The sequence below is a fragment of the Epinephelus lanceolatus genome, chromosome 14, assembly GCF_041903045.1.
Source record: "Epinephelus lanceolatus isolate andai-2023 chromosome 14, ASM4190304v1, whole genome shotgun sequence".
In the NCBI taxonomy this organism is placed as follows: Eukaryota; Metazoa; Chordata; class Actinopteri; order Perciformes; family Serranidae; genus Epinephelus; species Epinephelus lanceolatus.
This window is the reverse complement of record NC_135747.1, coordinates 28,419,054-28,707,411: the sequence shown is the minus strand read 5'-3', so window position 1 is coordinate 28,707,411 and position 288,358 is coordinate 28,419,054. Positions and strand designations below refer to the sequence as shown.

Genomic DNA, 288,358 nt, shown 5'->3' with positions numbered 1-288,358 from the left:
ATAAAGGATGAGTTTGGGGCTAAGTGCACGGACACAGCAGGGATTCGGTCACAACCTCTCCTCTCTCTGCCAATGTCCTCAGAGAGACACAAACATCCACATAACAGTGAAATGGATGGACAAAAAAAAAAAAAAAAAAATTTCACACATCTAACTTTACGCCCTGTGGCTGAATGTCGGTACAGTCTGTCTGGATAGCAGGTGTGAAAACTGTCTGGTACACACTTCTTTCCATCTGCCTTCATCCACTCCTCCCTCTGATTTCTCTCCTCTTTCACCTTGAAAAAAGAAATCCATATCATTCCACGCAGCTCCGGGCTGAAAATCTCACACTGAGCTCCTGACGGATGTGACAACACGGTTAAATATATATTGTAGTAGAAGTAATTAGGAAGCTTAAGGGCCAGCGGCTGGATCCTCATGTGTCCTCTAATTTTAAACTCCCTAACCTTGCCTTAAAACATCTTAACCACACATTGGGACACTGGCTAGAGAACATGACGTCATACTCCTCTAAACAAAACACACAGACGTGAGAGGTGTGGAAGAGGCTCTCTGACGTGTTTCAGACAGTCAGGTGTAAAGAGGCAATATGCGAAAAACAAACATGTACGCCTTTTCTGCTTCCCTCTAATCCAGATGCAGTTATCATCCTGAGATTAGTCTGAGACAGAAGGACAAGGGACAGGACCACGCGCGTAATCTCCCACTGATCCGGTAAGACAAGACAGAAGATGATATTTGTTGGAGCAAATATATTCTTTACAAATGGATTTGCTTCTTCATAGATACATGCAGTTATGTTGTAGCCTGTATGGTTTCAAAGAACATTCTGTTCTCATGGAAATACTCATTCTGGTGACCCAAATGTGATCTACATGCATCTGAATTCACACACACATATATTTCTCATGCAGTCTACAGGACATAAATACTTTTGTCTTTCAGCTCCTGAAAGCATGAATCCTCTGTACGTGTCTGCGCTGCTCTATTTTCTTCTCCTCGGCTTCCTGCCTCCTACAGGTAGGCCTGCATCAGCAGCTCATACACGCCATTACACACGAACGGACCTGACAATATAATAAACACTCATTCTGACATGACAGACAAGTTGTGAAATCGTGTTCACACCTCTTTCTGTCACTGTCTCCTCTGACAGGAGCAGAGGAGAGTGATGGAGGAGAGGAGGTGAGGGAGAAACGGAGCCTACCCTACTGGGGCCTGTGGTCGTCAGACTTTTTCGGGTGGCTGGAGGAGCTCCGAGCCCGGGCGGCTCACGACGGGATGCAGGACCTGGCTCGCACCTTCTGGGCGCACTTCCCCATCGGCAGTGAGCTGGGCTACGACAGTCCGGAGTCTGACCCTAAACCTGAGAGATGAGGCAGAGACGGGGTAGAGACAAGAGATTTAAAAGTCTATATGGTGATGGTTTAATAATGTTTACAGTTTAGACCATCAGTATCAGTCTGGAGACTTATATATGTATAAAATAACATTTCAAATTCATCACTTTTTTTCTGTAACATTTTTTTCTTGTCTTCTAACCTTATCAAAACATCCATTTGCCACAGACTGAGCTCAAACATTCAAATGGAAATATGGGTTATACATAAACAATAATTATTTGCTTGCCAAAAATTCAAATACAAAGAAATGTACAGTATATTATTCAGTGATGACATCATGTTTGACATCTATTGCACCTCTGTGTTTTTGTTTTTCCTTATCTGCTGTGAGGGTCAAAGGACAAAGTGGTGTCGCATGCTGTAAAGCCCTCTGAGGCAAACTGTGATTTGTGATATTAGGCTTTATAAATAAAATTGAACTGAATAGAACTGAATGTGTGGTGTCATTGAGCCCTGTGGTTCCCGACCTTTTTCCATAATGGACCTCATCCTTGGGTAAACTAATGACCTCTGATGAAGTGACATATTTTATGGATATTTCATAATGTATTGCATTAACAGAATAATGTGAACTGCATAAATAACCCAAATGGTGAACACATTTAATGCAGGAAGTTTGTGTTGAACAAGCAACTTGGATGAATTTTAAGCAGATTATTTCCTGAATGTTGCATCAGAGATGAGTTTCCCTGATATTTTAGTAACTTTTTATATATTTTTCTGCCTGTGTTATGTATCTAATACATTTTTAACAAGCATACATTCTTAAAAGGCTTCTTTTTTTGACAAATTCTGTGTTTTCCTCTCCCTGACCCTTGGGCATTGGTCTGTTAGCTCTTTGGTTGTTTTATCTGCCTGCTTATCTAATGCAGGACGCAGCTGTTTAGCGTCGAGTGAAGACTGTGTGAACAGAGTTTGTGTTGTGGTCTTCACTGTGCCCTTATCCTGTGAGATTTATTTGAGTTTCTACATTGAAAATTATTTTGAACTAGACTACAAAGAAATAAATTGAATGCTGAGGTATAGGGCTTCTGTATTTAAAAAAAAGTTTTTTACACCCCTCTAAATCAAGAAGGCCTTGCGACCCCTCGTGAATCTTTGGCGACCCCCAGGTTGGGAACCTTTGAGAGGTCTAATGTCTGATGACAGATATCCAGATACATTTAGTTAAGATTTGGGAGGTGTGGTGCTGTGTCGATTTCTTTGGTCATTCTATTTAAATCAATGGAGGCGATGGAGTAAATGACAGAAACACGTCTCTGTATAATGGAATACAATATAACAGCAATATTGTTTTAGACTGCATCATATTTAGCAAAGTGTGCTGAGCAAACTGGCAATTGACTTTACTTTGCTGATCATCCTGTGTGTCTTTATTTGCGAAGGATTTTGAATGCAGGCCCCTTTCTCCTAATGGAGTCATCTTACATTTGTAAATGTCTTGTATTGGCACTTTTACATGAGTAAACATTCTGAATATTTATTTCCCCCCTCAAGGACTCAGACATTCCAAACCAAAGTAATCTATATTTTTTCCTGCAGCAGACTTTTAAAGCATGCTATCAGTTAAAGATCCTATTCGTAAGAAATTCTTGTAAACTCAAGAAAAGTGAAATGTCAAGGATGTGAAACAGTGGTTTCATTCAGCTGGACTTGAACAGAACATCTAACTCTAAAGCAAGTTACCTCTGTATGTGTGTGTGATTTGACTCATTTGATCTACTTCACACTCGGCAGGTGTATTGCTGGGGACCCTGGACTTACAATGTTGAATCTGCTGCTATGTGAACAGGCAACATGTTCAATATTAATAAATTTTGCATGAACAAGTGAACTGAGCTCTGTGCAGCAGCGGGGGCAGGGCTGCAGGGGGTTTGTAGATGCTGGGTACAGATCGTTCTCCATCGCTCTTTAAGCATCTGTGATGTAACTTTTAAAATAAATACTTTTGTTCCCGAGGAACATAGCATCAAGTGTGGAGTTGTTTTGATGAGCGGTTCTAAAGAAAGCTGCAGGTTAACTACAGTAACTCACCCCTGCCTGTGCGCACACAAGAGAGAAGAGGGAGGGAGAAACACTGTGTTGCTGCCAGAGGAGCTGCTGCCTGAATTTACCAAGCATGGAGCCCAAACTGTAACTAACTGCACTCCCTGAAGAAATATTATCATATTTTTGGAAAAATGAAACAGTGATTCCAGAGAGAAGCAGACAGAGGGCTCTACAGTCTGTGTTTGAAGGATATATCCAAGATGTCAAACTGACTCAGCAGCAACAACAGGTTAAAAAGACAAAGATAGTTAGAAGCTAAAGCCGAACTATAGGCTACAGATCACAGTGTAAAAGTGAACCACCACATCACTGCTGATCGCCACACAAGACAATGAATATAAAGGGAAACTTTGTTGATATTGAACCAGCTGTGTGGCATCGCAGTGTGTGCAGATGAACAGTGTGTGGCTTCCCCCATGTGGCACTGGACGGGCAGAAATCAAATAACGTTCATCTGCACACAATACAATGACACACAGCTGGTTCAATATCAACAAAGTTTCCCTGCTTCCCTTCACTGGTTCCTGTACAGCAGGGTCGCTCTTTGTTTCACTGTTATAATCATTACAAAGCAAAAGCAGCATGTGTATACATTCAGTAGGCTATATCTTCAGTAGCTAGCTAGCTAACCCTACACTTTTCAGGGTTTGATTTTGGAACAGGGAAGAAACATATCTTTTTCCAACTTCTCCAGGTAACGAGTATCATTAATACACGACGTGCCCCAGGCACAACATTTAGCTCCAAATCCACTAAACCAGCCTGTAAATGAAGGAAATCTGAAACGACTGCATTAGAGTCAACGGAGCACAACTGTGTTGTTGTCAGACCCTGGTCTGAGCTGGCCTGATGCTACGTTATGATTGGCCAGTCTGTGTCCAGGGTGAGACTTAGCAAGGGGTCAATTCTGGCTCCAAAACTCCAAGATGGCAACGGCCAAAATTCCAAACTTGACAGTTCAAAATGGGAGTTCGCAAAACAATGATGTCATGGATGCTACATACATTTTACTGTCTACCGTTTACTCTGAGCAGCAGGTAACAAAATGGGTCTGGAATGTCTCAAAGTCTGGCAAGAAAGCATATGTCATATAAAAACTAAAGTAATGGTCAAAATTGTCACCGTGAAATTTAAGGTGTGCTGATGGATTCACGTCGTCAACTCATGCATTGAGTAACATTATAAGTAAACGTTCCACCTTAAAAGTCACGGGCAGTCGGCCCAGTGAATTAAGTTATTCTTTCTCCGACTCCAGCTGCTGTGAGAGGCAGCAAAACATCCTTTCATTTTATAGTTACAGTCTACTATAAAACTCTCCACAGTATGAACAGTGGTTACATGAACCTCAAAACCAGCCACAACTCAGCCCTGAGCAGAGTGACTGTCCTCTACTGACCAATCAACAGACTGCAGTGTTCACAGCTCCACCTTTTAGTACCAGATCTGTGTGCTAGGTACCCCAACAGAGGGGGGACCAAAAATGGGGACGGTACAGAATGGTTCCATTGGTACCATCCACAACTTGCGTGTTGAAATGAACTATACTGTAGTGCTTGGTAGAAACAGGGCTTATGTCTAGCGAGAAAGTCACTGAGTTGACAGAACTGTGTGTGTGTGTGTGTCTGGTGTTCGCATGTGAGTGAGGGGACGGGGATAGCTAAATTTCCCACACAAGATTCAGTAACTGTATGAGCTCATAATTCATATTCATAGTAAATATTTTTGCAGTAGGGCACCCATCCTGAAGCTCGGGTTAGACAAAGATTTAGAAAGTTATGGAATGAAAGGAGGAAAATGTGTTTTGGACTAAAGCTCAATGTACATTTCTGATCTCAGGGTGTTTCAGTTCCTGCAACAAACACACAAACACGCTGACATATTTGAGAGGATTACCTTATTCTGCTTTATCTTAGTCCCAGAATGCTCTGACGCAGACATGTTCATTTCACGGTTTAGTGGACAAACAAAAAGAAGCTTTGCACCCGATCTGAGTCATCGTATATAGTGAGGTTTTGCTCTTCTTCTCAGCTCAGTGTGGGGTACTGTACATTTGGATGGAAGAGATCGAACAGGAAGTCAGATGACTCATGATGTTTTTAGGCTTTCAAGCAAAGATTTCTGAATCTCAAATTTTGCTCATAAATCCACAGGCATCTGTTTTCCCTTTCTGCTCCTCATCTGCAAGGAAAATATGCACCTGAGGGCAGCGAGCCTTCGATAAGACTCGCTAAGTAGGAGTCAAGATCTCAGCCTGCTCCCTTTCAATGAATAAAAACACAAGGGAAATCATATCTATAGGCATGTCTGTGCTTAGCGCTGAGGCTCGTGCCTTTCACGGAGCTTCACAGCACACCAGCCATGACTCAAGATTTCTCAGGTTCAATCCACTTCAGAATGAGCTGACCTTTTCTCTTTAATGCCCAGTGAGAGCGTGCAGCTGAATCCTGCTCCTGTGTGAAAGCTGGAGGAATGCAGAGTTCATAAAGAGGACACAGCCACTGTTGTCAGAGCCTGCTCAATAAAATAAAGAAAAGAAAAAGTACACAAGCTTATTCATCTGTATTCTTTTGCCTTTCACCTCAACCCTCTTTCTGTCTTTTGTTTCGCTGCTCACTTCACCTTCTCTCCAAACCCATCATGAAAGCAGTGCGATCGTCTGCCAGCTTCTGGGTTTCCTGCATTCCAGCTCAGAGACTGTTTGTAGCTCACAGCCAAATGCTTTCCCTCTCTCACACACACATTGATCGTATTACAAGTTCAAGTCCAGTCGAGGGAGGATTTCTGAATGAAACCTCTATAAAGTGAGTTTATCATTCAATCTAGCATCAGAAAGGCTGCGATTACTGTATGTACAGCTGCTCTGTACTGATGAACAGTGACTCCAGTCAGCAGTCGTTAAAGTGAGATTAAGTAACTTTTCATGAACAATTTAACAAACTTCTCAAATGTGAATTCATAAGTGGTTCTGCAGCTACAGCCTTGGTGTGGTACAACCAGCAGCTTATGTTAGCTATCGTGTGGTGGAAATTTTATTGGCAAAGCACTCAACTAAATGTGCAGTAAACACTAAAGAGTTAAAGGAACAGTGTGTTAGATTTAAAAGTTTCTGGCGTTGAGGATTGCAGATTGCAACCTGATGAAACTTCTCCCACATGGCAAGTGTGAACTCCTGCTTAGATTTCCTTCAGTGTTCATTGTTCAGGAGGTTTTTCCAGGAGTTAAACTATCCACAGAGGTCTCTACCTCTCTACAACAAACAGACAAGCTGATTTTAAAAAACACAATTAAGCAGTTTCATGATACAAATCAGTGTTTCTCCAACACTGTTGAGCTCGTCGCAGACTGACCACTCACCCAGCACCTGCTTCAGTACTCAGCTTTTTTCTCTGATAACTTTAGATCCAGATGTTCAGGAGGTTTTACCGTGTGCTGGAGTACACACAGAGGTCTCTTCCTGTCCAAAACAAATGGACCTGGAAATTTAAACAGGTAAAAACTGAATAAATGCTGCTTGTGTCAAAACTTACTATGGCAGCCGACGTGAAACTGTGAATGGCCCTGTCTAGAGCCAGTGTTTGGTTTGTCCATTCTAGGCTAGAAACATGGCAGTGAACACGTCAGACTCTGTGGAAGAGGATCCACTCAGTACGCAGATATAAACGGCTCATTCTAAGGAAACAACAATTCTTATTTTCAGGCAGTGAGGTGGCCAGTTGAGGTGGTTCAAGCATCTGATTAGGATGCCTCCCGCACATCTCCTACTAGAGGTGTTCCAGGCACGTCCCACTGGTAGGAGGCCCGGGGTCAGACCCAGAACATGCTGGAGGGATTACATATTTTATCTGGCCTGGGAATGCCTCGAGATCCCCCAGGGGGAGCTGGACAGTGTTGCTGGGGAGAGGGACATATGGAGAACTTTGCTCAGCCTGCTGCCCTCATGACCCAGCCCCGGATGAGCAGATGAAAATGGATGGATGGATGGATGGATATACACTAGGGATGCACCGAAATGAAAATTTGTGGCCGAAGCCTAAGCCGAATAATATTAAACGCTTGGCCGAATACCAAGTACCGAATAGGGGCGGGAATCTTTGGGCACCTCACGATTCGATTACGATTACGATTCAGGGGCTACGATTCGATTATAAAACGATTATTGATGCATCTTTAATTTATGTATATTGATGCACTTTTTCACAACACACATTTCTTTTTGTCTCACTGAATAAGCATTCAACACTTGCAATTTTTAAAAACAGTGCATTTGTAATAAGAAAGAGTTGAATTCATTTCCATTATATTTTATTAAACATATAAATGGAAATGCTTGCAAACTGGAAAGTTACAACTTCGTTGTACGGAAACCAAAGGTAACAACAGGTATCTTAAATCACAAGATAAAATGTGCAGTTAGAGTAACAAATGATTCGGTGGCGACAGACGTCCACGCATCACATGTAACTGCGTTCCTACCTGCCTTCAACAGCGAGGCCATGACTTCTGTTTTGGTTTGATGGTAGAGTGTCGGTGAAATAGCGTCGGGATGGGATGGTGTATCTGGGCTCCAGTGTATGCAGCAGTGCTCGAAATCCCTGATTTTCCACGACAGAATAAGGACGCAAATCCTTGGCAATAAATGCCGCGATGGCCTTCGTAATTCGCTTCACCTTTTCCGATGAGGGTGGCAGCTTTAGAATTGCTTCCTCGATTGTTCTCTGGTCGGTAGCGCTACTAGTTGTCGCGGCAACAACAGCCTGCCGTGTCCCTGACTCCTCCGTCAGGTGGAATCGAGTTACATGGCTTCTCATGTTTGTTGTGTTGCCAAAGTATTTTATTTTAGCACGACACAGCTTACATATAACGTGGCTCTTGTCCAGTTCGCTTCCGCCGTCAGCGTTGTAGAAGCCGAGGTATTTCCACACATCTGCTTTTAAATTAGAAGAAGCTGTTCAGCTCTCACGGCGAGGTGGGTGGCGGTCAGCTATGTTTGTTTTCCTCTGTGCGCGTGTCAGCGTGTCTGCTCCAGGTGCGCATCCCAAAGTGTCCCAGAGATGACACGTACCGCGCTTCTTAGTTCCGCATTATTTAGAACCTTCTGTATTACTCTAATTAACAGATTTAAATAATCGAAATTTGGACGTTTGTGAATCGATTCAGATTCGTCCACGTCCGAATCGCGATGCATCTAAGAATCGGAAATTTCTCCCACCCCTAGTATCGAATATCAAATATCGTTGTTTAGTTTTTCATTAATTTTTGCAGATGAACCCCCTCCAGATTAGATGTGGTCATGGTACCAAAATTGGATCCCACTGTACGATACCAGTGAAAATATCATGGTTCTGAGTAGTATCATGATACCACGGCAAAAATGAGGCAGATGTGCCTTTTGTCATTTATAAAAAGATAAATCACTTTTCTATAATATATCAATGACATTTCAATGGAATAAATTACTTATTGACTTATTCATACTTCAAAAACAGCATCAATCAGTGATGAACATAGGGGGGATCAAAATAAAATAAATAAATAAAATAAAAATCAACCAGCCACCCTCCTCCCCTGACAAGTAAAGAACAGTCCCTAAAGTGTGGTGAGGTTTGTGGGCCGTTACTGCCACAAAGAGTAATGTGATCGGCCCGTTTCTCCTCTGACATGTCACATACCTGTGTGCTGTCACGGCTCAGCTGTTCAGGTACTTCTGGGCAGTCACGACGCCAAGAAGAGGAAATTATTGGAGCCGACTCCTCCGTCGCCGGTAAGCCACCGGCCGCCGTATTTGACAGGAATACATTATTGTCTGTGTCTGTGACCCCCGTTCAACCCACAACCAGTTGGATTCGCCTTTCGTTTCTGCTGCTGGTTGAAATCTGTAGGCTGCTTGCACAGAGTGCTGAATGATTTAAGCCTATTTTGCTCGCTCAAAACTATTTTTAGTCGCAAATGCGAGTGCGGTGATGGACGGATCGCCACGCTGCCGACATTCTACTCCGCCCGTCACGGCATGTTGTTTGATTGCATTATCAAAACACACCGCTATTATTCAGCCTTGCTTTTCCACCGAATACCGAATGTGTGTTTTTTTGCAATATTCGGCCGAATATATTCGGTTACCGAATATTCGGTGCATCCCTAATATACACTAAAGAAAGGATACGTATTATATTATATTCCACTTCTGCCAATAACTCCCCCTAAATCCTACACACTGAACCTTTAAGTTATAACAATTTGTCATTACAAAGGAGACACACAGACCTTAAAACAGAAATGATAAAAGATGTCTCCCACAATATTTTGCAGAGTACATTTTCATCATGTTTTTCATACTCTATCCAGTTCATTATATGTCTAATGCCCGAAGAGCAATTTTCATTCAAGTGAAAGGGCGCCATCTTTGTAGCAAACACACAACTATCTGAGAAGAGCTGTAAAGATGAACAAAAAATCGAGGGAGGATAAACTGCACAGTACCTAAGTTGAACTAAGGCAGTGGGGGAGGTGGATAACAGTTTTATCTCCCTGGGCTAAAGGCATAGACTATAAAAAAATGGATGTAGCCACTGTGACATCATCCATTGGTTTGTGGACTCCCTTTTAGAGTCTCGAGTTTGGCATGTTGGCCGTCACCATCTTGGATTTTTGGAGCAAAAAGTGACCATATTTGGACAAGACGGTGGAGATAACCTTAGAGGCCCAGACATACCAAACCAACCTCAAAGAACTAGTAATGACGAAAGCCAACTGTGTCGCCTCATGTTGCCTGTGTCTCAGCCATAAAGTTGCACATGAACACACCACAAAGACTGCAGCCAACGGCCAACCAGCATGTATGTTCTGCACCTGCGTGAGAGGCATTAACTCGCCACACCAGGTGGTGCTAGTCTGTATTCGTCATTCAAAAAAGGAAACTGGAAGACCGTCTTGACACCAGTTAGTTAGCATATTAGCACACCAAAGACACAAACCAGTATTGAAAGAACAAAGCTATTTGCTGTGCACCAGTTAACAGCCACGCAATCTTGAAAAATTTCCGCAAAAGAGCTCAGTGGCTAAAGTGAAATAATCTTATCTTCTTTAACAAGTTTATCTTAATCTCCTTCCCTCTTGACTCTAGCCAGTTGTTTACTTGCCTCACTTCTGTATCTCTTCTTGTGCACTGAACTGAATGGCCAATCAGAGTGATTTAATTCACCATCAGGCTCTGTTGTCTCAACATGCTGAATTGGCTGAAAAAAAAAAAAAAAAAAATTGACAGGAGCCGATGAGGTCCAGTGATGCAGGACAAACTGCAAAGACTAGAAATGGACTGATGGCCGACGGTCGGCTTGGTGTGTCAGGGACTTTAAGCTACCTGCTAGCTTGGTTAGCACAGTGCATTTACAGCTATGGTAAACTGATAATGCTAATGATAATTATCACCAGCAATTAACGGACCTAAAACTATTGAAACAATACATACTTACCAGGAAAACTGAGCATCCAACTCCTGAGTGGGCCTTTCAGTACAACCAAATTCTGAACAAGACTTAAGACGAACAAAGTGTTTCAATTTACTTACACTTTACTTCGGCTACGCCTATACTGTGTAAATCTGGGGTTACACAATGCATGCTATCTAATAACAATAACCCAACATTGTCCCTGTGGTAATGACTTGTCAGCGGACTGCACCCACCTGTCACTCAAAGCAGCCACACCCTAATTATGCATACATTTAGGCCTTAATAAAATGTAAACAAGTGAGCTGTATACAAATTCATCCCCCACACTGTTGTCCTGAAGCGGAAAATTAGCTATAGAGACCAAATCTGTTTTTTGTACCAGGCTGTAAACATGTTTATTTCTGCTTTAAAGTTAGGCATTTTACCATGGGGGTCTGTGGGGATTGACTCACTGCTGGACACAGCCTCAAGTGGACATGTAGAGGAATTGCAGTTTCTGGCACTCCTGCTTTGGCTTCATTTTCCAGCCCCTGAGGTTGCTGCTTGGCTCAGGCTTTACATTTGCTCCCCAGAAATTCCCCTCTGAAAACAATACAGTATTTTTTGTAGCACTGCAGCTCCTTGCTTCAGAAATTACAAATTGTAATCCCTCCAAATCCTGAATATCTTTTCACAGATCATACCTGCACAACAAACCACATCCAGGTACACTGGAACTTAGCTTTTTCCTCCCTCTCACTGCTCCATATGCACTGTATACACGGGAGATGGAAAAGTACCTGGGACACACATGAAAATTCACTTAAGAGCGGAAAATCTCCCAGTTGCAGGCTTGTTTCTGTAGGCAAGGAGGTAAATGACATTCCACCCCCATAGGCCAGTTTCCACTTGGAAAGTCTGGGTTGCCGCCCACTCTTCCCTCTGGTCGTGCAGCAGTTTTATGCACAGTTGTTGCTTTAAAGCAGCTCTGTAAAGACTAAAAGGCTTCAAGATGGCATCCCAGCAGCTCTACTTGAGGATAATGGGGCTGGCTGTGTTGTTGACACTCTTTGCACTGAGAGGTGAGCTCAATCTTGTTCTTTTCTTCTGCTTTGCATTTAAAGGTTTTTCATCTACACAAACACAACAGCACAGAGACAGATGATGAAGGACAGACTACCTTCACCATCCGGTCTTGTACTGTTGTGGTAGCTCTTTAAACACTAGCAGTTAAAAAGAACAGCAGCTGCATGTCGGAGTGTGAGAGGTATCATTTAAGGGAACGTTTGCTCTTAGAAAACATGAAAAGGAAAAAGCAGCCACACTTACTACAGTAACTTTGATAAGGAAACTGAAAACACAGTAAACTATGGACTCGCTAATAAAGAGCAGGCTCTAAAGGCCACAGCAATAGTTTTATGTTTCAGTTTCAGTCAGTGAAATCTACATTTCCGCTGCCCATCATGTAGATATTCCATTTTTATTAATGGTATTAATTTAAATTTGTTGGGAAACTCCACCTATAGAGACTTGAAACTTAGTTGAGATGGAAAATCCATCACAGTGAACACTGCATCTGCTTCTAATATTGCCTGAATCACTCTGTTGCTATGTGATAATGCAGCTAAAGTGTAGATTTAATCACAACACATGCCCTGTCATGTTGTAACCTCATACTTATAGGAAAAATAAATACAGCCAGACAGTATGATATTAAAAAATGATTGCAGGATTACGTTATCAGAGTGATTCCAGGTGCATTTCAAGTCTCTGCTTGCTTGGAATTTAAAAGTTAGAGCACAATTCTGTGAGACAAACTCATCAAAAAAATCTACAAAAGACAAATATGCCATGCTTTGGAAAGTGGCTGTCACGGAAAGTACATCAGGTAGAAACGGGATAAGACATGCAAAACATCAGAATGGAACACTCATGCTTCTTTCTCTCCAGTCACTCTTTAGACAGCCGAGGTTACACTCTGACGGAAAATAGCTTGAACCATTTTGTTCTCAACAACATTAACTTAATTTAACATTAACTTCTGTAGTAAACCCAAAGTCTATCCCTTTAGCTGCAGAGTTGCACTGCACTCAGTTATTTCAGGAATTTTTTCTTATCTAGTCCTGATAATCAATCCCTTGTGGTGTGCCTCAGGGCTCTACTTTAGGACCACTGCTTATATAACATAGCAGTGTCAATACAGTGACACAGTGGGGCAGGAGATATTCTACTTTACATCTTTATGTCCTCCGGTGACAATGAATAACAAAATGTTACTGCAACCAGAAAGAGGCCTTAAAATCAAAATGCATCAAGTCCCCTTCCTTTTTTAATTTTTGAACAGATGTTTTCAGAAGACGACATTACTACTTACGGAAATATTTTAACAAGACTAAGGCCCTGTTTCCACCAAACGCTTTCGGTATGGTACCTTTGGAACTAAAAGTAACCCTTCAGACATGGTACCTAGACCCTAGCGTTAACACCGCAAACAGTACTCTTAAATGGGGGCAGGCTTGTGGTCACTCACTGCTCCATCCAGCACTCACTGTATTTCCTCCTTTATCAGTCTGCACCTTGTTAACTGTCCACAGAATGGGGTTGCATGCCGAACAAAATAAAACAGGCTGCAGTGAGAGTCTCTCTCACTGGGATATTTAAAAATAGCAGGTATGTGCATTTAGTCCTTTTCAGACAAGCTCAGGGGCTTCATGTTGCTGGAGCCCAAAGGAACAACGCGTCCTTTGGGGGGCATGAATGTCTGCACAAAATTTCACAGTAATTTATCTAATACTTGTTGAAACATTCCACGCAAAGCCAAAAATGTCAACCTCATCACGACACTGTAGATGAAAAGTCGGGGGATCAGTTGTCAGTAGGAAAGATCATCTGGGGGCCATGAACATCTGTACAAAATTACATGGTAATCCAACCAACATATGTTGAGATATTTTTATCTCAAATGACTAACCCTCTAACACCGTCAACATATATTAAAATGCATGCAACACACATGAGGAGCTGATAAATGCAGTGTTACAGATGGAGTCAAGGAGTTCACTGCTTTCTAATGATGAGTGTCAGAGAAAAGCTCTCGGAGGAATGATTCGTACTGTACATGTCTTGGACAGACTGAAAAATGGCAAGAATTTTGCAGGGATATTGTTGTTCATAGCTCAGTTGAAACACATACTGGAGAAAAACCAGATGGAAGCCATTTTTTCCAGCTGTATCCTACAGTGCAAAAGTTCAGTGCATAAGCCAAGACAAAGCCCACTTGAAAAATGGATTGCTTTCTGTGCATATTCTTAGAGTGTAAGGTAAGGTAAGCTTAGAAAAACCTCAGATCCAAGTTTTAGTTTTTCAGAAAAAGAGAATTAAACCGTCTAAGACTAAAGGTAATGTGGTCCAGATGTAGTGAGGCATTTGTGCTCTGGGAGAACAGTAAATTGCCACTACAAGTATTGTGAAGGTTATTTGACTGACCCGGCTGTGTGCAAAGATGCACAACTCATTAGTGCTCTTTGTCTACATCAACATTCACTGCACACGGTGTAGCTCCAGTGTTCCGGTGGGAGAGCAGGGCAGCATGAGGGAAGTGGCTGTAATTATATTTACATGCAAATTGGCCAATAGCTAGTGTTACTGGATGTTTGTTGGCAACTTCTGCTTTAACCACACTGAATGCCAAAGATGTTTGCAGCTTTAATGAAAACTGAAAGTTTAAAACTCCTGAGGCTAATTAGAAAATTAGCAGCAGTACAAGCAGAATAATCAGAACCTGTAATGCAGTTTTTTTAAAGAATGAAGCTCAAGGTTTGACAAACTATCTATATATGAGAGGACTTAAAGGAACAGTGTGGCAGATTTAGTGGCATCTAGTGGTAAGAATTGCAAATTGCAGCTAGTCTAAACTTCTCCTGGTTAGGATTCCTTTAGGAGGTTTTTACCAGAAGCCAAATTATCCGCAGAGGTCTGTTCTTCTCCAAAACAAATGGACCAGGTGATCAAAACCGGTAAAAACTCTGAATAAAGCAGTTTCACATTACAAATCAGTATTCCTCCAACGCTGTGTGACATGTCAGAGACGGGCTGCTAGCCCAGCACCTGCTAATGCGTGCCCACCTTTTGTCTCTGATAGTTAAAATCCAAACGTTTAGGAGGTTTTTACTACAGAGGTCTTTTCCTCTCCAAAACAAATGGACCCAGTAATTTAAACCGATAGAAACAATGAATAGTTTCACATTAAAAAAAACTGTGCTTTTCCCAAGCAGTAACTTCCAAGGCTAAAAAAAGACGGACACTAGAAAGTGCCAAAAACTGCAGTTCTTTCAACGGCCAATTGAGGCCGGCTCCAGAAGCCAGTGAATCCCCACAGACATGATAATATGCCCAACTTTACAGCAGAAATAAACAGCCTCTCGTCCAAACATGGTCAATCCTGGCTTCACAAAAACAAGACGGTGATGGCTGAAATGCCAAACTCGAGACTTCAAAACAGGAGTCCCAAACCAATGGGTGCCTTCACAGTATGATAAGATATGATAAGATAATCCTTTATTCGTCCCACAGCGGGGAAATCTACAACATTACAGCAGCAGAGGGAGAGTACAAACAGGAAGCATCAGTAGGCAATATTTAAGTATGTAAAATAAGTAAAGGGTACAAAAACAAAGAGCAATATAATGAGCAAATTGTATAAAAACACAAGGGGACATATAAGGAAGCATCAAAAAGAAGCAGAATATAATAAAGAGACAGACTGGCTGATTTTACTGTACATTATTGATGGAGGGAGTATAGATATTGCACAGTTTAACAGTACTCATTGCACCCCTGTGATTGGCTGTAAGCAGTAAAAAATAAAAGCAAGATATAATTATAAATAGGTTGAGTGGCAGAATTTACAGTAGCTACAATAGCTACATACATTATTTTTAGTCCACAGTTTTTCCAATGCTTTTGTAGTGAAGGGGCTTTGAACTACGGTGGCCGATGCCAAAAAGTGAATGGCCCTATCTAGAGCCAGTGTTTGGTTTGTCCATTTTGGGCTACTGTAGAAACATGGTGGTGCAACATGGTATCTCCATAGAGGAGGACCTGCTTCCTATGTAGATATAAACAGCTCATTCTAAGGTAACGAAAACAAAACGGTTCTTCTTTTCAGGTGATTATACACTAAAGAAAACATACTTATTATATTATATTCCATTTCTGCCAATACATCCCCCTAAATCCTACACACTGGACCTCTAAACACCTTACACAAGTACAGAGTTGGGCTTAAAGATTGTCCATTAAACATAAACACAGTGGCTGTTTAGAAATGAATGACATTTAATTCAGTTGTATTGGTCTAACTTACCTGACACTCACACTGCAGCTCTCTGTCCACTCTCCTTAACAGATGCATCCAGTGAAAGCAGCTTGCACAAGATCTTGAGGAAAAGAGATGGTAACACTTCACTTAAACAGTGTGATTATACCTGAGAGCAGCTTTGGTAAATGCCTTCTCATCCTTTTGCCCGATTGTGCTCCCATCCAGTGGCAGGAGCTGGTACTGCCCCCTCAAAGTCCTCTGTTGCCATCCCGTCTTCCAAGGCTCAAGAGTTCCTGGCAAAACTGAGCAGAACCAAGAGGAACCTCTGGGATCGCAGCAGACCGGACGTGCAGCAGTGGATCATGCAGTTTATGTACATGGGATTCGATGAGCAGGTGGGTTTGTGTTTGTTCAAGGAGCGCTCAGGTTTTCTATGCACTCCTAAAGTCTTACACACACACGTATGCACACACACACACACACACACACACACACACACACACCATAAAAACAGAAATCAATCTCCAGTGGAGCTGTCAACATCTTAGGGATTCTGCAAAGCAAACGTGGCACAAATGTGACACAGATTTATCACGTTGTGAGAAATTACTCTTTACATTGGGTTTTGAGGAACAAAAGAACACACAGAGCAGAAACACAAAATGTCTTTCGCCTGTTTCCATATCATGAACCAAGAATACGTGCTACCAATATGTTTGTAACAGTCAGCTGTTTTCTGACACAAGACAGATATAAAAACTAAGAAATCTAAATGGAAGCAGCAGAGGCCAAGTTTCAGACTTGTTGCCAAGCTCTAAATACCCTGGATCCTACACTTCCCATAATGCACCTTGTTTCTTTTGTTGGACCATATATCCAGTTTATAATATTTTTGTCTCTGGAGTTATTTGGTGATAAAAGTGCAACATTGCATGACAGTTTAAAAATTAATAAGGGCCAAAGCAACAATAATTTATTGCTGATCATATCTTCCATCACTTTATATAACTTTCACAGGAATCTATGTTCAGTTTTATCTGATTAATTTGCTTATTATTGTGACGAAATTTGATAATCACGAATCTAATTCTTAAGCAAAAAGCTAAATTTTTCAGAACTATCTGTATCTATCAAGCAATACATGTCCTATTAATGAACGTACAGACAAAATATTTCACTTTCTATTTCTTTTAATCTTCTTTCAGTATAAACTATAGTCCCTCTGGTGTGTTATATTTGTAGACTCATGCTGTGTTCACACTATGAGCGACACAGCAACAGGCTACAAGAAGCTGGTGACATGAAGTTAGAGTGATGTCTGACACTTGTCACTGGGGACAGGCGTAACGTGCTACAAATCAAAACTGAGATGGCCCCAGCTTTTTTCAAACAATCTTTTTTTTTTTTTTTTTTTAAAAATCTGCGATAGTGTTATTTAGCATAGTTAACTGACGCTATGCAAGCTTTATGTCCATTGCGTTGCACACAGGGTTGCAATGGGGCAATGAAGTGTCTCCTTATATGTGGAATCTTCTGCAGAAGGACTTGAAGTTGCACTTTTGGTTTGGCTCTCGGCTGTTTTGAAGCACTGTTGCAGGATTTTTGTACACAATCTTCTATATGCCAATGTCAGGGTGTGTCTCAGCTGGTCTTTGTAATCATGTGTAGTTGCCGTTTTTGTGTTTTTATGGTGCATTTCTGGTATACATTAACATACTTTTTGGCTTTTCTTTGTAGTAATTTTATTTTGTGTTTTATATTGCTTGTTTTAGAGCTGTATATTTTTATTCTGTATTTTTGTTCTGTTGTCTGTCTGTAACTTACGTTGCTGCCTGTTTTTAATCTCAAGAGGTTTTTCTGGTTAAATAAACAAATAAATAAATAAAATGGGGCTCAGACAATGTGCTCCTCTCACTTGTTCAGAGCGAGGCTCAGTTGGAAAAATCTTCTGTCACATTTTTAAGTGCACCAGCTGGGATTTAGCCATATTTGAATCTAGATTTGTTGACACTAGTGGGGCTGTCTGTGTTGTTGTCAATCAAATATGATCAAACCCCACCAACGCAAACAAAGAGGCACATTTGTTTTCTAGAGTTTAAGTTTTGGGTGGGGTGTAAACAGGGCTAAAAGAATAAACCATGCAAAAGAAATGAAATTAAAACCCAAAAACAGACAAGCGGACATTAAAAATGTGTGTAATCTGGACCTTTATATATGTCAGATCTGTGGAGTGACAAAGCTGGTGTAAACTGTAGTCTGATGTCTGAAAGATAATCTTTACATAAGGCACAGTTATCCTCACAATGCTGCTGTCTGACTGAGTGAATAAATACAAACGTGAAACTAAATACATTGCATACATGAATTCACTCTCTCCCACACAAGTATAATCCCATTTGCAGAGCCAGTTTCAGTCTTAATTCACCAGGGACAGCGAGGACTGGAGGGAGCAGAGTGCACAGAATTACCCCTCACTGCCAGCGTCTCTGGCAGCTGACAGCATTTTCGTTTCAGCGAGTATAGCAGTGACTCTCACGCAGCTCCAGTCACGACACCTCGTATGTGTGTGTGTGTGCCATTTGCTGTTGCTTTCTTAAAAGGCCAAAGCTGTGAAAGCATTGGCCTTTTCAATGTTTACCTTTCATGCATGTCTATTTGCCGCAGCTGTGCCGGCTGACAGACTCAGCGGACGTCTTATCAGCTGCCTCTGTGTCTATTAGCTTGAGATTTGTTGAGTTTCCAAGCGAGTCATGTCTGCGCCGTGTGTTTTCCTCACCAGAGGCTGGAGACTGACCTGTCATACTGGATGGACCAGGCTCGCGCCAGTGACCAAGGGCGTCAACACCACTATGATGAGAATGCCCCCATCGGCCCACGTGACCCCAGTGCTTACAGACACGGAGCTAATGTCAACTATGATTACTATTAACTGTGACAGTCTGTTGGTTTTACACCTGACGTGCAGTTGCCAGTATCCAAGTACTCCTCAGTCAGGGTTCCCACATATTGTTACCAATTAATTTTAATAACTTATCCATAATATTTTTCCCAATATCCATGACTTTATGTAAGTAGTTAGAGATACAGCCACAAGTTATTAAATACGCTTTTCCCAGGCATTTGCAAACTGCTAGCTATCTTTACATGCTCATTAGACATTCCAGCCACCAACTACCAACATATGCCCAAAATAGGTAATTCGCAAAAAACATCAAGGCCACGCCCCTTTTTTGGAGGAGAGAAACTAAAAATCCCAGATGTCAGTGCAATTTGACATGTGACAGTTTGTAAGCATTTATTTCTTGTTAAATGAATATTTTACGGACGAGTCTAAGTGTTTCGCGACTGTTTGAAAAAAAAAAGGAGGCAGCACTTCAACAGTGGCGCTCTCAGTAAGCGGAGGTAATACATCCCAAATTCCCATGTGAAGGAGGACAAAATAGTCACATTTCATTTGTTTAACCCTTTGAAACCTGAGAGAGCTGGCTTGATTTCTTTTGAATACACGGGAAGCAGGGCGTCAGTAGCGTAGTGGATAGTGCCGGCGCCCCATGTACAGAGGCATTGCCTCACTGCAGCGGCCGCGGGTTCGAATCTGGCTCACGGCCCTTTGCTGCATGTCAGTCCCCACACTCTCTCTCTGTCTCCCCATTTCACCTTCTGTCCTGTCATTAAAGGCAAAAAAGCCAACAAAAATAATTGAAAAAAATAAAAATAAAATAAAATAAAAAATACACAGGAAGAAATGACCCAAAAAATTAGCATGAAAATTAGTGAAAAGACAAAATTAAAAACAAGAAAAAAGTTGTAAAAATAAATAAAGTTAGAAAGAAACGAACAAGGAGATGACCTGGAAAGAGAAGTTACATAATTTTTAAATATAGAAATAAATATAAATATAGTTTTCCCTTGATTTTTTTCTTTTTTTCTCTATTAATATCTCTACTTTCTAAATCTTTTTTTTTTTTTTTTGGAAAGAAATTGCACCACTTAGCTCAGGGTTCAAAGGTTTAAATACTTGTGAAAGTAGTCTGAAAGCAGCACAAGAAACGTGATGTCGCTCCAGGTTTCAAAGGATTAATTGGCTCACATCGCAATTAAACTACGCTGACATGTTTCTGCATATCATGAGCCTTCATCAGAGCTTTTCTGCATTTTCCTCTTTCTCTCCTCATGTGACAATGTGCTTCTTTACCCCTGAAAAGACGGGGCTTGGCAATGACACGATGTATCATGTGATACTGGTGGTGTTTCAACTGTGACACAGCCCAGCACTAGGTTTTAAATTAGTAATAGAAGGAATGTTTTTTGCATTTTGGGATTATTATGAACATTTTTAAGCAATTGCCAAAACAATATATGTTCAAAACTTTTCCAAAACCTTCTGTTAGCTCCTCAGGTCTGGAAATCAGTTTTTCTAATTTCATAACTTGTCCAGGAATGACATGAGCGTGGGAACCCTGCACAGCTGCTCTGGCTTCTTTGTTTTAATTGGTTAGACCAACTAGTATAACCCAATCTTTGTCACCGTCCTCACGTATTAGTTACAGAGCAGAGGTGATTTTCAGTGACAGCACAAACACAATTATGCGTGCTATTTACAAATTTTGTAAGCAACGTTTTGAGGCAGCTGATTTGTATGAAATACTGTTAAAATCTGATGTCTGGCTCTTTTCTCATCACAAGATCATTGTAAATAAAGATGTGGCTCTTACTGCCTGAGTCCCCTGCTTTTTTACTTTCACTAAACAACACACACACGCATCACATGCACACACACAAATATCACCTTCCCTAATTATGTCATACGCAACATACTGGACAAATTTTATTAAAATAGCATCTTCATCTGAAATTGATAACGCACATCCGGACATGAGATTTCACAAAGCAGAACACATGATGATGCTGTAACAGTCTCTCTAGAAGATTCGCCCAGTCCTGCGGCGTGCTGCATCAACAGCCAATAGGGTGCTGACTGACACGCCGCTGATAAGAGGACAAAACATCCAGTGGAAAAAACATTATCAGGCCGCTCATCTCTGGAAACAAAACACCATGAAACTGATAAAATAAACACGAAGCACTGATGCATGGTACGAGCCGTTTGCAAGATTCTCATGTCTGCGATTTAAATAGCAAAAGCATAAATTCACCAAAAAAAACAAAAACAAAAACAAAAAGGTAGGCTGGGTTTTAGATTTCTCGCCTCAAATTTCTGTTGTTGATTCAAGTTTGTCCATCCAACACGTATGCTCTGGTGTGGAAAGCCCTTACCCCACAGTGCAGCTGCAGCTCCAACGCAAGGCAACACAACACTCTTAAAAGTCGTCTCTGCTTCTCCAAAAAAATAAAAATAAAAATTAAAAAAAGACGCCATATCCCAGAGCGCTCTACTTGACAGTGTATTTCAGAGAGTTGCTCTTCAAGGGTCCTCTGAGGAGTCTTAATATCCTGTGTGTGTGGTGGGAAACCTCAGTTGTGTCTGGGTCTTCCTTTCTTCATGCGGGCGGCTTTAGGTTTGGGGATGTACTGGTTGTTGGCCTGGTGCTCCAGCTCCCTGCTGAAGTACTGGATGGTTTTGTTCAAGCCTTCCTCCAGAGGCACCTGTCCACACGAGACACAACACATACAACATAAAAATACAACCACTGTCAGATACTGGCTGTACATATATAAGGCAGTCATGTAGCCTTAATGATTGATGGAGGCTGCTCTCCAAACACAGCTGAACAACTCATTTACTCAGCTAATAACATGCTTATTAACTTGTGAACTTGCTGTCTTAAGACTTCCTGTATGTCAGAGTTTCCCCTGCAATATAACTAATGCACTAAGTCTGTTCTAACGCGCCTGACCGCATCTTAAAATAAATAAATGAAATAATCAATACACATGTCAGTGTAGAATTTTATTGACAGCTGGTGGACTTAAAAATAAAAATAGTGATTACGTATCGTCTTCTGCATAAAAATTAAATTTCAAAACATTAAATATGTACAAAAAATGATTTTAGCATTAATTCAATGTTATTTATGTCTCTCCATGTGATCATACTGTAAAATTCTCATATTGAGAGACCTACAGTTGGTTAATAATTCTTGTGTCTAAGTAAATAGCTGGAGTCACGAAGGCAATATTTCCTTGAGTGAATTGATGCTGAACAGCTTCTTGTTTTTCTTTCTCAGCTTTGATGATTTCTGATCCATTTGTGAGTTTGTTAACACGTTTGTACGTCCAAATGTCCCTCTATCTTACTATATAATGACAATGACAATGGGATTGCCAATATTACATCAATTGGCCAAAGGGGGGCGCTATGCAAACTTTGAATGGGCATATCTCATGCCCCGTATGTCGTAGAGACATGAAACTTTGCACAGAGATGCCTCTCCCCATGAGGAACACATTTGCATCAAGAACCCATCACTTCCAGTTATACAGATTTTCTGCCACTTTGAATTTTTTGAAAAACACTTCAAATCGATCTCTTCCTAGGAAGTTTGACCGATCTGCATGAAACTCAGTGAACATAATCTAGGGACCAATATCTAAAGTTCCCTCTTGGCAAAAGTTGGAAAACTTACTAAAACTGAGCTTCTATAAGGCAATGAATATTGCGGAGGGCGTGGCTCATCACATAAAGGTGTATAACATCTCAAGGGTTTCACCCATCACCACACAACTTTGTAGGCATATGACCACACATAATCTGAGGGGACCCCTCCATTATTGACCCGATCAAACAAAATGGGGGCGCTAGAGAACTAATTTCTTATCTAGGCCTAACCGCCATATCGATTTTTACTAAACTTGGTAGATATGTAGAACAGGACACCTCAAGGTGACTGGAGAAATTTAACTCTAATTGGCAACTGGGTGGCGCTATAACAACAGAAAAATGCTTAAAAATGGCTAAAATCAATCGGCTAACCGATCGCTGTGGCTCCCCCTGTGGCCCAATGTTGTTTTTTTTCTAGTTTTTGGTATGACTAAGTCATGGTATGGTATGCTGTACATAATCACGGAAACTCATTTGTCAGTCATTCATTCTACCAGTGCGCCCCACTTTTAAGTCAGTACAACATATAAACACTTTAACTATCTGCCTGTCAACGTGCTACCTCAACTACTAATGTACAGTTTTAGCCCACTAACTATCCCACTATTGGCAATGGTACTACTGTACTTTCAATAAAGCAATCGTACTATCAAATTCACAAAAACCCTGTCTGAATACACTGCTCTTCTTAATGGGTTCAGTTGACTATTTAATCTGCAATTTCCTATGACCTGTATCCCAAACACACACCATGTGAAACTGTACGTGGGCAACTGTGCACTCAGTGGGTATGGACTAGTGTATATATATTAAAGGAAAAGTATCTGTTAATAAAAAACAAACAAATCTTTGTGAAAACGAAACAAAACAAAACAAATGGATCTTTATCAAAAACACTGCCATAATTTTTGGATATAGAGTCAAAAAATCATCTGATAGAGTAATTCCACTGAGTTGAATGTTTTACAGTGTGACTTTGAGCACCTAAGGGGGATTTACAGTCACACACTGATATGGTCTCCCTTATAAAAGAGATCATTGACCTCGATGGGACTTACCTGGTTAAATATGAGTTAGATAAAAAAAATATGGATAGAATGTTGTAATAACTGTGTATTTACACTCTGCTACAAGTAGCAGCAGTGTGAGGTGCTAATTCTAACCCTATTTAAAAAAATATTCACGTTTAGGTAAAACACTGCAGCCACTTGACGCTGTCACTTTCTACCCAGCTGTCCAATCACAGGGGAGGAAGGGCAGGACAAAGAGTCTACCACAAAGACCAACTGTCACATCGCAACAACAATAATGGAGGAGAAATCAATACTAAATCCACATAGACTGGTGGGCCCATCCTGTCTCTCCCTGCGTTCCTGAAGTGGATTTTTCTTCCTGTGTGCTGACCCTTCTCTTCAAGAGCACTCAAGTGTTTTCTGGAGTCTCATATGACAAAGACAGTCCTCGAGCACACTACTACCTCGCTCTTTAAAGTGTGCGTGTGTCATGTGTCACACATACCACCGGCTCCCAGCCGAGCATCATCTTTGCTTTCCGGATGTCAGGTCTTCTCCTCTGTGGGTCGTCCTGGGCCTCTGGAAGGAACTGGATCTGACTTCGGCTCACTGTGTGTGTGTTAGAGTGAGAGTTAAAGTGTGTGCGTGGGCACGAGAGTGTGTTCATGACCAGGTACAAGTGTACAGAGAGAAGGACATGTTATTATTCCTCTGACTCCTGCTGTCATTACTGCTGGTGAACATGTCACATAAACAGTTTTGAAGGTGAGAGATGAGACACGGCAGATCAGTGACTCTGTGTGTTGTGTGTTGCGGTGGCTTCATGTGTGGGTGCAGTAACTCTGCCAGAGGTGGCTGCACCTCCCAAAAAAATTTAATTACACCCCCTGGCTCCAGGAATGGCTCATTAGATCACCACAGCTGTGTTTGGGCTGCTTGCTTTTTCCCCTTCATGTAGAAATTATTCATAGTTTAAAAAAACAACATAATGCAAAAAGGAAAAAATGTGTTTTATTGTTCTCATTTTTAAGTGCTGTAAGACAAGTTTATATTTAGTCAGTGGTGCCCAACTGGTCCAGCCACGGGTTCCAGATTTTTACTTAGTCATTAGCTCAAGGTCCACACAGTTAAATAAATTCAACGTCATACTTCCGTTCAGCCATGTTGTTGAGCTAGTTTGCTGTCTCTGTCAAGTAGCTGTCTGTTAGACACTTGCCCCTTTTACACTGCCAGATTTTCCGCGAATGTTGGGCCGTTTTGCCAGCAAGCTGCGAGCGTTTAGACACACAGAGCCAGCTTGGCGAGTTGATCAGAGGTGCCCAATTTTCCACCTTGTAGGGTAGACATATTGGCGGAACCCTTTTAGTTTAAACAGACCAAGGCGGCCTTCCGTTGATGATGCCACACGTGCGAGCCACTGGTGGTGGATAAACAGGAAACAGCTGATAGCAGGAATTAGCGAGCAGCTAGTAGCAAGAGGGAAACGCAAACCTGACAGACACTGTAACGATGAGCAACTGGGGACACAAGGAATTGCGCGCCCTCCTTGTACTCGCAAACAAAGAGGCCATTAACCGTCAGATGACAGGGACGGTGAAGAACAGGCCGACTTAAGAGAGAAAGCACAGAGCTCCCGAAGGACTTACTAGCTGTGGCTTCCCTCCCACGTCACTGTTTACGTCATGCTGAGCTACACGTTTTGTTACTTGCTCACGTCCCCCATTGCCCTGAAAAAGGCTCATTCTGTATAAACAAAAGTAGGCAGGCGGCATTTTGCTGCACTCCCCAATTTTGTTTTTATACTGCCAATGCTGAAAAAAGACTGATTGGGCTTTCCTGCAAATTTGCACAACTCCTATCTAAAAAGGGCTACTCACTCCACAGCAGGAAACAGCACTTTAAAATAAAAGCTCAGCACCAGAAATTCACCGTACTTAAAATCAGGGCTGTGCCATATCATCTTGTTCACGATAATACCAGTATATATTTTTTTAATATCATATGAAAAATTCATCTTGATTTTCGCGATAATTTGACATGTGTCACGTGGCGTCATACTGTTACCCACGGCAACAACAAGCAAGAACTGCAGTGGTTCCAAAAAGAGGAGCAGCTTCAGTAGTGTGGAATAAATTGTGGCGTCCTGAATGTTTTATGAACGGCCCTGCACTTCTCAGACTCTTTTAGTAACTTACCGCTCAGAGGGAACTCATTCAGCGGCTCCTCTGGCAGCAGCACAGCGTCTCTCCCTCTCCTCTCTTGCTGTTTGCACACGGGAGTCTGTGTGATCACGGCTCGACAAAAAACTACATATATGTGAATGTGCGATAGTTGTGGTATCATAACAGCCTGTCACAGGTTACAGCGTGATGATTAGAGGAGAAATGGAAGAGCATAAAGGTCCAGGTGGAAAAAAAACAACTCAATCATTTAAGATTTTGCTAAAAGAAGTAAATCACCTGTTGATATTTATAGATCCCAGGGGACATTTTTTTTGGGGAGCTGTTTAAATGTGTCATTTGTGGTAGATTTTATTTTGTTGAACTATTAATATTGTAAACAGAATCTGAATCTCACTCTGAGTTACTGTTGTTGTTCACAAACTAAAGAAATGAGAGATAATTTTTGTTTAGTTTTACTGAATATTTGAAGGCAAGCTGTGAAACTGTATCACTTATTTTGTACTGTGGACCCATGACCCACTATTGGACTGCGACCCACCAGTTGGGAACCACTGTATTAAGTCATCTAGCAAAGTCAGACCTGTGCAAACTCCTCTCATTCATTGTCTCTCTTTATCACGGTGAATGGGATAATGTAAATATAATTACATTGTGTATACAGTATAATGACTGCAAGATACGGCTTGATAGCATGAAACACATCCATTGCTACAATAATATCATAGAAACAGATCCACTTCTGGACCCTGTTTTACCATGTTTTTGTGACTAATGGCAACAACAACCGAGAAGAACAACGATTGCTGAAATTGGTCCAGTATTGAACGAGATGAAACAGGCTGCATTGTGCTCCCTACAGGGAACTGAGCACGGTCAGCACACATTCACTAAAAGTGGTTGTTTCAGCCACTGACAGGTTCAGATTATTTTAAGTGTCTGACAACATTATGGAAACAATCCCCATAGAGGGTGACCTTTTTGTTGTAGAGTTAGATCCTTTTTGTTTAACCAGGAGCAGCTCCACAATCACAATCATTAAACCCACCAGCCTCCATTTGAATAAACAGCACACTGGTTAAATTGCAGCCTATTTGGACGTTGCCAGCTGCCGCGCTCTCGTGCAATACTGCACCAATTTCAGAAACTGTTGTTCCCATTAGCCACTTACACACAGAAACACAGGAAAATAGGGTCCAGGTTGGAAAATATCTTTGCTGCCACTGAAAACAGAATGCATAAGACAGAACAGACAAAAGGACAAGTAAAGCTGGAGAAGGACAATAAGAGATGTGCAGGCAAGTAAGCAATGTTTGACTGTGCAGGGACAAGAGATGGCACGAGTCAAGAGTTTTTAGAGACACACACGAAGACAACTTTCTCGATCGATCAGACGCCTTACCGACAAGACTTTTGATGAGACGAGCAAACTCCAATATGGTGTGTTCCTCCGGGTTCCCCTGCAGGCAGATTTCATAAACTTCCATCACATCAGTGTAAACATGAGGCCGACACATACGCCAACTCAACTAGTAAATTATTTGCCTACGCTGAATTCGATTTCAATCTATGAAACACAGCAGGGCGTGATGAACTCACCAGATTGACTGGACTGCTGATGTTGCTGTTCATCAACAGCACAAGGCCATTCACCAGATCGCTGGAGGACAAATCAGACACAGAAGCAAGGACATTAAAATGGAGTCCGTCTTTTTAAATTCTACTCTGTAGCTTTGCTTTGTGTGAGGGACGATGCTTCAGCATGAGGTCTACATGCAGAGATTTGATAATGAGAACATGATGTATATTGGACATGTGACAGGGGTGCGTGATATGACCGAAAATTAATATTAGGGTATTTTTCACTATTTGGAAAGTGACGTTATCTCTCAATATTACTTTGACGTTTTAGGGAGGAGTAGCCTGTCCTGTGCCTTTATGAAACTGATAGGGCTGCCCCCCCAGTAGTCCACCAAACTTTAGTCGACCAGAGATGTCATTAGTTGGCAAGACTATATTGGACGCTTAGTCCAAATGAAAAAATGTGAGGCTCTATCAGAAGCTGCGCCTTGTCAGAAAAAATCAATACCTTTATGACTGGACCATGTGTGAATTTAATTTGAAAGGACAGACACAGGAAGAGGCCACGCTCAGCAGTCAGTCAGGAGTCAGGTTAATTTCCAGGGCTGGTACCTGAGGTTATCACACAGGCTAGTTACTAACATGTCGGGCAGGAAATCCAAAGTGTGGGATCATTTTGAGAAGATGAAGGACGAACCCAAGGTGATATGTAAACTCATCTTCATTGGTCGACTACAAACATGACGTATCATCTGAAACATGGAAGTAGCTACATGCCCATTAGCCCACAGCGTCATTAACAGGCGGCTCGCTCAGTGTGTGACGTGCACTTGTAGATAAAATATAGGCCTATATTAATGAAGGTTCATTAGTACGATTTTGTATTTCTCTGTAATGTAGCACAGTGTTAACAATGTTACTGATACTATTCTTTCTCACACCTTCAACTCAAACCATTGTGTTGCCCCGCCCAAAATAAATAATTCAATAATTAAATCAATGTCGTAAACATTCTGGCGACTAGTCGACTTATGGCCCTAAATGACAACTATTGGTCGACTAGGAAAATTCTTGGTTGGGGGCATCCCAAGAAAATAAAGTTAATATTTTGATGATAGGGCCCCATGTACAAAGGCTATGTCCTTGTTGCAGCAAAGGGCCACAGGTTTGATGCCAACCTGCAGCCCTTTGCTGGATGTCATCCCCTCTTTTTCTCCCTCTTCCACTCTGGACCCATCCTGTCCAATAAAGGAAAAATGAAAAAAAAAAAAATATATCTTCAAAAAAAATATCCTTATCAAGCAGACCCGAGATTTGCAAAACCCTCCAATTTTCTATAGAGGTACAGTAGTAAAAGGTTAGAGGTAATTTTTCTCTCCACACTGGGAGTCTCTTTGCAGCTGAAGCCCTCGGCTTGGTTGACTGTTGCCTTTTGTGAAGTGTCATTGTGAGAAAACCCTTTGTGTAAAATATAATTGAACTGAGAACACCAAAGCACCAAGCACATTTTTTTAAATAAAAACATGCTCATATTCATTTAGATCTTGAAATTACCAGTATACAACAAAAATGGTAAATGGACTTGCACTTGTAAAGACGCTTTTGAGTTTTCCAATCACGCAAAATGGTTTGACATTACCATTAACACATACATGCATACACTGCTGAGCGAGGCTCCCATACAAGGTGCAACCTGCTATTCAGTCACATTCACACACAATCACAGGGAGCGAATTGAGGGTCAGTATTTTGCTCAAGGACACGTCAGTATGTGTCTGAAGGAACTGGGGATTGAATTCTAAATGGTAGACAACCTACTCGTTCTCCTGAGACACAGCCACCCACCCAAAACTAAAGCTGGAATCTAACAATTCAAGAAAAGTGCAATAATGGATCTAGTATTTTTACAAACACAAACTAGAACTCAGACGAAACCAGCCATTCATGTTCTTTGCCAGAAACACAGTCTGTCAGCAAGGAACCGGTGCCATGTATGCATCAGATGTTGCTAGCCACCTGGGATGACTATGATGCTGGTCTAACGCCAACCCCTAGAGTGTAACATAATAAAATTCACATAATTTCTAAGATGACCTAGACCCTCTACTGCAGGATACTCAACTTGCTTTGCCCGAGGGCCACTTTTGCAAAACAACAGGAGGCCAGGGCTCATTAATTAACAAACATTAATAATATTTATCAGTACATATGATGAATGAATCGCCTGGTTTAACCTTTTGATGTTGGCTGTCCTTACTCATCTTTGCCAAGAGGCAAATCCAGTCAGTTTAGGTGTACGAAAGGGAATTTCCAGGACATGAGGACATTTGGGACATAGGCGGGATATCTGTCTGGAGGTCCGTTGTAACCCTCCCCTGGTTGTATGCTCAGTGCTTCCCAAACACAAGCATTTTCTCTGGCTTTGAGAAGAGCATAGATAAGTTTGACTTTCTGTTGATTTTTAAGGTTGTAGTGAAAATGCATGTGAACGCTTGTCCCAAATCTGTCTTGTCAGAGTCTGTTTTGGGTGGAGGCATATGAGAAAAACTTCAAAAACTTCTTCATAAATTCAAGGTGATATGGCATGACTAAATGATTTAGCAGATGGTCATTTTGTGTGTGAAATATTCCTTTAATGCCTTTTTTATCCATTTTTACCCTTCAAGTACAAAAAAATATGCTGTGTGAATCAGTTTATTTTCATCGTGAATTACAAACCGGTTGGCAGACCACCTGGCACCACGCTGGGGCACCTATGGCTCAGGAGGAAGAGCAAGCTGTCCTTAAATCACAAGGTTGGCGGTTCCCTAGCTCCCCCATACCTGCATGTCAAAATGTCCTTGAGCAAGGAACTGATAGGCAGGCCACTGGTGTATGAATCTGTGTGAATGGGTGAATGAGCGGAAATTGTAAAGCGTTTGGCCAGAGAGGTAGAGAGGCCACATAACTGTAGTCCATTCATAGTTTACATCATCATAGTGGAACACATCATTCCAAGGCCAGGTGGGACATGGCAGCTGCAGTATGTACTCTCTCTTCATGTCTCATTTCCTGCAGCAACTCATGCGCAACAAAAGTTTTCTTTCAATGTTGCCAATTAGTAGAATGTGGAGGCTCATGCACAACTTCAATAACCTGTGGACAGGTGTGTGAGAGGAAAAATGTCCCTAGGTAAGAGATGAAAATTCCTGCACACTGTCATTTACTCGCAATAAAATGTATTCAAGAGAGAATTAAATGGTTTTTTTGTTGTTTGTTTTTTTGTCATGCATACCATTATACCCATTTAGCCTGGGTTTTACACGACACCATAAATTAATATCAGATCATTTTAAACAAACTACAACAAAATTCATGAATTACTTACGATACATATAATGTGTAATTTTAACCTTGGGGCGAAATTAAAATAAAGCCTTATTCAACTCCCCTTCTATACATGTTCTATACAGTTTCATTTAACATTGGTTTCGCACATAATAGGTGAGAAAAAAAATGAAAAAGGGTCTGCACGCTCTACACTGAAGCCTGTTCCCCTGTCTATTTGTGTTTCCCATATTAGACAGCGATTGGCTCTTATATTAATGACATACCTAATCAAGCTTGCCCAGCAAGTTTTAATCTCAGATTTTAGCAAAATGCACAGACATCACCCCCCAGTAGTCAGTATAGTAGTCAGTATAGTCGAGGTCAGACATTTCAGTGGACATAAAAAGAAGATAAGACACTTTTGCGTGGAAGGGGACTTTAAATATTCCATCTCGCCTTTTCCCAGCGTGACCACATGATGTCTGCACACACTATTCATTAGTGCAATTCTGTCAGCGTGCATTAGACTTTAACATTAGAAGGTGCCCGCGAACAGAAATAATGATACAACATGCTACCTAACCTACCACAGGTCGGGGAATAAGGGATGCTGGTCTGCTATTAAAGTTTAATCCTAACACTGCTACATATACAAATCACTGAGCTATACTTTCTCCCAAATGTCACATTTGCATTCACGAACATGTTTGTTACATACTAAAGGAGATGGTTTTTTTTTAACATCCCATATACACCAATGAGGTGTTGACTTAATATTCAAAACACCTCTCAGTATAATGCCATACACGTCAACAAACTAAAGCCTTTAAAATGGCTATCAAGTTAAACCAACACTTTCCTACAAAACATTTTAATATAAACTACCAGGATTTATTGCAAGGCTGTAACATATGGCTACGTATGCAAATGAAGAAATACTTTAACCATCATAACCCCATAACACAAAAAGGGAATAGCTACAAATGATGGATTTATTTTCATAAATATTTTTCTGATTGTTGCACATGATCAGGAGCCTCATTTATAAAACTGTGCGCAGGAAAGTGACTAAAGGTAACATACGAACAAAGTAAAGAAAGGGCTTACATACACAAATATCCTGATTTATAACAGTGTGCACGCATGTCCCATGCCAGTTTCCCTTTATAAATCTCAATCAACTTGACATGTGTGTAGATAAATATCTTAAGCCCCGTTTCCACCAAACACTTTCAGTACGGTACCTTTGGAACCAACAGTAACCCTTCAGACATGGTACCTAGACCCTAGTGTTTCCACCATAAACAGTACTCCTAAATATGGGCGGGGTTGTTGTCACTCACTGCTCCGTCCAGCACTCACTGTATTTCCTCATTACTGGTAACACGGATGGCTGCATGTTTATCATCCACAGAACGAGGCTGCACGCTGACATTTTCTGAGCAAGATAAAACAGGCTGCAGTGAGAGTCTCTCTCCATGGGATATTTAAAAATAGCGGGTTTGTGCATTTAGCCCTTCTCAGGCAAGCTCAGGGGTTTAGTGTTACCGGAGCCCACAGGAACGACGCTCCACAACGATTTCTTTTTCTCTGAGTGAGGACTGGGATAAATGCTTTCCTGGTCAAAATGAATGTGTATAAACGTTTAAAGATCTGCCCATTAATAAAAGTATATGTCATATAAAAACTTAAGTAATGGTCAAAGTTGTCACAGTGAAATTTAAGGTGTGTTGATGGATTCACATCGTCAACTCATGCATTGAGTAACATTACAAATTAACGTTCCACCTTAAAAGTTGCTGGCAGTCTGCCCAGTGAATTAAGTTATTTTTTTCTCCAGCTGCTGTGAGAGGCAGCAAAACATCCTTGCATAGTATAGTTACAGTTACTAATAAAACTCTCCACAGTATCAACAGTGGTTACGTGAGCCTCAAAACCAGCCACAACTCAGCCCTGAGCAGAGTGACCGTCCTCTATTGACCAATCAACAGACTGCAGTGTTCACAGCTCCACCTTTTAGTACCAGAACAACAGAGGGGGGACCAAAATTGGTACTGTACCCAACAATTCCATTGGTACCATCCACAACTTTTCACAATGGAAACGGGAAAAAAGCACAGTGTACCACTTGGTGGAAACTGAGCTTTTGTTTTAGGTGCCTTTGCCAAAAAAGAGACTTGAAGCGTAAATCAAATTTTCAGGTCTCGTGCGGGTGAAAAACTTGTCTGATTGGCTTGCAGTATAGACAAGGTGAAGGTTTCCACCTGGCTCTATTGCACTGCGTTAAGGCTGCAACCGGTTTTGTTCAATCCTCCGTTGTCAAGAGGGGCTCTCTCAGCTCCTGTGGCCTCGCTGCTGCTGAAACGAGATGCACTTTATCACCCAGATGCGCTCTCAGGTACATATATTTGGCACCAACTCATTTAAGGTGCACTCAGTAGTACCGATGTAATTCAGTCTGTACCCTTACAAGTAAAGAGTTCTGTACCCAACCCTGTACTCAAGAGGTGAATAGCTTTAAAGAAGGAGCTGTTGTAGCAGCATAAGGAGGTGAAAGCAATGCATTTCCCCAGCTACTGGCAGTGTTAGTGGGGGACCTCTGACAATCTTTCTGCTCAGATTTTTTGCTTTGATGGAGGAAACGTGAAAGCTAAGAGCACATGCTGCAGACTGCAGCAGTATGTGCAATACTGGGTCAGGACAAGAGGTGTAATGCTGAATTTCTAAGGCAGAAATGATGACCCCTGTCTTCTGAGAATAATCTCATCCCATTTTAGGGCACTGAGGATTGTAGAATGTGGTCGGAAAAAGCGGGCACTCCTTTTCAATTCCCACAACCACTTTTTGAAAGCAATCCTAGAGGAGCAACAGAAAGCATCCCTGGCCTTCGTACACATATAATACAAGATTTTCATGTCGTTTGTTTCAGGTGTAGAACATCTCACCTCAGAACATATCGTGGGGCCAGTCAATACTTTACTACAGTCTGAAACACAGGCACCTGTAGTACCTGTAGCAAGCATTAGCCAGCAAGAACTTTAAAAGTAAGTAGGTTGCAGCACAGAGCAATGTGCACTTTAAAACAAATGTAGCAGCACAAAGAACTTTAGGAATTTATCTTACTATGTATGATCATTCATTCATTCATTTTCCGTAACTGCTTATCCTGCTGGGGGTCACGGGGGGCTGGAGCCTATCCCAGCTGACACTGGGTGAGACTCAGGGTACACCCTGGACAGGTCAGCAGACTATCACAGGGCTGACACATAGAGACAGACAACCATTCACACTCACATTCACACCTACGGACAATTTAGAGTCACCAATTAACCTGCATGTCTTTGGACTGTGGGAGGAAGCCGGAGTACCCGGAGAAAACCCACGCTGACATGGGGACACCATGCAAACTCCCCACAGAGGGCTCCCCCACCCCAGGGTTCAAACCAGCATCCTGGGTTGCTGGTTTTTAAAGCTGACAAACAAACCACAGAATCTCCATTTAATTTACAGACTCACATGAATTTAAAGAAAAGGAGCTTTTCTGTTCTCTTTTCTTGTCACACCTGGACTGTGACGCTGTCTTCAAAATTATACCAATGTGATATTTACTGTCCTAGACGGCACTTGGACCAATCCACCATAAATGGACATGGTTATCAGCAGTACCAGATGTCCAAGTTTTAACAGAAATTACCAGGAAGCACACCTCAATTAACTGAAATTAGTTTTAATGTTTGCTATTTGACAGACGGTGATTACTATAATTCAATTTGCTGTCTGAGATAAAACTGAACATTTGATTATAAGTGTTTTTAATTAGCAGCTACCAACAAGGAAGAGTGAGAATGTTATTTCCTCTGTTTTACTTCTCTTCTCGTGATTTCTTTCAGCTCTGCACTTCTTTCCCTTGTCTCCTCGGCTTTATTTGTGACACACAGATTAATTAAGTAATTAAGTATTAAGTATTACTCGATCTGGACTCATAATGAAGGTTTCATATCGCCCATAGCATAATTTCAATACACCTGCATTCTCAAGGCTAGTGGTGTCAAGATCTTGCTCCATTTAATTTTAATGTTGCCCAAGTCCACTTAATTCATTATGCATTTTCCTGATGTCAAGAGCAGTGTAATCACATCCTCATGGAACTTAATGACAACTTTCATTTATTATTCTGAATATATTTTAATGTTTGATTAGCTTTACAGTGTTTATTGGTTAGCTCTGATGAAATACACTTGACAACAGCAGCTAGCCACTGACTTAAAAGACAACACAACTAATTGGCTTTGTCTCAATATTTGCCACTTTTAAGACTTGTCTTCTAGTTTATTCTCTTTATGTAATGGCACCCGATGCCTTTGTGTGAGCGGAGCACAGTTTCCTGCAAAGACATGGCTCCTGTAATTTTCTAGATATGAGATGAACTAAGTAACAACCTGCACAATATTAAAATTCAGCTAAAGATTATGTGAAACAAACACCCAAATCAACATCCACCTAGGAAATAAAATCCCAATATCATCAAAAAAGCGTTCATGTGTGAGTAAACACTGTTTATGTGCTCTGTCTGTGGTCAAATTACATTCAAGTCATAAACACTGTTTACCAGCAAATTTTAACAGAATGCTTCTAAATTTTATCATTAAAATTTGATAGAGGAGGAGCAGATATGATTGTGGGTCGGGGAGGCTTTTCCACATAAATTGTTTAACCAAATCATTTCAGGCAGGGGTGTACAAACTAGTTCATGAGCAACACACAGCCCAATTGGATCTCAAGTGAGTCGGACCAGTGAGATTGGACCCTTTGGTGGGCTGGTTCTGGCCCCGAGGCCGTATGTTCGATACCCCTGATTTAAGGTTTTCCCAGACTTTCACTTAAAAGGACAGCTCACCCCAAAATCAAAAAGGCATATTTTTCCTCTTACCTGTAGTGCTGTTTTGGGAGTGAGTCGCCAAGTGTTGGAGATATCGGCCGTAGAGATGTCTGCCTTCTCTCCAGTATAATGGAACTAGATGGCATTCGGCTTGTGGTGCTCAAAGTGCCAAAAAATACATATGAAAAACTCAACAGCAATGTCTCTTTCCAGAAATCATGACTCAGTTACTCAAGATAATCCACAGACCTTGTTGTGAGCAGTTTCATGTAAGAACTACTTTCTTTTACAACCACCAACCGTATAACTACACAGAAGGAAGTGTGCATCTACTACTAGGTCACCTAGCAACACTGAGCTAGCTAACGTTGCAGCTCAGGATAATCTACAGACCTCGTTGTGTGCAGTTCTCACATTACCTTTTCCAATTGTAATGAAAAGACCCAGAGCTGCTGCTTGTCTCCTGAAGGGGTGGGGCACTGGCGAAACCCACATGACACAGATACAGAAAATGAATCTAAAATAAGCCCTCTTGGTTTATCAGCAGTCCCTGGCGTACATCTACACACGGACGAAAGGCTTGTGCTTGTGACAGCACGAGATGTAAACATTAATAGCATCCTCCTTGGCTGAGCTGTAACGTTAGCTAGCTCAGTGTTGCTAGATGAGCTAGCAGTAGATGCACACTTCCTTCTGCGTAGTTGTAAAAGAAAACAGATCCTACGTAAACTCCTCATAACAAGGTCTGTGGATTATCTTGAGTAACCTGGTCATGATTTCTGGAAAGAGACATTGCTGTTGAATTTTTTTAAATGTTTTTTTTGGTGCTTTAACCACCTCAAACCGAGTACCATCTAGTTCCATTATATTTAAGAGAAGGCAGATATCTCTACAGCCGTTATCTCCAACACTCTGCAACTCACACCAAAACAATCTAGACTAATAAAGAAGCACTGCAGGTAAGACAAAAATATGTATTTTGGGGTGCTGTCCCTTTAAAAGAGAAGACCTTGACTTTTCACTGTTTACACAGCACGAGTGTCATACAGTATGGCGGCTGAATGCTTCGAAGAGATAGCGGAGCTTCAAATGCTCCGTGTCTCTGATGTCTCTTCTTCGAACTTATCAAATTAATCTCATTATCGCCTGCGCACAAACCCAGAATAATCTTTAACCTGCCACATACATGTTACTTCCAGGCAGAGACACATGCACACATTGGTATTTAATAATAAACTTCAAAGTCCAATTCAATTTACTCTACCGCCTCATTAAAAATTCACTAGGCCATGTAAGCATCAGCATCCACGCATACCTTTGATATAGTACTTTAAATACCAGGGGAATAATTCACTCTGTTTACTGTGTGGTTGGTCTCAGTGGAGAAAAGACGTTAATTTGATTATTAATAGAGAAGTAACAACTAACACTAAATATACTGTGATATGATATTGCAATTTTAATTGCTGTAATTAATCGAATGTAATTAACATGATTTATTGTTAATTACATCGTGTTTTGTTGTGTTGTTTCATAATTAGGGCGTTGACAACAAAATTAAACATTCTCTATGACAAATACTTCAGCCATCTTACCTTACATACTGAAAGGCTCTTGTTTGGGAACCAGTACCGTACACCTGGAACAACAGAAAACTGATTATCATCTCTGCATGATACACATATGAAGCAAATTAATGTGTTACCATGCATAAAAAAACACTTCTACTCAGGAGACTAGAAAAGTTTTTTTTGTGTGTTTTATCATGAGCAAGTCTACTTGATTATGTTGTGCACGATCATGTTCAGATCATTATAACTCAACAGGTCAGTGCAGTGTGGGGTTTTTACCCAAATCTTAATAAAACTTGGAAAGATGTCTTTTTTTTCTTTTTCTTGAAATCTTATTCTCAGTATTGAGCATCAATCAAACTTGCACTGCGCATTTATTTCACGCATTTGGTCAAAATATAACTTTAAGTCCAGTTGCCATTCTGCCTGTAAGCTTAGATTGAGTGGTTTAGAGGTAGAGTGGATTATCCACCAATAGGAAGATCTGCGGTTCAATCCCTGGCACCTCCAGTCCGCACACAATACATACACAATACACAAGTATTCTTGGGCAAGATACGAAACCCAAATTTCCCCCCGGTGGCTGTTCCATTGCTGTGTGAGAGCGTGTGAATGGTTACTGAGTAGCAGGTGGCACCTTGTACAGTAGCCTTGGCCACCAGTGGGTAAACGTGTGTGTGAATGGGTGAATATGACTCAGTGGTGCGTAGGCACTTTGAGCGGTCGTAAGACTAGACAAGTGCTATACAAGTGCAGTCATTTACCATCTATATGGATCTGTGCAGATATTCATAAATACCAGTTAGTGAGTCGTGTTTTGGGTGGAAAAAAAGAACATGCTGGTTGGATCACAGGTGCTAGATGATAAATGTATTAAAATAAAATGAAAATAATATTTATTTGATTTAAGGTTTTAATCCTTTGACTTCTGACTTTGTGTGCTGGCTCTGTCTTTTGCCATTTCAGTCAGGTGCATTACTAACAGGCATGTTAACTGTGGAGATGTGCTGCTCAATATTAAAAAATAAGCACAAAATATTTATTTGAATTGCACTGCCTGAATAAACTTTGCTTTAAAATACATTATCTCAGTTTCATAAGTTTGAAATGTCCCAAAATGATCAGTTTAAATGTGCGACCTAACTTAAATATTTTAACGGGGCATAGTTATTATAGGATTTGCGGTGTAAGGCTGGGTTGTAAATCTAATTAGTCATATTTGCTGCTGGTGGGGTGGGTGAGATTTTGCACGCTGCAGTTCGGGGGGGCTTCTTTAAAATCAGATGTGTGCAGGATTCTGATTCATATAGGATTACTTTATATGTTGAACAAATACTGTTGTCCATATCAAGAACTCAAGTACTCATGCCCAGCACTATATTAAACCCTATTTAAAATATTCCACATATCTCATTATGCTCAACAGACCAACATCCAGATAAGGTACACTCAAGAGTCTGACTTTTCAGTTTGTTTTTTTCTTTTTCATATCATTAAGATGCAACGACAGTAATCAATCATCATCACACTGAGGCTGATTATGTGCACATTGCCTAATAAATAAGCAGAAATCTTAAAGTGCGTACAGTGAGAGGTTCTCCCTGTAGAGCCTGCAGGATGAAATTGCTGACGACTCGTCCATCGTTCATGTGCATTCTGGAGCCAAACGTGTTGAAGATTCTCGCCACCCGCACCTCTACTCCTTCCTGTGAGCAAAGAAACAACAATTTGGACGACTCATTAGCCATTTATGAACATTGTTTTTCCTTGGTTTTAATGGTTTTTATTCATTATGACTACTTGTTTTATTATTCTGCATCTTTGTAGTTTATTTACAGCATTGTATTTTTAAGGGAACATGAACATAAACCTCATATCAATAAAAAAAAGTGTAGTTTATGCCCTTGAAATAATATGTATGCACGCGTTAATAACTCATGTGCACAGAAATAGCAGCCAGTAGCGGTGTAATGCTAATCTGGATGACACCAATAAATTAGCCTGAAAGTCAAGATAAATGAGCTGGTTTTACAGTGTCCCACACAGCAACACTGTGCACAGCAGCAGAGCCCCTGATGATTAAGATATTAGTAGCATGTATGAATAGCCTGCTGCGCGCCATGAAAAATATAACTCAACTACAAACGAATCATTTGTTGAGTGTCATACGCAATTTATAATATTAGATGCTTACAACGCCAAAGGTGTACACAAGGTATCCAATACAAAAATGTATTGTCATATAATTTTTTATAGAAAAACAGAGAATTTTTTTGAAGTATGGTATGGTCTATGAGTCAGCCAAAATCTGAATCAAGTAGTGGCTGTCACCAAGTCACCCTGTCTGACAAAACATATCTTGAACAGCAAATCCTTAATCATTAAGTTTGTGGTGTGCCCTTTTCCCTTAAAACCATCCATCACTTTATTAAAATCTGTTCTCTGAACCTATCACTAGATTCATAAAGCTAATTACGTCCTCAGAGCTGGAAGGTTGTCTCGCTCCCTCTTGGGATATTGTACGTTCTCCACCTGTAATCTTTGTGATTCATGCCCAATAACTCCTCTTAATTTTGAGCTTCCTGCAAGTCATCTTGGTTTAACATTGATGCATGTCTGTGTGCATGTGTGTTAAGATTTATCACTTGGAAATTTGCCAATGCATGTTAACTCTTAGCAGCAAAATAGATTTAATTTGATCTTAGCATCTGGCCTGGGACAGCACGTGAACATTAGCACCTCTGGTTCACGTGTTCACTCCCCTTGATCAATAGGAGTTGTCCCTCTGAATACAGCACTTGTTTAAATTGTGTCATTTTAAAAGGGTACAATTACAATTTGCATCAAACGCTCCCTTCTCCCTTGAGCCATTTCCTACATCGACCATTATGTGTTGGAAGCAGAGTGTAAGCACCAGGAAAGTGTGACACGTGGCTCTCCTTGCACACTCTCCAACAAAGAATAAATAAATGAGGCCAACTACATCATACATACTCACACAGATCGTACACATGCAGAAACGTACCTTTTTAAAAATATCTGTGGCCTTCATAAGTCAGCCTCATGCATCAATACATGCAACTTCAGTTGGGATGTGAATCCGTTTTAGGTCACATAACATGAATAAAAACATAAAATTTATGTAGATTGCACTCTTGAACATGTGGAACATGAAATTCCACGGCCACACAACCTGCAAATATATTCAGTAAGGTGAGGAACAAGGACACAATGAGGACAACATGATGAAGAGGTCTTGGAAGGTGTGTAAATGTAAAAGATGGTGCGTGCACAGGCACACATGTACCCGGAGGGCTTGTTTCAGTCTTACAACACATCGCAGGTTAACACCAATACTGATTATAATCATAATTACCAAAAGGAATCAGCTTAAAGAAACGATCACAACAGTTTAAATTAACTGAAACAAAGCTATTGCTTGTCACTACACAGGAATGTGTCACGTTGCTTGTCCTTTAAATGCTGTGCATCTGTGTTACTGCATCTACTGATAAGTGCTAAGCATGTTCTCCTAATTGCCTGAGCATAATTAAAACTACACATACATTGCTGTCCATGGGTCACATCTTAAAAGACAGACATCCCAACAAGTATGAATAAAAGGAAAGAGACAAAAATAAATACATAAACAAATAGGAGGTGTAAAAGGTAAATGTAATTGCTGCACGAGATGTCGATGTAATGACCAGGAGATGGGGATTTTAAACAGTTACAGGAACTAATTTAAATACTCACTCAGGGTCTTTTCTTTAGTGCATGTATGTGTCAATGTGACATGACAATTGTTGTTTGCAGCTTACTGTTGTGTCTGTGATGTTTGAATAGAAATGTGCCGAGGTGAAAATGGAGATTCAATTCACAAAGGTGTGGGTGTTCTGTGTGTCAGTACACAATGAATGAATGAATAAACCACACTTCCAGTTTGTTGGGCTCCCTTCCTGACTCACACTGACTGTGAAACCACAATGTCCTTGGTTTGAATTTGAAAAGGGACCTATCTTGTATCTCTCTTCCTCATTTCCCATCTTTTCTCTGCTTTCGCTATCTAATAAAAGCTACAGAAAGAGCTTGCTTGCAGTACTCGCAGTGGCCCCAGCTGTGAGGCCGAAGGTGCAGATTAAGTGGGCAATACTAAATGAGCCTGTAGGAAAGGCCATTAGTGCAAGACTGAGGAGGTGTCAGCATACAAGGCCATGCAGAGTCAGGGCTCTCCAATGTGAGAGAAATGAGTGAAAGAATGTGATAATTTATTAAGAGATACCGGACAGAAAACTGTTGGGAGAAGTTTGCCTTTCTTGGTTAGGTTTGGGTTGAAATGAATCGATTTCTGCCGGAAGACAATCTCCTCACATGTGCTGCCAGAAACTGAGTTCTGATAGAATACCTGGGGCCAGATGTGTAAACAATGTGTACGCACAAAAACCATGCCTACACCTTTTCCCATCATAATCTGGTATTTATAAAGGAAGAATGAGCAGTGAGAATGTGTGCACCTCACGCATTCTTCAAACCGGGGACTGGATTCACAAACATTCTGAGAACACTCTCGGAGAGCTCCTAACTTAGGAGTGTTTTAGGAAAGTTCTCAGAGCAACTCTGAGCAAGGGAGGGACAGAAACTTTCATCTTAGTGAGGAGGTGTGGTTGACCCTGTCGCTAGGTATGATGCAGTCTTTTAACAGATATGATTGGTTGTCACAGACACACGCTTTTGTGATCCTAAAAGGTGTGGACACCCAGTGGAAATGAAATGAACTGCTGACTGTCAAAAAGTTGTCGATGTGTGATCACTCTGCTGATGGAAGGTTGAGACAGACTCAAGTCATCACTGCTGATCGTTGCATTTTTCCAGTTTTCCAAATATCTTTGTGTTGTGATCATATTATTTCAGGCGTTATAACATTGTTGGGTTAGGTGGGAAATGCGTGCGTACCACTGATGACTTCAACCACACATATTCTCCCTGCACAATCTAATCTGTAGCATTTCATTAACTCACTGTCATCCAGTGTTTGTGTTTCCACCATTTTCTCCTCTTCACAAGAAACCCTTAAGCCTCCTCCAAACTGTCAAAACAGTTTTTGACCTTAGGAGCCCTTTTAAGGTCTAAGATGCTCTGTGAATAACTTTTATTTTTACAAGGACCTAGTCTTAACTTTAAGGGGAATTCTAAAAGATATGGCCCCAGGTGTGCACACAGTTTAAGCTGAGATAGCTAAGAGATGATATGAAGGATACTGAATGTAAGCTGGGAGAGGGATAACACTGTTTTTTTGCCAGTTTCGCTGACTGTAATTGTTTCTGTAGGCTGCACAGTGTTCTGTAAAATGACAAATGTATCATTCATCATCCACTTGACATTTGGTAATAACCATAATTGAGATGTTACCACAATTATGGTTTGCAGAAATGTGATGAATTAGTGGCACAGATGCTACAAATATCTACAGCCATGCATAATGACAGCTGCACTGGCACAGTTTGAGTTGGTGAAATTGCTTCTTCTTTACTGTATCTCTCACTGATAGGTCTAACAAGTGGTGGAGGGGCACAAGTATTGATGTGCAATCATTTTTTAAGGGCACTTCTACATCCATTTATGGCAAACTGTGGGTGTAGATATGAGGCTTGTGCATGTGCGCCCAGCTCCACAATAATCAAGATTTATGATAGAGAATTAGGTGTACGCACTGCTTTATAAATCTGACAAAAAAGAATGTACGTGCACACTTCTGCCTTTGTGCATGCACACAGTTTAAGTCGTGAATCTACAGAGTTTTACGTATCTGACCCCTGGGCTCTCTAAAGCTCGGATCATCAACTTGATTTGTATAAAGGCCAGAATTTTTTCAAGTAGACACTGCGGGGGCTGGACTTTCAAATCATGTATTTACATGGTCGCCTGATTATGATTTAAAATGGGGGAGAAAACCTGGAAAGATACAGAATCTGCAGAGGATCTGGGGGCACTCCCTTTTTGTTTTTTTCCCTGCCTTTACATTTAAGCTCATATCACAGTCATTATAAAGGCTACATACACATGTGGGGGGTCAAGACAATCTGGGCTAACCAGATTTGCCAGCATTACATTTTTACATGTATCTCCCCATAGCAAGTTGGAAGTTGACATATTCTACCATATATGAAGAGGGGAGACTCTCTGGAATCTGGCAATATAAGAACCATGATGCTGGGACATTCTGTCACTTCACAGTTGTCCAAAACATGTGGTTTGTGTCACGCGGACATGATTGCCAGTGTTTTTTCATTATTGCAAGAAATTCCATTGACTCATTCAGAAGTCAAAAATGTGTTTTATCTGAAAGAAACATGCAATATTTACATCTAAGATAATAGAAAAATAGTAATAATATTATTCCTCACTATATGAGTTGACTGATGGATTGTAAAGAAATTTGTCAGGTTTTATTTTGTAGACAATTGGTCTGGATTTATAGCGTGATGGGATGACAGCACAATGATGTGTATGGTATCATCGGCTCCGGTCCTGCTCTTTCATGTGATATGCGTGGCAATTCTGTGCGAGCCTGCATTCTCCAGTAATCCATCCAAGAGTAACGTGTGTGCAAAGCTGTATGAAAGCTCTATTATACATAATTTTAGTGTAACTTTATAATTTTTTTTCGCTGTGAAAACATTGGACTACCGATAAGTGCTTGGTCTTGTCATAAAGTTATGTTTCCGCTGTTTCCGTGGCTTCTCGCTATGACAAACGCACTATTGGTCGTTTGGGCCCATAGGGTTAAATACATTGTGCTAATAATTCCTCTGCAGACTGCAGGACTTCGACTTTAACTTTTGCTGTGTGCTATTAATAGTTTTAATCAAGGAAAAAGTTTTTAAGTCCTTCCTCTACATTCTCAGTTAGAGAAAGGGGAAAAATAGAACAAGGCAGTTTGCCTGGGGCTCCAGGCCACCAAAACACTAAATCCGCCCCTGGTGATAATAATGAAAACACAGCGCAGAGCATTTGAATGAGAGGAGAGACGCAAAGTGATGCCTCTTCCCATTTATAAATAATTCCATCTATAGTCTGACTACAACTGAAACTTAACCAAAGCAAAATAATAAAATCATTGTCGATATGGGATGCTTCAATGTATCACCTGACCAATCACCTGATTGCGAGGTATGGGCCATGAGTTTGTCCCAATTCTTGCATAAAGTTATGGCCCAAGCAGCATCTATAAATTTATAAAAAAATAGGAATCTGTTTCAGCGTCACACTGCCCAACCAGCACAATATGGGTTAATCAACCACCTAAACGTTATGCACTGTAGTGGCACTATTGTCAAGACCCAAGACAGAGACACAGAGTAAGCTCTGCAGTGTGTGTGTCTACGCACACAGTGTTTCTGTACTCAGGATGTTGCTTTGTCATTTTTTGGCCAGTTGATATTTTTCTAGTGAACTTCGAACCTGGCACAACATTACCACTACAAATAAGCTGCTGGATGGATTTATAACGTCTTTAGTACCCGTGGGTCAAATTCACATATTCGGGGTTGGTAAATAATTCCTAATAACATTATTTCCTTCTCACTTTTTTGAGGGTTGCTTTAATATAGAAAGAAAGAAATACTAGATATCCTAAATATTGTGACATATTTTTCTCCCTCACATTTCCTCACATTTCCTTAACTGATTGATATTCTCTGGGCTAGATGGGAATCTTTGCCGGGCCGGATGTGGCCTGTGGGCCGCCAGTTGACCATCCCTGGTCTAAATCTTCATGGCGGGCTATAAATCAACATCAATTATGTAAGTAACTGACAAAAGGCCAATATTGCACTTTATGTGCTCTCTGCAGGTCAGTTTGAGACCATAGATGGTTGTTATAGAAACAACACTTGAACGAGCAGACTTTCCTCTACTCATATGAAACCAGGAACAACAGCAACATTTAACAAAGGTAATGTTACAAAATTCAGCTCTATTACAACTCACAAGGTTCACCAACAAAACACCTGTCTTATACTAAACATATTTTCAAAATAAATACAACATGCTAACGTTATTAGCACAAGCCTATGGCATTTGACATTGTATAAATGAGCCTAGCAAATAGCAGATATTTCCTCTGCTCACATGAAGCCAGGATAAATCACACAAGACTTAAAATGCTATTTTTGTGGAGGCTTTATTGTAACTTATGAGTAAATGAGTGGGGCGGAGAGTGTGAGAGAGTTGACATGCGCAGTGGTATGCGTCAAGTAACGCAACTTGACCCTATCGATATTAACGGTGTTGTCTAAATTTAAATCTTGCTTGAAAATATATCGATAAATCACACAGTCATTACATCGGCCATCGGATTGCGCTGCTGTCCGTAGTAGGCGAGGAAGAGGGGGAAGGGAAAGAGAGACCTGCTGTTTCTACTATGCCCCGAGTTGTTTCATCTGACAGCACCATCAGACCATCAGACCAACCCAGTAAGCCAACATTTGTATCTGTGTTTTAACTGATGCTGTAATTAGTAACTATGGAGTTTTTTTATTTAATGATGAGTGTTACTTTGACTTTAGGTCGTGCCATTATGTTGTTTTGTGCATCAGAGCTGCCTCCCATCATTCAAAATCAAATTAGGGGACGTGAAGAGGTTGCATATATTCTCTCATTAGTTTGCCAGTGTTACTCCTGTTAAATGCAACAACTGTTATGCTCATACATTTTAATTCGCTGTGTCATAGAAGTCAGGCTGCTATTCCAAGCATTTCAACCTGTCCCTCATGACTACAGCAGGCGAACAGATCCTGTGCAATCTGCTCTGCAGAGGTGGTTAATGATGACACATAATCACACCTGCATGCTTTTTAAAAGGGCCCTACAGAGGCACTGACAGGTAAGGTGAGAAAATGTATAAGCACAGGAACCACCTTCCTACAACGTGTAGGTTACAGTGTTCCCGTTTCTCATTTTTCCCCAATGAATTTTAAAAACATTTCCATAATATTTTACTTAATTTCCATGACTTTGAGTACGCCTTTAGAGCAATACAGCCACATATTGTTGAACACACACTTCACAGGCGCTTGCTAACTTTACTCTCTTGTTAGACATTCCAGCCACCACTGAGCTGCATATGCCAATAGACCAGACTATCAAATACAGGTACTCTGTAAAACATCAAGGCCACGCCCTTTTTCATGGATAGAAAACTGAAGATCCTACAGATAGATGTCAATGCAATGTCATCTGTCTTGGGATTATAATTTTGACAAGTTTGTCGGCATTTATTTCCTGTTAAACAAATGTTTGTTTTATGGCCATGTCTAATGGGGTGGGTGGTTGCGCTGGACGATGGGATTCACAGTGAGTGGAGTGCTGGACCCCAAATCAACTGAGAATATAGGCCTAGTCAATCAGCGGCCTGCGGACCACATGCGGCCCAGATGCAACCTCTGAGTGGCCCGGGCAGGGATTGGTGCCGAGACCTGGTATTAAACGGCCCGGGGCAAATTTAATCAAGACCGTAATAACAGTAAGCTCCGACATTATCGGCTCTGATCGTTTCTTCTTAAAGTTTTGGTGTCATGTATGATCACGCTGCAGCCTCTCTCCTGCTCTCTGCATGTCAGAACTGACCTCCTCCTTTACAGGACATATACAGTACAGGCCAAAAGTTTGGACACACCTTCTCATTCAATGCGTTTTCTTTATTTTCATGACTATTTACATTGTAGATTCTCACTGAAGGCATCAAAACTATGAATGAACACATGTGGAGTTATGTACTTAACAAAAAAAGGTGAAATAACTGAAAACATGTTTTATATTCTAGTTTCTTCAAAATAGCCACCCTTTGCTCTGATTACTGCTTTGCACACTCTTGACATTCTCTCCATGAGCTTCAAGAGGTAGTCACCTGAAATGGTTTCCACTTCACAGGTGTGCCTTATCAGGGTTAATTAGTGGAATTTCTTGCTTTATCAATGGGGTTGGGACCATCAGTTGTGTTGTGCACAAGTCAGGTTAATACACAGCCGACAGCCCTATTGGACAACTGTTAAAATTCATATTATGGCAAGAACCAATCAGCTAACTAAAGAAAAACGAGTGGCCATCATTACTTTAAGAAATGAAGGTCAGTCAGTCCGGAAAATTGCAAAAACTTTAAATGTGTCCCCAAGTGGAGTCGCAAAAACCATCAAGCGCTACAACGAAACTGGCACACATGAGGACCGACCCAGGAAAGGAAGACCAAGAGTCACATCTGCTTCTGAGGATAAGTTCATCCGAGTCACCAGCCTCAGAAATCGCAAGTTAACAGCAGCTCAGATCAGAGACCAGATGAATGCCACACAGAGTTCTAGCAGCAGACCCATCTCTAGAACAACTGTTAAGAGGAGACTGCGCCAATCAGGCCTTCATGGTCAAATAGCTGCTAGGAAACCACTGCTAAGGAGAGGCAACAAGCAGAAGGGATTTGTTTGGGCCAAGAAACACAAGGAATGGACATTAGACCAGTGGAAATCTGTGCTTTGGTCTGATGAGTCCAAATTTGAGATCTTTGGTTCCAACCGCCGTGTCTTTGTGAGACGCAGAAAAGGTGAACGGATGGATTCCACATGCCTGGTTCCCACTGTGAAGCATGGAGGAGGAGGTGTGATGGTGTGGGGGTGTTTTGCTGGTGACACTGTTGGGGATTTATTCAAAATTGAAGGCACACTGAACCAGCATGGCTACCACAGCATCCTGCAGCGACATGCCATCCCATCCGGTTTGCGTTTAGTTGGACGATCATTTATTTTTCAACAGGACAATGACCCCAAACACACCTCCAAGCTGTGTAAGGGCTATTTGACCAAGAAGGAGAGTGATGGAGTGCTGCGGCAGATGACCTGGCCTCCACAGTCACCGGACCTGAACCCAATCGAGATGGTTTGGGGTGAGCTGGACCGCAGAGTGAAGGCAAAGGGGCCAACAAGTGCTAAACACCACTGGGAACTCCTTCAAGACTGTTGGAAAACCATTTCAGGTGACTACCTCTTGAAGCTCATCGAGAGAATGCCAAGAGTGTGCAAAGCAGTAATCAGAGCAAAGGGTGGCTATTTTGAAGAAACTAGAATATAAAATATGTTTTCAGTTATTTCACCTTTTTTTGTTAAGTACATAACTCCACATGTGTTCATTCATAGTTTTGATGCCTTCAGTGAGAATCTACAATGTAAATAGTCATGAAAATAAAGAAAACGCATTGAATGAGAAGGTGTGTCCAAACTTTTGGCCTGTACTGTACACACACTCAGCCACACACACACACACACAACAGAGTGAAGTCAGACAACAGCAGAGAGGCCGTGGTGCAGATGAACGGAATATAACTTCAAGATTACTCCAGTTAATGACAACTAAGCTTGTTACTGTGAGTAAGTGCAATAAAACCTCTGCCAGTAAAAAGTCAATACTTTATCAATACACGTGTTCAGCATGCAGAGAGCGATATTTCAATCTGCTCTGTCCACAGTCTCTCATTCAACGCTGTTGTTATGATTTATGATCGCAGTTTACAAAAGCACATCGCGCTCGTGGGGCTAACAGCAAAGTGTTAAACACAAACTAAAATGAAAGCTGTCTGTATGTAGGCTAATGGCCAGGCTCCACCACGCACGTCAGCGGAGCAACACGTCTGCAGCGTGAGTCCCGTAGCAGCTCATCCCCCTTTTAATCAATTACAGCGGCTCCACCGGCAACGGGAGCAGCGCGACAACCCCCGTCTGTTGCGCGACAACTTTCCATTTTACACGGTTCTTCTATTTTTGTCGCACTACGCTCCCCTACGCGACCCTCCAGCAGATAAAAACTACATGAAATAGTGTGCTAAACGAGCACAATGCGTTTTTAAATGAATAAACCATTATCAGAGGTGATACGTGATGATTTTTTTTCATCATTTACCCATGTTTATCCATGACATGTATGTATAAATGTCCGTGGCGGACATTTGAAAGCGAGTAGATGACAAACAGTACAGTAAACTTGTAGATAACTCAAATATATGTAATAACTTAACATATAATGCTTGAAAATGCTTTAACATTTCATGCAGCCTACATGCAGCCTCTCGGCTCGGCAAACGGTAACAACCCCACTGGCTTCTCTACGTGTCGCTTCCGTATGCCCTCAGTGGAGCCCAAATGAATACGCCGCAACGCTACGCTGACGTGACGCTTAGGTTTGCAGCCGGTGGAGCCCGGCCGTAACACTCAGCAGAGGGGGGACAGAGAGCAGGATGAATGACTGATACTGTCTGTGTTCTTTATGCTGAGATAACGTTACTTTTTTTACTCAGTATTGTGACGTCAGGAGGACTATTTCTTTTACTGACATGCTAGATTTGTTTCCAGTCAGATATTATTGCGTTTCTATGGTGGCTTGTTGTTGTAAACATGACTTTAGCTAACATGGACTGTATAAAACTATGTCCTGTGTGTTTGATGTGTGTGTGTGGAGGAGAGGGGGGAGAGGGAGACGCAGGTACAGAGACAGAGTGTGTTATTAGATACTGTTAATGTCACTTATTACGCTTCTGTGCATTGATAGCTCTTTTTTATTCTGTTTCTGCATCATGTTGAGGAGGGCCATGTGTATACATACATACATAATGGCGGTAGATGAGAGATTGCGGACCGAGCAGATTGAAATATCTCTTTCTACATCTTTAAGCTTGCTGAACAATAGTATTACTGTAATATAGTACTGGCTTTTTACTTGCACATATTTTATTGCACTTACAGTAACGAGAGCAGCTGTCAACAACTTGAGTAATTTTGGAGTTATCTCCACTTCGTCTCCACCGCGGCCTTCACATCGTGTTGTGTTTGTGTGTTTGATTTAGTGTGTATGAAAAGGAGCTCAGCTACGACACAGAGAGCAGGTGAGAGGCTGCAGCATAATAAATTACACCAAAATGTTAAAAGGTACTGATAAAAGCACCAATAATGTCGGAGCTTATCAATTAGCCCAGGGGCCTGTTTAATACCTGGTTCCGTACACTGGTCGGCTGCTATCAGGGCTCATCAGAGGCTCTTTTCCAACTTTCTTTTCAGCAAAAGTAGCCTCTCATGTTTTATCCTTGAAATAAACTGCGGTGGAAACACTGTTGTCTTAAACACATTAGAATTATAGCTCTGGCGCACCGCTCTGCTAAGAGACGGCAGATTTATCAACATATCAGTTCTGCTGCCTTCAGATGCTGCAGGGATTTCATGAACTGCAGGAGAAGCTTTTCATCGAGTATAAACCAGCTGTGGACGGCACCTACTGTAAGAATCACCCACATTCATTCATAGATCAATGCAGTAAATCAGTCTGCATTGTCTGTCTGAAGGCTGCCTAAGAGGCTCTGATGTGACGTGGTAACTGGACGTCTCCTTCATAAAAGAGCAGAACATCGAGTTATAACAAAGCAGTCTGACGTGTGTAGAGGTCTGTACGGTTACACTGAAGCAGTCTGGTGTCGTTTTTAGGTGATTTAATGGCGAATGGTCATGCTTAACAGCACCGTGCTCTGACGCAGCCTAAATCTGAACACAGTTTACCTATCGCTGTGCATACTTGCCTTGTACGTGATACATTTTGTTTAAATGCATCATACTGACTGGCAACAGTAAGTCAACCACTTTCCCATCTATATAATGTTTGCTAAATGTCTTAGGAGCATGTAAGACGTGCTTTTTCGGCTGCATAACATGCACTCATCAGTTTTTAAATGTTAACGAATTGCGATTACATGACTGGGCAGCAGATGTAATGAGTGATATTCTTGTCCCTGTGCACAAACGACTGACATTTGGGTACTGAAAGCTGGCATTTTCTAAGAATTCTCCCTGTAAGTGTGAAAAAAATAATGAGCAGTTGAGGAGGAGCAGGAGACGAGGCAGATTAATAAATATCACCTGCCTGGAGGGAAAGCAAGGCAAGTCAATCATATCTGATCATCAAAGGCTGGCATCAATCAAGTCACAACAGAGGGAAGATGATAAAAAAAAATCTCTGCCTCATCTGGATGTTTAAGGAAACATGCAGAGAAACACAGATCTGTATAATTAACATAAGTTTCACTGATATATCTTCCAAAAACAGTCTATTCACACGATAAGCTTCATGGTTACACAATTTATTTTGTTAAACCTGATTAAATAAACATATTTATGCTCATAGATCGTGCGAATTCAAGCCCATTATTTTTGTGCATGTAGAACAAAAAGTCAGGAGCGCACTTTACACTTTAGAGACGGGTGACGATTTCCAGTCTGAACATGATGAAATACTGCTTTTCAACATTAGAGATCCTTGGATTTTGTCGATCAAGCAAGCAGTTACATTCAAGAAATCAACTCGAGTGGAATTTTGCTCTTATTTCAGTGCTTAGTGTAATGACTACACATGCAGAGTTGTATTGTTCCTCCAAAGCCTTTTACTGATGAAAATCACACTGTGACTAGTGTGACCGTTAATCAAAAAGAAAAAAAAAAAAACACCTCTCTCAAGCCTGTTATTTTTAAAATTGCGTACTGTAGAGTTCCAGTAATGGTACCTGTTTCATGTAGGCATAACACATGGTCTCTGCTACACGCTTCCCCTCGTCGTAGCACGCTCGAGGACCGATCGGATTCACATGCCCCCAGTACTCCTCATTTTGTGGGTGCACCTCTGGATCTGGAACAGAAACATTTAAGACACATTTTAAAAGCTAAGCGATTTGTAAACGTTTTCCATCACACAGATTGACACACGTATGAACATATTAACTGCATTTAAGCGCTCAGCAGATTAGAGAATGAACGACTCCCTGCTAAACTGTGATTGATTTTCAGGATGAAGATAATGACTTTCTCTGTGACTGCTTGTACAAATTTTTCTGCTTGTGTTGTGAGGATAGACAGTAATTTATAGTCCTGAACGCAACCTCTTAAACAAGGTTCACCATAATTGCTGTGCTGCTGAATTTAGACGCATCATTACTTTACATTTGAGCAGCTGTCTGTTTATGAATGATGATGATAAAATACATACAGCGATCACAAAGAGAGCCAGATTCAGCAGACAGTTAGCTTCTTAAAATTATTTGCGCTGGCCGTGCTTGTGAGAGTCTTAGCCAGTGGTGCCAGCAGCCGTTATCCTGTGCGCCCTACTGAATACAAAACTCCAGTAGCATGTATCAAGCAAAGGTAAAAACTGGTCAAGTCTGAGTTCCCAAACAACCCTGCAAACCACTTTGCCTCTCCTCCAGGATGTCACAATCCAGGGTAAATATAAAGCAAGTGTAATTTTCAATAATTAAGACAAATAAATTGTCCTGGGTGTGATTTACCTTATCCTATGGTTTCTATTTTCTTTCCTCCCTTTACTTCATTGCTTCTTAAGAGTTGTTTCTGGAGAATGTCTCACAAAAGGTCGGAAATCTTTTTTTTTTTTGTAAAGATATGTTTTTGGGCGTTTTTGCCTTTAACTGATAGGACAGCTAAGTGTGAAGGGGGGAGAGAGAGAGAGAGAGAGAGAGAGAGAGAGAAAGAGAGGGAATGACATGCAGCAAAGGGCCACAGGCTGGAGTCGAACCCAGGCTGCTGCAGCAACAGCCTTGTACATGGGGCGCCTGCTCTATCCACTAAGCCACCAGCGCCCAACAAAGGTGGGAAATCTTAAGATTAAGATTTCCGGCAGAAAATGCTTGACTTTATACTTTACTATTTACTTTAGACTTTATACTATAGACTTTATAAGACTTTATATTAAACTTAAATAACATAAAAAAAATGAATAAATAACCTGCAGGAGTAAACTAGTCCAAAATATACAGAGACAGCATTATTGTCTATATCCCTGTCTTTTTGTTTTGGAAATTAACCATTTTTCCCAGTCTTTCCCAAATTGTCCTTCATTCATCCGTATCCTGTATGTAAGATTCTCCATCTCCTGAATATCTTCTATGATAGTCAACCATTGTTTGTGATGTGGAGCGTCTGTCTTCAGCCAGCTCTTTGTAATTGCTTTCTTTCCAGCGGCAAGGAGGATCTTGACCAAATATTGACCTGTCTTGTGCACCGTTCCAATATATCCCAGGTACAGTACAAGACATGTTCGTGGGATTCTAGATTTTAGAATGTATACCATCCCAGGAAGATTGTATTTTCATACAACCCCAGAAAATGTGTGTGGTTTGGTTCCATGTGGCTACATAATCTCCGGCATGGTTGTTGAATCATCATGATATTGAAATTGATGCAGAGGCCATTCTGCAGGAGTTTGATGCAACAGGGAGATGCAAATGAACTTCAAACAGGTAGGAATACTACTTAATTTTCTCATCTGGCCTTTTTATTGTTTATTGTAGCAGCTTGGTTTGGGCTTTGTGTTACATATTGTTGCTGTATATTTTTTGTACATAACTGTTGATGTTGTTGCTGCTGCAAAATGAGGGAATCTGTTGTCTGCTAAATGCCTCTGGGCTACATTCAGTTTATTATATTGTATTCTATTATTTTGCTGGCTGTTGTCAGGTCTATTTGCTTGTCTTTGAAATGCACGTGGCTAATCAGAGTTTTATAGTGTTGTGTCTGTAATGTTAATGTTAATCTCTTGCTCACTCACCGAGTAGATCGCTTACGTCCATGCGTGGGAACCTATGTGTTAACGGTGCCCTACAAGTGGGCGGGCGGTTCCTGTGCGTACAATGAAATATAATCCTGCCGGCACCACTGGGCTTAGCGCATGATAAATTAATAGCGTTTTTGAAACCTAAAGTGAATAAATCCATTAAGTGTTAATAATTTCAAAAATGTGTCTTGGAATGTATTCGTTGCAGCAACCACATATCCATCGCGTAGCTTGCCTTAAGACATCCATTAATTCAATAGAGAGCATAACCAGCACCAGAATATTTAAAAATGAGCGGGAGTCATGTTCCTTACCTCCATAAACCTCTGAAGTAGAAGCCAGGAGAAGTCTGGCGCCCACACGTTTGGCCAAACCTTGGAGACAAACAACACAGTGAGAACAGCTGAAACGGGATTTTCCGTGCGTCCTTCAGCAACGAGCAGCTGAACCAGGTGCCTCTCAGCTCAGGAATAGCAAAATGTCAAGGGAAATAAGGGGGCTTGAGCACATTGATTGATTTGCAGTTTCTATAGCTGAAGGCAATTTAGGTTCAAGACCTTTTTAATGGCACTCAAAATTTAATTCAAGACTAATTTTAAAATAACCAAAAATAGAGGGGAAAAAAACATGAACCGACAACCATTACTTTAGGCTAGGGACAATTTGCCAAGTGTTAAATATAACATAAACCATGCAATGCTGGAGGAGCTAGAGTTTTCTTGGCAATTTTGCATTACTCACTCTGCATGTGGGATACCACTGGTTAAATTCCCCTCGTGCCGAGACTGACAAACTCAATGCATAAAGAACACCAAGCCTCATATAAATTGCCTTGTATTGGTTTCAGCCATGCAACAAAATCTTGGTTAAATGGCCAATTTTCATTGAATTTGCACTTCTCCGTGTTGTCATGGACACAGGGACAGTTAGCTAGCAGATAGTCTGAGTGGGCAGAAGTTTGCTGCATAGATCAGCCTCTCATTGGGCGGAACGAGCCACCCGCTGAAGTCCCGCCCTACCACCTCCGGTTGCAGTTTTCAACATGTCCTTTACTAATTTTTGCGGTGTTTGATCTTGCAGGGATGTAGCCATTTTTCTGCCATGGTTCGCGTCCTGTAGGCGATATTTTTGTGGGCGTGTTAGACCAAAACCTGTTTCCCCCTGGCAATATTTTTGCAAACGCACCGTTGCTGTGGCACCGCCCAGAACGACTGTGATTGGTTGAAAGAAATACATGCAGCCGGGGCGTTTTTTTCTCCAATCTTAAAGTGAGAGTCGGCCCAGCCAGACCTTTCTTTTCTTGAGAAAGGTCTGGTGAGCGAGACTAGCTAGCAGACAGTAGATCCTCTGCTCTGAGCATCTAGGCCGAAAAACAAAATATGAATGTTGCTAGTTCCGCTATCCTGATCTGTGTGACATGACTGTGACAGGCATTTGGTAAGTATTATCTTGAGATTTTACACTGCAACATCAGAAAAAAATCAAAAAAATCAATTCCTAAATCACTTCATCTCATGTCTTAGCATTTTTTAAGAATTTTAAAAGACTGATTTAAGACATTTAATATTACATAAGGTCTTACTTGCAGATGAATCAGTTCAATTTTAACACTTGAAAAGATCTGCAGAATCCCTGCTTGAAGTGTTCAAACAACTGTGTGTTTGTGCAATTAAAGGAGCACTTCACCAATTCATCAAGAATTCTCTCTGTTTTTGGATTCCTCACTCCCTCTGGAGGCATGCAAGAAAAACAAAGTCTTCTTCACAAATTCAACATCACAGCGTGAGAATGATTGATATACAAATGTTAATGGTCATTTGGGAGGTGAAGTATTCCTTTAAAGTCAGAAAATCAATACAAGTGCTCCAGTTTGTTTTCTTTCTCTTGAACAAAGTGAGAACGGTCTTCTAAGCTTAAAAAGTTCAAGTTGATATTTATACAGTGCTTTGAACATACTCAATCTGAAGTGGTCATTCACATAAGACGTTCCACTTTGCCTTTAGAAAATACATGATTGTTTGTGAGAGAGAAGCTTGTCTGTGCTTCTTATGATAAATCTTCTCAATATCATTATTCATTAAATACAGAATTCTGTTGAGCAGCCCCCAAACAAAACAACAAGACACAAGGTTCTGACTCTCATTCAAACCGTGAAGTGTTTTCATTGACATACTATAAGAGAAATGATTTTCTGAGTTTTGTTTTCCTCTTTTGCTCCACACTGTGCAGGCTGTGGGGCAGCCGTGGCTCAGGATGTAGAGCAGTCATCCAATCAAAAGGTCACTAGTTCCATCCCTGGCACCTGCAGTCTATAGCCTCGTATCCACCAAACACTTTCTGAGGTATCTGGTACATGGTCTACAGGTACCTAGACCCTAGGTGCACTTAGCGTTTCTACCGCAAACAGTACTCCTAAATGTGGGCGGAGTTGATGTCACTCACCGCTCCGTCCAGCATACACTGTATTTCCTCATCACTGGTGACACAGATGGAAGTTTGCACCTCGTTTATTGTCCACAGAACGAGGCTGCACGCCGACATTTTCAGAACAAAATAAAACAGGCTGCAGTGAGAGTCTTTCTCCATGGGATATTTAAAATTAGCAGGTTTGTGCATTTAGTCCTCCTCAGGCAAGCGCGGGGGTTTAGTGTTGCTGAAGCCCACAGGAACGATGCTCTGCGACACTTTTTTTTATTCTTGAAGTGAGGATGGGGATAAATGCAGTTCACATAACCCAGTCCAAATTAATATATATATGAACACTTGATGACCCACTCATTACTAAAAGTGTCTGTCATATAAAAACTAAAGTGATGGTCAAAGCCACCTTAAAAGTTGCTGGCAGTAGTCCCAGTGAATTAAGTTATTTTTTTCTCAGACTCCAGCTGCTGCAAGAGGCAGCAAAACATCCTTTCATTTTATAGTCAAAGTAATAAAACTCTCCACAGTATGAACAGTGGTTACATGAGCTTCAAAACCAGCCACAACTCAGCCCTGAGCAGAGTGACCGTCCTCTATTGACCAATCAACAGACTGCAGTGTTCACTGCTCCACCTTTTAGTACCAGATCTGTGTGCTAGGTACCCCAACAGAGGGGGGAACAAAAATGGGGACGGTACATAACGGTTCCATTGGTGCCATCCACAACTTTTCATCATGCTTTAGCTTTAGCCTTGTTTTTGAGACCCTTAGATTAAGTCATATGAGGGTGAGTGCATTAAATGTGTAGTGAAAAATAGCCCACACAGCTCCAAATCTTGAACACTGTATTGGGTGCACGTAATGTACCTTACTCACCGAGCATGTTAAGAGTGCCAATGGTGTTGGTCTTGAGTGTTTTGATGGGATTGTACATGTAGTTGGGAGGAGAGGCTGGAGACGCCAGGTGATAAATCTGGTCCACTGTAAAAAGTAAAAGCAAAATCTGTTTCAGCAAATGACAGAAAACAAAACAGGAAATGATTCGCTTGCACTAAGTACTACAGCTGTTTTAGAGCATTTGAACTCAATGCTTTTACTGACAGTCAGCCATACTTAGAGCAGGAAAAAAACTACTATAATAGATTAATGCTGAAGAGAGGATGAGTCACTCAAAAAAGTGTCTGGTGAGTGTAAAGTCAACAACTGAGGGAAGCATATTATACCTGCTTTGATGTAGCTCAGAGTACAGAAATGTCAACCTTTTTTTCTGGTAGTCATGACTAACAAAGAAAACATGCTTAAGGTGACACACACACACTTTGATACTTCACAGCTGCCTTCACCCAGGAGGTCATGTTTTTGGTGGCATTTGTGCGTCTGTCTGTCAACAGAATTGACAATTCGCTAACCCCCAGCCCTTTGTGATGGTCCGTCAAGCTGTCAGAGTAAGCACGGAGCCCACACTGTAAGTAACTGCACTCCCTGAAGAAATATGATCATATTTTTTGGAAAATGAAACAGTGATTGCAGAGAGAAGCAGACAGAGGGCTCTACAGTCTGTGTTTGAAGGATATTTCCAGGATGTCAAACTGACTCAGCAGCAACAACAGGTTAAAAAGACAAAGATAGTTAGAAGCTAAAGCCGAACTATAGGCTACAGATCACAGTGTAAAAGTGAACCACCACATCACTGCTGATCGCCACACAAGACAATGAATATAAAGGGAAACTTTGCCGATATTGAACCAGCTGTGTGGCATCGCAGTGTGTGCAGATGAGCGGCGCTTGGCTTCGCCCCCATGCTGCTGCCAGCACCTGGACCTCCGCCTGGATTTTGAAACCACTATTTTAGTTAGTGAAAGACTACACTGAAAATTAGTCACTCAGCTGGGGGAACTCTCTGGTGCACCTGCTCTATGGGCCCAATGATGCAGAAGCAGAGCAGAAGATCAGGGTAATTTCACAAACGCAAGTTGAACTTCTTTGGCTTCACGCACCACTGAGCAACTCTCAAAGGAATGAACAGGGCCCTGCCTCCGTTGCTGTGTCCAGTTCTCTTTATACATCCATGTGATAAACAAAGGAGGTGCTGCGGTTCAGCACCTCGCTGCTTAGTCTCCACTGCAACAAACAATCTCCACAAATCCATTCAACAGCTAAACTATCCAGTCACACACTCACACTCACACACACACAGCTGCTTATTTACTGCTGAATTACAGCTCAAAACACCTGGCGATAAAGTGTAATGACCTTGTATGTATTCAACAGGTTTTCATTCATCTTTGGCCCATTCTCTGCCACTCGCTATCATCTTCCCAATTCCTACACCAATTCATTCCTGTCTTCTCTTTTCAAGGTGAATGCAATCACCTGTTGAAGGCTTGACTTCTTGATCCGTGACTCAAAACATTTCCATTTTCACAGCTTGTTACACTCGCTCTCTGAACGTTCCTCTGTTCAGGTTAATCAGTGTAGGGTACACTTCTTGAAATGACTTCCGTTTTCAGCTTTTTATTTTAATTTTCTTTTATCTACCAAATTCAAGGCTAGAACTCTGACGACAGACAGGGAGCTGTCTAATGAAAACCCAACAAAAATGTAATCTTCCTGTTTTAACTATCACAGATTGCTGTATGGCATTCGAAGCTGTGAGAATTTACAATATTACAGAGAGGAACATTATCATACTACAACAAACACAGGGATGAGAGTTATATTATGCTGCTGTGTTGAATAGTCACCAGAATTGAGCTATGAAAATCAGCTTATCTGTAACCCTATAAATAATTATGATTAAACGCCACTGCTGCTGCTGTTGTTGTTTCTGCGTCATTAGCTAGTCTGTGTGAGACTTGACACAGCTGCATGCCAGAGTATGTTAAAGACAGTATTTCATAACAGTGACTATATTTACTGCAAATCAGATGCCTCTGGGTGATAATAATCTATTGTATTGAATCAGTGCACCACTTGTACTGTCCGTGTATTACATTATTCTAATGACGCAACCCAAAGTCTTCTAACCATAAACCTGTGTGAAGCCTGCAAGCAGGTTCAAGGCAGACAACTCAAGTGCACTGCTACATACAAAGACATAATATTTTTACTGCAGCAGATATTCAACGCAGCTGCTTTGTGTTATCTGAGCATCATCGATCCTCAGCTTTCTTTTTCTCTTCCGTGCCTGATATTCCACCTCTGATGTGAAAAAATGCTGCCATCACTGTTGTTTCAGCATTTCAAAAGCCTCAACTCCAAACCCTTTCCAACTTCCACCTGTAGTCTCTGAGCCTAACAGAGCTCAGCAGGGTGCTTCTGACAGCTGGTCAAAAGCAAACAAACAGAAGATCAGGAACAGATCAGGCTTTATATACCCAATACACAGCCTCCAGAAAACGCTCGGCTCTGCCCAGGATATTCCCGGCATCACAGGCCCAGATTCTGTTGGAAGCTCAGGTGCTGCATGATCTAAATGGCTCTAACAAGCTGTAGCAGCTTTCAACAACAGACACAAGGTACAGAGTTCGCCTAGAGCACCAAAATATCCTAAACCACTAATGAGCGCCCCACCTCTGCAGGGGGCTGAGCTAAGCTATATTTGTGTGGTTGCAAGATATTTTTTTGTCTGTCACACCCCATTTGTAGCCCTTGTCCCCTGTGGTACTGACATTTTTTTTTAAATTATCACCAGTAGCATGACCTTTCTGGGCCAATGTAATTAAAAAAACAATAATAATAAATAGAATAAAATAAATAAAAATAAAGATAATAATAATAATAATACATATTGTTTATAGGCAACTTTCACGACAGTCAAGGTCACCTTACAGGCAAAGATTGAAAAAATATCAGCAGATTAAAAAAGTAAAACAAGATAAGGTATCAAGTATCATAAAATAGATAACTAAATAACATAACAACCACTAAACAGTATATCACCGTATCAATATCACTGTTTTGTTTGTTTATTTTGTTTTGGTTGCTATTCATTAGCTTTTTTGTGAGGGGAAAAAATAAATCTTTATTATAAAAGACTGTCTTTGAATGAACTAAAATTCAATCATACATATTTATGAAACAACCTTTAAAAGATTAGAAGATTAAAATTAGAGAAATGAATCCAATGTAGACCTTCATGCTTAACAACTGAATAGCTCTACAATGCATGAAAAAAAAACTGCATCTAAGCTGTTCTTTAATGTGTTTCTTGTTTATTTTTTTTTAAATATAAAATAAAGGATAAAAAAACAAATCCTCCCTTTATTCATTGTGGCCTTGTCGCTGTCTCAAGGGAACTTCTCTGTCCATTTAACAGAGTATTTTCCAGTGTTTGTTGCTTTGGTGCAGCCTGTGTCTGAACCATCTAAATCAGCTGTGTTCCAATGAGTGTTTACTTTCATCATCTGGACTTCTTTTGCACAGATCTATTAAGAGATAACTCTTACTACTGTTATTGTAGTTCCGCTTGAGGAGCTTTTCCATCTCTCCCTTGAGCAGGGCGATCAAACACCATGCACCGTAGATGACAAACAAGCAGTTTCTCACACTGAGCAGAAATGAAACACATGCTTACAACTCTGGTCAATAACATGAATAAAAGGTCTCATTCAGAATTTTGCTCAGATGTTTGAAACCATCTGCACAGAGTTTGACATGTTGCTGAGCAGAACTAAAGTTTCTTTTTCTATTTAACTTTGACATCAGGTGCAAAAATCAGCCTTTTAAATAATGATTTGACGTTTACTGAATAATAATCAACTAGTCCATACCCATTGGTAGCTTTGTCACCTTCTACCTATGCCAATCCTCAATGCCTATGTGCAGTTTCACATAGATTTACCACATCAGTGAGCAGAAAAATGTGGGACAGACAGAATGACTGACTGACAGAATGACACACTGACGGGGCGCTGGTGGCTTAGTGGTAGAGCAGGAGCCCCATGTACAAGGCTGTTGCCGCAGCGGCCCGGGTTCGACTCCAGCCTGTGGCCCTTTGCTCCCTCACTCCCTCTCTCTCTCCCCCCTTCATGCTTGTCTGTCCTATACATTAAAGGCTAAAAAGGCCCAAAAAATATCTTTAAAAAAGAAAAGAAAAAAGAATGACACACTGACAGTTTACGTGATTATGTACAGCATACCATACCATAGCCATTTTTAAGCATTTTTCTGTTGTTATAGCGCCACCCAGTTGCCAATTAGAGTTAAATTTCTCCAGTCACCTTGAGGCGTCCTGTTCTACATATCTACCAAGTTCAGTAAAAATCGATATGGCGGTCGATGAGCCACGCCCTCCACAATATTCATTGCCTTATAGAAGCTCAGTTTTAGTAAGTTTTCCAACTTTTGCCAAGAGGGAACTTTAGATATTGGTCCCTAGATTATGTTCACTGAGTTTCATGCAGATTGGTCAAACTTCCTACAAAGAGATCGATTTTAAGTGTTTTTTTTTTTTTTTTTTTAAATTCAAAATGGTGGAAAATCTATGTAACCGGTTATGGGTTCTTGAGGCAAATTTGTTCCTCACGAGGAGAGGTGTCTCTGTGCAAAGTTTCATGTCTCTATGACATACAGGGAATTATATACGCCCATTCAAAGTTTGCAATTTCAATCGGTTGCTATAGCGCCCCCCTTTGGCCAATTGATGTAATATTGCTTCATTCGCATCCTCCCATGACCCTCTACCACTGTGACAAATTTCACATGGATTGACCAAGTCAGTGAGGAGAAAAACATGGAACAGACACACAGACAGACCCACACACAGTTTTCATCATTATATAGTAAGATATTGATTGATATAACATTTCTTTTATCAAAATAACATTTTTAGCCATATCACTCAACCTAGTGCAATTAATGAGATCCAAGGTGTGCCTGTTGCTGTGTCTACCCTTGGAGATGTGTACACACTGAGAAACCAGAGTGAAGTGGAAGGCACACTAGAACAAACTGTGTTTATTTGATCCATATCATTATGAATCCAAACAGTGATATCAATTACACTAATTGATATTACATTTAATTATTAATTACAATGTTATTTCTAAAGGAAAGCTAAAGTCCCACAGCACTGCTGTGTTTGCTTATATAATTGTGAAATGTAATTTCTGAGCTTTTTTATTGCTGTGTATTAGGTGTGAGAGGCTGAAACATAATACGCTTTTCAGTCCGTATTATGAGATATCTACTGGAGTGGATAATAAAAGTTGAACACCTAATCATATTACACTGACTTGAAGTTGGTATCAGTTGGAGGCTCTGTTGTGAGTAGCATCCACTACTGGCATCGTTCTAAAGCAGCTGCTGCTTAAACTGAGCGCACACCAGAGGCAAAGCACCGCAGCTCGTCGACCACACAAAGTTATTACTACTTCTACTAAAAGATCTCTACCTCTTCTACCCATGCAATAGCTTAAAATCACGTGTGGACAGCCCCTTATTAAAGTCGATTTCTCAACTGAAGAGCCAATCTCCAGAGCTATGACTCACCAGGGAATCTCTTCTTAGTTATTGTCTTGTTGTTTCGGGACTGTGGGTCTTTTAGCTGGAGATATTTCTCAACCTTAAGTCTCTCCTCATCCATTCTTCATCACACACAAGACAAAGCAACAACAACTGAGTTCTCTTTATGCATCAATGATGAAAAGAGGTGACGAGCTGCCATAGGAGCAGAGAGAAAGAGCTGCTAGGGGAGCTGGTTTGTACAAGCAGAGAGCAAGTAGGGGGAAAATGCATTTACTTCTGGTGGCGACGAGGCTGGAAATAGGAGGGTATTGAGTGCCGTGGGGTGGGATGTTCAGGAGCACCTACACACCCTTAGCCGCAACCAGGGTGGGGCTGTACATTGAAAATAATGGGGACGCACAATGTTCGCCACAGGTGTTTTTTGGCCTCATCTGTCATTGTGTCACTCAGCCTTTTGTCTTCATCATTTGTGTCCAAGCGAATACTCACAGGCAACATTCATCTTTAATGTAGCATTATCTGTTGGTACTCTGATGTTTAATTTGCGACTTAGGATATTTATTTTTTTTTTTTTTTTTTATTTAGTTTGTAATGATCAACTTACTGCTACCCTAGCTAGCCACTATACTAGCTGTCCAAGTCCAATGTTGAATTATTTCACTCTTTTTTTTTTTTTTTTTCTCAAAAGATATTTTTAGGGCATTTTGCCTTTAATGGACAGGACAGGTAAGCGTGAAGGGGGAGAGAGAGAGAGGGGGATGACATGCAGCGAAGGGCCACCGGCTGGATTCAAACCCGGGCCGCTGCGGCAACAGCCTTGTACATGGGGCGCCTGCTCAACCCACTAAGCCACCGACGCCCCAAATTATTTCACTCTTTTTACCCTTCCTCTCATTGCCTTAATGTAAACGTTTGCTAGATTAGTTATTGTGCTATATTTCCTTACTGCTGAATAATTCACTGGTGATATATTGTTTCTTCCTTGTATGAAGCACATACTGTCTGTGCTGTATTTACCCTTTGTTTGAGGTCCCGTTTATACGACAACGATTTCAACTGCAAATGGTAAACTTTAGCTGTGTTTTGGCTGATCGTTGACATGACAGCGGCGTTTTGGGTGCCTGAAAACGCAACATTTTGAAAATGGGTTCCAGAGTGCAATTTTTTGGAAACAGCACCGTCTCCATTGTCATGTAAACTTGCAATATGCAGTTCCTCTGAAACGGAGACTTTTTGCACATGGGCATTACGGTTCCAGTCACTAGGCATGCGCAAGAAAGTTGACTATCACAACAACAATGGTGGACTCCCGAGCTCTGTTTGTGCTGCTCGCCCTACTGAATTTATCAACGCATCTCCAGCAAAGTATAGATTTACTGTAGCAACTCCACCTCGTCGTCCGTCCAGACAAATGTTTGTGCAGTTGCCATTTTGTTTGTTTATACATCACCACTCTGTAGAAGGAAGCGCATGTGCGCAGGCGCGTGTTGTTTCATTGCGAAGTCACACCGCCAACTACTGGCCTGGCATATATACTGCAGTGTTGTTTTTTTTTTTTGTGGATCCGTGTGCACAGCAATTGTCATCAAAACGTTGTCTGAACGCGGAACTTTTTTCAAAACAAAAATGAGAAACAATTACGTTTTCAGCAGATCATTTTCATGCAAACTTGGCCTGAGACCCTACATTGAAGGGCCTATCTCTTTAAGCCCCCCTCCCAAAAAAGCCCAGTCTGCTCTGATTGGTCAGTATTTCCAGGTCTTTCGCATCTCACTGCAGCCTGGAAATGATTACAAAAGCTTCTCAACACAACTGGATATTTTCCAGCAGCAATATGGTCTGAAATCAGTAAGAAATGAACAATATTGGCAACTACATGTTTCCCTGAAATTAGGACGTAGCAGTGTAGGCTATGTAATATAAAGTACTGCAGTAGCATGCCTGGAGCAGACAACCATATAAAGAAATCTGTCACGATTTGATGTCATCTTGTCTTGAAGGTGGGAAAAAACAATTGGAAAAAGAGTTGCCTCCAGCTAAAACTTCAAAGGCCAACTGTCTTTTCTTCTACTTGCACTAGCAGTGTGTTTAGCTTGCTGTATAGCTGTGCACCTACGTGCATAGCATAACAAGGGCAGATAATATTTTTGATTATAGCACAAATTTTGTTAATAAAATGATGTCTGAACCCTCCTCGACTCCCACATAATCTGAGCATTTTCAGTTAGTTCTGGACAAGCTGGTCCCGATGTTACTCAGATCCCCAACAGTAAATGAAACCTAATTCATCACTTCCCACATTTACTCTCGCACTCACCCTCGATATAGAGAGGCTCCACCACGTCGTGATTGATGAGCTCGAAGTTTTCGTGGCCGATCCAGTGCTCCACATTTCTTTTCCTTCCTGTGAAGAAGTTATCCACCACAGTCACCTCATGGCCATCCATCATCAGCTTGTCAGTCAGATGGGAACCCACAAAACCAGCCCCACCGGTGATCTAGCAGAAGAATACACATGTATGATAACATCAGTGAAGGATGTTTAGTCCTTTTGAGGGTTAAATTCATAGAAGAGCAATAAAACACTTACGGTAAGATATGGTAAGTAGGGTGGGGGTGTGTTAACAATTGTCTGTGGACTAACGAAACAGTGACATCTAAATCAGTCTGCCTTTTTCACAGCAGATATTTTGACTTGTCACAGCAACAAAAGCTCAGGTTTTACTAGCAACAATTACGTTGACTGTCCTATTCAAGTGTGCCATTAAGCCATGACAGTGTGACAGCTAAGTGTAATTCAGCCATCATTCATTTATAATTACACCTGCGATTTTCCTACTGTGACATGTCACAATGTAATTGCTGTAGTTACAGTTAAACATTAGTTTTCAAAAATCAGAATTCTTAGTTGTTGACTGACTGCAAGTGAAGCCTATAACAAGACTACAGAAATATAAGTAACACAAAGTAAATAAATAAAATGTACACATTTAAATCGTTTGGAAACACACTGCTTCTATTTCAGCACCGACACCTAAACACCTCAATACCTTACTTTACATTGAAGTAAAGATTTTTCCATTTAAGGCTGCCAATCTTCTTAAATTTCAACTGTTGGCAAACCCCAAGTATCCATCAAATTCAAAAGGTGTTAAAGCTGAAAAATGTTTATTTAATGAGGGAATATGTGATCAAAGAATCAGTAAACAAGAGTGAATGTGTGACCGGTCAGTCTGGGTTATAACTTTACCATTTGCCTTGTTTTCTATTCCATACAGGTTTGGCTAACCTGGTGTCTCATCACCTGACAGCTTGAGCTTCTTGGCTCATTTGAACTCTTTTTAGAAATGCTACCGTGTTCTCACCAATCTCACCAATCAACCTTTTGAACCCATTATTCATATTTCTGATAGGACTGATGGCCAAAACTACAACAAGACTAACAAGTCTTGAAAGTTCAAGAAGAGCTAAAAGTTCTGTGAGATTGTGTTTAAGCACAGTCATGCTTTGAATTAAGTGGTAAAGTCAGGATGCAAATATCTGCCAATTATCACTAATCACAAAGTGCAGCTGAGGCTGATGGGCTTGTCACAGTTTTGCAGGTGTTTGGCCATATTAAGTTTCAGAAATTTTTTAATGTGGACCTGTTCTTTGTGCTAGAGGGAAAGTCAGGTGGTAACCCTAGCAATTAAAAATCATCCAATTGGGGATCAGATCCATGCCAAATTTCATGGCAATCTATCTAATAGCTGTTGAGACATTTCACTTAAACCCAACAATCTCAACTTCATGGTAGCGCTGATGAAAAGTCACCAAAGTCAGTAAGATTCATCCTGCTGGAATGATGAGTGTCTGTGGAAACATTTGTTCCAGTTAGGGCTACACAATTGGTTGGTTTTTTTGTTGTCATCGTGATGTTAACTTGCGCAACCTATCACAAAAGGTGATACTGCACTTAACATTTTGGGTTTATATTTGAATAGTGCCTTTCTAGTACTTTTATTTATTTATTTTAGTCATCTGACAGTAATCAGTATCTAGCTCCTAAAATGTTGAGGCAGAGGGTACTTGCTGTAGCTCTGGTTGAGAGTGAGAGGCTGTCAGTAAATAGTTTTTTGGGCACAGGGAAACAGAGATCTAGGTGGGTACATGAGACCCTAATAAAAAGGGTGGTTCACGGGGAGTACCACCAGTTGGTCCAGGGGCTTCTCCTCAATGACGGCCGTTTCCAGGTATATTTTAGGATGACTCAGGGGCAGTTTGACAACCTGCTGTCTATCGTTGGCCTGTAAAGCTCTGGGTATCCAGCAACTGCTACCACCATTTTCTCCAAACTGTAAACTTGTTGTCATGACCACCACAGACGGCCCGCCGCCTCTTAAATCATCCGATTGGACGATGAGGAAAAAAAGTTGATGAGAGATGATTTTCAGAGCGCTCCAGCAAAAACAACAGGCGCCTCGAGCGCAGAAAAGTGAGGCATGTCACAACGCAAAAACAGCGAGCAAGAAGCTTCATTCCCAATAAAAACAATTACAGAAAGGTGCCTCCAGTTGCGAAAAGGCTTTCTGTGTGATCAGGGCCTTAACCATTCACACGCACTCACACAAAAATAGTAAAACCACCAGGAGATATGTGGGGTGCAGTATCTAGCCCAAAGATAGTTCAACATGCAGACTGGAGGAGCCGGGATCTAACTACTGATCTTCTGGTTAGTGGACGACCTGTTCCACCTCCTGAGCCACAGCTCAAGAGGTCGTTCTTTGTTTAATTTGTTGAATAAAAGAATATTACACGTAACTTACTTTCATTTTTTTGATCCAACAACCAATTTGTTGTATTTAAGCAGTATACTGAGAGCAGCAGAAAAGCAGAACTGAGTACATTTTGATATCTGTTTATTCATTTCAAGTAATATTGTTATTGCGATATTCAGTGTTATCACATATTGCATAGTTTCCTAAAATCATGCAGCCCTAGTACCAATCCATAAATTACTTGTTGAGATATTACATTCTCAAGCTGAGCTATGGACAGACATTGCTGTCCATAATACCACATTGCTAGCGTAAAACCGGATTTCCTTTCGAACTATGAGATAGAGCTGAGGTTAGAGATTTAATCTGCATATAGTGTGCAACAAAGTGCTGTTGGAGTGGCTCAGGGTTAGGTTCTCAGTATAATTATGAATGTGAAATTGTGTGTTTGTCGCATACCAAAATCCTCTTCCGATCTTTTTCCGACAGGAATTTCACAGGTGGGTATTTCTGAGAAAAACTAGAGTGAAGACAAAGACAAAAAAAAAACATTAGAAAGGAAGCAGAACAATATCTAGAAGCTGAATGTAAATCCCATTTGTAAAAGCAGCAGACAATGAGGACAAGGGGTAATGGACGCAATAATTTAAACAAGTGGCTTTGTATTTGTCTCATTAGCATTTGAGGCATAAGAGGTGACAAATAATTAACCTCTAAATGCAGACTTTATGTGTCATCAGCAGCTGCAGAGGAACAGTCAGTATTGAATACATGTATGGGTAGCCGGCTATGCGGAAGTCACATGACTTCTAATATCACAGTAACAAATATCTGGTAACTATGGAGGAAAGCTATGCAAATCAGCACAGCTTGCTGCTCCGCCGTGGACTTCAAACTGGTCTAACATAGCACTGTTGCACGTTTAAAGGCTCATTTCATGTTATCTGAAACACTGGCTGTTCTAGTTAAGCTTTAAGTGAAAATTAGATTGTTTTGGGGATAACAATTATAAGACATAATTAAAACATGCATGTAATATCAGGTCTTAATTATAATAAATAACTCATTAACCTTTTCACTTGGTGCTGAGTTGCTATAGCAATAATGAATATTTGCTTATACTGTCAGTGAAAAGAAATGCTAATCCACAAGTCTGCAGACAAGTTTCTCAACACTGTCTTCTTACTAATTCTGAGCGTGTGTATGTGTGTACACATCTGTGCATAAAAAGGGATACACACCTTTGTTCCAGGTCACGAATCTTCTCTCTGAGAGGAGCCACAGCCTAGAGTGAGTTGAGAAGTGAGAGATGCGTGAGGTGAGGGCATAAGTCAATAATTAGTTAAGACTGAATTGATCCTACAGTGTGTCTGACAATAAACACATTTGTCGACACAATCAAACAAAATAATAAGAACCTTTATGCATGTAGCTGCAACAGAGAGAGTGATTTGTCTTATTATAGCCATGACATTACTGTTGCCTGTGGTTTTAAGCAGCCACTCAAAGTGCTTGATGCAAAGTGCTGCACAAAGACAAAGACCTGATTATTTTTATAGCAACGATGTTAAAAAGAGCAGACAAACAAAACAAAAGCCTATTGTTGCCTATAAATGGCATATTTTACAACATGTACGGCAGGTGTTCCAGGATGTGTGACGAGGTAGAGCAAATTCACGTAAATAAAGACTTCAGTTCTTTTACAAGCGGAAGAGCACTGAAAAGGTTTTTTTCAACCCCAGTGTAAAGACCATTAATCCTACAATATAAATTATGTGTGTTACATGCTGGGCTGCTCCACATTTTTTTGCACCCAATCAAAAATCTAACTTAGGCAAAGGCGTGCGGAGTAAGTACGTGAATGTAAATGTAGAATCAATCAATGCAAATCAATAGAATGTCCTCATGCGTGTCTTTACAAGGCTGTATTCCAGTAAATGTGTGATAATATGTGCATGAGGAAGAGAAATACTAGCTGATAACATACAGCAGAGCTCATTGGGCCTATTAAAGACATGTTGCACTCACTTCGTCAATTCTCTGATCAATCTTCATTTCTCCGTGTTCTTGTATTGATCTATGATGACACAAAGACAAAGGGGGGATGAGATGATGGCAGCAGTCACCACAGAGCCAGAGAAAATTCATCTGTTAAGAGTAAAGATCCTCTATCACAGTATATACAACCTTATACAACAGTTAGTTCCAGCCCTGCAATCTGATTGGTCGAGAGACAGTAAAACCGTGATGATATTGGAGTACAACATCACGGTTATTTCACTGTGTATGTATCACTCCACCTCACAGCTGATTGCAATCAACAATCAAATCAAAACTGAAGGTTAGTGTCAGTTAGGTCAGCAGTTGCGTTGTAGGCTAATTAATTCATCCACTGTCAAACAGCCAAAAATATGGATTTATTTCCTAAAATAAGTTTTGAATTGAACTATGAATGGTCATCAGAGGAAGATGAGGGAGAGGAGAAGCTGAATCCATCTGAGCACACATCCAGGTTTGTCAGTGTTTCATCAGCGGAGCTCAATGACTTGGAAAAAAGCAACATACTGTCAGATCAGAAGGCAGAGTCGGCTGTGCCTGTGAAGTGACAGTCCACCATGCAGTCACCAGAGACTTTTTCACCAACTGCACAATTAATGGAAACGTGCAGATAAATGTGTATAAAGAGTAAGTGCCTGGCGCACCATGTCTGCGTTACATAGCAACGGTGACAGTGGAGTCCTGAGGGAACTATTTTTGTTGGCCGAAGACAAATAAAATGCTTAAATTATCTATTTTGTCCTCATTTTTCAACATTTCTTAATCAGCCTTGCTTATTTAACTGTTGAACTGTTGTATAAAAGCAATATCAATATTGCTTAATTATATCACAATATCTTTGTCCTGATACCGTCAATTTTCTGTTCATTGAGTGAATAAAACACACCATGAATGTTTGTCAAATCAAGATAATTAATCACAATAATGCTGAACACACATAAAAACCTCATACTGCCATAAAGCAGTTCTGCTCATTATTCTGCAACACTGCCAATAATGGCCCAATTCAACCAAAGATTGCAAACAGCTGAAAAAAATTGTATAGCCTCGCGTCATTACCATAAATCTAATCAGCACAATCACCGCATGAATTCTCACAGCATTCAAAGGCAGAGAGAAAGATGGAGCTGTGATCTTTAGATGACACTTATTAGTTTAAAGGGGACCTATAATGCTCATTTTTTAGGTTCATAATTGTATTTTGGGTTTCTAGACGAACATGTTTACATGCTTTGGTGTTGGAAAAACACTTAATTGTCCTCAAACTGTCAGTACTGGAACATCTGTATTCACCCTTGGTCTGAAATGCTCTGTTTTAGCACCTGTCTCTTTCAGCCCCCTGCCTGAAAATACCCAGTCTGCACTGGTTAGTCAGTGTCTCCAGGTTTTTCGTCTCTGGATTATGTACTGTATGTATATATGTGACGAAGCACAGCAGCACTTTCTGTCAGGAAAAATAACCTATAAAGCTTCAAAGCCAACATTTTCACAACTGAAAATGTTCCAGCTGGAATATCACGGTTTTCCCACACATTCATGTATTTGTGGCGATCTGCCACATATTGATGTTTCATTTTTGGAGCTGGAACCTTCATTAAGAACGCAACTGGAATATACCATTCAATTTTTAACAGCACCACACAGTGGAGACCATAGTCTGGGCACAGGTAGAGCAGCAGAACGCCACGCACAGTCAAAAGGAAAGTTAACTTTTCATTAACTCTAATTCTAGGTCTACTTCTTAGAGCAATTGTTTCCAACTTGTGTGCCCCATTTTTTTAATTTTCTTACTTTATATCTGTCTCCATTATGAAGAAGTAACATTGTTTGCTAGCTTGATGCTAATGGCAGTACTCACTAGGTTGCCAAAGTGCTTTTGCTGTTTCACACCATCATTTTTCCCTTTTTACTCTGTGTGGTAAGATCTCTACAGTAAATATCTAAAACCCAGGGGTGTTGTTGTTATATAGTTTCCACGGCAGCAGATCGTTTTGTGTTCCTATTGGTCAAAGTGACAGCTGTGACGGGAGGAGTCGTGAATGACAAAAAGAAAATCAAACATGCTAGACTTTCTGTTGGAACGTCGTGAGGCGTCCCAGACATGGTGTCTGCTGTCGTTAACTATGACACACTACACAAGATGAAACGATGGATTATCGTGTACGACACACAAGTGTCATAGTAAATGACAGCAGATGTGTCATGTTTAGTTTTCTTTTTGTCGTTCATGACTTCTCCCGACACTCTTTGTCGTTCACGATCCATGCCGACACCGTATGTCGCTGCGTCGGGCTAGAATCGGGCTGATATCGTGTAGTGTGAACCCGGCACAACAGGGACAGCAAACTAGCTCCAAGACATGGCCAAACACAAGTATGACACTGAATGTAATTAACTGTGTGGACCTCAACCTAATGACTAAGGAGAAATTTGGACCCTGTGGCTGGACCACTTGGGAACCACTGTCTTAGAACAACAGCACTCTCATTTTAATGTTGCCCATCTCTTTTCCAACCTACTTTATATTAAACAGGCTACATTCCCATAGAAACTGCACACCTGCAGTGCAGCACTGGGTCTAAAAGTTTGCTTTCCCTCAGTGGCTCCTCCTCTAATCCATGATCTGATCAGCTCTAATCAATCCACCAACAGACTGATCATTTCTCCATCCTTGCACTCAAACTCAAGAAACTGCTGCTGAGAAAAAAATAAATAAACTCAACGCCTACGTTCACAGACACTGAATATAATTCAAAATCGAGGAGAAATTAACAACATCGTCAACCAAGCAAAGGTTATTATGACATGATTTTTTACACAATATTCTGGTATCAAAGAGACGCTGGGGAAAATGTTGTCAAGAACCATGAGTTCAGTTACAATGCAGTATGGCAAATGTATAATTTAAAAGCAGTTAGGTGATAGAGAAATTATTTACTGTACCTCATGTTCGTATATGTTCCCCAGACAGCTGCAAGAGAGACAGAGAAAACATTATTAACTGTGATGCACCGATCTGAGCGCAATATCACGCCGATATGGACTGAAATAGCTGGATCAGGTATGACTATTTCAATTTAATTCTACTTTTATAACGGATTACATGTCTTAGTACTATGTCATGCATCAGCAGCAAACCAGCAGACCACATTTTGTTCTAATTTTATGCAGTTATATTGTTTTATTTGGAATGTTAATGTCAGGTTTACACTTAAATTGATGCTCCTGTTCATTTTGATGTATTTTTACCATGTCGCTGGTGCACAATTTATTACTTTAATACAAAATAACAACTCAAAAGCAATGTTTAAGTCAAGCCTGATGTTGCCTTACACATTCAAGAATGATCCAGTCACTGTCACACAGTAAGGCATACAGCATATTCATTTCACACTGGTATCAGATTGGTGCTCTGTATCGGGACTAACAAACAAGTCAAATTGGTGCATCTCACATCATCTCGCATGTATAGTGCAGTGTCACAGTTTGTCTAACAAAGCATGTAAGTGTCCGCCAGTGGCTCACTGGTTAGAGCAGACGTCCCCTGTACAAAGGCAATGTCCTTGGCGCAGCGGCTGCAAGTTTATTTCAACATTGTGGACCTTTTCTCTCCCCCTTTGTGCTCAAGTCTGTCCTATCAGCTAAAAGGCAAAAAGCCCAAAAGTAATCTTTAAAATAAAAAAAGTGCAAAAAAACTTTCAAATGAAAACAATTAAGGAAAAGAAGCTCCAGCATTCATCTTCTTTTCTCTCAGCTGCTACAGCTGTACTGTCTGAAAGGTGGACTGTAAATCATTGCGATGTGAATAATTCAAAGTTTCATACTGATCCATAAAAATTGATTAGTACAAAAATCCCACCAGGTAACATCATATCTCTTAAATCTGGATATTGTCCTATTGATTTATTCTATCCTTATTTAATTTAATCCTCACACTGACCATCAGATTAATATAGACGTTTTAAAATCACTGGAGCATCAGTCTCATCCTTGGCACTAGCCCATTTTGTCTCACATGTTACAGGACTTGGAAAAAAGATTAATACACACTGACCAAAGCCACCCTGACGTGATTTTCTCAAGGATCCTCAGGCAATAAATAGGGATGCACCGAAATGAAAATTTGTGGCAGAATACCGAGTACCGAATATCGTTGTTTAGTTTTTCATTAGTTTTGCAAGCGAACCCCCTCCAGATTAGTGTTGTCACGGTACCAAAATTGGGAACCACGGCACGATACCAGTGAAAATATCATGGTTCTGAGTAGTATCACGATACCACAGCAAAAATTAGGCAGATGTGCCTTTTGTCATTTATAAAAAAATAAATCACTTTTCTATAATACATCACTGATATTTCAATGGAATAAATTACTTATTGACTTATTCATACTTCAAAAACAGCATCTAGAAGTGATTAATATAGGGGGAATCAAAATAAAATAAATAAATAAAAATAAAAATCAACCAGCCACCCTCCTCCCCTGACAAGTAAAGAACAGTCCCTAAAGTGTGGTGAGGTTTGTGGACCGTTACTGCCACAAAGAGAGAAATGTGAACGGCTCGTTTCTCCTCTGACACGTCACATAACTGTTTGCTGCCACAGCTCAGCTGTCCAGGTACTTTTGGGCAGTCATGACGCCAAGAAGAGGACATTATTGGAGCTAGGCTTCTCCGTCGCCGGTAAGCCATTATCTTGCGCCGCAGAGCACTATGGCCGCCGTATTTGAAAGGAATACGTATAACTGTCTGTGTCTGTGACCCCCGTTCAACCCACAACCGGTGGGGTTTCTGCTGCTGGTTGAAGTATGTACTCGCACAGCATGCTGAATGATTTATTTTGCTGGCACAGAACTATTTTTAGTCGCAAATGCGAGTGCGGTGACGGACGGAGTAAAATATCGCCACACTGCCGACATTTTACTCCGTCCCGTCACCGCAAGCTGTTTGATTGCGCTATCAAAACACGCCGCTCTTATTCAGCCTTGCTTTTCACTTATTCCACGGAATACAGAATGTGTGTTTTTTTGCAATATTAGGCCGAATATATTCGGTTACCGAATATTCGGTGCAGTTTGTTTGCAAGCCTAACTACATTACCAACTTTATAATCTGCCCAAATTGGAGAACACTGCTGGTGATTTTCTGATAATACATGTTTAAAGAAAGTAAACTGTTATGAATGATTCTAGATGTTATAGCAAATGACTGTGAGGACTGCTGGTGAAATCTTTGGTCAAACTCAGTCTTAGTAGAGGATTCTGGTCTGTTTGTGTTTGGTTGTAACTCAGACTTGACTTTGCATGATCCTGTTTTTGTTCTGGACATAGCGTGGGCACTGTTGACTCCAACCCTGCTGAAACCACTTATCATTCTTACTTGTCAGCCACACTGCCACAGTTAAAATGTCAGTTCAACCTTACAGAGCATTACTAGATTAAATTATCACCCATGATGAGACTCGCAATAAAACCTGTTTAATAAATATACTCAAGGTTGTAATCGTAAAACTTTGTTGACGCATCACCTGACTGGCACAAAGGATGACTTCATTGGTTTTACAGACACCATGTTCATTGTGCAAAACAATCAACAAAACAACAACTCTGTTCACCACAGCAGACAAAAATAACATTCTATCAATACCAGCCAATCACAGAAGTAAAAAAGGTCATTGTTTGACAGTTTGCACCCATAATTGGCACTTGACAAAATGCATGTTCTTGCAGCAGCAGCCGCAAGTTTGTTTCAAGCTCGCAGCCCTTCTCTCTCCCGCTTCATGCTCAAGTCTGTCCTATCAGCTTAAGGCAAAAAAGCCCCAAAGGTAATCTTAGAAAAATAAATTTCAAAACTTCCAAAGAGAGACTATTGAGGAATTATCTGCTTTTCTCTTGCCTGCTACAACTGTACTGTCTGACAGGTGGATTTTAAATCATTAGGCCATGAATAATTCAAATTTTCATACTGATCACATATCAATTGATTTTTATGGATCAGTATTAATAACTAAAGGACCGTAGTCAGGATGACTAAAGGACCTTTTTTTCTAAATAATTTACTCTTACAAACAACAAGTTTGTGCCTGGGGCGTTAATATTTATTTTATTTTTATTTTGTTTATAATTTTTATTCCTGTCATTATTTCACTTAATTATTTACTTTTTTCCCTTTAATTGTGTTAATAGTTATTAGATTTTATTTGTATTTTATTTTATTATTAATATTTATTTTTTGTATGTATTATTCGCACCTCTACTCACACTGTGTCAATAAACAAAAATTTGATCACAAAAAAATAAAATTAGATGGTACATTATCCTGAAATGCAACTGGTTTCAACAGTATGCTGACCCTCACTGCTTTAACACTTGTCCAGTTGGATGACTTGGATGTTTTAAATTATGTCCTCTCAGTCCTTAAAGTCCTGTACTGCACATTGTGGGGGCTTGGCCACCAAACAGTGTGTTGTGTAAGTTTTAACTACTCACTCAAGTTTACCACTAGGTTGTCAAAGATGAAAATGAAGTCACAGGAATGAAACAGTTTAACGGGTAAGACACACAAATGAATGCACTTACAGGCAATGTAGGCGATCAAAGCGAGGGCAAAAAGCAGCTTCATCATTCTTCTGTTTAATCCTGATATCAGCCAGATGACCCGCTTCATCATCCGCACAATGCAACAGGACCAGGAACTCAACGAGCCACGTTCAGGTCCAGCTATAGCATTTTGAGTCACAATAGTTCATGTCCTCTGTGGGGCTCGGTCTTCAGGATGTCTTGGGTTATCAGACAGACTGTCAGTGATTTACTGCTCCTAAATCACATTAAACTGAGCTAGCTTGACAGTTGAGACAAGCTAGCTGCTCCTGCTACGTCAACACCAAGCAGGAGCAGTTTACGTGGCTAGCTGTTACACACAGGTACCAGGTGGCAGGCTACACTGTGTACTGTCAACACTCACAACTACATATAAACTTATTTATCAGCGGCATTTGTCCCCTCACTAAGCAAACAGTTATGTTAGCTGCAACACCTCATTTCTCACGTACACAGATATCTTAAAGATACATTTACAAGCTTCGGAACCAACAAATAACACTGTGAACCCAGTATGGTTAGCCGTTAGCACCACATTAGCAGTTAGCCGCGGCTAGCTAGCTAGCTACTAAACTGACAGCGCATTCTTCTTCTGCTCATAGCTGCCGCTGAGAAGCAACAGACGCGATTCCGTCCTCACATTTACTTTCAAGTAGGCACCGGGAAAATAAAACAGCTGTTCATTTCAGCGGCTCACAAACGGATACATGTCGGAGTTTGCTGCTCTCAGTTGGGCCGAGGAGTAGATGATGAGCGATAAGTCATGGCTCGATTTAGCAGCCTGACTTTCCCCGCAGACTGCGTGACGCTCATTTGACTCCTGCCTCGAACAATAACACGTTTTGTTTTATGTGTATGAATTTAAGAAGACCGTTGGTATTTGTAGACTGCTAGAACAGCGTGATAGCTTTCCAAATATTCATCATTTTGCATGGGGAAGCTTTTAAGTTTAATTTCTGTCATTTATTTCCATCACTGACACAATGGCTCATTCATTCATCACAGGAAACTTTCCACAGCGCAGTGAAGTGTTCATACCTGGTTGATTTTCCCAGTTCAATCACCTTAACCTGTTTGGCGCTGTGAGCTTTTTGTATGGTGAGATGTATTTGCATTTGTTAAATGTATGCTGTATGTCACTATAGTGCAGGTGTTATTTAGATCCAGACAGCCAGAGAGACTGCAAAATAAATATGACTGTCACTGTGTTTGGTTAAAATATGCGATCCTCTCAGTGATAATATTCATTAATTATTAGGCTACACAATTGTGTTGCAGGTATCTTGTACTGCAATGGAATCTCCTCCCCTTAATTAAAGTTATTCCTGAAACAGGGGCGTAGCACCAATTCTGTGGGTCCCATTGTCCTTCCTTTCTTGAGCCATGTCTCTCTCACGCACCTTCAGTTTGCTTCTTTTCTGTTCATTTCTTTCAATTCAATTAAATTAAATTCTGTAACTCTATACTGAATAAATAAATAAAATTATTTTTTGGAACCCCAATTTCCCTTCTTTGGGGAAAGACATGACAGTATGTGATGGTGTTACAGCAACATAGGCAAAGACAAGACAAGACAGCTTTATTTGTTTATTTGTTTATTTTAGCACAATTCATACATGTGGGCAATTAAGAGTACTTTACAGAGCAATAAAATATAAAATATAATAAAGGATACAGAAAAGAGCAAAGAGAAAGAAGATATAAAGGGTAAAATTAAAAACCAAATGATTTACAATTTAAAAAATAGCCATTAGAATAGCAAAAGTGCAGACAAGAGGTGCAAAAAATTATTTAGAATGATTTAAAATTGAGTTTTAAAATAAAAAAGGAACGTTTTTAACTTCGACTTAAAAGTAGTGGCAGCTGCTGGTCTTTCAAACAGGGGAAGTTCACATTAAGTTCACATCATAAAATTTGTCATATTGTAGCGAGGCAGTAACGTATAAAAGGAACATTTAATTGAAGCCATTTTTCAACCACACTCAAGCCATAGAACCACAGCAGGAACTCCAGATGGCACTCTGTCAGAAGACTCCACTCGCAAATATCGGCATGGGACTGAGCTTGAAATGCAACAATGCCAGTGTGTATTTCAAAAGCGCTGTCAGTCACAAAGGGGTTCAGCCTTTTAGGCATTTCCTCCAATCATCATGCAGACACCGAGCGTCCTCTCCTGCCTACTGCTCCATTAGGTCCCAGGGAAGCTGAGCCTCACAAGAAGTGACGATTTTGTCACATTTATCCAATGACTGTCTCGCTTTGCTGCATGAAAAAAACCTGCTCAGCGCTGTCTCATAGGAATGCTTGAAGGCTCTGCGTCCACCGTGCTGACACGAGAATGTATGACAAGGAGGTCACGTTTGAAAACTGGTGATAAACAGCTGACGTTTGGACATTATAGTCATGATGTTAAACGCATCCTAGCGCATGTTTAATGCAATGTAAATTCTTATTTTAATGTAAATTCAATAGTGCATATTTGGCCATTTCTTAAATGAAATTTTAGGGGAAGTTCAGCCCCCCTTGTTGTCTCAGAGCAATCGCCCCTGCTTAAAAGTGTTGAGAGTCTGGCTTGTCTAACATTATCTGGGAGGTTATTCCAGGTTTGTGCAGCATGAAAACAAAATGCTGCTTCACCATGTTTTGTTCTGACTCTTGGGATGGTCAGTAGGCCGGCACCAGATGTCCTCAGGGTCCTAAAAGGTTCAGACTAAACCATTTTGCACCTTTAAGGAGTGACAGCGGTCCAAAGGAGCTTCCACTATTTTTTTCTTCTTTTTTAAAAGGTCAGTCTTTCAATTGTAATTTACTCATGACACTAATTACTTAGAAATGAAAAAGAAATTGTAAATAAAATCAAACTTTTTATTCCAGGATTTTCAAGGGGCCCTCTCTTGCTGGGGCCCTGGGTAATAAGTCCCGTTTCCCCCCCCACTATGATGCCCCTGTTCCCAACCCTGAAGCAGGTTAACGTATTCTCACAGAACGGTTCATAGGTATCCTATCCCATATTTATGAGTCAATATGTTGATGAATTTAATCACTTTTTGCTGTATTTTTTTCTATGAAATATCTTCGTAACTATAGCCCACCCCCCAACACACACAAGCGACATACAATCTGAGAACCCAGCAGTCATCATATATCTGACGACGATTTATTTGCAGGTATCTGTTCAGAGATTAGACAACATACTGTGTAAACATTCTGCCAGTTTCACTCCTACTTGACTACAGATACATCAGATGGCGACTTGACCAACACAAACAAATGTATACCCCAAGGATTTACTGTGAAATTAATATGATGTTTATACTTTGCTATAATATACAAAGCACACCCGGTGTAAACAACCAAGTAAATAACAGACAATTTCACAACATACCTCTCTCCAGTATATTTAAAGACTCCAGAGTAGTTGAGAATAGTTTCTTAAACATAGTCAAAGCTCTATTTAAGCACTCTATTTAAGCTGTCAAAACTGCAGGTCACATGACATGCATGTACCAGAGAAACTTCTTTCCATACACAACCATTACAAAAAAGAAACAGTTGTAAAATAATGAAGATTTAATGGTAGCAGTTTCATTTTAGTCATAATGGATGGCAGTAGAGCTGCAGGGATGACATGTTTTTATAGGTTGGGTACCCCCAAGTAAGCATCGCCCTGGTTCTCTCGTCAAAAAAACAGGATTTTTCCCTTGAATTTTAGATTATTGCAGAAAATAAACTAGGACTAATCCCTGGAGCACTCTATGTTGGTCTGTCAGTCGGCCCACCCAAGCTCCAGGAACAGCACCGAAATTGAATAGAAATCTGCTTTTAAGCCAATTTGACATAGTGACCAAACCTTGTAACTACAGCACATAATGCCATTAGGCCCAAGAGGACTTTTTTCCCATAGACTTTTACTGTGAAAGAGACATGTGTAACTTTTTTTTTTGAGCATCACAACCATGGTTAAGTGATTCATTTTACTATCATAATTTGATTTACTGGGTCCAATAACATTTCAAAAGCCTGGAAGAGGCGCATGATTAGAATATTTTATCTGCATTCAAGTTAGCAAAGGGCTAAACAGGACTTGCAGTGGCCCATGGATGCAAAAGATCCAGGTAAATTTATACCAAAAATCAAACTTTTTTGGCATCATGCACCATTTATTAACTTCAATAGGAATGAACAGGGGACCCCACCTCTAACACTGTATCCAGTTCTCTTTATACATCCAAGGGTCCACCACTACAGCATGGATTGCCATGAATGTTAGGACAGACATGCATGGTGCCCAGAAGATGAATCCTATGACAATGTCCCAGCAACTAGCATTGGATGCATTGCCATGAAACTTGGTATACACATTCAAGTCCTCTCAAAGACATTTTGTAGTTAACTTCGGTGATCCAATGACTTCTCATCTAGCGCCATCATGAGATATACATATATATACAGTTTATTAATAATGTGCAGGCAGTTATAGATCCATACATAAGGCTAATTTATGGACAACACTAGGTAGCCTGCATATACGGACACGGATGGAGCCTTCTGTTTCTACTCTGAGTTCATTTTCTGAAAGCTTATGGACATGGATGAAACGGAGCAGCACCACTGGAAATCATGGGGGCAGTGTAGCGTATGTCAGGCGAGACGTGACCCTAGGACACAACAAAGACATTTTACATCAACTGGGGACTCTGGTGCGAATGTGAGCGTGAATGGTTGTCTGTCTCTATGTGTCAGCCCTGTGATAGTCTGGCGAACTGTCCAGGGTGTACCCTGCCTCTCGCCCAATGTCAGCTGGGATAGGCTCCAGCACACCCATAATCCCCAACAGGATAAACAGGAATGAAATGAAGGCAGTTGTAAATGCACACATAAAGCTCATTTATGCTCAGTGCTAGACAGCCTACATTTAAGGAAATAGATGGAGCCTTCTTTCTGTATTGTGCGTTCATTTTGTTCATATTTGGGCACATTTTGTAGGAGTGTATGGACACAGACGAAATGGAGCAGCACCACTTGAAATCATGGGGGTAGCGTAACATATTTCAAGCGAGACACAGCCGTAGCACACAACAAAGACATTTTACATCACTTCCTTTTTAAAAAGGCACACTGCATTTCAATACCCATACTATCATACTATTTAGTACGCCAGAAAAGATTTACGATGTCCCAATACATAGTAAATGAAATGCAGTGTGCCAAAAATACCAGGATGTTCTACTACATCCGGTCCAGTTTTGCAATATGTAAACCAGCATGCTTTTCTGGCTATTCTGACCCACAATCCTCTGCACAGTGGACGATACCTCACGTCGACTGAGCCGCAAACAGATGACGGCTTGACAGCTGACAGGAGTCGTAATGACGGATGACAGCGCATTCAAGGAACTGATGACCAGTTGAACAGTAATGATAGCAATACTGATTGTTTCAGTGAACAAGATGGTCATAAATATTACAAACAACAACAGGACATAGCTATAAAAATACAAATGATAGAGGACTCTCTGTGGAGAACTCGGTGAGTGGCGTTTGTTTATCTCCAAGGTAACAGATCTAACTGCAAGAGGTTCAAAGTTCAGAGCGTAATGTTATGAGGAAGTACTATGTCCTGTGTGCATACTGCATCCAACAGTACCTACTTTTTAGGGGCAGCAGCAGTGCCTACTAAAAGTAAAAAGACAAAGTATGCAATTCAGAACACGCCCCCATTATCACGGCCTTCTTCACCATGGCCATATTTGTTGTTGTCAGAGACTTTTAAGTCTGCCCTCTAGTGTCATCAAGTGGATGTATCTATGCCAACAGAAAGCATGAAGCAAATGCATCAAAATAAGAGGACATTGATGCTTACAATGTTTGAAATAAACAGATCTATTTTTGTACATAAAGGGAGTATAAATGAGCCTTTAAGGCCCTGACACACCAAGCCGACAGTCGGCCGTTGACCAAAGTTGGGCCGTCGGTGAGCGTCTCTCGCCCTAGTTTTTGCAGTGTGTCCTGCACCGTCGGCACTTCGGCGTCGGCGGCTTTTCAGCCGATTGAGCATGTTGAGTCGGCGGCGGAGCTTGTCGGTGAGAGAGATCACTCTGATTGGCTGTTCAGGTTTTATTTTCTCGCCCCTGTAGCGAGTGAATCTGCCTGTAGTGAAACTGGGGCTAACCGGTGCTTCCTCCTCAGGCTCCACTTCACTCAGCTGCCCGACAGATCCGCTGTTTTTTCCCACTTTAACCTGAATAACAAAACGGGGCTAGCTGTGAGGCTAGCGGAGCATTCGCCGCAGCATGACCAGAGGGAATCAGAATCAGAATCAGAATCAGAAATACTTTATTGATCCCCGAGGGGAAATTATTTATGTTACAGGTGCTGCTTGCAAGACAGGAAAGATACATGAAAATATAAGAAATTTAAACAATAGTATTAACAAATATATAGTTAAATAAACAGGAATTATTAACAAACATAAACATAAATTATATATGTATATATGTATATATATATATATATATATATATATATATATATATATACATACATATATATATATATATATATTGTAAACAAAATTTACACAAACAGAATATATACAGTCAGGGTGAACGGGGTTACTGCACAAGTTAAATTAAGTTATTGCAGTGTGTGAAAGTCTCAGGGCCACTCAGAGGGAGGAGTTGTACAGTTTGATGGCCACAGGCAGGAATGATTTCCTGTGGCGCTCAGTGGTACATCTTGGTGGTATGAGTCTCCCACTGAAAGTACTCTTGTGCCTGACCAGCACATGGTGGAGTGGGTGTGAGACATTGTCCAAGACAGTTCGTAGCTTAGACAGCATCCTCCTCTTTGACACCACCATCAGAGAGTCACACTCCGTTCCCACAACGTCACTGGCCTTGCGGATCAGTTTGTTAAGTCTGTTGGCGTCCGCCACCCTCAGCCTGCTGCCCCAGCACACAACAGCATAGAGGATAGCACTGGCCACCACAGACTCATAGAAAATCCTCAGCATAGTCCGGCAGATGTTGAAGGACCTCAGTCGCCTCAGAAAATAGAGACGGCTCTGGCCCTTCCTGTAGAGAGCGTTAGTGTTCTTAGCCCAGTCCAGTTTACTGTCAATGTGTACCCCCAGGTACTTATAGTCCTCTACAATGTCCACACTGACCCCTTGGATGGAAACAGGGGTCACCGATGTCTTGGTCCTCCTCAGATCCACAGCCAGTTCCTTTGTCTTTGCCACGTTGAGCTGCAGATGGTTCTGCTCACACCATGTGACAAAGTTATCCACAACAGCCCTGTACTCATCCTCATCACCCTTGGTGATACATCCAACTATAGCAGAGTCATCAGAAAACTTCTGAAGATGGCAGGTCTCAGTGCAATAGCTGAAGTCCGTGGTGTAGAGGGTGAAGAGGAAGGGAGAGAGGACAGTCCCCTGCGGGGCCCCGGTATTGCTGACCACTCTGTCTGACACACAGCGTTGCAAGCGCACATACTGTGGTCTGCCAGTCAAGTAGTCTACAATCCAGGACACCAGGGGGGCATCCACCTGCATTGCTGTCAGCTTGTCACCCAGTAGAGCTGGACGGATGGTGTTGAATGCACTAGAGAAGTCAAAAAACATGACCCTCACAGTGCTCGCCGGCTTATCCAAATGGGCGTAGACGCGGTTAGCAGGTAGATGATGGCGTCCTCAACTCCAAGTCGGGGCTGATAGGCGAACTGGAGGGGGTCCAAAAGTGGCTTGACCATGGGCCGGAGCTGCTCCAAGACGAGTCCCTCCAGGGTCTTCATGATGTGGGAGATCAATGCCACGGGTCTGTAGTCCTTGGAGCCACTGGGACGTGACGTCTTTGGCACAGGAACAAGGCAGGATGTCTTCCACAGCAAGGGGACCCTCTGGAGACTCAGGCTCATGTTGAAGACATGCTGAAGTACTCCACATAGCTGGGGGGCACAGGCTTTGAGCACCCTGGGGCTGACACCATCAGGGCCTGCAGCCTTATTTGAGTGGAGTCTCATCAGCTGTCTTCTCACATGGTCAGCGGTGAAGCACATTGTGGAGGTGACGACACGTGGGGGAGGGGTGTAGTCCTCATGATGGAGAGAGCAGTCAGTCTGACCACGGGGGGATGAGGTGTGAGGAGGAGGAGGAGGAGGGGGGGTCAAGCAGGAGGGTGTTGAGGTGTGAGAGGGAGGAGTGGGGGAGGAGGGCAGAGTGGGAGATGGTTGACCATGACAGACAGCAGAAGAGTCAAGGGGGGGATGGGCAGGGCCAGCAGTGTCAAATCTGTTAAAAAACAGATTCAGTTCATTGGCCCTGTCCATGCTGCCTTCAACTCCTCTGTGGTTGTTGGTCCTGAAGCCAGTGATGGTCCTCATTCCACTCCAGACCTCTCTCACGTTGTTCTGCTGGAGTTTCCTCTCCAGCTTCCTCCTGTACCTCTCCTTAGCCTCCCTGATCTTCATCTTCAGCTCCCCCTATATTGTTCTCACCTCCTCCCTGTTACCAGCTCTGAAGGCCCTCTTCTTTGCATTGAGGATGGCTTTGATGTCCTTTGTTACCCACGGTTTGTTATTTGGATAACAATGGACAGTCCTGGCTGGGACAGTGGAGTCCACACAGAAACTGATGTAGTCTGTGATGCATTCTGTGAGCCCGTCGATGTCCTCCCCATGTGGCTCACAGAGTGCTTGCCAGTCTGTCACCCCAAAACAGCCCTGCAGTGTCTCATAAGTCTCCTCCGACCATCTCCTCACTGTCCTCATGGTCGCAGGCTGGCTCTTGACTAGTGGTACATAGCAGGGGTTGAGGTGCACCAGGCTGTGGTCTGACCTACCCAGAGGGGGGAGGGGGGAGCAGCTGTATGCATCTTTGGCGTTTGCATACAGCAAGTCCAGTGTCCTCTCCTCTCTGGTAGGACAGCTCACATACTGTGTGAATGTGGGCAATGTTGTTGCCATGGTGACATGGTTGAAGTCATCCGAGATAGCTATGAAGGCACTCGGGTGTTTAGTCTGCAGGCGGGCTATGGCGGAGTGAATGACATCACATGCCGACGTCGGGTTGGCAGAGGGGGGGATGTAAACAGTTACAATAATGGCATGTGAAAACTCCCTGGGCAAATAATACGGCCTGAGTCCAACAGCGAATAGTTCAATGTCCGGGCAACAGATACGTTCCTTAATGGAAATATGGTCAGGACTGCACCAGACTAGAACAGCAAGCCCCCCTCCTTTGCGCTTACCGCTCTCGGTGCAGTCCCAGTCGGCCCGAACAGTCTGAAAGCCGCTGATGGAGACGTTGGTGTCGGGAATCACAGCCAGTTAGCCTCCGCTAGCCTCCCAGCTAGCCCCGGCTCTCCGTTTGGATCCAACCAGAGCACCGAGCCCTGGTTTGTTATTCAGGTTCAAGTGGGAAGAAGCAGCGGGTTTATCGGACAGCTGAGTGAAGCGGAGCCTGCGGAGGAAACACCGGGACCGTCTGGATGTAATAGTCCGTGGAGGTGCTGCGGTGCTCGGCTCCACAGATAGGAAACCCCTCGGCTGTCAGGATATACCACTCTGTCACTCCGCTCTCTCTCACACAGGCGCAGAATGTATGTGTCACTTGGCCATCGGATGTAGTCCATGTAGTGTGTTCAAATGCAACTGACACAGGGCGACGTGAGGCAACGCAACAGTTGGCTTTCGTCGCCACTAGTTCTTTGATGTCAGTTTGGTGTGTCCGCACCGTTAGAGGCCAAATGGAGGGAGATTCTGATAAATATGAGCTGAAGACAGTCACAGTTCAACAATTCATTTCCTGTCTGTCTTTGTACTCAGAGACCTGGCAGAAGGTACTGATATGAGCACTCAGCAGGGGATAATTCAGTTGTTCACGTCCTGAATGGTGCAGCTCATCTTTTTCTCCTGGCATGCAGCTCTCCATTGTGATTCATTTAGACTTTCTAGTTGACTATCTTATTTCAAAACCATGAAAGATGCTCACAAATTGCCATCCACTGTTAGACAAACACAAATTAGCAACAGAGGTTCAAAGATCACGCCGTGATTAATTGAATTGATTTTTTAATAGAACTTTTACAGCATGTCTAGAATGACTATTTATTTCACATCAGGAGGTTTCGTTCGTTCACTGGAGCACACCGGAACAAACGGAAGCAGTTTTGTGTCACATTGTGTAATTGCAAGTTACTTTCAAATTGCTCATATCAAAAAGCATTTGGCTAAATGCAAATTAAATGTCAGAGGAAGAGGGACACATTTATGATTTATTATCAAAGACAATCATGAGGAAGCATTATCCAGTCTGCCTTCTGTCCGTTTTTTTGTTTTGTTTTGTTTTTTGTCATTTTTGATATGGTCGTATCTGATAAAATCCCTCAGAGATGATTTCCTGAACAACCCATCTGTCATGAGGGATGTTTGTTAATGGGCCATCTGACAGCTGTTCGTAGTGGGGATTGGCATGAAAACAGTCGACACAGAGCTTCTGTTTTGTAATTTGTGACCATGCTGTATCATCAAAACTAAATACTTGGGGGACCTGACACTGGCAACCAAATACCAGAGCTGCAGGGGACAATACAGTTACAATCAAATGAAATGGAAATCACCCACTTTATTTTACTTGACACTTATCCTACTCCTTAAACCCACAGTTTTCAGATCTCAGAGATTTAAGGGGATTCTTTAAGTCAGTGTCAGTCTGTCAGTCAACCACTTTAATGTGGACTGAAATATCTCAGAGTCTACTGATTGAATTGCCATGAAATTTTGTGAGACATTCATGGTCCCCAGAAGATGAACCCTAGCTTTGGTGATTCTCTGACTTTTCCTCTAGCACCACTGTTAGAGCTATGTCTAGCAAGTCCTAGTTTTCTATTATTTTTTGAGTCACTTTAAAGCACCTCCTGACCTGGCATTTCAGCAACCTTTAATGAAAGACAGGTGTGCTGAAGTGAGTGTGGAGCGTGAAAGACACCACGGGGTTACAGGTTACAAATAAGTTCAAAAGTAGCCACCCACAGACGCCATAACGGGAGACATGAAAACTCGCTGTGTACTTGGTTAATCTCAGATTTATTGTTTGAAGAAATGGTTTAATACCCCATTGATTTTAACTTTGTTTTTGTAAAGACCTGTTTATTTGGGGCATTTTTGTTTTCGTTTCCAACACTGTAGTCAAGACAATCAGTTCACAGCCTCATCCTGTGACTCTCCGTACATCCTGCAAATCAGTCAACTCTTAAACCAACCGCAGCACCTGGATCATCAAACAGTGAGTACAATTAAACTAAAGACAGTGAGTTCATCATATCTCCTGTTATGGTGTCTGTGGGTGGCTATTTATGAACTTATTTGGAAGCTGCAATAACCACCATGAGGTTGACATTTGTGGTTTTAAGTGAAATGCCTCAACAACTAACTAACTAACTAACTGAACCCTGAGTCTATATCTAACACCATCATCAGGTAAATATCACCAAATATCTGCCACAGTATTTGTACTTTGTGCTTAGTGCTAATTCGTAAATGATTGCATGCTAAGAAGGTGAACAGGTTGAATTTGATGTAACCAGTGGAGTCTAGTGTTGTCTGCATTGTGTTGATATGAAGAGGTCCAGAGCGTGGATATCTTTGGAGGCGATCTCTGTTTATTCCTGACAGCAAGAGGTAAAAACAAAATCCTTCGTCACTGACAACCATATGAACTCAAGCTCCTACTCAAATTAAGTGACACAGGAATATCCATCCATCCATCCATCCATCCATTTTCATAACCGTTTATCCTGTTGGGGGAAGCAGCGGTGCTGGAGCCTATCCCAGCTGGCATTGGGCAAGAGGCAGGGTACACCCTGGACAGGTCGCCAGACTATCACAGGGCTGACACATAGAGACAGACAACCATTCACACTCACATTCACACCTACGGAAAATTTAGAGTCACTAATTAACCTGCATGTCTTTGGACTGTGGGAGGAAGCTGGAGTACCCTGAGAAAACCCACACTGACACGGGGGGAATATGCATAACATAGCTTAACAGTGCGAGAACACGGAAATTGCGACTGAACAGGTTGAATCCTTTGCAACTGCATGAGCCAACCTGAGCCAATATGCAACTGAGTCATTCAGACCACTGCAGCTTTTCCTTGCAATGTCCTGAAACCTTTTGTTGCATCTGGAATCTTTGGTCTGAACTGGCCTTAAATTTTAAACGTTCCATATATTGACTATAGCAGCCTAAATGTCAGGTAATAACAGCTGGAGCAAATATTGTGTAATTACTTAATATTACAAATGTACATTTGACTCTGTTACACATATTACTGCTGCATAATTGACCCTGTTACATTTATACCTGTTAAACATCAACATGTTTGCATTGTGTGATGCCCCTCATATGGACCTTTGTTCCCTGGAACCTTATATGAAATCTACTGCTTAAAATCTGAGTGTGATAATGGACAGTGATCTGAAATAAGACAAGCAGATTAACTCTGTGATAAAATCTAGCATTTTCTAACTGAGGCTGTTATCTAACGTTGCTTCCTTTTTATCTTTTAGTGGTTTTAAAGGGTTATGCATGTTTTTATCTTGACCCGAGTCTTTTCGTTCAGAGGCAGTATTTTACATGAAGTATCTACTCACTGTTTCAATTGCTCTCTCAGCCTTTACAAGTGCATCAACACTAGCTGTGCAAAGCCATCAAGTGGGCCGGGTTGACCCTTTGGCAGGCCGGTTCTGGCCCCTGGGCCGTATGTTCGACTCTCCTGATCTAGAATGCAGCAGGTCATCTTCTTACTGGCAGACTCAGGCGAGAGCACATTTCCTCCATACTGACCTCCCTTCACTGGCTCCGTATGTTTTTGGTAGATTTTAAGACTTTATTGTTTAATGACAAATCATTAAATGGGCTAGCCAGTTGCTCCTTGCTGTCCCAAGATCAAGTTTGAAGCACAGGGGAGATTGTGCCTTTTCAGTTGTATCCCTGAAACTCTAACCTCTGGAAGGAGTTGCCAGAATGGGTGAAGTACCCTGAGTTTAGAGGTTATAGGCAGTTTTGAAAAGGTGTGTTTTTCAGGGTTTTCTTGAAGGTTGAGAGTGAGGGGGAGTCTCTGAGATTGGCATCAGTAGACCTAAGAGTGCGGGAGGGAGTGTGCTAGTGGAGGAGCTCAAACAGTTAGGGGGGAGCCAGGTCGTTCAGAGCTTTGTAAGTGATGATGAGGGGTTTGAAGTGAATACGCTGGGGGATGGGGAGCCAGTGGAGGTTATGAAGGATGGGGGTGATGTGGTCATGGGGTGGGAGTGTGCGAGAAGACGAGCAGCTGAGTTCTGGATATACTGAAGCTTCTTGAGAGGCTTAAAATGCTTTTTTTTTGTGGAGGCTTTATCGTCTTCACAATTTATTCTATTTTATCTGTGTAATTAAAGTAAATAAAAGCCTCGTTTCCACTGAGGGAAATGGCTTCAGCTTACAGAAATAGACATGAGGTCTGTGTCACTGCAACATGTAATTACATATCTGGGGAGGTGCATGTCAGCCCATAGGCTCTACGTTGACACAGAGCCTACACCACAGGTACGGTGTCGATTAGGTGCAGAAGTACAAAGCCACAAAGCCTGCTCTTGCTTTTACCTCCCTGTGAGTGTTGCCTTTCTATATTTATGTCCTTTTGTCTTTTAAACTGGTCTTTGTATTTCTGTGGTGTTGTTTATATGGTATCTCTCTCTTGTTTTCTTTTTTTAGTGTCTTTGTATTTTCCTGTGTTCTTTGGTCAACTGTTGTTTGTAAATGTGCTTTATAAATGAATTTGGATCTGATTGGATCGTCATTGTAAACATGTTAGCATGCTGATGTTAGCATTTAGCTTAAACCACTGCTGTGTCTCACAGAGCAGCTACTGTTGTTTCAGACTCCAGTGTTTGAGTCAAAAACATGTATGCATAAATAAATATATTTCACAAGAAAAGAAAATGCACCCAGTGTACGGAGCATGTAGCAGTACACATAACCTTAATGTTATAAGTCTACTTATGGTAATGGATCACGTGCATTTCTATATAATGTGTTTTATTATGTACCAAGACTGAGAACGCATTTTTTATAACCACAGGCGTAAGAAAACTACTCTGACTAGATGAAAGCTGGTGTTTTCTTTCTTTTGATCTCTTAGGCTATATGGCTACTGAAATAGAAATATAATGGAATTTATCAGCCTGTGCTGAGGCAGCTACCTTTTTACTTCATATGTTGACATTTACCAAGCACATTTTATTCATCAAAGAAAAAGAATTTCTCCCAAAATTATACCTTTCATGTGTCTAAATTACATAACACAAGATCTGTATCTTGTGATTGAAAATTAGGGAAAACATGTGAAGGTCAAAATAACAACACTATCATTCGTCCAACCAAAACAGAAAAGCATCAGGATAAAATGAATGTTACATTATGGATAATAAATATTTCGATGTTTCTGAACACAGACAGCTTTGTGCCGAGATTTTTTAAATAATTTTGCCATAACACCAGAGTGAGCTGAATGCATCTGAGTTTGACATTTGCTATCTGTCTTTGTGGTTCAAGATGACATAGTTCATGGAGCACTGTAAAGGTTCACTAATGAATCTCATCTCATATTAACTGTACTGTGGACCTCAAACTGAGAGAGTTAAGGATCTGATTAATGTTAATCTCAAGTGGACAACATCAGCAACTCTCATGCTTGGACTTTGCCTTCAGGACAGTCATGGTATAGAAACTACTGAGCAGCATGCAATGGGGTTAAAGCTCAACGATTGCCTTGACTTAACTTGTGTACAGGGGGTGGCTGGGCAACACATTCTCACTCCAACCTCGTCACATATCAGCATTTGGTCATAGACTGTTCACTTCCAGATATGACACGCAAGGTACCCTGGGTGCGTTGGTTTTTGACGTTCGGGGACAACGTGTCAAGTTCTGCCTGTTACATGCATTGTCTTCTTTCAAAACACACTTACGTTTTTTACAGGAAATTATACAACAGTTAGTTCCGACCAAGTAATTTGATTAGACGAGAGGCATTCCGTGAGTGTTGATATAGAGTATAACGCAAACTGACACTATAGCGCTACACCAAGAAGATGGATATTTTCCCCAAAATTACATTTGAATTAAATTATGAGTGGTCGTCAGGAAAGGACGAGGAAAAGGCCTTGCCTACGACCGAATCACAGCCATGACGATATACAGTACAACATCACTCCCTCTCATGTGATATTGCTTAATTATACAACAGTTAGTTCCGGCCCTGCAATCTGATTGGTCGAGAGACAGTAAAACCGTGACGATATTGGAGTACAACATCACGGTTATTTCACTGTGTATGTATCACTCCGCCTCACAGCTGATTGCAATCAACAATCAAATCAAAACTGACGGTTAGTGTCAGTTAGGTCAGCAGTTGCATTGCATCCCTGGAAAAGTATTTAAACAAACTTCCACCAGATGCAAATGCCCTTTATCTGAAGCCCAGGATGACAGCAGCTCACACAGACAGTATCTGGTACACTAAAGCTCCGCTGGGGATAAACTCATTTGCACAGATGCTGTTGAAGATGTGTAAAGAGGCGGGGACAATAGCTATCTACACCAATCACAGCCTCAGGGCGACTGCCATACAGAAGCTGTCAGATGCAGGTCTTGAAGCGAGGGAGATCATGACAGTGAGTGGGCACAGGTATGATGTTGTTTTAACGTAGCTTATGTGTAAAGTTAGTCTTCTAATTAGGAGTCGGGCCCTAAAATAGACCTGCAAGACAAAAGGAAACGATGGAGCAACATACTGTCAGATCAGAAGGCAGAGTCGGCTGTGCCTGTGAAGCGACAGTCCACCATGCAGTCACCAGAGACTTATTTCACCGGCTGCACAATTAATGGAAATGTGCAGATAAATGTGTATAAAGAGTAAGTGCCTGGCGCACCATGTCTGCGTTACATAGCAACAGTGACAGCGGAGTCCTGAGGGAACTATTTTTGTTGGCCGAAGACAAATAAAATGCTTAAATTATCTATTTTGTCCTCATTTTTCAACATTTCTTAATCAGCCTTGCTTATTTAACTGTTGAACTGTTGTATAAAAGCAATATCACACTCGAGCTCGTGATGTTATACTCGTATATCGTCACAGCTGTGATTGTCTTTTGACCAAATCACAGCCGTGACGATATACAAGTATAACATCACGAGCTCGAGTGTGATATTGCTTAATTATCCATTTTCATACAGTCTCTTTCAAAATAAATCCACCAGGTTAGGACAACATTGCAAATTGATGTTTTTTCTTTCAGCAACAAACGGACCCGGTTAGGTTTAGGCAACAAAAACACGTGGTTAGGTTTAGGAAAAAAGAACAGGGTTTGGCTTTATAATCTCACCGGACTTGAACACTGCTCTCCCGGGTGAAGGTCGGTGTTAGTTGGACCCATTCACCACACCAACCATCCACCCACCCTACTCAGACTTTCGCTGCTTATATTTTTGTTCTTGTCCCTCCGCATTTCCCCCAGATGCCTCCGGTCACCATTAAACTATAACAGCAACCACCTGTGTGTCATGCCGACATTAAGGATGTTTTTTTGGTCGGTGTCTGACGCCACAAGTCACTGCCCAAGCGCCAGATTTTGACGACTTTGTAGTGAGACCGGGTGGGGCTAGGGGTTACTACTTCCACAGGACTCCATGCAAAAGGGATAAAACGTACTATTTTTTATTCCACAGTTTTGCAGTATCAAGTATCGAAGGTAAGTTCTTTTTTATCAGCAAATCATTCATTCATTCTTTTTTGCATAACCGCTTATCCTGTTAGGGGATGCAGGGGGGCTGGAGTCTATCCCAGATGACACTGGGCGAGAGGCAGGGTACACCCTGGACAGGTCACCAGACGATCGCAGGGCTGACACATAGAGACAGACAACCATTCACACCTTCAGACAATTTAGAGTCACCAGTTAAGCTAACTTGCATGTCTTTGGATTTTGAGAGGAAGCCGGAGTACCCCCCACTCTGGGTTCGAACTGGGAACCCTCTTGCTGTGAGGCTTGTGCCACGTTTTGACAAATTCACCTCAATGAGCACGGGACCTGTTTCTCTTAAAGAAAGGTGACCCATCACCTTTCAAACAGAGATCTTATATAGTGTTGCCTTTTTCAGAATAACATACTTCCATCAAAATTAATTCAATCAAGTGATTGTCAAAGAAATCACTATTATTTACCTTCAGTGAGTGATCAATGAATCACCTGGGGATTGAATGAAAACACTGAAAGAGGTTAGGCGATTTGGGACACTTTTTGATAGATTATCAAGACAACTGCCTAAACTTCTTAAGACTACCTTAAGTGTTAGTTGTAGAGCTTGCTGTGGATCTATGCTATATTTCTTTTATGAAAACATGTTGTCAAGTAAGACACTTTGGAAACATGGAAACACATCAAGAACCCCTAACTCACTCTGATGGCATGTTCTAGTAAAATGGGACAGCTTGTAAAAACATTCATCTTAATTGAAGAACAATTACATTTCATGTTTGTTTGTGGGTTTTTTTATCATCTTTATTATGAACATATAAAATAGCACAAAAAGTAGGTGATCAATAAGGTAATCAGTCATACAAGAAAAACAATAAACAAACAAAAAAACAATCATAGTAACAGAGGTAAACATTTAGCGTTCAAAAGGAGTAGGTAGAAGTGATGCACTTATCTTGACCTACCCCTTATTTCAAGTCATGTTGCTACAAATAAATATAGATTCAGAGATGCATACATACATAATCAAAGAAGTACAATCACAAATGCGAGTTGGGACACTTCTGGTTCTAACTATATGTAAGTGACATGAGAAAACCCAGCTGTAATGTGGATTGGATACCCATGGAAGGAAGGTACTTACTATGCCCACTGTGCTTCATATTCATGCAATCTACTGTTTTTGAACAATCTTTTAAATTTGTTTAAAGTGCGACTGTTTTTCATTCATTTTTCATTTCGTCTGTACATTCATTCCATGTTTTGACTCCTTTGACTGTGATGCTGTGATATTTGGAATTAGTTCTTACCAGGGGTTTATTGAACATGTCAGATCCTCTCAAGTTATGGTGCTTGTCTCTTGCTTGTAACAGATTCTGAATATTTTGTGGCAACGACTGATTTTTAGCTTTATACATAATCTGTGCAGTTTTGAGGTGGACTAAATCCTTAAATTTGAGTGTTTTTAGTTTGATAAAGAGTGGGTTTGACGGTTCACTGTAGGTAGTTTTGTTTACTATTCTTATAGCTTTTTTTTGTAGTGTAAATATTGATTTGGTGTTGGTACTGTACGTATTCCCCCACACCTCCACACAGTAAGTTATGTATGGAAGTATAAATGAGCAGTACAGAAGGTATAATGACTTTTGACACATTGCGACTGATTTTGATATTTTATCTTTAATATGATTAATGTGTGGTTTCCAACATAGTTTATTATCAATTATTACTCCAAGAAATTTTATTTCAGATACTCTTTCTATTTCTATATCGTTTATTGTGAGTTTTTTTCAAATGCTTAAATCCATTTTTAAGTTTAGTCATTGATTCATTAAATTGTTAATGTACACGTATTATTAATTAAAAAAGATGGAGAGATGGATATTGTATAATTAGCCCACAATTTTCATGTTGCTAATTGTCACATCACCCTCTTTGAAAAGAACCAATGAATTAACTTTACAAATTAGACAAGAGCATGAACAAAGCTGAACAATATTAGTCTAAATCTATACCCACCTGAACACACACACTGCAAATGTAGCCTGCATCAGCCAGGATCCCCTTATCTTCACCACAGCTCTCGTGCAGCCCCACATTATGCACTAGACATTCAGTCCTCTGTGGCCTCGAGGTCACTTCTGCAGGATTTGCAATGATAAGAACAAACAAAGGGGACATTTGGAAAAGACGATTGAAAGACAAGACTGATTAGGCTGACAGTTCGCATAAAATTAAAATCAATTCATATTCTCAACAAAAGGACATGACATTACTATCCACATGATCTCTAACATTACCATGATGGCCTATATGATGAAATGTCTACATACCTCAGAGTTTGATTGCTGCTCAGCATCCTCAGAGGTTAATGGCTGCTCAACACTCTCAAGATTGCAGATCTCTTCACCATCCAGGGTGATGCACTGGGAGTTGGTCACTTCCCTTTGTGCAGAATGCTGGGCCTCCCTCAGGTTGTTGACCAGGACCACTAGCTGGAAACAGTTCAGGTGTCAGATCTCTCTCTGTTGTGTGCAAACCCCTCATCAGGGATTAGATGGTCATTCAAGGGGAACATCTCTGTTTCCCTGAATGCAGCCTGATCATTTTCTGTGGTTGCCCTCTTGCTCAATGCCTCGCTGAGGAACTTGAAAGATTCAGATCTCAGCAGCTTCAGTCTTGTTATCCCCTGGTCCACTTGTTTGCTTCTTCATACTAGTAATGCTTGAGGCTGTTAAAGAGTGCTCTGTCAGCTGGTTGTGTTGTGTGCAGCAGAGAGCATATTATATGTATGTTGTGCCTTTTCATCATTTGGAGAAATTCCATGTTGTAAACATTAATGCTATGGCCTTTAAGAAGGAGAATGCCAGGCCTGGGGTCATCCAGAGCTCAACGAACAGATCTGCGTTAATCCAGCCATTATCTGAAACCTTGGCAACAACATTGAGTGAGCAGCAATATAGCCACTCAGTTCTCAGATGTTTGCCCTTAGGGATTACCATTGTCAGGCTATATACTCTCACAGCATTCAAAGCAGCAGCGATTGTTGCTGTCTCTCCCTTGCAGCTCAGATTTATCGCAGTTCCAGAGGCGTGTAGACTCATCTGTGATTTGCAGGTCATACAGGAGAGCCTTGTGCTGCCTAAATCACTTGTCGACGACATCATGGTCTCGCTTTTTTGGGTTGCTTTGCAGGGTAGGCAGTTGTTGCCAGTGCTGGAATAGCACCTTTCTCTGCAGGATTCTATGCCATTGAATCAGGCTTTCACAGAAGGGACATGCATATACATCTGCATTTGTAGAACAGCCAACAGGAACGCCATCTCTCCGATAGACAAGTAAGGTATCAAGCTGTTTCATTTTGCCCAAAAAGTCACAGATACCATATTTATTGATTGCTACAGGGATGGAAAAGGCTTCTAAAATAAGTTGCTTACTCTAGCTTTAATGCGTTCAGGTAACATAGGACATCCATCCATCCATTTTTGTAATGGCTTAACCTCTGAGGGTCGCGGGGAGGCTGGAGTCTATCCCAGCTGACATTGGGCGAGAAGCAGAGTACACCCTGGACAGGTCACCAGACTATCACAGGGCTGACACATAGAGACAGACAACCATTCACACTCACATTCACACTTATGGACAATTTAGAGTCACCAGATAACCTGCATGTCTTTGGACTGTGGGAGGAAGCTGGAGTACCCAGAGAAAACCAGGAATCCTCTTGCTGTGAGGCAACAGTGCTAACAACTACACCACCGTCCGTGCGGCACTAAAATAGGACACTTACTCAAAATTGTTTTGCATAAAAAGTAAAGTGTATTGTTCAAATATTTTGATTATAAGTCAAACAATTAATAAAATCTAACATCCGACAACCATTTTTGGTGTTATACCCTTACTGTTTTAACTGCAGCACTCTTGTTACCAAAAAGAGAAAAGCAACATACCACATACTTCAGTTATAGGACCGACTGTTTTAAAAAAAAATCTTTGCTCTGCCCACCCTAGTCATCTCACACCAATCAAAAATGATGGTTTCATGTAACGGACAACAATGCAGTAACATCTTTGGTGACTGGCTGATAATATTCAAAGAGCCCAAGATGTAAAACCTTATTTTACTTGATATCCCAAATTACTTGACTTCATCTATCTATTTCATCTCATCTATTTATCTAAACAAAACAAACTAAAACACATCTAAACGTAATTTGGCTCTCACCCAGTGATAATAATAAAGAAGAACAACAGACATACAGGCAGCCTCATTAAAAGCATCATGTTATACCAGAGGTGTGAAGTGAGAACATGCACACATGGCCTGCAGGACAACAGATATTACCAGCTTGAGGAGACTAACAGAAGTGCTTGCCAAATCTAATTTTGATCAGTTTTACAAATAACCATTACATGCCAAATACATGTCATAAAAAACATGACATTCCCCCAGGGTGCAAAGTACATAGACTCAGCACAGCCATCGATCTACTGCTCATTTGATGCGTTATGAAATGAACGAAAAACTTCACATCATCAAAATGTGCCAGTTTATATATTTTCACGTGTAATACAGTAGAGTTAATGCGTAAAAACATTATCTAGGCTACAAATTTGAGCTCTGACAACACAAAGGTGCTAAGCATCGAAGTGTGCCTTTAGCTACTATTAGATGATACAAGAAAAGCTCATCATCATGTAAATGGATCCAAATGCCTCAGGTTCACTGATTGCAGCAGGCTACTGTATGTTTCGCTGCAGCACTAATAGGTTGTGCTTAGCTTGCAAGTCTGAATGCACCATATTTAATTGTGTATTTGACGCCCTTTAAAATGCAATCAAACAGTGGAGGCTGTTAAGGAAACTGACACTCAAAATTAAAGCATCTGTCGAACAGGCTCCTGCTTGAAATTACCTTACACTGTTGCTCTGTGTTGCTTCCTTCAAAGAGGAAATTGTGAATAAACGTATTTCACTCCTACTTTAAGATATCAGGAAGCTTGACTTATCAGCAGCCGGCACATTTCAGCATTATCTTTAAATAAACTTCAGGTTACGATGGCAGTCAATGCACAGAGCTTTACTTATTTAACATAGGGGTGTAAAAGCTTTCGCTGATCCTCCAAACCACTGAGAAGAGAGAATGTATGGAAGACTGAACAAAAGTCATGTCAGTCACCTATTGCTTCAAACTATGGCACTCTAGAGAGCAGTGGTGCCACCAGAAATTTTTCATAGCAGTGGTCACAAGGGGGCCACTGAAAATCTTGGGATGGCACACCAAAACCAAAAAACATTACTGTATTTCAGGTATTTGATTTTGCTGTTGTGGTACATAGGCTCATTGAAAACTGTCAGTTTGGAGAGTTATGGAATCACATACTGATATACACTATTTTGGTTTCGTATTTTCTAGCTAACATTACCAATAATCTGATGTGTGTAGATTAATACTAGTACTGTAAACATTTTGGGTTCCACAATCCTGTTTTAATGCGTATGTACCTTTACATGTTAGGCGATTCATAGTCTCGCCACCAGACAATCAGAGATCTCCGCCTTCTGATAGAATTTTTTTAGTTAAGCAAAGCGTCTAAAGACTGACTTGTGAGTCTAGGCGATCCATTGTCCCTCAGATAGGATGGTTGTCCTTTTCTTTCTTTTTCACCCTCAGAAAAAAAGCAATGGAAAATATATATATATATACAGTACAGGCCAAAAGTTTGGACACACCTTCTCATTCAATGCATTTTCTTTATTTTCATGACTATTTACATTGTAGATTCTCACTGAAGGCATCAAAACTATGAATGAACACATGTGGAGTTATGTACTTAACAAAAAAAGGTGAAATAACTGAAAACATGTTTTATATTCTAGTTTCTTCAAAATAGCCACCCTTTGCTCTGATTACTGCTTTGCACACTCTTGGAATTCTCTCGATGAGCTTCAAGAGGTAGTCTCCTGAAATGGTTTTCCAACAGTCTTGAAGGAGTTCCCAGAGGTGTTTAGCACTTGTTGGCCCCTTTGCCTTCACTTTGCGGTCCAGCTCACCCCAAACCATCTCGATTGGGTTCAGGTCCGGTGACTGTGGAGGCCAGGTCATCTGCCGCAGCACTCCATCACTCTCCTTCTTGCTCAAATAGCCCTTACACAGCCTGGAGGTGTGTTTGGGGTCATTGTCCTGTTGAAAAATAAATGATCGTCCAACTAAACGCAAACCGGATGGGATGGCATGTCGCTGCAGGATGCTGTGGTAGCCATGCTGGTTCAGTGTGCCTTCAATTTTGAATAAATCCCCAACAGTGTCACCAGCAAAACACCCCCACACCATCACACCTCCTCCTCCATGCTTCACAGTGGGAACCAGGCATGTGGAATCCATCCGTTCACCTTTTCTGCGTCTCACAAAGACACGGCGGTTGGAACCAAAGATCTCAAATTTGGACTCATCAGACCAAAGCACAGATTTCCACTGGTCTAATGTCCATTCCTTGTGTTTCTTGGCCCAAACAAATCTCTTCTGCTTGTTGCCTCTCCTTAGCAGTGGTTTCCTAGCAGCTATTTGACCATGAAGGCCTGATTGGCGCAGTCTCCTCTTAACAGTTGTTCTAGAGATGGGTCTGCTGCTAGAACTCTGTGTGGCATTCATCTGGTCTCTGATCTGAGCTGCTGTTAACTTGCCATTTCTGAGGCTGGTGACTCGGATGAACTTATCCTCAGAAGCAGAGGTGACTCTTGGTCTTCCTTTCCTGGGTCGGTCCTCATGTGTGCCAGTTTCGTTGTAGCGCTTGATGGTTTTTGCGACTCCACTTGGGGACACATTTAAAGTTTTTGCAATTTTCCGGACTGACTGACCTTCATTTCTTAAAGTAATGATGGCCACTCGTTTTTCTTTAGTTAGCTGATTGGTTCTTGCCATAATATGAATTTTAACAGTTGTCCAATAGGGCTGTTGGCTGTGTATTAACCTGACTTGTGCACAACACAACTGATGGTCCCAACCCCATTGATAAAGCAAGAAATTCCACTAATTAACCCTGATAAGGCACACCTGTGAAGTGGAAACCATTTCAGGTGACTACCTCTTGAAGCTCATGGAGAGAATGCCAAGAGTGTGCAAAGCAGTAATCAGAGCAAAGGGTGGCTATTTTGAAGAAACTAGAATATAAAACATGTTTTCAGTTATTTCACCTTTTTTTGTTAAGTACATAACTCCACATGTGTTCATTCATAGTTTTGATGCCTTCAGTGAGAATCTACAATGTAAATAGTCATGAAAATAAAGAAAACGCATTGAATGAGAAGGTGTGTCCAAACTTTTGGCCTGTACTGTATATATATATATATATATATTTAGTTTGGTACACCATGTTTTTAAAAAAATATTTGACCCTGATTAGCCTTATTTATTATATAAAGTTACATCAGTCTGTTCAGTAAGGTCACTGAAACTGTAACATGTTGATTCAACATGCCTACCTTTGAAACTCCCACCACACAGAGCCCTCATGTCTGGAAAGACTTTTCCTAGGGACGTTGCTAACTTCCTGTAGGAGGTGAACTGAAAAGACATTCTAATTAAAGACACAGTGACAGCTAGTGGATTTTTTTGGCATAACGAACCCAAACCAAATGGCAGAGATAGCTTCATCAGGTTGAGTTATGACATAGTGACTCAAAATGTGCTCTACCAAACAACTGAGCAGGACATTAAAGGGTTAAAAAGACAAATATACACCTTTATTTCGAAGGAGTACTATGACTGTAAGGAGGCAAACATTTACTGGGAACAAGCCTCCTTAAGTTTAGGGGGTAATCGTGGGTACCCATAGAACCTATCATCACCTGAGAGAGTGGTGTTCACATCCCATAAGATTCTAAAGCCAAACCCTGTTCTTTTTTCCTAAACCTAACCATGTGCGTTAGTTGTTGAAGGAAAATAAACGTCAATTTGCAGTGTTGTACTGACGTAGTGCTTTTATTTCCTCTACAAACAGAAGTGTATTTTGAAAGAAGACAATGCATGTAACAGGCAGGACTTGACACGGTGTCCCAGAACATCAACAACCAACGTAACCAGGGTACCTTGGGCGTTGCATATGGACGTGGAAAGTCCATTACCAAAACATCAATATGTGACGAGGTCGGAGTGAGAACGTGTTGAAGGGGCCCCTTTGAAAATGGCCATACCAGCCCTCGCTAAAATTTAGCTTAGGAGCCTTACATAGCCCCCTTCTCGGGAAGCTACGCTAATAAGTATGCAGCCTCTTAGAGACAGTAATATCATCCTCTAATTATTTTTTCCCCAGAGGGAGCCAGTGGAGGGGGGCTAGGGATTATATCAGAGGGGCCATGGCACCCCCTTCCCCCCCTTTTGGGCGCCAGTGTTAAGACCAACAAACATTATACAGCAAATAAAGACAAACAAAGAGTAATTATAGCTGCTGCGCAGCAATGGGTCGGGTCCGGGCATTTTTAGGCAATTCTGAGCAACAAGCAGAAGAATTGGAAGACATTTAGGAATTTAGCAACACAGCCTGCCTTTTGCATCAGCTGAGGCTTGAACTCACAACCTCTGAGACTAAGAATCAATTTCTATCTCACTGAGCTAATTAGTCAGTGACAATTCATGAGTAGCTTCACAAACTGACTATGCCAGACATGCAGGTTTAGCAGCCATCCATGCATGGAAAAGCAGATTTCAAACCACTGTAAAAAATTTAGTTATCGAAACAAAAATCTGAAAATACACATATTGCATCTAGACAGCATGGAGATGTTGGTAATTTATTTGAACAATGATTGATTTGCTTCATAAGTGAAAAACTGATGTTTAACTAGTTGAGCTATGTGCAAAGTGAGAAGCCTCAGATGGTTTCACACTGAAGTATTGACGCTGGATCTTTGTGCAAAGTTTGGTTTATTTTCAAGCATGAGAAGGCAGATTTTCTAGCAGGAAGAAGACTTGAAGATGCTGAACATCGATGAGTCAGGCTCAGGCAATTCAAAGCAATAAACTGGAGCACAGGAAGATGATTAAGATGTTTACATTACAATGTGGATTCTGCACCAGTTGAGGCTTGAACCTGCAACCTTTGGAACCTAAGACTGTTATTTACCGCTCTGAGCTAATTGGCAAGTAGCAACTCAACAGTGGCTTCACAAATTGAGTAAGCCATTCACTGTTGTGTAGGAAAGCTGCCATCTGTGCATGGAAAGGTAGATTTGAAACCACTGTAAAAAAAATAAGTTATTAAGACAAAAATCTGAAAATACACAAATTGCATCTAGACAGCATGGAGATGTTGGTAATGTGTTTGTAACAATGATTGATTTGCTCCATAAGTGAAAAACTGATGTTTAAAATTGCCATTTTTATATTGACTCCAATTGTTCACATTAGAGCAAAATTCAAAATGCTGTCAAAAATTCAGTTTTTTGAGATAAAATTCTGAAATTTGCCACACATCATCTAACATGACTCTAGAATTGTGTCATTTTTTTCATGAACATTGAAGACTTATTTAGCAAGAATTTGCATGTATATGTTTACAGTACCGTTTACAGTCAAACATTTTGATGCACTGTAGGCTCAATTTTTGATAAATCAAAAATCTGAGAAACGTAGTTTTTGTAGGACAGTCTGAAGATGCTCTGTAGCAAGTTTGGTGTCAATTGAGCAAAACTGCGGGGCATCTTGGACAATGCCAGCCATCCTCTGCACACTGTCATCAGCAGCTGGAGGAGCCGGTTCAGCGACAGGCTGCTCCTTCCAAAGAGCCGGACAAATAGACTGAAAAACTCCTTTGTCCCCCGCGCCATCAAACTGTTCAACTCCTCACTGGGGAGCAGGAGGGCGAACAGATGAACAGATGTACAATAACCATGTACAATACAATACATGTGCAATAATAACACAACTATACAAATACTGTGTTCTGTTTATACTGTGAATACTGAATACTATGTACAGTTTATATATATTATATAGACACACGTGTATATATATATATATATATATATATATATATATATATATATATATATATATATATATATATATATATATGTTTCTCTCTATTCTTCCAGTGTTATTTTATTTTATATTATTTATGTGTATGTATATTTAACAGTGCTGTGTGTGATATGGAACTTCAATTTCCCTGAGGGAACCTCCCAAAGGGATTAACAAAGTCATGTCTAAGTCTAAGTCTAAGTCTAAAATTGTGGGTGGAGATAGGTTTTACAGTTTTTGAAAAAAACAGAGTGATTAACTTAATAATTTTTAATAGGTTTAAATGTACAAAAGTTTCTTCAGTATTGGGGCTACAGTTTGATGAAAGGTGTGAAGTTGTAGCACGTATGGTTGATTTGTTATGAATTTTCAAAGTTTTGAACTTTAGACACTTGCTGTAGCACCACCATCAGGACTATTGGCTTGAGTTTACAGCTGAGGATATTTGGCATGAGACTGGACCTTTGTGCAAAGTTTGGTGAGTTTTCACCCATGGGAAGTATGATTTCCTCGGAAGAAAAAAGAAGAAAGAAGAAAGAAGAAGAATACCTCGGATTACAATAGCGTCCGGGCAACCCTAATTAACAAATACTTTCAAAATGCTAAAAAGAAGCTACAAGTGTGTTTTTTTTTCTTCTTTTTATTACATCATACCATCCTTAAAGCTTTGCATAACATGTTCAGCTTCATGTCCACTGTACTGATGCAGAATAAGTGCCAACACAGACGCCTCTGTCAAAATAAGTAAATGAAAAAATAAAAATGCAGTATAATGTTGAACCTGGTTTACGTTTTGCCGGAACACAATGTGTCATCTGGCAAGAGCACAGTCCTGGTAGGTTATGTTGTGATTCGAAAGCTGTAATTCCACCATATATCACCATCATCACGACAGCGGATTAAACGATTTTCAGCGCAATAACCTCCAAGAGTTGTGGGATCCACCCACACAGAATCATAAACTGATTGTACAATGTTTTGGACGAGCCTTAAAACTCATAAATGTATGACTCAACCTGGGCTTTGTTTTTCATCTTCTCACCACTACCTGTAGCAATAAACCCACACCAGCACAGGCTTGTGTTGTTGTTTTTTTTAACACAGGGCTATTTTCAGTCTGTTCTCCCACCTATCCATCAGAGACACTGTACCTAACACAAATACAGTGTACTATATTTCAAGATTCGATGCCAAAACAAATGAAGACAGAGACAGATGTGCCTTTTACATCAACAGGTATAAAAAGCAGAAACAATTGTAAATACAGTTGGTATTAAAAACAGCTAGAGATTGAGTGAGAAATGCAAACAATAACAGCTGGACAAACAAACACACAGTGGATGTACATATATATATAAATACATATTTTAGTGAGCATTTGCACCTTTGCCGAGATAATCCACCCACCACCCAGGTGTAGCATATCAATCTGCTGATTAAACTGAATGTACAGGTGTGACCTGTGGTGATTACAATAAAAGGCCACTCTAAAATGTGCGGTTTAATCACACAACACAATGACACACGTCTCAGGTTTTGAGGGAGCTTGTCATTGGCATGCTGACTGCAGGAATCTCCACCAGAGCTGCTGCCCGTGAACAGAATGTTCATATCACTACCACATCCTGTCTCCAATGTCAATCCCATGACTTTGGCAGCACATTCACGGGGACCCAGCTCAGGTGTAACCACACCAGCTCAGGACCTCCACATCCTGCATCTTCATCTGCGTGATCATGTGAGACAAGCCACACGCACAGCTGGTGCAAAAATTTGTTTGCATGAGAATTTCTGCACGGACTGTCAGCAACCGCCTCAGGGAAGTTCATGTGCGTGCTCATCTTCTTCACCAGATTGTGACCTGACAGCAGTTTGTCACCGTAACAGACTTGAGTGGGCAACTGCTCACCTTAGATGGCGTCTGGCAAGTGCTCTCTTCACAGATGAATCCCAGTCTACACTGTAACGGGCAGATGGCAGCACGTATAGTGTCATGAGCGTGAGCAGGTCTTTTCTGCCAGCGTTGTGAACACAGTGCCCCATGGTGGCGGTGGGGTTATGGAATGGGCTGGTGTGGACAGTGAACACAGGTGCATTTTACTGATGGCAGGTTGAACGCACAGTGATACTGTGATGAGATCCTGAGACCCACTGTTATGCCATTCATCTGCCTCCATGACCTAATGTTGCAGCATGATAATGCTCAGCCCCATGCTGCAAAGACCTGTACACACACACATCCGGGAGGCTGAAAACAGCCCAGTTCTTGCATTGTCTGCACACTCACCAGACATGTCACCCACTGATGTGATGCTCTGGATGGGTGTGTATGACAGCATGTTCCACTCCCTGCTAATATACAGTAATTTCACACAGCCATTAAAGAGGAGTTCTACATCCCACAGGCCAAAATCAACTACCTGATGCAAAGAAGATATGTTGCACTGCATGAAGCAAATGATGACACCTTGCTTGTACCAGGTTGGACCCCTTTTGCCTTCAGAACTGCCTTAATTCTTGGTGTCATAGATTCAACAAGGTGCTGGAAATTTTCCTCAGAGATGTTGGTCCATATTGACATGATGACATCACACAGTTGCTGCAGATTTGTTGGCTGCACATCCATGTCCATGAATCTCCCGTTCCACCACATCCCAAAGGTGCTCTATTGGATTGAGATCTGGTGACTGTGGAGGCCATTGGAGTACAGTGAACTCATTGTCATGTTCAAGAAACCAGTTTGAGATGATTTGAGCTTTGTGACATGGTGCGTTATCCTGCTGGAAGTAGCCATCAGAAGATGGGTACACTGTGGTCATAAAGGGATGGACACGGTCAGCAACAATACTCAGGTAGGCTGTGGTGTTTAAACCATGCTCAGTTGGTACTAAGGGGCCCAAAGTGTGCCAAGAAAATATCCCCCACACCATTACACCACCACCAGCAGCCTGAACCGTTGATACAAGGCAGGATGGATCCATGCCTTCATGTTGTTTACACCAAATTCTGACCCTACCATCTGAATGTGGCAGCAGAAATCCAGACTCATCAGACCAGGCAAAGTTTTTCCAGTCTTCTATTGTCCAGTTTTGGTGAGCCTGTGTGAACTGTAGCCTCAGTTTCCTGTTGTTAGCTGACAGGAGTGGCACCTGGTGTGGTCTTCTGCTGCTGTAGCTCATCTGCTTCAAGGTTGGACGTGTTGTTGGTTCAGAGATGGTCTTCTGCAGACCTTGGTTGTAACCAGTGGTTATTTGAGTTACTGTTGCCTTTCTATCATCTTGAACCAGTCTGGCCATTCTCCTCTGACCTCTGGCATCAACAAGGCATTTTGGCTCACTGGATATTTCCTCTTTTTGGGACCATCCTCTGTAAACCCTAGAGATGGTTGTGTGTGAAAATCCCAGTAGATCAGCAGTTTCTGACAGACCAGCCCGTCTGGCACCAACAACCATGCCACGTTCAAAGTCACTTAAATCACCTTTCTTCCTCATTCTGATGCTCAGTTTGAACTTCAGCAGGTCGTCTTCACCATGTCTACATGTCTAAATGCATTGAGTTGCTGCCACACGATTGGCTGATTAGATATTTGCTTTAATGAGCAGTTGAAAAGGTGCACCTAGTAAAGTGGCTGGTGAGCGTAAAGCAATAACTGACTAGTGCAAATTGAGGAGATGACACTCCGTTTTACATGTCTCCACAGATACACAGTCACAGTTTTGAAAAATCTCCATCTTAGAAGGCATTCTTAAAAAATCTGCATTTTAATGGCTTAAAACTCTGCATGTAGACGAGAGGCCAAAACTTACACATTTTCAAAAATATCTGTAGACAGGGCCTTACGGCTTTTATTTTGAGTCCACTGTTGACACTGTTTAACCATCATTGAGATGTCACATCTGTCAGGTGGATGGATTTTGGAAAAGGAGAAGTGCTCACTGAAACCGATTTTAACAAATTTGTGGAAACTGTAGAAGCTGGTGCTTGTCAAGCAAACATATCAGTCAAATCCAAAATATAAAGAAGTCTGTTTTGCTTCACTGTCAGCGTGAAGTGGGAGCCTTGTGTCTTTTGTGTGTAAAAACCCTGACAGTTTGGGAGGATACAAATTGAACTGTCAGAGCAGAGAATAAGAACCATTTGTGAAAAGAAACATGCAGTTCATGTCCTTATCGGGTATTTTAATAGAGTTAGCGTGGCTCTTTTAGTTATTATTTCAAATAATGTTCCTCTTCATTATCCAGGGCAGGCCAACATGGTTATGGGTAGTCCGGTAAATTAAACACAATAAGGTGACTGAACCTATTCAGAAATTAGACACAAGTGACAGATATTACATTTAACTATGAATGGATTTTAATTGGCAGGTGACTAAATGTGCAGTTAATGTAAACACAACCGTGTGATAATTGAACAGTAATTGCAGGGTTGTTGGAGATGTCTCCTCACAGAGGACATCAGTAATGTGGGCTGAAAGCAGCGTTTGTGTCCGTTAAATAATTACCCTGCTGTAATTAAAGATACAGTTAAGGCAGCCTCTCTTTATCTCTCTCCCTCTCTGTCTCACACACACAAGCACATATCCCCCGTGGCCCCTGTCATAACGATGTCATGTCTCGTGACGTAAGAGTCGCCTTTATAAGATGCTGGATATCGGAGCAGAGCGCACTTTACGCTCCACTCTTCATCTTGCGGGAGTCTCCACTGTGCGCGCGGATTACAACTCATCTAAAAAGTGGTGACTTGGACATGACAGACTCCCACAAATATAAAACAACAGTTAGGAAAGGGTGGTCTCGTGATGAAGTGTGATGAATAATGACAGCTTTGCCAAAACTACTCATGCGTCCAAAGAAACTGGTGCGCGCAATGACATGCTGATTATGGAGAGAAGACGTGCGGTGGTAACAGGTGGCACTTTGTGATTGCAGGGTGTTTTTCAGCCTTTGTGTCAGCTCCAGTTTTAGAGGGAGAGACTTGGCAGCTGTATGCTCTCAACAGCAGTGGAGGAATGTGCGAAGTGTTCATGTCCCAAAGGAAAAACATCATGGAGACAGACTTGAGAAGGAAACCGCTGTTCATAAACTTTCCACGTGAGCAATGTGACCAACCATAACCAACCAAAAAATAGGCTACAAAGTGAAGACAAGCTCCGATGAATGGACGGCAGGATGTTTTCCGGTCAGGCTGGTCTGAATTACAGCTTCAACCTGAGCGATGACCGGGAGCTGGTGGACGCGCCGGCGGGCAGAGGGAAGCTCTCCCCGACGGGTTTCGTAGTGCTGTCCGTGGTGCTGGGCTTCATCATGACCTTTGGCTTCCTCAACAACTTCATTGTGCTGCTTCTGTTTTGCAAATTCAAGAAGCTGCGGACGCCGGTGAACATGCTGCTGCTCAACATCAGTGTGAGTGACATGCTGGTGTGTATGTTCGGCACCACGCTCAGTTTCGCCTCCAGTATCCGGGGGAGGTGGCTGCTGGGGCGCAGCGGCTGCAGCTGGTACGGCTTCATCAACTCCTGCTTCGGTAAGTCAGTCCTATTCCCTGATACTTCAAGGATGCCTGAGCAGAAACTGTTTAGGCTGGTATGTTTGAGAAACTCCTCACAAACACATTTTCCTTTCTTCCTGGTGTGTGATTGCATGCCTAATTTTTTTTCCAGTTTAGTGGTTATTAATATAACCATAGCTCTATCAGTGATGGGGAGGTTACTTCTGGAATTCAGGAAGGTCACAGGTCAGTAGTTACCCTCTAAAAAATTTAATAAGTTGATTACTCCACCAATGTAATAAAGCCTAACTTATTATATTTAATTACTCTTTGATTATTTTTCTGACAAATGTTTTAATCTGGGCACTAAAGCTGGAAAACTGGGCGAAGTTGGGCGAATGAGGCAAAGCAATAGAGTGTATGTTTTATTGTTACTTACTTTCGTTTACCGAAAAGAATATTTTTTGATTTTTCATTACATTTTTTTCCCAAATAATTGTAAGTGATTACAGTTACATTTATTACATCACTCCACAATGCTGATAACTATATATATCGTGCTATAATACATAATTTGGAAACTCACTTAAGAAAAGCGGAAGTGAAAATGACTTTTTTTCCCCACAATGGATACAACCTGAGAAATTAAAGGGATAGCTACTTTAGTATACACAGCATAGCAAATCTCCATCTTCCTAATATCATCATATCACCAGCCTCAGTTATTTGCTTTTCATTGCTTTTGCAGTACATCAGTGACTATGAGGACTGGTGGGGATTGGATGCATTAATGTTTTCAGTAGAGCGTTGCAGTTCATCTCCACACTATCTGTTCAGTGAGGAGAGTCACACAAATTAAAGTTGTAGATGCTTGTTTGCTAAAATAATGTGATCTCTGATAGCTGCTTTTTATTTTCGCTGGAAGGGTGCAAAAGGTAGAAAGGACATTTGGGATGTCAGAGCAGCATAAAATTAGAGCTCATCTTGCGATGGGATCACTCCAGCCATGATACAGTGGTTTGAATGGAATTTAAAGGGAATGTTGGCCAGAGGTATAAAGTGAGGTGGCCAGTGGCTCCTTCCCTACTTCTGGTGTCTTTGTTCAGACCACGCCCATCTTCAACCTTGGTCTTCATCTTGGTCTTCAACTACACATCTGTAAAGTTTTGTGACTCTAACTTGCACGGTTACGACGTTATCGCGTTGCAACACATTCTCACTCCGACCATGTCACATTCCGATATTTGGTCATGAACCTTCCATGTCCAGATACGACGTGCAAGGTACCCTGGGTGCATTGGTTGTTGACGTTCTGGGATGCTGTGTCAAATTCTGCCTGTTACATGTGTTGTCTTCTTTCAAAATACACTTCAGTTTTCACAGGAAATTTACAGTCTACTTACAGTCTCTAGGCAACGAAAGCACGTGGTTGGGTTTAGGAAAGGAACAGGGTTGGCTTTATAATCTTACGAGACGCAAACACCGCCCTCCCGGACGAAAGTCAGTGTTCATTGGACCCACCCACCACCCTGCTCGGACTTTTACTGCCTTAACTTTAATTTTTGACCTGCTGTGTTTCCCCCTGACGCCACCGAGCGCTGTTAAGTATAGCAGCAAATGGCCACGTTTCATGCTGACTTCAAAGGACGCCTTTTATCGTCAGTGTCTGATGCCGCAAGTAACTGCCCAAACACCGGATTTCGACGAGTTTGGAGTAAGACCGGGTTGCGTGTTGACAAAATCTGTGCACAGACAGACATATAAAAACCCGACAAAATACTCAAAATGGCTTCAGTGGTAGTTCTACTACAATAGATTTTGTCTGGACTACATTTTGCCTTGATGACGCACTTATACAGACACACAAGCTGAAAATAGTATCAGCCAACTATACATCACTTTACTTTTAGAACACACAACATAAAGACAGACTCGTGCTCTGGACCCCTGACATATACAGCCTATTTTTAAAACTATAACCAAGATTCTTACTGAGTGGGACATTATACAGTTGGAAAATCAAGCTCTCCAGTGGATTAACTATGTAATGGTGACACTGTGTCTAGTTTGCCATGACGGTACTATCACTTCTTGTTACTTAACAGCCAACAACATGCTGATACATCTGTAATAATATGGGCCCAGCAGATTGATCAGTCTAGCTCTGCTTTGCATTCTTTTCTTTTTTTAAAAGATATTTTTTGGGCCATTTTGCCTTTAATGGACAGGACAGGTAAGCATGGGGGGGGGGGGGGGGATGACATGCAGCAAAGGGCCACAGGCTGGATTCGAACCCGGGCCGCTGCGGCAACAGCCTTGTACATGGGGCGCCTGCTCTACCACTAAGCCACCGACACCCCCTCTGCTTTGCATTCTGACCTTTACCAACCAAATGCAAAAGGGATTGCAGTCAGATAATTATATTCATGCACCACACTGTTTATGACAACTCACAGCAAGGCAGTAATCATAATATATAATTGGAGGGGCACATCCCTGCCTAATATGCTCAGAATGCCCACCCCAATTTATTTGCTATGCTTCAACATGAAATCACGCACAAAGTAGCCGTCCAAAGTAATCATGAGCAAATGTAATCATAATCATAAATAAACTTAACAAACTGCCATTAGGGTCTAGTGTTGCACTCTGCTGCAGCTCTGTGTGTGGTTTGTACAAGTGGTGTTGCTCTACCCCAGCAGAAGCCGTTGATCAACTGCTGTGAGTAAATAGGCCCATAATGAATGTCAAACACTGCACTGTCTCTCTATTTCATAACTTTCAAGTGCATTTTAAAATAGTGGTTCCCAACTGGTCCAGCCACAGGGTCCAGATTTCTCCTTAAGGCCCATTTATGCTCCCTTTACGTACAAAAATGTATACGTCCGTTTCAAACGATGTTACCGTCACTGCCCACATACTTCCATGCGTCCTTTACGTTGGCATGGATGTTAACCAATATATCCACCAGGGGGCAGACCAGAGTCAAAAGTTTATGACAACAACAAACTCAAAAACAAACATGGCGACTGTGGAGGAGATATTGATAATGTACCTCTTGCATTAAAGACAAAGTCTCTAGTACTGCCGATGAGAGAAATTGATGACGAGCGTCATTTCCAGTACTTTAGGATGTCCGCCGGGGCATTTGATGACCGCCATTGTTATTTCTTCTTCGTGTCTCACTAGAGCTACGTATCGGGTAGTGACAGCAACACTTCCCCCACGGTTTCCGGTGGTACTGCTCCGTTTGGCCCGTATCCGTAAGCTTTATGGAAATGTGCAGAAATACGGACGAAATGAAGGCGGAGCACGGACAGAAGGCTCCGTCTGTATTTTCAGCTCCATACTTGCACTTGGCCATGTCATTGAGCTAGTTTTCAGTCTCTGTGAAATAGCTGTCTGTTAGTCACTCACTCTACGGCAGGAAACAGCACTTCAAAACAAAAGCTCTGTGCTGGAATTTTACTGTACTTAAAAATTAGGTATGATTTTTACAGACTAGACACATTTTCAAGTCACTTGTGATCCATTCAGAATGGACCTGCAACCCACCATTTAGGAACCACCATTTTAAAAAGTGGTAAACTAGAATCTAACATGAGTGTTGCTGAGGCTGTATCACTGTTGACTTTGATCGTTTGTCTAATCTGTAATTATGAAAATAATATTTTGCCAAGAGTGTCAAAAAGCGTGCAGATTTGGTCCACCCTAGTGTTGACTCATGACTGCCCTGTCTTGCAGGCTTCTTATCAAAATAAACCATGTGAGATTTTTTCTTAACATCCTGGACAAAAGCCCTCGACCTTGTGTGAGTTACCTTCTTTGTGCATCAAGATAAAAACGTACATGATTTCATATTTTATATAAACACCTGAATGACGTTTTTCTAATGTAAGACAATCGATGCACTGACATTCATGCCTACATCTCCTAACCTTTGAAGTATCAGATTAGAAGAAATGACTCTCTGATTCTTGTGGATGTGTTTCTGTGCTCTCTGTAGATATTAATCTCGTCTACGATCCACTGAGTTTTTAAAATGAGATACAGACTCCCAAGAATTTTGTAGCTGTTAGCTTTGATACTGTACAGAGGATTCACGTCTTTGTATTTAAGGTGAAAAGGCTGTTTTACAGATCTTCAGGATGTTCAGTTTTGGGTTAAACTTTTGATAAAAAAAAACATTTTGATGCTTTTCTGGGTTTGGCAGTGACCACTCTTCTTGTGTTGTAAGAACATGGGAGTTGCTGGTCTGCTGCTGATTCGATTGCTAGATTGTGTTATTGTGTGACTTTGCTAAATCTGAACTAACCCTTTCAAAAACCAAAGTCACACAATAACACAAACTACCTACAAATTAAGGCAGTGGTTCATCAGCCGCTCCCGTGTTCTCTGATGTAAAATTACTGCTTTTGTCAATGAAGTCGGACTTTGACGAAAGTATAGATAAGTTGCGTCCACATACTCGGCGTAAAGTCAAACACGTTCTCGGTGGATGTTGGCCTCAGCCAGGGTTGTCCCTTGTCTATGATCCTGTTTGTGATATTCATGTACAGGATTGGGAGGCGCAGCTGGTGGGAGGAAGGGGTCCGGTTTGGGGACCACAGAATTGTATCTCCCCTTTTTGCAGATGATGTGGTTCTGTTGGCTTCATCACACCGTGACCTCCAGCATGCACTGGGGCGATTTGCAGCCGAGTGTGAAGCAGTAGGGATGAGAGTCAGCACCTCCAAGTCTGAGGCCATGGTTCTCTGCCGGAAACTGGTGGACTACCCCCTCCAAGTGGGGAGAGAGGTATTGCCTCAAGCTGAGGGAGTTCAAGTATCTCAGGGTCTTGTTCATGAGTGAGGGTAGAATGGAGCGTGAGATGGATCTGCGGTTTGGCACAGCATCCGCAGTGAAGTGGGCTCTGTGCTGGAATGCCAAGCTTTCGATTTACTGGTCCATCGATGTCCCAACCCTCACCTGTGATCATGAGCTCTGGGTAGTGACCAAAAGAATGACGTCACTGATACAAACGGCTGAAATGAGTTTCCTCCGTGGGATGGCTGGGCTCAGCCTTAGAGATAGGGTAAGGAGCTCGGACATCCGGAGGGAGCTCGCAGTAGAGCCGCTGCTCCTTCGCCTTCGAAAGGGGTCAGTTGAGGTAGTTCTGATCAGGATGCCTCTCTGGCGCCTCCTGTTGGAGGTGTTCCGGGCACGTCCCACTGGTAGGAGGCCCCGGGGCAGACCCAGAACACGCTGGAGGGATTACATATCTCATCTGGCCTGGGAATTCCTTGGGGTCCCCCAGGAGGAGCTGGAAAATGTTGCTGGGGGGAGGGATGTTTGGGGTCCTTTGCTTAGCCTGCTGCCCCTGCGACCCAACTTTGGATAGACTTTTATAGGTAGCTAAAATAATTAAATAACTGTTGCCCCTGTCCACAGCAGGACATTGCTTATAGCTTCTCATGGAGGTAAACCTGCCTACTTCTATAAACTGGGCGCATACCAACCAACTTCTACTTTATGTAATACACTAACTATGAATAAGTACCCCATAAAACCCCACTTCAAAAAATCCAACCTATCCTTGAAAAACTGAAAAAACTGCATGTGTCTCTCTTGACAGCCAGTCTTCAGTCATTCATTTTCAATAGTGGTTAGAGGGATGCTAATCTACAGCATTCTTATGATTGTTGATTTATTTTTCCTTTCATTCCCTTTTTAATATAATTTTCTCAGTTTTCTTTCCTTACCCTCTGACAATAATATCCTTTGTCTAAATGTATGCTTTGTGAAATTTGTGTCTGTGTATTCACCTGCTGTGCTTTGTTATGCCTCGCTGATACAAAAAAAGGGGGGGCAGATTTTGTTGAGACACATTTACATTTTATTACAATCAGCAGGTGATTATTTTGACTTTGTCACCCTCTGGGCTCCTCTAGGCTCTGTTTTCCTGAACACAGGACATGACTCAACATGGCTCTGAATGCTGCAGATAGCACTGAAAGCAATTTTTATTTTTCATTTTGACACTGACATTTATCTCTTTATTTCTTCTCTTGCTTCATATCTGTGTCACTGTGAACAAAATACATAAAAATAATATCACTATGACATTCTAACAAATACTTTATTGTGTGCGTCTGCATGTAAATAACTGTGTGTACCTAGTTGTGCATATTTGTGTACCATGTAAAGACTCATGCAGAAATGATGTCCTCTGCTTTTGATTTGCATCCTTCGAATAGAAATAAATTATATAACTAGATGATTTTCATTTTTTTTTATCAAGTTTTATCAATAAAAGTAACACTACACAAATGATGCTTCTGTATGTGTGTCTGTGGGTGTATTATTTGTTTCCTTGTCCACGTGTTCTTTTATTTTTTCTGACACGTGATGTCTCAGTTTCAAACTGCTTCACACGGTTTAATGCCCAAAAGTAAACACACAAACAAATTAATTCACAAGCAATCTCACATCGTCCCTCACAATAAGTGCTCCCGTACTTGAATGGAGCATATACAATATGTTAATGTGGTTACATGTTCACCAACATCCAGCACGCTCACATGGTTCAGGACATGTTGTTCTCCCCAGCCATAGCATTGTTAAAAGAACATTACACCATCTGTTTCACATGCCCATTGATGCATGGCTGTGCTTTAACACATGTGAATATGGCAGAGTGCTTTGCTTAAACTGCAAACACCCATATTAATGCCTGACTTGAATTATTCATCTATACATCTCCCCGCCAACATATCCGCCCCTGTTGTCTTTTCTTCAGAGGAGATAGCTGAGGTGCTGCTTCTAAACGTCACCGCAGGAGCACGAACTCACAATTCATGTTACATCATGATTGATCACCATTTGTTCTTGGCCTGCCCAAGGCTAGACTTCAGCAAGGTTCAAACAAAAAAATAAAGGCTTGTAAAGGATGACATTGTATTGCTAAGAGCAGACAAAACGAAGAAAGCCCCCTGGGTCTTTTAAAGGTCTGCTTACCTCTGATTTTCTGAGGGAAACCAGAGCACCGGAAACCAGAGCACCAGAAACCTGAGGGATGCAGGATGACTCACCCGCGTTCATTCAGTCTACTTGTTACAGTCCTTTACTGCAGCTTTACAGATGTTTTAAGTATGTTACTTTTGACACAACTAAGAGACAAAATGCATTAGCCATCAGAAAACCAGCCTCTATTGAAACAAGATGAGACACTGTTTACAGGCATATGTGCTGTCTTTTTATATCATCCATGGCACAAAACAAGAACAGTTCTCTTAGGTTGCTTTCACACCTGCCCTGTTTGGTGCGGTTCAGCTGAATTCAAATTCCTCTGCCCCTTTAGTGCAGTTCATTTGGGCAGGTGTGAACACAGCAATTGCACGCGCGTGCGTACCAAAACAATCAGACCAAGACAGCTTGGATACAAACAAACTCTGATGCAGTTTGTTTGTGGTTAGACCTGGGTCTGAACCAACTGCAGTCACATGACACATTGTTTGGGTTAAACATGAGCATGTTACAGTCCTGGAGGATTATTAATGTGCACCTCCTCCTGTACTGCCTTAATATGCACATTCAGCACATCCAATCCATCAAAACATTGTTTTCTAGTTGGAGCCACGCCTCATTTTCAAACTGTATGGTTTGACTAAAATGAACAATGACAGCAATATAGTCCACGATGACCAGCAGCATGGCTACTTGGTCCACACTGAAATATCTCAACAGCTACTGGATGGATTTCCATGAAACTTTGTATATACATTAATGGTCCCCAGAGGATGAATCTTACTGACTGGTGATCCCCTGTCTAGTCCCTCTAAAGGCCCAGACACACCAAACCGACATCAAAGAACTAGTAGTGATAAAGGCAGACTGTTGTGGCGCCTCACATCCCCTGTGTCTTTGCAAAAAAGTTGCACTTGTAGACACTGCATAGGCTACAGCCAAGTGCCAGCCAGCACATATGTTCTGCATCTGCGTGAGAGGTAATAACTCTCCATACCAGCAGGCGGCGGTAGTCTGTACTGTCATTCAAAGAGGGAAACCAAAGAACAACAGGATGCTTTCAGTTCACACTGATGAGTAGCCATCATGACCCTAGAAGCAGCACCAAGCTTTGAAGCTAGTTTTACACAATAGCCAAACTGGAAATTCCAACTTTCGGGTCCATCACATGATGCCACTGGGCCTCAAAAAAACATTTTCCTCTAGATTGACTTTGGAAAAGATATGTCTGCAAATCAATGGATAAATCTGACTAATTTCACTCGCAGGATTTGATCCACTGGTCAGATGACATCTCAAAAGTCTAGAGGAGCTGCATGATTAAATAATTTTATCCCTGGACCCCATTCAAATTAGCATAGGTTAGCTGTTCAGCTGCTGAAACTCTCTAGTACGCTTGCTCTGTTGGCCCAGGGATCCAAGAGATCTGAGTAATTTTATACCTGGCTAGTTGAACTTTTTTGGCTTCCTGTGTCACTGAGCAACTTTCATAGGCACGTCCATGGTAGCCATGCCAACATACTGGTTTTGATGGGGTTTCAAGAGCAAAGCGGAGCAAAGTTAAAAACAAACTATGATGTCAGGCAATGTTGAGAAGACATCCGTTTACAGCTTTGAAAGCAACGTTTATCTTGTCTATAGCGGTTGCCAACCTGAGCTGGCAAGATGGCGGCACACCTAGTTGCAGCAGCCTCTCCTGAGTTGGTATTTTATATTAATCTCTACGTCTGCGTCTGTGACTTGTTGTCATGGAGACAGCTCTGGTAAATATGTACAGTCGACAGTTTCTGTTACATATCAGAAGATTGCCTTTCCATGCCTATACGAGCGTCCCTGTGGGAGAGTTACAGCTGCTCGGACTGCAGTACCAACCAGCAGAGACCATGGCCTCACCCCTGGCCACAGCCGGTGTGAGGAAGTGCTGAGAGCAGTGTGAAAGAGCCCGGAAGTGTGTTAAGCACAGGAGTATCCAGGCTAGGCTAAAAGCTAGCCCCCACCAACCGGCTGTACTGTTCATCCTGCTGGCAAAAATACACTCCCTGGACAATAAACTGGATCACCTGAGAAAGCAGAGGACAACTCAGCATGAGATCATGAGATGAGAGACTGCTGTGTTTTTGTTTGGCTGCGAAGCCAGCCTCTGTGTCTATATCACCAAAGCATGGTGTTGGGATGCTGTTGTCGTCTTCAAGCACTGCTCACCACCGAGTTTTTATTCTTGAACTGCAGCCATACAGCCTGCCGAGAGAAGTCCCGAGCATTACTATGGTGACTGTGTATGTCCCTCCCAGAGCTAATGCTAAGGAGGCCCTGAATGAACTACATGACAGCATCAGTGAGCAGCAGACTGCACATAATGATGCATTTTTCATTGTATTGGGAGATTTTAACCATGCAAACCTAAAAACAGATGCTGTACCAGGCTCTGCATTGACATAGAGTTTAAGCTGTACCCTACACCGTGCCCTACGCTGTAGCCTGACATGCACCTCCCCAGAAATGTAACAACATGCCATGGCGACCCAGACCCCCTCTCTATTTTTGTAAGCTCAAACCATTTCCCTCAGTGGAAACAAAGCTTTTATTTACTTAAGATAAGAGACTATAAATTGTGAAGACAATAAAGCCTCTACAACCATTTTAAGTCTTGTGTGTGATTTATCCTGGCTTCATATGAGCAGAGGAAATCTCTCGCTAGGCTAATTTATGTAAAATGCCATAGGCGAGTTATAGTTATCAAGCTATGTTTAATGTGTGTTTTGGGTGTGTTTTGAATCAACTAAACTTTACAGCACTTCACAGAATCGTCCGCCACCTACTAGTGTTTTGGAGGTGTAACTGCAGGATAACACAGACATACCACTGCACAAGTATAAATGCTCACAACGGCGTAGGCCATGTGTGCAGGCTAGAGCTGACACACATATATAAATGCCGCTGCAGACCACATCTCCATTGTGCTAACACCTGCATACAGACCTCAAGCGAAACTGGTTAAACCTGTATAGAAATAAATTAGAGTGTAGCCAGAAGGGAGCACCCCAGCTTTACAGGACTGCCAGAGAGGAATATCTCCAGAGACGCAGCCACCCACAACCACCACACTGACTAGAGGAGTACACAGAGACTATGATGGATTACATCAACAACTGCACGTATGATGAAACAGAAACCAGGACAATCACTGTGCACTTCAATCAGAAACCATGGATTACTGGGGAGGTTCATTCTCCATTAAAGCCCTGAGTTGTAGCATCAGAGCAGGTGATAAGGCAGCTCTGAGAACTGCAAGGAACAATCTGTCTCGGGAAATCATGAGTGCAAAATGACAGTGCACCTGGTGGAATAACAACAACTTCACTAATGACAGACACACAAGGAGTCTGTGGCAGAGAATCCACGTCATCACAGATTACAAAGCCCCCCCATGGGTCTGTGACAGCGACCCATCCCTCCCTACCCAGCTGGATGACTTCTATGCATGGTTTGGTTTGTATGGTTTTAGGCTACAAACAACATACCTGCTCTGAAAGCCTTGCCACAGCCTGGTGAACAAGCTCTGTGTCTCGGCCCAACCAGTGTGACGAGAGTCCTGTCTCAGATCAGCCCCAAGGCTGCAGGACAGAACAACAAACCTGGACAGGCACTTGGGGACCGGCTGCGCAGCTGAAAGATGTTTTTACAGACATCTTTAACACTTGAGGCTGTTGTTCCAAAGTGCCTTATGTCTAGCACCATCATAAATGTGCCAAAGAATTCCCCAGTATCATACCTTACAGACTATTTGTTGCACTGACACTCCCAATCATGAAGTGTTTTGAGAGGCTGCTAAGCCAGAACATCAGAACAATACTGCACCCAACTATGGACCCCCACAGGTCAACTCCACAGGTAATGCTGTATCCACCGCCATGCACCTGGCACTAACAGCTGGAAAAAAGGGCTCACACATCAGAATGTTGTTGATTTCAGCTCTACATTCAACACATCACTCCTCAACAGCTGATTGGGAATATGAGCACACTGGACTTTAATGCACCTCTTTGCAAAACCTCGAGCACCATCACACTGAGCACCGGCTGCCCTCAGGGCTATTTGCTCAGCCCACTCCTGTTCATCAAAAACTGTTCTGCCAGGTCCAGCTCCAACCACATCGTCAGATTTGCTGATGATATGACAGTACCATAGAGAGCGGAGGCGAAGCAACTGGCCACAACCTCACTTCAAACGTGAGAAGACTAAGGAGTTGGTTGCCCTATAAGAGCTCTCTGTAACAGGGTCAATTGTGCAGTAGTAATATGTGACAAGTCAAATGTACATTTGTAATGTTGAGTGTTATAAATTCACAAAATTTGGTTCAGTTGTTATTACTTGACATGCTTACAGTAGGCCTCCATATCAATATGTGGAATGTTTGATATCCAGTTTCTGTGCTAGTGTTGTGTCGTTCGCAAACGAATCGTTCAAAAGAACAAATCTGTTGAGTGAACGTACTGAACTGAATCACTTCCAGAACTGATTTGTTAATTTCTCAGTTCAGTTGAGCTCAGCAGCGAGTGTGCAGGCCGGGAGTGGGACTGCCGATTCGGTCCGTGTGAACGATAAATCACTATAAAGTCGCGAGGCAGCCAGGGTGCAGGGAGGGACTGCCGCGTGACGAATCACTCGGTGAACGAATCACTTGGTGAACGAATCACTTGGTGAACGATGTAACCCTGATACCTGAGTGATTCAAATCATTTCCTCTCAGCGATACACTTTGCCCATCACTATTCTGTACCCCTACGTTCACCTTTGGGGATATCCCACCTATAAAGGGGTGTCTACCACCTTACCTCTCCCTGTTTGCTGTTGCTGTGGGAGAGGGGCTGGAGTTTGTATGGTTATGTTCAACGGAAGATTTTGTTTTTGCCACTTGCTGTCAGGAGAGGAATAAACAGAGACCACCTATGAAGATAATCAAGGTCTGGGCCTCTTTATATTTACACAAGGCAGACATCATGAGAGTCCACCAGTTACATTTCCATCTGCTAATGTTACATCATTACCGGCAGCGTTTCAAACTGATGCCGTCCAGTGGTGTATCATTACGCCGCTTCCCAAGACAGCCCAGTAATGCCTCCGCTTTCCGTGGAGACTGAAAAAAGCAAACTCCTCACTCTTCATCATGACAGCATTCTACAGAGGAACCGTCAAGAGCATCCTAACGTATTGCATCATTGTCTGGTACGAGAACTGTACAGCGGCCACCCATAAATCCCTGCAGAGAATAAAGACAGCTGCTGAAAAGATCATAGGTGTGTCTCTTCTTTCTGTCACCAACATCTACATGCACCTGTGTCAGGAAGGCAACCAAAATAATGACTGACCCCTTCTATTCCCCCATAGGGCTCCTGCCATCTGGAAGGAGGTTCCAGAGCATCCGTGCAACATCTGCAATCGTTTTCCCCCGAAGCTATCAGAACTCTGAACACTCTCCAAATGCTGCCACCCATCCTTCCCTCCAACAGCATGGGATGATATATGCAAACAAATGCACCAACATTTTTCTACTCTACATTGCACATATGCTGCATTAGCACTTTGTTACATGGTTTATGTGTTTGAAATGTGTGTTAAATGTATCTATTGAATTTTTAAATGACAGCCTGATCAGTGGAGAACAGTATTTGATCCCATATAATTAGGCTGAGTGATTGGGATTCTGAGTCTGATGTGACTCCCCACTGGTTCCACTGCACTGGTTGACAGTGTTTAAGAACGCTTGAGAACGGTGTTAGTTCTGCCTGTGCTGCTGATTGGCTAATCATTAGTCTCCCTACACACTTACCGGATCGATTATTTTTCAATTGAGAAACGGCCATTTCATGTCAGGATGCTAGACGAAAGAGTCAGCTTGTGGAGTGGGCAGATTCAAAGTTAACCAAGATCTAAGTTACTAAAGTGCCACGTTGACCTTGATGGAAGTGCCATGAGATCCTTTGAAAATATTCTGCAAACATTCTGTCGCACGTCTGTCCGTCCTGGAAGAGGGATCCCTCCTCAGTTGCTCTTCCCCCATTAAAGGGTTTTTGTGGGGAGTTTTTCCTTATCCGCTGTAAGGGATGTCGTATGATGTAAAGCCTTCTGAGGCAAACTGTGATTTGTGATATTGGGCTTTATAAATGAAAGTAAATTGAATTGAATTCACTGGTCTGAAAGGGACTATTTAACACCATAGTTTTAAAAAGCTGTGGTTGGCTGATAACGAAAGTCCACTGCAAGGTGTCCAGAACCAACAAACCAAATGTCCCTTTCTTTCCCAGTTATCCTTTATTTATTGCCACATGATCAACACGCGCTCATTTTCCAGACGGTGTGTGTGTGTATAGTTGGATGTGTTTTTTCATAGCTCCTACATTTGGTCTTTACATTCTCACTAGAGTTCAGACTTGATGTACAGAAACAATCAGGTCCACACACTTGATGCAAGAAGGGGAAAATGCTGTTAGGAGTGCCACCATTTTGGGCTAGCAATTTTCACAATAATGCTTTCATGGTTTGACGGGGATTGTTGACAACACATATTCCAAGTGTTGGTCCAGACATGCTTCATGGTGCCATGTTAAGCATATACTGTTAGGGAAGGCAGTGGGACTGTCATGCACTTTTAATCAGCTCAAACAGACAAACATTACAGATGGTGCCATGAAAAATGATATCAGACAGGTTGAGGTCAGAACAACAAACAGATTCGTTGGTTGACTGACTGTTTGGTTCACTTGGCCACAGTGAGAGTGACAGAACATCCATCATGTTTGGGTTTTTCATTAGAAGGGGATTTGACGAGACCACAAAATACAATCATGTTGCTGTTCTATTTTTTCCAGCCATTCATGGAGAGTTAATTATGATACATGAGAGAGGAATCGGGAGTTGATCAGTGGAAGTATCCTCATTGTTTGTCTGTTTAGCGTATCACAGAGACAGATGGTTTCACAATGAACACACTGACTGCAGCGACATGTTTAGAATACTAATGAAGAGATGAACCCCTGATGAAACAGCACAAGTCAGTGTAATAGTGTAATAAAATATTACTTTGCCATTTTCAGTTAGGGGGTTCAAGTGCTACAATGCTTAATTTTTTAAGTCATGAGGTGTGCTTTAATCTGTGCCATGTGTCAAAAGATTTTCTTTCTAATTATAAGGTTATAGGACTGGATAAAACCTTTCAATGTTTATATTCTTCAGAGGTTAATACATGTATAACCCCAGTTTCTTGTTCGGTGGCACTCTCCAGTCCTTCTGGGTAATAAGAAGGGTAACATTTCTCTTGTTGTAGTTTCTTTAATCCTCACCAAACTATAGCGAACAGCTCGCTTTAACTCAATTGCAGCATGTGTTAAAGGGTAACTTTGGTATTTTTCAATTTAGATCCTATTTTACCACAAGTTTATGTCTAAGTGACTAATAGGAACAATAATTTTTGCAACCAGTCCAGTATTTACTGAGACTGCTGCAGCCGTCAGATGCAAAACAGGCAAGAGTGTAACCAATTGGGGCAACTGAGCACCATCAATTTACATCCACTAAAAGTGCTTGTTTTTGCCACTGACAGGCTCAGACTGTTATTATAACTGTCTGACAATATTATGGAAAGGATCCTCACAGAGGTAGACCTCTTTGTTTAAAAAGAAACAGCCCCAAAATCGTTCTCGCCAAAACCCACCAGACTCCATTTAAATAAACAGTAATTTTAGCTTGTATAGAGCCAGCATATTTTCACATCTAACTGGGTGAATTATGGGTTTATTTCAACCAAATCAGAGCTGGTGATTGTTGGAGCAGTGAAAAAGACGACCCAAGATGGCTTTTGTGAGTTTTATTTTGCCTCTGTTGATTTTGAATTACAGTTTTTTTAATGGAGTCTGGTTGGTTTGATGAGAGCAAGTGTGGTGCTGCTTCTGGTTAAATAAAAAGGATATTACTCTAAAACAAAAAGGTCTGTCTCTGTAGTGATCCTTTCTGACGCAGTCTTGCTCAGTAATTGACCAGTTTAAGAAATTGTTGTTCCCATTTGTCACTCAGACACAGAACCATGAGGAAAAAGAGTCCAGGTTGCCTAGGTCGCCCACATGAAATTCAAATTAAGACAAACTAATTGCATGAGTAATTCTGCCTGTTTATGGTGATGATTATCATCATTGTGCAACATTATTGGCACACCAGCTCATTTCCAACTTGTGAATGATGCAAGGCATGTTTGAAACACACCAAGATAATAAGACTGTTGTCATGGTGCTATGGATGTATTTTAATGAGACAACAGTTGTTTATTCAGTTTAGCACTATTTTTTTCCACAATGGTTTCTGTTTCCTCCAAATAACTTCAAACATTGCCCTTTCCATTGTGGTGTGTTTTCTATGTCGTAAGCCGGGAGAAGCCAGAACAATACACTACATGTGAAGAGTTCAAGCTAACAAGGACAGTCAGGATGCTTTCTTTACTAATCAGGCAGAAAGAGTCCACGGTTCTCTTCCAGCATGCAAATAAAATGTTATGTAACCTTGTCTTACGTGAAACATTATCTGATCCGTTGCTCCCACACTTAAAGGATAAGTTTGGCTTTATTTTCTACTTTTTTATATTGCCAACAAATCCCATGACAAGACCAAAAGCAACAATACATTAGTCTTTCTCCTAATACTTTGCCCCCACCCTGTTTATAGCACTTAGCCTCAAGCCCCTTCGTGCCCGCTGTAGACACACATCATTAAAAACAGATCACAAATACATAGTTTCCATTTTATGAGAAGATTAAGTAATTTCCTGGAACAGCTGGTTGGTTTAGTTCAGGTTACGAGAAAAGAAAAAGACTTAATCTGAGCAATAAAGTAGGATTGACCACCTCAGACAAGCAATAAATAGTAGGTTCAAATGTCAGTTTTGCACACCTGCATGCCATCCCATATCACGACACAAACACTGTGTGTTGTTTTGCTTATAAGCCTGAACAGATACTTAAATTAATATTACTATATATTATTACTATAGAAAACACATTATCACTTCTAACTCATCAAATATGGTAGCTTGGTCCTGTGCTTCGGACTGTGATGCTCAAGGTTCCCCTCAGTGACGCCCCAAGGGGGGCACAATTCCTGCCTACTAGTCTATGAATAACATATAATTAGTAACATTAAGTGTAAAACAAGAAACCAAAATGAATGCTTAAATTAGCTTTCACCTAACCTGTGTACTACAATGGGCAGCACTGTGGTGCAGTGGTTGGCATCGTTGCCTCACAATAAGAGGGTTCTTGAGGTGGGGGAGCCCTTCTGTGTCCTCCCCGTGTCAGCGTGGGTTTTCTCCAGATACTCCAGCTTCCTCCCACAGTCCAAAGATATGCAGGTTAATTGGTGACTCTAAATTGCCCGTAGGTGTGAATGTGAGTGTGAATGATTGTCTGTCTCTATGTGTCACCCCTGCGATAGTCTGGTGACCTGTCCAGGGTGTACCCTGCCTCTCGCCCGATGTCAGCTGGATTAGGCTCCAGCCCTTTGGGACCCCCAATAAAATAACTAGTTACGGAAAATGAATGATTGAGGAACTGAATGTATACTATGATAGCATAAGCAACTTCCTGAAATTCAGTGATGGCTTTTGGTTTGGTGTGGTCCCATCCAGCCACCACTATAAGACATGTCCATGTGATTTTCTGCTCTTTAAATGCTCCTGTGTCTTTCAAAATGAACCTCCAAAACTACTTAAGGTTTAGGCAACACAACTATTTGGTTAGGTTTAGAAGAATGATCATGGTTGGGTTCAAATAACCTTTGTTACAGTGACTGAACGAGTGTGTGACTTGACAACTATGTGATGACTGTTACATGACATACGCAAGTAACTATATTAAAAAATCAAGTGGACTTTTGGTTTCACACAAGACACAAACACCAGTCTCCTGGGTCAGACTGTTCTCATGCACTGTTTCCGGCAACTAAAATTATTCCAGGAATGTGTGTATAACCCATATATTTTGGAAGGCTGTGATCACATTTCCACTGCCCAGAAAATAAAGACGAAAGTGGACCCATCAGGTTGAAGGTGGGGGTGTTAAATGGGACACAAAATACAGGACCTTCCTGCAGGACTTTCCCCAGGAGACCGACGTTCAGAACCGTGTGAATTTGGTGCGAATTTCAACATTGGTTGTCATCGTGTTTCTTTTCCTAAACGTAACCAGAGTAACCTTACTTGCCTAAACCTAATCTCCATAACTTCATGTTGAGTTTGTAATGTCATTCATGGGGCACTAATTTGTAGGATATCACATGAGCTGTTGTACGAGGAGATACTGCCTGGGTGTGTGTTTGACCCGTCCACCATCCAATCCTTCACTCTTTACTGTGCTATTGCTGCGGACAGGATTACACTGAAGTTAGCTGAAAAACCAGAGTGTCTCATACAGATGCCGTAAGGTGTAAGGTGTGCGTCAGTATAGACAACCTGGCTTCACTCCAAAGTCGTTGAAATCTAGTGCTTGGGCAGTGACTTACGGCGTCAGACACTGATAAAAAAAGCCATCCTTTAATGTTGACATGATACGCGGGCGGTTGCTGTTATAGTTTAACGGAGCTCTGCGGCATCAGGGGGGAAATGCAGCAGGGTAAGAAAGACAGGTGAAAGTCCAAGGGAGAGGTGGATGGGTCCAACACGAACAATCAAGTTTCACCCGGGAGAGCGGTGTTCGCATCCCGTAAGATTCTAAAGCCAAACCCTGTTCTTTTTTCCTAAACCTAGCCATGTGCGTTAGTTGTTGGAGGAAAATAAACATCAATTTGCATTGTTGTACAGACATAGTGCATTTATTTTGAAAGAGACCGTATGTAAACTTCTAATTTCCTGTGAAAACGGTAGTGTATTTTGAAAGAAGACAATGCATGTCACGGGCAGAACTTGACACAGCGACCCAGAACATCAGCAACTGACGCACCCAGGGTACCTTTCATGTCATATCTGGACGTGGAAGGTCCATGACCGTCATCTATATATGACGAGTTCAGAGTGAGAATGCGCTGTAACAGAAGATAAAGGCCACTGACAAGCATGCCTTATTTGATGCACGTGATTTCACAGAGTTGTCACGACCTGGCTCAAAGGTCAGACAAAATATGGAGACCACACATGACTTTAAAGTAGAAAAAACAAATTTATTTAAATAAACTAAACTTAAATGTGTATGTGAGTTATCAGTAATGTCTGAAGTGTGTGAGTGTGTGAATGTGTTTAGATGTAAGATAAAAAACTAAATAACCCAAGATCAAACCAACCCAGCAACTCAAAGAGGAGAGAGAGACTGAATGCTCAGGCCCCAGTACAAACAAAGTAGCTCAGAGGCCAAGGAGCCGTCACAGAGTGCTGCCCTGCTCCTCATTCAGTGCTCACACACAGGTGACGTCATTTAAAGTCTGTGGCGGTTCAGTGACAGCAGAGATGGTAAAGATACTCACGTCAACGACTTGCGAGTGTCATCCAGGTGGTAATGGGGGTTGTATTGCTTTGACACTATAACACCAAATCCTTTATATTTAGGTTTAATTACATTGAATAATGGTCTCTGGTTAATGTGAGGTGGTGCAGGTAATTATGATGTGGAAGTGGACCTGAACTCTATTTACAAGCCGGAAACTAATATTTATGATAACTCTGTTATGACATGAACTTTGCATTAGGATGGATGACACCTGTTATCTCTACTCTGTGCGTCATTAGCATTCAGAACCTCACCCTCTGCACACACACACACACACACACACACACACACACACACACACACAGACAAACACTGGGAAACAGGAGCTGGAGATGGGGATAGATGATGATCTTTAGGATAGCACTCCAGAGAGCAAAATGCTCTGCCAACTCTAGGCAACTGTCGTACTCAATTTAGGGTTATCCACAGACTTCATTACGCCAAAACAAAGTTACACAAAATCTCTCCAGATGTGTCTCCACTGTGTGACAAACCCATCCTGTTCCCTGTCCTAAGACAACTTCATTTCCTATTAATGTATTCTTAATTTGATCAGATTCGTGACATAATGGAACCTAACCCACTTCTGGTGGTGCTTGAAGGCTCTGATCAGTTTTCCCTGCTTAATAAATGTCAGCAACTGCTATCTTATGCACTTAGCGTAGCAAGGAAGCTTACTGTAATGTTTTAAGTCAATTCAATAGAACTTTAGTTATCCTGAAGGAAATTCTTGTGTCAGAGAGCGCTCCAATAACAGTAACACAAAATACAGTTACAACAGCCCCGTCTCCACTGTGAAAAGTTGTGGATGGTACCAAAGAAATCGTTCCACACTGTCCCCATTTTTGGTCCCCTCTCTGTTGGGGTACCTAGCACACAGATCTGGTACTAAAAGACAGAGCTGTGAACAATGCAGTCTTCTGAGTTGTGGCTGGTTTTGAGGTTCATGTACGCACTGTTCATACTGTGGAGAGTTTTATTAGTAAACTGTAACTATAAAATGAAAGGATGTTTTGCTGCCTCTCACAGCAGCTGGAGTCAGAGAAAAAATAATTAAATTCACTGGGCCGACTGCCGGCAACTTTTAAGGTGGCACGTTTACCTGTAATGTTACTCAGTGCATGAGTTGACGACGTGAATCCATCAGCACACCTTAAATTTCATGTGACAACTTTGACCATTACTTTAGTTTCTATATGACACACACCTTTAGTAATGAGTGGATCTTCAAGCGTTTATGTATATTGATTTCGAACTGCAAATATTTTAATTCTCACTCGGGGACTCACTGTGGGCTATGGCAACACTAAACCCCTGAGCTTGCCTGAGAAGGACTAAATGCACAAACCTGCTATTTTTAAATATCTCATGGAGAGAGACTCTCACTGCAGCCTGTTTTATTTTGTCCTGAAAATGTCAGCGTGCAGCCTCGTTCTGTGGACGATAAATGAGGTGCAGACTTCCATCTGTGTCACCAGTAATGAGGAAATACAGTGAGTGCTGGACGGAGCAGTGAGTGCTGGATGGAGCAGTGAGTGACAACAACCCCGCCCACATTTAACAGTACTGTTTGCGGTGGAAACGCTAGGGTCTAGGTACCATGTCTGAAGGGTTACTTTTGGTTCCAAACGAACCATACTGAAAGTGTTTGGTGGAAACAGGGCTAACAATCAATGATCACAAACCAGTAACAACCAGAACAACCACAGGGTTCCCCAGGTCAGGGTCACACACTGGGCCTAGTTTTTAAAACAATAGTGTATTCAATATCAGGCAAAATATTCAAAATATGGATGATATAACGTGTTTAAGGAGCAAAAACATAATCCAGTGCCTAATAAAGTAACATAGAAGTAAGATACACACGACAGTTACTAAAAATGAACTAAAATGGTGGAAAAAAGCAGACTGCACCTGATAATCAACGTTATATTGTTTATGATATGACAATTAGGAGAAGTATTGCACATGAGTTTGAGAAAATTGTATTGCACAACACTGACGAGTGATCATGACATTGAAAAGTAATGTTTCTTCTCTCAGTTACAGCCTACCGGCTCCGGACTGTAGTTAGGAACACGCTGGCTTATTAACATTAATTTTAGCTTCGAAGGATGGATAGCGAGAAGTTCGGGTGCCATTCACCAACAATGACTGTATTGCAGTCTTCACCATAAACCCTGAGTTTATCTAGACACTTAATCCTGCTGACTATCATCACTCTTTGCCGTCTGCCGTCTTCACCATGACACCCCGAGAGCTGCTTCCCTCCACATACACACTGAAGCACGTGTCACACCCACACAGGTTACCCACAAGGCCACTGCCTTTAAGGGGGAAAAGGGTGAGATGGTAACAGTAATATTGCACATGATGTTGAGAAAATATTGCACAAGATATCCAAAGTAGTATTGTACATCATGTAAAGGTAATAGTGCGTCTAACGTCGGTGAATATTGTTCTAAGTGTCCTTCGTTTCAGCTCTAGTAGTACAGCAATAGTTGTATAACAACCTTGGAGTGACATGATGTCCTTGAAGTCGCTGAGAAGGGGGCGGGATGAGGGGATATTTGTGTACCTGTCTTATTTGTTTGTTTGCTTGTTGTTTCTTTAACTCTAAAGCGAGGACAAATTTGTAATAATGAATGACCACAAAAAAGATATCACTTATAAGGCTCTCAAAATGTAACCGAATGACGTATCAATGCATTTCCAGCAAATATTGAAATAACAAACGGGCTCAATGAAATCCGTGCAGTTTCACATGTTTAGTGTAAATTGTCACATGACCAGAGCTGTTTACTTCCTGGTTGCACCATGAGATGAGGATGGCTGCATCAAAGCTACCAAACAAAAGGTTAGTAATGTGTGTTAAGATAAAGATAAGACATACATTTTTGGTACGCATTATCTTTAAGGTGCCTAGTATTGTTATGTGCATTTGCAATTAGTCACGTTTGTCAAAGAATTTGTGAACATGTTGACGACAACAATAGTGACCAGTGGGATAACACAGTGCATCTAATACCCCGTTTACACGTAGGAAAAATGCACACATTTTCATGTGGTTTGGCCTCTTGTTTACATGCAAATGGAGTTTTTTTCACGGAAAACGATCATTTGTAAAAACTCCGGCCAAAGTGGAGATTTCTGAAAACGCTGTTTATGTGTTGCCGTCTAAACTGGGTGAAACGGGGTTTTAGGTTCTGAAACGTCACAGCATGCTCCAGCAAATGCTTGATGTCATGTGAGCGACCTATGTTTACACTTTGTTTGGCTACTGATCATGGATGCTGTTAAGGTGGTACTCATTTTTACGTTTGTACAAACGCTTTGTTATGGCCTTTTTCCACCAGATGCGTGTTGGTTGCGTCTCCGCTCCGGAACGGCAGCGGAGCCGATAGGATTCAATTCTAGTCAATGTGTGTGTTTCCGCCGGCTGCGGCGGTGCTGCGTTCCGGCTCCGTCTCAGCTCCAGCACTCCAGAGCAACAGACACGCAGGACTTCAATTTTTGCTGGACGCCGGAGCACAACGCAGCAATTCAGCACAGAGCAGATCGTGCAGGGCAGGAAGTCGTGCACACAAACAAAATAAAACATCTGGTTAATTTTCAAAATAAAATACACAGTGTTCACGGCGGATCATATTTCCCTGCACTACACCTTGAAAACTACATAATGGGCAGAGGCAGGCCTGAAGTCAACAGGTCAGAGGTTTTCAGACGTCATTTCACCTCGTTGACACCATGGACGAGTAGATATTAATCATGGCAGTGCACCGAGATGTCTTCCGGCGGAGCTGCACCGCCCCGCACAGCAAACGCAGCCGGTGGGTATTGACTGACGGCGGAGCACGCAGCGGATAACCAGCGCTGCCGTTCCACAACGGACACGCATCCAGTGGAAATCCGGCGTTTAAAGCGACATTTAGGAGTAGCTCCACTTCACTGTCAGTCCACACAAACGAATCTCTCGCCATGTTTAATGTTTTGAAAGGAACAGGAAGTTGCGCGTCTTATTCGTTGTTGTTGTTGTTGTTGTTGTTGTCGATTCTGAGGATTCTGATTGGCTTGCATGGCTTCGTCCTTCTCCCTACACTGCCGCCCATAGGTTTGGCATAGTTATGACGGCGCTCGACGGCGTATTTATCCGGGTTCATGTAAATGACAACATTTTTGAAAACGATGTTGTGTGCACGATGTTATTATTGAAAACGGAGGGGGGGAAATATTCGTTTCTCTAAATACCCGGCTATGTGTAAACGTGGTGTAAATGTACATGTACTTCTACACATTCATAGTTCTTGTTCTATCTGACCTTCTACTCTTCTTTTTTAGAGAGTTTGTTGAAGGTGGCAGTGCTGTTTGGGCTGAGAAAGCCTGAGAGTTTATCTTCTCTATCTCCTTTAACTTTAGCTTATATTGGAGTTATGATACGTAGCATGTGAAATATGGTATGGTGAATGTGCTCAGAAAGGTAGTATCGGCACAGTCACCACCTGGAGCTCGCATAAACGGAGCCTGGATTTGTTGAAGGTGGCTCCCATGAGGGAGTGCTGGTGCCAGTAGGGGGGTGCACTTGGTCTGTAATGTCAGTTGGGTGGGTGTGGCATGTCAACATAACAACACAACATAACATAACAAAATGATCAATGTTGTTCACTTCACCAGCCAGTGGTTTTAATGTTTCCTCACCCAAAAAGATTTAATATAAAATGTCATACACATCCTGCTTGATACACAGCGGCAGATCTTCCCTCAGGCAACAATGACAGCAGCCTGGGGCACCACTCAGACACAACTGAAAAAAATTCTGTTTATACAGAATGTAAACATAATGTTGTTGAGCTGTTTGAGCAAATAACAGTTGATTTTCTGGAGGAGGTCGTCTTTGCAGAAGGGCAGGGGCAAGGAAGGCTGTCAGATATTATCTGTCAAGTAAAAGTTCAACACAGTGGGTTTCTCTCACTCCTTGTCTGATTATCTGCACGTGCACACCCTTTGTTAGCTCACTCTTGTCAAGTAAAGAAAATAATCCACCACAGATACACAGCCTGTCTTGTTAGCGAGCTGCACTTACAGTACGAACCAACAGCAAAAAGAGATGTTTCTGTCTCTGAACTGATCTCATTACACCTTGTATGGATTTCATATTCTGTATGGTGAAGTTCACACTGTATGCTGAAGCCTCTTCAAGCGGAGAATGAGTCAGCTGACACGCCGCCTCTACAACACCCTTTGATCTCATGTAATTAATTCTGGAACATTTCATTTTAAAATGTGAGTGTGACTTATGGTGGCTCACATCAACGAGGTTTGAACGGGAGGTGGGGATTTAATGTGTGGAGTTTTGAGTGTTCTCTGCGTGAGCTTCCCCACAGGCAGGATCGTTGAACTGGAAACTCTAATGCACATGTAGGTGTGAATGTATTTTATCTGTCTATGCCATGTTGGCCCCATGATAGTCTGGTGACTCGCCCTGCTATAAGCTGTCTGTTTATCCATTAGACATGGTATGCTGTCCGTCACATGTACGACAACTCATTTCAAGCAGCACAAGATATTTCAAATTCTTGGTAACAGTGAAAGATGTTTTCAAATCTTTGTTTTTCATGCTTCAACTGGTTTGTTTGCCTGGTGTCTTGCCTGGACACACAGGAATGTATGCCCTCTAACTCCCCATTCCTTAAATGCCAGATGGTATTATGGTGTATTTGGAGCCATGGGGTATTACAATAACACTGCCTTCTATGTCCAATAGAAAGGTGGTGCCTTCACTAGTCCTTCCTTGTTGCACTGAGCTATAATGTCAATTATTGGTAACATCATGATGCCATGAAATGGGATGAAATGAAATAGGTCAAGAGCTTCAGAGAGCCAGATACAACAGCAGATGGGTCACAGGGTTGGATTTGAAAAGATCAGGCAGTGAAATAGCCATTTCAGGAAGCATTAATCCTCTATGAAATTGAATTTAGCTCCCCTAAATAATCAATTCTATCTGTTCTGACTGATTTATAATGCACAACAAATCCCACAGAAACATGAGACACATGCTGGTGCTACCCTGCGGTGACAGCCGCTCCATCACAGTGTGTGTATTGTGTGGAAACCAGCGACATATAGCTACAATCAGCTGCAGATAATAAAGCAGAGAAACTATGGGACAGCAACGGAGAAACAAAATATATTTCAAACAAATCACCTTCACAATCGGTCCCAATTGTAAATTGGGTTGCACAATTCAAAATCTATTATCATCTGACAGTGTGATGCCACACTGAAGGAAAACAGACTACAACAACATAATGAAAAAAAAAAAAATACAGACGTGACACTAATGGTAAATTGGATTGAAATGGATGGAACAAAAACCATTACACACTGTTTCTGGGATACATCAAATACTGGAAAATTAAAAACCGTTTTGGATTTTGAGGATAAACAGGCTTAAGTCAGTTCCGCAGATTTTCAGTGTTGTGTCTCCTGCCAGGAGGTTTGACTACTTCACAGCAACAAAAGAAAAGTGTTTAAAAATCAGATTTAAATTCATTCAGGCTTATGACCACATCCCCAAGGGGAGTCTTGTGAGGGGTACTACAGGAATACAGGGTTGCTGCTACAAGCCATCTGGTCCCTGTATAACCAAAGTCAGAGCTGTGTCTACATACTTGGCACAAATCAAACACGTTCTTGGTGGGTGTTGGCCTCCGCCAGGGTTGCCCATTGTCTCCAATTATATTTGTGATATTCATGGACAGGTTCTCAAGATGCAGCCTGGGGGAGGAAGGGGTCCAGTTTGGGGATCTCAGAATTGCATCTCTGCTCTATCACACCATGACCTCCAGCATGCACTGGGGCAGTTTGCAGCCGAGTGTGAAGAGGTCCAGGTGAAGAGGGGTGAAAGAAGGGCTAAGATAAAGAAACACCATCTGTGTTGGAAGAATGATGTTATGATAACTATTATTGGAGTAGGAGTAAGAAAAAGCAAGATGAATCCTCTTAAAAATACACATCAAGAGACAAGTAGTGAAAGTAAATTTGTTGAATTTGTTCACTGATAGCTCATGACCACGTCCCTTGGAGAGTCTTGTGGGGGAACTGCGTGATGACGGGGTACCAGGGTCGCTGCTATGAGCCATCTGGTCCTTTTACGACCAAAGTGAGAGCTGCGTCCACACACTTGGTGTAAATTCAAACATGTTCTTGGTGGGTGTTGGCCTCCTCCAGGGTTGTCCCTTATCACTGATCCTGTTTGTGATATTCACGGACAGGATCTCAAAGTGCATCCAGGGGGAGGAAGGGCTTCAGTTTGGTGGCCTAAGAATTGCATCTCTGCTTTTTGGAGAAGATGTGGTTCTGTTAGCTTCATCATACCGTGACCTCCAGCAGGGACTGGGGCAGTTTGCAGCCAAGTGTGAAGCAGTCGGGATGAGAGTCAGCACCTCCAAGTCTGAGGCCATGGTTCTCTAACGTAAAATGGTGGACTGCCCCCCCCCGGGTTGAGAGTAAGTTACTGCCCCAAGGGAGTTCAAGTATCTGGATGGATTAGCGGTTTGGCGCAGCATCTGCAGTGATGCGGGTGCATGCGGGGTGGTGATGAAGAGAGAGCCGAGCCAGAAGGCAAAGCTCTTGATTTACTGGTCCATCTACGTCCCAACCCTCACCTATGGTCATGAGCTATGGGTACTGACGTAGTGTGTTTATTTTGAAAGAGACTGTGCATGTAACAGGCAGACATCAATGTCAACAACCAATGCACCCTGGGTACCTTGCAGGTCGTATCTGGACGTGGAAAGTCCATGACCAAACCTCAATATGTGACGAGGTCGGAGTGAGAATGTATTGTTAAGACAGAGGGAAAAGCGAGATTCAACTTTTCTTTGTTAGGGAGAGAAGATGGAGGTAGGGGAGGGGTCTTACTGGACATTTTGTCCAAAATTTGTCTCCATATAGTGTGTGCATTCTGACTACTCCTTGATAACATACACATTGTCTCCCCTTCATTCACCACTGTCATGCATACTGGACACACAGCCTGCCCTGCACTCCCTGTTCCCCAACCACACAGCTCCAGACACACCTGGCAGAGATCTGCACTCTACTGACTGCACTTTTCTACTTTGAGTTTGCAGCTAAGCACATCACACCATGACAACCTCGTCTTGCTGTTTTATGGGCTCAGCTTGTGCTACAAACATTGACATACATGTCAGATGATGCAACATTCTGAGACATGGTCAGCATGTGTTACACTTAGGATTGGTAATCAGCTTGTAAATGGTTGTATGCACTGTTTTTTCTCGAGTATAAAGACTAAATGAAGTGCTGATATAAAGTGACTTTGACTTCCCGGTGGAGTTTTGCCCTCAGACCAGCAGAGCTGTGAAAGTACTCAATATGACTGCAGGGCAGAGACAGGACTTGCATGCAGTATCAATATTTAGCCTCCCCCCTCCCAGGGTTACTTTCTGTATTCTGTCTCTATGGAGACTCTTGAGAATGAGAACTAATGCTGCAAGTCAGAAAGAGTTGCACAGAATCAGAGATGTTAGAAAGGAGGCATTTCCTCATTGGTAGTCAGAATCATACTCCATGGATCTGGTACATGCTTACATGCAGGCACACAGTCATGACTGCACTGCGATTATTATTGTCACTGCATTAAAGGACATTTTGTGGTTGTCTTCTTCTGATGTCATCATGTTATTGTCCTTGATTTACATCACTAAATAAGACCGACAAATGTTTTTTGTTTGCTTGTCTTATCGCACTGCCTTCAGGGTTCAAAGTGAGTTCAGATGTACTGTAAGAACAAGATGACAAGTGATGTTTCCCAGAATACATGGCATGTGAATGTGTATAAAAATGAAACAAAGGAAGCAGAAACAAAAGACGCCCTCCATATTTTTATCTAAAACAAAACAAGCCCAACTACCACAGAACAGCCAATAAGTGCATGTGTTTCGCAGTGATGAGCCATATCTGATTAATTACTCAATGGTCAGGTATTACGTGGAGTGGCAGTAAAGGCCTCAAATGAAGTGTTTCAAACAAAGGCATTGGTGTGAGGGGAGTGGAGTAGTTGTTTGTTTAGTCACCCGGTGATAATCCCATCATCTGAATCATGACTGACTGCAGGTTTTACTTAAGGTCAGGTACACCAAAACACTTCGAATAAAATTCACTGTCACAGATCTCCAACTGTCGATTTCACTGAGTTATGGGCAGCAACAATGACAGCAATATAGTACATGCATCCATTGTGACATTAGAAAGTGTCACATTTATCTTGCAAGTTTACTCTTCTTCAACGTTTTGTTTATTTCCTGGATTTTTCCCACATGGAAATTCTGACCAATCAAGAGCAGCTTTCTCACACAAGGCATTTTATCTGGTCCACTTGTAAATGCTGCCGTGAGAACATGAACCAACTATAGGCAAGTATGCAACTTTGTAACAAAATTAGTCCCTGATTCAGACCAAAGCAAGACAACTCTAGGTCTGAAAGCACTCTAAATATGGTCACTTCTGGCTCCAAAAAACCAAGTTGGTCATGGTCGAAATGCTGAACTCAAGGCTTCAAACAGCAGTCCACAAACTAATGGGTGATGTCACGATAGCTACATCCATGATTTTATACAGTCTCTGGTCTGGCAGTTTGGCTCCAGGGATGATGGTTGATCTACTTCTTTGGTCCAGACTTTCCCTCTCCACTGTTATTTTGTGGATTGCTGTGACATGTTGTGTGGACGTTGATGGTCCCGAGAGGATGAGCCCTAATGACTTTGGAGTCCGGATTTCTCTTTAGTCATTAGTTCAAGGTCCATTCAGCGTCATACTTGCATTTGATCATATCGTTGAGCTAATTTGCTTTCTGTCAAGTAGCTGTCCAAGTCACACACTCTACAGCAGGAAACGGCACTTCAAAATAACAAATGTGATTTTTACAAACTTGACATGTTTGCAGGTCACTTGCAGTTCTTTCAGAAAAGACCTGTGACCGACTTTTGGACCACAACCCACCAGTTGGGAACCACTGATCTAAAGTATTGTCCGTAAGATTTACAGCTGCCCACTCTCACTCCTCCACCTCTCTGTCTTTCAGGTATTGTGTCACTGATCTCTCTGGTGATCCTCTCCTACGACCGCTACAGCACTCTGACTGTATACAACAAGCGTGGACCAGACTATCGCAAGCCCCTGCTGGCTGTCGGGGGCTCTTGGCTATACTCCTTGTTCTGGACAGTGCCCCCTCTGCTGGGCTGGAGCAGCTACGGCATAGAGGGGGCAGGAACCAGCTGCTCTGTGTCCTGGACAGTTCAGACAGCCCAGTCGCATGCTTACATCATCTGCCTCTTCATTTTCTGCCTGGGTCTACCCATCATAGTGATGATCTACTGCTACTCCAGGCTGTTATGGGCAGTCAAACAGGTAGAGAGACATCAAAGTGTGTGTGTTGTGTTTATGCTATTTTGTCTGTCTGATGTTGAAAGTAAAACCACAGATTGCTTGAATGGATCCTCCGTCAAAATTTACCCTTTGAGTTGCAAACACTGTTGGCTTCAAAGGAGGTTAAAAATAGTTTGTGGTTTGCTAATTCACAAAGAACAGCAGGTGGTTACCTTGAACTTATGTAATGTAAAACCGACTCCAACAGCGTGTAATTATTAAGGTGGAAAAAGTTTCAATGCATCCATGGAAGTCAAAGACATGCACAAAATGCATGTTCAATCAACACATCCACAAAAAAGAGGGTACATTTCAGTGCCTAGTGGAGTGTGCTGGAGGTAGAAGACCTCACTTCTGTTCAAAGAGACTAATAATAAACTTAATCTTCAATAATACAGGCAGGCATTTGAGAATTGTTTATGGTCTTCTTAGGGTCCAGGAATATTTACCTCCCTGTCCTCTGCCAGGACCTTAGAAACAGCTCCTTTCTGGACAAGCCCATGTAATTTTCCAGAGGGCGTGTCCACTCCCTCCTGGGATGACGTGTCTTTCGCACCACAGTGAACGAAGGTGATATATCCCAAAATAGAAGCAAATGCCCTGGGCATACAGAAGGGTTTGTTCCATCTTTTCAGACTGCATAGCTGACTGCTCTTCACACCTGATGAAATCATGCCATAGCCTCTAAGAAGGCCACAAGCCAAAACATGTCAGTCTGACAATTAAGTTGTTCTTCATACAGTGGAAACTGCTCATAGTGATCAGTTACTGTGATTAACTGCTTATATGGATCAAAAAGCTTGGGACAGGCTCATTCCTAAGCAAAGTCTGTTAAATAATTTGCTTATCAAATTGTCTTCCCACAGTGTTCATACATGACAACATACAAACCTGGTAATACTGTTTTTCTTTCCTTTTACTCCCGTAATACTTCGAGGTTACCCGTCTGCATCCAGCTGGCTATCTGAGGCTGGTGCTGCGTGCACAGTGAAATCATCATGGTAAAGTCATTTTCACTCAGTAAAACACAAAGTGTCCTCAAAGGCAGACTGCCAAAAACAAGCCAATGAGAGCAGCAGCAAAACTTGGCGTTCCTCAGGCTACCTTGTTAAGTCTACGCAGACAATGAGAAACAGTCGTGGCTGCTAGTGATTGAGACAGAAAACGAATGTGCACTGTGAAAGTACCTGTGGTCAAAGCTGTCGTTGTGAAGTAGACTGATTGCGTAGTGTCCACCTAAGCGGGCCTTACAGCTGGACTGTATTTGAAATAGTCAAAATTCAGTACATAGCATTTCATTTCTTTGTATTCATTCATTCATTTTCCGTAACCGCTCATCCTGTTAGGGGTCGCAGAGGGGCCGGAACCTAACCCAGCTGACACTGGGTGAGAGGCAGCGTTCATGATTTTATTAATTGAGATCACATGATTCCTTTCTATGCAACCAACTGGCAAATCTCATTCAGGACGCCCTGTTTAAACTGCTCTGGCCTGCCTACTGTTGCTGCTTCCTCTGCAACCCGCCTCCACCCCAGCTCCTCCTTTTCATGCTGTGTCTGATTTATCAATGTCATTTCTGTTTGTCATTGTTTCTGATCTGTTCTCTTCCCGGGGGGTCTTTGCTGCTGCTCTCCCTGCCTTAGGCTTTCCATGTAGGCGCATGGAAGGGCAGGGAGGTTTGCTCTCTCTGCCTTAGGCTTTCTTCGTTTCTATGCAGGCGTGTGGAAGAGGCTATCTGTGTAGGCCAGAGGAAAGGCAGAGAAGCCCCAGAACAGAGCCATACCGCCAGATATAATACTGTAAATGGATATAGAGTTTTCCTGACTGAATTAAGTTGGTGTGCAATGAAAACAAGCATTTTTGTGAGCGTGTGGTAATGAGGAAAAGGATGGGGAGAGAGAAAGACAAATTTTAATGTTTAATTATTTTTGCTTCTCCTGTGCGGAGGTGTCTGTGGATGCGGAGTCAAGAGTGGTGGGATCATGATGTGGACGGCTTCATTAAAACAGATTTCATCCAAAAGTCAGGATGTCAAAGCAAGGGCTACTTCTAACTACATATGTTAACGCTTCACCACAAGACTCTCCTGGCAGTCTCCTGGAGTGACATTAAAGTCACATGAATTTCAAAGTGACTGTTGAAACTAAGGTCACATTGCAAAAAAAATCAGACCTAGGACAAGTGCCAGAATTGAAAAGATCAGATTGTGTGTGATTTATGCTGTTCACACTGTTATGAAAAAGCAAATCTGAGTCACATACAAGTCAAAATATTAGAAGTACTAAAGTTAATTGAGTTCTGAGCTCTTCACACATTTCTCTTCTTCTTGCATCTTGGAAGTTGAGCCAGAAATCCACACTCTGCTTTACCAAATATCATGCACATTTTCAGTATCTGTAACAGTGATGTACTGAGTTTTGGGGAGAGACTTTACTTGGTTTAAGTAAGTTAAATCCTTCGCACTCCCAGGGATTTGGACTGTTTATCCAGAGAGCAGAGGGGGTCAGCAGGACAGGGGGATTATCACAGCATTACGCCTCAGAAAGATCAGCTGCTGTGACAAAGCCTAAAGCCACTCACATCTTGCTTCTTCAGTCACTTTAATCCGATATTTTTGTAAAGCACTTTGGACATCAGTTTTTCAAGCCCTATCCAAATAAAGATTATTAGAAGACAATTGTTCAGTACAAGAGCACAGACGGACAGTAAACAACCTCTGACTCTGAGGACTCTGAGAACTGTTGGCACTGCTGTAAAGCTCCACAGGAGCATGTCTCATGTCTCAGGGATGTTCCTCCTGCCTCCAGTGGTCCGTGTTATCCTCTGATTATTGGGTGGCTCCTCGCCAAACAAATCATGGTCTGTTTGAAACAACCCTCTGATATCAGTAAGCAGCTTTCACAAAGTGCCCTTCACCTGTAATTACCTCAGAGCGTCACATTAGTAAATTGGCTTTCGTTCACTTTCACTACCTCATTACTTTTTGAACAACCTGCGCAGCCCTAAAAAATGTTCACCCCTTTCATTTAGCACATTGACCCCTCCTTCATCGGCTGTATCTTCAGACATAATAACACTTCACATACAGTAAGTAATTTCACAGTCACATTGGCTCACAGGGTGTATATTCGGTTTTGCACAATTAGCACCGCAGTTTAAAACCTCCAGCAGCCTATTTGAGGTTTAATGATACAAATTATTAATCTTAAATTGCATAATTATTCTCAGTAGGCAAAAGGATCAGCGAAAGGAAATTGGATACGCGCCTTTGGTCATACACGCTCGCTGTTTTCACCCAGCAATCTCACGCTGAGTGTTATGGTGCAACCTGTTGACTTAACAAATGGTTTTCATTTTCGGATGACGTCAAGAAGCAGCCCTATCTGAGCAGCTGTCAGTTCAAACTAAACAGACCTGATCACAAAACAAACAAGACTGAAAGCAGTTTCTTTATACAAGATAGAAAATATCACACACATGATGGCATAGCAAGAAAATGATGGTATTTGTTCATGTTGCAGGGGAGAATGATGAAATGATGTGTTAATTTCCATCTTTAAATAGGAATGAATTGGACGTCTCCTGCATGAGTAAGTATTGCGCTCTATTGAAGTAATCACATCTATGAGCAGAGCTGAGCTCCAGCTGGCACGAGCCCAGTAAAATCCCTGGTGATCGTTAAAACTAGAGGATCATTTGCATTTAGTGTGCGGGGGTCTCTTAAAGTTGTGGGAAAGAACTGGGCTCAGTGGGCTGTGTGAAGTATTGAAGTGTGTAATGTAGTGAGGTGGAAAAAACCTCCCCCACTACGTTCCAACTTGTTTTAACTTCTCCACGTAACAGAGGGGTGAAAGAAGGGCTAAGATAAAGAAACACCATCTGTGTTGGAAGAATGATGTTAGGATAACTTTTATTAGAGTAGGAGTAAGACAGAGCAAGATGAAAACTCCTAAAAATACACATCAAGAGACAAGTAGTGAAAGTAAATTTGTTGAATTTATTCATTGATAGCTTATGACCACATCCCTCAGGGAGTTTTGTGGGGGGCACTGCAGGATTACGGGGTACCGAGGTTGCTGCTATGAGCCATCTGGTCCCTGTATGACCAAAGTGAAAGCTGCGTCTGCACACTCGGCATACAGTCAAACAAATTCTCTATGGGTGTTGTCCTCCACCAGGGTTGTCCCTTGTCACCAGTCCTGTTTGTGATATTCACGGACAGGATCGTGAGGCACAGGTGGGGGGAGGAAGGGGTCTGGTTTGGGGACCTCAGAATCGCATCTCTGCTTTTTGCAGATGATGTGGTACTGTTGGCTTCATCACACCGTGACCTCCAGCAAGCACTGGGGCAGTTTGCAGTCGAGTGTGAAGCAGTCGGGATGAAAGACAGCACCTCCAAGTCTGAGGCCATGGTTCTCTGCTGGAAACCGGATTGCCTCCTCTAGGTTGGGAGAGAGTTACAGCCTCAAGCAACGAAATTCAAGTATCTCAGGGTCTTGTTCGCGAGAGAGGGTAGAAAGGACGAGATGGATTAGCAGTTTGGTGCGTCGTCTGCAGTGATGCAGGCACTGCGCCGGACCGGTGGTGAAGAGGGAGCTGAGCTGAAAGGTGAAGCTTTTGATTTACTGGTCCATCTACGTCCCAACCCTCACCTATGGTCATGAGCTCTGGGTAGTGACCTAAAGAATGATATTGTGGATACAAGCGGCTGAAATGACTTTCCTCAGAAGGGTGGCTGGGCTCAGCCTTAGAGATAGGATGAGGGGCTGGGAGTAGAGCTACTGCTTGTTCGTGTCTAAAGGGGTCAGTCGTGGTGGTTCGGACATTTGATCAGGATGCCTCCCGGCCACCTCCTGTTAGAGGTGTTCTGGGTACATTCTGCTTGTAGGAGGCCCCGGGGCAGACCCAGAACTCAGTGGAGCTACTACATATCTCCTCTTGCCTGGAAACTCCTTGGGGTCCCCCAGGAGGAGCTGGAAAGTGTTGCTGGGGAGAGGGACATCTGGGGTGCTTTGCTTGGCCTGCTGCCCCTGTGACCCAACCCTGGATAAGTGGAGGAAAATTGATGGATGGAAAGATGTTCACTGAAGAAAGTATTTTTGTGAACTGTGATCTCTGCCTTTTATTGCACATCCAGGGGGGCTCAAAAGCTCCAGGTTCACTGTATGAAAATTAGTTTAGGTAATGTGAGTAAATATGAATTTGTTGTGAAATTTGTACCACTAAAGCAGTGACAGGTCTTCCTGTAGGAGACATAGGTGCCTGCCTAAGGCACCACTGCGAACACAAAGGAAAGAATGATACAAATATCTGATGCTATGTATACCTGATGTTGCGTTCCTCAGGGAAATGCCCCTTCTCCTTTAGATGTAAATGGACAGCCAAGTCTTGAGCTTAGGAGCCGGCTCTCCTGTGCTATGCCATGCGCACCACTTATCATGCACCTACAATGCAGTCTTGGGATCCCTCTCCAGATGACTTAACACACACCCACACCTGGACCCATCTAACCTTAACGACACACATGATGGCCTGGTGAGTCACCGACTCACATGTGACCTTTACGATTCTGAAACTCAGAGCTCACGTGTGACCTCAGTGACTCTGTAAGGGTTCACACCCACACAGAGTTTAAAGCCTGCGACTCCACACCGGTCAGTTAGAACTGAAGAAGAACTTCTTGGATGAGGGGTGAAACGTCTTTAAGAAACTCTAGCAAGTCCAGTTGCCTACAATATAGCACTTAAGATTACCATGACCTGAATGACTGAGAATCTTCACCAACATTTTTTTTGCTATTAATGAATTGCACCACAGTCACATGACTTAACGTCACCACCCCAACAAGGCTGTGAAGCCATGGTTGGTTTGATGACGTCCTGTAGTCTGATTTAGCCACTTGTTGGCAACATCGTTAGACACATAAAAGCTTCAAAGTTCACAAGTGGGGTATTTACTGATGTATTTTATGTCATAGGACAAAACATAAAAGTCTCTTAAGCACGTGTTAACCTTATTTCAGGCATCTAACCAAAAACCCCATGAAAGTACCCACTGACTTCGTGATGAGGGAGCTGGGAATGGTAAAATGCTAACTCTTTTCAGGGTTTTGGGACTCATTCCTGGAGCACTTAATTGTGATACCTTTATCGCTGTTGTACTCAAATGAATAATGCTCTCACATTAAGTTGTGTTCAATTAAATCTGACACACGGGAAACCTGGGGCCAAGAAAAATTCACTCCAGCACACTGTACTTAATTGGAACTTAGACATGACATTTGCATGTAATAAAAATAACACTGGTTTTTAAATTGATTTTCCACCATCTGTGCAGCCATTGCTTCCCAATTTCACTATGCAGTTTCTCTCAACACAGATATTATTATTAGTATTAATATTTGTTTTTAAAAGAAAGTTAGTTAGTTTGAGATAAGTACATCCCAATAAACAGGTCAGTGCCTTTATTTTTTTTTATTACTTTTCTTTTATTTGCATGTCAGAGCTATAAAAAGCAGGGACTAATTAAAATTCTTGATAATTAATGCCTTTCCAGAAACACAGATGACAAAATTAATTACAACTTTTTCAAATTTCTGTGTATTTTGTCTTTGGAATTAGCAACACAAGCTTGTGCAGTCATTTAGTCTTGAATGTCAGAACATCCTTGAATGCACAAACGAGGAGAGTTTACAACGAAGTCAAGTGACATGAGAAGAAAACACCAGCTGCCATGAAAGCTGTAAATAAATTCAAGCTGTCACACTTTGACAAATAGTCTTTTAAGTGTGCACAGGACCTAAAATATGAAAAGATCTACAGGTTGAATATTTTGTTCTCGCTTCATGAAGCCTCTCTGACTCATCCACAGGTGGGTAAGATCCGAAAGACTGCAGCGAGGAGGAGAGAGTTCCACATACTGTTCATGGTTCTGACCACAGCGGCCTGCTACATGCTGTGCTGGATGCCTTACGGTATCGTGGCCATGATGGCGACGTTCGGCCCGCCCAACATCATTAGCCCAGTGGCCAGCGTGGTGCCATCACTACTGGCCAAGAGCAGCACTGTCATCAACCCGCTCATCTATATACTCATGAACAAACAGGTGAGTCAACGACAGGACAGTCTGACATGTACAACAGCTTTATTTACACAGTAAAAAAAGACAATTTACAACAGCTGAAATCATACAAATGGTCTATTTAAATATCAGTTCAAGTGTAAGAAGAGAATTCACTGACAAATCAAAGTTAAAGAGAACACCCTAAGGCTGTTGGGAGTGAAACGAGACCTTCACTCTTTATGTTCAATCATGGATACTTCTTTTTCTCTTCCTCTTTTCAGAAAGCTGCAGGAGGGACATGTACAAAAAGAAAATGTTGAACAATCTTTTAGAGGCAATGTGGTGCAGAAATTCCCACGATACTGAGTAAAAACAAGACATGAAAAATAGGCCTCCAGAGTAAAGAGTGGCGAGAAAGAGGCTGAGGGGGCAAAACCTAATGAGCAGTATCTGCGAATGTGTTTTCACATCTCACCACTCGCATGTTTCAGCATAACGTCCTGTATCTAACCCTGTCAATATAACTGTTGTCTCAAAGAATAAAAATTAAATTAAATTCCACCTTCCCAGAGAGAAGCAATAGCACCTCAGAAGTCCTGCTATTACTCTGAATCTTCAACCCACCCTGCTAAGACATAATTAAAAATGAATTTGGCACAATATTAAGATGCAAAGATGAAGGTGCCAGAATACATTGCACTGACACAAGTGCTCCCAGGGAACCATTATTAGCTGCACCGCAGCTGGATGTGATTTCCCCTTCAACAAGCATGCACTAAAATCTGCAAAACACCACTTAAGAAATAATAAAAAAAAAATCTTATAACACAATCGCCTCTCACGACATTAATGACAATGGTGTCTACTTGCAGCACGGTACAGCACAGACAGTTTAAGACTCTTAGCCCTGATCCTGATTTGCATGCTCTGTGCATTTCGAAAGTAATTCAGAGTTATTAGAAATATACATGTACAATATGTCCAGGGTTTTTGCACCTTCAGTGTGTTTACAATCACAAGCAATAAAACATCTTATCATTTACCTCAACTGAGAAACATAAAACCTATAGCAGGGCTGAAAACCTGCATGATTCAAAATGAATGAGAAATCTCCATAAGCTTCAAAAACTGGTTTGTTCAGGCTGTTTTTTAAACCTCTGTTACAGCTGCTGACTTTATTGGGTTCCTTGTTCCAAGAATCTTTTAACATGACATGCCAAACAGTCCATCTGAAACTGGGGCTGGTTATCAAACCTAACTACTGTGCACATTCAAAATGCGTCCATAGCGTAGAGTATTAAAACTGTAGAGTAGGGCTGGGCGACATGACCACAGATTTACCTAGAAACCATTTACTGTCAAGATACTTCTATACAGTTTCTACCAAGATAGCTGCAAATCAATGAGGAGAACTGCTTTGTGGCAATATTAGATTTACAGAATTTTGCATCAATGTGATGAAATACCTGTAATTCACTGAATTAGTCACTCCCATCTGGTTATTTTAACTTCACATACACTCAGGTTCCAGTTTAGGGCCACCTAGCTAAAAGTTACATTTTTTAATGCGACAGCTCTGCAATAAATCCTGTATTCATGAACGGTATCATCTATTCTGAGAAGTATTTCTAATATTTTGTCCACTCCCATTTAATTTAAAGAGGACCTATTATGCTCTTTGTTATATTCTGTCATATTCAATAATGTTACAATGTCGGATGTTCATATTAAACGCCACCAAAATTTCAAATAACAAGGTAAACATGGAAAACGAATCCCTTTGTTCTGAATACTGTTTGTTTATTTCTACTTTGGCTACAAGATGACGGCAGATTGTGTCAGATTTCTTTATATGGTCATCTGCTCCAGGCATGCTTTTGCAGGTGTTTAGATTACATATTCTACAATGCTACATGTAGCTACATGCTAATATCAAGGATCATGTCAACGTGATTGCATTTGTTTTAAATTTCTCCCCAATTTCTGATCATATTCCGGCTGGAACATGTCCAGTTGTGTTTACAAGTTTTTACTGGTGACTTGTAACTGAAGAAAGTGCCAGTATACAGTCATTCCCCAGCTGCAGGTAGACTGCTAGATGTAGCTACATGCTAATATTAGGAAAACATGTAAACTCTGTTGCTGGTGTTGTTAAATTCTCCCCAGTGTTATATCACATTGCTGCTGAAGCATGTCAAGTTGTGTTTAGAAGCTTTTACTGGTGATTTTTAATAGGTGAAAGTGCTGTAGACTGCTACATGTAGCCACATGCCAATGTCAGGGAAACATGTAAGCTTGGCAACCAATGTTGTAAATTTCGCATCATGTTCCTGCTGGAACATGTCCAGTTGTGTTTAGAAGCTTTTTATTGGCGATTTGTTACTGGAGAAAGTGCCCATATACACATTCACTCCCCAGCTGCAAGTGGACTACATGTAGCTACATGCTAACATCAGGGAAAATGTAAACTCGATTGCAGAAGTTGTAAATGTCTCCCTAATTTCAGATCATATTCCTTCTGGAACATGTCCAGTTATGTTTAGAAGCTTTCATTGGTGATGGGAGACAGTGCTGCTATACACAGTCATTCCCCGGCTGTAGGTAGATGGCTACATGTAGCTACATAGTAATGTCAGGAAAACATGTAAACTTGGTTATCGATGTTGTAAATTACTCCCCAGTGTTGCATCATATTCCTGCTGTTGTGTTTTTGTAGCTTTTATTTGGGGGTTTTTAACTAAAGAAAGTGCTGGTAAACACAGACATTGCCAGTCATTCACTGGCTGCAAGTAGACTGCTACATGTAGCTACATGCTAATGTCAGGAAAACATGTAAACTTTGTTGCAGATTTTGTTGAATTCTCCCCAGTTTAGAATCATATTCCTGCTGAAACATGTTGAAACAGTTGTGTTTAGTAGTTTTTATTGGGGATCTTTACAATAGAAAGTGGCGCTATTCTCCGTTATGGTCATTGCCTGGTTGCAATGACGATAGAGAGACGCCGAGATATGAAAGACCCAGAAACGCTGACCAATCAGAGCAGACAGGGCCTTGTCTGAAGGGGGACTAAAAAGGTCAGATCCTAAAACAGAGCGTTTCAGACAGAGGGTGAATACAGGTGTTCAGCACAGACAGTTTGAGGATGACAGTGTTTCTTGAACATTAGAGCATGTAAACATGTTCGTGTACAAACCAAGTATGAACCTGAAAATGAGCACAATAGGTCCTCTTTGATGGATTAATTTTTGTCTACTGGACTTAGTTTGAGCAAAGTGTACCTAATAAACTGGCATGTAGTTTCCCAAAAGAACTTACAGAATTTACTATATCAGGATACACCATGTATCAATGTTGTAATATAAAATACCATAGCAGACGTTTTTATCTTTATTGCCCACCCTGACTGTCAAGTATCAAAAATTGGCGCAAAATACTTGGGCAGGTGTTTGTTTCCTTTAATCAGGTATTGCCTGAGTTATAAAAAGATCTTGTAAAAAAAAAAAATTAAATAAATTTAAAAAAAAAAAAAATGCATTATTATTTGGTATCAGCACAGTACTAGTTTGTAGAAGTACTGACACATTTTGGGTGATACCCAGCCCTACTCAACAACAAGTAATGTTAAGCCCCATAATCATCTACTACATACAACTACTACAGAACCATCTAATTCAATATACATCAGACACGTTTTCACATCTTATATAGAACCACAACCAATGGCACAGGAACATTTTGTAGATTAGCACACTTAGCTATAAAAATCTCTGTTATAGGCAAGATTTTTGTGACTGTCTGTAGCAAAAACCAACCTTCCTCTCAACACTGAACCAATAACCACAGATGTGGCACTGACTGACTGTATAAAAATCATCCTAGCTGGAGACAAAGCAAATCTGCTGATATTACCAGTTCAAATTCCATCTCCACTCTGAGCTGCGGACGAGTACAGGCCAATATTAGAGGATTCAGGAAGTATGAAACATTAATAGTTGTAGGAAATGAGCTTCGTGCTGTTACATGACAGAGAAATAACCCTGCACATACGCAACCCATACTGCAGTGGTGAGCTCGGGGAAGGGTTTGGCCGTTACACGCAGTGGTAAAATTACATTCAATAAAGAGTGAACTGACCGTCAAAAACAGGGGCTGGTGATTGCTGAGGCAGAGCTAAGAATCCCCTGATACAGCTCACTTCAGCAATATCAACTGCTCCACACCTCTCGCGGCAATTAAACTCCATGTTACTGCAGTCCTGCCACAGTATGTACTGCATGTACCTGAACAGTCACAAGGCAACCCGAGGAAAGTGTTCAGTCGACCACTAGGCACAGGGTTACAGCTGTTCTGAGCACCGGTTTGTTCTAAAGATCCATTTTGGCCCCGTTTGCTTTGATTTAATTGCGTTGTCAGTAAAAAATGTTACTACAGGTAGGGTGAATCCAAAAAAAAGGACAACCAGTGCCCTTACTTCCTGTGGGCTATTAACTGAGACAGGCTTCTTGACACTGAATGAGGAGTCATCCTAAACGTGTGGACAAGGAGCAACAGACTGGTGGGAGTGAGCCGGCAAAATGGCATGCGCAGGAGAGTAATTTTGTACTAAGCTCAACAACATCAGTAGTTTGAAATAAACCCCTCGTGACAAACACTAAACGACTTCTGATTGCACATGAAGATATCAGAGGAATGTCAAACAGGAACACCTGCTGCTGAGCGATGAAACGTACAGTAATATGACTGCTGTGACAGCCTGACTCCATCTCTGTGGAGACGCCTAAGCTGTCTTTCACACTGTGCGTTCTTCTGCAAGAGTTGCTGCTCTATGTATATGTGTGAATGTGTGTATATTTGTGTGTGTGTGTGTGTGTGTGTGTGTGTTGCATTTATGACATTCAGCATGGATGACGTCTTTGCTTAATCACAACCCTTGGGACCAGTAAAAAAGGAGAAAAACAAATCACAAATATCCCCCGTTATAAACAGTGGCATTTCCTTTAAGTGGATGACCACCTGTACTTTTAAAAAACACAGTTTACACCAATGAAACACACCCAGTTATTGAAAATGTACTCGTCTATCTAAAAACAGATCTGTTGCTACCCTAGTCAGCTCCACAGCTAACGTGGCTCAGCTAAAGCAGAGAGAAACGTCTTTTTCCAGCTCCACCTCGGAGACTCTTCCTGCCAGTCTCTGGTCTAGTAAACCATCTCAGTGGAGACAAGTTCTTTCAGAAGCCTCCACGTTGATCCCTCCCTGGAGGGCTATGGCTTATGTTCTTCATGCGTCTAATTTAAAACCTATATGCTCCAGCGTCCTTGTCTCCAGTGGCTTTATTGCACCTCTCCCTTACTCAGCCAGAAAAGGCCAGAGTGTGTGTGTATGTTCAGGCTCAGAGACTCAGGTTTCATATCTCAGATGTCACAGTCGACGGTGCTGAAGCCCGGAAGAGTGACCCGTCCCTTCCTCCTGAGGTCACTCTCGGTGCCCGTGTTGATCCGCTGGATCAGGCTCTTCTCAAACAGGAGGGGATGGTAGGCACCCAGTGTACAGGCAACATCATAATAACGCTCGTGGTAGTGGCACAGGTCTGTCTGCCTCATGGAGGGAATGAACTCGTACACGTGCACCTGCTCACACAGCGCCATCATCAGGAGGATGCCTGCAATGGCAACAGAGAGAAAGACAGAGAAAGTTCAGGCATCCATATTCAAAAGTATTTCCTGACTTTAAACCTGTTGATGCTCACACTGCAAACCAGTTTAGGGCAATAAAGATACAACGGTCTCAAGAGTCCGTCCGTCCATCCCCTCAGGTTAAGAGTCTAGGTGTTATCCTGGACAGTACACTGTCCTTTGAGGCCCACATCAATAATGTTATTCGGTCTGCATACTTTCATCTATGCAATACTGATCGTCTTCGCCCGTCTAAGTGCTGGGCCCTGCTATCCTCGCTCATTCTTTGGTTACATCTCATATTGATTATTACAACTCTGTCCTCTTTGGTCTTCCTCCCAAGTGTCTTCATAAACTCCAGTTGGTCCAGAATTCAGCTGCCTGTATCACAACCAGACCCCCTCCATCTTGACTACCATGAGACCCTTCAACCGTTCTGCCTCCACCCCTGGAGCTTGTTCCCCCACAACATTTGCAGTATTGACTCCCTCTCCACTTTCAAATCCTGTCTGAAAACACACTTTTTCAAGCTGGCATATTCGGTGACATGCATATTGGGACTTGCACTGAATTTATACCTCATATTTATGACTACAATTTTTGTCTGGTCATTTTATTAACTTTGATTGTATATTGCAGAATTGTTTGATTTTATGATCTATGGACACATTACTGCTTGTGTCTTTTTTCCACTGTGTCTTTTAAAGTGTCCTTGAGTGCTTTGAAAGGCGCCTATAAATAAAATGCAGTATCATTATTGTTCAATCAATACCACATTTTACTTTCAAGTGTCAATTTATGAGCTGCCATTTTTTGTCAACCTCTAAATTGCATCTTTTTCCCCTCATTTCAGCTAGAAGTTCAGCAGTGCTCTCTTTTCACATTCACACAGTCATACACATTCACACCTTAAAGCTGGACCATAAAGAAAACACATCTGCTGGTCAGTGGGCAGCTCGACCAGAGCGATTGGGGATTAACGGAAAAGACTGACATTTTGGAAAATGGCCAATTTTGCTTTCTTGCCTAGAGTTCGAATGACAAGATCGATGCCATGCTTATGCAGAATCGCTCGTGAGTTGATATTGACCTGGTGTTTTTCTCCTCAGTTCTGGCTGTTGACCAAAACATCCTGCCTGAGTCACCACAGGACACACACACGTGCAATAATCCTACAGCCTGTACAGGAATCTGTAGCCTGCTTCCAGATTTCTGAATCTTTGCTCACATCTCAGACCTATTATAGCTTGACAGACAGGATAAACAATCTTTCTGCTTAATGTAGCTAGCTAGCCACCTAGATGCATCCATAAAAATAGCAACGGAATTATGACAACAAATGTGGATGAAATTATAATAATAAAACAGATTTACAAAGTGCTTTACATGTCAATAATTACAACAGACAAGACTCAAGTAAAATCAGGAATGGCTCTCCGATAAAAGTGTGTTTTAAGAAGGGACTTTAAAGACATCACTGACTCGGCCGACCTGATTTCCTCGGGCAGACTGTTCCAGAGCCTTGGGGCCCTAAAAGCAAATGCTCTGTCCCCCTTAGTTATCAACTGGAACAGACAAAAGACCTCTGCTGCCCGAAGAGGTCAGAGATGAAGAGCCTTAAAAGTAATCAGTAAAATCTTAAAATCTGTACTAAAACATACTGGGAGCCGGTGTGAAGAGGCTGAAACTGGAGTCATGTGATCATGTCTCGTTTGTTGGTAATTCAGTCAGATTATCAGATGCTGGAACCAGCGATACTTCAGACAGATTTTAAGGCCCTGCACTGACTACACACTGATGTATTTTTTACGGTCTTGCAAAAATAAAAAGGTGTTTTCAGCTTACTGTACATGTACATACCTCACCAGTCCTCATATAGGTTAGTATTAACATGCAGCGATACTAAAATGCACATCTGATTAGGGAAAGTCTTCCTCAGCATCTGCTACACGCGCTCCTTTGGGAAAAGCGTTGGTCGTAAAATATCCACTGCAGCTGCACAGCTTCAGAAGCTGAGGAATGCAATTACAGTACACTGGGCAGTTCAAATGTTCATATGTCATGATAAGTGTAAATGTAAAGTTCGGTTGTGCTGAAAAGGAGCACGCTCAGCAAAAACCCAACTTTAGATAAAGATAAAAATAGAGCTGAATACATAAAATATGGAGACGGTGCCTGCCTCAGCGTGTTCTGCATGGTATCTTTCATACGCTGACATGCTGCCTGTGCCAACACGGAGAGCAGTCAGCGCCCACATATGCGGTTAGCCTTTGTTGTTTTTCATTCCACTTCCCTTTGAACAATGTTGCTGATTTCAGTTTATCATTTTCTCTCTGGTGATTGTTATTCTGCTTGCAACTCTCCTTCTCCGTTGTTGCTCTCCAGCAGGATCACAATCACAAAAAATAACAAAGCAAAATCCTTCCTACAGAATATATAGGCATGTTGTGTTCTTTGCTACAGCATTTTCTCTGTAGTGTGTTTGCAACCCAGTTGGCCTCGTATTGCTTTCTTCAGAAGATCCAGAAGTTTGATCTAATTCAGCCCCAGTTTCACTGTGCATTAGTTAACCTTTGGTGATATGATTTATTGGAACAACAGCAAATCTTTGCCCCGAGGCCTCAAAGAAGGTCATAACTAACTGCCAGATTACTGTTGCACAGCTAATATTATCAAGCTAGTTTTAACAGCTCCATATATTTTTAATTAAATCAAAGTAAATTAAGAAAAACCTGTGGCGCCCCCTGAAACTGCTATAACATTTTTTTCAGTCATTTTATAGTATTTTTCAGACATGTAATCAACAGCTCTTTGGATCATTTTATTAATACTGTTTGGAATTTTCAAAAACATTTTATTAATATCTTTTAGACATTTCGTCAACATTTTTTGGACATTTTATTTTTTTCTGAAATTGTATTAATATTGTTTGGACATTTTAAATAATATGTTTTAGTCATTTTAATAGTATTTTGGGGACATTTCATCAACATTTTTTGGACATTTTATTACCATTTTTTCGGACATTGTATTAATATTTTTTGGACATTTTTAATATTTTTTTTTTAGTCATTTTATATCTTTCGGACATTTAATCAACTTGTTTTTGGACAATTTCTTGAAGATGCAACATTTTTTGGACATTTCATTACCATTTTTTCAGACATTGTATTAATATTGTTTGGACATTTTTAATAACATTTTTCGGAAATTTGAATAATATTTTTCGGACATTTAATCAACATTCTTTTGGACTTTTTATTCACATGTTTTGTGAATAATATTTTTCAGACATTTAGTCAACATTTTTTTCTGACATTTAATTTTGGACATTTTTATTACATTTTTGACATTTTCTCACCTGATTTTCTAAGTTGTCCAATCTTGACCTAATTTTCTCATAATTATCAACATACTGATCAAATTGAAAGAAAATCTCATCAGGTGCAATATGCATTTGTAAATTCTGATTAGCCCTTACAACACAGTCCAAAAACCAATGAAAACACATTTTTCCAGTGAAATGACACTGTAATTAGCTATGTTTGTAGGGGTGTTGAAAAAAACATTAGATTCTTAGATGGATAATGATTTTCTCTTGAAAGATTATGTCTTGACACAGAAAAGTAAATGATCAGGGGCCATATTCACAAAGGTAGTGACGAAAATCTAAAAACATTCAGATGCTTTCTTAGAATTTCCCCTTAAATTTAAGACTAGGTCCTTAGCCCTTAAAAGAGCTCCTAAGGCGAGTGACTAAGAGAGAAAGTAGGACTTTTGAGAGGCTTAAGAGTTTCTTAAGCAGAGGGGAAAATGGTGGAAACACACTGAGGTCAGAAAAGTATTCTCCAAACACTGGATGACAGTGAGTAAATTAAATGCTCTGAGAACTTTCCTAAATCACTTCTAAACTAGGACTCCTTACTAAAAGTTTTTAGACTAGATTGGGAGCTCTCTGAATGTTTGAGAATATGCCCCCAGAAATTTAAAACCCCATGTGTTCACACTTTAAGCTACAGTACTTCTAGGTTTTGGTGAGGATGGCTCAGTGTAAGCAACCGCAGATGGATTCAATGCCACTGACATCCCCTGGCTTAAAAGCTAGCACATTAATAATGGAAATAAATTCATCCGTTTATTTTAATTATGTATTATTACAAATACACCGTGCTTTAAGAGTAGCAAGTAGTCACACTGAGAGAAGTAAATCATATATAGAAATTAAAAATTCTGATGCATCAAGATGCACAAATAATTGTCTGATAATGGCATCATAGCCATTTGAATTGCAATTAAATCCTGAGGTGCATAGAAATTTGTAGCCCGATGTGTTTGTTCTTCTAGGTTTATCACTCAAGCCATTACAATCAGTAAAAAAGTGATGGAGTACTGGCTATTGCATGACAAAGATAACGTTTCAGAATTCGTATCTCCATGTCATATTTGTCTGTAGTAATGTCTCCCATTAATGTGCAGGCAATAAGTGCTGACAATCCAATTACTCGAGTTGTTTTAACTGATTTATGCTGAAGCAAAAGAATGATGACCAAAGGGAAAGGAAAAAAAGATATGACATGAGCCATTACCTCGCAGCATTCAGAAGGCACAGAGCAAACACTTCTATTTCAGACAGCAGCTCTCAGACTGTTCAAACTACTGAAGGTCAAACTAACCACTAAGTGTTATGAGACCACCTACTCCGCAAGTACAACAAGACATTAGGGGACCATTTTATCCTCTCAAGCAGCACTTCCTGTGGACTGTGAGGACATGAAAGTGCACTAAGGCATGATTTCTGCCCAATCAAACTCAGCAGACCTTGAATCTCTCTGAGAGCATGAAACCGAGGTCAACCTGTTACTGTTGAGTACAAGAACTCTCCGTTTGGGCTGGTACTGTATGTTGTGCTGACATTATCTGTCTTTCCATATCCTTCGCAGTTCTACAGGTGTTTCCTGATTCTGTTTCACTGCGATCACTGGTCAGCGGAGAACGGCAACACCTCCATGCCCTCCAAGACCACCGTAATCCAGCTGAACCGCAGAGTCTACAGCAACACGGTAGCCTGCACCGCCCAGATCTCCCCCGCCAACCAGTGTTGCAGCACCTCAGCCACCAAGCACACAACCCCCCCAAAGTCACTACCTGAGGCTGAATTAACAACGTGACCAGACAGGAAACTCAAGTCGTGATGAAGCAGTGATTGCTCAGCTTCACAGCTACACTTACAATGTGAACTGCCATTGAATGTGAACTAAAGCATGATGCATTTAGAAAGTAAATGTACATTATATGTGAGTTTGTGTTTGTCCTTGAGCTTTTGAAATGTACAAGACACAACAGAACTAAATGTCTGGTGGCACAGATATTTTATATGGCCAAATGTATGTGGACACTTGAACCTTTATGCCATTGTGGAACATCTCATTCCTAAACCATGAACAGCAGTTCAGCAGCAGCTACTATAACAGTGTCCACGTATCTGGGAAGATTCTACAAGATTTTGCTCCTATTTGGCTGCAAAGCAAGTTCCAGTACTGAAGGTGGGTGATAATACCTTGCTCAGATTCGGCTCCCAATTCATCCCAAAGGATGTTTCAAGGGTTTAGGTCAGAGCTCTCTGCACCGAGTCCCGAAAACCATTTCTCTAAGATTCTTGCCTTGTGAACAAGGAATATGTAATGTAAAGGATGCTCTCGGAAAAATGCAAAATAACGTCTAAAATATTGTTGTGTGTACAAAGGAAAGACTGCAAACAAGACGAAAAGTACACAACAATATTCAGACATCTACTTTTGGCCATATAGAGTGCTTAACCCTTGTTTATAGGTCTATCCATCCAGGAAATACTATTGTTTAAATAGTCATTGTTTGATCAATTCCAAATTGTAATAATTGATATTAAAAGGTTTAATCAATGTTGTTCAAAGCACATTTTCTCTTATTTACAATGGAACCAAGGTGGAAATGTTTTGGGAAATATCTTCAAATCTGTAAGGGTGCTTTCACACCTGTCTTGTTTGGTTCGGTTCAATCGGACACAAGTTCGTTTGCTGCCTAGGTGCGGTTCGTTTCGACAGGTGTGAACACAGCAATTGCACTTGGGTGCACACCAAAACAACGGGATGGAAATCTTCTTGATGAGGTGGTCTCGGTCCGGTTACAAAAGAATTATTTCGGAATATTAATGTGCACCTCCTCCTGTGCTGCCTTAATATGCGCATTCAGCACATCCAATGCATCAAAACATTGTTTTCTAGTTGGAGCCGCGCCTCGTTTTCAAACTGTATGGTTTGACTAAAGTGAACAATGACAGCAATATAGTCCACGATGACCAGCGCTAAAATCAACCTGCGTAGTTGTCCCTCCATTGTGACATTAGAAAGTGTCGCATTTATCTTGCAAGTGTACTCTTCTTCAATGTTCCTGGATTTTTCCCACATGGAAATTCTGACCAATCAAGAGCAGCTTTCTTAAGCAAGGAATTTATCTGGTCCGCTTGTAAATGCTGCCGTGAGAACACGAACCAACTCTAGGTAACTACTTTTGCTACAACTTTGTAACAAAATTAGTCCCTGATTCAGACCAAAGCAAGACAACTCTAGGTCTGAAAGCACCCTAAGTTTTAAGCATTTTGTGGTTCATCCCAACTCTTGTTTCTTGAGGATTTCCAAACCAAGGTGCACACCAACTTCAGTGGGGTTAATTTTAGAATGACAACACCTTTCTTTACCATTAAAATGTAATCACTACAAAATCCAAGTAACTTACAAATTATAATATATAATAATATTTTTTATGTGAAATATGAAATACAGTTGTTTTTTTTCCAACCATTTTTTCTACAAAGCAAAAACCCGGTGCCTATTCTCTGTTGCTCTCCAGTCAGTTTGTCATTGTGCTGCTGTAAATGCCGAGGCTAGTCAGTCATAGAGTCGTGCTTCTTCAGTGTTTCTTAAATGGATTGATGTATTCATCAGTTAACTGCCGTCCTTTCCTTCTTCTTTACTTCAAGCCTCTGTGATGCTCTGACTGTAAAAAATTCTCACACTGAATTCATCTTTTAACTTGTATGGGACTTTGCTCGGTTATTTTATTTATTTTTACTTTTGTGATAGTGTTTTCTCTTTAATGTGGTTACTTTGTGTTATTGCATGATTTTGTGGACTGTGTCCTTGTACATTAAATTCAAAATTGATCAGAAGTCATGGAGAGACTGCTACTTATATTTGTAAGTAAAAGAACTTCACCCTCTCTGGGAGTGACTGATCACACCCGTAGTCTCACTAGGGAGAGAGTGGAGGCTATGGGAGGTTTCCATCAAGTTAAAGGAAGAGGAGCACAAGGAAGGGGCTATGGGACAACTACAGGCTCATACTTCAGAAGAGGCCACTTTGAGATTGGAGAAAAGCAGCAATGTTTGACTTTGACATCTCAAGTCCGACCAGCCAACGAATAATGGTGTGCACAGAGGACACTGTGCAGGCTGTGATGCAACACATGCAGAGCTAACCTAAAGAATAAAAGCTTCTTGAATGTGTGTTGATACGAGGTTGAGAGGGTCTCTCTTTATATTGTCCACTGTGTTCTAGACCATAAAAAACAGAATGCAGTACAGGGAAGTGGAACACACAGGCTGCTGAAATTAAATGTCCCTGAGAGAAATAAGAAACAGGTAACGCATGTTTGATACAAACTCGAAATGCTTTTGCTTTGCTCTGAAACAGTGGCGGCTGAACTCACTGCAGGGTGGTCATTTTATTGTATTTTATTGTTGGTTTTAGTTATTTTAATAAATGTCATTGCTCTGGAAGAGGATTACTGTGTTGCTGTATTTCAAAAGAGGCTGGCAGTCCTTGTGAAAATGGTATGAGAAAAAAAACAAACTATGAGTCTGAGGAAAATGCAATTTTCTAAAAGTGATGTGAAGCTCTGAGAGAACATTAAGTTTTAAACTTTGACAGCAATTAATTAACAATTAATTAAACTGCTCTGGCCTGCCTACTGTTGCTGATTCCTTTGCAAGCCGCGTTGCAACCCACCTCCACCCCAGCTCCTCCTTTTCATGCTGTGTCTGACTCATCAATGTCATTTCTGTTTGTCATTGATACTGCTCTGTTCTGTTCCTGGGGGTCTTTGCTGCTGCTCTCCCTGCCTTAGGCTTTCTGTTTAGGCACATGGAAGGGCAGGGAGGTTTGCTCTCTCTGCCTCAGGCGTTCCTCGTTTGCACATGGAAGGGCAGAGAGCTGTGCTCTCTCTGCCTTAAGGCTTTCCATGCAGCCTTAAGGCTCAGATAGATGCAATCCATGGATGCTTCACAAACATCTTCCCCCGACAGCACAGAAGATCCATACAATCAGCACAGTTTCAAGGTGGAAACCCAAGATTAGTGTCACCAACTCAGTACTTGATCAAATGTCTCACCTTCTGTTCCTGAGATATGACATTGAGTAATGGCCAGAGAAATGTCTTTGCACAACATGATGATGTCACAGTAAAGTTGACCCATGACTTTTGGATATAAAATGGCATCAGGTCCTCATTTATCTTCTCAGAAATAGCCTATGAATTCCTGAATTATTGCCAAAAACATGTTTTGTGAGGTCACAGCAACCTTGACCTTTGACCACCACTTCTAATTAGTTCACGTGAAGATATGTGCAAAATTTGAAAAAAAAAGGCCCTCGAGGTGTTCTTGAGATATCACGTAAATAACAGAGACAGATGGAGCCATAGTGACCATGACCTTTGACCACCAAATATAATCAGTTCACTGATTTAGCGGACGTTTGTGCCAAACTTTAAGAAATTCCCTCAAAGTGTTCTTGAGATATTTTGGTTACGAGAATGGGACAGACAGACAACCTGAAAACATTCACATTCATTTGCTCGAGAGGTAGAAAACATACAATTACCAGAATGCATTCCACCACATCTGATTTTATCAGCACTGCTTAGTTTTACCGTTTGATCTCGTTTTTTTCCAGCCTCCGTTTTGGTAACACAGGAAAAAAAGTATGGCATTCACTTCATGTTCACAAATTCTCATTTTACAGCCAAACTAAACTAAAGTCTGTTACTAAAGACATTTAAGGTGAGAAATGGGCAAAGCTCTCTCTTGATCCGCTTCTGTACTCTTTGTGCCTTTAGTGGTGGGCATAGCAGAAGAGCAAGGAGATCTGGGCACTGTTAAGATGGAAGGGAGTTTACCACAGTTCATTTACACATACTACCCACATTGCTATGATAGGTTGTTGAAAATCAGCAAAGTGTCCCTTTAACTGCACATCTACATAAATTAAACATTAAAATGCAACACTAATCTTTGCAACACTAATCTTTAAGTCAAATGATTGTGTTTTGGTAGACAAAGCTTGTTCTGTGATGAGTCCTTCTGCGGAAAGAAGGCAGATCCTCCCCCATGGCATCTCTGCTAACAGATGGCAGTGTGTCTCTTCCCTCTTTAGCCATAATGACTGTATTTCTCCAAAAGGACAAAAAAAAGACCACAACGCCCTCCATTTAAAACACAGCCATGGCACCCGAGCGGAAAGAGTAATTGACGCCCCACATACTAATTTCCTGTAAAAAAAAAACTAAATAAATAAAAATCTGGCTCCTGTTCCTGTTGAGAGTTGCATGTACTTAATTTAACTTACCATGTACAAAAGTGTCTGCCAAATGAATGTAGTGTGAAGTAATGAATGTTTGGAGGAAAACACCGGCCAATTTGCACGCTTTAGTAACGCAGCAATAGGTGACAAGTGATGTCAGTTTCTATTCATAGATGGTCCCAAATAATGGACAAGTCTCTAATGGCGAGGGGGGTTGTTTGTCCTCTACTAAAGGCTAACAGCTGGGTAAAAAAAATTATTTATACATACAGCTTATAACAGAATTAATCAGTAAGCAGTCTAATTTGCAGTATGTGCAGCCTACACTCAAAGTAACACAACAAGAATAGAAACAAAAGATTCATGCGAGGAACATGGTGACATTTCAATTTGATTAATAACGACACAAGCAGTGAGGCCGTACAATTCATTAGGGTTTGTGATTAAGTTTAAAGCCCTGCTGCCTTTCACTCAAGCTATCTAATCAGCGACTACATAAAGTTATCTGCAATCAGTTACTGCAATCAGGACAGAAAACAAGGTTTGATTCAGTTCCAACAGATCGAAGTATGACCTGTGTCTCCTCTGTGGTTAAATTGAGCTTGTGTGGACTCAGGTGGTGTCGTCTATCAGTGTTAGAGATAGATTCTGATAACCTACCGGTATCTTGTCAATAATAAATCTTTTTTGTGTGTGTGACAGGGTCAATAATCTGTGTTTTTCCTGTCATATATTTGCCTTTAGCCTTGTCTAATCAATGTTGGTCAGTCAGTCTGTGTGCTACTTTGGTTCAGACTGAAATATCTGCTGGATGGATTCCCATGAAATGTACAGACATTCAGGATCCCCAGAGTGTTTAAACTAATGGCTCTGGCAATCACCTGACTTTTCCACTAGTGCCACCATGAGATTTAATTTTGTGGAAAATTAATGGCACTCCTATCAGCCTTTTCTTTAAAGCAGCTATAACTGGGCCTCATTCACAACAATGGGCCTCATTCACAACTATCTCCCTACGTTTCTTCTTAAATTTGCTCTTAACAAAGGTCCTAAGAAAAGTCAGATTCAAGATGTGTTTGTAAATGGCAGAATTTTTTGCAATGATAATCCCACTGTCTTCGTAACTTGAAAGCGTGTGCCAGTTGATCCTATTTAGTATTAGTAAATACCCTGATAATCCCCCAAAAAAGGCATGAGACTGCAGGGCTGTGTGCGTATACGGAAACCGAAGAAGTTAATTAAGTCAAGACAGCCTTAAGTTTGAAGAGGGTGAAGCACCAGACTCCAACCATTAAAAAAAACCCCCCTCTGTTATGAAGTGGAGGTACTTCTGCAGAAAGTGAACACCAAACACGCTTTCATATTAAGAAGTGTCAGAAGTGGATGTAAAAATCACACAAAAAGATGCACGGAATGCTAAAAATACGCATTAATCAACCATTCGTCCAGAAAACCACAAACTGTGCCCATTATAGTCACACAACTGTCAGGAGAGAGACAAGTGCGTGTGTGTTCAGACAGAGGGGGAGGCGTGTTTCTGTAAGTTATTAATAACTTTGAATGCTGCTTTGTCATTTTTTTTGCCTGCCCACCCAAACTACCCGTGATATTTTAGAGCGTAATCAGTGACTAATCATTAGATGGCATGGTCCCCTTTAACGTAACTGATGTGAATTGAAGAGTTAGTGTTGTGCTTACTTTAAAAGACCATAATCCTTTTTTAAATAATGAAAATAATTCTTAAAGATATTATTAATTATTTTTATTTATTTATTTATTTTATTTTTACCGAAGAAGAAATCCCAAATAAGAAAACATTGGTGAATGTAGGAATCTTCGTAAACACTGCCAAAGTGGGTTTTATGGATAATTTTCTCCTTAATAACAGTTGGTGAATGAGGCCCGTTCTATCAAATGACAATGTCAAAACAATGCAACAAGACAATACAGAGAATTATCATCTTAATCTGCAGCTCCCCTCAGCCTCCCACTGGGCATACACTATGATTTGAGCCCGTTTGAACCGATTTTTGAGCCACACGACTAATCTTAAAGTCCGACTAAATTTCAGTCTCATTAGGAGTTTTTTGCCGTGCAGTGTACAGCGAGGAACAACTGTGGCCCAATCAACTACTCCCAAATGGATGTCGGACACGTGGATGAATTTCTGACATGTCAAAAACTCTGGTCGGCCATCGCCAGGCTCTTGCACAGCTGAAGCAGAGTTAGGAGTCGATTACCGAAGGTCGGTGCTTTTTTTTTCCCCCTCACACGATCAGTTACACAGTGTAGCTGATATCCAGCTAGTTCACTGCCGCTGCTAACTTGCTCCTTTGTGTGGTTGTGTATGGTTGTGTATGTGTGTGTGTTGGTGAGAGACCGAGACAGAGGGAGACTAGAGAAGACAGGCTGTGTCAGCTCTGTCCTCAGAGACAGGTCGAGACAAAGCAACAGTTCCTGCTATAATGTAGCACATATGAAGACATCAAAGCAAAATGAAATGTAAACTCCAAGATTTTGATTCACTCTCTGACCAGACTAAAATGCTTGGAGAGAATAATGTTAGCGTGTATGTCACAGCCTGAGAGACAACCAACACGACAACAAATCGTTCACCTCCTCACAGATCACACTCTGCCTTTTTATTTACTCATTCACGTAATACTTTTTTTTCCTTTAAAATGTTTGTCTACACATTTGCAATAAGACATTGTTGTTAATTGTTTCTGAATTTTCACTGTGTTAAATTATAATAAAGCTTATTGAATTGAATTGAATTGAACTGAATTGAATTGAACTGATAGAGGAGCGGGGGAATAAAGACTTGGACTAACCCGTTTCTGCAGAAATGGACTTATAAGCTTTTTTTGAGATCTGTCGCTATTGTCATTGTGAACCCTACCTCCACTAGCAATCACACTTCACCATGCCTGCAGCCTTGAAGCATTACAACAATTCTTTATTGACAATTGTCAGTGGCCAGATCAGTGTGCACGGCCCAATGGACTGTTAAGCTGTCCATTTTACATGTATAGTGTGAGCACTAAGGTCAGGGCTTGAGTACACAGTGTTCTCTTCCTACTAAAGCAACTGAATGACAGATAATAATGACTCATAATAATGACTCAATTGATGTAATACAAAAAGAGAAGTCCAATGAGTCTAGCTACTGTGTAGAGAATGTGAAGGTACATCACGCTGTGGAACAAGGACACCATCTCTGAGGTAAGCGTGTTGTTATCTCTATAGTTAAGACATATTTCACAATGTCCAGGTTTGTGAGTGGAGGTAGTGCATCAGAGTCTGTATTCCACCCTTGGCTGCCAAGTCATAAGACTCTATATTGTTTATTGTGATTACTTTGTCCGAATAAAATTGCTTGACCACCACAGTTGGCACAATAACACAGCGCATCCTTTTCAGACAAGACATGATGTCATATTCACATTCCCTACACTGTTATGTTTCTACAGAACATCATTTTAAATCACAGATCTAAAATTCCTTTAAAAATAATTCTCTACATTGAGGTTTTAATTCAAGAGCAAGTGAAGGGAGGCATGCAGAATCTAAAAACACCAAGGTTTACGTCACTCTATTGTTACATTTTACAATACAGAATCTGTATTACCAAACATCATAGTGACAACCTAACACTGCTCCGAGGCAATAAGAAATCATTCTCGACAAGTACATACAATATCAGGAGTAAAAATGTCACTCAGTACTGAGAGTCAAGCGTAAGAATGATGGTCTGTCTTGCACCTGGTGTGATTGGATATATTACGTTATATAACTGCGTAAGCATATTGAAATGTCTGAAAATTATAGTGGTAGCATCTGACATGAGAGGATATTGACATGCTGGAGCATTCCTAAGATGAGCTGACAGTGGTCACATTCCCGCTAACCCCTGCGTGGATGTGTTGCTTTGGAGTGCATTGCATCGCCATGCTGCATGCTGATAATGTTGCTGTGCATACAGAAGATAAATATTTCATCATGACTTAGCGTGTGTGTTTGTGTTTGCATCTTTATCTGCTCCAGGTGCAGGCAAGGAAATGGCAAGGTAAGAGTACAGAGGAAACTACAGGAGAATCGACGTGCACTGCATGCATAGCAGCTGTATGTATGCTTGTGCGTGTGTACTCACCTGTGAAGCCAGACGAGGGAGGATTGGGCTGGATATTCTCCTGAGTGTTGCCCTGAATCACATCCCAGAGTGCCCACACGTAGCTGGGGTGAAGAATGTAAAAGGGCTGGTCTGGATGGAGCTTGCGGTGCTCCTTGTATGGACCAAAAAGGTTGAAGTCTGGACTGGCATACCACTGATGAAGAAAGAGAGACAAACAACTAAGTCCAATCCTTTGATGAAAACGCTGTCTGGACTTTTACTGACTCTTATTCCTCTGGGTTTTTAGTTTACTCTTCTCCACTCTGATCAATAAACATTTTTTATATTTTTTCACATAGCCCAATGAAATCAATATGGTAGTCATGAAGCAACATATATACGTAGACGGTGTATTAACTGTGTCAGCCCGTTAAAGCTATACATCAGCATCGCCGCTATGTTAGAGAGAGAAAGACTTGTCTGTAAACAAATACAAGTAATAGAGGGAGCAGCGTTTTTTCTAGATATAGAAATAGAAATAGAAAGCCTTTATTGTCATTGCACAGGAACAAAAGGATGCTACATATACAACAAAATTGCAGGGGCTACTTCTAAGGCGCAGATGAAAAATACAGATAAAAGCACCCTTATGTTTATACATGTTGTTTTTTTGGATTTTCAAACAAAGTGGATCATTTCTGTTTGTTTCTGGCTGCCAGCAGGTGGCGATAGCTAACATAGCTAGCGGTGTTGTATGCCTCCGAGCACCAGTCAATCTACACAATCTATACAATCAGCACAGTGGACACCAAAGATTAGTGTCACCAATTCAGTATCTGACCAAATGTTTACACTTATGTTCCTGGGATATGACCTTGAACTGACAGTTGACCTTTTGGATACAGAAAGTCATCACTCAATTATTTCATCCTATCAGACATTTGAATTCTTGAGTTAGGGTCACACTGACCATGACCTTTGGCCTTTTGAACAACAAAATCTAATTCTTCTTCTCATCCTTCATTCTTCTTCTCATCCTTCAGTGAAAGCCTGATTCAATGACGGAGGATCCTGCAGAGAAAGATACCACTCAAGCATTGGCAACAACTGCCTACACTGCAAAGCAACCCAAAAAAAGGAACACCAATTGATCAAAAGAGAGTCTAAAGGCCTTGACGCACCAAGCTGACAACTGGCCATTGGTCAATCAATAAAGAATCATCGCTCTTTGTGTCTTTTGGCCACAAAACACAAACAAACGTGATGGTGAAGATCTGAAAACCCGTAGTAGAGCATTTTAAATGGGATTTCCTGGAGAGACGAGGCCACGGGACTGATCATGAGGCACCACAGACACTCAAATCCGTACTTCCATTTTTTTATGGGTAAAATGAGTGGCGCAGCTGTATAGGAAGAAGGTCAGGTCAATCTCATTACTCTTGTCACTAAAGTACCCTTTCCTTTACCTTTTTGTGTCACTGTTGGCTTTGTTCAGTCATCCTTTGTCTGTTGTTAAAGCGGAGCATGCTACAGCACCATAACAATGTGCCTAACACATGTTAGGACTCTGGCTTTTTTTTTTATTATTATTATTTACAAGAGCAGTACCACACTAACTGATCAGCCTTTTCCAGTAGTCTTTTCTCAAATGAGCTGTTTCAATTATGGGATTAAAAAAAAGGGCTTCACCTCCATCTAACAGCGTTGTATTGTGTGATATGGCTGTAACATATTAGATGAATTGAAAGGCTGCACACAACAACCCCTGCTCCTGCAGAGAACTAAAGGTTAAAGCCTGAAAACTCGTCAGTGTTCATTTAGTGTGTAGTGTTCAGTGTCAGTGTTCATTTAGAAATACAAGTGGTTCTATTATTAGCTTGTGAAAAAAAAAAATGAATAAGAGCACTCAAGGAAGTTTTTTAATATTCCAAGATAATAGAAAGTGTCTGAATAATGGAAATCATTCAGAAAGACGGCTGCACATGCAGCATGCAAATCAATTTTAAGGAGGTTGTATAGTTTGTGTGATACAAAGAAAACCTACCTTGTGTAAGTCGAGGGTGTAAGGTGCAGGATCCCAGGCCACCAGAGTCACATTCTCGTAGATTGAGGTTGTTTTGAATCGATGCTTAGGATGGGCCACAATCTGCCAAGGGAAACAAACATTGCTGTAAATATTAAAGCCAATATACATAATAGCAAATATTTTACACAACTTATATCAGCATTAATGCCAATATCTCCTTAAAGGTCTCGTGTGTTGGATTTACTGGGATATATTTTCAGAAATGGAATATAATATAATAAGTTGGGCTGCCCCCTAATAATCAACTTAATGCTAGTCAACCAGAAAGGTCATTAGTTGGCAAGATTTTATAGGTTGCTTTGTCACAGAAAAACAAAAACAAGCTAAAAACAATCAAAAAAAACAAATGTGAAACTCTATCAGGAGTTGTGCCTTGTCAAAATAAATCAAAACCTATCTGACTGGACCATGTGGGAATTTAATTTGAAAGGACAGACACAGGAAGAGGCCATGCTCAGCAGTCAGACAGGAGTCAAGTTACAAACCAATCACAGCCGACAGATATCTTTCCCTTCTTCTGTAAATATTCAGTCTGATAAATGCGGAAAAGTTGATCAATTTAGTGCAGGGCTACCCAGAGCTTTACATCTGTCCCAAGGATGATAGGCCTCCACACTTATAAACAGCTCCTGGAAGAAGATAAGCTCTGCTCTCAGGATTTCAGATAAATAGGCTATATGGTGCTTGTTCAGGTTGCTTAGCAACCTGCAGCTGCACTCTTGATAGCTGGAACAAAAAAGGCACAAGAGTAGTGCCCAGCACCTGACCTCACATTTTCCAAAGGGTTAAAGATGCAGCATGTGTACAGTAACTGTAACTGTAATCTCCAGGGCTGGTACCTGCGATTATTACACAGGCTAGTTAATAACATGTCGGGGAGGAAATCCAAAGTGTGGGATCATTTTGAGAAGGTAGTTAGCTTGATAGGCTGGTTACAGACAGATACACACACTCAATACAAATGTGCACACACGACCAAAGGCATGATCCCCTCGAGTGTTAAGCCTGGTGGAGATAAGGCACTGGTTTGTTTACTTCCTGAAACTGAGTTACTTCTTTTTAAAACATAATGTTAAGGCAGAGCATCCCTCACTGAGGGTTTATTTCCAACCCAGGGGGCTTCTGTTCTGAGAATAACAGCACGACCTGTGATGACTTTTGGGCAGAAAGGCAAGTTGTGATGACATAATTGGGTTGGACATTTTATTCACACCCAATAGAGCATTAAGAGGTCATCGCTGATGGATGCACTGTTGCCCAGAGTGGTCAAGTGCCAATTTAACGCTAAATCAACACCATGAGAGACGCCCCTGAGTGCCGGATGAGTCATCATCAGGACAAATGACTGTATTTGACAGAGGAGAAAGCCAGACTGTGTGATACGGTAAGGTTATTTATTTATTGTTCTCAAGATGCTTACAGTCAGATTTTGAATATTGTTTGCTGGACTTATTTGTAAAAAGGTTGAGATATTGATATCCTGTTTTGCAGGCCACACTAACTGACTTCCATGTTACAATTTTCACTTGTAGATCTTCCAGCAAATATATGGAAGGTAAATGAAAATTAATAATGTTTGAGCTGACCTGAGGCTCCTCCAAAATAAGACATGTGGAGCAAATCTAGTATTTCAAGAGTACTGGAAATAAAATTTTTGATTCAGACAGGAGATGCCTAATCATTATTAATCATTAAAAAAGAACCATACACAAGAACATTAACCTCAAAACGAGAAGAGATTGTTTATGCTACATTTAGCTGTAAGATAATTCCCAGGGTGCATCCCACCTCTTACCTAATGTCAGCTGGGATAGGCTCCAGCCCCCCTGTGACCCCTAACAGGATAAGCGGTTATGGAAAATGAATGAATGAATGACCAGAGGAAACAGAGAAAAGGAGCTCTGAAGTTCACTTTTGCTCAAGAGGTAGAAAACCTACAACTATCAGAATGCACTGCGCTGCACCGGGCCAATAAACACTCCTGCTTGTAGGTCATGTATCACAGCTGGTTCTTTTCACACAATAGCGGCGAGCCAGCAACAACAATTTTAACTGTAAGCTAAAATATGTTTCTAAATACATCTGAGGTGAGAAACAGGCAGTGCAGTCACTTATTCTTGGTTTATATTCCATCAGCACTGCCAAGTTTTACCGTTTGATCGGCTTTCAGTCTGAGTTTGAGAGAGGAGCAGCTCTGCCTCTTGACCCGTGTCTATAGTCTTTGCGTCTGCAGTGGTGGCATGAGTGGCGAGCAAAACGAAAATGCCTAAGTACAGCCTGTAGTTCAAAGCTGGTTGTAAATCTGCAAAGTATCCATCAATGTTACACTGGCACCTTGTTAAAGACACATTAAGAAAATTCCTCCCTAACTGCAGGTAATCTGTAGAGCCATTCATAACACACAATCAGGACAAATTGCTCTCTACAGTAAAGGCTGGCATGGATGGGAGGTGCTGATTACAGAAACGTTTGTCATCAGTTAGTTTGCAGAAAAAAAACTTGCATCTAATTAGCTTAGCTTCACATAAGCACTGGGAACAGGGAGAAAACAACTAGCCTGGCTCTGTACAAAGGTAAAAGAAAAGCTGCCTCTCGGCTATTTTCAGAGGTGAGGGAAAACTGATGATTATTTCTGGTTTTGTCACTACAACCTACACCTCTCTCAGGACATATAATCCTTACAAGTACTGTAAATACCAAAATACTGACTTGTGCAGATTTAACAGAATAAATTTAACACCACAGGGACAGTTCAGCTCTGGGCTGATAAATAAAAGCATGTTGTGTGTTGTTAAAAGAGGGTAACATTTACTTTGGAGAAGAGAGTCTTGACCATAAGTGCTACCAACACAATTTTAAGTTAAGTTGGTACTTTTCATTTTAAAGGAGCAGTGTGTGGGATTTAGTGCCATCTAGTTTTGAGGACTGCAGATTGCAATGTGCAATCCTTACCGCTCCCAAGTGCCAAGCGTGAACTCCTGGTAAGGATTCCTTCAGTGTTTATTGTTAAAGAGGTTGGTGCTAGGGCCGCCCCCTAATATTTGACAAAACATTAGTCAACTAGAAAGGTCATTGGTTGGCAAGATTTCATTGGTCGCTTAGTAAAAAAACAAAAAACAAAAGTGAAACTCGATAAGAAGCTGCGCCTTGTCAAAATACATCAAAACCTATACGACTGGACCATGTGGGAATTTAATTTGAAAGGACAGACACAGCAGTCAGACAGGAGTCACGTTACAAACCAATCACAGCCGACAGATATCTTTCCCTTCTTCTGTAAATATTCAGTCTGATAAATACGGAAAAGTTGATCATGTTAGTGCAGGGCTACCCAGAGCTTTACATCTGTCACACAGACGATAAGCCTACACACTTAAAAACAGCACCTGGAAGAATATAAGCTCTGCTCTCAGGATTTCAGGTAAATAGGCTATATGATGCTTGTTCAGGTTGCTTAGCAACCTCAGATGCAACCTGCTGCAGGGCTCTTGAAAGCTGGCACAAAAGCTGGTGGTTAAAGACGTGGCATGTGTACAGCCCCTAATTTCCAGGGCTGGTACCTGCGATTATTCCACAGGCTAGTTAATAACATGTCGGGCAGGAAATCCAAAGTGTGGGATCATTTTGAGAAGGTGATGGACGAACCCAAGGTGATATGTAAACTCATCTTCATTGGTTGACTACAAACATGACGTATCATCTGAAACATGGAAGTAGCTACATGCCCATTAGCCCACAGCGTCATTAACAGGCGGCTCGCTCAGTGTGTGACGTGCACTTGTAGATAAAATACAGGCCTATATTAATGAAGGTTCATTAGTACGGTTTGTATTTCTCTGTAATGTAGCACAGTGTTAACAATGTTACTGATACTATTCTTTCTCACACCTTCAACTCAAACCATTGTGTTGCCCCACCCAAAATATATCATTTGATAATTAAATTAATATCGTAAACATGCGGGTGACTAGTCGACTAATGGCCCTAAATGACAACTATTGGTTGACTAGGAAAATTCTTTGTTGGGGGCAGCACTAGTTTTTACTGGGGCACAAATTATCTGCAGAGGTTTCTCCTCTCCTAAACAAATAGACAAATAGAATAGATGGTTCAGTCTGAGGCTGTTTGGCTTGTTGCAGAGGGGGCTACCTAAGGTGGCCAGTGCAAAAATGCAAATGGCCCTACGTAGAAACAGTGTCTGGTTTGAGTGTTCTGGGCCACTGCAGAAACATGGTAGTGCAACATGGCTGATTCTGTGTACAAGGACCTGCTCTATGTTGATATAAATGGCTTATTCTAAGGTAATAAATAAATGAGGAAGCTTATTTCCAAGTGATTATACCCTACAGAAGACATATTTATTATATTATATTTCATTGCTGCCAATATAGACCCCTATATTTTACACACTGGAACTTTAAGTAATGTAATCTTTAAGCTCCAATTCGTGTTCTTGTATAGATTGTATTTCAAGAATCATGTAGGCTAGGACATGCATCATAACAAACATGAACTATCCTCAAATAAAAATGTCTATTTTCTAAAATTATTACATAAAAAGAATGTGCAAATAAGATTACACATGTATTATTAATAGGTAATCATTCCTATTCATAACTGGTGGTTGAGCCATAGAATCACAGAATGTAAACCAGTGATCAATAAAACAACATTCACTCAATGTCAAAAAAATAAGTGGACCACAGTCGTAATCAATCATTTATATTTTCAACATTTGCCATTCCGCATGTTTTACATGCGTTTCAGAGAGTGACACGAGCCTCTGAGTTCTATGTCTATCAATAATTCATCATCGTGCAACATGCAAGGTCAGACTCTCACTCACCTGAGAGTTGATGATGCGGATGGTGGTTTTGCTCCCCACGTCTCTCTCGTATCCCTCTGTAGGTGCAGCATTGAACCGTAGAACTGCCTCATGAGTGTCTGAAATAAAATACACAAACCGTCATTTGAAGCAGGTAATGAACTGACCTTGAGGTATACACATTGTTGTGACAAAAATAAAGAAAATGTACGAGACACCTGAGCATCAAAATGATAACAAAATTACTTTTTTTTTGTTTTCCCATGAAAACCGACACAACAGTGAAATGAAAAATACATTTTCTCAGTTTGAATCCTGTGCGTTTAATAACTGTTGATTTATTTCTTGTTATATGCCAATTATATGTAAAAAAACAACAACAAAAAAACATCATCCATCCATTTTTATCCACTTATCCAGGGACGGGTCGCGGGGGCAGCAGACCAAGCAAAGCACCCCAGACGTCCCTCTCCCCAGCAACACTTTCCAGCTCCTCCTTGACCCCAAGGCGTTCCCAGGCCAGATGAGATATGTAATCCTTCCAGCGTGTTCTGGGTCTGCCCCGGGACCTCCTACCAGTGGGACGTGCCTGGAACACCTCTAACAGGAGCCGCCCAGGAGGCATCCTGAACAGACGCCCAAACCACCTCTAGCGACTCTTTCTGACTCGAAGGAGCTCTATTCCGAGTTCCCCCCTGGATGTCCATGATCTCATTCTTTCGGTCACTACCCAGAGCTCATGACCATAGGTGAGGGTTGGGACGTAGATGGACCAGTAAGTCGAAAGCTTTGCCTTCTGGTTCAGCTCCCTCTTCACCACGACGGTTCGTCGCCGATCCATCTCACGCTCCATTCTACCCTCACTCGTGAACAAGACCCAGAGATACCTGAACTCTCTCGCTTGAGGTAATAACTCTCTCCCAACCCGGAGGGGGCAATCCACCAGTTTCTGGCTGAGAACCATGGCCTCAGAAAAAAACAGTGCCAAAGATTTTACATCAACACCAGTCTATTCTCTTTCCATAAAACCAGGTAAAATAGTTTCAAGTTTTCAATGACTCTCCCTGCACTCAGAGACATTTACCAAAGTTCATCCAATCAAATGAGACTTTGGGTGATTAGCTAGCCACGCTGGTCATATTACACCGCACTTCTCGGTTTGTTGCTTGTATTAGCTAACAGAGCAGTATGGTGAGAGACAGGAAGAGAAGTGAGTTTGGATATCAGAGGGTGAAACCTTTGTTTTCATTCCCAAAAACTTGTGTTGGAGGTCTAATTCAGTCATCTCTCCCTTGTCCTCCTCATCTGATCTTATGGCGAGGGAGATGTGCCATCAGAGAGCCATCAGTCCACTGTAGCACCGTATCATGTTAGACTCCAAACCCGCCACCTTTTAAGCAGTCCAATCGAATGCGAAGGATTTGGTTAAAACCCTTCTTGTAACTGTACAGCACTCACATATCAGGCTATCTACACATTTACCATTTCCATACTTTTCTACATTCAAATTTCCAGACTTCCTAGTACCTTTATTAGGTCATATTGACATCTGAGTACAGATAGCCAGCTGCTCAGTCCACACACACACACACACACACACACACACACACACACAGTACTTATGTTTACTCTTATTCTACTGATGTATATCGTGGTTTTTCACAGTGACGATATATATCTTATTTTCAATATGTTAATTTTATATCTTAAGTACTCATGTTAAACACTGAAGCATAATGTACCTTTTATTGTTATTTCATTTTAATGCACATTTCATTTCTACTTTATTGCTTTATATTTACACACTTTTGTTTCATACTCTTATTCTTACTTCTTATAATTCTCTATTCTTTACATCAGAGCAGCTGTAACAAATCATAATGTCCCCTCAGGGATCAATAAAGTATTTCTGATTCTGAGCCTCGAAATATACTCTGGGAAATATGTCACAGTACAGAAGCTAAAGACGCTGTAACTTCCACTTCACTGGGACTTTAAAATCAGATGATACATTAATAGTATTTAAAAAGTCATGAGGTTTGACACCCAGCTCTTGAGATGTTCAGATAAATGTAAAGTAGGACAAATCGATGAAGTGTTTCACATCAGCCTGAGCTTGTCAAGGTCTTGATGTGTTCACCGTTGTCTTTCAGAATTGCTTCTTAGTCTTACATTTTAGAGGCAACTTCAAAAACAAGAAAAAAAAACTACACAAAATACATAAGAAGGCAGACTGTGGCTCACTGAAACAAGAACACAGTTGTTTGCATATGAATGACTTCCAGCTCACACGGCACACACACACAAACACACATCTTTCTGTAGTTAGATCAATGCTTTCTGGAGTTCGACACATCATCAAAGCGCTCGTGGCAGTAGTCACTGTAACAACACGCTGTCTGCAGTGATGTAAATTACTGTATGATCACACAGTGGTAACGTGTGTCAGGCTCACAAAACCAAAAGTAAACCAAAGTGCTCTCTAGTGGTTAGTTCCTGTAACTGATGAGCTACCACACAACAGCCTCAACCTTCATTCTGACCACATTCTGTTTTGTTTGTGTACGTCAGGGTTCCCACGCAAACATGAAATCCTCAGCGTGATGGATGTTTGTAGTAATAATTAGAATCTCTTAACGTCTGATGATCGATCCGTCAGTCCCAGGGATCCTCCACATGCGTTGATCTGACACCAGAATGGATGATCCTCCAGCCTTTGATCTAATACTCCTTCAGCTAGTCGACCGTTACAAGACCAGCCTGACATTGAGTTTGCCCAGCTGCTCCAATATAACACTGTAAACATGTCAGTTCCCTGCGGGGCTGCGCCAGACTGATTGATTTTCAGGATGGTTTTCTTAAAGCAGAGATCGTTCTTTGTCATTGGAGGTTTGTTTCACTGAGGAGGAGGCTGACATTAATGTTTCACACATGCACCTTCAGACTAAAAATATTTAATGAAAAAGAAAACATACTTTTACAACACTTCTCTTTTCTACGTGGGAAGCATTTTCTCAGTAGCCATGAAGCATGTGACGCCGTATCACAACACCGTTATTCACACTCCGTCAGAGAGTTTGATTCATCTAAAAGGTAAAGAAAGCATCGATCAGTGTCTCAGTGAGATTAAACTTGAGCTCACTGCTCCTCCGTTGATGCAGTTTGGCCATGTTTGACATGTTGTTCTCCTCCTCGTGTCACATGATGGATGAATTAGTGAGACTGACTGTGCCGGAGTCTGTTCTTATTTGTCATGTCACTTTGTAAACTCAAATATAGATATGTTGATTTTCAGACCCCCTGTGGAGCCGACACTGTTGGCTTTCAGCTGAATATAACCGACCCGGTGTCGCTGATTGTACAGTCATGATTTCATTACTTCAGGTGTCTTTTATGTCTAGAGATGTTTCTGCCAGACAAATAAAACCTGGGAAAGGCAGATGAGGTTATAAGCAGCCTGTTAAATGTTCTGCCATTACTTTAACTATCACAATGCAATATTCTGACATCAATCACGGCTCCAGTTATTACTGTAACATGTTGCCACCTTGCACTGGCGCCTTGTTCTAAACTGGCGTGACAGCTGAATTTTAAAAACGTATTAAAAAAGCCTTGTTCCAATTACAACCAGTTAACCCATTATGAGCCTGAGAGCCGTCCAACAGCAGCAGATGAGGCTCTATCCCAGCTGACATTAATCGAGAGGCAGGGTACACCCTGGACAGGTCACCAGACTATCACAGGACTGACACATAGAGACAGACAACCATTCACACTCACATTCACACCTATGGACAATTTAGAGAATTAACCTGCATGTCTTTGGACTGTGGGAGGAAGCTGGAGCACCTGGAGAAAACCCACACTAAGGGCTCCCCCACCCTGCTAGTGAGGCCACAATGCCTCGCCAGTTCAAATCCCTGTCCGGACCAAATATGGAGTATGGACTGCTAGCTGGAGAGGTGCCAGTTCGCCTCCTGGGCACTACGGAGGTGCCTTTGAGCAAGGCACCAAGCCCCTACCTGCTCGGGCCCCTGTCCAAGGTTCAAAATCCTCTGGGGATTCATGAAGTATATATTCTTCTTCTTCTTCAGATAAGACTCTGTTTGATTTAGAAATGTGGCTGCTTATTTTTCACAGTTCTAATAATAATCATTTCCTGATATAACATTACAGTTTCTGTCTCCATGCACACAGAATGTGACGTCTAAAGGCAGAGCAGCAGCATGACAACAATGTAGGTGGATGAAATAACAAATAAACAACATTAAAATAGAACAAATTTGGTTAATGGTTTGGTTTAATGCTACTTGAAGATGTATGCCTTTATGAATTAAATTACTCTAATGGTGTATTTTTTTGTTTGTAGAAAGAGGACACAACCCCAGTGAAAATCAGTGCAGTGTGTGTTGCTTTTAACCTTTTATATCTCTGTCCTCAGGTCAGACCTGCTGGCAGCTCTGCAAGTGTCTTTTTTAATATGACCGCAGGGGGCACCATGTTAGGAATCTTGCACAACTACAGTGAAATCAACAACACAAATTACTCAAATTTACTACACAAAAATATCTAAAATCATGAGCCCAAATATGCAGAAAAAACATCAACAAAGAGGGACAGCAGGCCGAAGCTTCACCAGCAGACTGAAATTTACTCAAAAGTACCAAAAACTATGATCATAAAAATGACATGTGAGTTGAGTCAAAAACTTCCAAGTATCAAAAACCAATAAACTCTATAACACTGCCAGAAATGGCTACTCAAAACGAAGATAAATATTAAATTTTACATGGTAGAGGTCTTACCACTTTCCCTCATACAGTCTGTCCTTTTTGGGAATATGAATTTAACACTTGGAAACAATTTTTCAGAACAGTTTCCAAAACAACTGGTTCCTACCACAGAATCTTTCAGCTGAAGATTTTCTACAAAATTACAGCCACTAAAAAACAACTTAATACGTTACACACTGAATAATCATCATTATAACATTGTGTAATTATGGAGAGAAAGACCAGCTGCATTTGCTAACATTCATGTCCTGTTACTGCATGTCACTAACTCGGCTTCTTCTCTGGAGCCTTTGTGCTTCACTGTCTCACAGGTTCCCTCAAACTGCGGTGACGTGGTTATGCTGCTGCCGTGGTCCTGCCTGATGCCGACCAGTACTGCTATTATTAGTCACACTTCTACTTTTATAATATTCACATGATTATTATTGTCACATACACATACTATCATATATTAATATATATACTTATAACATATACCCTATGCTACCAAAATGCTATTGTTATTATATTATTATTACTACAATTAATGTTATTGTAGCTATTGTCAAATACTTTTTGTCTCTGTCTCTCTTTCTGTCTCATTGTGTCATATGGATTACTGTTCATTTATTATGTTGCTCTGTTCTGTACGACATCTATCGCATGTCTGTCCGTCCTGGAAGAGGGATCCCTCCTCAGTTGTTTTTCCCCCGTTAAAGGGTTTTTTGGGGGAGTTCTTCCTCACCTGCTGTGAGCCTCCAAAGGACAGAGGGATATTGTAAAGCTTGGTGTGTTTACATGCTGCTCAAGATTTGTTTATTACATCACTGTGGTATTTCTCATTGAGTGTCACTACTTTCTGTAGTATTAGTGGCGCCTCTATTTTTTAAAAAATACATGAATTACAAAAACATCATCTACTAATTCACCCTGTATATGCATGTCATTATGATGCTTTTTTTTTACTCATGTTTCAGCTATGTGATATTCGAGGTGATACTCTAGGCACTGCTGACCTTTTAGAAATATACATTTTTTGTAAATGTATTCCTGTGGTGTAATTTGATACTGGTTTTGCAGCGTGTTTCTGTATAGCTACATGTGTTATCACATGATCTGTTGGGCAACCACATATAGAGGTGTGTCTCCTTATCTTGTTCATGTCTGACGAAGGGCTGGTGATACTATTAAATTTCCAGAAGGAGCAGTTTCTGGTGTGCAAACCTGTTTTTGTATTTTTGGATGCTGTAAAGCCCACTGAGACAAATTGTGATTCGTGACAATGGGCTGTATAAATAAAACTGTATTGATTTGAGTTGACTTTTATATTGCCCAGTTGTTGCAGGTTCATGGACTAATATCCAAGGTTGGCTGGGGCCAGAAAAATGTATTTTGAATTTACACCTTTAAGCATTACGTTGGGCAGTCTGGATGAAAACAGTCCGCACATAATAAATACAATTACTTTATTAGGTAAAATATTTATATTTAAAGCTCGATAAAGAAAAAATCTGAATCTAAAGATCCTACAAAATACAGTGCAAAGTCACTTTCTTATGGAAATAATTATTGCTAAGTACAAACCATAGCAGCACAACACAACATGAAATGGGAGAGACTTTCCTTTAGAGAAGAGCAGGACTATATAGAAATCTAGCTATGATCTTTTTGTTATATGTATATTTCAGTTTCTAAATGTACCAGTACTATCAACCTAATTGTTTTAATTACTTTGCTGTTCTTTATTCCTCCAATTGCCCCCCCCTCCCATTTTTTGAGTTTATTATGTCATAATATCATGTTGTCCTGTATGCTATTTGTTTCATTTGCCTGTACTAAAAATAAATAAACAAATAAATACATTCAAAAATTAAATTATGTTAAATTAAGTTCAACAAAATAAAATGAAATTAAAAAAATCTTATTATGTTTAATTAAGTTCAACAAAATAAAATCAAATAAATTTAAAAAAGAAATTAAGTATAACAAAATAAAATGAAATAAATTTTAAAAAATAAATTATGTTAAATTAGGTTCAACAAAATAAAATGAAATTAAAAAAATCTTATTATGTTTAATTAAGTTCAACAAAATAAAATCAAATAAATTTAAAAAAGAAATTAAGTATAACAAAATAAAATGAAATAAATTTTAAAAAATAAATTATGTTAAATTAGGTTCAACAAAATAAAATGAAATTAAAAAAATCTTATTATGTTTAATTAAGTTCAACAAAATAAAATCAAATAAATTTAAAAAAGAAATTAAGTATAACAAAATAAAATGAAATAAATTTTAAAAAATAAATTATGTTAAATTAGGTTCAACAAAAAAAATGAAATAAATTTTAAAAATCTAATTATGTTAAATTAAGTTCAATAAAATGAAATAAATTAAAAAAAATCTAATTATGTTAAATTAAGTTCAACAAAATAAAATGAAATAAATTTTAAAAAATAAATTATGTTAAATTAAGTTCAACAAAATAAAATTAAATAAATTTTAAAAATCTAATTATGTTAAATTAAGTTCAATAAAATGAAATAAATTAAAAAAAAATCTAATTATGTTAAATTAAGTTCAACAAAATAAAATGAAATAAATTAAAAAAAAATCAAATTATGTTAAATGAAATAAAAAATATAATAAAATAAAATAAACACTATGAACTTCACAAAAGAATATTTGTTGAAGGGCATTTCATTGAATATTTTTGCAGCATGTTCCTGTTATTTCTCCCATCCCATGTTGTACTGACGATGTAGTTTATCCTGTTCACCACATGATGGCAGCCTCACATCACAAACACCAAACCAACCTAACCCAAAACCACAGCTCCAAAGCAGGAGGAACTCTGTGCTGCAGCCACTGAGAGAAACCCGATAATCTAAATGTCAGCCAACCTGTGAGTGGCACGGTGAAAGTGCCCGATGGTCACATTCATCTTCCAGAGATTTGTCACAATTCACAGCTGCATAGGTTTTGATGCAGTGCAGCCTTTTGGGAGGACAGCAGGGTGAGAAGAAGTAGACGGAGTGGGATCGATGCCCTTTGATTTCCTGTTGAAGCTGAGCCTGAGAATTAATGTAACAAAGTCGAGCTTTTCCAGCGCTGTTCAATAATTAATCAGCTCTATAACATTCATCTCATTCGTCAAGTCATTAAATCCCGCTGTCAAGCCAAATCTCTTTTCTTAAGAACTGAACGCCATGATGATGATGACACACTGAACCAATACCCTGACATAAGGATGTGTTTGTCCTCAGAGAAGATGCGCTCATGAATTACAATTCTTCATTTGACGACTTTCCTATATTCTCATCATAATAGTCAATGTTATGGAGTTAGTTTTCTTTCTTTATCATACAGTCAAACAGAAACGGGTTGAAAACACAACTTTCCACACTGCAATCAAAAATATAGATCTGAGAACAAAACAATCGACACTTGAAATGTTTTACTGCAAGAAAATTAAGTTGTAATTCAAAATTTATTAATGTCAATTAAATAACTTTTGTTTGCAATTCAATACGTTATGTTTGCAAATCCAAAAGACTTAAACAACAGCAACTCGTGACTTGACTGGGGCCTTCCCGTGAGCCAAATTAGAAACAGAAAGTTACAGACGTTTTCAATATGAGATGAGTTAAACACAAGAAGATGGGACACAAACAAACAAAGTTCATTTGTTGGTTAATAGTGCTACATGCTATCAAAGTACAATGCCAGCGTTACTTTGTTTTGTGGTTCAAGTCAGTTGCACTTGTTTTAACAAATAAAAACAAAATTTTAAGTTTCATATATCATTACTCATCATTACTATTTTTAAAATGGTATTTCATTTGGAGAGGAGCCCATTATGACTTGTTAAGTACTTAAAACTTATAGTTTAGGACTTGGAACTTGACTTTGGACTTGAGTGTAAAGACTTGAGACCTACTTGTGACTTCCAAAACAATGACTTGGTCCAACCTCTGCTCAACATCCAACTTGCCAATGAACAATGAGCGACTAGCTAACTGGGATTCGCTAAGGCCCGCCCCTTTATGATGGTCCATCAAGCTGTCGATTAAGCATGGAGCCCACACTGTCACTAACTGCACTCCCTGAAGAAATATTATCATATTTTTGGAGAAATGAAACAGTGATTCAAGAGAGAAGCAGACAGAGGGGTCTACAGTCTGTGTTTGAAGGATATATCCAGGATGTCAAACTGACTCAGCAGCAACAACAGGTTAAAAAGACAAAGACAGTTAGAAGCTAAAGCCGAACTATAGGCTACAGATCACAGTGTAAAAGTGAACCACCACATCACTGCTGATCACCACACAAGACAATGAATATAAAGGGAAACTTTGCTGATATTGAACCAGCTGTGTGGCATCGCAGTGTGTGCAGATGAACGGCGTTTGGCATCGCCCCCGTGCTGCTGCCAACACCTGGATCTCCGCCACTGGACGGGCGGAAGTCAAACACCGTTCATCTGCACACAATACAATGACACACAGCTGGTTCAATATCAGCAAAGTTTCCCTGCTTCCCTTCACTGGTTCCAGTACAGCAGGGTCGGTCTTTGTTTCACTGTTATAGTCATTACAAAGCAAAAGCAGCATGTGTATACATTCAGTAGGCTATATCATAAGTAGCTAGCTAGCTAACCCTACACTTTTCAGGGTTTGATTTTGGAACAGGGAAGAAACATATCTTTTTCCAACTTCTCCAGGTAACGAGTATCATTAATACACCCAGGCACAACATTTAGCTCCAAATTCACTAAACCAGCCTGAAAATGAAGGAAATCTGAAACGACTGCATTAGAGTCAACGGAGCCCAGCTGGGTTGTTGTTGGACCCTGGTCTGAGCCGGCCTGATGCTATGCTATGATTGGCCAGTCTGCGTCTGCGGGCAACTACTGGCTAACAAAATAATATGTATTTTTAACCCATTATCACAGATCATTAAACAAAAGCAGTTTAGACACTCCAGTTCAAACATATTATTCACATTTTCTGCCATCTCTACTCTTCCTCTATCCATCGACTTTGAAACTCATCTGTCATTTACTACAGTTGATTTTGCCAAGCTGCCACTCCAGTCGAGGCCGACTGATATAGAGATACCTTTGTCAGTGTAGGTCCCACCCACAAGATCCAGCTTAACACCAAGCAAAACCTTTGGATTTGTGTAACATACCTTTCTATTTTTTGACTGTAGTTTGGAAGGTTGTGCTCTCTACCCTTTTCTGTTTGATTGCATAATAAAGAAATGAGGTATGCATGATTAAAAACAGACAAAACAGTGATGCTAGTGTGGTGCTGAAGAGTCACATTCACTTCCTTTAGTTATGAGCATGTGCATGTGCATGTGCATATGGGTCACATTACTGGACCGAAACCAAAAACAAACACGGGGGGATGATGATACATCAGCAGAGATTTAGAAGCACCTGCCGAGTTTAAGACCAAGGTCTGGTGCCCAAAACTGAAGACTGCCTCTCTTTTCTTTGCTTCTTAAAATAAGAAATACCCCTCAGTCGAATGTTCTTCATCCTGCAGCACTAACATCGTAACCAGAAATAGCCCAAACACTTTAATATCCATCAGTAAGGCAAACAACATTCACTGGGAGGTGAACCTGAATGCATCTTTACTCTGTATTTCCGTGACTTTGCAGCAAACCTGTTTGCACCTACGCTACATAAATAAAGCTGACATCACAATGCTCAGATTTCCTTTGCAACAGAGGAACTTGCAGTGAGTGGAGGCGCCCGTGTTGAAAGACTGCAGCGTTGATGTTTTCACTGACACAGCACCACAAGTTAATCCCACTGTGACCACAGGGTCAAGTGCAGATGTAGATTTGCATCACTTGGCCGCATCTGATTTTCAGTAATAGTTGTTTGGTGTGCCTCTCTTTCTGGGACACCTTTATCTGGGCCAGCCAGTGTCTATAGAGCCATCAGTATAGAGACATATTATGCAAATATAGAGATATAATGCTCAAAGCCAAAGCACTTAATATTAAATCTTTTGTTTTCTTTAAGCAGCTGAAATCACAAGGAAATGCAAGGAAGCTATACGTGATGAGAAGGAGCCTGATTGGTTACCAGAGGGGGTTCTGCTTTTTTTTCAAGCGAGCCATCTGTCACTGAGTTCACACTCTCTCCACTTACCAAATAGCTGCCAAAGTCTCTAAACCAAGAGCACACACACATTCAAACGCAAAGACATATACCCTACTAGGCACACGCTCAAGCCTGATCACAATCAGCTTGACAAGTTAATCAGTAAATGTCATGAGAAAAAAACTGAGCAAGTGCAAATCATTGCAGGTGTAGGTGGATATCCATTGACCTTTAAAATGTAACTGGGCTCAAAGCTTTGTAGATCAAGCTAAATTAGTCTCAATGCATGATGTAGTTTCAGCACTAGTGTGGTAACCTGCTACCTGGGTCACTTGTGTTTATGCTGGAGTCGTTGGTGAGCTGCAGTAAACATCTTAACATGGATCTAAGTAATCTTGTTACACCTGTACTATTCCGGTAGAGCTACTCTATTTGCACTGTGGCTCTGCTCTGTAGTGCTTTTAAGCTGCTCCTGATGAAACTCTACGCATGCTGCATCACCTTCATAGTAAAAGACTTCATGGTAGACTTCACAGGATGACCTCTGACCTGAGGAGAGTGTGTGGAGTTTAACACTAGAGCAGCCAGTGTGTAGGACATAAGGGGATTTAGTGGAATCTATCAGTGTTCATTGTTCAGGGGGTTTTCACCAGGAGCTGAATATCCAGAAATCTATTTCTGAGGCGGCGATTTAAACCAGTGAAAACACTTTCATGTTCATGTTTCATGTTACAAATGAGTGTTTTTCCCACACTGCTCGTCTCAAATAGGCTTCTATCTAGTGGCCGACACAGAAACATGAATGGTCGCATCTGGAGCTAGGGCTGGGCGATATAACAACGGCAAGCAAGACATAAATTTAGACACCAACGTTTATATCAATAAAGGGTCAAGTTGTGTTACATAACACACACCAGTGTAAATCTCTTCTCTCTCACACTCTCTGCACAGCTCCGCCCCACTTACTCAGAAGTTCTCCATCAACACCGATATAGACACATCAGTCTATAGTTGCATGTGCTACGCTAAATCAGTCTGTGTGATTAATGAATTGACCACAGTAGCACACGCGCAGTACAGCACTGTGCTGCTAGTGTTGGATTACAGCACATCGCCGTTCTTCTCAGACAGATCTCTTCAAAAAATGCAGCGACGACACAGACGTTGTATATACAAGACAGATATAGCAGTCACAGACTGTTTTCATAAAAGTGTTTGTGACATCTTAAATGTGGCTTTGACTTGGAACTGAAAACATGTCGCCCATATCATAGAAAATACCAAGATATATATCATGTATCGCCAATAAGCCAGTAAATACAGAGACATGGATTTTTGTCCATATCGCCTTGCCCTATCTGGAGCCAGTGTTTGGTTTGGTCCTTCTGGGCTACAGTAGAATCATGGCGATGCAACATGGTGATCTCTGTAGCAGAGGTTTCGCTCCCTATGAAAATATAAATGTCAAGTTTTTAAAAAACACACTTTATTTTGAAGTACAGTAAATTTCCTGCACAGAGCTTTTATTTTGAAGTTTTGTTCTCTGCTGTAGATTGAGTGAATAACGGACAGCTACTTAACAGAGACAGCAAATGACTAAGGACTAAGGAGAAATCTGCACCCTGTGGCTGCAGCAGTTGGGAGCCACTGTTCGAAGGTAACAAGAACACAATGATTCTTATTTTCAGGCAATTATACACACCATTTCTGCTAATATATCTCCCTAAATACTACACACTGGACCTTTAATCTTGTTTGATTTTGTCTCCAGTTAAAATTAACAGCAAATTAAAGCGACAGTTCACCCCAAATCAACTCAAACTGTGTATATCTCACCTCTCTAGGCCCTTTATGGCTACAGAAAAGTTTTCTACTGGATGAAAAGTGGATCAGTGCAAACAGACTTTGATGGAGTCCGAAAGGTTTAAAACGTCTGAAAAAAACTGTCTGAAAATCCCTTCGCAGCATTAACCAAGTATCCTGTTTCTAGCAAAGCATTTCCCCTGAAGGGAATAGTTGTGTGCATGCTTGCACAACTAATTCACTGGAGGATAACATGCAAATGCTTCATCATTCAGCAATAGCAAAAATAGTTTTATTAGGATGAAGATACTAAGGCCTGACTGATTTATCGGCCGGCCGATTTAATCGGCCAATTATAGCCATTAGAGAATAAGGCAAAAGTTGGCTGATTGACGCAGATGTTAACACTTATATTTTCATCACTAATAAAATGCAGGGAATATGGTGTTTTACTTAGAAATGATGTCCTTGTGTTACTTTTTGCACTATAACCTACCTCTGTTAAATTGGCAATAATAAGAGGAACTCTGGTACTGTGAACATACAGTACAGGCCAAAAGTTTGGACACACCTTCTCATTCAATGCGTTTTCTTTATTTTCATGACTATTTACATTGTAGATTCTCACTGAAGGCATCAAAACTATGAATGAACACATGTGGAGTTATGTACTTAACAAAAAAAGGTGAAATAACTGAAAACATGTTTTATATTCTAGTTTCTTCAAAATAGCCACCCTTTGCTCTGATTACTGCTTTGCACACTCTTGGCATTCTCTCCATGAGCTTCAAGAGGTAGTCACCTGAAATGGTTTCCACTTCACAGGTGTGCCTTATCAGGGTTAATTAGTGGAATTTCTTGCTTTATCAATGGGGTTGGGACCATCAGTTGTGTTGTGCACAAGTCAGGTTAATACACAGCCGACAGCCCTATTGGACAACTGTTAAAATTCATATTATGGCAAGAACCAATCAGCTAACTAAAGAAAAACGAGTGGCCATCATTACTTTAAGAAATGAAGGTCAGTCAGTCCGGAAAATTGCAAAAACTTTAAATGTGTCCCCAAGTGGAGTCGCAAAAACCATCAAGCGCTACAACGAAACTGGCACACATGAGGACCGACCCAGGAAAGGAAGACCAAGAGTCACCTCTGCTTCTGAGGATAAGTTCATCCGAGTCACCAGCCTCAGAAATCGCAAGTTAACAGCAGCTCAGATCAGAGACCAGATGAATGCCACACAGAGTTCTAGCAGCAGACCCATCTCTAGAACAACTGTTAAGAGGAGACTGCGCCAATCAGGCCTTCATGGTCAAATAGCTGCTAGGAAACCACTGCTAAGGAGAGGCAACAAGCAGAAGAGATTTGTTTGGGCCAAGAAACACAAGGAATGGACATTAGACCAGTGGAAATCTGTGCTTTGGTCTGATGAGTCCAAATTTGAGATCTTTGGTTCCAACCGCCGTGTCTTTGTGAGACGCAGAAAAGGTGAACGGATGGATTCCACATGCCTGGTTCCCACTGTGAAGCATGGAGGAGGAGGTGTGATGGTGTGGGGGTGTTTTGCTGGTGACACTGTTGGGGATTTATTCAAAATTGAAGGCACACTGAACCAGCATGGCTACCACAGCATCCTGCAGCGACATGCCATCCCATCCGGTTTGCGTTTAGTTGGACGATCATTTATTTTTCAACAGGACAATGACCCCAAACACACCTCCAGGCTGTGTAAGGGCTATTTGACCAAGAAGGAGAGTGATGGAGTGCTGCGGCAGATGACCTGGCCTCCACAGTCACCGGACCTGAACCCAATCCAGATGGTTTGGGGTGAGCTGGACCGCAGAGTGAAGGCAAAGGGGCCAACAAGTGCTAAACACCACTGGGAACTCCTTCAAGACTGTTGGAAAACCATTTCAGGTGACTACCTCTTGAAGCTCATGGAGAGAATGCCAAGAGTGTGCAAAGCAGTAATCAGAGCAAAGGGTGGCTATTTTGAAGAAACTAGAATATAAAACATGTTTTCAGTTATTTCACCTTTTTTTGTTAAGTACATAACTCCACATGTGTTCATTCATAGTTTTGATGCCTTCAGTGAGAATCTACAATGTAAATAGTCATGAAAATAAAGAAAACGCATTGAATGAGAAGGTGTGTCCAAACTTTTGGCCTGTACTGTATGTCATGAATGATTCGCTGGGACTTTTTCCATTAGACTTCATGCCTTTATCTGTACTCCGACTTTTCCACCTCACCAAGCATAAAAGCTGCAATATTACAACTTTTTAAACGTATTTAAAGCATTTCCACTCTTTCCACTTTTTTTTATGTGCAAATTCAGTATGGACATAAAACAGGATGAACACATTCATGACAGGAGGACTTATATTTTAAATAAGGCTCAACAGATGTTTGTTTGTTCTGTCCAACACTTTGAGACCGCAGGGTGTTATGAACATTGCAGGCTCTTGGTAAACAGCATATTTAAAAATCCTGGTCTTTGAGCGTGTCGTCTCTTATCTTCCCTGCTCTGGATTATTACATTTTTGTTTTTTTAATACGAATGCATCTATAAAATGTTTTGGCACTGATACAAAAACAATATTTTTCATAGCTTTGCTTTGAGGAATATTTAACATGCCTTTTCTACAAAGCCCCTTTTTTTTTAAATTAACACCAGAAGCCAGAAATGTAAAATTAAAATGTTGTCATAACACAATTAGGACTTTAGCCTACACATATTGGGAAAATCATGATTTTAATAATATGTTCTGATCAAAGGACAAGGGAAGAAGAGTACAAAGTGGAGCAAGCATCAGATGTCAGATACTTTAAGTTGGTACCAAAAAGGTGTACAGGTTTGGTAGCAGCCCTGCAGCCTCTTGTTACCCTTAATCAAATAATTTTTTCTTTCTACTCACCGATCTCTTTGCCCAGTCCTGAGCGCAGGATAGATCCAGCCGAGGCGACCACCGCACAGGTCTTGTAGCTGCTCTGGTCCTGCCGCCTTGGCAGTTGCTCCAGGGGAGTAGAAGGCACAAAACTAGTCCACCCAAGTGAGGAGAAGGGCTCCTCCGACCCGTCCACTGTCCTGGGCCGGGCCAGGGCTTTCATATGACACAGCACGTCTTTAGCACTCTGGTTGGTCCTACGCTGCCCGTTGTAGGAGACACGGAATTTGTTGGAATTAATGTAGTCTTTCGCGGCGCGCTGCAAATGAGGACTCAGCATGTTGCCGGACACGCGACCCCGCCACAGCCGCTGCAACATAGAGGCCGACTTGGAGAAGTAATATTCCTCCAGATTAGCAGAGTCATCACCGACCCTCCTGCCGGATGTAGTCCTCATTCTGTGTCCTTGCTCATTTTCTTCATTGTCCTTCTCATCTTCTTCCTCCTCCTCCTCCTCCCCACCGTGTTGAGAAGTCCTCTCCCGACTCTGGACTGAAGGGTCCGAGTGAGATCCCACGTTTTCTGTACCAAAGGAAGACCAGGCAGCCAGGCTCTGTGGGTCCAGGCTGTCCTGGTGGCTGGTCTCCCGGCTAACATAAATGGCGTCAGGAGCGCTGCTGGGACTGTGGCTCACCTCCAGGCTGAGCCCCGGGGTCGTGGAGGTGGCAGACGGCTCTGGCTCATCTCCAGGGTAGGTTGTAGTTAAGGTGGAAGCCAGTTCAGGTCGGGAGCCCAGGTCTGCATGCTGCTGATGGGACGCCTGTATCGAGGTCAGACGACGAGTGTCAGGGTGCTCGAAGAGTAAAGAGCCGACAGAGGTCAGGGGCTCATTCACACGAGCATCCAGGAAGTAAGAGAAGAGGGCGAGGAAGAGGAGAACCCAGGCCAGCATTCCAACCAGCACCAGCCTCCGCCAGTGCCTCATACTGGATTTCATTACCTTGCACTCACATACACCCCTGTGCAGTTGGCCCACCAACAAAAAAGCCCAGGACTTGGCCCAGAGGTCAGCTGGAGGGCCTGTAAAAGAAGAAGGCTCAGGATGAAACCACTCAGGGGGAGACTGGGAAAATGTGGACAGGTACAGCAGAAGTTTGAGACACTCACCTCAACTGATGTTTCTATTTCGTCATGACCGTGAGTCCTCCAGGATGTAACAGGACCCTGAGAAGAGGAGTGGTACAAATTAGTGGAGTCAAGAGTGCACATGCATACATGAGGCTGTGAGTGCATAAAAAAAAACACTGTTCACACAGACACACCACAGGAACACACCTCCTGCAGTGTACTAAGCTGCTCTCCACTCTTACAAAAAGGACATTTAATTTTCGAGCATCTATTAACTGCACTCAAACACACACCTTCCCTCATTAAATCTTCAGCATTTACGTCACAACAAGAACGAAACCCTGCTGACACTGGTCCTCTCAGACAACAAAGAATCAACATTTTAATTAGGGCTGAAGATTGAATTCAAATTGCAATATGGCCTTCTGCAATTTTCAAATCACAGAGGCAAAATATTTTTTAACATTTTTAATTTAATATTGTTGTGGTGCACAGATGTTCTAGCGTAAGAAAACAATTTTGTTTGGTACAGATCCCCACAAAAATCATCGCCCCTCATCTTTTTAATATGTTTTGAAAGAATAATGTACAAATGACCCCCCCCCCCCCCCCCCCCCAATATTGCAAAACACATTACAAATCATTCAGCCCCTTTGAGCTACATGTCTTACATAAAAAGTGCTCTACAAATAAAGTTTATCATTATTATTACGATCAAAATGTGATTCATTTATAAGAATAAAATAAAATACATTTTTATTGTCCACATGGGTGGAAATTTGTCTTTGTCTCACCAAACACAAAAGACAACATTGTAAAAAGCAGACAAATAGTAAAACAAACATATAAAGTCATTACAAACACTAAACACATTAAATCAGTACATTGTCTGTCTGTGGTTTAAAACTCATCAGTAAGTTTGTTGAGTTAAAGATACTGATGGCACTTGGGATGACGGACTTCGTAAATACATCTTTGGTTGCCAGAGGGACTCTATAGCGCCTCCTGGAGCTCAAGAGCTCAAACTGGCTAAAGAGAGGGTGGGAGCTATCTGCCAAGACACACCTCGATTTCTTCCTCGTCCTTTCTGTTAACAGTGGGGTCAAGGGCTTTTGTGGCCTGCCAACTATTTTACCTGCCATTGTCATAATCCTTGAGAGTTTACTCTTGGATGTACAGTTAAGGAGACCGAACCAGGCAGGAAGGTGAAACTTAAAAACACTCTCGACCACAGTTTCATACACTAATTGTAAAATCTGTTGACTACCACCGAGGCCACTGAGTTCCCTAAGAAGATAAAATCGTTGTGAGCATCTCTTGAAAATATATTCAATATTTCCAGAGAAGCTCACATGGGAGTCCAGAGCCGTACCGAGGTATTTTAACTTTTCCACAGTTTCAACACGTTGGCCATCGGGTGAAACTGGCTCTGTCTTTAGATCTTGTTTCGTGCAAATAGTCTTGGCCACATTCATTTCAAAAGCCCCTTTTACACTGCCAGATTTTCAGCGAATGTTGGGCCATTTTGCTGGCAAGCTGCGAGCATTTAGACACACAGAGCCAGATTGGCGAGTTGATCCGAGGTCCCCAATTTTCCGCCTCGTAGGGTAGACATATTGGCGGAACCTTTTTGTTTTAAAAAGAACGAGGAGCTGTTGATGATGCCGCACGTGCGACCCACTGGCGGTGGACTAACAGGAAACAGCTGATAGCAGGAATTAGCGAGCAGCTAGTAGCAAGAGGGAAACGCAAACCTGACAGACACTGTAAAGATGAGCAACTGGGGAGACAAGGAATTGTGCGCCCTCCTTGTCCTCGCAAACGAAGAGGCCATTAACCGTCAAATGACAAGAGCGGTGAAGAACGGGCCAACTTACGAGAGAATCGCCGAAGGACTGACTAGCCGCAGCTTCCCTCCCACGTCACTGTTTACGTCACACACTGAGCTACACGTTTTGTTACTTGCTCACGCCCCCCATTGCCCCGAAAAAGGCGCATTCTGTATGAACAAAAGTAGGTAGGCTGCATTTTGCTGCACTCCCCGATTTTGTTTTTATACTGCCAATGCTGAAAAAAGACTGATTGAGCTTTCCTGCAAATTTGCACAATTCCTATTTATGTTGCTGATGCGACACCATGTTTGAAGGGCTTCAGTGTGGGCCAGGACGACAGCTTTACCTGATGGGCCTGAACCCCAAATTAAAAAACAAATATACTTCATGGAACTTAGTCTTCAAGTTGACTGGCAGTGTAGAGTTTCCAGCTGAAACTGATCAACTGTTGATTGTGACCGCGTGTGAAAACTCAGAACTGAAACTCTCACAAACACTACCTGTAACACTTTACTGTCACACCCCCCCTTATTTAGCATTCATAGACACTATAAAAACTTTTAAAGTGCTTTGTGATACACTATAATGTGGCTGTAAGCAAATAGGGACACTTTTAAGTTAAACCATTAAAACTTCTCCTGTGAAGACAGACTTTATATCATAACTGTTTTACTGTATTGTTATGAGTTAACGGTTATTACAATCACCCCACTCATTAAATCATGTGTTTAATGATGGCCTTTGCTGTGTGGCGTTGCGCCAGTGCACAGTTTCCCTGAGGCTTAACAAGGCAAAAATTTATTTCATGATAATTTCGGAGACTAGGGCTGCAACTAACAATTCATTTCATTACTGATTAACCACGTTGCTTATTTTTACAATGACACAGTGAAAAAAGTCCCTCACAATTTCTAAATGACCAAGTTGATGTCTTTAAATAACTCGAGCTGTCAAACCAAACAGTCCAAAACCCCAAAATAAAAAATTTACAGTGACATATGACAGAAAAAAAGCAGCAAATCCTCACATTCTTCTTGAAATTCAGCTCAAATCAATTTTATCTATATGGCCTAATGTCACGAATCACAATAAGCTTCAGAGGGCTTTAGAACATATGAGACCCTCTGTCTTCAGACCCTTGCAGGAGATAAGGAGAAACTTGTCCCAAAAAATTCTTTAACAAGGAAAGCAATGGACAAACTTAGGGAAGAACAACTGAGGAGGGATCCCTCCCCCAGGACAGACAGACGTGGAATAGATGTCGTGTGTACAGAACAGGCTAACATGGTTGAATAACGGTATAGACAATCCATATGACAAAATGATTCATAGAGGAACACAGAGTGAGATGCATAGAATCTAGAGCTGTCAAAATAATGCGTTCATTTTGATCAATTAATCACAGAAAAACTAAAAAAAAATTAACGCTGATTCATCACATTCCGTGGTGCCCTCTGACCGGGTGCCTCATTGAAGGCCTCAGTGACTTTGGCACAAGATGGAGGCAGATAACAAGATGGAGCATTTAAAAAACACCCAGATGGAACTGTTCATAGGAGCCTTGTTTTCTGCAGTAAGACGTTTCTTAACATCGGAGTACATCAAGCCTTAATGCAACGCATTTAGTGGCAAACCCAGATGTCTGAGCTAGCACAGCCTCTGATGCTAGCGCTAGCAGCCAGTCTCGTCAGGTCACACTCGACCAGGCGTTGAGACACAAACTGAGTAAGTCTACCTTTAACTGACTAACTCACCCCCTTGAAAAATGGATTGCAGTGGACTGCAGACCAGTTTGGGTGGTAGAGGACAGGGGGACAATAGTGTCCAAAATCCAGCAGCTTTACTATGACACATCTGCCAAAATTCATTTGAATTACATTTTTTTACAGCAAAAGTTGATGTATGCAATTAATTTAGATTTATTAATCACAGAGCATGTAATTAATTAGATTAATTTCTTTAATCCCTTGACAGCCCTAATTGAAACAACAACTATGACAATACTAGCATAAATATGACTAATATTTGTGGTATATTCATTCATTCATTTATTCATTCAGTCGTGGAGAGCTGGAGCCTATCCCAGCTGACATTGGGTGAGAGGCAGGGTACACCCGGGACAGGTTGCCAGGCTATCACAGGGCTGACACATAGAGACAGACAACCATTCACACTCACATTCACACCTACAGGCAATTTAGAGTCACCAGTTAACCTGCATGTCTTTGGACTGTGGGAGGAAGCTGGAATACCTGGAGAAAACCCACACTGACACAGGAAGAACATGCAAACTCTGCACAGAAGGTGGTATATGATTAGATGAGGAATTGCTGACTGTTTTTGATTTTGGCTTCCCGTTAGCTGTCACAATTTTAAAAACCACTGTTCAGGTGCTCCTCTGAAACACACTGTGATTACAGTATGACACTATTTCAAATACCTGGACTTCTTCAACATGTGCATCAACATGACACCTCTGCTGATTCCACTGGAAAACCTCACACTGATTAAAAATAAGACTATCATTATCAGCCTGACTTCCTCTGATACTCAGGTGTACAACACGATAGATTCACCAATGGTTTACAGAGTGAAATACACAGCAATAAAGGTGATTAAAGGAAGCATTAAATTGCCTCACATCAGAGGAACTACAATCCTCTCAACCACACGTAATTATGAGTTTTGGTGTCTTAATGTGGGAGCGTTTCTCCTGAGAGAGTGGCAGGGTGAGGCAGGAGAAGAAGGAAAAAATGCTCCTGTGTGTGTTAAGCCTCCTCTAGTCCTAATTACAGCTTCCTGTCTCTGTAGGTAGGTCCTGCAGAGTGCACCAGAAGTGATCTCAGGAGCCCCTGTGGTCCCCCCTCCCCGTATATACCCACACATCCAGGCTTCCCGCCCTGCAGCCACACAGGAGGCCAAAGCTCATCCACTGACCCTGGTCAAGCTGGGGGAAACCAGCAGGGAGCAACTGGGCCAGAGGGAGAGGAGACGGTATGGAAGAAAGAAAATAACTGCACTGCGATCACTCAGACAAACACACATCTGCACACACTGACACACACACGACAACCTGATTACTTTCTGAAAACTTGCAGCATGTTCTGCCGAAGGCTTGAAAGCAACTGACAGGTGGGGTAGGTGTCAGTCAGTAATCCCCTGTGTAGCAGTTTCAACATGTCTACCAGGCTGGGGTCAAAGGTTACTCAGTGGAAAATATGCCATTTAACACCTGGAAATAACAACAGCTGGCCTGACGCGTGCGCACACACACACACACACACACTATAAAACAAAGAAAGAAAGACAAAAAACAAGCAGGAAAACACACAGCTGCCCAATGACAAGGTTGTCAACAAACAAATGGCATCTATATGCACCACTGCTCAACAGAAGCCCTGAGGCAGGTCGTGCATGCATGCGGGTGCGCAGCTAGTTTGCCTCACCTGGCAGCAATCAGGATGTGTGCTTCAGTAACTGCGGTGAAACAACATAAATGCGTGGCACAGATGGAGAGGCGGGGGTGGAGGACAGAGCTAGTCTTGTGAGTGCTACACAAAGAAACAGTACAAAACGGGAAACATTGAAACGAGCCACTGCCAGACAGCAAAGGACGACTAAATGACTTAGTGGGAGTTAGCAGGGGATGGCGATGAACAAAGGAGCCTGATAGAATATAAAGCAAAGATCTCGTAGAGAGCAAAACTCCAATCCAGTATGTTAGAGAGGAAGCTTTTGAAATAGGGAAGAGGAGATTGGTTAAATGTTTGCAGGTCATTTGCCCTCAGGAGGATAATTATGTGGTTTACGACCTGCGTGAGAGGAAAAGGGAGGAAAAGTGAGCAAATGAGCGGAGAACAGAGAGGAGACATGTCGGGTCATAGCTGAATCTGCCTTTTTCTAATTTATTGATGAGTTCTTTACGCTGGAAAAATGTAAAAAATGGAAGAATAAAAGAAATAACTTAACAGAACCCAAGGTCACATCTTCAGTTATCTTGTTTTGTCCAGCAAAACCAAAAGATGATCAGAAACAAAGAAAGGAAGCACATTTTTTGCATTTCTTTTAGAAGTATACATTGATCGTTGATCATTGAATCGATATATTAATTCAATGCTCAACGATCCAGTATCATCGATGCAAAATAAAAATCTATTATCGTCATCTTTGGGATACGTTTTTATTTTGAAAGTCTGTATTACTGTCAAACAGCGGCAGGCAGATGGCAAGCAGCCAACAGAAAGACATGGATGATATTGTTATTGACTCAGGAATAAATCAGCAGTGTGGAAATATTTTAGACAATGGAGAAAATACAGGACAACAGACAGCGCATATGTCTTATGTAAACAACGCCGTTAGCAAGATAAAGTATGTGCCTGCACGGGCACCTCCCTCTGCCGACTCACTATAGTAAAATTATCTGCTCTGTTTCAACAATGTTGAAATTCAAGCGAGCTGTTCTGTCAGGAGATGGAGTGACTTTAACCAATTGTGAGTACAAAATAATTACATCATGTGTAATCTGTTAAGCTATAAGTAGTCTCGCTCACCAGACCTTTCTCAAGAAAAGAAAGGTCTGGCTGCGCCGACTCTCAGTTTGAGATTGGAGGAAAAAACGCCCCGGCTGCTTGTATTTCTTTCAACCAATCACAATCGTTCTGGCCGTTGCCACAGCAATGGTGCGCTTGCAAAAATATTGCCGGGGGAAAACAGATTTTGGTGTAACACGCCCACAAAAATATCACCTACAGGACGCAAACCATGGCAGAAAAATGGCTACATCCCCGCAAGATCAAACACCGCAAAAGTTAGTAAAGGACGTGTTTAAAACGGTTGAAAACTGCTACACAACCGAAGGTGGTAGGGCAGGACTTCAGCGGGTGGCTCGTTCCGCCCAATGAGAGGTTGATCTCTGCAGCAAACTTCTGCCCACTCAGACTAAGCTATAAGTAGAGGAAAAAAAGTCCGCTAGCGGCTAGGCTAATTTATGCTATGTAAACATGCTAAAGCTAATAATGAGTGACTATCAGAAAGCATTTTTTGTGCCCATTAACCCTGACAGTTATTACTGAGATGAGTTTAACAATTTTGTTAAACAATGTTGTGTCTACATCTGTGTTTAAAATAAAATCTGCGTTTTATGGCTGTTGGGAAAAGTTTATCTCCATCATTTATGTGTTGTTTTTATCTTTTATGGCCAAAAGCAGAAAAGAAAGAGGTGGCTGCCTCTTCTGTAAAAGACTGTGTTTTCTGGGCAGATAATATCGTCTCATATCAATCGTAGGCCCCTAAATCACATTAAAAAGAAATCGTATGGTAACAGAATTTATAATATTTGCAAATATATAGTTGTTCAAGGAATCGATACAATATCGTATCGTGATGAAACTGGTGATTTACACCACTAATTTTGTTGACGATCATTACAGTCAGTTAAAAACAAATTTTGTCTGGGGCGTCGGTAGCTTAATGGATAGTGCCGGCACCCCATGTATAGAGGTGATGCCTCGCTGCAGCGGTCGTGAGTTCAACTCTGGCTTGCAACCCTTTGCTGCATGTCGTCCCCCCACTCTCTCTGTCTCCCCATTTCACACTGTCCTGTATAATAAAGGCAAAAAGCCCCAAAAAATAATCTTAAAAAAATAAACAAATTTTGTCTGGATTTTGTGACTTGCAGGGCTAAAGGTAAACATTTTCTTTATGATTCTTAAAATGATTTACGGTTTGGTTTATGTCCTTGTCTTCAACAAGGGGTCCTCCCTAATTTAACTGAAGGTTTAAAGGAGCAGTGTGTAGGATTTAGTGGCATCTAGCTGTAAGGACTGCACATTGCAACCAGCTGAAACTTCTACCCTGCTCCAAGCCTAAATTTCTGGTCCAAACTAGTTTTTACAAGGAACCGAAATTATCCTGAGAGGTCTCTTCCTCTCCACAACAAACATACCAGGTGATTAAACCTGGTTATAACACTAAATAGAGGAGTTTCATGTTACATATTAGTGTTTCTCCAGTTTGTTAATGTGTGCTCATCTTTTCAGCTTTAGCTTTGACTTAAAATCCAGACCTTTTTTTTACCAGGTGTCCAATTATCTGCAGAGGTCTGCAGAGGTCAGTGATTTAAACCAGTGGGGCGGGTAGTGCTACCCTGGCTTTGTTTAAAGGTTAAAAACAACAAAAACAAAACCCCAAAAACATCTAACAGCATTTTATGTTTACTGCTTTCCACATTATATCTCAAATCCATACAAAAGCCCAAGAGTGAAACCAGCATGTTGTGGTTTTACAGGGGGTTTCATGCGGTAATATTTCTTGGCTGGGAGTCTCTGCTGGTTGCCTGGCAACCCAACAGTAATGACAAGACTCTGGGAAGTCACTGCTCCGGGCCAAGAAACAGTCAAGCACACAAGCAGCACCAAGTTTAAATTCAATACATTCTCAAAAATAACTACACTCAGGACCGGCTCCATTCTCGCCTCATTAGGCGCCATCAGCCAATAAGTAAACCAAAGTGGCTGCTAACTCAGCTCTGAAACAACCTGCCAGCAAACACTTTCCTTTCACAGTGTAGAACTGTATAATCTATACAGTGTTTGTACAGCTGTTTAGAGGAAGTTCACTGGAGAGGGACTTTCCATCACTTGTTGAGGCACTGGACATTTGCTACAAGATTAATTGTATCCTGCAGGCTTTTGTCACATGATATCACCTCAACAGTGATATCACTCTTCTCAACTGTCAGGGAGATAAAAACAGGGTGTCCATGGCTGAATACAAATGTGGGGACTGTAGACTTGTGACTTTAACAGACAAGTTTCCAGAGGTCCACAAATGCTTCAGGCAGTCCAAATCCGGAATTCATCAAGTCTGTAAGGGGCCTCAGGCGGACTATCTTCAGGCTTCCAGACAGTCCAGTTGGGGTGCAGACTATAGTTCATGGCAATATGGATGTGACGATGTAAAGAGAGTAATAATGATAATATTGTAGCATTTATTTTCGAGGATATTTTCATTGTTGATGTAAACGTTAAGTTTACTGATGGGGCAAGGTTTGACATTGCACATCGCAGTATTCATCAGCTGAATAATTTGCATTTGACTGTTGTGACAAAGTGATGGTCTGATGTGAATGTAATTTTATAGTTTGATTAAGAAAATGCAGTTTCTATTATTCTGTGTCACGCAGCAAAATTTGACAATATCCAGTGCTTCTTAGGGTTGGAGGAAAAAACTGATACAGCATAGTATTGCGATTTTACAGGGGTGCCAAATATCGATTGTTTATTATATACATCATTCATTTTTGCAAATACATTTTAATAATACAACATTTGGTACTAGAATAATACAATCAAATACAAATACACTGGGAATACTACAAACATTAGGGCTCATCTTACACTCCACCGTCAAGAGATAGCGTTAGCCGCTGACTGCCATGCTAATGCTACACAAAAGGAACGAAAAATCAACTCACACATAGCTTGTTAAAACTACCATCCAACTCTGAAAATAACACAGAAAGTAAAGGTAATAAATGGCAATATCTTGGAATATACTGTATCGCAATACTCAGCATATCGCAATATTGCAATAATATGGTATTGTGACCTAAGTATCGTGACTATATCATGCCGTGGGTCCTCTGGATTCCCACCCCTAGTGTTTCTCCTAGAATTTTTTGCAGCAGCAGTCCTCAGTGTGTGAGATTTATGTTACACCACTGAAAGATATTTAGCCCATCCACTAACACAAGAAGGAATTTTGACAGTTAAGACGTTTTATGTTTAATAAATGCTTCCAATATGCTGTTACAATCATGTCAATGTCAATGTTTGACATCTAGTGTTTTGATCACTGTTGACAAGTAGAACACAGATACAAGTTACCTACAGAAAAACTGTATCGAAATAGTTCAAGAGGTTTTTTAATTATGACATCAAAACCCCCAAAATTGTTACAGTTGGCCCCCATCTCCCCTAACCAAACCTGTGTTTCCAGACACAGAGACAAAACAACTCAGATCTTGGAGAAATGCAGATGAGAAAGAGCTGAATAAAGCTAAATAAAGATGCCATGTCAGTTGTGTGGGCACAAAACAGAGCAAAACAAAGCTAAATGTAAACACTGTCACAGCGGAGTGTATCACAGCTTCTACAGAAGCGTTCAGCACCAGCACAGAGAGACCATGTGTTTGCACTGAGGACAGGAAGGTGAGCTGGATGTCTGGTCAGCAGTTAACCACAAGTGTATCAGTGTGTGTTCAGTGTGAGCTTAAGGTTAAACTGCCAGACCAGTGTAGAGAAACTGACTTGTGTCGTTTGTGTGACCTGATGGGATTTTCTGATCGGCCTTCAAACTATTTAGAATGAATACTTGCCACTAACAATTGGTGGCTGATCAATAAGAACGCCCTTATCTGGGTAGTAAGGGGTTCTATTTATAATCCTTGCTCATCCCTACTTGGCTGCTTAAGGCGCCATCCACATGCCGTGTTTTTTGCGCCCTTAAATTCATTGTTTTCAATGCAGACGTGCGGCAGGTGCACTCAAATGCCAGAGCGACTCCAGCGTATTTTCAGGGCATGACAGCTGCGCCCTGAGATAAACAGAGTTCAGCTTTTAGATTGCAGCAGCGCACACCGCGTGTCATGTGACGAGGAAAAAACAATCACAGCCAACAGATCTCTTTCTCTTCTTCCGTAATTATCAGTCAGTATCAGTAATATGACCAAGTTGATCATGTTAGTGCAGGGCTACCCAGAGCTTTACATCTGTCCCACAGACGATAGGCCTACACACTTATAAACAGCGCCTGGAAGAAGATCAGCTCTGCGCTCTGGATTTCAGCTAAATAGGCTATGATACAGTGCTTGTTTAGGTTGCTTGGCAACCTCAGACGCGTCCTGCCAACATGCTCTTGAAAGCTGGCTCACAAAAGGCACAGAAGTAGCACCCAGTGCCTGACCCCACGTTTTCCAGGCGGTTAAAGACGTGGCATGTGTTCGGCCCCTTAAACAGAGATAGCAAGTTAATTGCATGGGGAGATTTTTATGCTAAATGCTCATAGGGTAAACACTGATGTCAGGACTGCACCATTAAGAACCTTTCAAAAAACTGTCAATTGGGTCAGGGAAAAGACGGAGGTTCGAAGTCCAGAATCAGTGCATTTCCTGCCCTTGTGGCCAAGCATCCTCACAGACTCAATACAATGACAGGGAACATGTCGCAGTATATACAGCTAAAGTCACAGACTAAAGTAGGGGTGTCAAACATACAGCCCCAAACCGGCCCGCCAAAGGTCCAATCTGGCCCACTGGGTGACTTTGCACCTGATATTGTGTCACTTGTGGAGGTTAAGAGGTGCCAGGTTTCAGAGGAAGTTAGAGGAGTGTGCTACTTCATGTAAAATACTGCTTTGTAGGCTTTTCCACCCTGACCAGAATACAGCTCTCTGACAAAACAAAGACTATTTACTGTGGTCATATTTGAAGATATTGAACATTGTGCAAAATATTATCAATCAGCGGCTTCAGTACAAAAGAATCTGTATCAGACTTCTATTTTAAAATAATATTTGTGAAACCTTGCTGCTAAGGCACTACCAAAACTTTAGAATAGTAAATGGTTTGTACGGCAGGGGGTGACTTAACCTGCTTCCTCAACAGCTTCAACTTTAGTTTTGGGTGCTGATGACAATATTACTACATGGGACTGTTTCGTAAATGGACTAACATTCTCAAGATGTACGTCTTCACACTAAGAGACAGAGGAAATTTTTGAAGTCTTGGTTATTGGTTATTACACAACGGTTTTACTGGTTTGACCCATTTGAGACCGAACTGTGCTGTATGTGGCCCATGAACTCAAATTAGTTTGACACTCCTGGACAAAAGTGTCTCCTTATTTCTTAAACAGAAGTGACTGAATCATTTGACTATAGTGAAATCACACTGGCTTGATAAGTGCGGTTGGATTTAGAGATAGCAAATTATGCAAAATGCACTTTGTCATAGTTTCTCAACATAGATGTGTTCCTGATGTTTTGAGAGACCCTTAAGAAAAGACCACCCACTCTCTTTGTTTCCTGCTCCTTCTATCAGAAAATGAGTCAGAATGGACACTAGATATGACCTTTATGGGACTGCTGTGCCATAGAACCACCACCAGCTAGGTGACCATCCCCACCACCTGCCGAATCTACCTCACTATTGTGATATCCTCTCCATATCGGACATGGCAAATGGGGCAGAGGCAAAGCAGCTCCTTGTTGGCTGCAAGACCAAACAGAGAAGTGCTCATGTACTCCCATCATCCAAGGATGCACAGACCCAGTGGATTAACTTTATTTTTGACTGAAACGTGTCCACACTGGGCTTTTTTGGGAGGGGGGCCTTAAAGAGACAGGTGCTTAAACGGAGCGCTTCAGAAAGAGGGTCAATGTATGCAGGCAGACAGAAAGAATGGGTTTTGAACACTGATGCAAGTGAACATATTGTAGTAGAAATCCAAACTGTAAGGATAAAGCTAAACCTTTAATGCAAATTTTTGCAAATCTGAAAACACAAGCGAATACTAACACTGGGTGTTTCTGCTTCTGCCGTCTGTGTGTCTGTGTGTTGTAATTTGGCTGCTGTGCCAGGCTGTTCTGCTGGTGCACCCAGTAGGCATGTAGATTTTTTACTGCTAGTCTTCTTTCTGTGTGATTTAATGCTGCTCTTGTGTCTGCCAGCTGTGTGGTTGTATGTGTGTGGGTGTGGGTGTGGGTGTGTAATCCAGGCTATATGCTGCCGCGCCATCAACCAGATGCAATGTGTGTTGGAGCCTGTAATTGCACTTGTATGATTAAACTCCAGGTACTTATTTTTGGCAAAAGTAGCGTTTCAGAGCCTAACTGTCTTGGACGGGTGATGCACACCTGGTTTCCTCTTTGTCTGCCTACCCACACTCTAATTCCTGGCTATGCTACTGTGTACTACTATCATTCAGCAGTCAAGATTACTTTTCTGTCTTCTAAATGGATACAGATTGTTTGAGCATGATGGTACAGGTTAAAATGAGCGGCCTAAATCATTCTCTGGTGGAAGTAATTGGATTAGTGATATCATGCAAGGAAGATTGGCTGAAAGGTAATTTAGCTGTTGTACACCTTGTGTCTGTCGTTGGAAGGTAGTTGACAAAACGACCATGTACGTGGACAAAACTTTGACTATCACCAACCTAAAATACAGGAACAAGAAACGATGTAAATGCAGCTAATGCCAGGTTCACACTACACAACATGAGCCCTGTGTTTTGGGAGCTCCCTGACAAAAGCCCCAGATCAGAGGTGAATCGGCCTTGACTTGGCGCTCGCAAACTGGCCCTCAAGTGTTATGTGTAAAGTGTTCAGTGATTCCCCTATGGTTTGGAAAGCAGCTGCGCTGGAGAGTACAAGTTTGAGTTTGTGCCGCAGGAAGCTATTTAGCACGTTCGCTAACATGAGAAAGGCATTGGACACATATTTGTACACAGGCAGGCCTAAGGCAGGGAGGGCAGCAGCAAAGAGTGTGTTGTGTTTCAACCATCATTGTAATTCTAACATTGCTTTTAATAACAACTGATGATTGTAAACAATAGAACGCAGATACAAGTTACCCACACACACACACACAAAAAAAATGGTTTCAAGAGGCTTTGAGCATCCATCCATCGATCCATTTTCATCCACTTATCCGGGCCATGTCACAAGGGCAGCAATCCTAGCAAAGCACCCCAGACGTCCCTCTCCTCAGCAACGCTTTCCAGCTCTTCCTGGGTGACCCTGAGGTTTTCCCAGTCCAGATGAGATATGTAATCCCTCCAGCGTGTCCTAGGGGCCTCCTACCAGTGGGACGTGCCCGAAACACCATTTGGTTTTGAGTAATGAAATCAAAATCAAGAACTGCTAAAATTGCCCTGGTCTCCCCTGATCAACCCTGTGCTGCTAGACACAGAGACAAAATGACTCAAATGCTTAAGAAATGCAGATGAGAAAGAACTGGTATACATAAAGATACCATGTGGGCTGTGTGGGCAGTGCCGCAGCTAAATGCATAGAGGAAACACTTATCCAAAGATGCAAGCCAAGAGGTTCACTGATGCCTCACAGACGCTCCCCTGATATCTAGCATGCTAAAAATCTGAGCCTGCCAGGGACTACAGTCAATGAGAGCAAGACATTGGTTGAGGACAGAGACAAGCTGCAGTGCACAATTTCCAACTTGTGTGTGTATGTGTGTGTCTGTGTATTTGTTTGAGAGGGAGCCAGAGAGAGTGACAGAGGGGGGAAGAGAAGATGGAAGGTGGACTATTGCATGCAATGTTTCTGTAAGTTATTAGCCTAGGAACCTACTTAGAAAGCTGCTTTGTCATGCTTTGACTTTGATATCTTTTAGTATCCTCCTGACTTCAGGTTGTGGTTTGACCTGCACATCACATGATATACTCATTGGGGATTCCTCCTGGTGCAAGATCTTGTATGTCTGACCCTGACGCCGCTTGATTTTGTGGTGTGAACTTAGCTTAAAGGAGCTATATGTAAGAAATCTAAAGCAATAGTCGTAAATCCTCCTAATATGTCACAGAGACTAAGGAATAATGTTCATATAACATACTGAGCTCACTGACAACAATAGTACAGCCAGAATATTCGCATTTAAAAAAAAAAAAATTATGGTCCGCAAATCATGTTTATGTTTTGAATTTGTGTTTTGGCCTGTTGCGCCACCCACCGCCGTCTACCAGTCACACAGTCAGTAGAGTCTCAGCACCAGTTACAGTTACGACTGAGCTACAGCAGCACGGCAAGCAGCATTAGCAGTGTCCCGGTACATAGCATTAGCAGCCGGCTACTCCTCAGCTGTATCCTGGCAGCAGCGTTAGCGACAGAGAAGCCGGACTTGCTCGAATGGTCCGCTGGAAAACCGAAGATCAAGGACGCGGCAACGCGGCCCTGCCATGGCAGCCGCCCGTGGGCAAACAAATCAGTCTCCAGTGTGCCGCTGTCCAGCAACCTCGAATCTGTAGGGGTGGGGGGGGCGGACACGACTTGCGGCAGTATTTTGAATTTGAGTGCAGTAACCGTTTTGGCCACATTCTTACATACAGCACCTTTAAAGAAATGTGAACGTAAAACAGAGAAGAAATGAAAACAAACAAACAAGGACCTTAGGGTGCTTTCACACCTGCCCTGTTTGGTTCAGTTCAATCGAACTCAAGTTCACTTGCCCCCTAAGTGCAGTTTGTTTGGACAGGTGTGAACACAGCAGTCACACTCAGGTGTGCACCTAAACAACCGGACCGAGACCTTCTTGAAGAGGTGGGTTACAAACGAACTCTGGTGCGGTTTGTTTGTGGTGAGAATGTGTTCCGACCTCGATCTGAACCAACTGCCATGCCTCGTTTTCAAACTGTATGGTTTGACTAAAATGAACAATGACAGCAATATAGTCCACGATGAGCAGCGCTAAAATCAACCTGCGTAGTTGTCCCTCCATTGTGACATTAGAAAGTGTCACATTTATCTTGCAAGTGTACTCTTCTTCAACGTTTTGTTTACTTCCTGGATTTTTCCCACATGGAAATCCTGACCAATCACGAGCAGCTTTCTCACACAAGGCATTTGATCTGATCCACCTGTAAATGCTTCCGTGGCAACACGAACCAACTCTAGGCAATTTCACAACTTTGTAACAAAATTAGTCCCTGATTTGGACCAAAGCAAGACAACTGTAGGTCTGAAAGCACCCTTAGTGTAGTTTGGTTGGGTGTTCTGGTCTAACTGTAATTGTTCTAGGGCTGTAACGTCCATCTGTAATGTATCGACATCTCTTCTTCCTTCTACATCTACATTCTACAGTCTACTCTAGTGGTTAAAAGACAATGGACAAAATATTTTAAAAAAAGCCTAAAAATGTATAATGCTATACCATTCAACAGCACCACAAAATATGTCCTCCAAAACTACAATTAAGTTAAATCAATCCATCGCTTAACAGTTTCAAAAAGCCTCACAGGGCAACATTTTCTCAGGCAGCATCTGAGAGCACCAAACCAAGGTGGTTTTCCTGCATAGTTTGTGGTCTTCTCTGAACGTGTTGTACTTTGTAGATTTACAAAATCTACAACAACAGTGAATAACTGTTTCATCCTGTGACCTTATTATCAACTTTCACTTCTTGTAGGTGGAAATTCTTTTTTTTTTTTTTTTTTTTTTTTTTTTGCATTATCCATTTTAGGAGATCTTTATCAAAATGTTTACCCTGCAACACATTTGATCTTAAATACAGAATACAGACTATTACATAATCTGACATGCCTCCATGTCCGTATTGTCAGTCAACAGCAGCAAGCCGATGTAAATTCCTTTCAATATGTATTGCTCGAAACCAGTGCTAATTTTGTCAACAAAAACTATGAAAAATATCAGTTTTTCAGTATAAAAACTAAATAAAAAGTAACCACTGGATATCAACGAATAAAAACTAAAGGATAATGTGAGAGACAGGCGAATAGACAAAAGCACTAATTACTATTTAAATGCAAAGTCTTATTCAACAGCCTGCGGGCATCTGTGCAATCACACACACTGCAGCTCCTGATTAGTAAAACAGTATCCTCCACTGCCCAAAAATGTCTCTTGAGACAGCATCTCGCATTTTGGCACGTTCTGTCAATAATGGCATCTGACGTGAGCAGTTCTTGGAGGAAACAGATTTGTGGGCTAAAAATTCATCGACTGACTGAGAATTAGAGAAGCAGCTGCAACAAAACAGCTGGAACAAAAAATAAAACATGCAGCATAATGACATTTATAAAAAATCCCAATAATTTCTGTTTAATTTTTACTGACTACCTGAAGGCAAACTGTAACATTTATGTTGACGTATAAAACTATAAATACCTTTTTTGTTGCAATTGTATTTTCTTAGAATAAATAGTAAACATTTTCAGTATTCTGCCATATTATCAAGAATATCGTTATCACAAAAATACCCTGAAATATTGTCATAAAACTTTAAGGCCATATCACCCTCCCCTGGTGGCGATACTCCCAAACAAGTCAGAGCCATTTTTCTTTTTTTACTAGTCCTGTAACGTTATCCCCACCACTCACAGTCACCATCTTTCTCAGCTTGGCTGCCTGTTCCACCAGTGGAGACTGACCTCTGGTGATGTTGGCTGTGTACTACAATACATCACCTCAATACAGCATCTCTGTATCAGTTTAAAAGAAAAAGGAGCAGCTGTATTTTCAATGGTATTGAAAAATCATACCTTCGGGTTTTTCAAATACCCTGGTATACCTTAACACTTCAATACCACCCCATGTCTACCATGTAACCATGGTAACTGTACACAACAAAGAAGGCAACAGCTGAAGCCTAAAAATGCTTAGAGGACATAAAAATAATAAAAGCATGACCAAAAAAATGTGACTAAAATTTTGCTACAAAAAATCACATAACTGAAATCTGACTTAAACTAAAATACATTTTTGAAAAAATCAAAATGCCACAGTTAACACTGCTTTTAACAAAAATACTTGATGAATACAATATAATGGCTCTGGATTTCTTCAGGGCAGCCAAATGCAGCTAAAACTACAACAGAACCTGAAGAGTAAAATATAGAGACTATATTTATGGATATATTTATTTCTTTTATGTAATCACATTTCCTGAGTCCCAGCATGCCCTGCTGCTGCCTGCTGTAATATTCTCAATGTGTCCACAGTCCAGGCATCGCCAGAGGTGACTGTACTGAACTCCACTATTTGACTGCCAGGTAAGTGCTTGGACAGCCCTTGAGGGAATGCAGCCGAACAGCAGCTCACTGAAAATAGTTCAGTCCACTTTACTACGCTCTGCTGAGGGATCGTGGTGGGGATGCTGTGTTATGAATACTTTCATCAGATGATACTTGACAAAAAACATTCCCAGATAAGGGGCAGATGTTTCTGTTGACAGTGAAGGCTCTGACCTTGGCACAGGAAAGTCAACACAACACATGAACTTTACAGAAAATCCAAAGCAAATGCTTTGAGGTTGACTCACAGGGACGTTCTCACTGCTTGCCTGTATGTGAGCACAGAATTGACGGTCATTCACAATGAGTGGGCAGAGTCTAATTAGCGTAAAAGAAATTATTTGTGGCATTTAACACGTCAAAAGACAAAGGAAATAATTAAAGAGTCGTATAAATAAAGGCAGAGAGATATTCAGTCCCCAAAAGCAGACTGGTTCTGCAAGAGAACAAGCTGTACTTCTCTATTTTGCACGCCGCACAGCAATAGGATGCAAGCGTGCACGTTCTTTCAAATAAAACACTGACCATAGGGCTTGTTCCTCATAAAATATTGAACACACAAGAGTGGAGTTGTTCTCCATCTAAAAAATAAAGCCGTTTCGCTTTAATATTCACCTCGTAGCAGTTCAAGCAGCTACACACTAATACATCACTGTGAGGTTAGAGGGGAAAAAGCCAACAAGACGAGCTCCGCTAAGCATTTGTGAACAGACAGAAGCATGAACTGTGTGTTCAAGAGATATTTTAGTTTTCTGACTTTATTTGTGAACTTGTCTGAAATTCCAGGCCAAGTCTCACAGGATTATGTGAACAGAACATGAAATGAATGTTAATGCAGTGTGTGCTCCATGTATGAAAAGTAAGAAAAACTGATTTTCCAGTAAGCCATTACATGAGGGAGACACATTTAGAAACAGGCTGTAGTTTGAAATAGAAGTGGGCGCTGGGTGGGTGTATGCATCTTCACTACTGGGGCCCAGGGTTATTTATGAATTTGAACTTGAGTGGAGTGTTTTTGGGTTAACACCACCAAATCATAGTAATGTTGCACTCCCACTGCATACAACACAACTCTGCTCAACTCTACTTGCTCTTTTTTTGTTGTCCATTAGCTGAAGTTTTGGATGGCACTTCGTACTTTTTTGGTACCCCCTTGATTGACGTTCTAAGCGAGCTGAGCTGAAAGATGGTGGAGTCAAAACACTGCAGACTACTGATTGGTCAGAGAGGATCGTCACTTGTACAGCACGAGACAACCTGCATAAACCTGCTATTTTTTTTTTTTTTTTATAGCAAAGCTACAGTCAATAGCAGCTATAATTCATTTATCCACTCCAATCAGGTTAAAAAAAAGGCAGCCTGCGATACTACACCATACACTACTATGTTTGGGTACCAAACTCGGTACCTTAAGGGTACAAACCAAAGTTCATCTTAACTGTCAAGTACATACACTATGGCGTACAACTGACAAAGTGCAGAAATTTCTTTGTTTGGCTGCCAATGAAAGGATTCAGTGAATATCGTGTTGAAGATGATGTCACGGCAGTTTCATGTTGACTATGGGGATCAGCTGAAAATCCCGCCTACACTGAGGGGTACTATCCACAGTGGAAAACGAAATCCATAGGATCCATACTAAAAAGGTACGTACCAACAAAAGCCAAAAATGGTGTGCGGCAAAAAATATTCCACAACTTCTACAATCAGGCTTCGACCTCACCATCTGCGTCGCTAATTTCACGTCTCCAAAATGTTCATAAGCATGGGTCAAAGTTTCACCCATCAAGTCTGTTTGTATACATCACAACTTTTGTGTGGGACGTGGCGTACGCCTCTTTCAGGCCTTGTTTTGTGCATACATAATGTTTATAAATAAGACCCCTGGTACCTTAAGTGAGCCACGTCAAGGTGAGGCGAACCGTACCATAAAGTAAAAATGTAGCATCACAGTACGACTTAGTTTGTTTCAAGAGTACAAGAAGCGAAGACACGGACAATGAAGATGTGTGCGATTCATGCTGTGTTCACATACTCCTGGTCAAAATGGAGGACTGTACTATCTGCCGAATTCCACACAGTCCACACCTTCTGAAATTTAAATGAGCAAATTCCAACTTTGACTTTGCTGAGCAGAATTTGAATAATTCATCATTTTAACAGGGAGGCTGTGTAGCTGCACAGGAAAAAAAATCAGCTATTAATCCCAAGGCAAGACGACAAGGTGTAAACTTGTGAAGCAGCTACGCAGAATTACCGGCAACATGTCAAATGTAATTTATGAAACAGAGATCACATGGATGTAAATTAGCCATCTGATCAACACCTTTCTTACACACTTAAGTCTGATGTCTCACAAGTCAAAAATCTATATGCTCCAGACTCCTGGGCTGCATCAGATATAGAAAAATTGCCATCTGCAATTTAATCCTAGTAATAATTTTTTCTCAAGTGGAATTCCAGTTACAAAACTGTCATTAACACACAGGCACTTATACAGGTATTGATCTTGCACCATTTTTAGGAACCGCTGTAATATGAACCGCCCAAACTCAGCCAATACAAGGCATAATATTTCCCTGTACGACACGCACCGCTGAGCTTTCTCATATCACAATGAGATGAAAATTTGTGCGCTTGCAGATCAGACAAGAAAACTTAGACACTGCAGCAGACGCAAGCAAAGGACGACTGAAACAGGAACATCAGGAGCCGCTTGAAGTCTTGAACTGAGGTGAGAAAACTGAGCTACAGAGAGGAAGCATATGCAACGACTAAATGAACCGAGACCTCTCTCTCTCTCTCTCTCTCTCTCTCCTCGCTTAATGAACCCCCTGCTACAGGTCCACCCTGCTTTAGCCTCAGGAGGCAATGAGGTTATTACCGAGCAGGACATCAGACTTCAGCCTGTGTAATTATACTGCCAGCGTCCGAGCTCAACAAAGGGTCCACTGCACTTCATCACATCTTGAAACCCCAAAGTGCAGCTGTTAAGAATAGCTTGCAGACTGAATGGCTGGCTACCTAAGCCTATATAAATGAGCAACTGAAGACAAGCCGATGTCGGAGCTAAAGTGCTGTCTTGTTGTCTAAAACAATCAAGTAGAACTGTTTTGTCTTTTGCTTTAAATACAGCGTTAATGCTACTTCTGCAGCATGGTTTCCAGGCCAAATAGAAGACAGGGTTGATGATATACAGTGTCTTTGTTTACACAGAGTATCTTTGTTTTCCCTGATGGATGAAAGAATTTTTACTTTTTACTTGCAAGACAGAAGCTAAAATTTCAGGGGTTAAACTCTCCTATATATCCTGCCAAGAGCTAATCCTGCCACTGCTCCAGCATGATGACATAATGAAAGGCTTCCTCCTCCCTTCACTTCCACTTCCACTGCTCACCTTCTCTCCTTCCTTCCACATCTGCCTTATTCTGTGACCTATATTTAACTGTGGTGCTGTGCATGCAGATGTAAGTGCAGACACCGCTCCACTGACTGTTTGCATCTGCGTGTGTTTGTACTGAAGTCAGTCATTTTAACGTTATGTCTCCCCCACGCAATAGAAATATGAATATTGTATGCGTGCTGCATCTCTGTTCGCGTGAGGAAACGTGCATGTGTGCAGTTACTGTACTACTGCTCTGCCTGCCAGTCTCTGTGTGGAAATGTGACTTACTACCAGCAGTAGATCAACCGGCTCCTCACCACTGGCACCTAGCATGTGGAGCCGAGAACACACTGCAGGCGATAGAGCTCATTCCAGCCATCCAACTGCCTGCCAATCACATACACTAGAGCGTGCAATCGCATGGGTGCACACATGCATATAGATGTACAGCTAAGTACAGACTAGCTCTGGAACCTAAAGCAAAGCACAGACTGTAGCCGCAGATGCAATGACTATGTTTAGATGTACAAAATATTCTGGTTTCTGTCCTTATTCCAAAAAATCCACAATATTCATACTGAGCTGGTTACATGGTTCATGAAAATGAATATTCCAACCAATGTTCTTGTTCACATGCAGCCGTGCTTACTCAGATTGACGTAAAAGGCCCCCCTGACGTACGTCCTAATAAATTCTACATATTTCCGCATATCCAAAAACCTGCTGATATCCAAGTCTTTCATGAGGTTTAACAGTAGGTGTGTTTCTCTTTCCAGAAATGTGGGCTTTTCTTTTGGGCAGCCAGCTCTATCTCAGCCTTGCAAACTGGGTTTCCAGTATGGATCTGGTAGTTTCCAGTACATCATGAAGTGGGAAATGCACATAGCTGACTGTAAACAAGCAAGAAGTCGTGTGTTTTAAACTGCGTATTCCAAATGCGCTTTATACATGTTCCTAAAACTCGATTTATATTGGCATATCCCACGTCTTCATTGGAAAATGCTACACTTGGAATAAGGAATATTCATCTCCTCATGAGTAAAGAGACTGAAAGGAAACCCCAAGCAGGCCACTAACCTTTAAAAAAAAAAAAGCCAGGCATGCCCAGACTTGAATGTTATGCAGGTCAACCAGTGTTGCTCTCCACCAGTATGATGGCACTGCTTTCAAGAATGATTCATAAAAAAAACATGGTTAGTCATTTTTGCTTGTTCACTATAAAAGGTCAGCTGTGGTATTTTTATGTATAAACACAGATACTCAGTCAGTTAATTACTAGATCCAGATCTGTCGGTATGATCTAACTTTCCACATAAAGAATAAAGAAACAACAAACATTAAAGTCCTTTTTTAAAGCAAACATGCCAAAAATGTCCCAGTTGCAACTTCTCTAATGTGCATATGTGCTGGTTTTCATCATCTTCTATGACACTGAACTGAATACCTGTGGGTTCTGGACTGCTGGTCAGAAAAAATGAGCTGTCTGAATATGCCAAACGTAAAACTGATTTGAAGGGACAGACACAGGAAGTGACCACACTCAGGAGTCAGACAGGAATCACATTACAAACCAATCACAGCTGACAGATATCTTTCCCTTCTTCTGTAAATATTCAGCCTGATAATCACAGAAAAGTTGATTGTTTTTGTGCAGGGCTACCCAGAGCTTTACATCTGTCCCACAGACAACAGGCCTACACACTTATAAACAGCAGTGGTTAAAGACACACCATGTGTACGGCCCCTAATTTCCAGGGCTGGTACCTGCGATTATTCCACAGGCTAGTTAATAACACGTCGGGCAGGAAATCCAAAGTGCGGGATCATTTTGAGAAGGTGATGGACGAGCCCAAGGTGATATGTAAACTCATCTTCATTGGTCGACTACAAACATGACGTATCATCTGAAACATGGAAGTAGCTACATGCCCATTAGCCCACAGCGTCATTAACAGGCGGCTCGCTCAGTGTGTGACGTGCACTTGTAGATAAAATATCGGCCTATATTAATGAAGGTTCATTAGTACGGTTTGTATTTCTCTGTAATGTAGCACAGTGTTAACAATGTTACTGATACTATTCTTTCTCACACCTTCAACTCAAACCATTGTGTTGCCACGCCCAAAATATATCATTTAATAAATTAATATCATAAACATGCAGGCGACTTGTCGACTAATGGACCTAAATGACGACTATTGGTCGACTAGGAAAATTCTTAGTTGAGGGCAGCCCTGCCAGTTTCTACCAATACCACAATACTTTTTTGGATACTTTTAATGAATGGAAACATCACAGCTGGATTAAAACACTAACTATGTTTGTAAGAATGACCACAGCTCATTTCTCTACCATAGTAAAATTGTGTGTAAACATCCTGTATTCTTGAAATGGCAGTTGATTTTGTAAACAGCCTGTCACTGTGAATGACAAGAGAGATAGAAACAATAGAAAATGAAGTGCAGTTAAGTGTTATCATATGTATATGACAGAATGTCCAACTATGTGTAACTATATTTACTTTCCAATTTATGAACTATCCTATGCTGAGAATGCCCACAAGTGTAATATAGACCAAACATTTACTCAATTGATCAAGAAAATAACAGATTAACAGATAAAGTTGCAGCCCTTGACAAAATGATTAAAGTCAACCAGCTCCACAGACATTACTGACTGTTGAGAATTTATGACAGCCAATACTGGATTTTGAAGGCCCATACCTACGTCAATATTTGGAGTTTGAGAAACAGATTTTTTGATAATCCCCTAAATGAGTTTTTGGTTCTTGTTTTTTGAGACTTTTTCCAGTTCAAAAACAAAACTGTCAGAGCTCTTTGCAACTGTGTAATGGTGACGCTGATTTTAACACTACCTACATTGTTTTCTGCTGGGGATTTGAAATAGAAAACACCAATATTTCCAGGTGGCAGCCACGGCAACAACCTGCTCACTGTCAAAAAAAAAAACACCTTAACCTTTACTTATACATTGACACAGATACTGATACATCTGCACTAAGTTTTGGCCCAGTCAAATAATCACTCATAGTCCTAAAACAAAATCATGTGATCAGATATTGAAATATTTTACATAAAATGAATTTAAATCTGTTAGAACTGATATTATCAAAGCTTTAAATCAGCCAAAATTTAACGATGTTCGGCCACAAGCTACAAACACATTGACATATTATCACCTGATAAAGTTAATATGTTTTATATGTTAACATCCAGCAGACATGAAGCAACATCATCATTCATCTAAAGTCATGTTTGTATCCTTCAAGACAAAGGAAAGGTGCAATATTGTCTCTCTAGCTTTATCTGTATCAACTCATGAGGGAAATCTGCTGCTCTTTAGCTGCTAAACTCTCCAGTATGTTCACCAGCTAGTCATTACCCGGTCTGTTTGCCACCAGGTGCTGAATAGGTAGTGTACAGTGGCTTTGAGAAAGCATTTTTTGCTGAATACAGCAGCTGGCCGGGCTGATGAGAGTGACAAGAGTGAATCAAAACACTGAAGTTTCAGGATGTATAAACAAAAACATCCATCAGTTTTCTGTAACTGCTTGAGCTCTATGGGGGCTAGAGCTGATCCCAGCTGACAGGCGGGGTGCACCCTGGACACGTTGCCAGACTGTCAGAGGGCGGACACAAACAACCACTCACACTCACATTCACACTTATGGGGAATTTAAAGAAACTACTTGACCTAACCTGCATGAGGAAGCTGGAGAACCCAGAGAAAACCCACACTGACACAAACTCCACATAAGCCCCTTTTTTTTTTTTTTTGTTTTTGGATCCTTGAAGTGATGATCTCTGATGTCCGATAGGTTTGTGGGAGTTTAAAAGTAGCCCTTAAAGCTGTCACACATCAGCTTTTCAGCAGTGTGTTTCACTCTTCTTGGCTGCACTGCCTCCCTGGTAAAGGAGGAAATATATATTTCATACCCTCCCCTCTATGTGATGCATAAAACAGGAAAAATCAAATCGTGGTCAGTGATCAAAAGGAAAAACGAGACAGCTTTCATCCCGATTCTCTCTTGGTGGTAGCGAAATCATGAGGGATGGCTTCATGCTGTTGTAATACCAGGTCCAGCAAGGTCAAAGCAGAAAGTACTAACTCCATTAAAGACTGATCCCGCTGAGACAGATTAGGTCTGTCCTGTCCCCTGCTATCCTCCTTCAACCACAGCGCCGATTAGATCAGCCAAGCAAAAATGTCTATTTTTGCAAAGGCGTGCTTAGACACTCATTAATCTTGCTCTGAAGAAGCGACTGCACCCAATAATGGCCAAGAGGTGCTGGGCGGCGGAAGTCTCTCACACACACCTGTCACAGTCCATCTGCTGTAGGAAATTCACACCTGATCCACAGTGCGGAGAGGATACGGCTGGGTCTACACGCTGCATCTTTGTGCGCACAATGGGCCTTCATTCTGCAGAGAGCAGTGCAGACATCCATAATACCGAGCTGACACCTGGACACATCAACACACACATACACACACACCTGGACAAGGTCTATACTCTGCCAATTAGCCCCTCTCTTTCTATCAGAGCACCATGTGAAGTGCTCATGCGCCTTGTAATTACCAGAGCAGAGGACGTGTTTCATTTAAAACCAGTACTACTGACACAGCCCCTGAGAGAAAACAAGCCTCTGACTCATTCCGAGTGAGAAACGGACAAGAGAAAGTCATCAGCCAACAGACATCCACTGGCTGTTCCGCATCTAAACAGGAGGAAGACTTAAAAGTTTGAATCCGACAACACTGCACTTAAAGCACTCCGAGTCACCCAAGTAACCTCCACTTTAAGAATAAAGGACATCTGACGAAAACATGGGCCCGGGAAGAGTTGAATCATCCTGACCTTCTAAGCACATCCCATTCTGATAAATCACACAGGGCAGTGGTTCTTCATGACAGGCTTTCACGGTGCACAGAGCCCTCTCCAATACAGCCTGCCAACAGCAAGGTCCTATGAAGGAAATGCAGCTCTACACCTCACATTATGGCCCATAAATACAGCTGGGAGCACTGACACCCACAGCGGGCGGGCATTTGATGTGAGAAAGTAGAGAAAGTCCACTTAAAGCTCATTTCACTGTCTGTTCACCTTCTTGTGGAGGCTGAATGACATCACAATGCTTGTACCATCAGACTGTATGACTAGTTGCCCTCTACAGTGACCCTCACTCCATTTGTGTCTGACTGAGGAAGAGATTAATCAAGACTTTAAATTGCCTGCTCAGGGCTGAGGAAGATGTTGCGACTCTTAAGAGCTAAAACCAACATTTCTCTGATCCAGACAGAGCAGATCTTACAGGTTAACACATATGCTAATGCTTCAAAATAAATGCTGACAGGATTTGCTTCTATCGGGTTCACCACACTTGAATTTGTGGAGAAATTCATGTTTGCCAGGCCGGAGAACAAACCCACTAATCTACAGCTCTACAGCCATTTTCAGACAGCTTAACCTCTCTATAATCTGCCTGAACTCTGGACACTTACTTCTAAACACAGACTGAGATTAGCAGCCTATCAGGGACTTATAGCGCAACTATGAAAGCTGTGCCGCAATAAGCTGCTCAAACATCCCATGTCGCCATTTAAGAAGACTCAACATAAGGAGTCGAGCACCATACATCAAACGCCCAAACAACTCCTCTCAGGATGTTTACAATCTCGTGAAGATGGCTAATAACCCCGGACATCCATGTGTTTCTCGTGGAGAGCCCTGTCCTCTGAGCGCTCAGCCAGGAGTGAGCGGCACAGCTGGTCTTGATGACTCCAGCGCTCCCGCTTTTGAAGGCTGAGCTCAGATAACTGCTGCTCTGGTGGGTTAGCGCGCATCTGAAATTACACCTCCACCTTCCCAGAGTGCCCTGCCCATGCAATCCTTCCACTCCTCTCTGTACTGTATCACCAAATATACAGCCTGGAACAGATAAAAATGTAACTCTACCTCGAGCCTTGGCCGACAGTAAAAATATTAAATTATTGAGAATTTTTTGGAGTAAGTAAAAATGAGCTACAGTTTTGACCTTAAAGTTTGGCCTTGCAATTTCATGAGCAGCTGTAGGCCACTGAGCACTGGATTTTGATTTGCAGTAAGACGGGAAAATCGTATTTTTTTCTGTTCTAGGCAAAGGGTTATATCAGGGTCTGAAAAGTGAAGCCAACTCCACTAGTAGCTAAAAAGAAGTCAGATTGTATAGACGACGTCTGTGAGAAAAAGACCCTACTTCTCACCTGATTATCTCAGTAAATATTTTTGTAAAGAGTTTATGATCTCAGTTACTAGCTTCAAGTCTTCCTCAATACAGCATAAAATTCATTTAGTAAAGAGTCACATTTAGAGTAAAACAGATGATAAATCAGGGTATGCTTTAGGCCTTGGCTACCTTGTGATTGACAAGTTGCTAGTGCAGTGGTGTCCTCGGGTTCTCAAGGCTATTTTATAGTTGTATGTAGGCTTTATGCAGAGCCCACACCATTTTGAGCATTGTTAATTTTGCACTGGTGTGTCTGCGTCACTCTGCAATTACACTTACAAAACACTAGTTGGTGGAGGGGTTTCTATTCTACCGTGTTCAGTTTCTGCAAAGTAAAGTTTGATTGATTCAATGAACATACACAAAACAAGGGCTGTACCCAACTAAGAATTATATCAGTTGAATAAAATTTGACTGTTCAATAAGAATATTAGACAATTCTTTTTTTCCATATAAAGTTTTAACAGGGCTCAGTGACATTCACGTAACATAGTAAACAAGCTAACTGTAGGAATGGCGGATCAGAAGTGTGCAACAATTCATGCCGACATCAGATACCAAACAAAAGTCAGAGATTGTGTTGTATTAAGTTGCTGTGAAATAATTTATTTACATTTTGATTTACATTCATCAGGTGACCAGAGACATGTAAATTATGATGCTGTAAATAACTATTGGCCACTGCATCAACTTAAAAAGTGGTGATATGTCAATACAGTGTTAAAAACTTAACCCCTGCCTCCAGGTGGCCAAAAACAAGTCCTAAACAAGTCCTATCAATAACTGCAATTAAGACATTTAAACTGACAGCTTCCAAACTCATTCTTATGACAGGCGATATCATCTTATGGTTAAATCAATAAGACTGAGAATCTGAGCAGCCTCAAATCTGCAATGGTGCCATATTAAAAAAAGATGCATTACTGTGCTGCTGGTGAGATGATCAACCACTGCATACAGTATCAGTCTTTCAGAGAAAGGAAGTCTGTATGTCTTTACAGTGTGAGTGCCGACGGTAAAGAGATGTGTCCTTGAGGCATAATTCCTGCCTTTTCTCTCCTGGAATCTGTTTTCCATTTTTCCTTCAATGCTGTAAGGTCAGTCAGTCACACAACCCACCCCTCAACACTAACACACTTTCACAAGGAGCTGTGATTTCTCAGAAAATACTTCCATATCCCATAATGTCTTTGCTTTGATTTGGTTTTGATTTAACTAATGTGAGCAGGAATGTAACTAATGCAGTTCACTGGGATTTAGGGTTGGGCAATGTCAGTTTCAACTTCAACTCTATTTGTCCCTGGAGGGCACTTGGTTGTACAGTGAGTAAAAACATAAAAAGGCACAAGTGAACACATAAGAATATACATACATACAGTACAGGCCAAAAGTTTGGACACACCTTCTCATTCAACGCGTTTTCTTTATTTTCATGACTATTTACATTGTAGATTCTCACTGAAGGCATCAAAACTATGAATGAACACATGTGGAGTTATGTACTTAACAAAAAAAGGTGAAATAACTGAAAACATGTTTTATATTCTAGTTTCTTCAAAATAGCCACCCTTTGCTCTGATTACTGCTTTGCACACTCTTGGCATTCTCTCCATGAGCTTCAAGAGGTAGTCACCTGAAATGGTTTCCACTTCACAGGTGTGCCTTATCAGGGTTAATTAGTGGAATTTCTTGCTTTATCAATGGGGTTGGGACCATCAGTTGTGTTGTGCACAAGTCAGGTTAATACACAGCCGACAGCCCTATTGGACAACTGTTAAAATTCATATTATGGCAAGAACCAATCAGCTAACTAAAGAAAAACGAGTGGCCATCATTACTTTAAGAAATGAAGGTCAGTCAGTCCGGAAAATTGCAAAAACTTTAAATGTGTCCCCAAGTGGAGTCGCAAAAACCATCAAGCGCTACAACGAAACTGGCACACATGAGGACCGACCCAGGAAAGGAAGACCAAGAGTCACCTCTGCTTCTGAGGATAAGTTCATCCGAGTCACCAGCCTCAGAAATCGCAAGTTAACAGCAGCTCAGATCAGAGACCAGATGAATGCCACACAGAGTTCTAGCAGCAGACCCATCTCTAGAACAACTGTTAAGAGGAGACTGCGCCAATCAGGCCTTCATGGTCAAATAGCTGCTAGGAAACCACTGCTAAGGAGAGGCAACAAGCAGAAGAGATTTGTTTGGGCCAAGAAACACAAGGAATGGACATTAGACCAGTGGAAATCTGTGCTTTGGTCTGATGAGTCCAAATTTGAGATCTTTGGTTCCAACCGCCGTGTCTTTGTGAGACGCAGAAAAGGTGAACGGATGGATTCCACATGCCTGGTTCCCACTGTGAAGCATGGAGGAGGAGGTGTGATGGTGTGGGGGTGTTTTGCTGGTGACACTGTTGGGGATTTATTCAAAATTGAAGGCACACTGAACCAGCATGGCTACCACAGCATCCTGCAGCGACATGCCATCCCATCCGGTTTGCGTTTAGTTGGACGATCATTTATTTTTCAACAGGACAATGACCCCAAACACACCTCCAGGCTGTGTAAGGGCTATTTGACCAAGAAGGAGAGTGATGGAGTGCTGCGGCAGATGACCTGGCCTCCACAGTCACCGGACCTGAACCCAATCCAGATGGTTTGGGGTGAGCTGGACCGCAGAGTGAAGGCAAAGGGGCCAACAAGTGCTAAACACCTCTGGGAACTCCTTCAAGACTGTTGGAAAACCATTTCAGGTGACTACCTCTTGAAGCTCATGGAGAGAATGCCAAGAGTGTGCAAAGCAGTAATCAGAGCAAAGGGTGGCTATTTTGAAGAAACTAGAATATAAAACATGTTTTCAGTTATTTCACCTTTTTTTGTTAAGTACATAACTCCACATGTGTTCATTCATAGTTTTGATGCCTTCAGTGAGAATCTACAATGTAAATAGTCATGAAAATAAAGAAAACGCATTGAATGAGAAGGTGTGTCCAAACTTTTGGCCTGTACTGTACATAACAATCGAGGAGAGCCAAATACAGTGATCTGAAACAACAGTGGACATTGGCTTCATGTGACGATGTCCACTGTGAAACAGACAACAATCATCATTGCTAGAGGCCAACGGTGACCCCAAGAATATGTGCTTATCAACCACCCTAACCCTGCACACCGCTAACTCTATGCATTATAGAGTGGTATAGGAATCAGTTCTAAAACCTAGTAGCATTTTAGCACTCTCAGTTCCCTCCTCTTGAAGTCAAGTGGGTTTTGGTTAGATGCCTGATATAAGGTCTGTGGTTAAGACAAGCTTGGGACACTTTCACGTTTTGTTCTAAGACATAAAATATGACAGTAAATACCCCCCTTGAGATTTTTTAGGCTTTCAGGTGTCTTAAAAAGCTGGTCACTAATTGGTAGCTAAATGAAACTACAGGGCATTATCACATTGAACACAGCTTTACAGCCTCATTAAGCCATGTGATCATAGTGTAGTTTGTTTATAGCCTAATGTTAGCGTCATACTTAAGACGATTGCATTTAGGCTTGTGAAGATTATTTTGCTGAACAAAACGTGTAGATAATATAAACGTATGTTTGCCACAGAGCTTATTTTCTGCAATTTTCCAAAATTCAATGGAAAAATCCCATTGGCTTTTTGATGAGGGAACCAGGGTGAAGCTAACTTCGGGTCCCTGCAGCAATCTATAGTAGCACAACTGTCAGGACTGAGACAAGAGCAGAGAAAAAGACTGAGCACCAGTGTGTGTGACAGATGACCCGTTTCCACCGAGCAGTACGGTACAGTTCAGTTACGTACCCTTTTTTCTGTTTCCACTGTGAAAAGTTGTGGATGGTACCAATGGAACTGTTCTGTGCCGTCCCCATTATTGGTCCCCCCTCTGTTGGGTTACCTAGCACACAGATCTGGTACTAAAAGGTGGAGCTGTGAACACTGCAGTCGGCAGTGTATGTGAACAGCGTACATCCAAATGCTCACTTGGAGGGAAAAAAATGGTCATGGAGCGTTGTTCCTGTGGGCTCCAGCAAGACTAAACCCCCAAGCTTGCCTGAGAGGTGGAAACTCTAGGGTCTATGTACCACGTCTGAAGGGTTACTTTTGGTTCCAAAGGTACCATACAGAAAGTGTGGTGGAAACAGAGCGCAGGTTATTTCAGAACACTTCTTTTGTCACTTTTTGACCAATCTGCCAGAACCCCTAATATATTTATATGCCACAGAACTAAAACAAAGGCACTCATCCAAGCAGATGTGAGCAGATATTGATCAGTGACATGGCAAATGTTCACGATGGCAGCAACAAACTTGGTTGCTAAAACGGGTACCACTGTGCCTATCTGGCATCCCACAGTCCATCTGGTAGATAAAATAAAACTGTGACTTCTTAAGCTTGCAACGAATGCCATTAGCGCCACCGCAAACCTGTGCCCTGGTGTTGGTGTGTGGGTGGCAGGGGGGCTTCTGGTGGTATCAGTGGTCACTGACTGACAATGGCATCGTCCATCAGCCCAACCCTGCCGAGATTTATGTTAAACTCCACAGAGAATGTCTCTTCACTGCACACTCTTGCACATTAATCTCCTCCTCTGGTGCCATGTTAATCAGAGCAGTCAATCTTTGACTAACTAGTTACCTCCTTTACTGGGTCATCGCTGACAGCACTTATGCATTTCATCAATTGGTATTTTTAGAACAGCAGCAGTCTCTCACTTCTCTCTTTTGTAGCTTTAAAAAAAGCAACCTCTAGAAGTTGTTTTCAAGCCACTGACTGAAGCTGTGGTTTACAATAAAAATTCTCACAGTGTTGCTTTAATTTATCCTTGTTTACCCCCTCTCAGCGGGCAGCAGCTGCATGTCTGCATGCATCAATGTGTACATCGATTCCTCAGTTAATCAGAACGGGGAGTTGTCTGGGGAAGAATTAAACACGAACATACACTGTCTCATCTCAGGGTGGGTCTTAGTGCCTACAGTTATTTTTTTTGTACATCATGAGTCATTTAAGTGCACAATAATTTCTTTGAGAAAAATGGGTGTCACCTTGTATCAAATGCTCTCCTAATATAGGTGGGGCGGCCTGTTGTGTCTCTATAGCCTGTTCACATGGATTTCTGGAGACTCTCTTTGCTTAACAGGACAATACTGAGTGGAGCAAGTCTTAGATTTTGCTTGGAATTTATAGATTAAGTGGGAAAAAAGTGACAAACTAGTGCCTGCATGGAAAATCGCTGCAGGTCTGCTGTATGGCGGCTCTCCATTGTAAGATAAAAGTGGCATATTGTTAGTGCATACAAAGAAACCCGGTCTCCTACACACCTGTACTTTGCCTGCACACGCTACGGGAAGGCCAACCTGTTTTAAGACAATAAATATCCAGCTGCAGAGACAAAGAGGTGCCAGCCAATGTGTAGCAGTAATTACATAGTTTTGTGTAAAAGCAATAATGCAGATGTTCGGCGAGACTCACAACTCTTTCACACGTTGGTGGTGGGTGAGCGCATTTATCAGGTACCCATTAGCACATTCATAATGCATCGTAAGAGCAGTGGGTAGCAACATCTATAGTTCACTCACTATGAAAGAAAATGTCCTGGCACCGAAAAGATAAATTATTTAGCTTTAGTTTTATATAATGTGTCCTCTCAGCTGTACTCTGCTGGTTAAAAAACACCGTCCGCCAAGTTTCGTCCTCTGAAAAGCTTTGAAAACCAGGGTGCACATAGTTATTCAGCAGCTGCACACACAAACAAAATGACACTTTTCTGACGCAATGTCACTATAACCTGGAGAGAGGCTTTGTATTTTCTTCCCGGTGCTGTTTTGCTGCACAGGGAAGAAACTACAAAGGACAGACTGGTGCCTTTGATTCCAGTGGACTACAGTGAAGTGTGAATGTGTGTGTGTGGTCTTATTGTAATGAGTTTCAGTCTACTCTCGACCTCCGCTGCTGTTCTTGAAGGTGATGTGATCATGTGTTTGGGTGACATTGAGAGAAGTCCTGACAGCTCTGAGTGCTAAAACTCCACTTTCCTGTTGCTATCAGACAACTCACGGCACTTCAAAGGGCAACACACTCCAAACACCCCCCACACAAAAAGAAGACACTTAATTGCCCTTGACACATCTGTGTTGTCTTCTGCTTTTAAATGCTTTCACTGGCCTCAATCTTGTGATGTGAGGGCGATTAGGGAACATAGTGCCTTTGTGTTTAATTTAAAGCATTTGGTCCCGAAGCTGAGATGTTATCAGTTTTGTCACTAATTAAATTGCTCCAAACAAAAAAGCCTGCTACAGTTGCGAAGCGGTGCAGCTGTGGATATAAAACGTGCAGCCATGTGAAATAAACACATCAACACTGCCACTAAAATTAACTTTTTGGGGCACAGGAGCAGGTTATTTCCATCACAGACCCATGCATGCATGCTCTTATCAAACAGGCTATCACTGTAATATTAGATGAATCAGTGGGTTGACATTATGGTGCAAGCATGTTAGTGATATCCCTTTCAGCTGGGGCTCCTCTCTTGGCCTGGGTTTCCTGTTTTGCATGGGGTGTCACTATGTGCATGGAGCAGTTTGGGAAAATAAACCTGGATGTCAAGGGAACAATAACCCTCTGCATCTTCTCCTCAAGTTGAAGAACAACGTGCAGGCCTGCCTCCACTGTGAGCTGTGAGCTGTGAATGAACTCTTCAGTTTGGAGAAACCCGATTTTCTTAAATAGGACTCAGAGGCAGCAGCGTCGTTAACTGATCCACATTGAACTCTGCTGCATGTGTCAATTATCCCCCCTGATGTGTATTAAAGCAATCGTTGGTGTGAACCTTTCAGAGCCGAACGAGCTGCTGTTCAATGAGCTTCCTGCGATCATCACCACGATCCGGTAAAGTAAGCAGACAAAGGCTTTTTTTCCGCTACATGTTTAATCTGCAGCTCTGCTCCCAGAGAATCCTCAAATATTCAATCGTTTCAAGCAAACATCGTGCATGCACATCCTCCCCCCCGTGCAGCCCTGTGTCCTGCACAAAGCGCGCTGAAGCAGCAAATGTCGATCTGTATGGAAATGCTGCGGAAAGCGAACAAAGCCTTACCTAAAAACTGTGTCGGTCCTCACTGGATGCTGCTGCTGCTGCTGCTGCTGTCCGGAGGTCCATTTTGCTCCTGGTCGCCTTGTTGCACAGCGATCATGCAGCTCGGTTTGGCTCGCCTCTGCTCCCCGTTCACAGAGGAGATATCCACTACTACGCTGAGCGGCGCGGAGGCAGGGGCTGTGTTGTCTGTCACTCTGTTGCTGGCCTTTTTCTCGCATCCACATCCACTGAGTTGGAGGGGCGGAGTCAGAGAGGGCTCTGATTTTTGGGGGCCCTGGAGGGAAGGAAAGGAAAGGAGGAAGGAAGGGAGGGAGGAAAGGTGTATTGATATTGAATTTGATACCTTCCTGGAAGCAGCAGGCAGGGAAGAGACAGAGGAGGAAAAGGATTGTTTATCATAAATGTGATGACTTCACAGCAGTTCCAGTTCAAAGAGGAGACTTTTGGGAACATTATGTATTAAAAAAAAAAAAAAAAGAAAAAAAGCTCAGGCTATTAATAAAGCCCCATTTCCACCAAGCAGTTCAGTTCACTTCGGTATGCCTTCTTTTTCCGTTTCCACTGTGAAAAGTTGTGGATGGTACCAATGGAACCATTCTGTACCGTCCCCATTTTTGGTCCCTCCTCTGTTGGGGTACCTAGCACACAGATCTGGTACTAAAAGGTGGAGCTGTGAACACTGCAGTCTGTTGATTGGTCAGTAGAGGACGGTCACTCTGCTCAGGGCTGAGTTGCGGCTGGTTTTGAGGTTCATGTAACCACCGTTCATACTGTGGAGAGTTTTATAGTAGACTGTAACTATAAAATGAAAGGATGTTTTGCTGCCTCTCACAGCAGCTGGAGTCTGAGAAAGAATAACTTAATTCACTGGGCCGACTGCCGGCAACTTTTAAGGTGGAACATTAACTTGTAATGTTACTCAATGCATGAGCTGACGACGTGAATCCATCAGCACACCATAAATTTCACTGACCATTACTTTAGTTTTTATATGACAGACACTTTTAGTAATGAGTGGATCTTTAGCATATATATATATCAATTTCGACCAGGTTATTTGAACTGCATATATTCTAATCCTCTCTTGGAGAAAAAAAAGCATCGCAGAGCATCGTTCCTGTGGGCTCCGGCAACACTAAACCCCTGAGCTTGCCTGAGAAGGACTAAATGCATAAACCTGCTTCTTTTAAATATCCCATGGAGAGACTCTCACTGCAGCCTGTTTTATTTTGTATTGAAAATGCCTCGTTCTGTGGGCGATAAACAAGGTACAAACTTCCCTCTGTGTCACCGGTAATGAGGAAATACAGTGAGTGCTGGATGGAGCAGTGAGTGACAACAACCCCGCCCACATTTAAGAGCACTGTTTGCGGTGGAAACGCTAGGGTCTAGGTACCATGTCTGAAGGGTTACTGTTGGTTCCAAAGGTGCCATACTGAAAGTGTTTGGTGGAAACGGGGCTAAAATGTTTATTTGAACCAGTATGAATATTATTTATTCATTCACTCATCCCTGGCGGACTCTATAGTGTGGTGCATAACCACCGGTGAAAGGGTGAATTATTGCTTTTATGTTTAGTTTTTTTGTACAGATTAATCAAACAGAACATGGTAATTAGTGATCACTACCAGTGCTAATAGGCAGATTTTGTTACTTCAGACAATTCCCTCTGTTTCCAGTCTATAGCCCATATCCCACGGCACAAAAAACCCAGTGACACCCACTAACATCTGGCTTTGGTATTCAATGGGAAAGGTTACAATCGGTATTCACTGGGTGCATTTCATTATGCTAACATGTCTCCTCACATCCCTCACTCGCTTCCTCTCCTCACGTCTTAGGCCTACCCACGGGAGATGTGAGCGAAGGAGGCGAGGAAGAGACACAAGGATGAAGGAGCCAGAGCTTCTAGATAGATAGATAGATAGATAGATAGATAGATAGATAGATAGAGGCAAGCATTCTGAGGAACCTAAGTTATTAATAATTTTAAGGAACATTGTGCAATTATCCAACTTCCACCTTCACTTCCCTCTCTCTCTTTCTCCTCTTTCTGTCTCCCTCTCACACAACAGGCAGCTTTATCATCAGCGCTGCTGCAGTCAGGCTGTTTTTCAGCCGTTGACCACGAATATCTGTTAAATTCAACATATTTAAATCTCTCCTGTCATAATGTCAGGTATAGATACTGTCCTGTGCAAATATGTAGGCCTAAAACCATGTTCTAACAGCAAGTAAGTGCCCCATGTCCACACTGAATCCGTTAAATATACACTTCTGTAACATCATGTCAACAAATCACTGTACCGATTAGCAAACAAAAATCAAGCTGCTGCTTTGTGTGATGCTATATTTAATTTAAATTATCCCATATCTTCCACAAATTGATGGTGCATTAGGCAACATTGCATCATGACACTACAGTGTAAGCAATGTGAAAATAAACTGTGTGAATAAAGAATCATGAGGAGGTGCCACATATGTCACAGAACGCAAACCTGTGGGATACAGCGGTGTTTCCCTGCTCTGAGCTCCTCCAGAAGCTTCCTGCCTCCTCTCTCCTTGTCTCCTCCAGGTGCATTACAGCGATTGGAGGATCCTTATTGATGGCCAAGGGGAAATGATTTCCAGGTCACAGGAGGAGATATGAGGCGAGGAAGCATAAGTTAGCGTGATGAAAACTCCCGTCCCGGGTCAAATCACTCTGCAGTAGTCGTGGGTATTTATCAGCTTCAGCTCTGATTGGCTCTGTCTGACAGTAATGGATCATACAACACCCAGGTGGACATACTAATATCAGCCCCTTTGCTGGCACGCTGGCACAAAATGCTGTCTGTCCAAGCAGCACTCAAATATTGTTTGAAGTTTAGTCTGCAGTTTGAAAGATAGAAAAAAGTAATGGATATAAAAATGAAGTTACCACTGTGACATTTTCACTGGCTCCCATTCTGCTTTCCTCTGGCCTGTCTGTGAGACCAACGTCACACACCAGTGAAAGGCATACTTCTCTGCTGCAGAGCTGTGTACACAACTCTAGTCTACCAGTGGTCTATTGCCGATTTTGTAACCATTTTCCTGCATTCAAAAAACCTGCATACACATGCTAATTTGGGTGCTAAGCTACTGGGCTGCTGCCTACAGACTTCCAGGTACACAACTGGCAATTGTGGAGATATGTGAAATTGACAAACTCTTTATTTCTTTTGTCATTTTCAGCTGTAACGGTAAGAAATAAACATGGTGGTCCAAACTATCTGACGTTTCCTCCGGATGTCCGAGCTCCTTACCCTATCTCTAAGGCTGAGCCCAGCCACCCCACGGAGGAAAATCATTTCAGCCACTTGTATCTGCAATCTCATTTTCTCGGTCACTACCCAGAGCTCATGACCATAGGTGAGAGTTGGGACGTAGATGGACCAGTAAATCTCCCTCTTCACCACGATGGTCTGGCACAGCACCTGCACCAAACCGCAGATCCATCTCACGCTCCATTCTACCCTCACTCACAAACAAGCCCCCAAGATACTTGAACTCCTCTGCTAATGGGACGTTTCTGCTTTGCTCTTTTTTGGTTTATTGTACCTTTATTGGCATCTTTGATGAACCAAATCTACTGGCACAGAAGCTAAACAATCTACTATTCTACTGAGGACAGGAGGCTTTACCTTACACATTAACTGATTGAGGCAGCAGTTGACCAGTATCTCCTGTGTAGTGGGAAGTAAAATTATTGTTTTTGTCAATGAAATCAGGTGGCTTTCAGATAGCAGCTTCAGTTCCCTTTCTCAAAGGGTTGTCTGACAGCATAGTATATCCTTTTATTTAGAGCTATGATAGACACAAGGGGGTTTTGATCTGTTGCTTTAACTCTCAGCAAGAAAGCAATTAAGCATAGGCTATTTTTCCAGAATTTAAGGAAAGAAAAAAGTCAAGTTCACCTTGTTTTATTTATTCAGTGCTTTCAGCCAGCTCCAACATTTTTGGCCTGTGACCCCTTTCAACAAAGGAGTTTCTACTTGCAACCTCTCGTCACAGAATTCTGTGCATTCAGGGAAACAGGGCAAAACTATCCAATATTTTACAAGAAAAAAACAACACACAACAAATCTGAGGAGAAAATTTTTTTTATTCTTTTTTCTTGTCACATTAATCTTCTTGCAACCCCTCAGATTCATCTTGTGACCCTTTTAAGGGAACGTCTGACGCTCAGGTTGGAGACCCCTGCTTAGCTGATCCACGGGGCATTGCAGGATAGTGATGAACAAAGTCATGATTCACTCACGCAGCACACCTACTGTCCCAGTCCCAACATGCAAGCAAATAAATCAAGTTAGAACAAGTCAGATGCCATTAAAAATAATGAGTAAAAGCGTGTTTAATGTTGTTTCCCACTGTAAATCGTCAGTGGGTTGAGATCATCAAACAGAGGGAGGGAGATTCATTACTTTGGTGCAGCTACAGATGAAACTGAAACCTCTGTCACCAAACAGTAACAGAGTCTCAAAGGGTCTCAGGTGTCTGACAGGGTTGCGTAAGGACAGAAAGCTTTTCCGTTTTTAGACTGTGCAGTTTCTGATAAACAAATACAGAGAGTTTAGTTTCAGTTACTCTGACAGGGAGCCAAAGATGGGGAGGCAAAAAGAGGGGTCTAACATGGTCCCTTTGGTCTTGTTAAAAAACTTGCTGCAATGTTTTGAGCCAACTGACAGTGGCATTTACAGTATGGATTTGGAAACTGAAAGGAAATGTGCAGAAAGGAAATTGTGCATATGTTGACTTCAACATCTATAAAAGAGATGGCTGGAAAAAAAGTTAATAACCATAGAGATTTAAGATATATTGAATATAATTGCTTTTAAATGAAAAGACAGCATGTCATGTGCTCAGTTAGCTCCAGCTTATCAGAATGGAAGTGGGGATGTATTCACAAAGCTTCCTGGTACAAAGAGTTTTAGAATTTCCTCTTAAACTTTTAAGGTGATTAAGAGTTTCCTAAGCAGAGAAGAAAATGGCAGGAAGACAAAAAGGTAGGAGAAATAATGCTGAAACAATACAGATTAGATCATGCAGGGATAATGTTTGTGTTGGATATCATCAGAGATGCTCTCACATCTCCCACCCAACGCAATAACGATACAAAGCCAGAAATAAAACACTTTGATATCTGATAACTGGAACAATGTGTCAGTGCAGCAGTGGTGACTTGGGTGTGTCACAGTATTCCATCAGCACAATGATCTAACAATTACAGCACTTGCCCGGTCACATATAGTGACTCAGTGCGTATCATTTCCATTGGATGACAACACCTGGCAGGCTCACAGAAGACCAGGTTTGTGAATATCAGTAACACCACACAAAAGAATGCATCATACCTAGCAACAAACATCCTCATTAGGGTCCGGGCAGCTAAGCTGCCAGGACACTATTGTAATCCGAGGTATTCTTCTTCTTTCTTCTTTCTTCTTTCTTCTTCCGAGGAAATCATACTTCCCATGGGTGAAAACTAACCAAACTTTGCACAAAGGTCCAGTCTCATGCCAGATATCCTCAGCTGTAAACTCAAGCCAATAGTCCTGATGGTGGCGCTACAGCAAGCGTCTAAAGTTCAAAACATTGAAAATTCATAACAAATCAACCATACGTGCTACAACTTCACACCTTTCATCAAACTGTAGCCCCAATACTGAAGAAACTTTTGTACATTTAAACCTATTAAAAATTAGGAAGTTCATCACTCTGTTTTTCTCAAAAACTGTAAAACTTCTTAAACCTACCTCCTCCCACAGTTTTTGCTCAATTGACACCAAACTTGCTACAGAGCATCTTCAGACTGTCCTACAAAACTATGTTTCTCGGATTTTTGATTTATCAAAAATTGAGCCTACAGTGCATCAAAATGTTTGACTGTAAACGGTACTGTAAACATATACATGCAAATTCTTGTTAAATAAATCTTCAATGTTCATGAAAAAAATGACAAAATTCTAGAGTCATGTTAGATGATGTGTGGCAAATTTCAGAATTTTATCTCAAAAACTGAGTTTTTGACAGCATTTTGAATTTTGCTCTAATGTGAACAATTGGAGTCAATGTAAAAATGGCAATTTTAAACATCAGTTTTTCACTTATGGAGCAAATCAATCATTGTTACAAACACATTACCAACATCTCCATGCTGTCTAGATGCAATATGTGTATTTTCAGATTTTTGTTTCAATAACTGAATTTTTTTACAGTGGTTTGAAATCTGCTTTTCCATGCATGGATGGCTGCTAAACCTGCACATCTGGCTTAGTCAGTTTGTGACTGTCACTGACTAATTAGCTCAGTGAGATAGAAATTGATTCTTAGTCTCAGAGGTTGTGAGTTCAAGCCTCAGCTGATGCAAAAGGCAGATTATGTTGCTAAATTCCTAAATGTCTTCCAGTTCTTCTGCTTCTTGCTCAGAATTGCCTAAAAATGCCTGGACCCGACCCATCGCTGCGCAGCAGCTATAATTAAGATTAAACTTTCTGTCCCGTCCTTGCGCAAAGCTAAGTTAGATGCTACTCTTTGAGAGTATTCGTCAGAATGTTTTAGGATATGGTCCCAGATCCAGTCAAGTTCAAGTCAAGACCAAGTCCAAAGGCAAATGCCGGTGCTAATAAAATGATTAAGGAATCTCAACAAAGAGCCCAGCTAGCTTTTTTTCTATGTTTCAAGTGTTTATGCTAAGTTAAGCAGCAGCTGGCAGTAGGTTAACTTTTACAGTGGGTCACACACCGCTCTATTTCTTGTTGTCAGCTGCCAGTTAACCAGCAGACACATTAGGAAGTCACTTCTCCCAGCCAAGCTAAGCTAAGCTAAGCTAACCAACTGCTGGCTGCAGCCTTATATTTACCAAACAGATGTGAGACTGCTAAATCAACAGGCCTATATTTGGGAGAGGCCTTTAATTCCTTTCACACAAAACTGTTGCTCAGCAAAAACCTGGAAATACACAAAAAAAAAAGTCTTCAGATAATATATAATTTAGGAATCATTCATTTGATCTCGCTCAGACAGACAGCGCATCACAGAGGGAGTGAGTTAAGGCACTTAAGGATTACCAAACCCAGCATACCGACACAACACCACTTTATCCTGATAAAACAACACTTGCAACTTGGATTAATTTTTATGAAAATCCCCTTTGATTCTTTTGATCTGAGGACCCTTACGGACTAAAGGAATATAAATAACTTACATGGTAATCAAGGAATAGACACATAATTTGAGGTAGCCAACAACCCGGTTTTATACATCCGAAGAACTTCTATTAAAATGAACTGCTATGCAATCAGAGCCGACTAACAACCAGACTAATTGAGACAAGTGTTCAAGTGACAAGTGTCAAAATGTGAAGCCACAGCGGCCTAGTAAAAGGGACTGGCATTTAATCGGGCCTTGGCTTTTAATTTAAGTTTTACAGTAATCTTCTCATCTAACTTCTTTGCAACAAAGCAAATAAATATATTCCCAAAATGTTGAACTATTGCTTTAAAGTGCTCAAAGAGTTCCACAACAACTGGGCAAACCATCCATCTGATGGTGAAGATCGTGTGATAGGTATGATATGATCAGACAAGCTACTTAATGGACACTGAGCATGGATGTATAAAGATAACTGCATTGAAGGCAGGTGTTCATTCTGGTTAAAGTTGCTCAGCAGTGCATGAAAAAAGCTTGATTTCCGCAGCATGAAATTACACAAATCTTCCACATTGTGGAGATAATAAAGCAAGTGCTCCAGAGACTGCCGCTAGCCGAGCAGCTAACTTCCAGTTTAGCCCTCTGCTAACTTTCTTTCATAATGTAAGTCAATGGGAAAAGTGTTTTTGGGCCACATGACATCACTCAATGAACTCAGACTAATTCCTCATTTGACCGCAGTGTAAAATTGACTTCAATGCTTGGTGCTGTTCCCAGGGGTGTGTGTGTGTGTGTTAAATATAGAAAGCAGTCCGTAGATTGTGTTATTGTGCTGTGCAGGGATCAACCAGTGTAATGCGGGCTGTGCGTTTTGTGCTGCTTTCTTAATTACCTCATCAGTAAATGTCAAACGTTCAAATGGTCCCGCCATCTAGATTTATTTATTCATTTGTGCTCCATCAGATGCAGGCGCTACTGCTGCATGCTGCAATTACTGCTGCACAGCCAAATGTGCCAATGAATAATAAATCACAACACAAAGAGATCTAACCAGCTGTCTTTGAACCATCGGACCAACTGGAAAGTAAACATGCATGGTGTTTAGAAACAACCTCTCCAGCCACTGAAACTCTGGGGAGATGTTCAGATGGCCTCTTAGAGAACGGAGGACGGACACTTGTAATGGTGGAACATGTGAAATTTTCCCCTTAAGCACACGCACACAAAGATCCAGATCCACATGCATATGGATCAGGGAGTTAGCACGGATACTCAAACTGTTGCCTCGAAATAATGCAACCAGAGCTATTGGCTCCATTGCACACATGCTGTTCTCTTCAAAGTGAAGCTCAATAGCGGGGCGTTTGGAGGCAGATGACTCACACGAACTCACTGGTGTGCGCAGAGACTGTGACTGAAAAATGGAGAGTGTGAGTGGGCTGTGGGAATTGTGTTTCTGGCCCAGAGCAATATGTTAAGACCTGTGTACTGAAATGTCTCCTACAGTCGTCCCAGCCGCCCCCCAGCAGGTCAGCAGCTCTTTGTTGAACACCTGACTCAGGTTCTTATCGTCTTTCTCCAGGTGCGTGTCAGTCAGCCACACTTCATTATACCACTGCCTTTGTAGTGGTCCACCAAGAAAAAGAATCTCACAATGAGGGAAAGAAGTGTGTAACTAGGTGTGTGAAAGTGTGTGCTTGTGTGTTACGGCAGGAGAAGAGCGTATATGTGTGTAGTGTGTAGTGTGTGTGCATGAAAGTGAATCCTGCTCTTTTTAGCCCAGCTGCAAAGCTGCTTCCGTTGAAAATGACTGATGACCAGGATCAAAGGGACCAATTAACCCTTCACTGAGTCCTGCTCCCCTGGTGGCTACCCGCCTGTCACGCTCCCCATTCTAGCATTGCATGTATACAATTTATAATAATAGTGATGGCAGATTTTAAAATGTGTTGTAATTTTTTAAACAATGTGTCCTTGATTTCAGACAGAGGGGGACAAAAGCAGCCTCTCATTCATAGTCCAAGACCTCCGTGAGAACTCTCCAGCTGATCTGTTTTAAAACCTAGAAAAGGCTCTTAAATGTATACTTCTTCAACCATGTGTGGGTAGTATATGTAACTTCAGATTGTACTTCCTCATTTTTGTGTGTCCGCTGCCACCACAGACACAAAGAGACCAAACTCAGATCAAATGATAACACCAAGAAGTGCTTAACAAATATCAACCAAAATTCTGTTAATACATTGCTTATGTCTTGCCTGAAATGTTTTTAGAAACATATTTTAACTAACTGTTTAACAGCTATACTGCATACAGCATAGTGTTTGATACCAGCCAGCCACCGCATTGTTTTCAGACAGGCAGCTCCGATTACGTCACCCACCTGCAGGAGCTTTTTGTGGTCCGGTTCAGCACAGTAAATTGTGGTAGTTGTTGGTTTGCTACCTCTCTGGTCATGTAGCAGCAGTTGCAAAAGTATATGTGCTATTTACTGCATAGACAGCCCTAGTCTTATGAAAAAAAAAAAAAGTGGGCGGGTCTTAGCTGGAGGCAAAACAATTCAGCAAATACAGTCATTAGCTAACAAGTTCTACTGGTTTGTTTTAGACAATACAAGATGTTGCGAGTGGTGCCAGAGCGCACACTGGCACAAACTGGACTGCTCATAAATTCGGAGCACTGTTTGATTAAAAATTAACCATTTAATTAACTGATTAATGAATTGTTTGTTAATTGTGTATAGAAATATAATGCTCCTCTTCTTCGAACAACAGGGCTCTCATTTTAGTGTGGCTTTCTGGGCCACAAGTGTTACTTGAATAAGTAAACACTGCCCAGCGGGACCAGACTGGCCGACCTGTATGCTCTCACTCAGTGGATGGATGGATGTTGAGGGACCATGGGAAATTTGAAAATTCTATGACAATTTCTATAATATAGTTTCTGACTATGATAAAGGGTGTATTTGATGAAATTTCAGGTTCTACAGAAAAAAGTTAGACGTGCCATATCCTGGTCCAGCTCCCACTGACCCTCTTTTTCATAGTTTCGGTCCTCTGAAGGTCACTGACTGTAACATCTTTCACAATGCTTATATAATGTTTCAGGTAGTATTTAAGCTCTACAACAGACTCTGTGACCTTATTCCAATTAAGTCGTCCTGTCACACATATAAGAGTAGAAAAAACATCTTATAAAGGGCAAAAAGGTAAACTTAAATGTGCAAGGTTTAGCGTGGTTTGCAGGTCTGCAGGTATTGAATGAGATTATCTGTTTCTGTTTTCAAAAGCGACTCAGGCAGCAATTACAACAAAAATATGTTCATCTTAGGAGTCCTTATATGCCCTGTCTTTTCTTAAATCTAGACGTGTTCATTAACACATTATAAAGTAAAATGGGCTTCATGTCTGGGCCCCTATTCTCAAGCTTTCGAAAGCCCATCATGGTGTTCCATTTCACATCTTCATCATTTCCTTTGAATTGTACATGTACTTTTTCTTTATCTGTTTTTGTGAATAAATTTGTGAATCAAAAGTCCCTCCCCTGTGCTCAAAAAATTAGTTGTCATGCCTCCCTCTTTTTGCACCACCCCTTACCCCCTCATAAATAATGAACAGTCCCTAACCTAACTAAATGTGCTTTAAACAAAGACAAGGGATAAAATGGTGGTCAGTAAATCACTGCCATTATGATGACCTTGGCACAAAGTCACACACATAGACTAAACATTCTATATTACCTTCTGGTACTGAAAGAATGCTGTTTGTCAAACTGTCTGCACTATACATGCTAACACCACCATGCTGTTGGGCTTGCAAAGCAACCAATGTGTGATTGTTGCTGCTATATGATGAACGTTAAGGACAACTGTTTCCTGTATAACCACTTACAGATTCATATTAGTAAGCAGCAGGTGGCTATGTTTCTGTGCAGCAATGCAGTCAAGTTGTATAATTGCCTAGAGTTGGTTCGTGTTCTCATGGCAGCATTTACAAGCGGACCAGATCTATTTACAGGCGTCTTTCTGCTCTTGACTGGTCAGAATTTCCATGTGAGAAAAATCCAGGAAGTAAACAAATCGTTGAAGAAGAGTACACTTGCAAGATAAATGTGACACTTTCTAATGTCACAATGGAGGGACAAATACGCAGGTTGATTTTAGCGCTGCTCATCGTGGACTATATTGCTGTCATTGTTCATTTTAGTCAAACCATACAGTTTGAAAATGAGGCGCGGCTCCAACTAGAAAACAATGTTTTGATGCATTGGATGTGCTGAATGTGCATATTAAGGCAGTACAGGAGGAGGTGCACATTAATAATCCTCCAGGACTGTAACATGCTCATGTTTAACCCAAACAATGTGTCATGTGACTGCAGTTGGTTCAGATCCAGGTCGGAACACGTTCTCACCACAAACAAGCTGCACCAGAGTTCATTTGTAACCGGACTGAGACCACATCTGCACACCCAAGTACGATTGCTTGGTTCACACCTGCCCAAATGAACCACACTGAGGGGGCAAATGAACTTAAGTTCGACCGAACCAAACCAAACAGGGCAGGTGTGAAAGCACCATTTGTGTGCAGTTTCTTTACAAAACACAGCCTTGTCTTCAAAGTCTTAAATAATTCATCCTGATAAACTTGTAACACAGCTTTGTGCTACATGTGCCTGTCTTGCAGCAAATATTTTTTAAAGTGACACCACAGCTCTATCAACAGCAGTTCTCTTTACTTTATGTAATTTACAAGCCCAAGCCGGTTCAAAGACACAGCGAGGTCACGAGGTCACCATTCTCGGAACCCATCGGCTGTATTCGGCGTCTGACTTCTGGCAGATGGCGATACAGCCTCTGGGGGCAAACCCCCGATTTTTTGGCATTCCGGTTTGAGAAGGCGAATTTCCATTTCCGACTTTCGTTTATATATAAGTAAATATGCTGACCCATTGCGATGGATTCAGAGTTTGCAGTGACGCCAATTACGTTCCGCCTTGTTAGTTCACCGCACGGAGCGTTTAACCTGGCAACGACTGCAGCCGGCTCAAACGTGATTGGTCAATATCACGCGGACTACAAACAGCCTAGCACCGGAAACCAGGGCTCTACATCTTCAAGTACATGCGACCACAGGTTAACACCTACATCGTCAACATACAGTGGGTTCCCTTTATAATGAAAGTAACTTGAGAAATCTCCAACAGCAAGCACACTTGCATTACCACATGGAGGATTATCACCACTTCATTTGAACTGACGTAATTAAGCAATATGACACTGTTATAGTGAATATTTGCATGGCTGTGATCCGGTTGTAGGTACAAGGCCGCAGGCAGAGTGCTGAAGATAATTAACTGTTGTATAATCTGCAATTAATATATGCCATCAATTCAACCACATATATTTGATCAACTATTAAAATTTACATATTATTGTATATGGCACAAAAACTTCTAATCTTTTCCACATCCAAATGTGTGTAGGTATATTCATGTCTGTGCCACTGCTGAATGAATTATAAATAGTTGAAGCAGGTAAAGTGTGTGTAGCAATGCCAGTCAGTGCAGTTAACAGCACACACATAACTGCAGGGGGATGACACAGTGTCAATAGTAACCTCTACGCCTCATATAGTAGCCCTCCAATTAAATGGCTCTTTCCAGTCCTTGCACCATCTGTTATAAAAACATGAACGGGTCCAGATTTTTACTACAAATCTTGTCAAGGCACCACTGTCTTATTTAATTTTACTGGGCTCTGGCAATTTGGTGTTTGGTTGCGATGCGACTTCCCTCCACATCTGAAAATAAACCTTATGGTGTGCACTTCGTTTGGTGTGTCATGCTTTTCTCATAAAATGCACAATTGTTAGAATATACGGACTTATCTCCTGTACTGCTGGAATATCACTCCACACTGACAAGTGAACGAGTGATGTTGAAGAATAACATTGCACAAGATATTGAAAAGTAGTAATGTGTATGTATATATAGTTCAGATTTTCTTATTGGTAACATTGATAATGAAAATAAATTAAATAATACTATTGATAATACTAATTCAATTATGCTTAGGACATCCAAATGGCAAAAGCACCCCTGCTTGCAGGAAATATATGTCCGCAACAAAAAAGGAACAGGGCAGAAGAGGACAGCGAAAAACAGAAGTGAAAAAATAGTGAAGCAACATCCATCTTGAAATTGTCCATGATAAACGGAAGGTAATGTTAGCCCATCAAGAAACGAACAGCAGTCTAATAGCTGCACAGTATCATTTCATAACTCAGGTAGCCATGGTACCAAATGCAAGACAGGGGCAGAGAGTGTCAACAGACTAGGGTGGAAACTCAAGTGGAGAGAAGCAAGCAATAGGAGCAATATGACTTTAAAGCCAAACACTGTTCATCTGCACACACTGCGATGACACACAGCTGGTTGCATATCAGCAAAGTTTCCCTGCTTCCCTTCACTGGTTCCTGTACAGCAGGGTCAGTCTTTTTTCCACTGTTATAATTCAGTAGGCTATATCTTCAGTAGCTAGCTAGCTAACCCCACCCTTTTCAGGGTTTGATTTTGGTTTTGGAACAGGGAAGAAATGTATATCTTTGTCCAACCTCTCCAGGTAACGAGTGTCGTTAATACACAACGTGCCCCAGGCACAACATTTAGCTCCAAATGCACAAAACCAGCCTGAAAATGAAGGAAATCTGAAACGACTACATTAGAGTCAATGGAGCACAACTGTGTTGTTGTCGGACCTTTGCTATGATTGGCCAGTCTGCATTTAGGGGGACTTAGCAAAGGGTCAACTGGAATAACTTCTAAACAGATTCACTATGACCAAATGTTATAATAAGAAACACACACACACACACACACACACACACACACACACACACACACACCATTTTGCCATGTTCCCTTACAACTATTGTGACTTGACACATGTTCTTTTCCTTTGTCACCTGTCTGTGGCTGAACTCTTCCTTTTATGAGAATGAAGGTCTTCACTCTCATTTCCGCAAGCTGTAACATACGGAGAGCGGTGCATAAAGCCAGCACTGACATCCCTTCTGCTGTGCTGTTTTCTATGTAGGCTTCTGCCTGTGCGTTAAAATCAAAACACAACCAGCAGTACCCTCATCATCGCTACCTGCGTAATCATCATCGAGACACATAACTGTGTGAGTGAGATGAATCAGAGCAGTCAAAGCTCTCTGCCACCACTGAAATCATATACGAACATCTGGCCATCTCTCTGATCTAGCCCACTTTACTGTTCCCCTCAACTAATTGTGGCCATTAAAAACCTGGGAGAGCATGACGGTTTCCATGGCAATACACTGATGTGCTCGGGTGTTTCGAGCCTTAAATATCCTGGTCATTTCATGCCATCTGTTTCCCCTGATCGCTATATCTCGGCTGATTTGGAAATTATGTGAGTCAACACATCACGGACGCCTTGCTGACTTAATGGGCTCGTTCATATCAACAAAACGCTGGTGGAGGTGTTTGATGAAGGCCTGACAGAGTGAAGGATGGGGCTTCTGAGAGCATTTTGCCAGGTTTATATTCAATTCTCTCAAAACTACAGAGAAGGAAGTAAACAGCAAACGATGTAGGGAAATGAGGGGTGACTTAGCCCTTATTGGAGTTGTGTCTGGTGGCCATTTAATGAGTCTGATGAGCCCATCTCTGGTGTTAATATGTAGGAAGGAGAAGCCAAATGATCTGCTGGTAATGGCTGTTGAGTTGTTAGGACTAGAATACCAAATTCTGTATCTCATTTTAACACATGGTTGTTATTTTTGAAATGTAGATTTAGGTGTGAACCTGTGGATAAGATGTTCTACTATTCATTTGTGTGCGGAGAGGCAACAGAGCCAGATCATCAGGTCTATCACCATGTAAGCCGCTTTCCACGATTATTCAGAATATGACATTATTCTGAATTTGATACAGGTTGTGTATGGAAGAGAGTTACTGCCTCAAGTGAAGGATTTCAAGTGTCTTGGGGTCTTGTTCATGAGTGAGTGTAGAATGGAGCATGAGATGCAGCATCTGCGGTGATGTGGAAGCTGCACCAGACCATCGTGGTGAAGAGGGAGCTGAGCCGGAAGGCAAAGCTTTCGATTTACTGGTCCATCTACGTGAGTCATGAGCTCTGGGTAGTGACCGAAAGTGGCCAAGTTTCCTCCGTAGGGTGGCTGGGCTCAGCCTTAAAGATAGGGTAAGGAGCTCGGACATCAAGACAGAGCTCGGGATAGAGCCGCTGCTCCTTCATGTCAGAAGGAGTCAGTTGACTGATCCGGGCATCTGATCAGGATGCCTCCTGGGCACCTCCTGTTGGCGGTGTTTCGGGCAAGTCCCACTGGTAGGAGGCCACAGGGCAGACCCAGGACATGCTGGAGGGATTACATATCTCATCTGGCCTGGAAAGGCCTTGGGGTCCTGTGGGGAGCTGGAAAGCTTTGCTGGTGAGAGGGACATCTGGGGTGCTTCGCTTGGCCTGCTGCCCCCACGACCTGGCCCCAGATAAGCGGATGAAAATGGATGGATGGATGGATGGATGGATATGCTGATACTATTCTGGTTTTAGAAGCGTTCCTTGGACATATCTACAGGGAATATAGAATTCGTCTTAACTGGGTTTGTACCACAGTTTGCAACACACAGCCTCTTGCCTGTTAATGGTTAGCTCTGTACACTGACAAAGCTGGGTCAGAGATGCGTACCCAAAAGAAAAGCCAACAATTCTTTGTGGAAGGAGAAACATACCTTCTTTTAAACATTATTAAAAGTCTGATTTTTTTACATGAGCAAATTTTGGAACGCTGGTTTTCAAGACGGTATTTGAAGGAATGAACGAGGGAGGCTGTGTTGGCACAGCTGCCACTGGGGGAAAACTATGTAAGAAAAGAAACTTTTGACGCAAAAAAGCAAAATAGCATAAGCAGCTCAAGCCATTCCACTTTTCCATATTTTGACGTGATACACAGCATGTTAGAACACGTTAATTGGTGTATGCACAGATGCATATTAGTGAAATATAACCTTCCACTCAAAGTAGGAATATCTTTTTCTGAGTAAAGGCCAAGAAAGGATATCGTCAATGACAAAGCTAGCATGCTGATGTTCAGATGCCATGTTTATGTCCACCATCTCAGTTCAGAGATTCAAATTTTTTTGTGGATCTGTGTGAACTGTTTTCAGTGAGTCCTGTCTCCAACATGCCTGTTGATGTGCAGCAGAAACTGTGAAGGGTAATTTATCAAAACGACATGTCTGATGCGCCCATAAGCACAGGGGATGTGTGGTTATTTCATGACAGTCTCATGGCGGGTGCACACAATATAGGCAGCATATCTGCCGTGCATAATTGAGACTGCAAAAGGAACAGATAGCTGTACAGAGAGTCACCAGTGTAAAGGAGAGACCTTCAGTATAATAATAGAGCACACCAGAGAACACGAGTGTTAATATTGACATGTTGAAAAGAACTCTTTCCAGCACCTGCAAGCTATTATAGCAATAACTTCCAAAAACAGCTCAAACTCTGTTAGAGCCCACAGTCTCCTCATGACCTCATCAAAGGTTAAACCCAAGCCTACTCCTGCGCCCGGTAGACCCTCTCAGTAACCCTCCACGTAAGTGATCATTATAAAAGTACACAAAGCATTATTATTTTAGCTGTACACACCTTTGCTCGATCTCGTTCCACAACTACCACACCGAAAAAACAAACAAACACAAAGACACACAGGAGAGAGCAGACCTTGAGAAGGACTTGAATCAAAGAATATAGAAGAAGCAGACACCAGTCAATTAAGTCCACAGGAACCACTTAAACCTCCCCATACTCCACAAAGACATCCAGGAAATGGGAAAAAAAATGTTGAAAGTAAAGCCTTGAGCTGAAGGCTTCACTGAAGAGCCCAACACAACCACAATGTGACAGATACCATGCTGACTGCAACCAAACAAAGTCCAAACAAAACATATCAATGATTTAAGTGTATAAGCCTGAAAACAAATAATTACAACTTACAATGTAATGCATCTACAAGCACTTCATCTGCCTCTGCTGTCTGAATATATTTGTTAACACTAAACACATCTGAAGAGCAGCAGAACCACGAGGTTTACTCAAGCAGTGCACCACACCCTGATCATGGAATAAAATGTTGAAGATAAACCTGAAATGTCACCACTGGAACACACAACTGAGATCAGGCTCCTTCCACAAATTTTACATGTTTTCCTACAAGAAACAATGCATCCAAATTCTTACATATCCCACATATTTTGAAAGCCTGTGACCACCTGATCAATGTGGCAGTGAGCAAGGAAGAAGTCATGCCCCTGTAACTTATCATGTAGGCAGGAATAAAGGAAAGGTAGACTCATGACTGTCTGTCCTTTCACCTCCTTTCCCCCCCACATCTACTGGGCTCCACTTAAATATTACATGTGCATTAGGAAGACCAGCGGATGATGGATGTGATGGGCCACCGGCTCCACCTGCTCGCTTTCACGTTTCCTCCAGTGCTCAACAGCGCTGGATGAACTCAATGACCCAAGAGGGGAAAATATAGGAAAAAGCTGTCATCGTTCCAGGAGCAGACTGCTGACACGTCTGCGTGCTCTCTGCATGTGACAAAGACCACCAGAGTGTTCTCAAACAAGAGCCGTGTCCCACATTTAGACCCTCTGCTCAAGATCGTTTGGCAACAAGCAGCGATATGATGTTAGAGGAACACTTTCCTTTAGTGTGGCCAGTGGACAAGACTGTTGGATCAGCCATGTTTAATAAACCAACCCTCATTTAAAACAATCAGGTACAATTTATGAGCCTTGATCAAATCACAATTTATGATTTGCAAACCTTTTTTTTTAACCGCCTACCTGGTTGTGACACACTAAACATGCTTTGTGCTTATGAAGGGCAATAAATGTCTGAAAGTAAATTGGATGTAAATGAAGATTCACAATAAACCTTAGAGTTATGAGAAACCCTTGTCCTTGTCCTTCCCCTGCTGCTCCACCCTGTAACTGATCCTCTGGCTACAACAGAGGTATATTAGTAATGGCGATGGGTATTTTTACAGCTTTATTGCGCTTTATAAACAGTTAAAAGTCCAAGTAAACCAAAAAATAAATCTGTGTTCTGAGTTTGTTCGACCACAGAAAGGTCTGTTCTCAACCACCCAATCAAATTTGAATGATAAACACTCTGAAACACTTGTAGCGTGTCCGCTGAAGAAGCTGACCTGATCAACGAGCTGCTGCGAAGCTACGGACTCTTATAAGGAGCTAACCCAGTAGGACAGTAACATACACACAGCTACAGACTCTCGTTAGCAGCTCTGAGCAGCTAATGTTAGCACTGCCAGCAGGTATGCCTTCCTATTGCACACAGGGAATGGAGGGTGATTGGTTGCGGATGTAGGACCCTGACACGCCAAGCTGATAGTCGGCCATCGATGAGTATCTGTCACCCTAGTTTATGTGGTGTGTCCCGCACCATTGTCACTAGTCAGACACCAAACATGGGTGTTTTGTATTAACCCGTCGCTGTCTTTCCATCTACTTTTTAGGCCTGAAATGTGGTTGTTATTTGCTAAGACATCACTCCTTTTCCTGCCTCAAGCTGGATATTTTAAGCCAAAACACAATATTTTCCTAACCAAGTTTTTTTTGGTGCCTAAACCACATGTTAAAACCAGAAGTTTCAGTGTATCTGCTATATAATAATGTGCAAATGTAACATACTGTATCTGTGCTTGCAGAAATGTTCAATGCCAACCCTTTGTCTGGCAGTTGGGTTGAAATGTTTGACCTCTATGCTTCATAAATGACTTAAATAAGTGAGTTGTGATCAAAATAATTGTCATTTTTCTATTGGTTAGACATTTCTTCTTGTGTGTGGAATTAGAGGTAGAGGCTTAACTGGGTAGAAAATATAACTGTAGGAAGCCTAGATACCAGTGTATGAAAGCTCCATGGTGGTCTTTTAGACAGAAAGTAAACAAGATGGGGCGGATCACTCAGGTATCAAAACTTGCATCTGCATTTACAATACGACTGTAAACCATTAGTCATTTGTCGTAGGATCGTCCGCTATACTCCTGAAGTTCTTCCTTATACTGAGAGTGGTGTTTTCTCTAAGGTTGTGTGTAGTCACCCGCTACATTGGGTTCCTGATCTTCACCCCAGTCGCACCGTCTCCCTGCATCTCCTCTTGGTTTGGAGCAGTGGAAGACCTCACCTTTGTAATTGTGAACCCTCAAGAAGCCATATCCCTCGTCGCCTTTGCAGTGTCTTGGAACAGACGGGTGCCATCATCGTAGACGACCCGCAGCCTTTCCGGACATTCCGTTTGAGCACTTTCTTGACTTTGGCATATTCACTGCATTTCTCACGCACTTCAGGAGGGGAATCATGGTCAACATAAATGTCTCCCGAACTTGACCACTACAGATTGTGGCCTTCCTTTCAGGCCACCCCGCTTCGGTGCAAGTGCTCGTTGTGCTCGCTCAATTCTGATCTCCTTTTCATGAGGAAGGTCAGTGTGGTTTTGAACAAGTTATCCAGAAATCCAGCCATGTCGATACCTTCTTTGTCTTCGGGTAGTAAATCCTTACTTTATCTTTCTGCACTCGACCCCCTAGTCTATTAGCCTGGCCTCCAGGTTAGCTTTGCACTGCGTTAGCCGCTTGAATAGCGTTGATGTTGATTGAAACATGGTCTTCGTTTCATCTACTTTCCCCTCTGCCTCATCCTAGTCATCGTCTGCTCTCTTCAGTTCTTGTTTGGTGTCTGCAAGTTGTCCTCTTTTATCACGTCTGAACTCCCAAAGTTCATAACTGAAGAAGTTTGTATGATTCTTTTATGACTTGGAACCTTTGAAAACAGATGTGAGAATGCCAATGTGATGGAAGCGTTTCAAACTCTAGATTTCAGCACACGTTTATGCAGATATTTATTACAGTTGATGCGCAGAGTGTTAGGACCCTGCCAGATGCTGTCACTTGCAGCTATATTCATTTGTGCTGCTGTTTTCACAGCAGTGTTGAACCCCATGAGGTTTCCCTGAGATTCTTCACACTGTACCTGTCACTTTGTGGAAGAGGCAGCCCCGTTCCCACAGTCTCACCATACGGCAATGGCAGACTCCTTCAGCTCACCTTTTGTCACTTTTAATTCTCTCTCTCTCTCCCTCCGTCTCCTGGGCTTCACGCTTGTTTTCTTATTTATTTTCCCCTCAATGTATTCCCTTCACAGGCTTCACACTTTTTCGATAAAGCAATTAGTTTCCTTTCTACATGTCTGGCAGTGTGAGGTCACAATCGTCACCACAGAGATAAGATTTGAGTTTGATGTAATATTTCTGCAGTTCCTCAGAAACTCTACTGTCGTCCCATCACAAGCTTTCCAAGTCTGTCTGTTTTAGTGTTACATTTTTAACAGCAGCTTAGCAAGATGGATCCATCTTCCTCTCTTTGACTCTGTCTTTCCTTCACCCTGTTCCCCGTCTCTCGTAGTTTCTGGCTCTGCTTGTAATTTGCCCGTTATGTGACTGATGTAAGCTGGATGTAATACCTTTAATGATTACGTGTTGTTAATAAGATAAGCCTTTGTGAGCTCTGTGAAACTCTTCTATAAACCTCTCTAAAGCTATGATATCATTTCCAAAGAAACGTAATGCTGCTTTGGGCCTAAGTGTTTATTTCAGTAAAAAACAACCACTTATGAAGGTGCTGTGTGTTTGTGAATGCGCAGACATCAGCTTGTTTTGTGTGTATTTTGGGCACAGCAGCCAGATACTGTCACCGTTTCTCCCCAGTCTCATTTCGTCTAACTGGAAAAGACGAGGAAGAGGGTGGTCGCTTTAAAAGCAACACATCCCTAGGCAGGCAGGCTCTGTCTGGTCCTCCATTATATCGCTGCACCCGCCTCGCGCTAGCTTGGAACTAGGTTGTTTCCATGGCGACCAAGTATTTGATGGACAGGCCTGTGTATGATGGCCGGTCCGCTGTGAGCTCCCACCCTCTGCTGTCACCCAAACGGGATGCTGAGGATTCAACATGACTGTACCTCCATATGTGCATGTGCATACAGTACATGCACTGTGACGCTTTCACTGTTGAGCCACTGCAGAAACCACTCGCATTCACACCCCACACTCAGCTCGTCTACTTTTAGGCACAAACGCCTTCATATTTTTTTTTACAGCCGGTCCCACGCTGCCACAGTACAGTACATACAAAGGACTTTGAGTCTCTGGCGTGTGAAATTTGGCTCATGCTCTCAATTTTGCTTCATCATATGGGACAGCACTCTGAAAATAAACAAACATCGAGCTTGCAGATTCAAAACATGGCAACCTGTTATGTCACTGAGTCTCCTCGTGCAGTGTGCTAATGCATATTCATGTTCTGTGTGACGTTATCACTGAGTAAGAGGTAAGATAGATCCCCTCCAGCAACTCGATGCTCAGTGGGGAGAAAAAAAAAAGCTTCATAGGCTACATTTACTCAGGTACTTTGATATGTCTATTCTATGTGTGTGTGTGTGTGTGTGTGTGTGTGCCTATGTCTGCGTGGGCATCAATGGGTTGTAGTGGTGATGATAGGTTTTCCTCTGTGTTTCATTGTTTCCTCTCACCTGCCGAAGAACTACAGATGGAAATTAGCTCAGAGCTAAATCTGGAACAAAGCATCTGGTACAAGTTATCTCTTTTGTTTTTTGACATTAATGTATTTCTGTACATGGTCCCTTGATATGAATTAATTTAAAGGTCCAGTGCGTAAGATTTAGTGGCATCTAGTTGAGAGGTTGCAGAACTGAAAGTTTTGTGTGCCTGGCGTGTAAGAGAACTACAGTGTCTGAAGCGATAACATAAAAACATGAATGGTCCTATCTAGAGTCAGTGTTTGGTTTGTCTGTTCTGGGCTACTGTAAAGTACAATTTTGAGGTACTTGTACTTTACTTGAGTATTTCCATCACAGGCTTTTTTATACTTCTACTCCACTTCATTTCAAAGGGACATAATGGCCCCTTTCTACCGAGCACTACAGTACAGTTTGGTACATATTTTTTCTCTTTCCACTGTGAAAAGTTGTGGATGGTACCAATGGATCCGTTCTCTACTGTCCCCATTTTTGGTCCCCCCTCTGTTGGGGTACCTAGCACACAGATCTGGTACTAAAAGGTGGAGCAGTGAACACTGCAGTCTGTTGATTGGTCAATAGAGGACGGTCACTCTGCTCAGGGCTGAGTTGCGGCTGGTTTTGAGGTTCATGTAACCACCGTTCATACTGTGGAGAGTTTTATTAATAGACTATAACTATAAAATGAAAGGATGTTTTGCTGCCTCTTGCAGCAGCTGGAGTCTGAGAAAACATAATTTAATTCACTGGGCCGACTGTCGGTGACTTTTATGGTGGAACATTAACTAATAATGTTACTCAATGCATAAGTTGATGACATCAGTTAATCAGCACACCATAAATTTCACTGTGACAACTTTGACCATTCCGGTAGTTTCTATATGACATACACTTTTAGTAATGAGTGGATCTTCAAGCGTTAATATATATTAATTTCCTCAAGGACGGCATATATCCAAATTCTCACTCAGAGAAAAAAAAAGCGTGACAGAGCATCCTTCCTGTGGGCTACACCAACACTAAACCCCTGAGCTTGCCTGAGAAGGACTAAATGCACAAACACGCTATTTTTATACATCCCATGGAGAAAGACTCTCACTGCAGCCTGTTTTATTTTGTGCTGAAAATATTGGCATTCTGTGGACAATAAACAAGGTGCAAACTGATGAAGGAGGAAATACAGTGAGTGCTGGACGGAGCAGTGAGTGACAACAACCCCGCCCACATTTAAGAGCACTGTTTGCAGTGGAAACACTAGGGTCTAGATACCATGTCTGAAGGGTTACTGTTGGTTCCAAAGGTACCATACTGAAAGTGTTTGGTGGAAACAGGGCTATTGTAACAGTGATCTTACTTTTAATACTCCAGGTCCTGGGTTAAACATTTACATGTCTGTAAATACAGTCAGGTCCATAATTATTTGGACAATGATACAGTTGTCGTCATTTTGGCTCTGTACACCACCACAATGGGTTTTAAATGAAACAATGAATACCTGCTTAAAGTGCAGACTCTCAGCTTTCATTTAAGGCTTTTTTCAAAAATGTAGTATGAACCGTGTAGGAATTACAACCATTTCTTCACACAGTCCCCCAACTTTAAGGGCTCATAAGTATTTGGACAAACTAACATAATCATCAATTAAACAGTCAGTTTTAATACTTGGTTGCAAATCCTTTACAGTCAATGACTGCCTGAAGTGTTGGACACATAGGCATCATCAGATGCTGGGTTTCTTCCCTGGTGATGCTCTGCCAGCCCTTTACTGCAGCCGTCTGCACTTCCTGCTTGTGTTTTGGGTGTTTTGCCCTCAGTTTTGGCTTCAGCAAGAGAAACGCATGCTCAATTGGATTCAGGTCAGATGATATGACTTGGCCATTGCAGAACATTCCACTTCTTTGCCTTAAAAATGTCTTTGGTTGCTTTTGCAGTATGCTTCAGGTCAATGTCCATCTGCACTGTGAAGCATTGTCCAATGAGTTTTGAAGCATTTGGTTGAATCTGAGCAGATAATGTTGCCCCAAACACTTCAGCTTTCATCCTGCTGCTCTTGTCAGCAGTCATATCATCAATAAATACAAGAGAACCAGCTCCACTGGCAGCCATACATGGCCATGACATAACAGTACCTCCACCATGCTTCACTGATGAGGTGGTGCGCTTTGGATCATGAGCAGTTCCTTCCCTTCTTCCTTCTCTTGTCTTCCCATCATTCTGGTAGTTGATCTTTGTTTTATCTGTCCATAGTATGCTGTTCCACAACTGTACAGGCTTTTTAGATGGTTTTTGACAAACTCTAATCTGGCCTTCCATTTTTAAGGCTAACCAATGGTTTGCATCTTGTGATAAACCCTCTGTATTTATTCTAGTGAAGTCTTGTCTTGCTTACAAGAGCAGCAGGATGAAAGCTGAAGTGTTTGGGGCTACATTATCTGCTCAGATTCAACCAAATGCTTCAAAACTCTTTGGACAATGCTTCACAGTGCAGTTGGACAATGACCTGAAGCATATTGCAAAAGCAACCAAAGACATTTTTAAGGCAAAGAAGTGGAATGTTCTGCAATGGCCAAGTCATATCATCTGACCTGAATCCAACTGAGCATTCGTTTCTCTTGCTGAAGCCAAAACTGAGGGCAAAACACCCAAAACACAAGCAGGAAGTGCAGACGGCTGCAGTAAAGGGCTGGCAGAGCATCACCAGGGAAGAAACCCAGCATCTGGTGATGCCTATGTGTCCAACACTTCAGGCAGTCATTGACTGTAAAGGATTTGCAACCAAGTATTAAAACTGACTGTTTAATTGATGATTATGTTAGTTTGTCCAAATACTTATGAGCCCTTAAAGTTGGGGGACTGTGTGAAGAAATGGTTGTAATTCCTACACGGTTCATACTACATTTTTGAAAAAAGCCTTAAATGAAAGCTGAGAGTCTGCACTTTAAGCAGGTATTCATTGTTTCATTTAAAACCCATTGTGGTGGTGTACAGAGCCAAAATGATGACAACTGTATCATTGTCCAAATAATTATGGACCTGACTGTATACATGAACTTATCTGTGAAAATGAAGTTTCCTCCCTTGCCTACCTGAAAAGCAAATACAGGTCAGGACTGCAGCCTGAGGCTGATACGGCCCTCTGCCTGACAACCTCCATTCACTCAGTTTAAAATGCAGTTCAATACAGTATATGTAGTAGACGGCCCCTACTCCATCTCTTTTAACTCAGTCAAAACTACACTGCTTTAGGTTCATTTTACCAGTGATACTGACGTACTAAAATATGTGATATAATAAGGAAAAGACAAACATTAAGTGTCTTACTGAGGTGTTTGATGACCATGTGCCACCAGAGCAGCATCAATCAGTCTTTTAACGCCACTTGAGGGATAAACACCTTTCTTCCAAAAAGACATTTCCTTATTTGGTTTTTAATGACGATGGTGAGGAGCACTAAGGGTCCTGACACACAAAGCCAATGGCTGGCCATTGGTCATTGTCAGGCTGTTGGTTAGCGTCTGTTGCCCTAGTTTTTGTGGTGTGTCCTGCACAGTTGGCACTAATCGGTCCTTAGCGGCTTTTTTTTGGCTGATTCAGCATGTTGACTCAGCACTGGAGATGGTGGAGCCCGTAGCTGAATAAAATCATTCTGACTGGCAGAGAAGAGCAACAGAAGTGAGGAAAGCAAACAAACAACTTAAGTCAAGAGGTTGTGAGGTCAAAACAAACTTGTTTTGTGAGGTAAGATTATGTTTTTAGCCACTGAGCAGAAACGGTTTGTAATTTTTTTGTGTGTTACTGTTCGCTAGTGCACAGCAAGTATCCTTTTACCTTTTGATCGAGTTGTTAATGCTAACTGGCTCACTAGCATATTGGTTTCCCTTTTTAATGACAAATACAGACTACTGCCACCTGCTGGTATGGAGAGTTATTTCTTATCACATAGGTGCAGAACATATGCACTAATTGGCCAGCGGCTGTAGTCTTTGCGGTGTGTTCGTGCACAACATTCTAGCCGAGACACAGGCAACCTGAGGCGATGAAACAGTCCATTTTCATCTCTACTAGCTCTTAGTTTTCAGGTTTGTGTGTCAAGGCCTTAAGAAATCGATCCAAAATCTCCCATAAGTGTTCAGTTGGGATGAGATCTGGTGACTGCGAAGGCCACAGCATCATTTCCATGCTCATGTATTCAGGTTTTTCCTTTAATTTGTCATTCGTTACACATTCTTACCTAACAGATATTTCAATTTAGGACTTATACTTGCAGTGGAGTACTTTTATATGGTAGTATTGCTACTTATACTTAGGTAAATTATCTGAATACTTCTAATGCATCCATAGTTAATGTTAAAAAACCACTAATGTATGCAGTCAGATTATGGGCATTGATGCAACACAGTTTAGAAAGGTTTACTCATCTTTGGTTTCAACATTGAGACACTGGAAGATTTTAAAGTCCATCAGCATAAGTTGCTCTGAGCAGTCTTATATATCCTGACAAGTTTCATTACCTCTAAAATAGACCATTTTGATTTTTTTCATGCTGAAAAGAAATGTGAAATAACTGCAAATCTCTCTCTCTCTTCCTGAATCCCCTTAAAATCACTCTGTTCCAGCCTTTTTTTCCCCCAGTTATTTTCAAAAGGGATGTATCAAAGTGTTTGGCAGTGAGAGGCAGCAAAGCCCTCTTTAAAGGATTACTGTGTGAGTAGGATGAGATTTTTCACTTCTTTTCCCTACATCTTCTCTCAACTGGCTGCACGGTGCATGAAATACATATTGTTACTATCACTCGTTATCCATAGGTTGTTAGGAAACAGCCAATGACAGTTCACTTTTGTACTCAACAATGACAGCCTCATCTTAAAAAAAAAAAAAAAAGAAAAAAAAAAAGACTGCAGCCAACTGTAATTATACATCAGCATCTGAGCATCTGAGCGAGTGTATGTTTGACAGTGTGATTTCCCCTCCTGTTGGACTCTCAGCACGCCTGCGACTCAACACCTGCAGGTCACAGACACCATATGCCTTGGTTAGCAATTCACAAGAAGAGCAGGACCCCCACACCCACACACGAGAGAGGAAGCTAGTTTTATGCTGCATGATCATACTCACCAACACCTACATACTTGATGAATCCAAATTAAGCATTTAAGATGGAGAATGTAATTTCCTCAGCGTACACCTGACGTTAAAGTGTGTTTCTATTTGGGCACACAATTAAAATACCCCTGTTAATAATGCACATCCTCTCACAGGCTTATTGTGACACAGGTAGCCTACTTGGAATAATGTGGCTGTGTGCTGTAAGCCTCGCTGACAAAGAACCTGTCTAATCCATCAAGAAGTTTCGGGCCATGAGGATTTGCATGACAAAACAAACATCGTGAAATGCTATTAAGATAAAATGGAGGACTGAATGAAATTGCCCCGGCCTCCTGCATAATTTCACAGCACGAGCTCATTGTGCTATGCTAAAGTATGAAAAGCACAACAGGTAAAGCAGCGGCAGGCAGACGTGTGCAATGCGATTGGTAGTCAGAGCTGTGAGTAATACATAATTCATCCCCGGTGTAGCTGACGGTTACAGGAGAGCACAGTTGTAATTATTTTTGCAGCGAGACAGCTTGTTTCACATCCTCCACATGTATGCGACACGACACAGAGCACTGAGAGGCACACATAAAATCCCGTAGGCACGGTGTGTGTCACCGTGTTGACCACCAAAGTCGCTATTGTTGCTTTATGACTGTGCGGTTTTGAGCAGCGCTGTGTAATTTCACGTCCCTGTATAGGCTTTGAGCGCCTGCTTCCCTCTTCCCAAACTGGCCCGACTCCCCATCAGATATAATGAGGGAACATGGAAGCCAAACTAGAGGTTTTGAAATGGTAATGAGCAAGACTCCCTGCTACTAAAAGAGACAGAAGGACTGATTTAGCCCAGCAGAATTAGAGATTGGAAGACAGTAATAGGACACATTTAGATGGCAGTCATATATTTAGCTGTGGTGCCCAAGAGAAGGGATGGAGTGAGTTTAGATTTTTTAACGTCTATTTATACCGGAGCGAAACGCTAGCGCAGCTTAAACTACAGTTCTTCACTACAGAAAATTACAACTCTTCCAGATTACTCTGCAGAAAAACAGATTGTTCCAACAACGTGCCCCATAGTTAGGATCGCTCAGTGGTCTTATGTGAGAAGAATGCACAACAACATACACCTCACAGATGCACTGCTTCACAAAATCTTAAAATTTCATGCTTGATCTGTCATCAGTAGCATAACTAATGTCCTCGCCACATGCTCATAGCACAAAGCCTCACAAGATGCCTTTAAGCCCATGTGAATGTTTTCTCCAGCTAATTGTCTCTCTCCCGCTGTCACTCTAATTAGCAAAGTATGCACGACAGATTGCATCCCAGTGTCGGCTCGCCTCGAACACATTAATTCTAAATGCATGGAAAATGCATGATGCTCATATGACTGTTAAGAACTGATATGCCACCATCATGCACTCTAACCTCACAGACCTCCATCACTGTGTATTATGTGTTGTAACAAGTGGTAACAGCTTGTCTGTAAAAGCACCGCATGTTCTGTTCTTGAATGTACTCTGATTTTTACAGACGTATATATTATGAAGGATTTTCCCAAAAACCAACGTGGCAATAATAAAGTCCCAATGTCCACAAATGAGACGATAATAAAGTCCCAGTGTCCTCAAACTAGATGATAGTTAAGTCCCAATGTCTTCAAATGAGATGATAATTAAGTCTCAATGTCCTCAAACAAGACGATAACAAAGTTCCAATGTCTTCAAATGAGACAAAAATAAAGTCCCAGTGTCCTCAAACAAGATGATAATTAAGTCCCAATGTCCTCAAACAAGACGATAATTAAGTCCCAATGTCCTCAAAAGAGACAATGATAAAGTCTAAATGTTCTCAAACAAGATGATAATTAAGTCCCAATGTCCTCAAACAAGACGATAATTAAGTCCCAATGTCCTCAAAAGAGACAATGATAAAGTCTAAATGTTCTCAAACAAGATGATAATAAAGTCCCAATGTCCTCAAAAGAGATGATGATAAAGTCTAAATGTTCTCAAACAAGATGATAATAAAGTCCCATTGTCTTCAAAGGAGTACTTCCTAATTAACAGCGTCTTAGCTTGTTACTGTTGCTAAAATTGGTCACATTTGTTGCCATATCAAACTACAAACATTATTAAGCAAAAATAAAAAAAAATGTTTCAACCGTAAAATGTGATCAGGTTTTGGACCTTGTCCACTTTTGTGTCAGGATCAGCTGCAGACTGACTTGGCAGAGATGGCTGCCATTTTGTTTTTACATGGATTAGTGTATTGTGCTCTTACTACCACTAAATGACACAAAAAAGCGTCCAGGAACGAGGACAACAGGTCTAAGTTAAGCACAATAAAGTATAAGGTTAAGTAAACCCAAGTGTGATGTCCTCACAGGGGGACACAGGGTCTCAGGAGGATATCGCTCAAGACATTTATGGCAATGTACCCCCACAGTGCTCAGGTGAGGGCGGGGATTTTAATAAAAAGGTAGCGAACAGGTGCCAGAACATAAGCAGCACCCATCAAAAACAACACAGTGCCAAAACAAATGCAAATGTAATGAGGCGAGACGCCAAATGAGAGTGAATTTAGGGTTGGCTTTGACTTTCACTTTCACTGCCAAGCACATTTACAAACTGTCAACAATCCTGCATAGCCCACCTTTAATGTTCAGAGTCTACAGCCATGCCAGAACAACCACCTGACACTGCCATCCCAAAAGCAATGCTGCTCATTTGGCTGAAATTAGAGAATAGCTTTTTTAATCATTATGAAATGCAAGCAGAAGCAAAAACCTGACATGAAGCCAGCCCAGTCACCAAAGGAAAATGTTGGCATTGTTAGTTTCTGCAGACGATGGATATGCTTTCATATGTATCATATCAGCATTTCTAAAGTGACATAGTTCTGATTACATGTATACAAGCTCACTTTGCCATCGGGAGGTGGAGGGAATAGTGGATGGTGTAATGCCTTAGTGAGTCGGCTGCCAAGCTGCAGACCACTGTTTTACACCAACAAACAATAAACCTGTTTTGTGCAATCAAGCAAAAGCAAAAACACAATCTTTTCTGAACCATAACCAAGTGGTTTTGTGCCTAAACATAAACGCACATTAACTACAATGTTGTTAAAACATAAACTTCGACATATCGTCTAAATAATAACGTACAAGTGTAACATATCTATGGTTTGCAGGAATGACAATGCCACCATTTATTCCGGTGACTGGGTTGATGTAATTGACTTTCAGGGTCTGAATCTGGCACAGACGTTCGGCAAAAGTCACCTGATATCTCAGTGTCTTCACTGTCTTCCCAACCCATCTCATAACAACACATCTAAAGCCAGGAGGCAAATGTTATTTATAAAATATGGAGCAGCAGAATTAATCTTATGTAACACAAATTTGCAGTTTTAACTTTTTTTTTCTTGTTACACAACAGATCTAGAGCAAAAACATCACACATTTGCATCATTTATTGCACACATTCTGCAGTTACAGTGAAATAGGAACTCGATCCACAAATAAATCCAGCAGCAGGAGCAGATTCAATGGGGAGCACGATGAGTCTCTCTCGGATATACAGAATAACACCCAACAGGCTTGTGTCACTGAGATGGGAGGAATGAAGGTGTGTATGGTATTAAAAAACTGTGATGGGGGGCTGAGTTGGTGAAGCAGCCAGAGCAACACTGTGTGGCAGGGAGTGGCAAGGTGTCTTTAATAACATGCCTGCAACAATGATCATTAACCCTCTGACAGTGTTAACAACTTTAATGCTTTTCCAAAACAACTTTCTAAAAATAATCAGTCAAAACTAACCTGAAGTAACAGGACGCTAAATGCCTAATACTTTAATACCAATTATTGATACCTATTTCAAAGACTAGCACTGGAAAAAACATGCCAACCTTTAAATATAAAATGTGTTTTTCATTCTAATATTTCAAATCTTTACAACCTAATGTTAAGTTACTTCTTTTTTTCTTAACTTTATTGCATTCCCAGACCAACAGCAGACCTTTAAAGGACAAGCCTGTTGTAATTTTATACTTTTATTACTGCTGTAAAGTTTAGAGAGGAATTACTATATATTTGAACACATTTGCTTTGTTTACACAGTTAAATGTTTACAATTTACAATAATCTGCTCGATCTACCATTGTGGTCACTTCGGTCTAAAGAAGGATTTATACTTATGTGTTGAATCAACATACCTACGGCGTAGGTTCTACAGTACATCGGAGACACACTGTGATTCAAGGCTCTAGGTAACGTTAGCCACATAAACTTGAACTTGAAGCTGCAGCTGCGAGCCTCTGGCTCTGGTTAGCAGAAGGCTAAATTATTAGCAACATTTAGAAGCAAATGCTTCGCAGATAATGACACGTGTCTATTTAATATATAGTCAGATTCTCTTTTTGATGAGTTCGTCTTCCTTTTCAACCCGGTCCCACTTGAAGTCGTCAGAAACCTGCGCTTGGGGAGTGACACTGACGAAAAAAGTCATCCACAATGTCAGCATGATATGTGATCATTCACTATAGTTTAACGGTGCATGGCGGCATCCGGAGGAAACGCAGCAGGACAAGAACACAAGTTAAGGAGATGAAAGTCAAAGTAGGTCCGAGTATATTGACGTTTTGGTCATGGACTTTCCACGACCACATACGACATGCAAGGTACCCTGGGTGCGTTGGTTGTTGATGTTCTGGGACGACGTGTCAAGTTCTGCCTGTTACATGCATTGTCTTCTTTCAAGATACACTTCAGTTTTCACAGGAAATTTAACGTTTACATATAGTCTCTTTCAAAATGAATGCACTACGTCGGTACAACACCACAAATTAACGTTTTTTCAACAACAAACACACGTGGTTAAGTTTAGGAAAAAGAAAACAGGGTTTGGCTTCAGAATCTTACGGGACGCGAACACCACTCTCTCAAGTGAAAGTTGGTGTTTGTTGGACCCATCCACCACCCCTCCCACCGTCCCCAGTTGGACTTTTGCCGCCTTAACTTTTGTCCTTGTCCCGCTAGGTTTCCCCCTGATGCCAGGGGGTCATCCCTATGTTTCCCGGGTTCTATGTTTCCCGGGTTCTATGTTCCCCGCTTACCACCCAAAAAGGGTTCTATGTTTCCCATTTACTAAAAAAACCCGGGAAACATAGAACCTTTTTGTGTAAGCGGGGAGCATAGAACATTTTTGGTACGGTTAAGTGGGGAACATAGACCCCGGGAAACATAGAATCCGGGAAACATAGAACCTTTTTGTGTAAGCGGGGAGCATAGAACCTTTTTGGCAGGGTTAAGTGGGGAACATAGACCCCGGGAGACATAGAACCCAAGAAACATAGATACGCTCCCGATGCCGGCAGGCGCCGTTAAACTATAACAGCACCCGGTCGCATATCATGCTGGCGTTAAAGACATCTTTCTTTCTTTGTTTCTGATGCTGCATGTCACTGCCTAAGCACTGGCTTTCAATGACTTAGAGTGACACCATGCTTAGTGTTCATGTCCCATAAGATTATAAGGCCAAACCCTGTTCTTTTTTTCCTAAACCTAACCATGTGTTTTTGTTGCCTTGACCCGACTACATGCCTCAGTTGCTGGAGGAAAAAAAATGTAGTTTTGCAGTGCTGTACTGACATAGTGTATTTATTTTGAAAGAGACTGTATGTAAACGTTAAATTTCCTGTGAAAACAGAAGTGTATTTTGAAAGAAGACAATGCATGTAACAGGCAGGACTTGACACGGCATCCCAGAACGTCAACAACCAACATACCCAGGGTACCTTGCACGTCGTATGTGGACGTAGAAGGTCCATGACCAAACGTCAATATGTGACGAGGTCGGAGTGAGAATGAGTTGTCCTTTTTCGGGGTTGCTTTGCATTGTAGAAAGTTACTATTCCAATGCTGGAATAGTAACTTTCGCTGCGGGATTCTTCGCCATGATCTGTGATTGGCCAAAGTCTCCCATCACAGGCTAGCATTTCTAAAGAATGAAATCAGAGCCAAGAGGAGGTGCATAAGTCTGGTTTTCTCTTCATCCTCACAACATGCTTAAAGTTCATTATGAAAATTTTGCCCAATGATGCCAAAATTAATCTGCCTACCTCAGCTTTAAGTTCTTTAGGTATTTTACAAAACCATGTTTATTTCCCTCCTGAAAAGAGTTCCTTTTAAGCTTTTCAAAAATGATTTTTTTTTCACTCACTCCTGCAGTTCAGCCGTGACACCAAGCTGTGAAATAGAAAGAAGAAAAATGTACCTCTACTCTACAACTTAACAGAAATACTCCAAATGCCACTTCTGGTAATTTAAACTCACTATTTCTGTCTTATAATATAATTCAACCATAACGTACTGACATTCCTGACTAAAATCACGTCACCTACCTACAGTATGAAATTATATTTTTTAACCATGTGGGAGTTTTTCTGCAGCCCCCTGGATTTCTCATTTTCTCTCTCAGGATTGATTTCAGGCCTTTCAGTGGCACACACTGTGCAATGTGGAAAACTGACACTTGGAAATATATTCCTTAAACTTACAGCTACAGTAAAGCTCCAGCATGCTTTGACGTTTTTTTTCCCCCGCAGCATCTCTGTGACCTCCTGCTTCAGGCTGCCCAGAGGCGGCCATTACAGGCCTGGAATGAGAAGGTCTTTCTGCATACTCATTCAAGTGTGACGACTAGTTGCGGTGGGGGACACATGGGTCATCACAGATCCATTCAGGGCTTTCAGCTGCAGTGTTCGCCTGGCATGATGCCCCTGAAAGGTCACCAGTCCATGAGATAACATTTATACGACCATCTCATGCTTGGCTGGACTACTTTGGATGCGAGAAGAAGGAAGCAACAAAGCAGGAGTTGGTACGTAGAGTCTCCAGGGTGAGAGGAAGTATGAAGTGAAGGAGTGTAGAGACAGAAGGACACACTGTCACTGTTTGAATCAGCTGTTGAGCCATTTTCACAGAGGGGTGTTGTTTGTTCCACTGATAAACTGCCTGTGTTGGAGACTGTGTGCAGTTAATTTGAGAGGTGTTTGCATCGATTACTCAGGAGATAAATATGGTGTTTGACTAAGATTATGCCTAATTAGAGATTCACCTTTTATTACAATATTTTCACACTGTGAGTCGAGATTGGTCCATTGATAATACCAACAAAGGGATAAGGATTATAAAAAGAAACAAATGTAGTGTTGTGTATAATAAAGATTATTGGGTTTTTTCTCTCTCATAGGACTCTCCATACAACGAATGTACTTCAAAGTTCTTTACAAAGAAGAAACAAGATTAAAAAAAAGGTCCAAGGACACAAACTGCAAATTCCTGGGTAAAATTCCTGTGTATGTTTGATCAATATGCCATCCCTCTCTCCCACCCTTTACACACTTTCTCTGTTTATGCTTCATTATTGCTGTAGATGGGTTTACGCTAGTCTCGCTCACCAGACCTTTCTCAAGAAAAGAAAGGTCTGGCTGGGCCGACTCTCACTTTAAGATTGGAGAAAAAAAACGCCCCGGCTGCTTGTATTTCTTTCAACCAATCACAGTCGTTCTGGGCGGTGCCACAGCAACGGTGCGCTTGCAAAAAATATTGCCGGGGGGAAACATGTTTTGGTGTAACACGCCCACAAAAATATCGCCTACAGGACGCGAACCATGGCAGAAAAATGGCTACATCCCCGCAAGATCAAACACCGCAAAAGTTGGTAAAGGACGTGTTGAAAACAGTTGAAAACTGCTACACAACTGGAGGTGGTAGGGCGGGACTTCAGCGGGTGGCTTGTTCCGCCCAATGAGAGGCTGATCTATGCAGCAAACTTCCACCCACTCAGACTAGGTTTACGCTAACTTAGTTGAAAGCCCAGCATGTCTCACATGGACACCAAAGGGTGCTTTGTGCGTTGGATGTTGAGTGCTACTGATCAAGCTGTGCTGTATTTGACGCCTGGGGATGAGGGTGGGTTGTAAGGGGATAGACATGTCAGTGTCATGAAGGACTTCACCCACCCTACACACAAACTGTTCACCCCCCTCTCCTCAGGCAGAAGGCTGCGTAGCCTCAAAGCTGGAACAACTAGGCTTCAGTGCAGCTTCTTCCCAGAGGCTGAGGCTTATGAACGCTCTGACTCAAAGTCTGTCTTCTGCACTTTATACTCCTGCAACTGCATGCAGCTATTGATGCCACACGCATTAGTTTTTTTTTTAACTATGGGTTGTATTTATTATAGTCGGTATCTCTGTGTCCCCATACCGGGCGAGGTGCTGAAAGTCCGAACATTCCATTTCATCAAGGTATTCTTGAATCGCCCTTAGTCTTAACCCCTCCACCACGTTAAGGTGGCAATTCCTTTCAGCAAGGGAGTTCAAGTATCTCGGGGTCTTGTTCACGAGAGTGAGTAGAATGGAGCATGAGATGGATCGGCGGTTTGGTACAGCTTCTGCAGTGATGCAGGTGCTGCTCCGGACCATTGTGGTGAAGAGGGAGCTGAGATGAAAGGTGAAGCTTTTGATTTACTGGTCCATCTACGTCCCAACCCTCAGCTATAGTCATGAGCTCTGGGTAGTGACCAAAAGAATGAGATCGCAGATACATACAGCTGAAATGAGTTTCTTCCGTGGGGTAGCTGGGCTCAGCCTTAGAGATAGGGTAAGGAGCTCGGACATCCGGAGGGAGCTTGGAGTAGAGCCACTCCTCCTTCATATAAAAGGAGTCAGTTGAGGTAGTTCAGGCATCTGATCAGGATGCCTCCTGTGCGCCTCCCGTTGGAGGTGTTCTGGGCACGTCCCACTGGTTGGAGGCCCCGGGGCAGACCCAGAATGCTCTGGAGAGATTACATATCTCGTCTGGCCTGGGAACAACTTGAGGTCCCTCAGGAGGAGCTGGAAAGTGTTGCTAGGGAAAGGAACATCTGGGGTGTTTTGCTTGGCCTGCTGCCCCGTGACCTGGGCCCGGATAAGTGGATGAAAAGGGATGGATGGATGAATGCTTTTAACATGTTTGAATGACAATAAACTGAACCTTGATTCTTGTATCTTATAGCGTATTCGGTGCGCTTTAGAGATAAATTAATGCAGCTTTCAGTAACATGTAATCATAGCAATGGATGAATAGAAGCATAACGTCTGTGTAACATCAGTAAGAGTTTTGAAATAAAATACTAAACAAAGATACAGACACAGGAAGACTACGTAAAAGACTATTTTAAAGTTATTTGAAATATCAAGCTGCTCACTGAGGATCCCTGCCTAATAGCCTTGTATATTACAGTTTAGGAGCAGAGCTTAAAATAGCTGCACTTCTAATTTGTGAACATCTAACAAACCCACAGTGGATGATCTGAGCGATCACGCAGGCTCATTTAACGACAGGGCGTCTGCAATGCAAACTGGCGCTCTGCCATTTAGCCCTTTAAAGTCATTTCTATAGGCAACAGTGAAGCTTAGATGAAAGGTGATATGCACCCACGTAGGTCCTGGTCCAGCACCACACCATTGATTGTATTGCAATAGAGTTTTTAGAGAAAAGGGAGGAAGATGAATAATTATGGTGGCTGGGATGGAGGCAGTCATTATCTTAGCTTGTTGGTATTACAGAAGAGGCTGTGCCAATGTTTTCAATTTGAAAAATGAAAGGAAAACCGAGATTTGTCGATAATGCATCTATTTTGGCCTCTAAGCCAAGTAAAAGTATTTCTGTCTCATCTTTAGACAGTGATTACTTGCACATTGATTTACTGTACACAAAATATATAAACAAGTATCTCTCTGTAGGAACCACGTACGAAGCTTGGTGTGACTGAACCAACAGAAGGGTTATATTTCTGAGACACTTAACCATAACATTTCATGAATTCATAATATAATCAATGACAACCAGAACTGACACTATCAATGTGATTGTTTTGGTGTGTGTGGATTCTGTGGTGTAGTATGTCTAAATGCTCGATTGGAGCTCCTCCAGATTATTGTTTTTTTACCCAGAAAGCTGTTTAAACATTAATGGATTGCTTTGAAATAAAAGGTTTGATGTTGGCCTTCAATTACTCAGGACCTCTCTGTCAAGATTATGTTTCTGGGTTAAAGGAAAACTGAGTCACAGGTGTGACTATGATTAAGACGACCATCTAAGACTCTTATTATTAATTAGGGTTGGCAGCAGCCCATCAGTTGGTCAGTCATTTCAGTGCTCTGCTGCCAAACACTGTTCAAACACATCAAACTTATTTTTAAATTCTAGTGGAGATTCCAGGAATAACAAATATGTAGGAGTGAGTTAAATAATCCCCAAGAATTTTTCTTTGATGAAATGATGCAGTCATAAAAACAGAGTCTTGGGAATTAATATGTCACTCACTAAAGAGATGGGACGAGCTGATATAGGCTACACCTCAAAAAGTGTGGGATCATTTTAACCCGATGGGCCTGAACGACGCATAGGTAGTCGGTAGTCCAATGTTTTCACAGCGAAAAACAATGATAAAGTTACACTAAAATTATGTATAACAGAGCTTTCATACAGCTTTGCACACACATTACTCTTGGATGGATTACTCATGAATGCAGGCTCGCACAGAAATGCCACGCATATCACATGAAAGCGCAGGAGCAGAGCTTTCCAATGATACCACACATCATTGTGTCATCCCATCATGCTATAAATCCAGATTAATTGTCTACAAAATAAAAACCTGACGAATTCCTTTACAATCCATTATACAGATCTTGTTGTCAGTCGCTTCATATAGTGAGGAATATCGTATCTTACCACGTCTTAGGCTTGTGTGTGTTTCTCCCTGTCTATCCACATTTGTAGTCCGGCTTTCAAGATGCAAATATCTCCATATTGTCCAGTTGACACTTCATCAAACTTTGTATGACAAGACCAGCCACTTCACCTTTGCGCACCCGCACAACTGCAGCCTAATTATGCATGCATGATAGGGCCGTAGTCACCATACACATTGAGGGGGACACAAACCACATGTTTTGGACAGCTGTGAAGTGACAGAATGTCCCACCATCATGGTTCTTATATTGCCAGATTCCAGAGAGTCTCCCCTCTTCATATATGGCAGAATATGTCAACTTCCAACTTGCTATGGTGAGATACATGTAAAAAAGAAAGAAAAATGTAAGAATTTAGTAACACGGATTTGTTTTTTCATTGATATAAAAATTAATATAAAATACAGGCACATAGAAGGACATGTAATGATGGCAAATCGGGATAGCCCACATTGTGCTGAAAAAAACAAGATATAGCATGTGTATATAGCCTTTATAATGACTGTGATATGAACTTAAAAGTAAAGGCAGCAAAAATACCCAAAAAAGGCCTAGGGCCCAAAGGGTTAAAGGGACAGTCACCCCAAAATCAAAAATACATATGGTTCCTCTTACATGTAGTGCTAGTAATCGATCTAGATTGTTTTAGTGTGAGTTGCAGAGTGTTGGAGATATCGGCCATTAAGATGTCTGCCTTCTCTCCAATATAATGGAACTAGATGGCACTCAGCTTGGTGCTCAAACATTTGAAGAACTCAACAGCAGTATCTCTTTCCAGAAATCATGACCTGGTTACTCAAGATAATCCACAGAGCTTGTTGTTTCAGTTTCATAAAGCTACAACTATTTTCTACTACAATGTAATAACCTACAGCTGCCAACACTGTCACTGCACAGAAAGAAGCGTGCATCTACTGCTAGCTCACTTAGCACCACTGAGGTAGCTAACGTTACAGCTCAGTCAAGGAGGACGCCGTTAATGTACATCTCACGCTGTCACGAGCACGAGTCTCTCGTCCGTGGGCAAATGCATGCTACCTTCTGCACAGTGATGCAGTCGGCAGGTGTCACTTTTTCCAGCCTCTACAGGTAACGAGTATCATTAATAAACAACGTGCCCCAGACACAATGTTTAGCTCGAAATCCACAAAACCAGCCCGAAAATGAAGGAAATCTGAAAGTTTTTGACAGACCGATGCTACGTTTTGATTGGCCAGTCTGCGTCCAGGGGCGGGACATAGCGAAGGGTCAATTGCAGAACAGATAAGAGGAAAAATATCTTCTTCTTTTTTATCTTGGGCAACTGCATGTAATAGGTTAAGGAGATTCATAAAAAAAGAAGCTTAAAGATGTTAACTGTGTTATAAATAATTCAAGCATCCATTTAGAGAAAGAAACAAGGGTTCAGCAGACTGGTCAGTGTTGGTTTTATGTGCATCTGTGTATCACAGAGCGGCAGAAAGCCACTTACACATGCATTCATTTAAAGTTAACACAAAGAGGAGAGGTCGGGGTGCACTCAAGTGGCTTTATGGAGCTAACCTTAAAATGAGTTGAATTTAAGTGACATTGTTACGTTAAGCAAAAAGCAAAGCTGTGTAGAACCATCTGTGACGAGGCAGGCACTGGGATCACTCAGATGAGTCCCTGTTTAACCTTGTGTTACTTAAGCTTTGTGACATCACTTTCACTTCACTTTTTTTCTGCAAAAATATCCACAAGGCCCATGTTTTGTGAGCTGATATTGCATAAGTGTCTGTGAGGTTTTAAATAGGAGAACCACAAATGCTGGTGACTTCAAGTAACCTCTGTTCTGTTTTTTGGGGGATACAAAAAAACCACATGAACAGCGGGAAACTACATTGGCTCAATCCCATTTCTCATTTACCCCTACATAAGCCTATGGCATTTTGCATTGTATAAATTAGCCTAGTGACGAGCGGAGATTCCCTCTGCTCATATGAAGCCAGGATAAATCACACACAAGACTTAAATGGTATTTCTGTGGAGGCTTTATTGTCTTCACAATTTATTGTTTCTCATCCGTGAAATTCAAGTAAATAAAAGTTTTGTTTCCACTGAGAGAAATTATTTCAGCTTGCAGAAATAGACAGGAGGTCTGCGTCGCCGTAACGTGTAGTTACATGTCAGGGGAAGCACACATCAGGCTACTGTGTAGGATACGGCGTAGGCTCTGCCGCTTCGACACAGAAGTCTAAATCCCGCTTAACACTTCACCCTACCTCTCTATCCCAACAAGAATCAGAGCACCCTACTTCTCAGTGTGAACACACAGAACATAGGGGTAAAGGCTAAGTGGTAGGGACAAGGAGTGTATTGAGATTGGTATTTGAAGTTACTCACCAACTTGGTTTCTGATGGTAATAAAGCAATAGCAAATTTCACTTAATCTGCTCTCGCTCACTGCATCGATCAGAAGATAACGTCTCCTCGCTGCACTATATTAGTGCTCCACATGGTTTTCCTTGGGCTAATATACGCAACTGCAACACTCAAGACCTGGATACTCAGCTGCACTTTATGTCTGTGTTCTTTAACCTTGATAAAAACAGCAGAACTCTGTGGGGATTCAGAGACTGTAGCTGCTGAGATGAGTTCAGTCACATGAAAGAGCAGCTGGATGAAATGAACATTCCCTCAAGGCCTGGCTGCCGCTTCTGATACTCCTACAGACGCACCACAGGGAGAAGGCTGAATAAGCATTATAGCGTGGTGAAAAACATGACCTTAAGGTCCAGCTCATCTGCAGCAGTGACCCCACCCAACCACAAGTCAGTGCACTACTGCCTGTGTGTGCTTTAACTCTAAAACATTCCCCTTCAGTCATTCGCCCTCCCAGTGCGTTTTTTTTCTCCCTTTGCATGTGTGCATGTACTTTTCACAGTTCATTTACGAGATAATCCGCCTTGAGTATTTTTCTAAACATTTCCCTGCAGTATCGCATTCTCATCTGAGAATGAAAGAATGTTTTTCATAACAAAAGATATGAAACTTCCTGTTCAGATAGGACACTGATCAGCAGAAAGTTTGCATAGCTCACCAAAAAAACTGCTGTGTTGTGTGTGCGCGTGTGTGTGTGTTATCAGAGGATAACAACTGTCTTAGCACTACAGAACTGCCATTGTGTCTATTGTGTAAGATTTAGGGGGGATTTAGTGGCATCTAGTGGTGAGGAATGCAGATTGCAACCAGCTGAAATTGGGGCGTTGGGGCGTCGGTGGCTTAGTGGTAGAGCAGGCGCCCCATGTACAAGGCTGTTGCCGCAGTGGCCCGGGTTCGAGTCCAGCCTGTGGCCCTTTGCTGCATGTCATCCCCTCTCTCTCCCCCTTTCACACTTAACTCTCCTGTCCATTAAAGGCAAAAAATATCTTTTTAAAAAAAAGAAATTTCTCCCAGTGAGAATTTTTTCATTGTTCAGGAGGTTTTTATCGTGAGCTGAATTATCCATAGAGGTCTCCTCCTCACCAAAACAAACGGATCTGGTGATTTAAACCTGTGAAAACACTGTATTACCGTAAGAGCAGGTGTCTATACGGGACAGGCTTTTAATTCATTTTACGCAAAACTGTTGCTCAGCAAAGATCGGGAAATACGATCAAATTGTTTATTTGAACCAGTATGAATTTTACTTGTATAAAAATTAGGCTTCGAATAACACATCAATTACAATTCATTCATATAATCTTGCTCTGGCAGACAGAGCATCTGAGAGAAAGAGAATTATGACACTCTTTTTACAGCACTTGAGGATTATAGCACCCAACATATCCACCCAACACCACTTCATCTTGTTAAAAAAATAATCACAACTTGGATTTATTTTTTATAGAAAAACCTTTTTCGTTCTTTTGATTGGTGGACGCTTACGGACTAAAGGAATATGAATAACTGACAGGGTAATCCAGGAATGGACACATCTCCAGAGGAAGGGAGTCACCTTTTATTTTTCATCATGTTGGTAAAGCCGAATGAATTACGATCTTCTTTGGTGCTCATGGTTTCAGTTAAATTAACTGACTGATTGAATTGTGGAGAATCTGACTGAGCTAACAATATGTAGCATCTCCATATTGACAAAAGCTTATACATTTAAATCTGTATGTGCGATCTTAGCAGCTAACTAACATTAGCTCCAGTGAGTAGCCAACAACCTGGTTTTAACATCCAAAGAATGTTAAAAAAATAAACTGCTTGACAACCAGACAAGGCAAATTGAGACAGCTAGTAAAAGGGACTGGGTGTTTTATTGGGACTAGGTTTTTAATTGAAGTTTTAACAGTAAGCAGTTTTACATTACAAATCACTGTTTCTTCAGTGCGATTTGGCATGTCAGAGATGAGCAGCTTGCCCTCCTTTTCTCTGATGATTCAGTTCAATTCAATTTTATTTATAGAGCCCAATATCACAAATCACAGTTTGCATATGACATCCCTCTGTCCTTGGACCCTCACAGTGTAACTTAAGATTCAGACGTTTAGGAGGTTTTCACCAGGAGCCCAATTATCTGCAGAGGTCCTGCAGTTTCACGTTACAAATCAGTGCTTTCTTAACGCTATTTGTTGCAAATGGGTTCAAACAAAAAAGGTCCTATCTTGAGCCAGTGATTGGTTTGTCTGTTCTGGGCTACTGTAGAAACATGGCGTTGCAACATGGCAATCTCCACCCACTAGGACCTGTTCTCTATGTACATATTAATGGCTCAGGTAGAAAATAAAAAACCAATTATTATTTTCAGGTGATTATACACTAAAGAAAACATATATTTCATCCACCATTTCTGCAAGTATATCCCTCTAAATCCTGCACACTGGACCTTTAAGTTTCATCGTTAAACTTCTATTATAAAAACAAATCACATTTTATTTCAAGAAATGTTCTTGTTATTTCACAAAGTCAACTTATCTCATTAAAACAGGAAACTTTTCTGGTTATAACCTGATACGTTGGTCTGTTATTATAAGGAACAACTTTAAAATATTGTTAAAACCATTAAAAGCCCCCAAATATATTATACTATGATGTGAAATGGACCTTGTTAAGAGAAGAGAACTATCTTGCTAAAAGCAGAAACTAAAATTTATCTGCTGATATGAGGGCAGTGATAATTTTGGATGAATCAGTTGAGGCATAAAAGTGATTCAAACTGAAGCTCCATGTCACCATTTAACATCACTGCAATTATCTGTAATCTGTGATCTGTACCATTGACGTCATGTTCGCATATGTCAGCTCATATGTGGCATGTCTTTCAACCCAAACATAATTTTCGTCTTTGCAGTTTCCTGTTTGAAGCATCTGTAAGTGCACTTCCTGTGTGACTTCCTGGCTGCCTGGAGAACCAGTGACAGGGGTTACAGATTTGTCCTGACTTCAAGCCTGAGGGCAGAGGGATTTTTGGGGGGGGGTGAAGCAAACGGGGAAACGGAAAGTGGTAAACGGCCAGGGGTGAGTGAGTTGTGATGTATGGTTGAGTAAAACAACCGAGTGCCAGAGGTCGCCAGACAAAGATCTGAATGTGAGGTGGAGTGATGGGTGAGAGGAGTGGGGGTGGAGCAGACTGAAGGACACATGGGGTGAGGGAGAGAAGGGGGGTGTCAGAGTCCTGAATAAAGAGACAACAAAAGGGTGAATGTAAGGGGTGAGAAAGTAAGGAGAGGATGTGTGTCTGTGGCTCTTTTCCCACTGGACAAAAACCCCACTAACAACCATGAACATCAGACTTTTGTATTTAATGGGAAAGGTTACAATCGGCATTCATTCCCAGGACAAACTGCTCTGCAGCTGTCACGGGTATTTATCGGCTACAGTGCCGGTCAGCTTCGATTGGCAGTGATGGAAATATGTCACCCAGGTGGACACAGTAATTTTAGTTCATTTGATGGTGCAATGCAATAATGGGCTGCAATAAAATATCATTTTCCTCTGTTTAAGCAGTGCTCAAACATCATTTAAAATGTAGTCTGCGCTGAGTTTGATAGACAGACTGAATCAGTACAGATATAAATAAGAAGTAATTACAGTAACACTTACACTGGCCTCCATTCTGCTTTCTACTACTGACCTGCTTTCCAGCACGTCTGTGACATCGAATGTAACACGCCAGGGGAAAAACAGGCAGGCATACTCATCTACTGCAGGGCAATGGGAAAGCAGTACACTAAAAAACCTGTATACATGTAGGTAATTTTGGTAGATAAAGGGTATGTATTTTTGTGAGTGTGTGAAGTTTACGGGGGATGGTCTAGTGTTGAAATTATTAGTTCATCGGCAGTAACTTCATCAACAATTCTGAGATGTTTTTTTTTTTCTTCTCAAATGTGACGATTTGGTGCTTTTGTCTGTTATATATCATTTTCAATCGAATAATTTTGAGTCTTCGGCTGTTGGTCTCACAAATCAAGCAATTCAGAGACATCATTTTGGACTCTTTGGCATTTTTAGCCAGCTACAGGTGCTCCAGAAATGGCAACATCAGTCGTTACATTGGTCCACATCAAAACCAAGCGGCAACTTCCAGGTCAAAAAAATGAAGCCAACATGAAACTGCAGTTCCTCTAATGGCCACTTGAGGGTGGCTCCGAAAGCGGGTCAATCCCCATAGACCGCTATGTTAAAATGTCCAACTTTAGAGCAGAAATAAACATGTTTACAACCTGGTACAACAACACTTGTTTGCTCTCTGTTGCTAATTTCAACATTCACAACAACTGTATGGGGGTGAATTTTTATATAACTCACCCTCTTACATTTTATTAAGGCTTAAAGTTACGCATAACTAAGGGCAGACCACTTTGTCTGGCAGGCTGTCTGAGAGGTGTTGCTACAGTCTGTGAGTCAGATCCATCCCTCGCTCCTCCACAGCCCCACCCTCATCAGGGGGCTCTGAGAATGTCAACAGGTTGAAGAGGAAGCAGAATCTTTTATTCTATTGAAAAAAGAGCTGAATTGTAAAAATATACCTTCCTCCTAACCTGGAAATCCAGATGCCCCACCCCTAGCAAATTCGAATTTGCTCTGCACAGTGATCTGGCCCCGACAAGCAGAGCCCGCTGAATTGCCATCAGATCAATCAGATCAGTCTATCTGACAGAGGCGGGCTCTGGGCGGGCATAACATGATTCGGAGTCAAAAAGTAAACAGCCAAGATGGCAACTGCCGAAGGATCGCGTCCATTCAATTTAGCTTTGGAAGAAACGCTAAGCCAACTAAACTTATCTTTTTCCTTGAGAGAGGAACAGAAGACTGCCCTAGAAGTCTTCGCTTCCAGGAAGGACGTTTTTGCTGTTTTGCCGACAGGATACGGCAAAAGCATAATATATCAGTTAGCCCCACTGTTCGGCAAACAAATGGGGCTTAGTGCAATGAATATGTCACCTTGTTTTCAAGGCTATTCAAGAGAAGGCTGAGACAGGGGGTCAAACATGGGGGGATTGCACATGCGCAGTGTAACTTGAGCTGTGATGCTGGAGGGCGCTAGATAAAAAGCGCAGGATCTGCTCAGGCGATCAAGGAGTGCGCTTGGTGCGGTCTGCTTGGACTTTTGGACGGCGGCTGCCTGAAGTTGTCGGAATTGCATCTCTGTCATTCTCACCCACAATGCAGGCCACCAGTGACAGTCCAGTAATAAGCTGTGAAAATGACATGCATGCACATCCCCGTTATTCCGCGGTCTCATGCCATCTACTGAGCCTTTGAGGAAGTGCAGACCAGATTTTACTGCACACTGTGTAATCCCCCCATGTTTGACCCCGTGTCTCAGCCTTCTCTTGAATAGCCTTGCTTGTTTTTTGCTCTGATTGGCCATTGTACTATCCGATTGCATGCAGTGGCATTTGAAATGCCTCAGTTAGTGCCGCCCCTTGGGTAGGAAGGGTGTATCGGTGAGGGCCAGACTCACAATCTTTCTAGATTGGAGTCTGGATTTCCAGGCTACCTTCCTCCCAGATTCTTAAAAGAATATTTTCATGTCAAACATAACATAATAGTGAAAATACAACCACTCTAACAACTGCTTAAGTCTCCCATTATAGCCATCAAATGTGTGAACTTGGCCTGTTGGTGCAGCACAGCAATATTTTGGCCCCAGAATGAGTGGGGGAAAAAAGTATTTCTGGGATAAGTAAAGGTTGAAACATCCTGTCCTGATGACACCCCCTAAAAAATCCCAACTTTAGGAAAAAGTTCAAATACATAACCCTCTGCCACCTCTCTCCATACAGTCCCTAGGTACAGCCTCACAGAGCCGCTACTAGAGCTGTCATCTTGTTTACTATTTAAGAACATTTTACAGACTGTAAGATTAAAAAAGGACATATTAATCAATAATTAATAATAAATAAATAAACATTGCAGCCCTGCCTAAATCGCAATGGAGTTTGAGCATCAGGAGAAGTGCCACATTCATCCATTAATGACTTAGAATCAAAGTATTTCAAACACACAATAAAACAACACTGAATACACAGATGAATACTATTACCACTACTACTACTAATACAGAGTGTAGACAGAGCTCACACTATATTGTGGAGGGAAAAGTGGACAGCAGATAGATGTGGAGTCAGAAGCCGGCAGTGACAGTGAGTGATAGATGTAGCGAGACGGATATGACAGATGGAGAGAGGAGAAAAAGAAGAATGTTTGATAACTCAGACCCATCCGCAATGAAAGGAAGATAAATGGCTTCCATTTACAGTGGGAGCAAGACTTCCTTCTGAATGGCCTCCCTGTGGGTCTGAGCCTTTGCGGCCATCTCCTCTGTCCTCCCATGATCTCTGCCCGTCCCTCTATCAATCCTTCTTTTTACAATCTGTTAAAGGACACCACCAGTGGTTTTTAATCCGCTGAGTACAAACGTCAGACACTTTGTATTACTGCCAAGTCTTTTCCAAAATAGGCCATGTACCTTCCGGTCATTCATTAACTTGAAAATGTTTTGAAAGGCTCTGAGACTTGAATCAAGCTTGAGACACGTAAAGCATCACAGTGACTCTTCATTTTCTTGTTAGTTTCAAGTCACGCTATGGTTGCTTGTTATGCGACTGCAAGAGAAGACTGTTGTGAAAAATCTTTTCTTAAGAGCTACAAGATGACAGTTGATGTAAGTGAACCTTATTAAAGAATGGTTTGACATTTCAGGAAATTTGTTTTTTTTATGTTGAAAAGAAGAAACAGTTAAGCACATAACCTTGCTGAACATGCCAGGGAATCACAAGTCTGTGAGCTCATGTTGCATCTGGTCAACACATTCTCACTCCAACCTCATCACATATTGATGTTTTGGTCATGGACTTTCCTCGTGCACATACGACGTGCAAGGTACCCTGGGTATGTTGGTTGTTGACATTCTTGGATGTTGCATATTGACTTTTTTTTACCTTCAACAACAAACACACATGGTTGGGTTTGGGGAAAAAACATCAGGGTTTGGCTTTAGAATCTTAAGGGGACACAAACACGGCTCTCCAAGGTGAAAGTCTGTTTGTTGGACCCATCCACCACCCCTCCTGCCTGCCCCACTCAGACTTTTGCCACTTTAACTTTCGTCCTTGTCTCACCACGTTTGCCCCTGACGCCAACCGCATATCATGCCAATATTAAAGGACGCCTTTTTTTTGGCGGTTTCTGGCGCCGCAGGTCACTGCCCAAGCATCGGATTTCGACAAAGTCGGAGGGTGAGACCAGGCTCATCTGGTCCCTCTTCATTTTGGACATATTTCCATTTCCATCATGTGGAACTTTATATTGAACAAATTGGATGGTATATATTTGCCTAAAGAAGAACAACCAACTGCACTTAAAGGTCCAGTGTGTAGGGTTTAGGGAGATGTATAGGGAGAAGTGGAATATAATACAATGACTGTTTTCTTTAGTATACAATTCCCTGCACAGAGGAGTCATTGTTTTAGTTATCTTAGAATACAATATATCCTCGTACAACAGTTCCTATAATATTCTACTAATTAGCACACTATGAGTGATTACATCCTTAACATACTATTGAATAATTAAGTTACTGTGGTTTGGTTCAGGAAAAGAAACATAGTGAGGATATACCAGGATGTATGGTTACAAACATGCATCGCCAGGGGAATGTCCAGAGAGGAAGTCTGCATTTTTGTGACCCATCCACCCCCCCAACCTGCCTCCTTAAAAGACCACTGGAGATTACTTCTTTGTTTACTTCTGTCAGCACACTGGTAACATGATCGCAGGCTTATAAGATACATGGGATATGTACGACTTTGTATGTTAAATCAGTAAGTAAGTACAATTTTTATCTAGGAGCAGGTAGAGCATTCCAAAATTTAAGTGCTACAGCCACAAAAGCTGTAACACCATGTGTCGTAAGGCGTGTTTGAACGACAGACAACAAATGTTGCGTATTTGATCAAAGAGTGCGAGCTGAAGAATACTGGTGAAGTAGTTCTGCTACAAAAGAAACCAAACACTGGCTCTAATTAAAGCCATTAGCGTTTTTGCATCAGTCACCATAGTAAGAAGCTCCAGAAAAACACTTTTTGACAAGGAACTGCTCCATACAGTGTTTTTACCGGTTTAAATCAGTGGGTCTATTTGTTTTGGAGAGGAACAGACCTCTGCAAATAATTCAGCGCCTGCTTAAAACCTCCTGAATGTCCAGATCCTAAGTTATCAGAGACTGCTGGGCTAGTGGCTCGTATGCAACAAGCCAAACAGTGTTGAAGAAACACTGATTTGTAAGGTGAAACCACTTTAATCTGTGTTTTTATCTGTTTAAATCACTGGGTCCATTTATTTTGGAGATGAGGACATCTCTGTGGATAACAGGGCTCCTGATAAAAAACCCCTGAACAATTAACACTAAAGGAATCCTAAGCGTGAGTTCACGCTTGGCACATGAGAAGTTTCAGCTGTTTGTAAGTTGCAATCCTCAGATGCCAATACATACTATGAACCCTCCACACTGCTCCTTTAAAGTTTTTCTTCTGAAGAAATGTTTTTGCTGTGGGATTTGGCAAAAGTTTAATATACCAACTTAAAATATACAAGCTCATCTCTGCACCCTTAGAAATAATAATTTACTGAGAAGCTCCAAACTAATTCACATTTGTGATTTGATCAGGCGATGTCAGGCTACCCCTCAACACTCTGGTTTTAAACTCAGGGGCTTGTATGGATTAAACAAATAAGATATAACATGTTAATTAATGAGCTTTAAAGGTGCTGGGAGGCAGATTTTGTTATCTGTGGACAGAGTCAGGCGAAGTTTCCGCCTGTTGCTCGTCTCTGTGCTAAGACTAGCTAACTAGCTGCTGGCTACAGCTTCATATTGAACAGACAAACATGAGAGTGGTAGTATTCTTCTTATTTAACTCTCACCTATATGGAAAATGAGCATATTTCCCAAAATGTCAAACTATTCTTTCCCCCTTTCCTTCTGTTTGCCTGTGTAGGAATTTCACACACTTCTAGTATTTTAAAAGATGCATGATAATACTGTATATGTATTGATTTCCTGTTGTAAAAGTAATGCCTACAGTTAATTGCACTGATCAGCCACAACGTTAAAACCACTGACAGGTGAAGTAAACAACATTGATCATCTCAGTGCAAGTCAATGTTCTGCTGGGAAACCTTGGGTCAAGTACAACCACTCATGGCAATGGCGCTCCTCAAAGTCACTGACTCCCCTAGCAGGGCAATGCCTCATGCCACACTTTAATAACTGCTCAGGAATGACCCGAGGAACATGACAGCTCAAGGTGACAACCTGGCCTCCAAATTCCCCACATCCTAATCTGATCGAGCATTCATGGGACGTGCCAGTACCCCACCTTGCAACCTACAGGACTAAAGGCATCTGCTACCAATGCACTGGTGCCAGACACCTCAGAACACACCCAGAGGTCCTGTGTCCATACCTCATCAAGTCAGAGCCAAGCCTGATCCAAGCAGGCCCCAATGTAGATCAGACTCGGCTCTAGGGTACCAGCACTTCCCACGGGTGCTCGATTGGATTGCGATCTGGGGAATTTGGAGGCCAGGTCAACACCTTGAGCTCTTTGTCTCATTCTTCAGGTTATTCCTGAGCAGTGTTTGTGCTGTGGCATGGCGCACTGCTCTGCTAAGGAGGCCTGCCATTAGGGAGTGCCGTGGCCTTGAGGGGGGTAATTGGTCCTAAACGGTGTTACGGTGGGTGGTGTGTGTTAAGTGGCATCCACATGAGTGCGGACTCAAGGTTTCCCAGCAGAACACTGAACTGTAACAAGATGAACAATGCCATTAACTTCACCTGTCAGTGGCTATGGATGTATACAAAGAAACATATAAGGAGTGTCCAAACCTTCAGAGTCTGGTCGTCCAACAGCTGTTGTCTGCAAAAACTTGATGTGTGAATTCATTACAAGGGTTTTAAGGAGTACCCACAGAAGGCTGGTGGTTGTTTGAGGGATAAAACAACCAATCAATGATGAGTGCTTTCCTTTGCACTCAATCAACAGCACAGCTTTTCAGCAACCAAGTCTGAACTCTCTTCATCTCCATCTTTTTTCTGCCTGCTCTGCCCAAATCTGAGTGCATTTGCACACTGACACACAATGGAAGTTTTATTACCTGACGACACACTGCACAGCGTCCTCTATACACACACACACTGTCTCTTTGTCTCACATTCTGCTATAATATATTCACTCACACATTGTTTGTGGTTCTGGTGGTGTTTTTTAATGAATGGCACACTGTCGCAGTTCATCAGCAACTTGCAGCTCGTGCAGCCGATAACATCATACGTGCAGCGATTCAGTGTGTCATGTTCATTACTTTTTTCCCCTTCTCTGGGTGAATAGCAGGTACGGTGCAAAGGTAAGAATGTAATTCCTCTGGGCAAACATTAATTTTCTCGCTCTCCTTCCTGCCTGTAACACAATTTGTAGACATAACACACAGTTCTGATATTGTCCTTGGTTGGATGGATCCCTGCCTGCGCTGCAGCGGAATCATAAGTCTGGAAGTGCAATCAGCAGGAGAGTCAGGAGAGACAGGGGAAGAGAGGCACCAAATCTCTCTGATATTCTTGAAGACAGTGCCAAATGCTATGCTCAAGGGCTAGCTATCTATTCTCTACCCGTATGCTCGTATATTATGAGGAGGGGTTAAGGTCTACGAGCATGCACGGCAAGCTGGAAATAATATTAAATGCGGTCTCAGGGAGCACAAACCCCACTTAAACACCAGACTGTTGACTGAATATAGAATTTGGGTCTCATAGGATCAAAATAGTTTTTGACATGAAAAATTTGGTTGTTGATTCTGTTTACAGTAAGGGTACAAACCACATGCATGAATCTTAATAAAACTCTGTGATAGCAGTTTAATGTGGGTTAAAGAAATATTTAAGTGCTGGAAAGATGGTCTTTTCATGCCTATACAGTGGAAAGATGAAAATACTTTTGAAATTGGTGCAACATGACAGAAAACAGAGAAAAAGGTGCTGTAGCATTCACTTACGCTCAAGAGGTAGGACTGCACCAATAAACACGTTCGTGGTAGTGTGACATAATGTGAGCTTGCTGGTTTTGACACAGGAAGCAATAGACCAAACCACAATGTTTGTTTACTGTAACTTCCAGGTAGAAACCTCACATCACAGACATGAAATAAAACGGCACTGAGCAGATGTTGCCTCAGTTGTTTCATTTTTAGCCTCCTAAAAAAGTCCTTTTAAAAAATCTATAGCAGTTTAAGTGTACACTATATTTAGAATATTTTCACTTCTCTACCTTGTTGTCAGACAGCCTTTCCTTGTAGGGAATTGAAGTCATTATCTCAAAGCCACCAGACTCCACTGACAAAAAGTTATTTTAGAAGCCAGGAGTGGCTCATCTACCACTGCCTCAATCAGTTAGTGTGTAAAGCGGTGAAAATATTCCAAACGTGGCATACACTTAAATCAATATTCATTTTCATGGGTGGATCTTTTGAAGTGGCTGAAATATATTTTGCTGCAGTCCTCCATCCACAGTAGTACATTGCTCAGCTACTGTGCTGGTAGAGTTGGTTTTATCAGACGCTAGCAAAGGAACACAGTAAGGTCAGACAGGTCAGCCCACCATGTTAATTATATATCTTTAAGCACTACAGTTAAGGCTGAAAATAACAGAAAATCTCTGCAATTCAAAACAATGGCCAGATGCAACAGTGATTCGGTCTATATGGTGATGGCAGTCTAAATGATCTGGAATTACAGCTAAACGATAAGCTGAAATATGTTTCTTTAGACATTTTAGGTGAGAAATAGGCAACACAGAAACAGAGTCTTGGGGCGCTTTCACACCTGCCCTGTTTGGTTCGGTTCAATCAAACTCAAGTTGTTTTGCCCTCTAAATGTGGTTTGTTTGGGCAGGTGTGAACACAGCAATCACACTCAGGTGCGCACCAAAACAACCGGACAGAGACCTTCTTGAAGAGGTGGTCTTGGTCCGGTTACAAACAAACTCTGGTGCGGTTCGTTTGTGGTGAGAACGTGTTCCGACTTGGATCTGAACCAACTGCAGTCACATGACACATTGTTTGGGTTAAACATGAGCATGTTACAGTCCTGGAGGATTATAAATGTGCATATCCCCCTGTATTGCCTTAATATGCACATTCAGCACATCCAATGCATCAAAACATTGTTTTCTAGTTGGAGCCGCGCCTCGTTTTCAAACTGTATGGTTTGACTAAAGTGAACAATGACAGCAATATAGTCCACGATGAGCAACGCTAAAATCAACCTGCGTAGTTGTCCCTCCATTGTGACATTAGAAAGTGTCACATTTATCTTGCAAGTGTACTCTTCTTCAACGTTTGCTTTACTTCCTGGATTTTTCCCGCATGGAAATTCTGACCAATCAAAAGCAGCTTTCTCGCGCAGGGCATTTTATCTGGTCCGCTTGTAAATGCTGCCGTGAGAACACGAACCAACTCTAGACAATTTGCTTTGTAGCAAAATGAGTCCCTGATTCGGACCAAAGCAAGACAACCCCAATTATTTGATATCATTGTTTTGTCTCTCTCTTGATCCGCTTCCATACTGTTTGTGTCTGTGGTGTCGGGCACATGAAAATGAGGAACTACAATCTATGGTTCGAGCAACAGCCCTAGAGCCATGCAGCAAAACTCTGCATCTGGCGGATTTGAGCTGAGAGATAAGCAGGGTGCTGGTAAGATGGAGAATTCATTTTCACATACGACCCTCACTGATATGATACAAAGCTGGTTGAAAATTGGAAGAGTATCCCTTTATGATTTATTAACTGATTATCCCAAAATGTTGGCTAATCACATAGATCACAGACTTTATTTTTTTTTAGTAGTGAGCAACTAGAATTCATGATATATTCTGCATGAAATCATCATGAGCACATGAGCATGTTTTTCTGTCACTAAATAAAATCCTTATAAATGCATTGTTTTTCTCAGATGCTTTGAAACCTCCTTAGTTTTCATTTGCGCCTAGATAAGACTTTGTTGAATTTGTCACTATCTCTGGCTCTATTATTCTGCCAAGGTCACTCTGCCTGATGGGGAGGGAGAGGAAGACAACACCACTCACCGAGACAAGAGGTCGTAATCAGAGAAAGCGAAGCTATAATCAAACATAGACCTCTGGCAGAAAACAGACAAAGCGTGACAAAAGAAAAGAAAGAACAACATAATCACAGCGAGGAAGCGAGGAATTTCATAAAAAAAAAAAGAAAAAAGTCTGAAGTAAAACCTTTAATCATACGGGGAGAGAAGGGACAAAGGAGAGCTGCGTGGATGAGAAATTAAAAGAAAGAAGAGAGAATAGAGTGGGAGAGGTGGACAGACAGACGAGACAGAAGGCAGGATCGAGAAGATGGAGGGGTGCAGGGTGGTGGTATTTTTAACATGTTCTAATCAGGGCCAGCACATCAAACATGGCCTGTTGCGAAAACGCCCTCTCAGTTAATCAGAGCGAAGAAATACAGAGAAAAGTTGGTGGATGCCAGAACAATGCTGTGGAAAAGCCAGATTCAAATATGCTGTATGAAGAAGGGGATTTGGTGTATACAGCATACGGAAATGAGGACAGAATTGAGTAAATTCCTCCTTACGTAAATCTTTTCCGCATGAGAGATTCTTCCTGTAGACTCGGGGGTTTAATAAGCTGGGGGTTTTGTTTTCCCTCCATCCTGTCTTCAGACAGCTCACTGGGCTGAGGAGGGCTGAGGGAGAAAAGAGGGAGGGGATGAGACTGAAGGCAGGGTGAGGATGGACGAAGGGAGGATACATAAAACCAGACATCTCTCCTCGTGTTTGCTCGCATTTTAGGCGGCGTTCTGCTGGCTACTCACCCTCCACTTTATAATCCTGGTGGCTGTCAAATCCCTCTATTTTAATGAATCCCAGCAGATTAGCAGAGACAATTATTCCAGGGGACACTCAACTAAACCTGATGCTCTTTTTATTCACCAATCAACTGCAACACATGGTGAAAATGTGTCCTACCAGGGAGCGTACAAACAACCTCGTATCGTTACAATCCCCTGGCAGCCTGCGTGTTTGAATTACAGCATTGTTTTCAAAAATGTGTCCAGGAGAGTTTTGGTCTCTGCCCGTTTTCTGTGACGAATAAATTGTTTCCTGCGCCTTTTCATGGCTTTGATAAATATTCATCTTGCTGATTCCTGCGTCCTGCTGCAGTGCAGTGTGTTACAGAGCTGAGCTGTGAGGGATATTGATGAGCTTTGGGTCGGAGGATGCTCAAATCGCACAGCAATCAGGCCTCATCATGGCTCCTGTGGCCAGGCGATCAGTGCCGGCTTAACACTCAGGTACATCTCGCATCCTTTTTTTCTTAACAGGGTGTGACTTTATCACGCCATTAGCCGGGAAAAGCCACGGTTGTTTGGCGTTCCACATACTGATGGGATGCACTGTGATGTTTTCTAAGCTCTGCTCAAGGGACGGAAAGTCTAATCCAACACAGAGGCGTTCAGTAGCATCCGGCAAGTGGTGGGACAGTGGAGCGGCTTGTATGCAGTCACACACTTCCACCCAGTGAAATCAGATGGGAGTGGGATTGTGCAAGCCTTTAAATGTGTCTTGGGGGCCGGATAGTGGAGGTTATTATCCAAAGAATCATGACAGGAATTCAATAACGGGCTTTTGTCCTGTGAAATTTCACTCTTCCCATAAGGAGCCTTCTGTTTCTGCCTCTCTTTCCGCTCCCTCCTCTCTTCTCTATCCCTCTGTTCCTCTGGGGGGACTGAGTTAAAAGCATAATACTGGGAGTACTTGAGTGCTGAGGATTCCTCTTGAATGCTAAACAGTCTTATCAAATAGCACGATGCAGCAAAGGATCTGAGGTACTGATGGGCAGTGAGAAGCAGAGCAGACATCTGACAAGTCTGCATACTTTATGCTCTGTACATGCTCCACTTTCAACCCAATCGCCAGGATAAATGCTGGCAGTATACGTTTCTGCAAAGCACGGATTTGTAACATTTGGCCATTATTATGTAGTGGATATGTTGAAACTAAACGTTGCTTTATATTTCAACGGCACTATGGTTAATGTGTGGTTAGGTTTAGGCAGAAAAACCACCTGGGTATGATAAGAAAAAGATTATGATTTGGCTTAAAATGCCAGCTTTCAGTGGTACAATCATGCCTATATTCTATTCTGCTCTATTCTGCTTTTATCAAGTCTGTTCTTTCTTTTAAAATTGCCTGTTGGTTTGGTAATCTGAGCCTCAAAAACGAGATCAGGTTGGAAAAAGAAGTCAAGTTGCGCTGTAAGATCACTGGTGTTACTTTAACAGCCTACAGCATCTGTATGAAGAGAGGGTCACCTCTAAATCTCGGTCTACTGTCTCAGACTCTCAACATCCCCCCTTTGTTGACTTTCAGATGCTTCCATCAGGGCCAAGGTTTTGCCTCCCTAAATGCAGCACTAAGCGTTACAGATCGTCCTTTGTCCCGTCTGCTATCACTTATCATAACCAGCAGTGACCGCTAATGTCAATGATTTACCCCTGACAGTGTGTGATACTGGATACTGTGTGTTATGTATTCAAATCAAATCAAGTTTATTTATGTAGCACATTTAAAAACAACTGCAGTGCTGTATGAATTAAAAGAAAGACACACAAATATATAGCAGTATAAATGTACATAAATATAAAACAGAATAACACCGGTAAGATTAATACTTATAAAATACTAAAATATTAAAACCACTTCAAACAATCTTATGTTCCAGTGGAGCATGAGCATTTGATAGAGAGTGGACAGCTATACAAAGCTTTGAAGCAGCTACTACAAAGGCACGATGGTATTGTCTGTTCTGTTGTACTCATGACTACTGTCTGTATCTCAGGTTGCCCATCGGAGACATTAAAGTTTACCTTACCACACCTTACCTTACCTAACCTAACCAAACCTATAAATGCCGCTGATAACTTGCTAAACAACGCTTGCTTTACTTTTTCCATTTTCATCCGTTTATCTGGGGCCAGGTCACGTTCGGCAGCAGGCCAAGCAAAGCACCCCAGACATCCCTCTCCCCAGCAACTCTTTCCAGCTCCTCCTGGTGGACCCCAAGGTGTTCCCAGGCCAGATGAGATATGTAATCCCTCCAGCATGTTCTGGGTCTGCCACAGGGCCTCCTACCAGTGGGACGTGCCCAGAACACCTCTAACAGGAGGCGCCCAGGAGTCATCCTGATCAGATGCCTGAACCACCTCAGCCCCTTTCAACACGAAGGAGCAGCGGCTCTACTCCGAGCTCCCTCTGGATGTCCGAGCTCCTTACCCTATCTCTAAGGCTGAGCCCAGCCACCCCGCGGAGGAAACTCATTTTGGCCGCTTGTATCCGCAATCTAATTCTTCGGTCACTACCCAGAGCTCATGACCATAGGTGAGGGCTGGGACATAGATGGACCAGTAAATCGAAAGTTTCACCTTCCGGCTCAGCTTCCTCTTCACCATGATTTTATCACCACTATAATGCCACCAATGTCTCACTCAAAAACATCGACTTTGGTGGAAAACTGCTGCTAGAAATGCTGACCGTGTCTCACTAGAAAACACCCACTTTTGGTGTCAGAATCCCAATTGTAAATGCCGCTGAACTTTTGCTGTTTGTTGGTCTCAAACAGATGTCTGAGCCTGGCCTAAGTGGGCTCGCCTAGGTGTCACACCATCCAGCATCCCCTCTATCTCCAGTCAGCTCAGATACATGTGATCGGAACTTCGTTACTATAGAAATGTTGATATGATACATCTGAAACAAATGTAACTTATCACTGATTTGCAGAAATGTACAATGCCAACATTTTGTTCTTGGTACTGCGCTGCAATTTCAACATAACCGATCCAAGGCTTGGTTTTGAATCTGCTATCAGGATATTCAGAACATATTGTAATCACTGGCAAACTGTGTCTCCTCTTGTGTTTCAGGCTGTCGAGATTTTTATGTGTGGATTCTTATTGCTTGTAAATGTGCGCCTAATTACATTAAGACATTTTCATGTCAACTGGACCGAGAACAAGGAACTCATTGAGCTTAAACCAGCTCTGAGAAGCTTTCAGCAGCTTAATACTTCACTGTTTTGGTTTTCTGGCTGCACATAAACTGTATGAGTGATTGTGATGGCTTTCACAACCCACAGTGTAAAAACTGTAAACCAGCTCATAGACAAATCAAATGAAAGCTTCCTGTCTATCATGAAATCATTACACAGTAAACAAAAGAGGAGCAACAAGCAGGCAAAGACAGAGACATTTTTCTCACAATCTGGTGGAGATCAAAAGAGCCGAAAAGAAAGGAAAGGAACTTATTTTTCTGCCTCGCAACTTAAAGGTCACACACAGGATGTAAATCAAGTACAACAGTCGTCTGACTTCATTTGTTTTTTTTATATTTGAGTCACTGAACAAATAGAAGATTTAAGAAGCAAATCAGAGGTGTGGAAGAAGGCTTGTGAGGCAGAATCATGCAATATAACATCTTGCAGACTCGACTTGTTAATGAGTGTCAGATGTCTCTCTGCCCTATAGTGGTTAAGAATTGCTTCTAGCAGCTTTAAACAACTGATGAGAGAGATTTGTGAATTGCTGCTCTTCTCAAATGAAAACAGTCTTCAAAATTTACGTAGCCTGACATCGCCAGACCAATTCACAAATGCAAGCTAGTCTGAAACCTCTCAGTTCATTTTTGATTTCCAAGGGGCATTCGCCTCTGGAAGCAACCGGCCTACAACCACTCAGAGCAACAAAACGTGAGCGATGGACAAATGTACACAGACTACAGTGTGCAGAGATGAGCTGCGATGGTGAAGCATCAAAATGCTGAGTGCCGTTTTTTCCATCAGAATTTGAAAACAGCACTTCACCAGGAAGTTCCGCATCAGTTGCAGCCATCTGGGTTGTTTTTGAGACATGCAAATTTGCATTTCCTAGGACAGCAAAGGCATGACTCACTCTACTTTGCCTTAGCCTGCCTCTGATTGGCTAACCCTGACATTCTTACCCTAACTCTATCCAGTCTCAGTTTTCTTGCTTAAACCCAACCAACCCACCCAACAAAGGAAACAAGTATTTGCCAATCAGAGGGAGAGTAGGGCGGATCATGCCTTCAGTATCTTAGTGTGCAGTGTTGCTCTTTGCTAAGCTAGGTTTATGTTTGCTATCCCGGTGCAAGGGTGTGTGAGCAAAAACTGGAGTCATCACAAACACGGTGTTCAGTGCAAACATTTGCAAGTTGTCAGTCATCATTTCAAACCAACCCCATATGAGGTAAACAGCTGTGACTGGCCCAAAGCGAGCCCAGTCAGGTGGAAATTTGTTTGAACAGGCAGCAGACTAGACGTGTCTGCAAGAGGAAATAAAGCATGAGCTGTTTCCCAGGCTTAAATATATGCATTGTGGAGTTGCAAAAAATGTATCTGAAATATTTTGGATAAATCATTTTAGGCTGCGCAGTGGTTAGCACTGTCGTCTCAAAGCAAGAGAGTTCCTGGGGGAGCCCTTCTGTGTGGAGTTTGCATGTTCTCCCTGAGTCAAGGTGGGTTCTCTCCGGGTACTCCGGCTTCCTCTCACGGTCCAAAGACATATAGGTAAATTGTTGGGCTCTCTCTGCCTTAAGGCTTTCCACATAGGTGTGTGGAAGACGCTTCCTACGTAGGCCTGAGGAAAGGCAGGGGCCCCAGAACAGAGCCATACTGCCAAAAGTAATATTGCAAATGGAAATAAAGTGTTCCTGACTGAACTATTATTCTTCACTATTTTTTCTGACATTTTAAAGATCAAGTGATTCATTGAGAAATGAATCTGCACTGTAATCAATAATGAAAATAATGCAAGTCGGCAGTGTCATTGATTTCTCTCAGAGACTTTGTAAGTTTAACGTTACACGTTTCTTTAATTGTGCCTCCAATAAAAATCAGATCTGTTGACTGGATTTGTTAACCGACTTGTTAATCATGCTTTTGTTTGAATACATCAACTATTAACAAACCCACTTGGCATTCAGGGCACAGATAACGTAAAATGTTTTCAAATTACAGTCTCTCTCTCACACCTAAACATAAATACACAGACAAAACATTTCATCTGTATAACACCCAGCCCACACTGTTCCTATCTGAGCTCAAATAAGAAGCACAGTGCGGCTGTGGGAGTTAAAGTCCTGACTGATTGCTTGTGCAGGAGGACAGGACGCTGTGTGTGTGTGTGTGTGTGTGTGTGTGTGTGTGTGTGTGTGTGTGTGTGTGTGCGTGCGTGCGTGTGTGTGCGTGTGTGTGTGTGTGTGTGTATGTGTGTGTATGTGTGTGTGTGTAGTGGCAAAACCATTTCCATCCTCCAACTCTGCTGTAATTACACATAACAGTCTTGTCAGTGAATGATGCTAAATAACAGCACGATTCAGACTGAAGACAGAAGACAGAGAGCAGAAATAGCAAAGTTCCTCCCTGCTCCCCGTCTCAGCTTCACGCACACATGCCCACACACACACACACACACACACACACAAACACAGCACAGCATTGTAAGAGAACCTCAGTATAAAGATTTAATGAAACTGTAGGGGATGTCGTCTGGTGGGGTTTAAATGTTTAAATGTTGCTATTTCTTCCTGCTGCAGTTGGAAGAGAGAGTTTCCTGTGGTAATCCCTGTGTCAGTGGTCTTCCTTCTGCTCCCTTTGCCACCACAATCTCCCCGAGGCATAAATACATCAATGTTTGTATGATGTAAGCTTTGCATAACCCACGAGCTGCTAATGTGGAGAGCTACGGGAACTCCAAACGTGCCACAATCCGAGAGCAACGCATGAGCAACACCAGAAACAAAGAAACGAAACTTACAAATAAAACCTACCAGAAACTGATTTTTTTTTTTTTTTGAGTTGTAAAATATGAAAAAGCAACTTAATCCCTGAGGGTGTTGTGCCATGTCCTGCGAGCGCTGTGCCACCTGTTCAGAGATGAGGAGTGCTCCTGGAGGTTTTCAGGGGAGCTGAGCACACAGAGAGCATTGTGGGTAAGGCTCCGGTGCAGCCAATTTGGTACCAGGCAGCAGAGGAGGGAGACATCTTGGACGAAACCTGGCTTGAGGCTTAATTTAACATCTAAGAAAACAGTGGTACTGACATAGATTTCGTTTGACAGCCACCGCCCACTCACACTCAATTGCTCCCTCTCCTTCTCTCTCACTTATTTTCACACTCTCTCTCCTCTGCCGCTATCTGACAGATACACACACATTTACAAAACATGATGTAACAGCCCCCTTGAGCTGTAATCCAGGGCGAGCATCCATTTAAAAAAAAGGCCTGTTAGGAAGTTCAAAGGAAACCACAAAATATGACGATAGCTGGAGGTTGAGCTGCGCCATTAAACAGCCACCAGATCTGGGTGCTGCAGGGGGTGTGTGTGTGTGTGTGTGTGTGTTTGTGTGTGTCTGTGTGGCTGGGGTTATCATTTGGGTACTTCCAGTTAAACGTCATCTAATCCATGGAGCTCTGTTTATGTGTGTGCTCATAACTGTTGCAGAGTACAACCAGGGGCTCCAGTTGGCTGATTTGCATGTGTGACGATTTGTTCCTACTGATGCGTTCATACGAGGGAAACTCCCACGCTGTGTCCGGAATTGCTCACTGTCTGCTGCACTGTCAGTATAGCAGTGTGTTCCAGGGTCAGTATCCAGAATGAAGCACACAGGAGGGAAACAGGCTTTCACTGGAGAGTAACTGAAGTGCTTTACTTAGAAATTTGAGGTATTTTACAGGAGTATTTCAGGCAGGACACGATGTCAAGCTCAGCTCACATCCCAGCTACATCAGCTGATCTCAAACAGCCCAATCAACTGATGGAGGAAAGGCGGAGAGGCCCCAGAACAGAGCCATACCACCAAATCTAATACTACAAATGGAAATACAGTGTTCCTGACTGAACTTAATATAATGCTACCAACTGCATAGGTAACTATTAGAGCTCTGACACGCCAAGCCTACAGTCGGCTGTTGTTTAATTTCAGGCCATCAGTGAACACACTGTTGGCCCTTGTAGGCTGTTTTTTCCGATTCAGCATGTTGATTGGTGTTGGACCTGGGGGAGCCCATCAGTGAATGAAATCACTCTGATTTGGCAGTTCAACTCAGCACAGGAGAAGAGGAACAGGTGGGAAAGCAAAGAAGAAGAAGAGGAAGAAGAAGTGAAAAGGGTGTGAGATCAAAACAGTCTTGTGAAGTTGATTTTTTTTTTTATTTAACCACTGAGCTCTTTACCAGGAACAGTTCATAACTGTGTCATTGTATGCTGGCGCACGATAAACATCCTTTGTTCTTTCAACATCAGGTTGTGTTGTTAATGTGCTAACTGGCTAACTAGCATCTTGGATCCATCCTGTCAGTCTCTCGGTTTCCCTTTTTCAATGATGAATACAGACTACTGCCACCTGTTGCTACGGAGAGTTATTTCCTGTCATGCAGGCGCAGAATGTACATGCTAGGTGACTGCTGACTATAGTCTTTGTGGTGTGTTTAATTGCAACTGTTTGGCCGAGACATAGGTGATGCAACAGCTGGCCTTCATCGCCTCTAGTCCTTTGATATCAGTGTGGTGTGTCTGGGTGCTAAAGAACTATTTCACTACTGAAAAGATGGTCTGTTCATAAACATGGTCTGTCTATACAGTAAAGATAAGGAAGTACAGTCACTGTAAAGCTTCTGCAGTGATGTGCTCAGCTTAAGTTTTCCACTTCAGGTTATTGCTAATGTGTGTTTCAAGGAATATAAAAGAGTCAGTGGTGGTGATGTAGCCTCCATTTATCTGTATTGATCTTTTTTGGATTTGGCATGCAGCAAAAATCAATAGTGAGTTCCTGGGTTTTGGCTGTGTTAAGCATGAGGTCACTGCTTGTGAACCAAGTGACCTCACTGCGATACTGGGTTTCATCATAACTGAAGATGAGGCCTGTTAGCTATAACAAAAACTGTCTGTTACCTCTCTAAATGACAGCTTACCTGCTCCTAACCGTCGCTGGCTTATTTGCATTAGTTTAGCTTGGCTTGTTATCAGCTGGTAACTAGCTTCTAACAGTCCGGACCACTCTGCTGAAGGAAGGATTGTGAGGCATTCACCAACAATGGATTTATTGCAGTCTTAACCACGAAACAACAAACACGACCTTCTCATGAGGTTAAGGTGGAGCTTATCTACACACTTAATGCTTCTGACTATCATCACTCTGCTGCATGCAGTCTTCACCACAACGCCCCCATGACAGAGATACTTCCCTCCACACATAACAAAGCACATGTAACACCCTCGCAAGTTGCCCACAAGACCACCGCCCTTGAAGGGGTAAAAGGGTGAGCCGGTAACATTTCAGTTGTTGCTGCAGATTAGACCTGCTCAGATTGCTCTGTACTAATAAGAATGAAAAAGTCGGCTGCGTGTTTGAGCTTCCCAGCAGTGAAAACAAATATTTTAAATCAGGCTTATGTCAACCTGCTAACGCTGCTTTAAATCTAACAAATAATAATTCACTGTAGATTTCACGCTCTGCATGTTTAGTACTTTTAGTTGATACTTCACAAGTACCCTAGCTATACATTGATAATATTTCTGTCTTTTACTCCAGTGGAATTTTGAATGCAGGAAAAACCCACAGTTTTTTTAGTTACAGCAAGAGTGTTTCACACACACACAGCTACTTTAGACAAAACACATTAGATAAAATACAGACACAACTCAGCAACTGTTAGTTTCAGTGATACTAGGTCCACGAGAGTAAAGGCATAAACTGACAAGATTTGTTCAGGTGTTATCTAGAATAGAAATATAGTACTGTCCTCTATGGAGGGGGGCTGTCTCCTTAGGCCTCCCTGTGGAGGTGACACAGGCAGGGTTGAACTGGGAACAAAATCCAGCCCTGGCTATTTTCTCCTGGACCGACGCCATTGCTACCTGCTACCTGCCACCTAAATGGTTCAGCATGGACACTGTCAGTATTGCTTGTAACTGGCTAGCTGCATTAGCAGTATCACCTGCTGAGAGGTTTTTATGTTGCTCATCCTCATCATTGGGCAATGAACTCCTCTTCTTGCCCCTGGCCTGTAATGTTACTCTATTGGTAGCCTGCTGCTGCTTGTTCAGACTCTGTCCTACTCTTCATTTGGAACTGAAGGCCTGTTAATGATAGCAGTGCAGCTAGCAGGAATATGCGTGGCACCAGCATCTGTGATGTTATTTTTGAATTATAACAGGTAGCATAAAACATTTCATAGTATCTGCCCAGACATTTTTTTTTCTCTGACCTTTTCTGCTCCATCATTTCGCATTTTTGATCCTTTAATTTCCATTTATTTTGTACTGTACATTCAAACTCCACTATTTCAGTCTTGATTCGATTATTTCTGCTTGACTTTTGACATTACATGGACGCATAAATGAAAGGATGGGGGAAGGTGATTGACGATGGCCAGTACCACTGCACCTACAGCAAAGGCAGTGTTATGATAGCTTTACTGGTAGTGTAATGAATGTCTTTTGCATGTGGTTTAGGCAGATAGGAGGCAGGGTCAGCACTTATGTTACACTTGGGGGTTGCAGGTACTGGCTCATTAGCTGCTATTTGATAGCCTACCTGGAGGGCAGGTAGGGCAGGACCTATCACCTGGCCAGCCGACTGGTCCGATGGCATGGTACCTGAAGGGTGTCATGAAGGGCAAGAGCAGGAAGTCCAGGCACATGTCTCACTTCTAATGCAACACGTTACAGGCTTGCTAGCCTTAGCTGATGACATTTTATGAGCCAGGTTAAATGAAGCAGCATAACAGTAGGCTACTGACACTTTTGGGACCATATAACCTCTAGTCAGACGAGCGGTTTCAACATCATGTGGGCTGCAGCCGGCAGGCCTCTCTTTTATTCCCCCACATTTTTTTTTTTTAAATATTGCGGGTGGTGGCCTTGTGCCCAACCTGTGGCCCACAGGCCCACAGGTTCGGCACAAGGCCACAGGTTGGGCCGGCCCATCTGGCATTTGACAGTCAATTACCAGCCCAAGCAGAGGACACAAACACATGTGTTTGCCATTACGTTGTTTTGTCAAAATGTCTAGTGAAAAGCATTATACTCTGTGCCGGAGTCAGCAACCTTTACTACCAAAAGAGCCATTTTCGGCCGAAAAAGCTCTCAAATAATCTGCCTGGAGCCGCAGAACACATTTGAGCCTTATAATGAAGGTAACAGCAAGTCTAAATTCGCCTATCAACATTAGTAATAGACCTTAATAAGCATTTATTAATATTTTTTACCACAAGGTGGCGACTTTGCAGTGGGCTATTTATGATTGTCTGCTTTTAGCACCAGCCCTGCAGAGTTAAAGTACCAAACGATTATGTCCATGCACCGTTAAATTCACAGACAACAGGCCATATGATGCACATTTGGTTGATGAAATGTAAAAACATTTTTTCACTCTGTGTATAGGCCACATATTGTTACAACTGAGAATGCAAGAGTCACTTCAGGCCTTTGACAATGAAAAATGGAAACTAAAATGTTAAAAAAAAATGTTTGCCAAAGTCACAGGGAGCCACTGGAGGGGGGTGAAAGAGCCGCACGTGGCTCCGGAGCCACAGATTGCCTACCCCAGATCTTTACAATGGACAAAACATATTGTAGTGTATAACCAAGGGTCACTAACTGAGAGCCAGCTACAATCATGCACTGCATACCAGATTAAAGAAGTGAACAGATTAGTGTCCCATATGTTGGGTTTGTTTATTTTGTTCATTTATTTCCAACTACACATTGTCCTTTACATAGAAATCCCTAAAACAGAGTAATGAATGAGTGATTGTTATTGGACTCAGACGTGCTGGGCTCATGAACACCTCCTATAAAACATTCTGCATATTCAAAATGCATTGTCAGTATGCTAAAAACCAGTGCAGTTCCCATCGAGGGTGCGCTTTTCACACACAAGTGACAGACTGTGGAACAACATTTGCATATTTTAGAGCTCGGCTGATGTCCTTTCTTTGCAGCCTGAGTGGTTGATCAGAAAGGTTTGGACTACCAAACAGCCATATCAGCAGATCAATACAAGCCACTTAATGTAATCATTAGAGAGGGTTATGACCACGTCCGAGAATAGATCTGTGCTACTGGTTCCTGACACTGTCTGATTTGTAGCAGTTACACATTGTGCACAAGCCAGATGTAACAGGATCCAAAATGTGTAGTCATTTTAACAGGAACATGAAATCTGGTTAAATCCTGAAGACAAGCACAGACATCTTCTTTAAAGCCACAGTGGAAGTGAAGCTGCTGGAAATCACTGCTTTTCAAGACTTTTAATTTATGGGCGGCACAATAAGGAGAACGACGAGCACAAAAGGAAGAGAACAATAGTGCTACTGTTCAGAGACAAATAATGGATAACGGCTGGCATCGTGCAGATCCAGGCCTGTAGTCTGAGCTGGTGTCAACAGATACAGTCAGTGCTGTGGTGCCATCTAGTGGTGTAAAAAGAAATGTTGCTCACAGTCAGCTGAACTGATGTCTGGTCATGGGAAGCAGGCTGTGTGTAAATCCCAAATCTGTTTGATATAAAGAAAAAAAGATGAATACGGATTTAAATTCAAGTTTTCTTGTGTACTGATTGATCTGGCAAATCCATCTACTACCAAACTAGATAAAAAATGAGTTAATTAGCAATGTCATTATCATCCCATAAAGGCTTGTTTATCCAACATGGCCATCTGTAACTGCCACCAACATCTGCCAAAAGAAAACTGCTCATCATCTGTACAGCTGTCGCTTCCATTAATTTGGCAGTACATCCAATGACCTCATGTAGCCTCACAAGCTCAGGACCTCCACATCCAGCATCTTAACCTGCAAGATCATCTGAGACCAGCCACCCAAACAGCTGATGCAGAAATTGGTTTGCACAACCAGGGCATTTCTGCACAAATGTCAGAAACCATCTCGTTGTCCTCACCAGGATCTTGACCTGACAGTAGGTCGTCATCATAACCGAC

The 288,358-nt window shown here is 41.7% G+C and overlaps 5 protein-coding genes across 7 annotated transcripts; 3 read left to right on the top strand and 2 right to left on the bottom strand.

Moving 5' to 3' along the window:
* Positions 1 to 227: 227 nt before the first annotated feature.
* otos2 (otospiralin 2) lies at positions 228 to 1,800 on the top strand. 2 transcript variants are annotated; one of them, XM_033618161.2, is made up of 3 exons: positions 228 to 717; positions 949 to 1,023; positions 1,160 to 1,800. In XM_033618161.2, exons 2-3 carry the CDS (start codon positions 960 to 962, stop codon positions 1,378 to 1,380), a joined length of 285 nt encoding a protein of 94 aa, XP_033474052.1. In that variant the 5' UTR covers positions 228 to 717; positions 949 to 959; the 3' UTR covers positions 1,381 to 1,800. The 2 variants fall into 2 exon arrangements, with proteins under 2 accessions (XP_033474052.1, XP_033474049.1); XM_033618158.2 differs by having other exon boundaries at positions 228 to 1,023.
* Positions 1,801 to 11,805: 10,005 nt separating this feature from the next.
* Positions 11,806 to 19,272, top strand: ecrg4a (ECRG4 augurin precursor a). Its single transcript, XM_033617482.2, has 4 exons — positions 11,806 to 11,964; positions 16,290 to 16,337; positions 16,428 to 16,597; positions 18,982 to 19,272. The coding sequence occupies exons 1-4, from the start codon at positions 11,895 to 11,897 to the stop codon at positions 19,129 to 19,131; spliced, it is 438 nt and encodes a 145-aa protein (XP_033473373.1). The 5' UTR covers positions 11,806 to 11,894; the 3' UTR covers positions 19,132 to 19,272.
* A 1,747-nt stretch (positions 19,273 to 21,019) lies between these two features.
* Positions 21,020 to 77,004, bottom strand: uxs1 (UDP-glucuronate decarboxylase 1). The gene is made up of 15 exons (XM_033617481.2): positions 76,220 to 77,004; positions 72,586 to 72,613; positions 69,613 to 69,661; positions 68,826 to 68,869; positions 68,044 to 68,104; positions 65,145 to 65,325; positions 57,236 to 57,340; positions 54,253 to 54,312; positions 51,879 to 52,000; positions 38,884 to 39,003; positions 37,322 to 37,365; positions 27,557 to 27,617; positions 27,360 to 27,417; positions 24,283 to 24,386; positions 21,020 to 21,809 (listed from the first exon to the last, which is right to left on the bottom strand). Exons 1-15 carry the CDS (start codon positions 76,308 to 76,310, stop codon positions 21,678 to 21,680), a joined length of 1,260 nt encoding a protein of 419 aa, XP_033473372.1. The 5' UTR covers positions 76,311 to 77,004; the 3' UTR covers positions 21,020 to 21,677.
* A 30,736-nt stretch (positions 77,005 to 107,740) lies between these two features.
* Positions 107,741 to 158,373, top strand: LOC117251268 (opsin-3). 2 transcript variants are annotated; one of them, XM_033617424.2, is made up of 4 exons: positions 107,741 to 108,583; positions 137,180 to 137,505; positions 144,394 to 144,627; positions 155,202 to 158,373. In XM_033617424.2, exons 1-4 carry the CDS (start codon positions 108,217 to 108,219, stop codon positions 155,427 to 155,429), a joined length of 1,155 nt encoding a protein of 384 aa, XP_033473315.1. In that variant the 5' UTR covers positions 107,741 to 108,216; the 3' UTR covers positions 155,430 to 158,373. The 2 variants fall into 2 exon arrangements, with proteins under 2 accessions (XP_033473315.1, XP_078030701.1); XM_078174575.1 differs by lacking the exon at positions 155,202 to 158,373 and adding an exon at positions 150,605 to 150,833.
* LOC117251267 (beta-galactoside alpha-2,6-sialyltransferase 2-like) lies at positions 144,650 to 222,282 on the bottom strand. The gene is made up of 7 exons (XM_033617423.2): positions 222,050 to 222,282; positions 187,653 to 187,709; positions 186,516 to 187,565; positions 170,922 to 171,019; positions 166,034 to 166,135; positions 164,029 to 164,203; positions 144,650 to 150,248 (listed from the first exon to the last, which is right to left on the bottom strand). Exons 3-7 carry the CDS (start codon positions 187,480 to 187,482, stop codon positions 150,001 to 150,003), a joined length of 1,590 nt encoding a protein of 529 aa, XP_033473314.1. The 5' UTR covers positions 187,483 to 187,565; positions 187,653 to 187,709; positions 222,050 to 222,282; the 3' UTR covers positions 144,650 to 150,000.
* Between the last annotated feature and the right edge of the window lie 66,076 nt (positions 222,283 to 288,358).

Bases quoted from the DNA above. Each gene is read 5' to 3' on its own strand.
- otos2 (XM_033618158.2), top strand. From the start codon at position 879: ATGCATCTGAATTCACACACACATATATTTCTCATGCAGTCTACAGGA. The intron at 1,024-1,159 runs GTAGGCCTGCAT...CTCCTCTGACAG, and splicing joins CGGCTTCCTGCCTCCTACAG to GAGCAGAGGAGAGTGATGGA.
- uxs1 (XM_033617481.2), bottom strand. From the start codon at position 76,310: ATGATGAAGCGGGTCATCTGGCTGATATCAGGATTAAACAGAAGAATG. The intron at 52,001-54,252 runs GTAAGGAACATG...TTTCTGTTCCAG, and splicing joins TACTTCAGAGGTTTATGGAG to ATCCAGAGGTGCACCCACAA. The intron at 37,366-38,883 runs GTACGCACTTTA...CTGTTGTTCCAG, and splicing joins TACAGGGAGAACCTCTCACT to GTGTACGGTACTGGTTCCCA.
- LOC117251268 (XM_033617424.2), top strand. From the start codon at position 108,217: ATGGACGGCAGGATGTTTTCCGGTCAGGCTGGTCTGAATTACAGCTTC. The intron at 108,584-137,179 runs GTAAGTCAGTCC...TCTGTCTTTCAG, and splicing joins CTTCATCAACTCCTGCTTCG to GTATTGTGTCACTGATCTCT. The intron at 144,628-155,201 runs GTGAGTCAACGA...TATCCTTCGCAG, and splicing joins ATATACTCATGAACAAACAG to TTCTACAGGTGTTTCCTGAT.
- LOC117251267 (XM_033617423.2), bottom strand. From the start codon at position 187,482: ATGAAATCCAGTATGAGGCACTGGCGGAGGCTGGTGCTGGTTGGAATG. The intron at 164,204-166,033 runs GTAGGTTTTCTT...TTTCTTCATCAG, and splicing joins ACACCCTCGACTTACACAAG to TGGTATGCCAGTCCAGACTT. The intron at 150,249-164,028 runs GTGAGTACACAC...TTGCCATTGCAG, and splicing joins TCCCTCGTCTGGCTTCACAG to GCATCCTCCTGATGATGGCG.
- ecrg4a (XM_033617482.2), top strand. From the start codon at position 11,895: ATGGCATCCCAGCAGCTCTACTTGAGGATAATGGGGCTGGCTGTGTTG. The intron at 16,338-16,427 runs GTAACACTTCAC...GCTCCCATCCAG, and splicing joins GATCTTGAGGAAAAGAGATG to TGGCAGGAGCTGGTACTGCC. The intron at 16,598-18,981 runs GTGGGTTTGTGT...TTTCCTCACCAG, and splicing joins ACATGGGATTCGATGAGCAG to AGGCTGGAGACTGACCTGTC.